We start from the raw sequence: 288,358 nt of genomic DNA on the forward strand, positions 1-288,358 counted from the left end.
AAACAAAGGGGCGCTGGGGGTCATCTGAGGGTCTGAGTCTTGCAGTGTCTTGTTATGCAGCCCTTTCTTCCCATTTTTATTTTTTGCAAATAATCAAGTCATTTTGACCCAAATCCAGCATAAACAGCTTTTCACCAATTCCTACTTAAGACAACTAAAATTTACAATCATGTGGCAGTATAAATTTTTAAATTACAATTCGTACAACTTGACAATCAATATAAGTCTGAAGTACAAAAAGTAAATTGCCCTTTGGCTGAATTACCTTTTAAACCGATTAGGCCTGCTAATGTAATCTAAACCAAACAAAACTCCCAAGCCCCCAAGTTCCAGGTGTTCTTTAAATAGCGCTGTGGATGCCACCTGCAGTGAACAACATATGCAGGTTCTTAAGAGGAATTTCCCAGCTACTCAGGACATTCAACAGAGCTCTTCCTAAGGAGACAGTAAGGAAAGCCCAACAGGTTCTGTAAGACTTACTGCCTGTTTCAGGGGTGTGTGTTTTCCCTTTGTTTCAGACATGAGGCACAGACTCTGAATTTAAGCTCTGTAAGGCATAGTATAAACCTCCAATTTACAAATAGGCATTTTCTGTGGGTGGGAACTGCCTCGTATCACACACAAAAGGGAGACATCATCTGTAAACGGCACACTCGTGCTGAGTGACTCATGAGATGGCTGCTTGCCTTGGTATGCTGAGGAAAGGTCTCTGTGGTCTGTGTTTTGCTTCTGAATAAGACATGCCCAAGTCACCATAAGGCTCCCCACAAGCCTCCATTGCCTAGAGCATCGACAACAGGAATGCTTGCAATCACAATAGAAGAGAACGCATGAGTAAACTTTTACAAAACTGAGAAACCCATCCCGCCCGTCACCCCTTCAATAAAACCCCGAACGAGAAACAACAACAAAATTATTTTTAGCTTCATTGACTAGTGTGGATACCATTAGAGGTCCAGGCATTACTGCAGCTAGGGTGATCAATGTTTTCCTTTCTCAAAAGAAGGGATCCTGTCATGCACCCCAGGATGTGCAGTGAGGCCACAGACATCATCTCTGCACTGCAAGCTGCATCCTCAATTCATAACGACAATGTGGCCACCTCTCTCTGCTTTACTCAGAAGCTCCGAGCTTGGTATCAGCATGGCTCAGCTCCATCCACTACAGCTCCATTACACAGAATAGCTCGGCTCCTTAGGACTGTTAACACTTATGATCCTGGGATGAGGTTTTCTCTAGACACTGCAGGCCATAAAATGTTACTATTTTCTTCTTCTTCTTTTTTTTTTTTTGTCTTTTTGTATTTTTTTTGTTTGTTATTTTTTTTTTTGTTTTTTTGTTTTGTTTTGTTTTTGTTTTTTTTTTTTTTTTTGCTGCACCAAATTTAAGGTTGCCCTTTCAGGCAAGCAGTGGTCTCTAGCTGATAAAACATTTCCTTAGTGGATCACAATAGCTTCTAAAACTGCCTTCCTAATAAAGGCCACCAGAGAGGTAATGCTAAACTGTGCATTTGCCAAATAAGAATATGAATCGTATAAAAGCTCATATTCCAACCCCAGGTCAAATGGCAAAAGGTCTACAAAGTTGGTCTCGTGTTTGTATAAAAGCTCTGATGGATGTTGTGTGTTTGCTATGAAATTACCTTTGGGTTAGGTCAGCACACCTCTACTCAGGAATGTGCAAATGATTTTAGACAGCACAATGGTAGTACCGCTCTGTATGACAGTAAGGGTTTTTTTTTCTTCTTTTCTAAATGGAAAAAAAAATATCCTTAGTCAGAAATAAACTGACAAATTTACATTTTCCTCTCTTAAAAAAGTAAATAAAATAACATTATTCAAAATGTGAATTAGCTATAAGACATACAATACAATTACATAGATACATATCAATACAGCACATTCAATCTGCCAAAAAATTAATGATTACAAAGCCAGTATGGATGTTGCAATATCAAGAGAGATGTATGTACAATGATCAGAGCATTCATAATTGCACTATACCTACAGGCAGTCTGGTAATTAAATTACAGGGCTTTCTAGAGCAAGGGATAAGGTGGCTGGGAGAGTTAGCATGAGAACCCGTCATTGCGAGTCAGCAATCTCAGTGCTCATACAGTGGGTGTTCCCTCTCCCAGCCTGGCTATTCACCAACAGTGATTTATATGGAAGTTGAGATCAGTGCCAAGCGCGAATGAGACCAGCATCGAGGTCTAACTTCCCCACGGCCATAGAGCACTTGCGATCTACTTAAATCACATATGGATGCAGACTGCTCGACGGCTCACTCATACATGTTCGGCACGGTTTGCATCTGCTGATAAACTGCACATGGAGAATTCCAAACATCTCTCCTAGTGTGATCATCACAAAAATACATGCTTGACAGAACACTGATCGGTGACTTTTGAATAAGTCCACAAATCTTCCTTAAGTTCAAGCGACCCAATCCAAGATCTTGAAGGTGGTAAAGCCAGCTCACTATTCCTCCCCCTCCCCCCAATCAAAGATTTCAGGATAATACTATCAACCAGTGTTCTTGGCAGATTCACTCAAACTTAAAGAACATAAAGAGCTAATAAAACAAGTGCCAGTAAACAGATATAAGCAGATCTTATAACGAACTACATGGGGTACTTTTCTACACTGCTCATCCGGACACTGGCACCAACCTTAAGGGCAAAGAAAAGAACGGACCATGAGAAGAAGCAGTTCAGTTAGCAACTGTTTGGCAATGTGTGTTTCCGGTTCACACCCAGCTGTCCTTTACCTCACTGTCTTAATGCTGACATCTTGAGACACTGGCTTTTACTGGTTTAAATTCTTAATTTATTTTGCCTTATAAAAATCTGGCTTTGGCAACATATATCCATAATAAAAATTATTTTAAAACTATGGCCCAAACACAAAGGGGAACAGGAGCAAAGGAAGGCTGGAAACAAACAGAAAATGAAGAAGTTACAAGAGGACTCCGGCAGCAGCTGCTGGGGAATGTAGTGTCTGTTGGCATATCATTTGGCATCTGTGGTTTAAAGAGAGGGCGAAAAACTAAAGAGAAATAAACGGAAGCAAGGAAGAGCGGAAGGGCGTGGCACACAGACTGGAGAAGCAAGAACTTCTTCACAGCCTGTTCCCTCACACCCTGACTTCCATACATTTCTCTGAACAATACAGCTGTGGCTGAAGGTCTGCACCCAAAAGATATGACTTTTAACCACCAATGGGCACCCACCGTCCTACTCTGAGTGAGACAAGACAATATATATATATATATATTATACATATATATGTATGTATGTATGTATGTATGTATTGAAAAGAAATACTAGATGTGATGCGCATCCAGAGATACATTTAAAACCATAGTAGTAATACATATGCTCCTGCCTTCAGCAGAACCAGGATAAAAGAAGCTGATGTAAAGGTGGCTTCAATTGAATGACACTGTCCTGACCGTGTCACTCAAGAGAGAAACTGCCCAAGAATGGAATTAGGGTAAAGGTCATGGACATGAGGGAAAATAAAATCAGCAGGGAGGTATGGAACAGGAAGAAGAAAAACCAGCTTCATTTTGGTCAACAGGAAAGGGGAGGAGGAAGAAGGAAAGGAATGAAGAGAGAGAAGAGAGAGAGGGAAGAGGGAGAGAGAGAAAGAGAAAATGAATGACAGGAGTGTTTTTATACTGTGAGTGAATGACTGAAAATTTAAAATACATCGAGTCAAGGTTTGCCTAAAAAAAGAGGAAATGTGCTGGGACTGTACTTCAGCATCCTGTTTCCTCTGAATAGTTTAAATAAAATCATAATATTTACTACAGCTCTGTGGACACGCTCACAGAGTCCAGGACGGCAATAAATTAGTATTATGCAAATTGTTTTCCACAGAAATACAGTCCCTCTTGTTTATCTTCAGCAGCCCACAGGGAAGGGAAGAGTGGTTTCTGGGAGGCACGGTTAGACCAGATTGTACTCCTTCAGATTCAGCTGCAGGATGGTGTCCTTGACGGCAGCAAAGACGAAGCGGATGTTCTCGGTGTCTGTGGCGCACGTGAAGTGGGAGTAGATGATCTTGTCACTGTCAGGGTTCAGGTCTACGAACATCTTCAGGATGAATTCTCGAGCAGCCTGGGCATCTCTCTGGGGTCCTATTTGCCAAGAGAGGGAAGAAGCAAAGTGTGTGATGTGATCCACATTCATTTATCTGCTCAACCAGCATGTATTGTGGGTCATGCCCTATGAGGACTAATCTATATTCCAGAGCTATGCTAACATTGCCAATAGCTGCAGTATCATAAATGTAATTAATGTCATGAGATTATTACATACTTAAATTATAATTTAAATGTTCTGTATGATGTTTCAGTGTGGCATGCCCTGAGCCATTACTAATTTTGTGCAGGGTCAACCACAGTCACATCTCAATCAGTTTAACACTTAAACAGACTCTGGCAAGTGAGTTTAAAACTTCTAAATTACTAACATCAAAACTTCATTATCCTTCAGGTACTGAGCACAGTGCCACCACATGCCTGTTTCTCTCCAAGACTGCAGGCTAGCTCCATACAGTGAAAGGCTGTGTGGATTCCTCCCTCCTGGGAAGGACCTCCAGGCAGGCATTCCTGGAGGTGGGTCTGTTCCATGCAAAGGAACACTGCTGAGGCCTAACTACCAATGCTCAGGGACTTCTACTCTGTGGCTGCACAATGCTATCTGTCTGTATCTAAGCAGGAAAATAGGGGGTCCCCAGTGCTACTGCTGTGCATGGTGTGGTCATTTTCCATCCACTATGCACTGACTCTCACCAACTCTGGAGAGAAATAAAGTCTGCCTTTTGGGTGTAAGAGCATGTATGCATGTATGACACAGCTGGTTCTTGCTCCTGTTCTCAGACCATGTGCTTACAGGACAGGCCTGCTATTGAGGGGAAGCAGGTACACCATATATAGTCATTTCTTTCCACAACTTCCTTTGTAACACTTAGGCATTTACTAGTTGCTCTTGGGTGAGAAAACAGAAGAAGCAAAGAGAAACTGCTTTCTAGGTTAAGACAGTTTTCTTTTAAAACAGCCAGGCAAGCAGGAAAAGGTGCCTGGAGATGTGTGCACTTGCTGCTGCACACCCAATGGTGTATATGAGATGCAAGTTACAGCTGTAAGGAACGCCACATTCCCTTCCTTGAGCCAGCACTGCACCTAATGCACACAGAGCAAAGGGGCATGGAAAGCCATGAAGCCAAATGATCCTTAATCTCCAAGGACAAAACCACTATGCCACAGATACCTAGATCTGCACTGTTGATGAGTCAGTTTGTAGTAGTCACTTCTGCTGTTACATTCGCCTGTAAGCACTTTGGGATTCGGCCCTAGTCAATGAGAGGTGCTGTGCTAAGTCATTCACCAGAACCCGATTAGTCCTTATGAATGTGGGAAGAAATTAGGAAGAAGTAAATGTGTTCGAGGTAATACCATCGGTAAGAAGCAGCCTGGAGATCCTCAGTTCATACTGTCTAGACCATGGCTTTGGTCAGCTTAGGCTTTTCAGATCATTTAATGCTTATCAACACCACCCACTCTGATGTGGTGGGGACAAGATAGAACTAAAGAAAATGTGTGGCTGCAATAATTTCTTCAAGAGGATTTCAACAACAGGAGACACCCTCTAGTATGGTCTGCCATGGCTGGTTTAAGTTATGAGGCCTTCTGGGACTGCTGGGAGTTACAATTAGTCAACAAGTTTTCCTCAGCATGGTGATGTCCTGCTGTTTAGAACTGTACAGTGTAGCTAGGAGATCTACTTTTTTTCCCCCCAAGATTTATCTATTTATTTTATGTATGTGAGTACACTGTTGTTGTTTTCAGACACACCAGAAGAGGGCACTGGGTGCCATTACAGGTGGTTGTGAGCCACCATGTGGTTGCTGAGAATTGATCTCAGGACCTCTGGAAGAACAGTCAGTGCTCTTAACCACTGAGCTGTCTCTCCAGCCCTGGAGATCTGCTTTTCAATGGTGAAAATAGTGTAAGACCAAGTTCAAGAGAGTGCTGCAGACCCCAAGCAGCCATCATTAAGGATGGAACTTCCTTCTCCATGAGTCAAACACGAAGTAGGCCATCAATTCCAGGGCTTTTGCTACTGAGGGTCCTCTAAAGTAAATGCTGCCCGGATATACGAAGTACCACACTAATATCATAATTGTTTTCTATTACCCTACAAAGCAGATCTCATAGTTATGGCTCAAAGGGCCAGGACAATCAAGTGACTTTAAAAATAACTCTAGGTAGAAAGGGCCTCAGGATATGTGGTGGTTTGAATGAGAACATCCTTCACAGGCTGGGATATTTCAGCCTTGGTCCCTGGTTGGTGGTACTATCTAGAAAAGTCTAAGAGTTGGGGCTTGCTGTGGGAAGTAAGTCACAAGGAGTGGACTTTGAACTTCAGCGTCTCGACCCACATCTGGTTCTTCTTGCTTTGGCATGTGTTTTAAAGATGTGATCTTCCAGTTGCCTCTCTCTGGCCATCATGCCTGAAGCTTTCTGCCATGCTTTCCAGTCATGCTGGGCTTTTCCCTCTGAAACTGTAAGTCCAAGTAAATTCTACCTACTCTAAGTTCCTTGGTCATGGTCAACAGCAGAAAGGAACAAGTTCATTACACCTTCTTCTAGGTGAGCTCCTAACCAGGGAGAAGCAGAGGTAGGTATCAAAATGGAAGGGAGGGAAGAGAACTGGTTGATAGAAAAATCCAGTTAATTATTCCTTGTCTCTGCTGGTTATGCTGAAACATCAGAGAACTTGTTGCTTCCCCATAACTGGTAACGTTAGTTAAGGTTAACGATGTAAAGTGTTTTATATCATTACAAGTCAGGAATCGTTAATTCCTACTCTGCACACCTGTCCTTGTGGACCCTGTGACCCCAGGCACTGCGCTCTCAGCTGTGAGGCTGGCAGAGGGTGGCCACTTACCATCATATTCTGGGAAGTAGTCGACTAAGTGGGAATACATAATTTTCTCCTCTAGAAGATCTTTCTTGTTTAAGAACAGAATAACAGACGAGTTCTGGAACCAGGGATACGTGATAATTGTTCTAAAGAGTGCTTTGCTCTCCTCCATTCGGTTCTGGGAAAAAAGAAAATCAGAAATACAGGGGTTTTAAAGCCGACATCAGGATTTCTGTGCAAATGCTCTACCACACTCAACACCTGTTTACATGCTGCCAAACTCAAGACAGCAAGCCGAAGAGAATAGTAATAGGAATGCCTGCTGAAACAACTTCTTAGGTTTGAAAAGAAAGTGATCAGGGCCTAGATGATGAGGTTGTACTTGACATACTGTAATAAATTTCCACCAAAAAAATTCATTCATTGCCAAAAACTTAAGCTATGAGATAGCACAAAGCTGGGCTTCACTTTAAATTTTCTAAAGTACATTTATTTGGAACTTCACTACGCCTTAAGCATTCAAATCGAAGTTCCTCAGTTGCTTCTAAGCATATCTAGGATACGGCAGCAATGGTGTATACAGTGTATATGCACACACACACACGCCTGGGTCAGCTGGGGCCCGAGGTCACCACTCACTGTTCTTGGGTGCATGTCTTCTCCATGTTTCACTGTACATGTTTCACTCGTACAATATGGATAAAACAAACTAACAACCTGGGGATAAAAATCCGCTTTTGTTTGTTTTAAAGACATAAGCTCATTGTGTAGTCCTCTCTTTACACTGTGTGGTAGAAAGGCTTGGTGGTACCCTCTATCTTCTGAGCCACCTTACCAGCCCCCACCCAGGAAGTAATTAAATTAATTAATTATTTAATTAAAGGGTTTTCCCTTTTGTTTTGGACTTTTTTGGAGAAAGGGGTCTCTCTATTATGTTGGCTTGAAACATAAGTAGACCAGACTGGCCTTGAACTCTCAGATATCTACCTGCCTCTACCCCCCTGCTGCTGGAATTAAAGGACTGCAGCACCGGACCCAGCCAAATCCCACAAAGTGAATCAGTACGCTATGCTCAAGTAACTATTAATTTCAGCACACACATTTATCTTTCACATAAATGACACACATGCCCTTAAATGCATTTTATCGTCTTCATGTCTTTTATAGACTAACATAGTCAGTGGTAAATTTTATTTTGTTACTTTTTTTGAGACAGTACTGCTTCTGTGAATACAGGTTGGCCTCCAACTCAGAACCATCCTGCTCTGAGTGTTGGGATAAGCATGTGCCACTGAGCTTAACTTAACGTTTAATACCTGGAATTTATATTCTCTGAGACACAGGGCTTACTTTACTGAAACTTAGACTTTATAGATTGAAAACTTCAAGACTGGCAGTGACAGCAGCCATCTAAGAGAGGCTAACATCTAGCAGGTGATCTTCCTGAGAGGGTTCCACCACAAACTGTAAAACTACAATGGGGAAGTCCTTCTAGGCAAGGTTAAAGGGACATTTTAGGGAAGATTCCTGCTATTAATATGCTTTCCTGTTATTATTAAATATATGTAACAAACACTAGGTATTATTAACCCACCCTTTTGGGCAGATTTCTGCAGATCCATGAAGATGCACTGTCTTATAGTGATGCTATATAGACGTATAAATGATTTCTTAATTCTTATGATGAACCTGTAATAATTCCTAAAGTTGTACTAGCAATTATTAAGCCCTTTACAATAGGGCTGCTATTAAACCTCTCTGATCCAAATACTGCAGTTAGAACTCTGCCAGTCCCCATGTGTCAGTTAACCGTTTATGAGATAATTACAATTAACCAAAGGTCATAAAGGGAACTAATGATTTATTGTAGGTTCATGGAGAGAAGATCAAATACTGACTGGATTTATCTATACAAGACTTCAATGGCAACTTAGTCACAAAAATTAAGAATTTTTTATTCTCCATGAACCTATGAAGCTAGTGACAGATAATGAATGTCAACTCTTAATGGGAACATATATAAACATCTGTTGTAAACTTCTCATTCAGTTTAAGATTTTAATTTATGTTTGTACTTTTAGTAAACTTTTGTAAAAAAAAAAAAAAAGTTGGAAAAACCATGTGATCCATTCCCTAGAAAAGGCACAGAAAGCTAGGATTGACTCCACTGCACGGCATTATGGCATCAGAGCGGGAGGAGAGAACAAGATGAGGACAGCAGAGTGGGCAACTCAGAAATGTGGACAGCATGGAGTCCCTTCGACATACAGAGGGCAGTAGGGCAGGGGCAGAAGAGAGTGATACGCAGGATGCAGAGAGAGAGGGACAAAGGAGAAGCCGCAGGGGCAGGAAGAACAGGCAGGCCTTCTTCCCAGGGGACAGAGCAAGTCTTTTGTAACAGAAAGGCAGGCTTAGTTTTTCTAAAGGGGACAAAGCTGTTTTCTTACAGACTTGGGTTTAATTCATTTAGCGATAAAAGAGTAGACATTTTTCTTTCTTTATGCAATAAAGATTGGAGCTTGTTTTTGTCTTTAAATACCCAGAATGAGTGAGTACTTAGTGCACTGTCGCCTGGGCTTTTGCTTCATATGATACTTACATAGCTGTATTACGTAGGTATGTAAGTTGATTAAAATAGATTGTTGGGCCCAACAAGTAAGTATGAATGTGTATCTATGAATGTGTGTGAGTTTATTCATATTTGCTTGTATAAAGACTCTTCCTTCTACAAGCCTCTCTTCTACTGCTCAATAAGTTTCTTGCTCTAAACCTCCTGTCCTGTCTGACAAGTGAGAGGTGAGGATTCTGGGCAAGAGGGAAAAAGAGCCCTAGCAACTAACCTTTTACTTTCCCCCTGCTATTGGGCTACAGGTGTTAAATACCCAAGCCAACAGTTTTTAACCTCAGAATAACCAAGAAAGTTTTTTAGGATTTTTTAGATGCTATTGGCAAGCATTCAGTATATTTAGAGAGCTAGCAGGCCAGAGACCATCGATCTTTAAATCTACCTCTACATCCAATACTGTGTCTAGCTTCGAACCATTCTAGGCCAGGCAGGCCAGCATGAAGAAAAGAGGCCCCATGCACTGAAAGGTCAAAGAGGGTGTAGTGGGCTGAGGAAGGAGCAGTTCCCCTAGGTGAGAGATTACCTGTAGAAAAGTTCTAAAAAGCTATACTGTGGCTTTTTAAAGGAGCCCTGTCTAAAGGGTGATATAGCCCTTTGTGTGAGTTAAGGCCATTTGTTAGAAAGACTAACTCTGTCCTTCCAGTTCTTCAAAGGAGCAAGAGCCTGTACTGGGCCTTTTCTGGTCTGCGTTCCACCAAGGCAAGCAGCTAGAACCTGGGCAGAGACAGGCAGCACAAGGTGCCTTCTGCTTCTATGGTTAAATTCAACTGTGAATTTTCTCCCAGTGGGATCTGGGAGAAAGTCCCACATCAAGCCTATAGGAGGGCTGCCAGGACTATCTCTCCAGCCCAGCACTGGGTCCCTGAAAAGACCTGCATAAAGCTGTCACTCTACTCAGGTCTATTGCTGTTAGGCCACTTAGACAGCAGAACCTGCTCAAGAATCTGTCCTGCTGAAGTTCCATGGGGAAGGGTGCTGTCTGTAACAAATTCAGGTTTGAACAGTGGGAGGGCTGCTCTTGGCAACAGGCAACAGAGGATCACTATCCCAGCTCACCTTTACAAAAAGTATTTACAAAGCAATGTGCTCTGTACTGAAGCTAGGCACATCTTAAGAGCACTGCCTATAGTTTTCACACGCCTCGCTGACACTCACAGGGCAGCACAAATGCAAACATTCAGATAATTGACTCTGCTCAGAGACCCAACCTTGGAGGGAACAGTACGTCCAAGGAGGCACAGAGCTCTTCCCTTTTGTAGTTTGTAAAGATAGGAAGTTCAAGGAGAAATAAAGCGTGAGCAATGATGAAAGCATTGAGTTTCTGCTCACTCCGAAGACAAAGCAGCCTGGGCGGGGGCGGCACACTCTCACAGCCTCTTAGGTTTTTAATAGAAACTGCCCGAGAGGATCAAAGAGGACCTAGTACCGGCCTCACTGTGCCAGACAGAACTCTGCATTAACTAGCTGACATGGCCTCCACCTCGCCCCAAGGAGCCTTTCTATTGCTTTCCCTCAGTTAGTCCTTCTGAACCCAGCCCTGTAGCTTTGAATGCTGGAATGGGGTGGAAGAGATGGAAGCCACCTGCTAGGGTGGGGTGTGCCTGGTCCTTCTTCCTTTTGGAGTCACAGAGAAAGGCCATGTGCTTGACCATAGGTGTCTAGACTCTATGAAGCATCCTGTAGACATGGAAAAAGAAAGTTCCCCAGCCCACAGTGTAATACTCAGCTGCAGATGTTTACTCCCAGCCCTGACCCTGCCTGTCATTACAGCAGGATAGTGAGACTAGAAATCTCATTCCTTGGTTGAGCCCTGCTTAAGGTCACAAGGAGAGTTCTCACTCCTCATTTGTAATGCATTCTCCTAATACATAATGGTTAATGCTGGTATCGTGAACAGAACTGGTCATGGCATTCTCTCTACCTGAGAGACAGATGACCAGATTCTGGGATATTAGCTTTTCTGTGTGTTTCTCGTTCCTTCACTCCCTTTCTATCCCAGTCAGGTCAAGACTGTCCAAGAATGTGGCATAAGTCACCTGACTGCCTCCTTGATATTTTGCCCATTTTAGTAGCTTGATAAATCATATTGAATTAGAGTTCATATAAATTCTAAAACAGTGCTTGTACATACAAGATGCTAAAGAAAACACACATGTAGAAAATCAGATCCCCTCATGCCTCAAGGCTGATGGTCATCTGAATTGTTTACAGTTGGGGTCTACTGTTAGAAGCAAGAGAACCTAAAGGAAGCTTCTAGGCTACAGTGATGCCCCACACTATCTGAAAACCACAGAGGGTAGGTGGTCCACAGTGTCACCTCCTGATGCCAGAAACACATAGATGTGACCATTTCTTGTCCTTTCCATTAGAAAAGAACATTTTAAATGAGGTCAGACAGACAACAGATGCACAGACAGAATGCACACAGGAGGATGCTTATATAGCAGACTGCCCAGTTAAAGGCTAAAACAGTTTACAAAGCTTTATAGAATCCGTTAACCCTGACCTTCTGAGGTCACCGAGTGTCTGCTTGGTCACAGGTGTCCTTCATGAACTGCACATGATAGAAATACCACACAAGGCACCATTTTAAATCTGTGCCATTCTACTTAGGAAACTGGAAAAAATAAGTCATCAAAATAAGAGGATTTTATGTTTTGGAAATCTAAGACAACATCTCAAGCATCAGCCTTAACTTCTAGTTGCTACCATAGACTCGGTTATTTCTTTTCATATATACCAAACAACATCTGGTAAATTTTTAAAATACTACTTTAGAATACTTATATTAATTCTCTGAGAATTCCACACAGTGTATTTTGATTATATTCACCCTCTATTCCTTCTTCAACTCCTTCCAGATCCACCCGCACTTCTCTACTTGACCCCCAACAACTCTGCTTTTTGTTTATACTAATCCAGAAAGTCCAGTCTGTGCTGCCCATGTACTCATGGGCGTGGCCATCTCTTCCAGTGGCAAAGTCTTCAGGAAAACCAACACGGCTTATTATTTTAAAAGAGTAAAATCAAATTATTTACTTTCACTTCATTACTGTATGTAATACCTCATGATAACGTAAAATCCTAAGCAAGAGCATTATCATTTGCAGCACATCAGTGAATCATTTAAAAGCTCAATTCTCCAACAAGGAACCATGAGGCCATCCCTTAGGGTTTGTTCATTTCAACCTACTGTCTACTAGGTCAACGAAGGCAACAACTTAAAAGACAGTTTAAAGCCCCACAAATGCAACCTGCATGAGAAATCTTGTGTGAATTTCTTTCCTCCCTTGATTGTTAAGGATAAAGCTTGGTTGTTTGTCACTGTGTCTCCAGCAGAGCTACACTGTGGGTGTGGGGTGTGGGGGAAGATGTCCAGGAATCCCTAAGACTGATGTTGCTATGGCAGTGCTGAAGGGCCAGGACTGAGAGGAGGTGGGAACTTTGCTTTGAGAATGACTCTGTTGTAAATACTCTGCATGCCCTTGGGCAAGGGGTGAGCCTAAGTTGTCACATATCTCCTAGAGTTTGTGAATATAGAACAAGACATAGATCCAGTCACAAAGGCAGCCATAAAACGGGTAAAAACTAGCATGTCAACCTCTTTGTGAGGCCATTTACTTACTTTAAATTTCTCTAGACATACACATGCTTATCTCCCCATGATCCAAAATCCAAAATCCAGGCACACCTGACTGCTAAGGGCTGGAAAGCCACCCAGACCTCTTACCACTTTGCCCAGGCAGAGAAAGGATGCTTCTGAGATTCTCCACATGTTAAAGTGGCTCTCTTCAAAATCTCAGAAAATGCCTAATTCAGACAAAATCAAGACGATAGACACATGACATTTAGTAAAAGAACAAGAGATAATTACTTCCTTAGCCACCTCCCTTCTGCTACCCAAATCAGAAAAGAGGGGTAGAAAGAACAGAACAGCTGGGCACACATGGTTTCCTTGATGATTTTCCTAGTCTTTGCAAATCTTTGCAAGCAACTATTTGAGAACAAATAAGGTGTGCTCTTCAGGCCTGAAGACAGCTCCAGAAAGTTTTCATATGATAGCTCTGTACCTGTGTCAGCACATTGTGCTGCCCAGGATGTGTAGAGAGGCAAAGACACAAAACACATTTGCCTATTACCAGAGATGAGGTCACAGATGGCACCTGTGAAGTGTGGTAAGCCAGTATACAGCAGAAGAAAACCAGGAGGAGGAAGGAGTTGGAGGGACAGAGGGGTCAAAAAGAGACACAACAGAAGGAACTGGACAAACACATGACCTTCTCTGGTGCAGATATACAGTACTGGAGTTGAGACTGAGACCACTTCCTTTACCATTTTCTGGCATTCTAATTCAGCCATGTGACCAAACAACAGCCTCTTTTCAAAGGCTCTATCTTACAACACCCTGGTCTTTCAAGGTAACAGGCACATACACACCCAGCCTTTTAAGATGACAAGTCAGCCTATCTTTAATTTCTACATGACGCTCCTCTTTCCTCATGGCACTCTTTTACTGGAGTAGAGCAGCTTCAGAGCTTTAACATCCCACGTACACATGCTACTGGTTTCCAAGTAGCCGATCTTCCCTCCTGTTAACCCTGTTTTCCATCCATGCCTGTTATTCTGTGCCACCATCTGGGGAAGTTGTTGTCAATTCCACGGAGACCACTCCTTCCTTTTTCTCTTAAGTAATTGTGTTTCATAGTCCAAACAACTGTACCCACTACCTTTAAAATACTCTTCTGTTGTGCTTCAAAGTTAAATCCTGTATAGTATCTTAGCAGTGTAATGCCTTCCCTCCACTGCACACACAGGAGCCTGTTAGTCTGCTGAGCAGTATTGGATGCTTCTTCTAGTCTATGTTTAGTTATAACCAAAGTATTCTATTTTCAAACCTCTGAGTTGACAGCGACAGTTTGTTTCCAGGAGCACTAATGGGAAAAGTTATATGTTTCACACCATGAAGATGGACCTCTAGAGCTTAGTCAGAACAAAGTCTTATTCAGCATGTAACCTCTCAGAAATTCTTTGTGTCTCCATTCATATAAAAGGTACTTCAACAAGTATCTACAGATACTGTTCTGAGCCAGTTATTAAAGAAACAAAAGAACAACTATGGATCTATACAATGTGGCCACCTGAAGGGATGGACTCCAATCTTGAAGGGCAGTGGGCCCATTAGTACTGACTGTGCCAAGACACCACAGGCTGATTTGGCTGGAAAGTATCTGTTGCCATTTTACCCTAGAGCAGTGGTTCTTAATCTGTGGGTTACCACCACTTTGGGTGTCGACCAATAGGATTTGCATATCAGATATCCTGATTTATGACATGATTCATAACAGTAGAAAAATTATAGCAACAAAAATAACCTGATGGCTGGGGGTTGCCACAACACAGGAACTGCATTAAACAGGGTTGCAGCATTAAGAAGGTTGAGAACCACTGTCTTAGATGATCTAAAAACTATCTCACTTGCTGAAGTCCACCTCTGTACCTCTTCGCTACATTTAGATGAACTCACACTGAAACCAACTCAAAACAGACAATGAGGAAGAAAATACAGGTTTCTGGAGAGCTCAGTGATTTTTCTTTTCTTTGAACATGAGGCAGACAAAATGAGTTCTCCATGTAAGCACCAGGATTCCAGTTAGTGACATACCCTGAAGACAGCTGACACCACTGGAACTGTGATGAACAACAAGCAGGAAATGGTAGAATGGTAAATTAAGATCGAACACAATGACTGTTGAACTCCAAGAGCAGCTCTCCAAGCTCTTGATTAGGACTACCCTGTGGCTCTCTGCAAGAGGCCAACCCGTTCCAACGCCCCAGGCATGTGTGAACCTGGTCATCACACTGCTTCTCCAGGACTCCCGTCCATTCCTTCCAAGTCCTCTTCCTGAGAAAGTACACCTGGTGTGCCAAGTCAGAGCAGATGACATGTGCAGTGAAAAAGCAACAATGCACTGTGCATTTCTAAATTTTTCTTAGCAACAGCCAGGTTTACGGCTCTAACAGACTGGCTCACCCGCAGTCCTCTCTTTCCGTGAACTGTCTGTTGGCTTCTGTGGGTTTTACTCTTTTTGTATGGGTCTGTTTGTATTCCTAGTATGCTGGAGTCATCTTATTTATCTTACTAGTTTTCCATTTTGCACATGAGGTATTACATTATTTAGAGAAGACTTAAAATAATATTGAAGCACTTCACCTCAGCACTGCTATGCATCTTTAACTAGAAAGCAGTCCCACTTTCTTGTAAACTTTGTTTCCTAAAGAGCCAATCTCAAAGTCAGCTCAGATTCCTCTCCTAGCTAGCTCAAGTATGTAGCCCCCAGAGACCATGGCAGATTCTGCATGCTGTAATCCCTGCACAGGTGTTGTCAGCAGGAGCTAAGTACACCCAGCACAGGTTCACTGCTTTGTCTTTCTTTCTGATTCTATGTGTGATGAATAGTAACTAGGACAAACTGAGACTTTGAATAAAGGGAGACAGAAACAGGCTTTGGGAATATGTAGACAAAGGATTACAGAGAACAGGCTTCAGCCAGAAATTTCAGGGTACCCTGAAAAGGACACCGACAACCAATTATATAAATATGAAAACTTCACACTGAACCTGACACATTCTTTATATTCCTGGCTTACTGGCATGGGGCAGTCTAAGGCCGGGAAAATAAAAAGTAAATAGCTGGAGGTAATTAAGTACTGTGTTTTATTGTCTCAAATGTTTTTATGGGTAGGTTATGATTCAGAAATGTGACTGGCTGGTTCTTTGGCTAACAGGATGGTGTGGTATCAGTGGGGTGAGAATTTGACTTGCCTTGTGTCCAAAGAGAAACATCTTAAGAATTCACGTGGATGATGACATCTTTATGTGTATGTACATTTCTGTGTGTGAATGTGGGTGTACAATGGAGGTTAGAAGACAACCTTGGGGGAGTCAGTCATTGGCTGGAGGGTTCTCCTGTCTCTGCTGAGATTACAGACAGGAGCTGCCACATGTGGCTTTATGTGGGTTCTGGCATTTGAACTCTTCCGCAAGCTTGTGCAGCAAGTGCTTCATCTACTAAGCATCCCGAGGCTGTGGATAACAGTTTTGCACCCTGCTCACTGGGGTAGCACTGGACCATGCTCCTCCATCATCTTGAGGTTCTTTTCATTCGCTCTGCCTCTTTTCCCCTTCCTTCTACCCTCTGCAGATTGCAGGCACATGGCTATAATTTCCACTAAAACCAGACAGTAAGTAAAAAGTGAAAATAAAGGAAAGGAATGAGAGTAAGTTGGCATTTGGCAAGATTCAGGGGTGCCGATGAACAGATTAAGCAAGAACACCAGGAAGGAAGGTGGTATAACCTGTTGGCTTATAAGGGTTTTCAAAAGAACACATAATATATGCTGAATATATAATCCTTAAATGAGCCTGGTATGTTATATTTCAAAGGCTATACTTCCGTATAATAATGACTTGATACAACAGGATCTACACTGTTATGGGTGGGGCTGGATTTGTCCTGGAGGGGGCATAAACTATATTTCCTTGTTATATGCATAACAGCATGGTATTTCCTATTTAAAGATTTATTTATTTTGTTACACATATGGCTATTTTGTCTGAGTATATGTCTGTGCCAGACTGATTTCCAGAGTGGTTGTACCAGTTTACAATCCGAACAGTGGAGAAGTGTTCCTCTTTCTCTGCATCCTCATCAGCATCTGCTGTCACTTGAGTTTCTGATCTGGGCCATTCTGAGTGGTGTGAGGTAGAAACTCAGGGTTGTTTTGATTTGCATTTCCCTGATGACTAAAGATGTTCAAAATTTCTCTTCTCTAGGTGCTTCTCAGCCATTTGATATTCCTCAGTTGAGAATTCCTTGTTTAGCTCTGTCCTCCATTTTTTAATAAGTTTCTTTGATCCTCTGGAGTCTAACTTCTTGAGTTCTTTGTATATATTGGATACTACCTCTCTATCAGATGTAGATCAGTAAATATCTTTTCCCAATCTGTTGGTTGCTGTTTTGTCCTAATGATAGTGTCCTTTGCCTTACAGAAGCTTTGCAATTTTATGAGGTCCCATTTGTCAATTCTTGATCTTAGAGCATAAGCCACTGGTATTCTGTTCAGGAAAATTTCCCCAATGCCCATGTTAGAGGCTCCTCCCACTTTTTCTTCTATTTGTTTGAGTGTATCTGGTTTTATGTGGAGGTCCTTGATCCACTTGGATCAGAACTATAAGAATCGATTGACTTGCATTCTTCTACATGCTGACTGCCAGTTGGACCAGCACCATTTGTTGAAAATGCTATCTTCTTTCCACTGGATGGTTTTAGCTCCTTTGTCAAAAATCAAGTGACCATAGGTATGCGGGTTTATTTCTGGGTCTTCAGTTCTATTCCCCATTGATCTACCTTCCTGTCTCCGTACCAATACCATACAGTTGTGTGTTTTTTGTTTGGTTTGTTTTTTAAATCACTATTGCTCTGTAATACAGCTTGACATCAGGGATGGTGATTTCCCCAGAAGTCCTTTTGTTGTTGAAAATAGTTTTCGATATCCTGGGCTTCTTGTTACTCCAAATGAATTTGGAAATTGCTCTTTCTAACGCTATGAAAAATTGAGTTGGAATTTTGTTGGGGATTCCATTGAATCTGTAGATTGCTTTTGGCAAGATGGCCATTTTTACTATTAATCCTACCAAAACCACACGTTATACACTCACTAATAAGTGGATATTAGCCCCAAAGCTCAGACTACCCAAGATACAGTTCATAGACCACATGAAGCTCAAGAAAGAAGACCAAAGTGCACAAGCTTCAGTCCCTCTATTCTATCCAGGAGGAAATACAGAGACAAAATTTGGAGCAGTGACTGAAGGAAAGGTCATCCAGAAACTGCCCCACCTGGGGATCCATCCCATATACAGCCACCAAACCTAGACAATATTGTGGATGCCAAGAAGTACATGCTGACAGGAGCCTGATATAGCTGTCTCCTGAGAGGATCTGCTAGAGCCTGACAAATACAGAGGTGGATGCTCGCAGCCAACCATTGAACTGAGAACAGGGTCCCCAGTGGAGGAGGTTAGAGAAAGAATTGAAAGAGCTGAAGGGGTTTGCAAAATCCCAAACCACTATCCAAAGAGTACACATGGATGGACCCATGTCTCCAGCTGCACATGTAGCAGAGGACAGCCTTGTTGGGCATCAATGGGAAGAGAAGCTCTTAGTCCTGCCATGGCTTGACGTCCCAGTATAGGGGAATGTCAGGGTGGGGGAGGTGGGAGTGGGTGGGTAGAGGGGCACCCCCATAGAAGCAGAGGGAGGGGGATGCTATAGGGGGTTTATGGAGGAGAAACCAGGAAAGCGGTGATGTTTGAAATGTAAATAAAATATATCCAATAAAAAGTGTATGTTTAAAAAGAAAAGATATCCAGACAATATAAATGGGCAGAGAAATATTTGAACTTGTAAGTACAGATGTACAAGAAACTATAGTGTTTCTATAATAGGGCAAAACCATATAAAACATAAAATAAAGTTCTAAAAATATTAAAATGAACTTTCTTTATAATTAAATCTTTATGTTGCTCTGAAGGTAAGGTTGGAGGGAGTGGAGGTGTGTGTGTGTGTGTGTGTGTGTGTGTGTGTGTGTTTGGGGAAGTGGTAGTGCCAGAATTATCAGGTGAAATAGTGTTATAAAACCTTTCACAGAGAACAAGCCACATCTAATGAACAGAACTGTAGATCCTGAAAGGGAACATTGGCCAACAGGAAAACAATGCTTTCAAAATGTTTTATATATGAAAATTCTATACCCAACAAACTATCAATTAAGCTTGCAAATTTCTGTACCTTTCTTTACTCAGAGAACTACAGGCAAATAGAAGTCTCAAATTAAAAAAAAAAAAACATTAAATCAAAAAGGAAGACAATACAGGATCCAGTTGTGAGCTCAATTCAGAAAAGGTGTCAAATAAATTTTAAGGCTGATGATGAAATGAGGGCTCAGGATGACAGCTTGTGGGGTGGAGCCTTAGATTTGAAATGATGTGGCTTTAAAGTCTGTGTCATTTTCATTCCCCTACTTAGCTATGGTGACAATATCAACCCTTAAGGGATTAAGAAAATGTTATAATTCCTAATGTAGGAAACAAGTATAGTCCTGAGTGAACCTGGGTTGAGGCCTCAGCTCCATTCAAGTGGCTAAACCTTCCCAGGGTGATGCTTGGAAGATAGCAAAGCCTTCCTCTGATCCAAGTGAGTGTGTTAATATTGTGTTCAGAAAATGACCACTGTAGCTTCCTTCCCCGGTTAAGGCTGCTCCCCTCCCATACCTACTCCTACCTGGATTAGCTAAACTTGCCTCCTTGTTCAGGTCTATAAAATAACCTTGCCTTCTTGTTCAACTGCACATAATAAACATGCTGACTATCTGAGGCCTGTAACTTCTTCAGCCCAGAGCCCAGATCACTGGATTCAGTATTTTTTCTGTGCCTGCGTGTTTTTCTTTATTTCCTTGCCATCCCTATCAAGTCCCTGAGGCTTTGCAAGAGCAAGGCATAGCCGATTTAACATTAGTGAGCCTGCCTCAAGCTTAGATGGAACAAGACCACATGGTACAGTGAGAGGTGCTTAGGAGAAACTGTGAGAGAAACACTAGTAAGAGGCAGTATCTCCAGCTACTTTGTTGAACACAGTATTTCAGTACTCATCTTTTCACTTAAACCTGCATCTGCTGCAACTGAAATAGCATCATTTTCTAAAGCTTTCATTTCTAGGGACTGACGATCCAAATCCCAGGCAATGAAAACACTGTTTCATTCAATGGCGTAGGCTTTCCTAAAGTGACCTGGATGTGTCAATAGATTCACCACTTTTCTGAGAAACGGACACCCATCTTAACGCTCACTCCCCCAGATAGCTTTTAAGGGAGAGATGAAAGCTTTGGAGAGCCTTATTCCTAAGTAAGCTCTACAGTAAATGTGAGGCATAAACTGCTTCCCATTAAAACATCCGTAGAGGATGGCAGGAGTGAGCCCAGAAGAATGGGGCATTTTCCCCCAGGGATTCCTGGCTACAAACTCCCTTTCCGGTAAGGGAGCACCTCTGAAGTAAACAAACGCTAAATGTTTAGCAGATCCTTAGGATTCCCTTTTTGCATTACTTAGGGTCTTCTGGGAAGGTACCAAGATCTGTGGATGCTTGAAACTATATAAGTGGTGCAGTAGTTTTCACATACATCCACATATTTTAAATAATCCGTAGAGCAATTGTATCAGTTAATACATCAGCAACGCAAATGCTCTGTGAAGAGTCACAGAAGGAACAGTAACAAGAATAGGCTTGTATGCCAAGACCCCCTTTATTACTAAATATTTTCCATCTGTGCTGGGTGAATGTGGGTAAGAAACCTTGGGTACAGACAGCTGAATGTACTTATATAAAGTTATGACAAATGATAATATTTTTCTCTTTTCACTGGTACATGTCTTCCAGGTCAATAGCTGTTGGGGTAACTGTACTGCATACACATATATTAACATTTCTCTAAAATAGTGTTTTCCAAACTACTGGTTATGTTAAAAAATAATTTATATAGAAACATACTGGCACACAGATGAAATTAGTTTCCCAGTATGGCACATACTCTTAACCTCTATTTAACCTCACTGTGTTCCCCACAGATACTCCAGTCTTTTGCATTGGAATCCTTATTTAGCAAGACTCATTAAGCTAGTGGATGCCAGGGATGATGTGTATTACTTTAATCCCGGTATTTAGAAGTCTGAGGCAGGAGAACTGAGTCAATCTAGGCTATGTAGCAAGCCCACGTTACAAAACCAAACAAAAGTTTTATTACAAGGCTCTGGGTTCGATTCCTAGAAGGATAGGAACAACAAAAATAATTTGGTAATTATTTCTTTTCTATCCATTTAAAAAGATTCTTTCTCAACAACCTCAATTACATTGACTTTTATAAAATTAACTGCAATATGGATTTGATACCCAACCTTTTAAAAATATAAAATAAAAAACCCAACCAAACCAACCTACTTCTTCCCTGAAGTTCTAATCCTCGTGCAGCTTTAACTGTACAGAGGCTTTGTGATTACAATGCAACCTCAGTGCCATTTGCATGCTACCATCTTTATATGACTCGGTCAAGGTCGTCTCCAAGAGGGCATACAAAAACTAACCTCACTGCCTTCATCCTACCCAGAATGTCTGTATTTTTCTTTATCTTTATCTACCTTTCTTGAAGTCTTCAGTCATCAAAGTGGAAAACAACTCATCTTTCCTCTGAAATCATAGCAGGGACAGCCCTCATAACAACCTCCAGGCAGATTCTTGGAACATAAGTCAATTCTCTTGACTTCCTTCTCCCGATACCCAAGCATCAATCTTGTGAAGTGAACAGTATTTAATTGTTGAGTGAATGAACATTTTCAGGAGGGGGAAATGGATTTATATCTAAATACTCAGAGGGGGTGTGGCTCTCACTGGCAGTCTTAAGAGAGACTTATGTGCAGACAATAAAGTCCTGCTGGGTGATCAAAGGTGACTGAAGGAGCCAGTAGTGTCTCAAGTATAACCCACTAGGTCAGTGATAGCCTACTTTCACCTAGACTTCTGACAACACTGAACTTCTGGAAGGCGCCCCTAGCTCTTTGTGGTTTGGCCCATGATACATGCTAGTTTCTTATTTTCTCTGCAAATAAGGTCAACAGAAGATATGCCTAGGCTGGTGTGGTGGCTTGAATGACCCCCATATGTGCATATATTTAAATACTTGGTCCCCAGTTGGTGAACTGTTTGGGATGGTAGAAGCTTTACCTGCTCAGACTCCAGGCCTCTGTCACAAAGCCACAGCCCCCCATAGAGAGAAGTTTGTTCTTCAGGGCCCACAAATCCATCCTCATGTAGATGAGGCACCTCAGGTTAAGCAAATAGGAAGCACCTGCTGTCAGATCCAACCCATCTCAAAACTGTAGGTAAAATCCAGTCCAGAAGGAATAAAGGTGTATGAGAGTTGGTGTATGAGAGTTACTCGGTCATCCGAGAGCATCTGTTGCAAGAGCTGTAAGAGTGCCTAGGAAGAGAATGCTCTCCCAAAGCTTTTACCATCATAAGCTTCCCTGCACTCTGCTCACTAACCAGCACCCATCCCCCATCCCAGTGCAGTGTCTTGGAGCAACAGGGGCTAAGGCATTTTCCCCTCCCTGCTTATGCCCTTTCCACTTCATTGAACAGTCCCGCTGGGCCAGGCCAGAGGCACACTGACCAACCGATCAGTACTCAGCCATCATCAGACACTTCCCTCCGCAGTAGCTGGAAACAAATACAGAAACCCACAAATAGACAATGTGTAGAAAGTGAAAAACCTTCCACCACTGAGTCCTGACCTCAGGGGTCAGGGAACCGTATGTATGGAGGAGGAAAGACTGCCAGAGCCAGAGGAGATGGAGGACAAGAAGAACACATAGCCTAAACACAGCAGGACTGATGTATCTATAGATTCCTGGGGACTGTAGTGGCATGCACAGGGCCTGGAAAGGTCATGCATGAGATGGGGAGTGAATTTTCACCCAGAAGCTATCTCCAACTGATGACAATTGGCAAAGGAAAAAACTGTTTTCCCCAATGGAGTCTTACTGGGTGTACAGACCACATTTAAGGCCAGGCCCCATGCCCAGTAGCAGATGGCCAACACAAAATGAACTCAATGGTATTTTGAAGGTTTTCGGTCTCATAATGCCTTATTCGTTCTTTAAACCTTACAGGTGTTTTGCTTATATATTTAGTTTTTGGTTTTGTGTTATGGCATTTCTGTGTGTTTGAATGTATGTCTCTGCATCTATGTTTCATGTGCTTTTACTTTGGTCCTTTTTTTCCCTATTTGTTTTGTCCTATATTATTTTATTTTTATTTTATGTATGTATGTATGTATGTATGTATGTATGTATGTATGTATGTATGTTGCCTGTTTTCTACTGAGAGAGAGAAAGGTGCGGAATTAGGTAGATAGGAGTTGGGAGGAAGATCTGGGATGAGTTATGGGAGGAGAAAACCATAATCACAATATATTGTATTAAAAAAAAACCCTATTTTTTTTCAATAAAAAAGTAGATGGCTGTGTGGCTTTCCTAATTAGATACATAAGGCCTCACGTAATCCTGTATGAAAACTCAAAATGTGTCTGTTACATAACCAGTAAAATGAACAAGTTGGTTCTACGATCTCCATGTAAGCGACACACATGCAATCTTTTAAGATAGCTGAGTTTGTCTCAGAAAAAAACAAAAACAAACAAACAAAACCAATACCAAAAACTAAAACATAGTGAAGAAAAGCCCTGAGTAACTGGTTATCCAGGATAGACAAAAATTTATAATGGGAGGACATTTGGGGGTTTCTGAGCTGTGGGAGTCTGCAAAGCTATGCTGCCCCTCTGTGGATACAAGCAGTAGACCTTGTATGAGACAACAGCTTTTCTTTCTTGATAATAATAACAAATAAGCCCCTTTACTTCCTATAATTTCAAGTTGATGGCTGTTGCCAGGACAACTAGGTAGAGTAGCAAGGAACCAACCAACTAATCAACCAACCGAAACAAAAATGACAAAAGCAAACAACAACAACAACAACAACAACAAAAACTAAATCAGATGCCCAACTAAAGTTATAGTCACTCTATCAGAAACTGTGGCTTGCCAAGGAAAATGGACAAATTAACCTGTCTTTTAAAAGCTGGCTGCAGATGTGTTCAGGCTTAGATACATCCACTAGACAGAGCTTGGAAACACCTTCCTGAAAACTGCTTGACAAGAGGAAGGCAAACCTTACAAAAAATTTAAACCCAACCCTCCAATCACTTGTAAGTCAGTCTGAGTGGTATCTCTGTGTGGAGCTGAACTGCCAAACAGTTAACAGAGCTGAATCTAGAGAGGTTTTTAGGTGAGACTACGGTGAGGGTCCCTGCAAAGGGTGGCAAGAGCTTTCAAAGGTAGGATTAACAGGAAAGCTGGATGGTCTGAGGAGATTTAGATGAGACCTTGTTTCAGGGCCTCTAACCACAAAGGGACAACTCTCTCCTGGAAGGGCAGGAGGTGCAGGAACAAGACACCCCATAAACATTTGCTAAGTAAACGCAGCTGCCAAATTGGGAGGGTTTGATGCTGTCTGTTCACTTTTAAGCACCAAGGACTGGAGGCTGCTGGAAGACTAGGTGTGTCTAGATCTCATCTGTCTAGATCAGACATCCACCTGCACCCCGCAGAGGCCAAAGCCCCTAAACCCATTAGTGGTTTTGGCAGAGTCAACTCAATTTCTGGCCCTTGCTCCAAGGCCTTTTGTTTCCTTGTTTTGTTAGATTTGTTGTCTTGTTAGGCCTTGCAGTTCTGAAATACATATGAAAACACACTGGTTTTTTTAAAATTAAAGGTGTTCTTAAATTTTGTCAAATTTCTGTATTTGCATTCTCTTAGGGCCACTTTTCTTGAGGACTTTTGCAAATAAGTGAGTAGTTGAGACGATCTGATCTTGAAGTCACACTGCTTGGGTTCACGCTTGTGTGTAGTTAGGGCTGCTGCCCTTCTTCCTTACAACACGGGTATACTGACTGACACTCACAGAAGACAACAGAAGGCACCACACAGAGTCTTGAAACACCAATGTGTCTGAATGATTAGAAAGTTCCCCAGACAGTGGAATATTTAATGATATTAAATATCCTTGCAGATTACTGAATAGAGCTACAATTTCCTAATTTGAAGCAACAAAATTTTAAAAAATGTAAAAACTCTGGTCATGAGATTACCTTTAAAATAATTTTCTTCTTAGCTATTGGAATTTTTATGTCTGAGTGAAGGGGAATTTTTCCCTTGGAAGCAAAATCTTAACCTCTTCCCGAATCCTCAATGGCTGAGGAACCGTGGAATGGCCAAGTTAAAGGAGCATTTGGGAGAGCATGCTAGCGCTTGCTGGATGGCTGGCTGTTTCCCAGCATTGACTTACTGCTATGGAAATGCTTTACTATCTAGTGTCTCTCTGAGGAAACCAGACTTTCCTTAAGGATGGGGATGGTATCTTGCCCACTGGAGTTCCACACCCGACAGACAAAACTGCAGTCACCAGGTCTTAGGATGCTCCTTCCACAGTCCTTGATGAAACAACAGGTGCTTCCTAAGTTGAGCCCATCTCAACTTTTAACCTCAGCTTTAACAATCCCAGTAAACAGAGCAAAAATGCTGAGCTGTTCCTGTGCTCTTTCAAACTGTGCTGCCAGCTATGAAATGCATTATTGGGATTTTGGTGACAGATACAATGTGGCCCTTGGGTGCGACCGTCTAAATGAAGAAATAGAATTTAGAGGGCAATAGAGTTCTTTGCAGAAAAGGCGTGGAAAACACAAAAGTATAGGTTTATGAAAAGCTACAATTACAGACAGCAATCTAAGCAGATTTCATCAACCTCCATGGAAGGCTATTCACAGTCTAAGCATGTTAACCCCTCAGAATATAACAGCAATCACTTCATATGTTCTAAGAAGTTCCTTGGATGAATCCTCACATAGGACAAACCCCATAAATATCTGAACCTCATAGAAATGGTATGATTCCTATTTGAATATATAAAAATTGAAATGATCTAATGATTCAAAATCTGAAACTGAATACTGACTTAATTTGAAAATTCCCTACAACCTCATGTGAAACACTGAAGTCTAAACTTACTAGAAATGTTGTATTAAATTGCCTTCATGCTAACTATATATGTTTATACAGTATAAATAAAATCCATGATGAGATTTGGATTTTTATTCCCAGTTATCTTTAAGCAAATATTCTAAAGTCCTTAAGAACAGTAACAATAGACCCTGAGTGCAGGAAGTAGCCCAGAGGCAGAGCATTTGCCTAGCAAGCACAAAGCCCTGGGCTGGATCCCAGAACTCCAACAACTAAACAATAAAACAGAAACTGCCAACAAAATCCGAAACACACATGGGAGATTTGGCTCAGAAATGAAAAGCACTTGTTGCTCTTGCAGAAAACCCAGGTTCAGTTCTCAGGACTCACATGGTGGCTTACAAACACCCAGTTCCAGGAGATCCAACACCCTCTTACGAACTCTGAGGTCACTGCATACATACATACATACAAGCAAAACTACTCTCACACATAAAATAAACCTAAGAAAGAATGAAAAATAATTCCAAAATATAAGACTAAAAATAAATGTAAGACCCTAAGGAGCTCTCAACCTGCACATATGTAACAATGCTAATATGTAAGTCATAAACCTAACACAGTAAGACAGTAAAAAGAACAATAGCATAATGAAGTAATTGTAGCAGCAGTAAATAAGCCACTGCTTACTTATGAATATTTTTATTTAGTATATTTGCACTACAAAGAAGAGCAAGTAACTGAAACCAGAGAGGAAATTACTGATAAGAGGAAGTGTGTCATGGAATCCTCCAGACTTCATTTGGAAACACTCTGAAGATCTTATCAGCTGACCAGTGAAGGAAGAACCACTTGCAGCCATGAGCTAGGGAATGGAGAACAGGGCTTAGGGAAGGGCTGGTGACCACCCACCCCCACATCGGCGCTTGCTAAAAAGAGAAGCCATTTTCAGCACTTTAAAGATTAGAGGTTGATGTTGGTTGGTTTGTTAAGTAGTTGTGTGCAAAGAAACAAGAAGAAGAAATTAGATATTCTGAGAGCAAAGATCAAACTTGGCCGAAGGAACTCACACTTCTAATTCCAGGAAGTAGTCTAACGCTAACATCACCCTTTTCCCTTCTTTTTCTCTCCCATCTGGTGTTAGGGGGTTATAAGAAACCACCAAGTAGCCACAAGTTCGGCTATGCTAACTGACTATGCTAACTGATACACTTTCTTAAAGATAGCTCTACATTTGGAGAGCAATTACTATAGTAAGAAAGACCAAATGTGGAAAGATACAATTACATGCATTACCAGGCAAATAAACCTGAGCAGAACTCAGTTACAATCCAATAGACAGATAATTCTAGTAGACCCTGGAAACACAAGGGCAATACACATGGGGGAACCAGTGAGAACTGTGTATAAGTCAGTAAATGACTAGCAGGGCAAGCTATACAAACAGTCCACAAACGAACTGTCTGCAACATCATAAAGACAACTGCACTTTTTGGTTTTGTTGATGGCTTACAGGCTATCAGAAATGTTTAATGCTAATACCAGTGAAAGTTGCAAAGTTTCTAAAAAGGTGATTTGGTAAGTCAATTTCATCTCACACCAGAACTATAATATGAGTTTCCATCTTTTTTATGATCAAAAGGACAGGGGTGCCCTCAAATACAAAAGGCTGAGTGAGTCAGGTTTCAAGCTTTCAGGCAAGAGTTTTTATTTAATCTGTCCACTTTCATTAAGTAATTTCCCAAGATTAATGAAAAAAAATTAGAGAAAATTTGAATTTCTAATCTGTATTTAAGGATCTTTCAAAATAGCCATAGAATAAGTACCCTGTATAGAACTGCAGCTTTCTTATGCTACACCAACAAGGCCTCTGAGAGTGCACTCCAGACTCTCTGGGATGCTAGTTAATAGTCAGCTGTGGCATTGTGGGTAATGAATGGGAACAAAAGCCCGGAACCAGACTATCAGCATGGGAAGTTGGGAATGGACTACAGCTCAGAAGCTCGGGGATAATTTCTACGTCATATAGTCCTCAGATGTGACTACTCTGTCCAGATTAACGTAAATAGCTTATCTGTTTGAATCTTTGTTGTTGTTGGAACAACTTGGAAATTTATCTTGAGCTATATGAAAACATTCGTTGCTGCAGTTGGAGCACCATCTAGTGGGCATTTGTGCAACCTAAATAATGGCTGAGTAATCAAAGTTACCTTTACAGAAGTGAGCATTTACTCAAAAACAAAACAAAACAAAACAAAAACAAAAACAAAAAACCAAAACAAACGAACAAAATCCCCGAAGGTCAAAGGACATGCTCATTCCCACTTCATAGGAATTTTTTTTTTTTACTGTGACTGCAAGTTAGTAAGTTTTTTAACTAGTGTTCTGAAGAAATAGTAACTTAAACATTGATACTATATTTAAAATGAAAAATACTTGTAAATTAAATATTTGTTAAGGAATATCTAGAACTCATGAAAACCTCCTACAAGTCAACAAAAATGAAAATAAAAACCCTACCTGATTAAATATGGACAAAGGACTTGGATAGGTGTTTTACAAATGATTAATAAACACATGAAAATTGCTCAACATAACTAATCAGAGAAATGCAAGAGAAAAACCACAAGTGATAACTCATTAATGATGTCTCATTTAAAACAAAGCAAAACAAAACAAAAAAACCTAGAGATATGCGCTGTTCTCTCGAGAGTTGTGCCTCTTTCTAAACTGGCACTCTGAGGAGGAAGCCACGCTCAGCTCGAGCGTGTGTGAAGCCCAATGGCGAGAAGTCGGACGAGTTCGAGTCTGGCATCTCTCAGGCGCTGCTCGAGCTAGAAATGAACTCAGATTTCAAGGCGCAGCTGCGGGAATTCAACATCACCACAGCCAAGGAAATCAAAGGTGGTTGTGGTCGGAAGGCTATCGTAATTTTTCTACCAGTTCCTCACTGAAAAAGTTTAGTGGGAAGCACGTAGTCTTCATTGCTCAGAGAAGGATTCTGCCCAAGCCAACCCGGAAAAGCGGTAAGAAAAACAAGCAGAAGGGCCCCAGAAGCCGCACCCTGACAGCAGTACGGGGCGCCTTCCTTGAGGACTTGGTCTTCCCAAGTGAATTGTGGGTAACTGGCTCATAAAAGTTCATTTAGACAAAGCACAGCTGAACAACGTGGAGCACAAGGTTAAAACTCTTTCTTCTGTGTACAAGAAGCTCACAGGCTAGGATGTTAATTTTGAATTCCGAGAGTTTCAGTTGTAAAGAAAATGACTAAATAAAATGTCATTCATAGTAAAAAAAAAAACAAAACAACAAAACAAACTAGTAACTAATACCTGATGGCAAGGATGTAGAGGAAGACAAAAATTCACACTGGTGGTAACATCAAGATGATACCGCTGCTATGGAGACATTACAGTAGCTTCTCAAGAAATAAATTTAAAAAATAAACAGAATTACTATACTATCCAGTAGTTCTATTTCTGGGTGCATATTTAAAAGAACAAGAATAGGAACTCAAAAGAGTCAGCCTGAACTCACAGTGGGAGGTTAAAGAAAAAAGCCATAGCAGTAGCTTCTGAAGGATGCATAAAACCAATGGAGCGAGAGGAGTAAGATATGCATGAGCCAAGGATACACCATACACCAGGAATCACGAGCCGTGTAGGGTGCACGCTTCTACTTACATCAGAGGAACGCAGGGCGGCTGCATGCATAGGTACAAAGGAAAGAGGGATTTACTGTGAGTTCACTGTGGAGATTGGGTTTGGAAGTGGTAACAGTCACATAGTAATACGAATGTTTCTTTTTTATTCTTCCTCAGGGATCACCTTTTATTCTTATTTAAAAAAAAAAAAATCCAAACAACTAAATGCACAAAGGCCCACACTCTCTCAGGGCCAAAAGAAGAGATTAGCCATTCTCTATCTAGTTCCTTCTTTTAGTTACTCCAAGAGAACATTCTTAAAAGACTGAGGTGTGAATGGTGATCCAGACAACACAATTTTAATCATTGGGGAAGAATTTTACTTGTATAAAATCTAGCAGGATAGAGAAATGTTAAAGTATTTAGATGGATCAATAATCAGGATAAATCAGAATATTTGGGTTGTTTTCTGGTCCTGTTGTTTGTTTTTTTGTGGGTACACATGTTTGAACCAGGTTCTCATTAGCCAGCCTCCCATATCTTCCTTTCGCAGCCTCCCAAGCAGCTGGAGTTACTGTCAGTGACACCTTGCCCAGCACTGAGTGACTGACTCTGGAAGACAAGTCACCGCTACCAAGGCTGCCAGCACTCACACCTGCCGGGTGTTCCCAGCACAGACCCCTGGTCGCTCTGTTTATGGTGATGAAGGGTTCCTAGGGAGGCTTAGTAGCTCCCCGATTCTCTCAGCATCTTTCTCAGGTTGAATCTTCTCTAAACCACTTTCAATTTCCTTAGGGAGGAGCTCAGTGACTTGCAGACTGCTTCTCCATTCAAGTCTCTGCTCATGCAGTGCCTTCCTGTCCTTCTGTCTTCTCTCCTGGACTGTCTCCTCAGAGTACTTCTTAAGGGCCATCAACAAGCTTCCCATCGGCGTGCCCAACAAAGCTCTAATTATACCACCAGCCACCAGGCCTCCAACACCTAAGCTTATTCTGAAAAGACCTCCTGTGACAGCTCCTGCTATAGCAAAATGGCTCAAGGCATCTTTATTTCGATACACAGTTAGTCCAGTGTTCACTGTGTTGAATATGGTCACAAAGGCTGCAGTTCTCCAGCTTCAGCGCCAGCCATACCGAATGAAGCCCCTTATAGCAGCACGGTGTGCGCTTTGCACGGCATCTGCTCAATGTAGCAGTTTTTGGCATAAATAAAAGCAGGTATCCCCTCATATGTCCAGCCAATGATGCCTGCTGAAACTGCCGCTCTGCAGATATAGTCAATATCCTTTGAGATTCTCTGTTGTTCACTGAGGCATTTTTACTCTTTGACAAACAGCTGCCGGAGGCGGTCCCATCCGGATTCTGGGGAACCTGGGTCAGAGATATAGGAAGGCAGCTCCCGATCCTCCACAAAGCCTTGGGAATCCGCAGCCACAGCACCCACAGCAAAGACTCGGGAGAAAGGACTCCAGGCTCCGCAAAGGTGGCTGCGAGGCGCGGACGGCGGTGCCTCCATGGTACCCTCCTACCGCAGAGAGGCAGACTCCCTGGGGTCGGCGGGTGCCGTAGGAGAGGATACGAATGTTTCTAGTATTTCTGAGTTATCCACTACCTCCAAGTGGACAAAAGAGTAAATTTCATTTGTGTGAACTTTAAGATGATTATCAGTGTGAAGTATGAAATAAAACCTTTTCCTGATTTGTGTCTGTGTTTGTGTGAGGTGTTTGTACATGTGTGGAGAGGCCAGAAGTTAATGCTGGGTGTCCTCTTCTATGTAAAGCTGCTGTTAAGAAATACAAGGTGAAGAAGAAAACAAAGGCGTATTTACTGCTCTTTCACGTAACTCTTCCCTGCTCTTTCTCAGTGTTTTCTAGCTCATGTGTAGCAGTAGTTTATAAAACACATAACTACTGAGGTGCCCTCCAAGGGGAAATGTCTACTTGTAAGCAGCCTGGAGAAAATAAGTAGCACTGTGGTCCCTTGCGGTTTGTAACAATGGACATAGGGTGGGGATGGGGACAGTCTGCTTTACTTTGAATCTGACCCAGATGAGAGAATGTGCTTATCCTGTGCAAATGCCCAGCTCGGTGGACCACAGGTATGAACTCCAAGGTGTTCAGATGCTGGGTGGTCATAAATTGCTCTGTGGCTACCAACAGCAGCCCAAATATACCTACAAAGTAACATCTGGAGATGTCATACACAGGGGGACAGAATACTCTTCAAAGGAAGTACTGCTTCCAGTATTGCACTCGGCTCTTGTGTGCAGCAAGTTACTCCTGATGTTCCTCTCAGCTACTGTGTTATAGAAGGTCCTTCCCTGGTCTTTCTTTTCCAAAAGCTCTCTGTTCTCCTGAATCTTACACAAAGTTAAAATGCTCAAAATTTAGTTTTCAGATTTCTCCATGAGGCCTGTAGTGCAGCCTAGTAAAATGGGATAAGAATACTGTCATCTCAGGAGATGCATACCCCACCGTGTGTGTGTGTGTGTGTGTGTGTGTGTGTGTGTGTGTGTGTGTGTACAAATCAAGACAACAAAGTTGCTTAAAAGTAAAGGAACAATTTCCATGCCAAAGTGGTCTGTTTTCATAGGGGTTTATTTCTATTTTAGCCTAGCCTAACACTTAATCAAGACTGTTAAATCTTGAAGTCATACAGCCCACCTACTACCATCTGTGCCTCCTGCCCCTCCTGCATGAGACCCTGGAGAAAATTCCTGCATGTGGGAAATGCATTGAATTTTAATGTTCTAAAGCTGGAGCTTTTATGTTTGGGCTCTGGATAAATAACAACATTGTGAAGGGTATTAGATTTTTATCTTTCTGAATCTAGAATTATCATCATCGCATTTAATAATCACTTATGTAACACGACAATGCACCACTGACTTTCCTAGTTCATGTGTTTAGTTAGAGTGAACCTTTACTAAAACTCAAATACAGCAGGGTAAACTGAGGCCCTGGAGTCTCAAACGTAGATGGTAGCTGATCTACGATTTGGATACATAACAACTCTGGCCTACAACCACTCCTCTGGAATTCAAGGCACTTCTGCATTGTTTATGGGAAATAAACACTGAATAATTCAAGAAAGCCCTTCAAGTCTCAAACTCCTTTACTGTGATGTGGCACCATCATGAGATCTATACAGATGTTCCCTAGACCATGGCAGATGCTCAACAAATAGGAAGCTCCAAAGCCTTTTTATGGCATGTTCAACTCAAAGCCAGAAAAATCATCCTCTTAGCCTACCAATCAGCAACAAACTATGGCCCCAACACTGTACTTGGGACCTGCAGCCACTTCCTACCACTCAATGTTCCGTCTCTCTAGTTTCTCTGTAACACAGCCAGCAGTTACAGCTAATGGCCCTTGCACCAGCAGAACACTGTTTCTGTGAGGCATATCTTTATTCTGAGAATGTTTTCTGAAGAAGCCTACTTATAGCTGTTAGATTAGGAATTTGTTCTCCAGGTCCTGCTTCAGTGCTGTTTTAAAGACTGAGCAGCCCTAAGTCAAATGGTCAACCTTCTGCTCCAAGTTCTGCTGGACCAGCACCTAGACTGAACAGCTCAGCAGTACACCTGGAAAGCATGCTAGTAAGGGTGGGAGTGGAGGGCAGGGGATGGCTCACTCATTATGTGCCCAACACCAGGAGGGTTTGTGGAAGGACAGGCAAGGATGCTACTTCCCACTGCAAACTGCCCCAAACAAAATCCCAAGCAAAAGTGGGACCAGGTATCAGTCAAGCACAGAAACCAGAAGCTTATCCTGGGTCCACAATAAGCCTTGGATAAAGAAGCTCCTCCCTAAGCACTGATTCATCCTTGGGTCCCTCTGGAATCAGCTCTACTTAGGTGTGATTTGGTTACTTCCTGAAAACTGAGTTAAAACTGAACAAAGGGAAAGCTTACCTATGTTTGTGTCTCTATAAAATGACTCTTATTGAGCACTGGCAAGTTAATCCTAAAACAGGCCACTTCAAATCCAGTCCTTCATACCTTACAAGTTGTGGCAGCCCAGCTCAATGGTCAGCTCTATTTGAGGCAGAGGAAGCACAGACAGGAATCATGCTGGAAGCGTTTGGATTTTATGCTGCCTTCTGTTGGCAAGCTGTTTAAGGGATGTGGAGGCAGTGAGGAGATGGGGGCAATGGGGTTTATATTAAGCTACCAGTCAGGACTGCCATGGCTCAATGGCAATTTCTGAATGACTTCATTTGGGCATACTGGTCCAGTAACACAGGACAAACAAGGCATGGGTCAGCTGTGAATTACAATGTGTATTAATTAACACAGTGTGCATTAACCAGGAGGAACTCAGATAATGCAACTTTAAAGAGAAAGCAAAATGCAGAAACAGCACATGTTCCTGTCTAAAGGAAATACAGGAACAAAATAGAGCAGAAATGGAAGGAAAGGCTATCCAGAGACTGGCCCAACTTGGGATCCATCCCATGAGCAGGTACCAAACCCCAACACTATTACTGATGCCATGTTGTGCTTGCAGACAGGAGCCTAGCATGACTGTCCTCTGAGAGGCTCTACCAGCAGCTGAGACAGATGCAGATATAACTAAGCACTGCACTGAGATCAGAACCCCTATAGAAGAGTTAGGGGAAGGACTGAAGGAGCTGAAGGGGGTTGCAACCCCACAGGAAGAACAACAGTATCAACTAACTGGACCCCTCAGAGGTCCCAGAGGCTAAGCTATGAACCAAAAAAGCAAACATACATGGGCTAGACCGTGGCCCTTGGCATATATCTAGCAGAGGATTGTCTTGTCTGGCCTCAGTGGGAAAGGATGCGTGCACTTTTCTACAGAAAAGGATTTTGTAAAAATTTCTAGGGAAGGGAGATGTTAGTGGGGTGAAGCAGGAGTGAGTGTGGGGTAGCACCCTCTTAGAAGAAAAGGCAAGGGGGAGGAGGGTGAAGAATTCATGGAGAGGGTGCCACAGGGGAGGGACAACATTTAGAATGTAAATAAATAATTAAGAAAAAATTATGGGAAAAACAAAATAAAAATCTAAGTTCAACAGAGAATAAATGATGCACATGTAAGGGCACAAGACTTCACATCCCCTTTTCTCCCACTGCCTGAACTGAAAATGAGAACAGAGAACAGTCTGAGCAATAAGCAAACTACCTTCCCTTTGACCCCCATGGGCATGCACACACATACACTGTAAAATGGAATTTGCATGGTGGTATATGCCTATACTGTTGGCCCTTGGGAGGCCAAGCAGAATTGGGAATTTTCTCAAGTACATCCTTGGCTACACATGGATTTGGTGTTAGCCTAGGCTGCATGAGACCTTGTCTTAACCAACCAAACAACCAACCAACACACCCACCCCAGAGTAGAAAAATGTTCGATAAAACAGTAATTCTTCTGAGTACAATATTCTTTTGTACTTGCTACTCGGTTACATTTACATCTATTCTATTTGTCTTAAAGATGGTGATCATAATTCAACACTTAGAACAAGCAACCCACAAAGGGTTCCCAGCTCACTCACTGTTAAGACTTACATTTTGAATAAACATTTATAGGCAGTGGTTGTTTGAGTGAGAACGATCCCACAGGCTCATGTATTTGAATGCTTTATCACCAAGGAACAGTAGTGTTTGGAAAGATTATGAGAAAATGCCCTTGTCTGAGGGAGTGTGTAACTGGGGATGGGCTTTGAGGTTTCAAAAGGCCAAACAAGTGTGTGTGTGTGTGTGTGTGTGTGTGTCCGTCCATCCGTCCGTCTCTGCTTGCAGATCAGGATGTAGCTCTCATCTTCTCCAGCGCCATGCCTGCCTGCCTACCACCACACTCGCTGACATAACGGTTAGGGACTAAGTCTCTGAAACTATAAACAAGCCCCCAGTTAAATGCCTTCTTTTATAAGAGTTGCCATGGTCATGGTGTCTCTTCATAGCAACAAAACAGTGACTAGGACACAGGCTATTGTTCTTTTCCAGGTTCACTTTCCATTGCATCATTTAGTCTCTGAAGGAAACGTTTTTGTCTCTGGCTACTTGGGTCAATGCTCATTTTCACAAAGATAATCCTAGTATTATACCCACCCCGTTTTCCCCTAGACTTTGTGTTTTTAAATTGGAGTGTACAGTAGTCTATTTTTCCTCTGCTATAACTAAATATCATAAGCTACATATTTCATTAGAGAGCCTTTCTCAGTCCAGTTTGGAAGCTGTAATTCTAAAATGATGTAGCTCTATCAATGTGGCCAGTCAGTCTTGTTCATTAACACTTTGTGAAATCAACTCTGATTTTTCTCTAACGTTCGATTAGGTTCTTTCTCTGAAACATTCTACCATTTATCACCACCACCAGCACCACCACCACCACCAGCAGCAGCAGCAGCACCAGCAACACCACCCTGGCAACCACATAAACCCTATGGTAACTTAAGCTATATCCAAATGAGGACAGAGTAAAGGACTTTGTTCTTGGTTATTAGACTAAGAAGATGTTATTTAGAACTAGACAATAAAGAAGCAAGAGTCCAAATCAACTCCTAGTTCAGGGTTTGGTGAGAGCAGCAGCCTGGCTCTTCCAGTTACATGGGTCCCTATGAGCTACAGTTACAAAGTTATGACTAATATAGTGATCAACCAAACATACGCAGAGGTAATAAACAGAAGGTGGAAGGATTTAACAGCTAGAGGTCCAGGATGTCTCCTGTGAGATAATATCTTCTAGATATAACAGGGAATCTGCACCCATGAAATCTCAAAATTATGGTCACCTACATAAGACCTCAAAAGTGACATGCCAACATAGAGGGGAGAAATCTTACAAGGCTCAAACCCTAGATGGGAAGGTACAGGCAGTTATGCCTACTGAGGAGAAAATTCAGTCTTTTCTAGAGATGAGCTACTTTCAATTATCTGATCTCAAGTGCTCAGCACGCTATATTTATAAATACATATATGTAACAGTAATGAAAGGGATCTGTGTGTGGGGAACGACAGAGAAGGGGTTGGAGGGGAGGGGAGAGATATAAATGATGTAAATACAGTACTTATGGATGAAATTCCCAAACAACAAAATATGAAAATTTGAGCTGGAGATATGGCTCTCTTCCAGAAGACCCTGGGTTCAAATGTCTGAAACCTACAGGGCAGCTCAGTTGTCTCTAACTCCAATTCTGTGGGATTTGATGCCCTCTTCTGGTCTCCACAGGCAATACACACACATGTGCTAAGACATACATGCAGGCCAAACACCCATATGTGTGAAGATAAATAAAACCATAAAAATTTAAATTAAAAAGTAGCAAACATTTTATTATTGAGTAATTGCATTTAAAAAGCTGTGTTGCTATTAGTATTTTTTTGGGGTGTGTATGTATATTTCTACCTTCTGTTAGCTTGAAAGGAATTTTCTTTTTTTTTTATTGGATATATTTTATTTACATTTCAAATGTTATCCCCTTTCCTGGATTTTTCTTCATATCCCCTATCCCACCCCCTCTACCTCCCTGCCTGACATTCCCCTACACTGCAGCATCAAGCCTTGGGAGGACCAAGGGCTTCTCCTCCCATTGATGCCCAACAAGTCTATCCTATGTTACATGTACAACTGGGGCCATGGGTCTATCCATGTGTACTTTTTGGATAGTGGTTTAATCTCTGGGAACTCAGGTTGGTTGGTATTATTGTTCTTATAGGGTTGAAAACCTCTTCAACTCCTTTAATTCTTTCCCTAATTCCTCCATTAAGGACCCTATTCTCAGTTCTATGATTGGCTGCGAGCATCCACCTCTATTATTTGTCATGCTCTGGCAGATCCTCTCAGGAGACAGCTATATCAGGCTCCTGTCAGCATGCACTTCCTGGCATCAGCACTAGTGACTAGGTTTGGTGGCTGTATATGGGATGGATCCCCAGGTGAGGCAGTCTCTGGATGGCCTTTTTTTCAGTGTCTGCTCCAAACTTTGTCTCTGTATTTCCTCCTATGAGTATTTTGTTCCCCCTTCTGAGAAGGACTGAAGCATCCACAATTTGGTCTTCCTTCTTCTTGAGCTTCATGTGGTCTGTGGACTGTATCTTGGGTAGTCTAAACTTTTGGGGTAATATCCATTTATCAGTGAGTGCATATCATGTGTATTCTTTTGTGACTGGGTTACCTCACTCAGGATGGTATTTTCTAGATCTATCAATTCGCCTAAGAATTTCATGACAACTCATTGGTTTTAATAGCTGAGTAGTATTCTGCTGTGTAAATGTACCACATTTTCTGTATCCGTTCCTCTGTTGAAGGACATCTGGGTTCTTTCCAGCTTTAGCCGATAGTTAATGCTGCTATGAACATGCATGTGTCTCTGTTATATGTTAGAGCATCTTCTGGGTAAATGTCCAGGAGTGGTATAGCTGGGCCTCAGGTAGTACTATGTCCAATTTTCCAAGGAACTTCCAGAATGATTTCCAGAGTGGTTGTACCAGCTTACAATCCCACCAACAAAGGAATTTTCTAAGACAAAAGCTTTCCTGTGTTTTTCTCATACCTGAAACCTATTTACTAAATGACTAAATCTATTAAAATGAGAAACCTCTTTTATGACCAAATTAGCAGGTAATGTTCACAGATGGAAGTTACATCAATTTCTTCATTAAAATTGCTGGTGATGTGAGCTATCATTTACTTGATATTTATGTGTTCTAGGTAGTTTATATATTACCTATTTTAATATTCCCTGCAACAGACAAACACCATTCTCGTTACAGTTTGAATCTGCAATGTCCCCACAGGCTCATGCTTTGAACCCTCAGTTGTCAGCTTGTGGTTCTATTTGGAAGAGCGTAAGCCCCGTAAGAAGTGGGGTCTGGGTGGTGAAGTACATCTCCACATCCCATTCCTGTCTCTGTTTCTCTGGCCTGGTGCCATGGGGAATCTGTCACATGTTCTCACTACGAACCACATCACACCTTTTGCCCTCTGAAACCACAAGCCCAGGAAAACCTGTCCTTTGGTTGTTTCTGAACGAGTTCTCTCCCAGCAATGCAAAACCTATCCAGTATTTTAAGTGTTTACATTAAGATAGTTAACACAAAGACAGTAACTGCTCAAGATCACTCAGCCTGTGGGTGAGGCTATTCAACCAGAACAGCTGGATTCTTTCTACTTCCCTGTTCCTTAGTCAGGGACAGTTCAGAAGTACAACATCCTAAGTGTCTAATACCCCAGGAAATCAATCTGTCTTACTGGTGTGTGTATGTATGTGTGCTGTGTACATGTGATTGTACAGGTATGAGGGCCAATGGTCAGGTGGACATTTGAGCAAGACGTCACGGATCTTCATCATTTTCTTGCTATGGGCCAGAGACAATGTCTCTCACTGAACTGGAAGTTCAATATTTAGACTAATCTGATGAACTCTACAGTGCTTCCTGTCTGTCCCCACGACACCGACATTGCAGGTATGCACAGTCACACCTGGCTTTTTATGTAGCTGATGGAGATCTGAACTCAGGTCCTCATGCTCGCTCTCCCCTACTGAGCCATCTCCCTAGATCATTCCTATCGGTTTCTTTTGTTTTTGTTATTAAGTGATTGTTTTAGTTAAAAATAAAAACAAAACAAGACCTGAAGCCTCATCAATTTTTCTTTATAGATAATGCACTGTAACATAGTCAATCAAGGCAACAGAAGAAATCCTGACCCAGCCTGTGTCACCCAGGGGGCTCCAGGCAACCTGTGCTACTAACCAGCACATCTGGCCATGCTGTCGCTATGGCAGAGAATAAGCAGGGCCTCTAGGTTTTGTAGAATGTAGAACTCCTCTTACAAGATCAGTTCTTCCTTCAAACAAAAGGGAGAAGTGGATGGTACTAAAGACCCCACTTGGTGAAAACTGTCTAGATTCTTGTGAGCTGGACCCACTGCATTCCATTGGGAATCTATAATACTGGGCTACAGCTGAAATTGTTTCACTTCAGACAAACAAGTGCTGGGATAAGTCTTTCATCCTCAAGCTGTCTCCCTTACTCCAAATAACTCCTTGATTTGCATAATTCTATTTGTTTATTCATTTATTTATATGTCTGTAGCTGTCCTGCCTGCTTGTGTGTGTGTACCACATTTGTGCAGTGCCCTCTAAGGCCAGAAGGCACTGGACCTGCAGAGATCAGAGTTGCAGGTCCAGTGCCTTCTGGACCTGCATGGTTGTGAGCCTCTCTGAGTGCTTGGAATTGAACCTGGGTGCTCTAGAACACTCAGTGATCTTAACTGCTCCACGGCCTCTCCAACCCCATTATTGTTAAGGTGTCTCAGTTTTGAAGACATTTCAGTATACTAAGCTTGGACTAGACATCTGTACTAATTCATGTGTATCTTCATGTTTTCTTGTTGAAAACAAGAAGAAAAACTCAAAATAGCCTTAAAGAGTTATTTTTATTTAATCATTTTAATAGATAACACTAAATTTTTTAAAATTCCAATCATATGGTTAATACTATATATAGTATATTTTTTCATGGGGAGATTATAAATGTAAATGAATAAAATAAAAATATGTGTATATATACATTTTATGTTTTATATACACACACACACATATCAAACTCTAGCAACTCAGAGATAATCCCTGCTAATAATTTCAATTTAATCTTCAGTCACATCTATAATACAGATCATATGTGTATGTATCAATCCCATATAATAAACAGCTATAATCAGCCTTGCAAATCTTCCTGCTTAAGAGATGCCAGGGAAAATCATTGTAAGCATGCCAGGTGTCCTTGAGAAATACATCATCAGAACTTCAAACTATTAGGGCTTTGTCAGAGGGTATTCAGTCTGGGGTAGAGGATGAGAAGCCAACTTCAACTGGCTCTAGTCTTCCATGCAAGAAAGAGAAATAGTTATGTGATATTTAATGGAGGGAATGCAGTCTGAGAAGTGTCTTGCAAGGAAATTTCTGTGCTGCATGAACAACAGCATGGACCCAGATAGTGCAGTCCACATACCCATGCTGTGGGCACAGCAGAGCGCTGAGGCGATACACTCAGCATGTGGCTATAGACCACGGGCAGCTCTAACTCTGTGGCAACTATATCTAAACACAGAAAAATACCAGGTGACACAAAAGTTTTAGCATCATTAACAATAGTATTGGCATATAACTGTATGTTCAGTTTTCTCCTGGTGGTAGAGCTTGAAGTCACAACCATGCCTGTATCAGACAAATGCTCAACTACTGGGTACATCTCCAGCCCCACAACAAATACTAGGATGTTCTTTTTTAAAAAAGATATTCTTAGGTAGTCATGGTGGTATGCAACTGGACCTCAAGCACTCAGGAGTCAGAGGCAGGGGGATTATACAATCATAATTGTATATTTTACAATTAAATAAGCAAAAAATTAGTGGAGAAATGATAAGTAGGTGTATGGTTAACACTCTTATCAGCATAACTATAGGCCTCTTGCTCAAGGTGCTATAAATGGTGTCCAGAAATGCTTTTCTCATGGCTGGGGATGCTGCTCACTGCTAGAAGCTTAGCTTGCACAAGGCTCTGAGTTCTGCCTACTAAAAAAGAGGTGCAAGGAGAAGAACTGAAAAGCTGAAGGGTGGAGAACAAGAATAAACAACAGGCAAGCTGGTGAAAAGAAAGAGGAATGAAGCCTGAGGGGTCTGAGACCAGAAGTGAAGTTTTTGCTCACTGTATCATGAGCCAAGCGTATGATTTGATTAAGAACCAATAAAAAGGTTAAAAATTATTCAGTGTGTGATCAGAAACCAGTGAAAAAAATTCTCAAAAACCTACTCAGAATTTTCAGAGCAGAGAAAAAGAAAATGATGATGTTTAGTCTTTGGTTTTACACACACACACACACACACACACACACACACACAGAGAGAGAGAGAGAGAGAGAGAGGGAGAGAGAGAGAGAGAGAGAGAGAGAGAGAGAGAGAGAGAGAGAGAGAGAGAGAGAGAGAGAGAGAGAGAGAGAGAGAGAGAGAATTCAAGTATATCCAACTAATGGCATATCCTAGACTAGATCCAGTTAATGCAGAGACATTCTGAACTGTTCGGGGAACTGTCCTGTATTTCCTAGTACTGTGTATAAATGTGATAAGGACTCAGAGACAGGGGAGGTATTCCAACACCATGAAAGGAGAATTCTTACTCTCTCCATCCTCTTAGCAGTGATAGTCCTTCTGCTCTTTTTCTGGGTGTGTTGGCCAGAGCTATAATCCTTGTCATAATGCACAAGAAACAGCTTGGCAGGTTTTAAAGAGGTATGAATGCAATTGTATGAAAAATGTCTACTCTGTCTTTTAACGTATCAACTGACAACTCCAGACTTAGCTCGAAAGACAGATGTCTACAAGAACCAATCCTGGAAAATCTATCTTGATATTGGGAAGGCCGGGCTAGGTGTGGGTCAAGTACCTTGATAGTAACAGCAAAACAAACCCCAAACAGAAAAAAAGAAAAAACTATAACTCATCATGACCATGTCAAAAGGACTAATCAGTTAGATGTGCACATTAACAAGAGTCATAGAGAAGGTGCCATGTCCAGCCACAGACTGGAAAGCTAGTTTAGACTGAGTTACAGACTGAAAGCTTAGTTTGAACAGTGATACATTCTGACTATCTTCTTGTTCTGGGCTTTCAGAGACTCTGAAATAATGTGTCCACAAAAGGATTACATCAGAATAGTTGGCTGCATGCTGGTATGTTAACACAGGAAAATACAAGAGGAAGAGAAGTCCGAAAGCAGCGCAGCACTACAACCTTGGTTTGTCTAGCCCACTGGTTCCTGCTTATTTCCTTATTTGGAGACAAGGGAGAAAGACATTCATTCCCCAAACAATAGGAAGGCTGAGACTCTGCACAGACAAAAGTAGATCTGTGCAGAATTGCAGAGATTAATATGCAACGTTTACAAATAACTAAAATATGAGTAAAAGGAAATAATCTGGAACATTCTCCCTGTGTATCTGTGTATACTTGTGCATTTACCATTTACCTTTTGGAGAGGGGTGTGTGGAGAGGGGAGCTAGGTTCTCTCACAGGTCGGAAGCTTGCCAGTCTTCGACTAACTACCTAGAAAGCCCCAGGATCTGCCTGAATGCATCTTCTCAGACTTGGGATTACAAGCATGTGCCACCCTGACTAGCTTTATGTAGATAATGGAGACTTGAACTGATGTCTTCATGTACTTTACCAAACAGATCAACTCCCTAGCCTCTGCAGAATGTCTTAGCTGTTTGTGGTCTACAGTGCATTTCCACAGTTCTGCAGAACAGAAAGGCTATCAGTACTTACCCCCAGGTTTCTCTCACGAATATATACCAAGGTAGGCACAGTCAAGTCTGCTCTGACTTAAGTTGTGAGCAGTCCACTTTCATACCAAGAACAAACTGTCAGGAGTTTATTCTTGTTTTGTCCCACCCAAACCAGGCAGTTTCAGAAACCAGAATTCTGTAGCTCTGAATTACTTCAGTGGTTTAAGAACTAAGAGGTAATGCCACTTGCATGTTTTACTACAACTGAAGATAAAACAGATCACTCCAACGTGAACATGTGCTTCTCGGAGTGTGCCATACTCAGGGGTGCTGACTATGGGCAGCGCTTTCTGGCTATGCTTAAGAATCAGCTCCAGTGCTACCATTAGACTTAATGGCGGCCCAAGAAAAAGCTCGAAAGTGGGTATGACTTAACTCACAGAATTAAGAGAGCTAATGGAGAAACTGACATTGTGTGTGGGTTACACTAGCTCTGGTCATCTGGGGAAAGAGAATTTCAACTGAGAAAATGCCTTCATCAGATTGTCTTGTAGGCATATTCTTGATTGATTGATGTGTAGAAACAGCCCCGCCCCATTTTGGGTGATACCACCCCATGGCAGGTGGTCCTCAGTGGCGTAAGCAAGCCATGGAGAACAAGTGAGCACACAGCACGTCTCCACGGTCTTTGCTCCAGCCCTTGCCTCCACTTTCCTGCCTCCATGCTCTTGCTCAGACCTCATGATCGACTGTAAACTGTAACATTAAATAAACCCTTTCTCCTCAAGGTGCTGATGGCCATGGTGTTCGTCATAGTGATAGAAAGCAAGCAGGGACACAGTTTATCATTTTAATCTGTGGCACAGTGTAATCCTGTGAACCAACGGAACTGGGGCATGCTTTTACAAAAGACACGTACCTACAGACTGAACGGCAGTTTACTTGTAGAAATTTGAAGATGTCTGATAAAATATGTGACTGAATTAGTATATTTTTATACCAACCAACCAACCAACAAATAGATTTCTACTGTGAGATCAGGTGAAATCTATAATGACCACATAAACCAAGAACCTGACAATTGTGCTGGACTTAGCTGACAGATTATTTAGAGAACTGACTTCTTTGATACTTTGCTATTTTTAAAGTGGCAAATTGTTTGCCATTAAATCACAACATGCAGTTCTTTGTAGATACAGCATATTCACCAAATATAAAATGTATACTGGTAGACACTGATGCTACCTTTGCCAGCATGAAAGCATAAGGGTGGAATTATATGTTTCTTCCATCTGCCGTGTGGATGACACATGTAAATTTTATTTTAGCAGGTAGCAAATTGAATATAAGAAATGAAGGTCTATACAATTGCCCATGTGCCTTATCCTGAGAGAAAAGCAGGTGTAATTTTTAAGCTTCTTGAAGTGAATTTTTCTAGCTTTGTGTCTGTTTTGTTATCCTGGCCCCCACACTACAGTAGTAAAACAACTGGTTCTTTACAATGTCTAAAGTGTTTAATATAGTAAAAATACAGTCTCCCAAGAATTATGGAACAAGACATGGCACAAGTACAGATTTAAGAAAGAGAAACAGACGTAATAAAAATTCCAAAGGCAGCTGCCCAGCCCACATTTTGATAGCTGATGGTTATATCTTTTACTATGGCTGAAGGCACTTTGCATTTCAGCTCAGGGGCCAAAGGCCGATCAATAGGCCTCAGCTCATTGGTTGAGACAGACCACTGCATACTGGCCATAAATTGTAATGACACTAGTAAGACCAGCAAAAAAAAAAAAAAAAAAAAAAAAAAGGCACCTTAAAAAGACCAAAAAGGCAGGAAATCTTATATGCCTTAAAGAAAGTTTGCAGACAGTAAGTTCTGACGTGGTAGATCTTAGTTAACTAATCGCTGGGGTTTCTCAGTTCCTTCCCTGTCTTCCCTTTGTTTCTACCTTTACTTGATAGTCATTCTCTCTACCTGCAAGCTCTGACATGATTATTAACGGGACCTCCATTCACACACACATAGTCTGAACTTAACCAAAGGGCTGTTTCTTACACATCTTAATTATCTTCCAGAGTCAATTCTGATTCATAAACCTCTATTACCCTCAAAATCCATATTTGCTCCCGTCAATTTTCCTTGCAGCAGAGAAGAGTCATGGTCCAGAAGCAGCTTTCCAGACAGGGTATGCAGAAGAGTTCCTAAATTACTCCATCCTTAGTTAGACTAAATTACACAACAGCTAAACTTCATACGAGCAGCAGACAGGCCAAATCACCAAGATACTACCAGGTCCCACATGAACTGATTTTGAAGCTAGCTACAGAGTTATTCACATCTGCCAAGTGAAGTTCTGCATACCCACCCATCATGCAAACATTGTTTTAAATAAAAGGAAAGCAAAACAAAACAGGGTGACTCACAAAACTCCCAGCTCTATCCTGCTGTGGAACAATCTTGTAAGTAGCCTGGAGATTTCCATATTTTCATTTTCAGAACCTCTGCATAGTGTAGAAGTGTCAAACAGGCTCTGATTATGTCCAAGCACACAGACCTCTCATACTGACGGAAAAGCCTGCCATTCTGAGAGTACTGCAGGTTGGTTCTACAGGGTTATTTATGATTATTTAAAATCATTCACATTGGTAAGCTAGCAAAGTGGGTAGAAGTGCTTGGAACCAAGCCTAAGAACCTGAGCTTCATTCCCACAATGCACTCCCACAGTCTGTCCTGTGATGTCCCCATGTGCAGTGCTGTGTATATGCACACACACCAGATAAATACATTAATATAATAAAAATATGAATTGAAAAGAAAAATCCTGAAAGTAATGGCTTCACTTCCCTTCTTTTCCCACACTCCCCATTTTGTCATTTATTTCTATCCAGTAATAAAATGATAAATCAGTGTCTATCCAAAGAGTACTTACCTCATTGTCTGACTCCACAAGAACTTGATCATATTCGCTAAGCGCTACTAGAAACATGATCGAGGTGACATTTTCAAAGCAGTGTATCCATTTTCTTCTCTCTGACCTTTGGCCCCCTACATCGACCATTCTGTAAAGGTAACAATATTCATATTAATAACATAAAAATCAAGAATATAAATATAAACATTACTTACAAACTAGGGAAAATTCACTACTTTAAAGACAATGGCATCTAACTCAATTATTATTAATTAGATAGTATCTGTTACCTGACAGAAATAAGGCATGGGAGGCACAGAAATTGCTGTGGTTATTGGGATGTTACTTAGATATGTATACAAATTATAACTATATAATATATTATCACAGCAAAGGCAAATACAATGTGTTTTATGTTTCAAATAACAAATAATAAACTTCCCTTTCCTTTCTAGATGTCAGAGTGAAGATCCTCATATGCTACTGGAGATCATGGATACATTTAAAGGAAACAAAATGCTATACATTTCCATACAAGGAGAATACTAAATGTAATCATGAACCCATTTATGCTTCCTCCTATAGGTTAAGAATTTGGGGTCTTTTTCCTCTTTCAATATTGGCAATAATTTGACATGTCCAACAATATCTGGCATCAATGGAACAATCAGCCTTGTACCAAAGCCAACTTGACACCTTGCTGGAAATTAGTGTGGTATATGACATCAAAATGTTATACAGTGCCATACAGGGGCATCATCTGAACCATTTCCCTGGTCTGCTTTTAATGATTCCACACTGTATTTGGTTATCTTCAATACCAGCACTGACACCAAGAATGAAGTGGAGACGTGTATATGCGCATATCTTGCAGTGCCTTACACCATATCAGCTTCTCCAAATTGCTGAACCAAATCTTGACAAATGCATTCAACACTCATAGGAAAGAAGTCTCCGAAAATGAGAGCATTGGTATGCAAGCAAAAATTGGTATGCTCTTTACAGATCCACTGATTTGTGCCTACTCTTGGTGATCTCCTGATTCTCCACATTAAATCTACAGGAAGAGCTCAAAGAACTTCTGCCTGTTTCGCACATTTCTGTGTGTGCATCCATGGGTGTGTGCAGCAGGAGTGTGCATGTTTGTGTAGAGGTCAGAGGATGACCATCAGGAGTCTCCCTCTTGTCCTTTTCACTTTGTTTTGAGATATGGTCTCTCACTGAACCTGGAGTTCATCAACTGTTTACCCTAGATGTCCAAAGAACCTCCAGGGACCTTTCTGTCTTTGTACTTCCTACTCTCCAGACCTTTGGTTATAGGCACAGGCCAAAACGCTTGGACTTTGATGTGTGGATCATGGGGATCCATAAGGAAAGCACTTTACTGACTAAACCTTCTCTCCAGACCAGAAATCAAGGATCCTCTTCACCACTATTTCTAAAAGGCTGCAAGGGTGCAGAAGTGAGACCCAAGGGGCCAACAGTGGGTTCATGAGATCTGTGCGTGCTGGGCATTTAGATGTTAAAAATGACTGTGCTAGATTCGCCCCAGCACCAATGAGTGGAAACGGGCTACTCAGTTACAAGAAAGTCCTATTTGAGGAAGTCCACTTCAAGGACCCAGTGCTGTGTACCTGAGGGTGACCAGAAACTAGACAATGAAGTCATTATTTTGCCTGTAGTGGCAAAATGTATCCTTCAACACTACTGTGTTAAACAACAACAAAATGTGTCAAGAATAAAATGAAATACTAATCAGTTTTTGAAATTGCAAACCAACCAAGATGTGAAAATCTGCAAGAACTGAATGAGTTTTTGAAATTTTTCTGTAATGTGGTTGTAAAAGTAAAGAAATCTGGACATCCAGATGTTATAAACTCAAAATATGTAATACAGAATGCTGGCCTAAGGAACCTTGGTGGTCATCTTAATACAACCATTACAGATTTGAAAATAGAGGCTCTTGAGTATTTCTAAAGTGCCACCCACTTCACAGCCATGTGCTTTTGAGCAGTGTGTGGTGGTAAGATGACACCACGGGTACAAAGAATGAACAGTAAAATAAAGAAAAAAGGTGCTCTGGCAAGAAACAGCATAGCACATGTCATAATAAGCCCCACGTCAGAGGCATGAGGCAGGGGAACCATGCAAAAGGCCCTCACAGCTTCAAACACAGGCCCACCCTCAGTGAGTAGGCTCTCGAGAGTCAACTCAACATTCAAGTCAAAGACATACATTCATGGTTCCTTTCCTCAGCGTTCCAAGTGGTTTGTACTCCAGCTAAAAGTAAGACTAAGGGACTCTGAAACAGCAACGTGAAAATGTGCTGTTTGTCTTCTCTCCCAAGTGTCGCAGTAGAATACAAACAGCAGAAGTGAACAAGGAAATAATACATTTCCATTCTATTTTGCCATATCAATTTATATTATGTTAATTACTTTTAAAACCATGAATTTTAAAAATCCTTAAGCATTTTGTTGTATTAAAAAACCCAGCACATCCTTTTATTGCTACTGAGAAATTCTGCATTGGTACCAGACAACATGGAGAAAATGTGGATATGGAAGTTTTTAATGGTAGGCAGGCATGCATGGTGGTTCCTGTCTAATATATAATTTGAGTAAATGTGTTCAACTACTAGCAACTAACTGTCTGTGGCTTTAAAGGGAAATGAAAGTTCCAGTATATGTCTTTTGCTTCCTCTTTCACTGATACATTATTTCAGTTATGTACCTAACAATGACAATCCATACAACGCTGTGTGGGGTTAAAGCTTGTATAGAAGGTATTAATGAACTCAGTTACTACCTGAAAATGACACTTTGTAAGTCAAAGGGGTATTCGATGATCCCTGTGGTGGGGACTCGAACTCTAAGCACATCTTGTTGTGTAGGTAGATAAGAAGGGTCAGCTACACGGTCCAAGTCATTCAGATAGCTAGAAGAGGAAGACATGAGAATCAGTTACCATCATTCCAATCCTATGGGAAGGGCAAAAATGAGTCACAGAGAAAAAAAGTCTTAAGGTGACAGGCTAGGAAACAGGCAAGGTCAAGCTTCCACTGCTCAGAGGAAGGCTCTCCACCCACTGTCCCCTACTTACCCATTTCCATTTCCTCAGCAGCCGAACTCATGCAAACTAAGGGAGAGCTGATAAGAAACTGTAATAAGTCTCCTAACAGCAATTTGTTTAGCAGGTTTGGCTGGTGAATCAAGAGTTAAAGCTTTAAACTATTTATACACAGTAAATTTGCATAAACAACCATATAATAAAGCTGAGTGTAAGGTCAGGATTTATCTTCACTGTTGTCTGCAGAACGTTAGTGCTTTCCTAGAATGAAGTTTCCTCATTCCCAAGAGAAGACAGACAGCATCAAACCATGTCTTTAATTATGTCCAAAGCCCAAGTTATTTGTTATTCATGAAAAGCAATGAGATTTAAAGTTATGATGATGATAATGTCTAAGGTCAGAGGCTACTCTTCAGAGCCACCTGCCCTAACCTTTAATGTATCTGGCCATGATACTTACACATTTCTAAAAGGTGGAGAGAATCAATTGTACTTTTGTTGAAATAACTTTGGACTTGCAAGAAACTCCAATTTCTCACAGAGAAATTCTTGTATAAATCCTTCGATTGGCTCCCTGTTATGTATCTATATTATACTAACAAAACCAAGGATCTGACCTTATCAAAATTATAATACTCATTATTCATAAAACCTTGGTTATGTGTATTCATACATGAGTGTGTTTTGTCACATATAGGTATCTATGTCATCACCATATTCAGGGCACAAAGAAATTGATTTGTGTTATCACTGCTAATCCTGACCCCTGGTAATTACACGTTCACCATTATAATGATTCTGTCATTTCCAAAACCTATTCCACCATCTTGAAGTGCAAGATGTAAGCTGTAATGTCTCAAATGGCACAATTTGACAGAATTGATGATGGCCAAGTAGAGATAATAGTTCTGAGAAGCACTGCTATGATTTAAAAGAGAAACTACTCTCCTCGGCTCTGGAAATGACGAAATACAAAGATGGCTTCAAAGCTCATGGCTACAAAGTGTATGCAAAGAGACTAGCCTGTGAGTAAGAGGCTGAAACAAGGTAGAGCCATGAACAGAACTGGAAGGAACCAAATCTTCAGCTGGTGATGACCACAAACAAGACTCAATGAGTTTGAGTGTTTGGTGTTCCTGGTCGTTACAACTCAGTAACTATAAATCTCCTCAGCTGACCACTCAATTTGATTCTTATACAAAGACTTAGTTTGAGCATTAAAGCTTTTAGCATGTTATTATTACTACTAGAGTTTCTTGATGAGTGAGACTCAAATGTGAAGTGGAATGTTACAAGGAGAGAGTGTGCTACGTCTGTGTGATTCATGAACTCACAGCAGTAAAGTCCAGCATTAATGAAGAAGTAAAATCACTGCCCGATTGGAAGCATATCAGTCCTTCAAGGCAAGAGCAGCCCAGAATTCCTACAGCAGAGCAGCTAGTTCACACTCCAAGGCCTTATTCCAGACACACCAACACTTCTGCAGCCAGCAATTAGCTCTTTGCTGACTATTATGAGCTCACTTCTTCCATTCAATTATAAAACTGGACCAGGACAAAGGGAGATGCTGAGAGAATACAAACGTAAAGCTAAAATTCAGTGAACCTTGGCATAGTCCTGGAGCCACCTGATGGATTAACATGCCCATGTTCTGGGAACTAACTATATCTCATCTACAGATAAAGTGGCTCATATCAGCAATATGCTACTCTGGACAAAACAACTTTCTAATTTATCAGATCCTTGATTTGAAAAACTTAAGCACATATTCAAAAATGTATGTGACCATCATTTATATATAAGAACTCAGAAATTTCAGAGAAATCAAAGAAGTCTGTACTTACAGTGGCAAGATGAAAATGAAACTAAGAAATAATGCTACCACTCTAGTTAAGAACACACACATGCACATGCACACACATGCACACACACAGACACAGAGAGGGCTGTTAATTCTTGTGTACGTGGTACTTCGGCAATCTAGAAATGAAGGGAAACTGGCTTTGTTTCTTAAAGATGAACCAAGAGTACCCAATGCTACTAGCACCATTTTCAAGCACAAAAGTATTTTTGCCAGGGATGATATTAAGAATCAGTACACAAAGTGAAAATTTATCTATTTAACTGGGCTAACAGCATCTCTCCAATCAGGAAAAGTGTATGTCACATGGAGTCAAGATACTTATCTGCAACTAGAAAGTCAATTGCAAAGGCTCAGCAGCCACCCTATAAAACTCAGTGGCATATCTCTGTGTATAAAGGTGTACCACTCTCTCTCCTCCCCACCCTTTGTACAGCTCACGCAGAGTAACAACTACTTACACTCAACATTTGCTGCTTGCCAAGTTTTATTCTGTCTCAGTATTGTTACCATCATGACAGGGAAATAATCTTTTAAAAATGTTCTAAACAGAGTACAGGCATGACTCACTGATTAAGCAGAGGACTGGGTTTAATTTTCAGCACCCACATAACCACTCACAACTATCTCTAACTCCAGTTCCAGGGGACCTTGATGCCATCTTCTGGCTTTTGTTAGTACCGGGCATGTATGTGGTGCACAGAGACATATGCAGACAAAGCACTCATACATATAAAATAAATAGATTAACAATGTCCCATACATTTCTGATTGAGTTAAAAGGAAGGATAGTCTTGCTGGATAGTCTGGTTGGTGAAGGGATGGTGAAGGGGAAGGCTCACTTCAACTGGGGTAGAAAGCTAAACTGTCATTTAGCAAAGGGGAAAGGCTGAACAGTATCCATCTCTACTAGTTGTAGCATAGATCACCTCCATCCAAAACAGAACATTCCCAACACCTACTCCAAACAAAAGCAACACAAAAACAAAACAAACTCACCAACCAAACAACAGATACACAATTTCTCTATATAATTAATTTTCTACTGAATGGCTCAGAAGCTATAATATTGAAGACACATTTGTGAAGCAGGGGAAAATAAAAGAGAACTGAGAACTGCATCTCTCACTGCCCAGAAGAGCCCAACACGGGCAGCTCGTGCCTGCAGTGCCCCAGCTCACCTGTCCCACATGGCTGGGCAAGCAGGCCTCGGAAGGACAACTGGCAGCATTTTTGCACTTTTCCTTGGCTTGGGGGCGTTTACTTTGTAGTTCTTCTAGGACTTCTAGTAGGGTTCTAGTATAGTAAGTGTGTTCTCTTTCTGCCTGCCACATTTTGAGATGATAGAATAAAATGATCTCTAATCTCTATATTTTCCATTGAAATATTTCATATCCTCAGCAAAACTGATGGAAAATTGGGGGGGTGTTGTATTATTCCATTCATGTAACCTTTTTAAAAGAAACACTAGGGCCTGAACAAATTTATATTACAGAGTAAATTCAGAGAGTTAATTATAGACATAATTTGTTTTGTAAGACTGATTCTGAGTGGCTGCTGAGGTCATTCTGAGAGTGTTGCTATGGTGATGGTACAGGCACATTGCCAAGGCAATGCATGTGTAAAAGGTAGCTGGCAGAAGATCTTTCCTTGATGTCAGGGACAGGAAGAAGTCATGGTATACATGGGACTTGATTATCTGGGAGATAAGCCACATCTAAGAGTGCTTTAGAAAAAGTAGGTTTGCCTGCTTAAGCTTTCTTTACTCCTCTCTTATAGGCCTCTAGATGACTTTTTGCTATATTGAGATACTGAATAATTCGATACTTGTTGGTTAAAATATTTAGCTTTCTTCCACATGCTTTCATACTCAGTGGTCAGGGTCCATGACTAGCTTTTTCTGTGGCTATATCACCAACACTTGGCAGAGAGCCACATAACAGGCACTCAATGTGCTCAAATTAAAGCTGTTTTATGGGAAATGCTGCACTGGTTAGGAAAGTAATATTCCTTAGGAACAAGCATAGGAGCCAAGGCTTGTTAGCCACCGGTCTTTATGTGATTGTATTTCTGGGCTATATTATAGCTTGCCTGCATTATGTAAAAACTAAATTCTGAATTAAAATGACTGACAAAGTTCAATACAACAGAGGAAGGAAGGGCACCACTGGCTTAACTTCATTTGGAGACACGCTTCCTGCACTCCGTCCTGGCTGCTGGACAACATAATGAGTCCAGCACACTCATCAGCGCACGGCAGCCAGGCCTTGGACTTCTTTCTAGTCCAGTGGAGACTGAGGGGGCTGGACCTACAACAGACATCCCCACAGAATCTCCTCAGTGAGGCAAAACCACACAGTTTTGTTGATTTTCAGTAAAAGGGAGGGGTGAAGAGGTTTCTTTAGGACTCCGACAGTTCCTCTACAACAGCAAACACAGAGTCGCCTGGAGTTAATGGCGGACTGGACCTGGAGCATCATGGTAGAAGCTAATGATATAAAAGTTCTTGGATAAAATTCATGGGCCATGCAAGGAGCATGTCCAAGATTTTATTTGGACTCAGTTGCCACCAAATTCCAAGTAATAACCCACAAGCACCTTCCTGTAGCACGTCTAAGCACATGGTGAATGGAGACAGCCACGCCCATTCGCTTGCTTAGTGAGTACTGCATTCTTTTCACAATTAACTTTAGAATCATCTCTGGCAACAAACAATAAGTTTAAAAGCAGAAGCTAGAACCATGCTTTAAATTATCAAGAGTAAAGCTGAGACTTCGCCAAAATAAGATGACCAAATAAAATGAAATTTGACTTATTTTAAAATTTGGAATATGATTCTAACTGATCACTAATTTTAATGATCATCTGTCCATAGAAAATTTGAGTTACCATGACCAGAAGGGTAATTTTGAACAAGTCAAGTGCCCCCCCCAACTTAAATAAAAGTAACCCAGAATAATATTTGGCAATATTGGGTATTAATTTTTTAAAAAGTTAGAGGCACACAGACCCTAGCAATTACACCATTAGGAAAAAATGAAAAGAAGTTTCTGGCATGTGGTACAAACCCAGCTAAGCACACAAGATAAAACAGTGTCCTGTGGCATTACCAGCATGCTCACTGTGTAGACGTTTGGAACTGGGGGACTTTAACCCCTATTCAGTGTCTCCATGGCAAGGCTGCCAGGTTACAGATTTGCAGTTCAAGTTCAATATGAAGTTGAAATTGTGGCACAGAAAACTGATGCTGGGTAGCTTTCATATTTTTAATTATTAAAAAGAAGGTTACAAAAAACTAGGTCGCCTTCATTAAAAAAAATTAACAAGACCTCATTGTGAGAGGACCAGTCCCTTGGGAGCAGAAAGCTAGATCATGCCGTGAGATCCTATCTCACTGTCAAAAAGCAGCTAACTTGAGGAAGAAGCACAGACACACAGCTCTGTTCAGAGCTGAATGTACACAAAATTCCTGAGAAAAAGAATTTAAAAAACAAAATAAAAAACCCAACCACTGAAACATTGTTAGAGAGACCTTTAAAAAGTGGCTTAGTGACAGTTCTGAAAACCACTACCCTGAGACAAGGTTCAAAGCGAGGTTTGGCACGGGATGTGTGTGTGTGTGTGGGGGGGGGGGTAGGAAGGTTGGTGGTGTCCTTCTTCTGATCTAATTGGCCAGGAATCTGGTTCAGCACGTTAGCTGTATGCGGTTACTCATTATACAAGCACTCACTGCGTAAAAGGAAAAGAAGCATTCCTTGTGACTAATGTTCAGTGACCAGTAGCATTTATTATAGGTAGTTTTGTTCATAAAGCTGTTTGCTTTTCATAGGAGATCCCAAGTGCAGAGCAAAGACCACAGAGCACAGAGTAGTGCTATGATCCAAGTTCTGGAGAACTTTCCTCAAGGGACAGTAATCTCTGCAGTAAAGAGAAACTGAAGAGATAATGCACCCATTTTTGTTGTTGTTGTTATTGCTGACCAAAGAAGTACAACAATTCACTAAGTATTTTTCCTCTTAACAAATATTCTGAGTATCCTAAGAAGAACTTATCATTGCATTTAGGAAAGAGATTCAGCATCTTAATTTTATATACAGACCATTATTCAAAATGATTATCAAAACAAGAACAGTGGGACCAAGCAACTCTATGTGTGCCAGGCAGAATCCAGTGTCACAGACAACAGCAACAGATTCAAAACTAAACTGCACAAAGGAGCAGAAAAGGTTGTATCAGACACACGGACAGGTGTAATAATGCACACCTATAGCCTTTACTACTGGGGAGAGGGGCTGAGCAGGATTCTTTGTGGCAGAGGCCCTGAGGCACCTGCACAACACAGACTGTCTCTTAAATATGAAACAAAAAAAAAAAAAAAAAAAAAAAAAAAAAATCCAAAGAAAGAGACGGGAAGGTAAAAGAGGCCCTCAGTTCCTCTTCTAAGATTTTCTAATTTATTTTCTTGTAAGACAGCTTTCGAGGGTGTTGATTAACTCTGACAATTCTGAAACATCAAGAAACATTAGAGCTGCTGCTTATCTGCTTTGCTGTGCACTGACAGTTTAATTTAGCTAACGTATACCTATTTAGTGGGAATCTATTATGTTAAACTCTATCTAATTCAGTGTGCCTTTGATGGGGGTTGGGGGCTGGTACAAGGAACAGGTATGAAAATACATTAAAATGTATTTTTTTGCCTTAGGGATATCAGACTACCTGGGAAGCAAAGATAGTACAGATGAGTCAATTAAGAAACAATTAAGTACCAAATTGTAAGTTGCTAACTAGGAATGCAATAAGAAAGGATAGATGATTATGAACTGCAGTCACGAGAGAATTGTGTGCAAAAAAGGGTGGGGGATGCTATAAGCAGAAAAGAGAAGAAATAAGAACAAAGAAATGAGAAATGGTACAGAATTTTCTTAGTTTTTCAACTAGCACCTTTTAATGAACGTCCATGGAAAACTAAGGAATAACTTCGACAGTGGGAATGAACCAAATCCCCTCCTGACGGAGATGGTACTGCAGCAGTGAGCACAGCGGTGCTGCACTGATGGTGTGAACTGATGGTGTGAACAATAGACCTCTGAGAAGTCCCACTGACCACAGCTGAGAGTTTTCTCTGAACAGAAGCCAATTTCCCAAGGCCATGTTATTTTTACTTAGAGTTTTATTCTGTAGCACCAGGCCTTGACATTCAAAGAGGATGCTCATGTCTGGAGACTGATGGGTTGTCCTAATTTGAATTAACATTCCACAAGACAACATTCAACCTATTGGTTTATTGATTTTATGTATAGAAGTGTTTTACCTGAACATCTACATGTGCACCACATCTGCAGAAGCCAGAAGAGGGCAGTGGATCCCCAGGAACTGGAGTTACATACTGTTGTGAGTAACCATATGGGAAATAACTTGGGTCCTCTGCAAAGGCTGTAAATGCTGTTAACCATCAAACAATCCCACCAGCCTTTCAATGTACTGTTTGAAATTGGAAAGATACAGCAACAGCATCAGGGTCAGCCAGTCCGGTCCAAAGGCTGCTAAATCTGCAGTGAGCCAAAAAGGAAGGAGACCCAAAGACTGAGGTTCCCTTGAAGAAAGCAAGGCTCCTGATTGCTCATCTATGTCTGGGGGCAGGACTGTCACTAGTTGGGTACATGTTTTATCTGGCCTCTTCCAAAATCCCATCTTTCCTACTAAATGCTAACCCAAGTACAGTCTTCTTAGCCACCTTCAGCCAAGCACTAGACATGAAAATGCGGCAGAAAACTGTTCTCATTCTCAGAGGTCAAGGAAACTGCTAAACATTTCTGGCCATTCACCTCATCTTTAGTACCAGACACTCTGTGCTGCTAGCATAGGCACTGCTGGGGGTAGAGGCGGGGCAGTCAGTTTAGCTCTGTGACTCACTAATCAGGCCTCAAGGTACCACACAATGTTTCTGGACAAAGCTGAAGGAATGAAAGCCAACTATTTTCTCAACACTCTAAAACTTACTTCTGTATTAATTCAGAACACCAGTCTTCACAGAATTCTATCCAAGTCACAGAAGCAGTGTGCAAGCTGTTCTTTAGGAAGAACTTCGAACTATGTGTGGATAGGTGAGCGTTTCAGGCTTTGGGGTCCACGTGGTCACTGTTTTAATGAGCTGACAAAGCAGCTACAGACATGCACATATGAATGTGTACAGCTGAGCTCCAATCAAACTTATAGAAATACGTAGTGGGCTAAATTTTCCTGCAGGCTGTTCATCCCCACTGTGCAGTGACAGAACTAAAGAATTTAGCTAAGAACATCATCGTTCTGAGTAAAGTCTGTGGAGGAGACAGTAGGCAACTATCTAAGAGGCACTTAAGTGACTGCAGATAGCTGTTTGCGGTATAATGGAATCAAAGATTCCCAAATATCAGAAATGAGCTTAAGCATTAAATATATCCACCATGCTTGGGGAGAGTGAGGCTTCACTTCTATCTTCAAGCTCCAGAATGAGCAACTTCAGAATGCTCTGATGAGCAACAGGGGGAATTGCACCTACAGCTGGATGCTTGCACAAGTGTCTCATTGTACCACACGGTTTCCCCCGAAAGGGGGTAAATCAGGATGGAAGGAAGAACAACATCACACCCCAGGGGTACAAAGTTCAAAAAAATTACTGAGTTCTTAGCATGGGACCTCTATTCAAGATTTTGGCTCTGAGCTGTGGACTGTTCTATTTTTGAAATTCCTTTGTATTTTAAAATCAATATAATAATGGATGACATACTGGTTCAGGGTCACAATTGCGGATATGTGTCAAAGAGCCAGTTTCTATGACTCTGGACTATGTGGAAACTTTGAAAGTTGTCTGGTCGCTCTAGAGGGGACTCCGCAATGTAAGATGGAGGCAAATCCAGATATAGTAGTGTTTAGCCTAAGGCTGCAGTGTGAGGACTTCCCCTACACTTCAATGCATTTGAGATTTGTGTCCTGTGGCTACTGTCGGGGAACTTTTGGTATCGTTGAGAGTGGGCTCCTTTGGCCTTGTGTCTCAGTATATTAAAGCAGTTGGTGAACCTCAGGAAAAAAAACAAGAAAGAAAACCGACAGCCTTCTGTTTATTGTGTGCTTTTTCTAAAGATACTCTGAGCCTTCAGGGGTTATGTCAGTAAAATAATCTACAAAATTCTTCAAAATTTTATAGTGTGTTCAATTAGCTTATTCTGTAAAACTGAATAGTGCAATACATTAAGACCATTTCAAACCTATCTAAAGTTTTAACCCATCTTCTGAAATTCCTCATCTCTTCATTTTTCCTTCTACTACTTGCCTTTGTGCCGTAACTGTGTGTTATAATGACACTTGTGATGTCCTTAGTCAACTCCTGTGAAGTGACTAAGTGGAAAGGAAGACGAGGAAGGGTTGAGAGCGTAGACTAAGTAACCCAGGTGCTGGTGGCAGTCACCTTTAATCCCAGTCCTCAGAAGGCAGATCTCCAAGTTCAAAGTCAGCCTGGTCTTCAGAATGAGATTTGGGACAGCCAAGGCTACACAGAGAAACCCTGTAGTGACAATTTTGGAGTTTTGGGATCCTTAAAAACGTAGAAATATTACAAGAATATATTTTCATGTTAGTCCCAGGCACGGGATATGTATGGGCCTGCTTCAAACGTTCCACAGCCGCTGGCCGGGACCTACCTTGTGCTCTAGCAAGGGCATTATTTTGCCAGCTGCAGATAGTTTCTGTGACTGTGTGACATTTAGAATTCTGGGTTCTTTTCAGAGGGTACATAAATGCTAGGGCACAGAGAAAGGGGAGGAGGTGGGTTGCCGGCTGTTTGTTGATGGTTGTTGTGTGTTAAGTTCATGTGCAAAGAAGAAACAAGAAGACATGAGATATCCTGATGGCAAAGATCAAACTTGCCACAAGGAATTAGATGCCCCAATCAGCAGGAAGTGCCCTAATGATAGTGACATAACTGTACTCCCTTTCTGAGCCCTGACTTTATCCAGGGACCTCCTTCCTTTCTTTCTCTATTACTTAGTGTTAGGGATTAAAAGGGTGGAAGAAAAGAGTAGGGCAGAGCAGAAGAACAAAGAACCACCAAAGTAGCCAAAGACCAGCTACAAAATCCTATCTCAAAACAAAAACAAAAAACAAAAAAATCAAACAGCATCCCTGCGACAAATACCAGAGTGCAGACTAAAACTTGCACACAGCACTTTTGAATTAGTCTATGTTCGCACAAACAACAGGTGCTTAGTGAAGCATGACTATGTTTTCATGAGAATGACCAAAATTCCCCAGGTTCGTTTTCTAGTAAGCTCAATGCATTCTTCCTTTTTAACCTTATAGTAAACATCAATAATTTCTATCACATGGAATGATGCATAAAACACCCAATCAGTGATATTCATCTAGTAGCATATGGACAACACACGTGTCTATCTAACAAGTGTCAAATACATATCTGTATCTCTTCTATTCATCCTCCACACACCCCCTGTGAAGCTATGGGCTCTGGAACAAGAAAATCTCATTATAACTCCAGTTCCTACCATTTATTACAATGTGACCCTGAGCAGGTTTCTTGGTCTTCCTGGGACCTCAGTTTTTCTTTGATAAGGAGACGATAAGAAATACTTATAATTCCACTGTTTGCAACTTTGAGGATTAGACAAAATAATATACAAAATGACTAGGCAAGGAGTGTAACAGACCAAGTGTCTAGTAAACAGTAGCCATTGTTGTTTTTGGTCAGAACCTTTGGGATCTCAGACCTTTAAAAACAACAAGGAAATATTGGCTTTTATGTCTCCAGCCTTTCAGCTTCCAAGTCTATCAGTAGCTGCCAGAAGAGTATGTATAAAAGTGGTTGAAAATAAAAATTAGGGATGCGATAGCCAAATGTTAGCAGTCATGTTAGTACTGTTCTGAGAACACATAGATACATGTACAAGGCACTAGGACAGGTGCCATGGTGGCTATCTTTGGTACTAGGTCAGGTATTCAGAAAGAGTGACTCCTAGTTGGGTCTTCAAGGATGAATATGAGCTCATAAAATAGAAAGGAGAAGATGATGCTTGGCCTCTGTTTCTAGGATTTTTGGTATGTGGCTTGCATGGAGTCTCTGGATACTGGTGTAGCAATAATCTTGCAATACCCAGAAAATGGGTGAAAATAAGCCAGGGATCTACAGACTTACCTTAAACAGCTATCAGGAGTCACCTTCTTATTGTCTCCTTAAACAAGCAACTCCCCCACCCCCAAAAAAACCCTTACATAGAAGTAGAAGAAATGATACTAACTGCCCTTAGGTTTCATCTAGTTACCAGAAGCCTCATGCCTGCCTGCCCTACAAACAGCAGTTTAAATTTGCTTTTTGAGCACAGCAGCTAGCTACTCCTTCTAAAGGTATCCTGGTTTGAATAGTAAGTGACACAGTTACCATCTCATTTCATACATACAGAAAATTACTGGTTTTTCATAAAAGGTTGGAACACACATAGCTTTCCAGTAGGAGATGCATTTTGTGGTACTCAAAAGCATCAGTTGAGTAGAGAATGACCTCAGAGAAGACAGCACAGAGCAAGTGATTCATGTAGCCTGGGCATGGTAACACGTCTTTAATCCCAAGAGGCAGAGGCAGGTAGATCTCTCTGAGGTGGAGGACAGCCTGATTTATACAGAAAGTTCCAGGCTAGCCAGAATCTGCCTCAACAATAACAACTACTATTATTCCTATTAGCACCACTACTATATTTCAAATCCTTCTGGGGTCATTTATCAGCAAGGGCTATGAACTGACATAAAAGAACGAAGTGAAGACTGACAGAATGAGAATGTGACATCACTTAAAACACACTCCATTACACTGCTCACCTTGAGTCTAAGTCTTAATAAACCCCGTGAGAAAGAAGTAAGCTAAACGGCACAAAGACTAAGTCAGGAAATCCAGGCCATTCTTCACCATGCCAATGAAATATAAAACAGGTCTCTTTACTAGGGTAAAAAAGCCTTAAGAGACACAGTTGCCAGATGAAATACATAGTCCTAAAATTAACCACATCAGAATGACATTTTAGAAAAACCCAGGGAATCTGAACATAAACTTACTGACTTTGGGCATAAGTTATGTGCCATTATTAACTTTGTAGGAAAATACAATTTTTTACAAAGATATACATAATGAAATAATGATACAAGATGTTATAATTTATTATTTCCACAAAAACATTGTTTTAAAGAACTTAGTACATGTACTCACATAGATGCAACTTAGGAAGTCAGCTTATCTGAACCACAGAAAAGTCGGATCATATAAAGAACAATCCATTAGGGGACTTCAATTGGCTTGTGTCAGGGGCCTCATATCAGTACTGTCTGTGTCTAACCAGCAGGTCAGATTCTATGCTGAACTCAGCTTATGCCAGCAGAATTCTAAGGTGATGGTGTTCTGAGGAGGAGAGAACAGCTCTTGGCCTAAGCAAACATTACAGTAATGTGCAAATTCCCCATTAAGTAATGGATACAAGTCTCAAAATCCACAAATCTTCCTGGAATAGTATCATGAGAGATGACAGAGGCTGTCTCAAGAGCATATCTATGGAAGATTAAGTTCCATGCAAAAGGACATTGGTTTACCCCAGTGAGGAGGGCAGGTTCTTCATGGACAGTCATGCCCTGGCGAACACAGAACTATGTGGTGGACACATAAGCTATTGAAGTTTTGACACCTGCTCTTCTGCTCTCTATAGGCAGAATAATTATAGCTGATAGATAAAGAAAGAGAGGTAGAAAGGGAAAGAGACAGTATATCAAATAAGCGTGAACAGGTTGGCTTCCGCTCAGCGGTTGAACAATCTCCAGTACTAGAAAAGAAAAGAAGAGGGAGGGGGAGGGAGGGAAGTCGGAGGGGGGGAAGGGAGAGAGGGAGAAGAGGGAAGGGTGGGAGAGAGGGAAGGGTGGGAGGGGGGAAGGGTGGGAGAGAGGGAAGGGCAGGAGGAAGGGAGGGGTGGAGCTATGGAGCATTACTCTGAAACAGGATCCTGCTAGCTAAGTGCAGGGCAGAGGGAGTTACAAGAGAAGCAGAGGAGAGTCAGTGAGGGTGGAGGAGCAAACAACAGGAGGATGAGACATAATGGAGAGGAAGAGGTGGATAAACAGAGTAATGTGGGGCACTGATGAGATCTAAAATGGCAAAGGAAACAGAAGGACAGAGGAGGCAGGAAGTAAAAGACAGACAGCTGGTCAAAGGTAGAGGAGGCAGGATTTGCAATAGACAAGAAATGAACGCATGTTTTCTATATACTCAACTTAACAGAGTCTTCAATTAGGGAATGAGGAGGAGGAGAAGGGAATGGGCAGGGCAGCTGGAAGGGTGAAGAAGGTCAGCAGAGTGACAGATCCTGAACCTGAAGGTGGATGTGGGAGAAAGAAGAGGCGGAAAGGACAGACAGTAACAATGCGAGTCAGATGACTGCACATACTGGAGCATGTTAAACAGGACAGATGGAATCCTGCTGTCAGTCTGAAATTACACGACTCAAACAGCAGATAATACCAAAGTACTTTATTCAGGCCACATTTCTATGCCTGAACCATGATGTATCTTATGCAAATGTCTAGAAAGGTAAAAAGAATGTACAATCCCTGTGCCTTCCCAGCATTCCTGAGGGGCATCAATCAGCCACGCAGGCCCCTCAGTTTGCTCTTAAGCCTATCCTTGTCCACAATAGGGACAAAAAAAAAAAAAAAAAAAAAAAAAAAAGCTGTGAAATATTTACCACCCTTTCTTGTGTCTGACCAGAACCAAAGCAAGAGACAAATGGCATATTAACATACTTAATGTAGATGAAAATCTGGCTAGATGACTAAAAAAAAAAAAAAAAAAAAAAAAAAACAAAAAACAAACACAACCCACATTTTGTTTCAGATCTTAGCTATCTAGATTCCTAGATTGATTGTATTAATCCCATAGTGACCTTCATTTCTGTTATGAACATTTGAAGACAGAATTAACAGATCTCTCTTGGATGCAAATCTTTCCCAGGTACATGAGATTAACTGGCAGCTCACACAATAATTCTGAAATGCATGCAAAATTAAAACTCAGTTTTCCTGAAAAAGAAAACCCATCTATCAATAATCATTCTGTGAAAGTTGACAAGGGTCTAAGATTTGGAAACTGGGAAGTCTTACGTTTTCAGAAGCCATGATGAAACACACTTTCCATTGTAATTTCTATTTAAGTATTCTGCCACCCAATACTAAGATCAGAATTTTTACTTGTTTCTTTTATTTATTTTATTTATTCTTTAATCTTTTTTTACAGTCCAGATTTTATCCCTCTCCCAGTCCACCTGGATGTGAATTAATGTTCCACATCCCATACCCTCACCCCTCGTCTTCAAGAAGATGTCCCCCCCCCACCCTACCAGTCTCCCCATTCCCTGGGGCCTCAAGTCTCTTGAGGGTTAGGTACATCCTCTCTGACTGAGTCCAGACCTGGCAGTCCTCTGCTGTATATGTGTTGGGGGCCTCATATCAGTTGGTGTATGCTGCCTGGTAGGTGGATCAGTATCTGAGAGATCTCAGGGGTCGAGGCTAGTTCAGACTGCTAGTCTTCTTAGAGGGTCACCCTCCTGTGATAAAGACCATGGCTAAATGAAACTTGGGAGGGAAAGGCTTTATTTCATCTTACATTTCCGGGTGACAGGCCCTCACTGAATGGTGTAAATTCAAGCAGGACAGGACCTGCAACAAAGCCCCGAAGGAATCCTCCTTCCTGGCACGCTTTCCATAGTCTGCTCACCCTGTTTTCTTACAGCACCGAGGAGCACCATTCTAGGGTCTGACACAGGGCTCTGGGCCCTCCCACATCAGTCATTACGTAAGAAAACGCCTCACCAGCTGGCCAACAGGCAGATATGATAGAAGTATTTTTTCAGTTGAAGTTCCAGGGCTTATGTCGAGTTAAAAAAAACAAAGTAAGACGACGAAAACAACAACAACAGCAACAACAAAACCAAAACCAAAAAGATCTACACAAGACACAGTGGTGTGTAGGTTTGTGGGTCACTGGCTTGCAATTTGGGGGAAAAAACAGGGTAATGAAAATCAAATCACTAGGGTTATCCTTTTAAAAGAAAAAGTAAAACACTGTGAAAGAAATATTCTTGGAACTGGGGATGTAGCCCAATGAGCAGAATACTTGCCTACTATGCATGAAATCTGAGCCTTAGGATTCATGACTGGCTTAGCGATATGCCTGCTCACAGTACTTCAGCCCTGAGGAGTACAGGGAGTTCAAAGTCATCCTGGGATACTTGCTACTTGTCTCCAAAAATACCAACACACACACACACACACACACACACACACAGAGAGAGAGAGAGAGAGAGAGAGAGAGAGAGAGAGAGAGAGAGAGAGAGAGAGAGAGAGAGAGGGAGGGAGGGAGAGAGAATATGAACTCAGTATCTTATGATTATGCCTACACTTAGGACTTTGACATACAAATAGGAGTTTAATGCCTATACACCTAGGGTGGATTAACATATGCACAACACATTACTGTTACAAATAGCACAGAGCACATTCCCATTAAGTAAACTTCTCAGGGCCTGATGTGCAGATACTCACTATTTGGTAGAGTCAGATAACTGATATTCTCGACGTCTGTCGTAGCACTCCTGGATCCCAGGGTCATTCCACAAGCTCTTTATTGCATCAACATATGGATTCTCGAAGGCAGACACCTTCTCCACGTCAACCTCTCGAACCAACTGTGCATGAGCCTGTTTAAAAAGACAAAACCAGCACCCGTGTGAATATTTTGCATTGCTTTACTGAGTCTTTGACTCATACTTTAGTTTGTGTACAATTCAAGAGATATCTTCATAGACTGGTTTTCAAACCGGTTCATAATAATGTCTTCATATTTTTTTTTTCCTTAGAAAGAACCCAGCCTTAAACCACCCCCTCTAAAGGAAATCTGAAGCTGGAGCTTAGCCAAAGGACCAGGAGCAAAGCGCTTTCACCAAGATAGTGGGTACGGTGCTATAGAGGCCCATGTGTTAACTGAACATCATAACCCCAACTGTTGACAGGTACTATCCCCTCCACTCTGACAACGTGTTATAATTGCATGTATGTTGTCCTCAGCCTCAGGACTGTTACCAGCAGCAGCTCAGAGTCCTCAAGTAACAGTGACCCCACAATTCACTTTCAGAACCATTAACCAGTAATTCTCGAGCCCAGCACATCCCATGTTTCAAAATATTTATATCTACCGTCACTACATTATCATGTTGAGGAGCCCATTGCATTTTTCTAGGAACTGAGTCAAGCCTTGCTATTTTCAGTATACTATACTTAGCACAAAAAAAGACAAAGATATTTAAAAATCTCAACAACATTAAAATAGGTTTTATAGATTATTTAAAAAAATCTCATTTATCTTCAAAGTACCCAGAACACTATTGTTTAATAGCACTAAGCAAAATAGGTAGGCCTTCACTAAATGTGATATGTGTAAATTGGACATACATAACAAGTATAGAAACAAACACAAATATGTAATTAATTAATTTGGAAATTGGAGGCAGATGGCTAATAATTACTGAAACAATTCTAATTGTGTACAAAAAAATCTCGACAAGGTTATTTTAATGGTTATCGTGATTACATCATGGCGATTCCTTTCACTAGTATTAAGCAAAACAATGTTAATAAATGCAGTCGATATTGTCCCGTCTGGATCCCAGTCTTCAAGCAGAAAGGGCCTTTTCTCATTAATAACTAATTTCGATTTAGACTTTAGGCAGTTCTACATATTTGAGACTTAAATCCCCTTTGTTGTCAGTTCTGCTCTGACCAAGACAACTGGCTCAGGCCACTGAGAAGCCCTAGCCTGGGTCTGTCTCTACACTGTGGAAGCGGGTCCCTGCAGTTTCATTTTGCATTCAGTCCCACTTCAGGCAATCTGCCAGCATCTTCAGCAGCCTGAATCCTGCATCCCATCTACTCGTAGTTCTTTCTGAGGCTAATCTCGATATCCAGAGGCCATTTTACAGAGCTGCTTAGAGACTATGCCATATGCCATCACTTATAGCAATGTTCCCCACTTTCCTAATGCTGTGACCCTTTAATACAGGTCCTCAAGGTGTGGTGACCCCCACCGTTACATTATTTTTGCTGCTACTTCAAAACTGTTATATTGCTATTGTTAAAAACCACATTAAAATATCTGCGTTTTCCGATGGTCTTAGGTAAAAAGTGTCACTCAACCCCCAGAGGGGTCACATCCTGCAGGTTGAGAACCACTGACTTAGGTTGGCCATATGATTGTGCTTTCTAAAAGAAAAAAATGATTTTTGTGTACTTTGTGAGTGTTTTGTTCTATGCTGATTATTATGTCTTAGCTAACCTCAGTTCTAGACACAGTAAGGAAAGAAGCTGGGACAATAAAGTTCTCATTTTTCTGGGGCTCCTCGGCTCTCCATCATCCATCCACACACCTACCCATGCACCCACCCATTCATCTATAGATATGGATATGGTGAGTACCTACAAGCCATAGCTTCAAGGCAATCTTCCTACCCAGTTTCTCAGAATTATAGCATAGTATAGTCAGTACAGGAGTATTAGCATCATTTTCCCATAACATAAAAGTTCAAGGGCAGGTTCAGTTGGCTAGGGTGCTAATATTTAGTAGGGGCTCAATAAGCATTTACCCACACATGGATTGGCAGAAGAATGGAAACGAAACAGTGTTGCAAATCAAAGCAGCTAACTTTTGGTTCTGATTTTAGCCATAGGACCACCTGCAGCAGAAACTACTTTTGCTGTTTTAAAACTAATTTTTCTTGTCTATAAGGCAAGATAATTGGTCCAAGTCAATAGACACCTCCTCTAGGCATGAACAATATAAATGTAAATATACCATAATACATAAACATTAAAGGATCATGACATTGTCCCTCTTTATGTGTATGAATATTTTGTCCACACGTCAGCTCCTTCACATGCATGCCTGTTGTTTACACAGGCTACAAATGGTGTTGAATTCCCCGGCTATGGACAGCCATGAGCCACGCCCCTTTGTAAGAGTAGCAAGAACTTGCAACTGCTGAGCCATCTCTTCGATCCCAACACTGCCCCTTTTTGAGCAGGAGTACAGCCCTCAGCAAGACAGGATTCACTGATTTTCCTAAGGACAGAATGAAGCCTGCACGAGTGAGGAGATGCAGAGTGGAATGACAGGCCAAATGAGGATCAAAGAGAACAGGGGTCTGCTGGCAGGAGAAGATGAAGCAAGTGGGATCTGAGGGGAAATGTGAGCACACACTCAACACACAAAAACATGTATCCTTTCAACTGCAACAACAAACCTATCTAAGCAAACCTCTATCTGGAAAGCCCCAAGACTTTTGTCACCGTCATGAACCTGCAACTGAGAAGTCACTATGCAAAACTGACAAAAGAATCACCTCCAAGTACACACCAATCCCACGCTGCCTTTATGCAGAATAAAATTTCCAAGTTACTTTACTACCTCCCAAGCACAGGTTCAAATATAATCAAGTATAATTTACATTTATGTAAAAGTTTACAATGAAAGTTCTCTAAGTTTGATAGTGTTTTACAAAACATGCATAGAATTAAAATAGTTGATATAAATGTCCCATTGTAAATGTAATCATCATTAATTTTGTAAAAATATTCTCAACATAAAAATGTTTTAATATGTTAGAGTAGGAAGGTAAGGTAGAACCTTTATTCCACTTGCCCATCTACTGTGAAACAGTAAAAACTGTAAGTAATAATGTTAAATTAAACAATTACTAATTTTTAAAAAAGATTTATTTATTATGTTTATGTAAGTACACTGTAGCTGTCTTCAGACACACCATTAGAGGGCATCAGATCCCGTTACAGACGGTTGTGAGCCACCATGTGGTTGCTGGGAATTGAACTCAGGACCTCTGGAAGAGCAGTCAGTGTTCTTAACCACTGAGCCATCTCTCCAGCCCCAATTATTAATTTTAAAAGGCTATTATAAACAGGAAGGAACTCACTTCTAATAATATAATAAATAAGTTAAATTCTAGTTGACTTTTCTATTTTGAATACTGCACAGAAAATCAAAATGAGTTCACTATGTAAACAATCTCTTTCAAGGTACAGTTCAGCATACTGAGTGGAAATGTTTAAGAATGGATGCTAGTGATCACACAATCTGGTGGCAAGGATGAGCAGCGCACTATGAGAAACAGTCAGCTACTTTCAGGAACTCTGGGAGGATTCTGGGGAAGACCACAGGGAAACCATAAGATTACCAATGTAATGCTGGCAAATCTTTTGCATTGATATTTCTCTGATTGTATCTGCAGAGGGAAAGGGAACAGAGAGCTTACCATAGCAGGTTTCACTCTACCCACTGGACACAAGTGTTCAGAAGAAATAAAACGCCTCATAGTCATGCTCTCAGTATGTGCTTAGGAAAGCTTCAGACTATTCTAGTTCCTACACTCCAGAAGTGGAATAGCAAAAGGAATTCCACAGTCACTGACAGCCTTCAGACACAAATACTGAGCTCCGTTTGAAGGAAAACCGGTGACAAACAGGTACTCTGAATCACAAACAGCAGGAACCCCAACCAACCAGAGTCCATTTCAATTCTCAACTGAGGTAGGTACACACCAACACACAACAAACCTGCAAACAAAAAGTACCCTAGTGACTTATTGGTTGGTTTGGTTTTTCTGCTCAAAGGAAGCAGAATATCATTAGAACTTGTGCTACAAACCCAGCCTTGTAATCTGTTTTCTGAACTTGTTTCCATGCTGTTAGCCTAGAATAATGATAGCACCTGCTACTCTAAAGGTAGAACTCACACCTAAAGTTACTAGTAAACTTAAAGAGTAAAGGAAAAGAAATATAAGACCAGAATCAGGAGCCATGGCATGTGCATGTGTATGAGCTCCTGAAACCTCAGGCAAGACATTCAAGTCTGTAGCTCAAATGCAAACCATTCTGGAAGCTCACTGTATACTGAATCATTTGCAAATACACCCAAGAAAACATGAAGAAACTCATTATTAGGAGGCTTTGCCTCCTGACTCTGCAGTTGAACAGCTGACCCTCTTTAGGACACTCTGCATACACAGTTCCCACTGCGTCTCTTTATGGTTATGGTTATTACCAGGCCAATGACAGAAGACAAAGTCACATTGAGCCACTGTTGGCTAGCGTCATGAATGAATGACTCATTCACACAGAACCACCTCTCCATGCTTTTGATTCAACTGTCAGCTCAGCCAAACTACAAGTTACTCTTTGACAAGGCCCTGGAAGCACACAGAGAGGATTAGAGCCCCAGTGTCAAATCCCTCTGTGGCAGGTCACTGGCTTTTCTGAGCCTAGCTACCATGTCCTTCTTAATCTTCAGATCAGACGTAGACTATGGAGTGTTTCCTCAAGCAGCACAGGGATCAACTTTTTGCAGTAGCAAAGAGAAAGAACATGAAGAACAACCTGAGATCAAACTCTTTCAAACACAGCCTTATGCCCAGGGTATGTCTCACCACCTTCCTCAGGTCTAGTGTTCTCATCTATAATGAGGACAATCTGCAGTGGGCTATCAGAAAGAAGGGTGTCATGAAATAAGATTTCGGCTATAAGTACTAGAGTGGTTTCGAAATCTTAGAAGATTAAAAAACAATTACTTTTTTTACTTAAGAATTTACTTTTCTCCAAAGGTACTTGTCTCTTGCACGTCAGTCACTACACTAAGGACTGATAAAGTGAAAATTTTATGTTATACGTTATGCAAAATGTTGTGACAAGAAAATATCAGATAAAGTTTTAAGAGTCATATTCTACTCTACTGCATTAAGACTTTATCAATTAACATTATTAGATTTTCATTTTTAACATTCATTTTGGTACTTGTCAAAGTAATCAATGACTATAAGGTATGCTGCCTTTCAGGAAAAACCTTTTTTGACTTTGATGCTCTGTAGCCTGTACTTGGTTACCTAACACACATAAGACTGCTTCTTACCATTCACAATATTCTTTTGTTTTTTCCACCTACCAGTATCATTTTCTATGTAATACTTCTGTTTAGTTCTTAGCTTATCCTTTGCCTGTACCATTATCACATCAGTACTAAAGACACAGGCCAGACTTGGTACCTCACTAAATAACAAACAGGCAGCTTCCAAGAGCATAATGTCTGATGCAATCATAAGATTCCAGGAGAGAAAATCTCAACCTCAGACCTTTGGGTGGAAGATGGTGATCAGGTTATTTATCATCTTTCTGGCTATGATGGAAATGTCACGTTGTGATTCATGCATTATGAACAGTATCTTCAGAATTTATACAAAGTCACAACTATAAAGAAAATGGAAAGGGAGACTCTTGAAGATATGTAATATTCGTGAAGATTCAAAATGATTAGGCATTTGGCTATAAAGTTGCTATCAAAGAATATTGGTGGAATAGCAATTACTTGAATTTTAATAACTATTTGACACATGCGTTCTGAAACGAGAGGTGTGCTGCTTGATGTCATTGGAAGCTGAGCAGGTATCTGTGGCCCAAAACTTAAAACTTCACTGAAATAACACTTGCAAATTCAGGGTTCAAGGCTTAGAGATATGGCAGGGTTCCCCCATAGAAGTGCTCCTCTTCTCTCCTCCCCTCCCCTCTCTTCTCTGCTGTTTGGTTAAGACTTTGAAGGCAGGAACTAGTGAGACCCCACCCCCACCACAACAAGGAAGTGGGAGCACAAACTAACAACTCCCTGTTTGAGCAGAGGTCAATTCCACTTCAGGATGTGCACCTTTGTCATTTCCAAGATTATACATGACATGTGGTTCATTTCCTAATACTAGGTTTAAAAAAATCTAATCACTTTAGTCATTGTAATGTCTGTGCTCCTAAAATCTTATTAGCCAGCCAAGTATATTGTTATTGGCTTGGGATATTATTTTGCTTGACAACAGAAAGACAAAACAAAGCATACTGCCCTCAACAAAGTTTCCCCCATTAACTAACTAACAAACCATCAAAACGGAAACAAACAATAAAAATGCTAGGAGCTCCCACCTCACCCCCAAGCTTCCCCAGAGCCCCCAAGAGGGGCTAAATTATTTTTATAATTTTCTATGTGAAATATGGCCAGTGAAATCTCAGTTAAAATGTTTGGGAGAACTGAAAGTGAACGGTTCACTCAGATCTGGGCAAAGAAAACGTCATTTTGGAACACATTGCTCCTGCGGTCCTGCAGCCCATTCGCTGGAATAAAACACTGTTCATCAGTAAACACATAAGAGACAACAACCCACCTCTGCACTTCAAAGAGCGATGGATTTGAACAGCAAAAAGAGAATAAGAGAATTCTCACTTTATCCAAGCATGTTTCAAAAACACATGAGTTAAAGAATTCAAATTTCAAAAAGGTGAGTTAAGAGTCAGCTGTTAAAAGTTACTGTACACGTTGTCTATAGAGAACACACTGATAGTTATGGCCTACACTGCAAACTTGAGTGGTGTGTATTGGAAAGATCTATTTACTGATGGATCAGAAAGTAAGTTTTATTATACTAATATTATTTAGGAAGATCTGTACATTTGAAGATATATCTCAAATCATATTTCTTAAAAAGTAAATGTTTTTTTTTTTTTTTTAAAATCTGTGATGGTTAATCTTTATAGTCAGCTTGACTGAACTGATAAATATCACTTGAAAGGGAAGAGGATGAGGTAGGAAGACTGTGTTAAGATCTAAGAAGGAAAGGATACTGACCTTTGTAATAACTGCATCCTAAACTACTCAAAACATGGAATGATTACTACCTCAGCAGAGGTTTTCTGGCAAAGAGCAGGGCACACTGACACCTTTCCTTAGGAGTTAATCCAAACAATCCATGGCGTGCACAGAAATGTATCTCCCAGGACAGCTGTCTGTTGCAAAAAGTAGGTAAAAAAAAAATCAAGTCTGCCTTAATAAAATAGCACAATGGTCTCTCTGGTCTCACACTGTCTCTCCTCTGCAATGGCATTTCTGGTCATTGCCCACTTTCACCTTTAAGAGTGCCCCATATCATTCTAACAGAAACTCTGATACACTGTTCCACATTTCATTTGGGGAGCACACTGGGGAGCTGATAGGAGGCCAAAGCAAAATCCTGGCACTTCTTTAACTACTCGATCACATAGATTTTAGGTCTCATTTGTGGGAAATTTTTCAAGAATTCAGAACTAAGTATTATTAGAGATGCCTTAAGAGGCTCCAAACAGCTTGATGGGTTATTTTGCTGGGATCATGGAAGATCTAAATAATAATAGAGATGCCCAGTTATAAGGTTTCAGAAGGGAATATAGTCTATACCATGAACTAAGGTCATGATAACTGGTTTCTGCATTTAGGCAGATTTACAGCAAGAAAGAGCTGAAATAAGGAGGAAATGTGTTATGTTGTGGTTAAGCTTCTCTGAGGAAAAGGTACCCCTTATCCAGGGTTTCACAATGCAAATCCATTTGGAAAGGTGAATGCCAAAGATGATAAAGCCTGCTGGAAACCAGTTCCTAGGAAAAGTGTTTTCTAGTCTCAGACTCAAAGGCACACAGAATACAGTGGAGTTGTGGTCCAAGGAGCCCAAAAAATAAGCCTGCATCAGAGTTTGGCACTATTAACAATTGGCTCTTATTTCGCAGGCATGTAAGTTGCAAGAGCGAGAGAATTATGGACGCTTGTGCCAAGGATCCAGAAAACTGCTGAGGCAAGGCAATGTGAAGCAGAACTGGAGTCCTAGTAAGGAGACTCCAGGAGGGCTCCACACCAGGCTATGGAGACCAAGGCTCAGTGGAGAATCACAGAAATCACGGAAGAGTCAAATGTCTGCCAAGAAAACCTGTGAGCAAGTTTAAGGAATGCTTCATTGAAAAACTAGGCCAGAAACAAACTAGAGGGACACAGAACAACAGGTAGAAGCTGGTACTTAGCAACCTATGCATGGAGATTTGGAATGAAACCCAGAAGAGAGACCATATCCTGCACAAATACTTTGGCTACATTTTAAAAATCATCAACATCTAAAATTTAGAGATTTTACATGAACATCCCCACCCCAAAACAAACAAACAACATTGTTCAAAGGATGTAAAAGGCTATTTCTGTTATGGTAAATTAAGACCAATGGGAGAAGACATAATTAAAGACCCTTAACTATGTTGTACACAGACTAATCAGTTTCAGGTTACTTGCTTAGACCCCCACCTCCACCCCACCTCTGTATAAGTGCCCAATCCCCCTGCAGAGCTGGCATAATATCTGCCTTCTTTGTGTGATAAAGAAGCATTTGTAATCTCCAGAATCTTGGGCCTGACTCCTAAGAGGTATTTCCTGTTTTTATGGTGTGCGTACATGTGTTATTGTCATGTGTTCAATTCTCATTTGTAAATTATATAGTGCCACAGGTTATTACTTTAGGCTTTTTTTTTAAAAACTGAAACTTCTTGACTCAAAAACAGAGATTGTTTTCCCTCTCTCCAGAAAAACACAAAGCCCAGTGGTAGCATTCATGTTTTCAAAGATCTCCAACCTAGTCTAAACTTTAAGACCCTAGATAGCTGCTCATGAAGTCTTGCAGATATCACATACATGTGTTCTCTGTCTCCAATTCTATGAACTTCAATGGAGACCTAAAGTGATTGGTGATACAACCCTGGATATAAAGTAAATGACTAGATCTTGCTTCATGAGACTCAAACTGATGTAATGACACACATACTTTGTGTGCACCTGGCTATGTTTATATTTTAGCTGATTATTCGTCCTATAGAGCTGTCTGCTAACCACGAGGCTACTGTACTGTCTGTGAACCATGGCTTACTGTACTGTCTGCCCACCGTGGGTTACTGTACTGTCTGCCCACCATAGGTTACTGTACTGTCTGCCCACCGTGGGTTACTGTGCTGTCTGCCCACCATAGGTTACTGTGCTGTCTGCCCACCATAGGTTACTGTACTGTCTGCCCACCATAGGTTACTATACTGTCTGCCCACCATAGGTTACTGTACTGTCTGCCCACCATAGGTTACTGAGATGTCTGCCCACCATAGGTTACTGTGCTGTCTGTCCACCACGGGTTACTGTACTGTCAGCCCACCGTGGGTTACTGTCCTGTCTGCCCACCGTGGGTTACTGTGCCGTCTGCCCACCATAGGTTACTGTACTGTCTGCCCACCATAGGTTACTGTACTGTCTGCCCACCATAGGTTACTGTGCTGTCTGCCCACCATAGGTTACTATACTGTCTGCCCACCATAGGTTACTGTACTGTCTGCCCACCGTGGGTTACTGTGCTGTCTGCCCACCACAGGTTACTGTGCTGTCTGTCCACCACAGGTTACTGTGCTGTCTGTCCACCACAGGTTACTGTGCTGTCTGTCCACCATAGGTTACTGTGCTGTCTGCCCACCATAGGTTACTGTACTGTCTGCCCACCGTGGGTTACTGTGCTGTCTGCCCACCACAGGTTACTGTGCTGTCTGTCCACCACAGGTTACTGTGCTGTCTGTCCACCATAGGTTACTGTGCTGTCTGCCCACCACAGGTTACTGTGCTGTCTGTCCACCATAGGTTACTGTACTGTCTGCCCACTAATGGCATTTTAACTCCATTTTACTCCAATGAGCCCACATAGAAACAGCCCTAAGGAGGGTTTGATACCCTTTCCCTGATCCCTCTCTGAGTTTCTTTCCCTTCTGCAGTTCCTATGGGAACAATTTATGTACTTTTTAAATATTATAAATTCATTGGCTTGGTGGAAGGAAATAACAACCTTCCTATACATCAACATCTGGTCTCTTTTAGAAAAAAGGCAGCGAATGGAAGGAATTAATCTATTTCAACCTAAGGCAGAAGACTCAAAAGGAAAAAATAAGAGGAAAGTCTGAGCATTATTAAGTGAGCACAAAGCTCAAAATTGTACACTTAAAAATAAAAATCTCTACCACTTACAGGGTTAATCTCCATTCTATGAAAACATTCTTTCTTTTAATTTCCCACTTAAGAATGTAAGGTTTAGGATACATAAATTGTATAGAGATTTTTTTTGACCACTAGAAAAATGTCAATATATTAAAAGGTTCAAAAAAAGTCCTGCTATTTGTCTGCATTTTGTTCATATTTGTCAGCAGAAATTTAAACCATCCTAAAAATACTTTAGAAATGCATTGACTTTTATAAGTTGGCAATTTAGTTGAATGGTTGCTGTGATGCTCTGATCTTATGGCTATGCATTTAAGCATAAACCAGGACAAAATGCTAACCAACAGAATGCACAGGTACTAAAGACACATACAAAACAGGCTCTGGTCTTTCATACAGAAATCCCAGCAACCTTGTTCCTACCCAAAAAACAGGACAGTTGCTATGAGGATATAACATTGGCATTATATCACTGGTGATTTAATGCTAAATATCAGCCCATCCTACGTGTAGTAATTAGCTGTCATAAAGCTATTCACCCTATTCAAAAGCCGTTGTACTTAATTGCATGTCAAAACTCCAACAGAGTTGGAAAGATAGGCAAGGTAGAAATTCTCACCAATAGTATCAATAATGAATGTTTATGATTCTTCTCCTTCCTGTCGCTGTAAGATTTTTTCTGAAGTGAACATTATATATGAGCTTCTTCACAACAGTGTTAGTTCACTTTACATGAAGAGCCCCAAAAACTCTTCATTAATGCTGCCGGTTTTGCACAATAGAAAAAGCATAAAGATCAAGAGCACAGCTAACTGCTATCTTCATTTCAGCAAAATTTCCCCCCATCACGCTTAGTCCCAGGAATTTGTAGCCCTCTCAACACAGCTAAAGCCCCATATCCCACAAGCAACCTAGAGTCCAACAGAAAGAGGCAGAAATGTTAGGAAGGACTGAAATCTACTGCTGGTAGGCTCTTTAAGCTTGCATGAAGGGCAACCAGTTAGGCTACAGGTCATAGCCACGGAATGGGACTTTCCAGTTAACAAAACAGCCCTATTCAGGACAGGTAATAGTGCTTCTCAAACACAGAAATCACTGGCAACAGCAGGGATGCTTGAGCAAACACCAGAGGCTTGAGAGAATTGAATACCCTTGGAGAATTGAAATTAAGTGTCCTACGACAAGAGTTTTACAAAGTGTTTATTTGCTCCACACGGAGTCTTACTATATAACTTTGGCTGCCATGGAGCTCACTACATAGACTAGGCTGGCCTAAATCACATAGATCCGCCTGCCCTCGTTTCTAAAGTGTTGGGATGAAAGGTATGCATCAACATGTGCAGCTCTATGACATGCTACCCTAGTCATCTACACTTAGACCTTGATAGGAGGCTGATAACTAGAGTCAGGCTGAGCAGGAAAAAGCAATTCATCAATACATAGCCAGTATCCAATAGGAAAAGCAGAGTCTCCCCAGTTAGGTAACTTGATATCAGCTAATAAAAGAAAGGAAAGGTATTGTAAACCACTCCTAGAATTAAATAACTTAAAAATGGTGGACACTTATCTTCAAATGCAGGCACGTGTTCCAAATACACTCCTTCACTGTATGCATGTCCCAGACAAGGTGCTAAGCAGCAGCCTATGTGGGTGAGTTTCGTAAAGGGATTATGTCCAATCCCTTCAAGGCCAAACTTGAAGTATGAAAAGTAGCTTGAAACGTACTGAACTGTTCACACAGTGATGGGCTTTGCTGTCAAAGCTGAAGGAAGGTATAATAAGGGAGGTAGCAAGTCAACTACAACAATGGAGAAGTAAACCTCTTGGCAATGTGTTAACCCGCACGTACAACATAAACAGTACACGCCCTTCCAATGAACTGAAGAAACATGATCAACATGAGCGGCAAAGACAGACTACAAGTTTCAATTAAATGCCGGTGGAAGGGCTGGAGAGATGGATCACTCGTTAAGAACACTGTCCATTCTTCCACAGGATGGACGCAACTAACAATCATCTGCTATTTTAGTTCTAGGGGATCTGGCACCTTCTTCTGGCTTCCTCGGGTACCAGACAAACACAAAGTAAACAGACATACCTGCAAACAAGGCACCCATACATATAAACTAGTAATTTAAAACATGTATCATTTGTAAAACCCCTGCGTACAACTGGTAATAGAATCAAAAAGGAATAATGGTATTTAGTAAGCACAGCCAGCTGACATGGTTATTTTCTTCCTCCTCCTCAGCTACGTATCTCCTGCAATGTCCCTTTATTTATGCTAAAGTGTTCTCTTAAGGTGAATTTCACAATTACTGTCATGAGAATTATAAAATTGTTTAAAATCTAGGCTAGAGAAATAGTTCAGACAGTAGAGTGCTTACCTTGCTAACAGAAGACCTAGTCAATCCCCAGAAGCCATTTTAAGGAAAAGAAAACGGGGGGGGGGGGGGGGGGGTTGGGAGTGGTGGTGCCACCTCCGAGGCTGGAAAGATGAGTCAGGCGCAGGCTAGCCTAGCCTACTTGGGGAGTCCGTCCCCGCAAACAGGGTAAGCTGGATAGCTAGACTAGGTGAATCTTTGCACTTCGGCCAGAGTCCCTGAGTCCCTGCCTCCGGAAATAAAGTGAAGGGCAACTGATGGAGACTGAACACATCAACCTCTAGCTTCCACAGGCACAGGCAAGCAAATCTGCATACATGTACATGGAAGCTGCCTAAAGCATCCATATATGGAAAGACATTTGTAATTAAATAGTTCTTATCACAAAACTAAACATTTTATCAAACATAATTTAACAAAAAGGCAAAAAACTATTTATGAATGTCTACGTGCTCTAAAAAATGTGTACTATTTCTCATTAACAGTCTACCCAGGCAGCCTGGAGACTTGGCAGCAAGCCACTTGAAAGTCAAATCAATTGAGAGGAGAAAAAATTGTTCTGTTTATCATAGGTAAGAGATGAGGTAGTGGTCTGTAAGGGGCAGGTAAAGAAAAATTGAAAATTCTGTTTTTAGAGAGTTATAAAGAATCTTCTGGAGCCCGAATGAAGATTTGTATGGAAATCAAAACATAAAGGTTTAATTACTTTAGTAGTCAAGTAGCTATTTCAGTAATTCGAAGACTAGAGAGATATTTCACCTCAAATGCTTTGTTCTCCTCTTACTCATACCAGTCTTAACACAGCAGCTCCTCAGACACTGTTAACACAAGTCCACGTTCTGCTACAATCTCTGTGCTCCATCTTTAGGGTGTATCAGCAGGACCCATTTCCACCAATGACACACAGAGTCCCACTGTTTGTCAATATGATATCTATGACGGCCAGCCACCAGGGAGTGGAAAAATATTAATTGGTGTCACTGTATTATAAAAAGCCCCAGTGAAAAATAGCATGGTGGAAAACTACTAGACAATGCTCCAGGCACCAAAAGACACCCACTCACACTATGTGAGAATTACCAGCTCTCAGTCCATGATTACTATATGTTTTGTTTGAAATCTCACTCCCACCTTGATTTTAACAGGCCTATAGAGATACTCCTGGGAAGTGGGAATTGGCACAGGAATGGCGTTTGATAGCAGGGATAGTCCCACCTCCTAAAGGCAACCCTTCAAGGAAATGGAGGAGTTGTAGGTGATACACAGTTGCGACGTCTCTACCTATACCTTTGCTCTAGCTTACAAAGAGTGTCAGAGTCTCATGTGACTTAAACTAGTTGTATGTAATTGCCCTCGCCAGTTCATCTCTCAAGATGCATTACCCAGCAAAAGAATTCTCCACTGGCTCCAGATCACGTGCTCCCCAACCTGCGGTGCCTCTGCTCAGGGTAACTGAGGAGAGAGCACATGTAGGTCAGAGCTGGCCTCTGGAGACACTTGAACTCACCCCAGACTAGAGTATTTTACTCCCCTGTCTTCGGGGTGGAATGGGGGTGGGGTGGGTGAGAGATCTCCTCTAATGCTTTGTCACATTTTAAATATGGGGCACAAAATCTAGAATTAAAATTCAAAAAATTAAAAGGCCAAATCCCCATAGCTCCTAAGGTTCGTTAGGCCATATTCCTGTCATACAACCATTGGGACTCTTTTCCTGGTATCTTTTGTTTCCTGTTTGCTGGTTCTAATTAAAAGAGGCTAAAAGGAAAAAAAAAAATGAACAAAGTAAACCCAGACTAAGCCTCACAAACCAGCTTATTTTTCTTTATATCTAGATATCCAGGTGCAAAGTTATTGCTTCAATTACTCACAAAGTGATGTGCTTTGGAAGTCATGGCACAAACTAGCTAGCTGTCTAGCTCTCTCTGCAGGGCTGTATATACTATCCTAGGGTATGTCTCTGAAAGGTGGGGAGAAGTTGACATAGTATACCCAAAATAAGAATTAGCAAAAGTCTGAAGTCAGACTATGTGGTAGCACAGAATAAACTACAATGGATGAGAAACAGGCTGATGAAATTAACTCTAAGTATGAAAACAGATACAGTTATCATTAAAATGTGTACTCAGAAAAGCACTGAGAGGAGCCATAACAGCATGCTCTTGAAAGGAAACTTAAATTGTTGCCAGATCCCCTTTATATTAATACTGACTGTGTAAAAACTAGTTTTCTTCTACTGTGTCTACTATCATCTACTGAATGTTATGTGTAAAACATTTGATTCTATTCCATATCTACTTAAGCATAGTACCATGACAGGCAGATAGATCAGGAGTGTGTGTATGTGGGGGGGGGGGGGGGGTTGATGGTACATTCTTGCAATCTCAGAACTCAATGGGCTGAGGCAAAAGGATTATTTCTGAGTTGAAAGGGAATGTTCTTTCAGAAAAGTTAGTGATTTATTGTTTCATGTTTTGCTGTTCTCATTTAACTTTTAAAAGTACTATTTCCTAGCTATACTTCTACTAGGGGAAAGTTAGAAGCTCTCCCTCCCTGGGGTACTTTAATTCCCAATAGGACCAACTCCCTTAATTGGTTATCAATCCCTATGTTTCTTTTGTGTTTAGAAGTATAAAACCAGTAACTGGAGGGGCAATACCTTGCCACCATACCACAACAATAAAAAACAAAGTTGTAAGGTGTTCAATCTTAAGTCAGATTCAGGAAAGAGCTACTGGTAAATCTGATAACTATTAAATATTAGAATGCATTTAGACTCACACATACAGTCTTTTATTTTATGTGCACTGGTACTTTGCCTGAATGTATGTCTGGGTGAAGGTATTGGCTCACTTGGAACTATAGTTACAGACTGTTGTGAGATACCAAGTAATTGCTGGGAATTGAACCCAGGTCACCTGTAAGAGCAGCCACTGTTCTTAACTGCTGAGCCATCTCTCCAGGCCCTAGTTGTAAATTCTTCATCTAAAGAAAAAAATAAATCCAGAAATTATGTTCCTAGACTACACTGTTATTTATTCTGGCTATATTAAAAACAATAGTATCACCACATGGGGAGCAGATAAAAGCCAGAAAACTCATAAAAATGTTCTGCTGTTCTATTTTTCAATCAGTAAATAGATGAGCTACAAATTAAAATGAATGAACTTGAAGAATTACAATCTCAAAGCAATGTTCTCTATGATCATTTACATCTAGTTATAGAACATTTTAAGAACTAATCTCTTTTGTAACAAGGTTGATGACTAGGAACACAGGTCCTTTTCCCCCTGTAACTCCTTAATTCTTGCCTTGACTATTCTTGAGGCAGCATAATATAACACAACCAGCAAAGACAAGTATCATTATTTCCCTCTCTGTTCATCTGGGGTGATTTTCAGGGTCCAGATTCCAAAGAGTTTTTAAATTTTGTTCATACCTGATTTTTTAATGTATTATTTCCTCCCTAAAAGGGAGTAGAATCGTTATCCTATTTTTTTTTTTTTAATTTCCACATAATTAGTGGCAGGAAAAGATGACAAAAGTAAAACATTGAAACCAAAATGTAAGTTCTAAAATAATACTATTTTAATTATAAAGTTCATATGCATATGCTATATTCCTCCTAAACTCTGAAAAATACTAAGATTTCAAATAGCCAAAGCTTAATCAAAAGGGGGGGGAACCAAATCAAAACAGGAGACACTTTATTACCAGTATCATGATATAAATGCTATGCCTAGTGAAATATCAGTAATGTCTAATTTTTAAAATGACCTTTAAATCATTAATAACTCAAGAGCTAAGAAGACAGCCTTGTAGCAATTTTTGGTATTTAAAAATCATTATGTTTAATCTATACACACCAACAAACTTTTGACTATTTCCATGTTACGTTTTGTTTTACATATACTTTATGCTTATTGTAACTAGTAAGATTTTAGGGCATACTACCAAACCTTTAAAAAAAAAATCAAGAACTGACAAAAATATATTCATATAGTTTTATGCTAAAATGCTTTTTAAAGCCTATACATGTATCTCTGTTTTTTTTAAATAAAGTTGTAAGAAAAAAAAAGGCGTTTGTTTTGGAGCCCAGGCTGACCTAGAACTAAAAAATTCTCTTGCCTTGACCTCCAAAATAATGGGGTGACAGTTATGTACCAACATACCCAGGTCTTCTAAATTGATCTTTTCTAGCATTTTCTGACTTTAAAAAATACTATTTCCTAGCTATACTTCTGCTAACAGATTTACATAGAGCTGTATTACTTCTATAATTTACAATCAATAAATAAAATGTATGTTAAAAATAGAACCCTACCATTTTACTAGGAGAAAGCTGAAATGTAATGGAAATTCTCGGTGAAAATAATCTTGAGAGAGTATACTTAAGTCAGTACAAAGGTTCCTCTAAGATCTGCAAAGAGAACTCACATATGAAGCAGGTACAGCGTCTTCTAAACATGCACACTGCAGAGACAATCAAATGCCCACGTTTACTGCTGCTTTATTCACAACAGCCAAGAGAAGAAACCAGCCTAGAAATCTGTTAGTGGATAAATAAAGACTATAATGGCACGTGCATATAATACAATTTTATACAGTCAAGAAAAATGAAATAAGGTATTTTTTAGGATAATGGATAGAACTGGAAATCACCATGCTGAGCAAAACAAGCCAGATGCAGAAAGACAAAGCCCACTTCCTCTCATATGCAGAATATAGCTTTAAAATCCATAACTATATCATATAACAATATATGTGTAAATATACTCAAATGTGCACATTAAAATATGTACATATAATCATAAAACCAGAAAAAGGATCATAGGAAGGGTAAAACCAACCTTAAGAGTAAACAGAAGGATAATGAATGCATGTGATAAGACAGTAAAAGCAGGGATATGCTGGTGAGAGAATGGGAAACAGGCAAGGGGAACAGGAGAGGTTGAGAGGGTTAGGGGTGGGCAGAGAATGTATGCATGAAAATGAGAGCAAAATCACTACTATGTATGCTCATTGAAAGTTTTAGAAATAAAAGAAAGAGACCTGTTCTGAAATTACAGTGCACCTTCTCCTAAGATGCACACAAGCTACACACTGCTCCTTTCCTTTCCCAAGATGCACAGGGGCTGTACACTGCTTTTTCTATTGCTGCTCCAAAGCCTTCATTTCTAGTTCTAGAGCTATTCACATTTTTTTCTCACAGGACACCTGATGACCAGCAGTATTTCACTACCTTCTGGGGCAGCTCACAAATAATAACAGCTCTTTTTGAGCCATGTGTTAATCCTAAGTAGAAGTCAGGCTTGACTGATCATTTTTATAGCAATATAGTGCTTTAATTCACATAATCCTTCATTAGCACAGAAGGGCTGATGCTAGATTCTTTTCACTACAGCAAATTTCTTGAGAAAACCAGTAATTTTTAATTTGGCCTCTCGGTGTTTGAGAGAGCCCATGGTCAATTTGCCCCTCTTACTATGGGCCTGTGTCAGGACAAGATATCTCGTGAGTGGATGGCAGATCAAATTCCCAAAACTATTACTCAACAGCATAAGACAGAACAAAAAGGGTGAGACACCACATGGTCCCCTTTGTTCCACCTCCTGTCTCCCACAGCTACCCTGAAGGCTCAGCCTTTCACACACAAGGAAGATCCTAATGACAGCAGCTAATGTAACCATTTCTGTTCTTTGTAAATCAGTGACGCTGCTTAACTTTATCTAGAAGGCATGGGCCAGGTGGACAATCTTGGGGAAGCATACAAGAGAGAGAAGGACCAAGAATTTGATAATTGAACTACAGTGTTGATTCCCAAGCTAACTCTAGTTCAAGATTCTTTACTTCAGCTTGGAGAGGTGATACACACCTTTAATCCCAGCACTGAGGAACCTGAAGAGGAGGATCTCCGTGTGTTCAAGGCCAGTGTGGTCTACATAAAGAACTGAAAGGCCAGCCAAATCTACATAGTGAGATTTATCTCCCTGCAAATTCGTTACTTCACAGAATTCATTTTTTTCATATGTATTTCATACAAGTGGGCAGAAAGCAAATTTACACAAAATTTTAATCTTATGGCATGAGGAAAATCGATGGAACTAGAGATGTTACACAGCAGAAGCCAGACTAAGAAAGACTAATTTCCTGTCCTCTCCTATCACTGTCATATCTACATTTAAATACACATTTATGTGGGAACACGAAAGCAGAGACTATTGTGGGAAAGGGTCTAAAGCAGAAACCAGAGGGCAACATCAAAAAAAAAAAAAAAAAAAAAAAAAAAGAAAAGAAAAGAAAAAGAAAGAAAGAAAATCAAAGTTTTTTTCCATGTGCAGAATCTAAGTATTATGTAAGGGGAGACGGCAGAAGGACGCTGGTGGGGTGGGGGGAGTAAGAGGGGAAGGGATGGGGAATGAAAAGGGTGTGAGCAAAGGAAAATGTCATTCACCATGAAACCCATGATTTCTTAACTAAGCAAAGAACTAGTAAAACAAAATAAATACACATAATAAAAAGGGTTTATGACATGAAAATTTTCACTTGTAGCACTATGTTAATACCCATAAAATTTGGATTTCAGAACATTTTAGATTTCTGGACTACCAATTTCCCACTGCCTGAGATGCAGCCCCAGAGCAAACCCATGTGCTCAGCTGGGAGCTTCTCACTACTGCTCTTCCTTGAGAAAGCTCCATGAATAGAGGAACCGCAGGGATAGTGCGACATGGTGCTTGTGTGAAAAGTCTGCTTAGATCTGGGCATAGCCCTTCACTATTTAAAAATAACTGCTGCTAAGTATGCTGGTAAATGCCTATAAATTTCAAGTGCTTGGGAGATGGACGTAGAGATATGATAATCTGGGGCCAACCTCAGCTACAGAGTGAGACATGGGCCAACCTAGACTATTTAGTTATGCTCTTAACTTTCTCGTAAGACCACTGAAAAAGACACAAGGTCTATGAGAAACCCACTACCTCCCAGAGCTCAGAGTATGCCCTAGCAAGCTGGAAGTCCGTGTTCCAATACTGCAGATAGTTGAGAAAACTGCATTCAACTTTGCCTTTTCTTTTCTTCACCAGCAACTAGAGAGTATAACCTTTCCAAATGACTCAGCGACTCATCTTTAATTCATTCTTCCTGTCTGGGAATGTGGACATTTTTCTCTACAAATGCTCAAATGGTCCATGGTGAATTTAAAAAAAAAAAAAAAAGCTACATTCATCCCTGAGCCATTCTGGACGTACAATACACTCAGAAATTGGTTGGATGAAAAGGGACCTTAAAAGATAGGCTGAAGTGATACAAAAGAATTCATATTAATATTTCTAAATACAGAATTCCTATCTTGAAAAAGGCAGCATGTAAGTAGGTAGGTAGATACAAGCTACTGACTGCGCTTTCGTTCTTGAAGGTACGTTTGGTGCAGATAATGCTTTGACAGTAAGATAGTCTAATGTATGAATGACATATTATTAAACAAAAACTTGAAGCTGGGATGGTAACTTGGTAGCCTTGGGCAGCTGGGGAAGAGGAACTATGAGTCAGGGCAGCCTGGCCTAGTGCATTCCAAGTTGCCTGAACTATAAAGTGTGTGTGGGGGGGGGAGGCTGTTTTAGTGGTCATCTCTCCAGACTGAACAGGTAAACTACCAGCTTTCTACCAGGGCTTTACAGGCTAGGTCAGAAAATGTCTTAGGCTTTAGGGCAGATGTTATTTGACCTGACATTACAGTTGGCAGGGACATTTTCTTTGTCTTTCAGCTCTAGGTCCTAACTAACTCCTTTCCTTCCTTTCCCTTTATGGAAAGCATCAGAGAAAGGCAGAGGAAAGCAGGGGAAGGAGCAGACTGGACAGGAAGCACATTAGCATGAACCACTCCAGGAAAGGGAGGCAGGAGTCCTGCCAGCAGTGGCTTGGCCACATCAGCGCACACAGGCCCAGGCAACACAACTGCACTCATGCTTCAAAACACACAAGCCCCCCCCCCCCCCCCCCCGTCACTCACTCCCTCACTCACACACACACACATACTCTAGGAGTTGATATGCTGGCTTACCCCCCCCTCACTCCCTCCCTCACTCACACACACACACACTCTAGGAGTTGATATGCTGGCTTACCCCCCTCTCTCTCACTCCCTCCCTCCCTCACTCACACACACACACATACTCTGGGAGTTGATATGCTGGCTTATAAAAGAAAAATACGCTGGGGGAGGGTGATCCACCATTCTGCACACAGCAGAGAACCCTGACTGCTCTGTGGTAAGAGGCTGGCGTTAAAACAGATGTTGGAAGCTTTCAAGTAAAAAATTACCCAGCATCTCGCTGTGGGGTCAGATTCTGCACTGACACGCACTGCTAGGGGCAATGGGAAGAAAGCCCAAGGCTCTCAGCATATATTTAAAACAGCATGGTCATATTGAAGTGAATGGCAACAGAGCAACCACCATTCTGCAATTTTCGCACACAAAACTTGTCAAAATCACTATAATTTGGTAGAAATGTTTCTTTCAGGTATACTTCCTGGAAAAGGCATTATATTTTATTCTAATAGTTTTTCCTTCTTTGCCTCCAACTTAGTTGCATCCCAGTCCCTGGAGTCTACAACAGTCATTACACTTCTTTGCTATAGACCTATGAAAGTTTTGCCATTGATAAATTAGTATTTTAAGATATTAAACACATAAGTGAAAGTGAAATAAACGATATGGAAATAGTGCTATCTTTTTAAGAGTTTGACATTTCTTCTGACACATGTCCCAGCTTTAATTACGTGAAATATCCTGACCTGCACTATCTACAACACAAAGGGAAACTGAGTCATTAGTAAACTTTTGTCAGGAATAATCAATGTTTCATTAGTGAAGCAAAAGCGACTCAGTGTGTTTTCAAGATGGTAATGCCCTCTACTGCCAAATCCATGGCTGCCTTTGCTGTTATCAGAAAGCTCTGCCTGAGTGCCCACTTGCTGCCAAGAGAATGTCCTTCTCTGCTCTCCGCAGGGTATGTGCTGCAGCAATCACTGAGCAACTCTGAGGCCTGCAGTTTAATTTTCAATAAATCACACTCTCTTAAGGGGTGCTCTCTGTCATGAGACATCGTGATGAGCTGAACTTCTGTTGTCTTCCCCTCTCTGAAAGAGGCCACACCTCTAGCTCCTCAGTTCTTACCACAGCTGTTTTGGGGAGATAGCACATACCTTCTACCACACTTGTTGAGGTACAGGCCTTGAAGCCACACAACAGTGAGGAAAGCTGAACAGGAACCATCAGGGAGCTCCTTTTCCATAACTGGACCAATCCCCCAGACTGCTACAAGCAGAAGGAACAGGATCAAAAACTAACATTCCTTGGCTAAGATAATGAAGTCAGTTTAGATGTACTTCTGGGTGGAGTACAGAAGTAACCCAACTAATATTTGTGGATAGAAATCAACTCTTCCAGAGAAAGGTGATGTGTTAAGTTTGATTTCTGATGGCTGTATTTGGAGATGCTCTGCTGAGAACTTCATGGAGAAAGCGAAGACTTAAGAAACAGGAGTCACCACATGTAACCGTGTGTTTTCTAAGGCTCTGGGTCTCAGGATGTTTTGTCTAGGCAGGACAATCCTCCTCCAGTACTGAAGACTCTGGACACATAGCCCCAAGGCAAATGGCCTTTTGGGATGCTCTGATGAATGTATGCATCTCTGTGATGCTATCATGAGTTTCTGTACCTTCAATAGGGTCCCAAAATTCCAGGCGAAAGTACAACTCATTACCCGTAGCTTCATATTGACCTCTGTCCCTTCTCCATCTAATCCTAGCCCTCCACTCCTATTGAATGACATCAGGTAACAGATACTGAGATATCTGAGTGCAAAGCTTTTACTATGCATATTGACTGAAAGGAATATGCAAAAGAAACACACCTAGAGATGGTGTGGTACATTATATTTTTATTTTATATATTATTAAATTTTAATAACTCAATTTAAAAGAGTCTAAAACTGAGTTTTACTAATATTTGATCAATTACCCAAGATCAATATAACTCCGTCCTTAAACACCACTGAGGCACTAAAACAACACATATGATCCTTTTCCCTTTCAAAGCGGGAGGGGGGAGAGCTGCACATATCTGGGGGAATCGTGTTCTACTAAGGAAGACAGAAAGAACATCAGGTGGGAGGGCCACTAAACTGTTCCAGGGACAGAGAGGAGGCTATGGGAGACTGGAACCAAATTCTGTGACTGTTTAAGTTGAGAACTGCAGTCTCTACACAGCCAGTCTAGTTTCACTGTGATTTCAAGGCCATTTAAACGGTTATTTATTCTCCACATGGAGGTCCACCCAAGTGATTCCCAAGTAATGTCACGGTAGTGTTGATGGAAAACGGGTCAAATCCTGCTATAGAAAACTCAGCAGAGAGCTCTTGGACTGGGACAGAGATGGCCTGTGGTCATCTAGTACATCTGCTTTGTGATATCAAAGCCATTTATCTTGACATTGGCTTTTCCTAGTGCAAGTTTAGGTGGTCTATAAGGACTTCACATGTACAGATGAACTTCCAGGCCACAGTGTAGATTCTTTTCTGCATAAACTGAGCATCCATTTATGGTCATGCTTTATAAATAGGGTTGACCAGTGGCTTAGTCACCAGATTTAAGCCACCTAAAACCCAGAGCTTTTCCTTCTCAAATTCACCTCACACCTAAGGGTCTAAATGATTGTGTGATGAGTTCCTTGGGTGTGGTTTCTTTATCACACCAGGCCCAGTCTCTATAGCCTCCTCTCTGTCCCTCCTGATGTCTTTTTTTTTTTTTTTTTTTTTTTTTGGCGCACCATTCCCCCAGATAACTGCAACCCTCCCTCCCATTCTTGCTCCAGAGGGAAAGTGATTTCCTGTTTCATTCAGCATCATACTGATGTTTAAAGATAAGGTTATATTGATCTTGGATAACATGATCACAACAGGGCTATCCCAGAACTTAAAAAACAAAACAAAACAAAACAAAAAAAAAAAAAAACAAAAAACAAAAACCTCCCTACCCTGACCATGCCTTACAATACAAATACAACTGGTAAAGTCACTCTTGAATTCTGCCCCCAAAGCACATCAACTGCAGTGGCCTGTCCCTAAGAATGTCATGTGCAGTAACAGCTCCCTTAGCCATACATGACAGAGAATAATGCCAAGTAGCAAAGGATGCTCCTCTAAAACAATGACCTCACTGATGAGCAAGAGGACATGATAAAAGACACAATGAAAGTCTCATACTAGACTACCCTGACCACACTGGAGCGTTAAAACCTCATAGAGAGCTTAAAAAAAAACCCATTCAATTGAATAGATCTTCTTATCTTGTTGTGTAACATGTGTGTTAACATCATAAAAGATTACAGATGCTAAGTGAAAGACAGATTCCTAGTATTCAGAAAACTACAAAGTGTGGAAAGAAATCAGGAAAGGTATGAATTAAAATGTCAATATACTACATTATTTGTGTGACCTTGAATATACTATTTAATTTGGCTGAATATTTAATTTCAGGTATAAAATTAGTCTTTATATTTATTTTTAATATTATTAAAAAGTATTAAGCAAATTGATAAGTAAGAAAGAATTTCTGAATGGTAAAGTATTTTCTAACATAAAACTGAATGTTTCAAGACTGAGACTGATAAAATGTCAGTCGAAAAACTGTAGATCCACAGACAATTATTGCTGTTGTTGTTATTTTGCAAGAGATCTTGGTTTCACAACTTGTCAAAAGATCTGCAATGGCATTGATTTCCCCGTCCCAGGTGAATGCCTTCAGTATTCTGTTTCTTTATAAATTTGAGGTAGAAGAGTGAAATTTCCTCACATCCATCTGATACAAAGAAGACATGCAAACTAAGGTGGTGAATTTATATACATAGGTGTTTAAAAGCCTACGAATTCCTGTGTCTTTAAAACCTGCTTTCCTCTGAGTTGGGTTATGTCCTGACATGAACACTCAAAGTGATAAGAAAGGACATAATTTCAAGTCCACTGCATAACTGGTATGGCTTATGTCCATTCCTCTTGCACAAGCCTCATAGCCATCTATTAAAGCTCAGAAGGATCAAAATACTCGACCGGAAACATTAGAAGAAACCGGGACACTGTTATGATTTTGCAAGTGACTTGGAATGAAGGGTTAGTGAAGAGCCACATGGGGAGCCTCGCACAAGGAGCCTGAGGGGAATGAAGGTCTAAATTAGTTTAGGTAACAGGGTTCTGAAAATGTGAGCTGTGTGCTGGGAGGAAGATCTCTGTTAGAGCAGGAAATGAGCACTCCTACACCGAGGTGCACATGGATGTGCACCCTCCTAAAGGAAATGATCATACTCGGAACTAAACCACCACCTTAAAGACCAGCTATCTGACACCAAACACCTTTTGGCAATAATTTATTCCCTGGATATTATTTAAAAAATAATGAAGTATCTTCCAACACTGAGTAGGGATTATTTCCTATTAAAGTGTCTATTTGTGGATTTTCTTTAAAAGTTCAAAAAAAAAAAAAAAAAAAAAAAATCAGGAGGCACAGAGCAGATCACCACTGCCAGGTAAAAGTTGGCAGAACCCATGATAGCCATCCTTTATCCAGAGACACACCATCTAGTCTGCTGTAAGTTCATCACAGCTTTGTGCCTAATTTACGGTTTTGCCCAGGCAGAACAAACTTCTATGAAAAGTTGAGAGGTGAGTATGTACACGTGGGAGCAAATCTGCACACTGATGGGTGAGAAGCCATAGGTGTGCAGAGTCCACAGAGGCCTAGGCAACCCTGCACAGGCAGAGCAACCTTTAAAAGTATCACACCATGATGTGAAGAGCAATAGAAACCAGGGCAAGGAGAGGGCTGAAAGAGAGATGAAATGTTTATCACCTTGTTTCCCCTTAGGAAGAAAGGGTGAAGCAGAGAGAAAGGTTCATGTGCTTTTTAACCTAAGTGAACAAGATTGCTTTCATTGGTTAAGCCTCACGTGGAGAATGACATCATTACAGCCTAATCAATATAAATAACATTTTCATGATGTTTTCAAGTTATGCATATATTCTTTCATCTAACCCTCAACCACAGTTCTATAAGCAGGGTAGGCATGCAATTCTATCTTCTTTTAGGCTCAGAAGCTAAGGCCAGAGAGCATTTCGGGAATAGAATTCAGACAGGATTGGACTTGACTCTTGTCAGTGTAATATCTGTGGTCTCTCTGCCCCTCAGCAATGACCTACCCTGCCTTGAAACAATGCTGCATTGCTTCAGCCTTCTTGAGACCAACAGCACCAGGCTAATGACTTAGAAGCTTTTCTGCCTTACTAGGATAATATTTCCCTGAACAAATCTATCCTGAAAGCCTCGGGCAGCCAGGCGCTTGATCAGCCTGCAAGGCAGTGGTCAGTTTTGTGTAGGAACTGCCTTATTTATTCACGAAAGCCCTACAAATATTTTGGCAAATAAATGCAGAAAGCCGGAAACACTAATTATTAGGCAGAGACAAAGCCACAGTAATAAAATAAACAACTAAGTGCCTTTTCATTGCAGCTATTCAATGTGCCTTCCTGCTGCCAGTGCCATGACAAACAAGATGGGAGCCGCCTGGAGAAGACAGGAGGAAATGACTCCTTTACAGGCCACGTCCTGTGGGCAGAGTGTGGCCCTAGGATCTGCTACAACAGATATCTAAAAGGAAGGGTGGGCAATGACATTTGCAGGGAGAAACAAGTGATTAGGGGGGGGAAATGGAGTTCCTTAAGAACACTGTTAAGGCAGGGCACTTACAGTTAGTTCTTTAATTATCAGCTTAAAAAATATTGGAAAATGCCAAGATTTTTTTTTTTTTTTTTAAATAATGTTAGGTAGTGGGGAGGGAGGAGGGACGCTGCTCAACTAGTTGTCAGTACCTGTAACTAGTCCACTCTCAAAACAAAAGCTTATAGGTTTGGTCCTCCATGTATGGCTAGGTATTTTGTGCCTTGGGACCTGGAATAGTGCCAGCATTTGGCTCACCAAGACACAATATGTGATCAGGCAAGGAACAGGCTTGTTTTCTAACTTGCCTGCCCGAAAGCCTAAGGTACCTCGACTTTACCTGCACAAAGGTACTCTATGTGCTAATAGCAGTCTTGAACTAAGAGGTTAATGGTGTCTATCCCTTCAAGCTATGTCACTAGATGGGTGCAAACATGGCTATGTTTGTTACCTGGGATTTGAGAACCAGCCAGGCAGGACTCAGGCAAATCAACAGATTTTCTAGTTTACTCTCGGTCTCTAAAAATGAGCATAGCCCATCTTTGTCCATCTCCTTACCACTGTTATAATGCCACTGGCAAAAAGCCTGATCATGACTCTCCCTGATGTGGTTTCAGTGTTTTCTGCAATGCTGTCAAGTATATTAACAACACATTCTTCTTGCTTGTGTAAGCTGAAGGTGAAGGATAAAGATTATGAATGTCAAGGACAAGTTAAGAGGTCAAATATTTCCCAAGCAAGTGTACACACTTTCCTTTGCCTGAATCTAAACCACTCATATAGATCACCGAACCATTTCAGTCCAGGATTACAGTGCAACGAGTTTAGCAAGCAGCTGAGTGCTGGCATCTCTGAGGCAGCATTTCAAACCCCAAATCAGCTTGTTTCCCTGACAGACTGTAGGGATATAGATTCCTAGCCAACTGCAGAAAAGCTGGCAGCTCTTCACCTCTTCCAGTGTCAGTGTGGCCGGGGCAAGGCCGAAACAACTGGTCTCATTGCCTTCTAGGGTGAGAATTAATTAGTGAGGGAACAAGAAACAGCCTATCTGATAGTGAGCCTATCCTCTGCCCTTCTGAGGTTGCGGCCCTAGACTCTTAGCTGAGCCAATGCCTGTATCACAAAATGCAGTGGCAATGGTTTCTGGCCTCCCTTAGCACAGTTTGCTCAGGGTCTGAGTAGGAAGACCTTTCAGGATATTTAATGAGAAAAAACTCAACAAGATTAACAAGTCTACATGACATGAGATGACCAACAGGAAAACACAGTGATGGTGGAAAAAAGATAGTTCCAGCAGAGTACAAATGGAAGTATGGAAGTTCACTGAGCAGTGTTGCCAAACATGGCATGGAGAAAAATGCGTAGTGCCAGGGATCCAGCCCCACGGATAAAGATCCCGGCTTAGTGACGTGTCCAGTGTGCTTTACTGGGCACAAGTAGGAAGTGTACTGCTCAAGAGTGTAAAGGAGCACGTGAGTCACACAGGACAGCGCCTTCCTCACTCCAGCTGACGGCAAAGGACACCCCTTAACTGCAGGAGAGGATGACTGATGGCCCCCAGGGAACGGGTGAAGTAAAACGTGATACTCAAACATCCTGAAACTGCCTTCAGAATATATCTATCAGAGACTCCACACATAGCCTTATTAATGCTGCAGTGAGGACCCATGAAAACTCACCTGATGTGAGTTGTCTAAATTCTTCCCTCAATCGTCATGTGCACTGTACTGTCTTGTCAACTGACATCATGCTCCTTAGCTGCCTGCTTGTTTGAATTTACCCTCGATTTCTACCACAACTCCACAAGAGCAGGGCTGGCAGAGGGACACAATCAGTAAGCCGATAGCTGTTCTTTCTGCCTTCTTTCTAACACCTGGTATTGACTCTAGCTAAACTGCTCCTTTTTGTTCTCAAACTCGGAAGTACTGGCCTTTCTAAGAGGCTTTCGTGTAAGCTCCAGCTGGTACTCCTGAAGCCCGTTACACTTTCTGAACAGCATGGATAGCTTTTATCTCAATAGTCCCTACTGGTTTCACACTATTCTCCAATGGGCCTTCTTGTTTCCTGTGGCAGGGTCTACTCTCTAGATCATGGTGTTCTTCTGGGCAGCTAGCCGGTCTTAGTTTTTCTAAGAAGGAGCCTTTCCCCCACTGTCTTCTTGCCTTTGCCTCCCTATTTCTACCTTCTCAGCTACTGCTTTTGACTTGGAACTTTTTCTATGTGGATGGCAGCAAGAGGTTCTACAATCATTATCTTGCAATAAGAAAATCTTTCAAATCCATTCTCGATGCTGCCATAGGATGATTTCCACTGAATGTAAATCCAAACATTGTCTGAGAAAGCTGTCTCACAGCTCCCTGATCTACAAGAATTCTCTGACAGAATTTTTTGGCCTACTTACAACTCACTCCTCACTGCTTGGGTTTAATCTTTCAGTTCTCCCAACTGGGCAACTCACCATGGTATTGAAAATGTTAGAGTGTAAGACTGATGTATGTCATTTCTCAGTACACTGGTAATGTGAGAGAAGGCACACAGCCTGTGGGTCTCTAGAAAACAGAGGTCCAATCAGGTGGGATGACACATGATTTAATCCAAGGCTAGCCGGGACTGCTCAAGAAAGCAGGAAAGAAAGCAGGAAAGGAAGGGGGAAAGGAAGAGGTAGGAGCTGGATTCAAATTCAGTGTTATAGGTGAATAGCATAAAAAGCATTTTACTACCACCTTTCTACTGTTCTACTTCATCATGTATCTGTACTCTAGTAATATGTCCACGCTTGGTCCCACCTGTCCCATCCTGGCAGGGACTGCAAATGCTGATAGCTGCACAGTGGGTCTAATTGCTCTAAAACATACTGTTCTCCCAGTTCCCTCACTGAGCATCCTTGTGGAATGTGCACTCCAGTATCAATATAGCCACATCTCTGTTTCAGTCGGCTGTTTCAGAGGAAACTGCCGTTTAAAAAAATAATAGTAAGAATAATTTTCTCTCCCAGCTCAGTTAAAAGAAAGAAAGAAAAAAAAAAAACAGATTCTTGTTCTTATCAACTGAGTACTTAAAGAAACACTGCAAGTGCCAAAGTCAATAAATTACAGAAAATTTTTGTTGTAGGTATTTGAAATGAGGACTGACCGCTGACAGAGAAGCAGGAGTTCACATTTTGAAGGAGAATATAAAGGAAGGTGTTAGAATGCTAAAACGTGGGCATAGGGCTGGTAGCCTATATCCAATCGTGAGGTATGTGGACAGCCATGCTGTGACTGCTACCACAACTCTACCTGCTTCTTCGATGAACTCAAGAGTTGTCAGGTACAAGTGCTTCAGCAAAGCAAGGAGAAAGGGGACAGCACAGTTGTAGTGGAGAACCACCAGGACAATATGCACACCATTTGTCCACCAGATCCAGAGCACAGGGGCTCCTTGCCTTCATAGCTGGAACAACTAATGTTGGCTAGAGCAAGAGTTAAACCGTAGTTTCTACCCATTTCCAGAGCGTGCTGCCTGACTGTGGGTACTAGAATAACTCCCAGAGCAGTGCTCTTTCTCCCGCTCCTCACTTGTGCTTTGAACAGCACACTCTGACCCTACACTGAAAGCTCAGCATCAGAAAGAAGGCCTTACCATTTTATATTTGTCACATTCCTCCTGGTCGTACACTTAAACTTTCAGGGTGAGGGGATGGCACTGTCTGCATTGTGACTGCTGCACGACCATCAGACCTAGCTGGGGCCTCCGTTTCCACATAAAAACTTGTGTGGCAGAGTATGCCTTTAAGCCCCCAACATTTGGGTAGGCAGAGACAAGGTGATCCTGAAGTTCACTGCTCAGATACTTCCGGCAGTCAATGAGGTCCAAGTTTGGTGTAAAACCCTGTTTTAAAAAAATAAGTCATAAAGATAGAGAGGAAGAGATATCTGACTTATGGGTCTCTGGCTTCTACACTCACACATACATATGTGCACTGAGACAAACATAAAACCACAAATATCTCTCTCTCTCTCTCTCTCTCTCTCTCTCTCTCTCTCTCTCTCTCACACACACACACACACACACACACACACACACACACACACACACACGCACACATTTCTTCTTTCTGTAAGGAGCTAAAACACCCAACACAAATCCTTCATTAGTACAGGAAGGCAGGCACAGACGACTTCATCTTCATTTTACCACTAAGAAAACAGACAAAATAAGGTTGAGGAATTTATGTCCTGGTCATCTGGGACAAGACACACTGCCCAGGAGTCACTCTCACAATTTACTTTTAAGCTTGGACAGATGAATTAAAGGTTCATTTCTTTATTGTTTCTATAAAAGTAAAGTGATAGTTTTGAAAAGAAGACAAATGTGGGCTAAAAACTATCTTAGCAGCACCATGTCAAGGGCTGGTAAGAGAGCTCAGTGGGTAAAAATACTTGCTGACAAGCCCAACTATCTGAGTTCAAACCTAGAATCCTGAATCCTGAATTGCCTTCTGACCCACACATGAACTGTGGCATGCATAACTGATCAGACACACATGTGCATACATGCATGCACACATGCATAAGCTCACTTTAAGAAAGTATTGTGAAATAGGAAAGAAGTTCAGAAAGAGTACACTATATATCAAATTCCTGTTTCCAAGTCTTTTGACCCCAAAGAGCAAGGAGAAATTTGTCGGCAGCAATCAAGGGTCAGATCTGAGCTGCTCTTACATCATGGGGCTCTGGGGAATTATCAGATTCTAATTCCTTATCTGAAAATGAAGAATGAACAGCTCTTATCTCAGTCCTGACAAGACCTAGGAAACAGCGAATGACTACCATGCCTAACGACTGCGGTGACCTCAGGTCTCAGTTAACGTTCACATTACGACTTTAGAAACACCAAACCATTGACCATGAGACCAAATCAAGGAAGCTATCATCTTTATCAAAAACAATACAGCCTTCAGAAGAATACCAACAAATCACAGTGTCACAGTAATTCTTAATTTTGTACAAGCCTTGGTCAATCTTTTCATTTAAAAAAGAAAGAGGCAGAAAAATAATTTGATATACACAACACTGGTCAGAGCCATAGACGTGCTGGGCATGATATGGAGCAATGGTGAGCCCTGTGTCTCATTAGTCCATTAAATTTTAATTTAGGACTTTTCAAAATTACTCCAAAAGAAAAGAAAAAAAGCAATTACCTTATATCCACTCTGTCCTATTTCTAAGAATCTTTCCGTTATTATATAAATCACCTAAATGAACTTTGGAATGCCTTCGGGCAAGAGAACAGAAAGTGCTACACCTGTTGGCGTGACAGTAAGAAGTCAGTAATACATAAAAGGTGAATACAGCTTCCTACAGCTCTTATTAGTGGTTTGTGAGTTCAAAAGATGCTTTTAACTTCTTTCTTGAAACCTCAAGTAGATGACTATTATTTTGTATAAGTATCATGTCTCCCTTAGATCTTGTGTACTTTTACACCCTTAAAATGTACTCATAGTGCAACGTGTACAGGATCGTGGAATTAGCATCATTAAAAAGCCCTAAGTTTCATGTTTTTCCAGCTGCTTTGTGTGCAGAGATTGGTAAGCTAAATACAATGGATAATGAACAATGGTCTAGTGCCCCTTAATACATAGGCTAATGAAAGTCGACTCATACCCCTGGACACACTGCCAATGAGTACTGCCTCATGAGAAATAAGAACTAATCAACTTCAAGGAGACCTGGTGCATCTCACATCTAACTTCTATAGATTCTATTTCTTTTGGTTACAAACCCACATGTGCTTACAAACATGTGGAAACCAGAGGTAACCCTTAAGTTGTTAAGTTCTCAGGAACCTTACACTTTGTTGAGACAGGCTCTCTCAGCTGTCTCTTACCTATAGCTCTGAGATTAGGCAGGACAGGCTGACAGCAAACCCCAGCAATCTGCCTGTCTCTATCTATGCCGCTGGGGTTACATGGGCTTACCACAACCACCAGCTCTTATGTGAGCACCATGGATAAACTGTGGCCAGCACTTTACTGAGTTATCCTCTAAGCTTTCATCTATTTCTTAAAAACTGAGGGTCAATTACATTCTTTGTTGAAACATATACTGATAATATTAATCAGAAATAACCTGAGTATGGTGTCACATGCTACTAATTCCTGCTTTTATGAGAACGAGGCTGGTGGGTAAAACCAGCATGAGCTACAGAATGAGTTTTAGGACAGCCGGAGCTATATGGAGAAACCTTATCTCAAAAAATGTGTGTGTGTGCGCCCGAGTGTCAATAATGTTAAAAAGCAATGAAATGAATGCAAAACTCAACTAAACACAGGCTAAGTAGCAGCTATCTGCTCATGAAGTACTTCAGGTTCCACTTGCTCCTGCTTACTCTGTACTCTTAAGTGGCCCCTGAAGACAAAACAAGCCAGCACACTGTGAAAATGTCCGTTTTCTCAACCCTGGGATGGCCCACTGAAGAGATGAAGCTAAGGCACATGTATTTCCTCTCTCTATAATCACTGCAATCAGTAAGTACGACCAGGCACACAAAACTGAAACTCTAAGAGCAGTATACCTAGTAGTAGTGTGGCACCTACAACAGTGTTTCTCCAGCTGTGGGTTGCAACCCCATAGTGGCAGCTGAAGGACTTTTACACAGGAGTTGCATATCAGATATCCTCCTGTGTATCTGATATTTATATTATGATTCATAACAGTAGCAAAAATTACAGTTATGAAGTAGCATAAGATGGGTAACAAATCAAAGGATCACAGCATTAGGAAGGCTAAGAACCTCTGATCTATAGGGACTAGGTGCAGACAGTGTAAGTCACAGCTGAGTGTAGTGTGTGAGACCATGCTTTGATAGAGAATGTAACTGCAGATCTAGAGTTTCCTTGGTGGTGCACATTAGTCTCTGGCTGAATAGAAACACTACATATTTTCACAAAACATTTCTCCTCTCAGTCTTTCTGGGAAATAGCACTTTAAAAAATTGGAAGAAAATATTTGATATTGATGTGTATATGGATTTTCTGGTTAGTGGCTATTTTCCTTGTCACAGAAATGACATTAGTGACATGTGAAAATATCAGTGCCCTGTTCCAATTTAAAGAAGTCACACTGTTTGCTATTTAAAAAATGGTCAGGTGTTAGTCCAACAAGACCATATTGGAATATTAGAAAGACCCAAAAGGGGAAAATTTGTGTAATAGAGAAAAATGGAGAAGAGCTAAATTAGCATAAAATGAAAGCAACTACAGCAAACACAACCAATCAAATGAAAGCAACTACAGAAGACACAACCAATCAAATGAAAGTAACTACAGAAGACACAACCAATCAAAACAAATAGACCTGGGGGGTGAGTGTCAGTGAATGGTTTGTAACTTAAAAAAAAAAAGACTCAGTTTTATACTGAACAAACAAACAACCATCAATAAAAATGAAAAGACATATCCATGGCTTCCTGGTAGGACATAAGATGTATTCTTATGCCATAACCCACTCAAGAAATAATTGTCCCGCTTACTCTATGAGTAAATCTATTGAATTAGATTGTTAGCTGACTTTTTGATCTCTTTGAGCCATGTGAATGCTGCTGCTTTCCGGCTGAGCATACCTATCCTGGGTGGACATTAACATGACCAGTCATATGAAGAAATGCAGTGCCATTACTGGTAACGCGCGCCCAGTAAACAGCAGAGGGAAGCCCAGAATGAGGAGACTAGGGAGGACTAGATTCAAACTAGTATGTGATCAGTGTTAGAAAGCCTCAAAATAAGGGCACAGCTTCTGAGTTTTCATTTCCCATAAAAGTGCAGCAAAGAGAACTAAAAGAAGCCCTCTGCAGTTTGCTATAAATGTCTTGCCTGACATCACATGAGAACCAAAGTACAACTTAATCAATCAGAAACATCTATGGGTACTTTACATGCACATGCAATATAGAAAAACATTTTAACTCAGTTCTGGTATTTTATGCTCACTATGATCAACAAATACAATGAAAGAACGAGAAAAATAACACATACTACAGCCCAGTTCCTGGCACAAGACTTGGTCTTGGACTTTAGTTACTGAATATTTGTTGAATAAATAATCTAAATATCCTTTTTATTTTGGCATTCTAGGTCAGCAGAAGCACTTTCACTCTGCCTGGTGTGAATAAGGCTACAATCCATATCTAAGAGTTTATCTTGCCCCATAGTGACTTTCAGACATTGGACTACTTAAACAAGCGTGTAGTTTCTCATTCTAAAAACATGTTCCTCTGAAAGTCAAACGCAGTCCTGGAACAAGGAACCTACGTATCTTGATGTTGGTGTGTTACATACAGAAAGAATAATGGAACTTAAAGGTGTGCTTCTAAATACACATGTGGGCATATGTCTGTATGGGAAGAAAATGGGTTATATATAACTATGCTACTAACAAATAAATATATTATTAGCTTATTAACATCTTAACAAGCTAGAAAAATTTGGAATTTGTTTCCTGGGATGAGTAAATATTGTCAGCATCTGGCGGCCTGTAACAAATAATAATAAAGAACCACTTAAAGATGTCAGACCTCATTCTAAATTTATTTTATTTTCCTCCAGACTTCAAAAACACAGATCTCTTTGAACATGACAAGATAGGAAATGAATAGCTTCCAAATTTAAGAAAACGGTTTAATGTAATGACTTTAAAGTTTCCTGTATGATATATAACATAGGTAGTTTTTAACTGAGAACTAGCCATACTAAACCTTCATCCATGATGCCTTTGGTGTCCTTTCTTGTTTACCCTTGCAAGATCAATAACCTAGGCCACGCACAGCTATTTAAGCATAGCCTCTTTTCAGCAATTCTTTGAAATACTTCTTTGAAGATGAATAGCAGCTTTCTTTGTGAAGGGTGAAAATAGTCTGCAGAACTGAAGGTGTCAGTACTGACTGACTCTCATTGCTTCCAAATCCCCATAGCTGTGTCCTTGCTGTTCTGAGGAAAAGCCGGAGCTAGCCTGCTTAGTTATGCCCACCACCACCTCTAACATTTCAGGAAAGCTGTCAGGTCTAGAGTGTATGCTGGACAAGACAGGGAAGGGCTATTTAGGCTCAATAGAGCTTAAGTCGTCAAAAAACCCAAACATGGAATTCACTGGACAGTTTTCATGACTGTGGCCTCGACATCCTGCAACCCTGGGCCCTCTTCTTACCAAACATGGAATGTTCTGCTGAGAAATTCAGTCACTTTCAACAGGCATCTGCAGTTTGGCCCTTTACCTCTTGGCTTCATAAAGTTGGTAATATACAGTAAAAACCTAAAATGTTACAATTCTCACCTAGATCTCTGTAACCTGCATGGTTCCAGAGCACACATACCAGCTAGAATGTAGACCAGTCGAAAAGAACAGGAAAGGAGAGAGAAAGGTGGGAGAAACCTGAGGGAGAAAGAACACACAGGGCTGCTGCCTAAACCTCTGCCCTGACTGTTAATAACCAAAGAAAGTCCTTTATACTCTTAAAAAGCCACTTTCTCGCCTTCTGTTTAGTTTAATGAAAACAATTTATAGGTTGAGCATGCTGAAATGATGATAAAGGTTTTTAACCCAAGTTTTGAAATGAGGTTACATTTTCCCTCATTGAGCTAGATTTCTCTTTATTTCCTTACAAATTACTGCAAAGCTCTTTTAAACAGAGCTGTCAGCTGTTTGTCCCAGGCCCTGATTTACGGGACTGACCTCACAGAACTGACTTCACAGCTGGGAGGACAGTTTTCAGTTCTGCCTCAAGTACGGGGCTGAACCGTAGGTGGTTTTACCTTTCAACACAGGGATTCTCACCTCAGAAACAAGCTCAGGACCATATAATGCAGAGATGCGTGCAATACACGGCTCAGCACTGCTGGGGACCATTACTCTGTATGCAGAGTAGGAAGAGTTAAGGTTTCCCAAAGCCATTTGGGTGACGGTCACTTCCCTCCTTTTGCTAAGATTGGAGGCTGGCAATTTTACTTAGCCTTATCATGCTCTCCCAATCAACCTTCTCTGAGTACACTGCTGAACCAGCTCTTGGGTGGCCACAAGCCCTCCAGGGCACCTTTCTTCACCTCCTGCCATACCTGATACATGAGTCATTTCCTTCTTCAGGAATACTGCCTAGTCCACTCCCAGCCCCTCTCACTGTGCTTCTCCTTTTGTGAACCCTTTTTTGCAATCATCCTCCAGGAATGTATCTCTTCTTTAACACCATGGCTGCTCTCTGAGGTGCAACTAATAGTGAATACAGGTAACAGAGTCTCCCGATCCTCTAACCTACTGCCTCCTCCAAGCTTCTGAGCCTCTTCTGCATGACTCTGTGCACGTCTCATTGCAACTAACTCTCCCCTTGGCCTTCTCCTGGTTTTTCTATTTCTGCCACTGTCTTTTCTTCTCTGTAATTTGGTGCTAGCAGCCAGCTATATGTCACCACATCTGAGATTTTTTTTTTCATTTTTTCCTACCCAACTAGTACAGTAACAGAGTCCTATCTCAAACAATTCTGAGCAGTTTCTGCTCAAAAATGGTGCCACATGATGACATCACCGGTGAGATACTAATACCTGCCTGAAGACCCAAAAATGTCCACTTTAGCACGTGTCCCTTCCTTGCCATTACAGCATGATCATACGCATTGCTGATAACACACTAAAACTTCAAAAGCAAGTGGATATGCACACCTACAGTGTTTAAAAGTACTTCCTAATGTGTCTTCATTTGGGTTTCCTCATAGAAGGTAGAATCTATACTAATACATTGATTAACTTCATTAAACCAGCACCACACTTTGACATGTTTGGCCACAGCAGATGCCTATCAAGCTTACTAAAAACCTAAAAACATGATTTAAATAATTCACCCCCGATTATGTAAATCTTTGCCTTGAATAAAGAAGCAGTGGGGACCTTTAAACATGGGTGCAGACTGTAAGACCTACAAATGTTAAGACCTGCAAATGTAGAAGACCCTCAGTTACACAAAACAAACCTCATTCCGTGTCCATTTGTATGTGGATAATCCATGCAACAGTCCTTATTCAATGGAAGCCGTGCTTCTAAATATGCCTTTCAGCAAACACCCGCCATAGAAAAAGCAGTAAGGAAGAAAAATCCTAAGAACTGGCTTTGTAGGTAATTGAGGCTTTTTAAGAAGAAAGCTTGTACTGGCCTCAGTCACACCATTTGTGAGGAAACAAAATTTAACTTCCTATTCTGGATTTACTAAAGAAATGTATTATTAGAAACATGTAACTTTCTGAGCAAAGAAAAGCTAAACAAATATAAAACCGTCTATAACTTACAGAAAAGTATATGCAGTTTTTTAAAAGAAGTGAACTTTCTAGTCCTGCCTATTCAACAAAAGATCAGGTCTTTCTACTAAGGCTCCCCTAGCACAAAGACAGTGTTTTTCAATAGCATAGGACGGGTTAATGCAGGCCCAGTGAGTGGGGTTATAGCCAGGACAAGGTAAGGCAAGAAGCTAAGGCAACTGCACTAAGATCCCATCAAGGAACCTGTGCTGTAATGTTTCTGCCTGGAGAAAGCCTTGGAGGTCTCATCAAGCAACTCCATCAAGTAGGCTGGACAGATGTGGAGAGAGCAGAAAATTTCAGGAAACACTGGTGTCCATGTGAACAAACACAAACGGTTTCCTAATAAGCAGTATGGAAGTAACAAAGATTTGAGAAAAGCTTTATTAAATGCAATAGGGGAATGGATGCAGGTTGAAATGTCAGATTCTCTTGTCCCAACTTTGGACTCAGTTATAAGCGCCCCACCCACACTGACTCTCAGAAACGTACTGAGTTCTGTGGTCTTTGGGGAGTCAAGATTCAATGGAGGTAGTTGTGGTGATGTATATATAATCCCAGCACTCTGAAGACTAAGGCAAGAGGACCCCATCTCCAAACAATACAGACTGTGTGACAACTTTAGCATGCCCCTGCTGGTCCCTTCTCCTCCCTCTACTCACTTCTATCTTGTATGGAAAAAGTATCAACACTGCCCATCATGTTTACCAGGAGACTGAGACAAATACTCAGCACACTGCCCTTTCATGAGGTTTCACTTTCAGTTAATAACATAGTCCAACGTGTTAAACCATTACAGCAATAAACAATTCAAGTTTTACCTGTACTCTGTTCTAAGCATCATAATGGAACATAGATCCATCCTGGCTGGAGTGAGTACTATCTCTTCCTCTTTTGTGTTGGTGCTATAAACACCACCTTCCCACATTAATTCTGGCACAACATTCACTGGGAACATAGGAAAGCACAGTCTACGCAGTATGCAATAGTGCCTCTGTTTCTAGAATTCACTGGAATTCTTAGAATATGCACCCTTTGAATACGGAAAGATGACTGTATTTCTCTGACTCCTTCCGCATGACATCACCTCAGGCTGACTACAGCTACAGCTGTGTCTCTGCTTAAGGCAACAGAATCATCACATCTTACTATGGTAGGGAAAGAATGGCTCCTCAGAGATAGCCAAAGGAAAAATAGGCTTTAAAACTGGGAGTTGATCCTGGGTCAGCTGGGTGGCCCTAATGCAAACATGGAGGTAGTCAGCTGGAAAGTGAGGCAGACAAGACTGGAGTGACACTGTGAGGACTTGACCCTTGATCCCTATTGCCACCTGTGAACACGACAGAAGGGATCAAAACTTGGGGTATAAACCTGATTTTCCTGCACAGCCTGCAGAGGAATGCAGCTCTGTTGAACCTGTAGACTGGCCGGTCTGACTCGGTTCAGACTTGTGACTACCAGAGATCCTGTGTTTGTGGTTACTCCATTCATAGCAGCGAGAGAGATTACATCTTTTCCAGTTCTACTACTGGTCTCCTTGGAGGGACAGGGGAAACTATAGACTCTGCTGCTATCACCTTACCAAACCATCTTGCTCGTTCCTCTGGGCGAGTACCTTTATCAACAGGCCTTCTGCATGTACACCCCACTACTGGGAGGCATGTGTGCCGAGCTCCCTAGCTGTAACTCAGAACCACACTAAGGCCCCCACCCCACACCTCCACTGCCACCTTATTACTTAGCCTTTTCTCCCTAGTAAGAGCTGCAAACAGAGCTCAATTTATGCAAACACCTTCACACTGTCAGCAACCTCTTAATGCACTTATTTCTTTTGACTGCTTATTCCACCCCTTTCCTACCTCAAAAGTCCCTGGAGCTGCTACTCAAGAGTCCAGGAACTAAGAGTGGAGAGGACCCTCACACAGCCAGATCAGTATGACACGTCAGAGTAACAACATTCATTACATAACTTGCCAAAATGTCCTTTCAAGAAGCTGTTCATAATCCATGATATAAAAGACCATTTCTCTCATTCTTACCACATGATTTTGTAAAATTATTGAACTTAGAAAGGTTTTCAGTATATGACCCACAGTGTGAACTTTCAAGAACTTTCTATCCACATTAGAAGTCAGCCTTGTCATTTATTCCAGGATAGTCCAGTGAGTGAGATGTTCAAAGTACCAAGGAACCAAAGCTAGACATTTTAAAAGTAGCATGACCAACCACATAACAGATGAACTGTTAGAGACGGCTGAACGACAGACAGGTTACAAGCGTATCTAAAGAGTCATGCTTTGCACACTTTAACAAGTCACTCTCAGCTCCCAGCTCTTTCTCATCTATTCAAAGGGAATCAGATCATCTTTCACAATCACTCCAAGTCTTATATGAATCTAAAGTAATAAAGAACAAGGGAGTACTTCAAAGTGTTAACACAGGGTTGGGCAAGGGTGATTTAATGAAGCCTACTCTGTACCAAATAGCATTTCAGATGCTAAGAATAAAACAGTGGTTCATATGCACAGTTCTAACCTAGAGATCCTACTGATGTGAGACTAATGTGCCATCATCCCTCCATATCTAGAAGGCTTTGATTCTAGGATCCCTCCCTCTTTAATCACCAAACTTCATAAATGCCTAACTCTTTAAATGTCATTTCTGCACAAAGCCTGTATTCATCTTGTCTGCGTAAATCATCTTATGAACTGTAACACAAAATAATATTCAAATGCTATATAAATTGTTAAGATAATAAAAACATATAGACACACAGACACAGACAGACAGACAGACACACACACACACACACACACACAGCTATACATCATTGGTACAATCAGATTGGAAGATGAAGAATACAAGGGCATAAAGAACTGATCCAACTGTGAAACTTGAAATCTTAGATATTTACCATTAAGGCAATAAACTCAGTCAGTGCTGTAAATAAAAACAAAAGTAATGTAATTTCAGCCAAACTGGAAACTTCTGCTTGTTATAGCTCAGCATTTTGTGCTAACAACTGTGACTAAGTGAATAAACAAGACTATGTTGTATTTTCCAATCATAATTAATAAAACAATACAACCAGCAGTGACTCCATGCTTGTATACAGTAATGTGTTTAAAGAATGCAAACATAGAGGCTGAGTAGTCCTTATAATACAAATTAAAACATTGTTATCTTGAGGTGAAAATGGGCAAAAGCTTAGGAAGAAACTGATATTAAATACAGCCAACATCTTGCCTAAAATATAAACTTTAAAAGGTATATACCAATTCCTTTTGAAAGGATAGTATTCATCCTGAATTTACTTTCTAAAGTTAAGTAATGCACCCTTTAAAATACATTGTGATTATGTATCAATAAAATAAAAATCAGCCACTGTATTTACCTTATAATAAAATTTCAGATTCCTGTGTGAATTTTAAAGCAAATAAGTTCTAAAGCTTGGAGAATGTGGCAGTGGGGACAGTACAGGAAGGGAATGGTGCAGCCATTCTCAGTGTGGGAAGGGAACAAAAGAAGGGAAAGAAGGAGCAGCTCTTAGTAAAAACAGTGTCCTTAAAATTACTTGTCCTCTTCTCCCATCTCCGCAGACATTAATCCTTTCATGCCCCCATCCACCCTCAGCCAGATCTAGTTCGAGCCCTACCACCTCTTTGGTAAACTGTCATTTCAGGAACCTGGTCTAGGCTCAAGAGCACTTGCTGTGTCACTTCTATGGGTCAACCATACCAGGACATGGTCCCCCATCTCCACTTAACTATTCACTTCTATTTCCTTAAATCTCCCCAGAAGCCAGCACCAAATCCAAATCTGCCTACATCACAAATATTGTTTTCTTTTTCTAACCTATGGAAGAAGTCACAGGAACAAAAACTGGTCATAGTTCCATCATCACTGAGCCCTCTTAATCTACAAGGGCTAAGCAGGCTGCAGGCCTAAGTCACTGACCAGCCTTTGGCAATACAAAGCACCTCTATGTAAAATCAGTAAAGCCAGTTTCACTGGTGAAACAGTTACAAAGCACCAGTACATGGACCCTTTGTCACAGTGCAGTACAGTGAATCATGAGCACATATTATTAAGATGTACTTGGATTTTATCAGTATCATATACAATATACAAACAGCACATCTCTGTGAACACTCAATATGAGCAATAGCAAGTCATATAACTGAATTAACAAGATCACAAGACAGGTCTATAGTTATACATTTTCAAAATGAACTACTGGGTTCAAACCAAACATTCTTGATGTTTAATATTGGAAGTCACATTTATACATATAATGCTTTTTAGAAGTCAACCCTTCTTGAAATAGAACAACCTTGACAAATTATGACTCTGAGAAGTAAACTATATCCACATTGATGGCAAATCTATTAATCAAATAAGGTGACAAATCATTGGGTTTCTTCTTGCATCATGACACTCCCCAAATACTGGTTAAACACCAGGAGACAAGATTGTATTTACAGACCTGGTCCACACACTGCATATCTGAACAATAATTTCCACTTTCTCCTTATTGTTAATGTTAGTAATTCTTCATGTAAATAAATACTGTTTGTAAATCAATTAATAATGTATGAACAATTATTCACTCTATCATTTCAAATGGAAAAGAACAGACAACTGACATTATTCTGGAAAGGAAATTTCGTTACATACTTTGTAGGACAAACCTGATTAAATGAATTCAGAAAAGAATGTTTCCTACTCTTCACTGTGGAACCACTTTTGCTCACATTAGGAAATGTCAGTCCCAATCCCTAAGCTCCTAAGAACATAACATTGAAGGACAAAGGATAGAATTAATAAGCCATAGTTTCCTGGGTTTATTTCAACATTTTAGAGATAGACAAAATTGCCACAAAGTGTAGTCAGCTTACAGAGATTTTGTATTACTCTTTCTTCAGATAATTTAGTCAACTAATAAACCACTATATTTGTTAAATATAAATGCAGAAATGAAGGCAAAACTGAAGACTTAGTACCACTCTATTTTACATATGTGTGCATGGGAACTGTTTGTGCATGTGTGAATGCATAAATGCAGAAGCCGAGGTCAATACCAGGTACCTTCCTCTGTTCTTTCCATCCTTCTTCTTCCCTCCGAGGTAGGAGAGAGGAAGAGGCAGTCACTTATTAGCTAGCCTGGCCAGCCAGTGTGACCCAGGGTCCTACTGTCTCTAGCCTTAACACTAGAGTTCTAAGTGTGTCATCAGCCTCAGCTCTCACATAGGTGCTGCGGACCTAAACTCAGGCACTCATGCTTAACAAGCACCTTACTGACTGAGCCACTTCTTCAGCTCCTTAAAATACTATTCAGAACATCACTGCCCTGGGAAAACATTTATAATTGTGTTCAAGTGATTCAAGAAAAAAATCCAAATTTCAGAATGTCACCTACAGAATAATCCTTAATTTGGCCACTTCCTACTTTGTCTTTGAGGCCTTTGAATCACCTGTAACTAAAAATTAAATATAAGAACTAGATAGTATATTGCCTTAGTGTAGTTCATTTTAATAAGTACCTTGATATTATGAGTTTTTAAGAGCAGAATTAAAATTTTAACTTTAAGTCCAAATAGCTCAGTTGAGTTTAATCAGTTACTAGAGTTTATTTGAATACTTTTCTTTGTGAATAATCAAACAGTGATACTGACAAACAAATCTGTTTCCTTATTAAAGGTCAGAGGCGAGTTCTATGTCTTTTACATGCATAGCATACTTGTACCCCTGGGAATGCTCCCCTGAAGTGAAGCACTGTCAAAAACTACAATAAAAATGCCATAATGAAACACTGTTTTATATAATATATGCCGATTAAAAAACATGAATTCAAATGCCCACCAAAAGTTAAATGAGTAAGCTGTGGGTTACCTTAACAGGAAACTAAAAGACAACCAAAAAAATGTATGTTGGGGTGGAGGGACCCCCACTGACATATATGAGCATGTATAAAAACCATGGAGAATGATGTTAATGTAGTATGTTAACATAAGTGATCCATATAGTAAAATTCCATTCCTATGAAATCCCAAAATAGATAAGATGAATCTAATCACAGGAACCAAAATCAGATGACAATGGACAGGAGACTAATGCCATAGACAATGGACACTGTGGTGAAAAATGCTCACTCACTGATGGTATAGGTGGGCACATAGCACAATCATTTGTTCTAACACCTCACTTTGTACAGAGGATATGAGGTCCTTTATTGACAGTACATTATTTCTTCAACAAATTATGTTAAAACCATTTTTATTTTTGGTTGTGGTTCTGCCTACAATATATGCTGTAAGTTTAGGGAATACCTAAAGAACCATACCTAAAGAACAAAGAATTCCAGCTCTTTCTAATACTGTTTTCTTAAGGCAGTCCTAAATGATATTATGATCTTTACCAAGCTCTGACCTCTTTGGAACTCAGAACCATTATTCACTATCAATACAAGTTGTGCATTCAAAATCTAAAACCTTTACATCCAAAATGCTCAAAATAAGAAAACTTCCACCATGCAAATCGGTGTGCACATGCCACAACATGAAACTTCATTTCATAAGAAAAGCATTAACTGTCTTCAGAATGTGTGTGTAAGATACAGACAAACATAAATGAATTTCTACTTAGACTTGGACCTCATCTGCAATATAACTCATGCATATAAAAACATTTCAGAATCTGGGGGGAAAAATCCAAAATACTTCTGGTCCCCAAGCAGCATTTCAGATACAGGATATTCAACATGGAGTTTATTTTTGTATTAGGGATGAACATGATCATCTCTATGATGAGATGGGTTAAATGTGGAGTTCGGAAATGCCATTTGGGGGTGGGGCGGTGATATGTCTCAGTAGGTATTTACCTTCAAGTCTCCACCCCCAGAACCTATATAGTGAAAGGAGAGAACCAGTTGTACTCTGCTTATGTATGACCTGTACACACACGCACACACACACATACACACACACACACACACACACACACACACACAGACACAAAACATAAATGTCATTTTTTAAAAAGCTATCTTTAAAACATTTTTTTAAATCCTTCTGTGATTCTAAAGATTACAAATGGGGTTTGTTTGTTTTGTTTTGTTGGGGGTAGGGATATAATATTTTATGATGAAATCTCAGAAGGGTCTTCAATAGCCTTTTGTATCTTCATAGGCAAGGCATTCAAATGATGCTTCTCATCCATTCTCTGTAAACACAGGGTGCTGAGCTCCGAAGTTTAACTCTCGTGTGTATCTGGAGGACATGTCAGTTGTTCACAGTTATAAACTTACTTTCCTTGATGCTGTTTATGCAGGCACAACTTTACAACTGTACTACTGTGGCCAAACACAAAACGAATGGTTCATTAAGCTCTGAGATCGACTGCTATAGAAAAAAAGATTCTTCTATAGCATAACCTGAGTTTTAAGTTGGTGCTTTTTTTCTTGTTTGTTTTCAACCTAAGCAGTACTGAGCTTTCCCTAGGGTGTATGTGCATTGCCATAAATGGCCATATACAAGACAGCACTGGAACCTTGGACAAAACATTGCCTATGCCCCAAATGATCTCATGCACATTGAGTTTAGTGCTTTATTTTATTCCAGGACTAATAAGGAACACGTTTTAGAAATGTATTCAAATCGAATAATAGGTAGAATGAGTGTCCAGGGAGACTTCCTGAGCAGTGATTGTCTCTTTGTCACTGGTAACTTTCTACTCTACTTCAGATTAATATTTCTAACGCACCCACTCAGCACCAAGCCGAGAAATTCCAGCTTCAGAACACAGAAAGCAAACCAACAGGCCATAGTATGTCTTTAAATTCAGTACTCAGAAATTACATATGGTCAGCATTATCTATAAAAATTTCTAAAGTCACCGTCAAATTACCACTGAACTATTAGGATCTAAGTTCTGTTAAGCTTAAGAGCCAAAAGTAAGTGTTGGTTTGTTTCACGTCAGTATTTCAGCTGCAGCTTCCCTTCAGTGGAGGAACACAAGCCAAGACCTGGCTCTGGAGGGAACATCATGTGTATAAATGGAACCTGCCATATGCTAAGTGTGCATACGACACAGCTCTACCATAGAACACTGTTCTTCATTTTAGGAAACTCATAATGCAAACACACAATTTATTATGAGGTATAAAGGCACATTTTAATATATTTTGACACATTTAGTTCTTGAACACAAATGTGTTTGACTAACAGAGAGATTATCTAATTATCTACTCTTCCACAAATAGGAACATCACACCAAAGCCCAGAGAAAGAGAGACAAAGGCCAAGATCACAATCAAAAAAATCATTAAGGGGGCTGGAAAAATGGCTCAGGTTTTAAAGCACTTGTTGCTCTTTCAGAGGAGCCAGGTTTGATTCCTAACACCCACATGGTAGCTCACACCATGTTAGCTCAGTTCTAGGGGATCTAACACCTCCTTCTGACCTCTACAGCATTAAGCACTCATGTGGTGCACATAACATGCGGGTTGACAAAACATGTGAGTATGTATAAAATAAGCCCAAAAAGTGAAGAAACATGTTGTGGTTTCAGACTATGTTAAGCAGCATCCCACCTCTGCAGAGATATACTCAGACTCGCGTGTGTGGGACTTTCCGAATAACACAGACTTATACTCTACCTGAAAGCCTGACAAACTGACAGTGTTTCTCAGGGCAAGCAGTGACAATGAAAGAACAGGAAGTGTAAGGTGGAGTCTGCGGTAGGAAGATCTGGAAAAGGATAGCCCAGGTCATGAGGACATTCTCATAAAAACACTGGAGGGAGGGACCTGCTAGCAGAATCTGCCCCCCCCCCCGGGGGGGGGAACAAGGACCTGAAAGGGCAACAGAGCAGGGTTTGTACTCTTCCCACCAGTTTAATCTTGAGAATGTTGCAAGCCCCACTTAGCCTAGCCAGTTAAAGGACAGGAACAATTTCAATATGAACCATCTACTTGTTTTCACAGACAGGGGATAGCAGCTGATAGCTCCAGGGTAGATGAGCTCCAGAAGAAAAAAAACCTTATTATATTTATTAACCTTCTTGAAGATTGGCTTCAACCTAAGAGACGTAATATTATGTATTCCCTAATAGGGATAATATCAGAAATGCACATTTATTTTATATTTATTTGTAGTGACCCAGGAGTTAAAAACTTCACCCAAATGAAAGCGATGCTGAAATAAATATGACTGTTTAGTTGCTTACTGCAAATGAGAGTTTAGAGCTGAATTTGTTATGAGGTGTTTTTGTTTCAGGAGCATTTTAGAATCCTTGGAGTATGGATGGGTAGAGGCTGGGGGGCGGGGGAAAGTACAGGGTAAGAAGAAGAAATGATGTTACTACAATGACAGTGGATATCAGCCACCAGGCTGCTTCTGGGCAGCCAGATATCTAACCTCAGAGCTGTGTCTAGGCACTAAATAAACCAAGGACATAAACCAACATCTGTTACATTCATACCTGTAGCTCATGATCACAGTGGTGATCATGATTATCCCTAATGCCATCTACCATGTCTTTTTTCTCAATAGTTATGCTACAAGTGACACTTCACATAGCTATTGGAATCTGACTGCCCTCCGGTAACTTAACAAACAGTAAAAAATGAGTCTTTCTTCCCAGGTCTACTTCTTTCTCTGGAATCTACCGCTGCTGTTCTGGGTAAGAGACAGTGGCTCAGGTTTTGTGACATCCTCACTCCCATCTTCTCCTAGCTCCTACCCTATCTCTACAAATGCCTCTTTATTCCATTAGTCTAGAAGTGTAAGGATAAAATTAGATGCCAAGTGTATAAAACACAGAGACCAAGCAGAAGAAATATCTCAGTGGTTAAGAGCACTGGCTTCTCTTCTGAAAAGCACAAGCTTAGTTTCCAGCTACCACATAGGGGCTTCAAGATACTCTAACTTCAGTTTTGGAGGATCTGATCCAAGGGATGACATCTTCTGGCCTCCTTGGGTACTGCACACATTTGATGTACATACATACATGCAAGGCAACATGCCTAGACAATAAAAATAAATAAGTACTTTTTTGAGGCAAGAAAAGGGGACTGTCCATTTCAACTGCTGTTAAGACAGCCTCTAGGAAATGTATCCCTTTATTCTTAAAACTCTTTTGAACACAAAGTCATAGTTCTTCAGACACTCATGGTGGGAGTGCTAATCATATATCTAAAATTTAAAATAAGCCTGTTAGAAAACAGGAACCACTATGGAAGAAGCAGGGAGGATGACACAGTTGTTGGTTCCATGTGGTTATCTGAAGCAGTGAAATGACAAGAAACTGAATTCTCTGCTGGAGCAAATTGTCCACTGCTGCAAAGGGGAGGCAAGATGATTTTACTGTTGCTCTATAAGTAACTCCTTCACATTCTTACATATATAAATGATCTGCAGCTAGTTAGATGCTGCCAGAAATGACATCTTCTGCACTGCACACCCTCCAGTAAAAAACAATCAGCTACGCTAACCCACACCTTCAGAGTCTGGGGAAAAAAAGGTACATATAAATAGAGCCTAACTCCTTACTAGGCTCAGCCATAGTGGGGTCCACTGTGCCTACAGACCTCTGGCAGATAAACTATTAGGCTGAGAGCCTGGGTGGGCACCACAAGCAAGTCTATTGACTCATCTGCTAATTACTTCCTGGGTTTGCTTCCCTCAAGAAGCTTGGGCATGATGGACAACACCCTGGAAAGTGTCTCCTATCGACCAGAGCCAGTAAGATACAAAGAAACTGTACTCATAAACCAGCCCTTTACCCCAGAATCAGGAGAGTCAGAGAAACCACATGCTGAGTGGCACCCCTCAACCTTTCACATGATGAAATCTCTAAAGAGGGTGGTTTAACAGGAAGGCCTCACTGAGTACACAGGCTGAGGGGAGTCAAGCACAACAAAGCTGGGGCCTGTCTACTCGCTTTAGCTCAGCTTTAGCTCACTATTGCTACTCTTCAGCAGGAGAGAAGAAACAGAGGCCCACACACTGAGCAGTTCACGATATGCAGCAGTGTTTCTGAAAACCCAGTTAACCACACACCAGCTGTGCAATCTTCTGCCACCTCTGACTATGAGGATCACTGTTTTACGAATTTAAAACTTCAGGTGGTGTGGCTAGAAATATAAACCAAATACTTGCCCTGTGTGCCTACCAATAAACATAAAACAGTAACTGCTGCTTTTTATTTTTTTAATTGCCCTTGAAACATTAAGGAAACTGGCATGAGGGCTTGGCAGGTAGGTGGGGTCTTTAAGCTCCTTAGGAAGAAATGCCTGGTCTCCTCCCAAGGAGCAGGACAGCAGGCAGTGTGCAGAGCTCCTTTTCCTACAGGAGTGGCAGGACTGACTGCAAAGCCTCGGCCAGCTTCCTCCACAAAGGCACACCCCATACTAGAAAGTTTAGGAATGGTGCTGAACCCCTCTTACAGAATGACAATTTGGTTCCCTTTTTACAAGTGTTAAACACTAATGAAAAGTGGTCTGTCATAGCTGATATTATACATCTGAAATGATGGTTAAACAAACACACTACACCTCCTTTCTAGGACTGCCTTAAACCCACTCCTCTAAGCTGATTTACAGTGAATGTTTCTAAAGGGCTTTGCCAACTGGGTGTGAGCCTTTATGCTAAGTACTAGCTATTAACTCTTGCTTGATCCTTATCTCTTAAGAGTTCCCCAAAAACCCCACAAGGCAAATATTATTAGTATTTCTACTACACTGAAAAAAAAAAAATGGGGGCTTGCCCCAGGTCATTCAGTCATAAGTCAGTGAGCTGGCTTTAACTTCTATCTCTAAGAGAGCAATTAGAAAGTATGGAAAGCAGTGAGCACGTGAGCTATTACAGCACATTCTCTACCTGATTCCACTCCCTCCTAATCACAAAACAGAACCTTAAAAGGTCAAAATTCTCCATACAGAGTAACTGAGGGAGGGGAGTCAATTAAAATAGATTTTTGATAATATATTAAATGTAATAAATCGTTTCAGCACGATTAACTTTTTTACATGAGAGCCAAAAAGCTCATACTTGGAAGCAGATGAGATGGTCAGTGATCAAAACTGACATTTCAAACAATGGGCAAGTCCCATGAGCAAGCAGGTAGCTGCCATCACTCAGCACCATTTCCAAAGCTCCCAGGTTTCTAGGGCTTGTTCCACTGACTAGCTCTCTAAAGAGTGTGGCACAGCCTGTGCTCTTGTATGAGTACCTTATATTCCTTGCTGATACTGCAGAGACTGACAGTGTGATGCTTCTTATTACTACTGGGTTCTGATGAATTTCACAGCGGTTTCATAAACAGCCATGTTAGCATCCTGTGTGGTGGGAAGAGCAGGGCAAGCCAATCGGTTCCTTTTCAGGGGACAGCAGACACTGGGGTAGAATGTCTGTCAGCTGACAAGTTAATGTATCCACACTTACTGTGACTGCTGCATTATTTCCAAATTAGGAATCTGGCCAAGTAAGAAAAAAATAAATGAGTAATCTGTTTGCCTTTTCCCAAACTAGCATTTTAGGAGGGGTAATGAAAATTATAATACTTTAATAATTTTCACATAAAAACTATTATGATCCTGTTCTATACTTAAAACAGCAACACGGTGAGAATATGACTGGTTACTCTTTTCTCTTATTGGCCTTAGTTAATAGAAATAACCCACTTTTACTGAACGAACGGTTAAAAATGGGCTTCATTAAATCTCAAAACAAACAACAGTCTCAGTAGGGTGTGGTGGTACATACTTACAATCCCAGTTCTTGGAAGTCAGAGGCAGCTGGATCACCACAAATTTGAGTCTAGCCCGGTCTATACAGTGAGTTCTGGACTTGCCAGAGCTCGACAGAAAACACTGTGCCAACAAACAACTAAAAGGCACAGCCCCATCTTCGAGCTCATTTTTCTTTGTTACTAGGATTACTTACCACCCTAAAGTCAAAGGTCTGTCATCTGCAGCGCACACCCAGTGCATTTTTAGTCCATTCTCTGCCAAAGTCAATTTCCGACACTCCTTCCATCAGACCTCTACTTCCTGCTGTTCTCTCCGGCGCCTGTGTGTCCATGAGGACAGAAGCAGGCTGATGGCGGTTCTGCAGCTGACCCCAGGGCTCATTTAGAAGTGGTATGTTTAAAGCTGGGCTGATGAGAGAACTTAGCAGGTAAAGGTGCTTGCTACTAACCCTGACTCCAAAGCTGCCTCTGACACCCACATGAATGCTGGCTGTGGCCCTGACACCACACACAGCATGCACACTTCACACACATTTTAGAGGACAAATTTTTTAGGTCTACTAAGCTTAAAATTTCAGACACAAATATTTTAACTTTAAAGGTTATAATAAATTTAAGATAGATTTTCATTAATGAAAAAGAAAATGAATGTAAAAACTGATGGGAAACCAAGATTATCTGTAAAGTCCTGGGCAAGCCTGGGCAGACAACAGCTCCACGGTGATTCTAAAATATGCACCTTTCTTCTGCATCCAATCATCCTGAAATTGTGCTTAACGCATGCTGGACTGTTCTTACTGGACAGGTCAGCAATGTCTGCTCAGACCTTCTAACCTTCTAAATAGGCAAAGTCCAGCTTAAATAAATGATCTCCAACAGACAGCTCAATGTCTTATACATATTTTTAGAAAGGACTAGATTATTTTACAAATTATACATGCTTTTGTTCATAAACACTGGAGAAGTGTGATAAGGGTGCACCTTGGTATGAAGCTGGGTTGAGCCAATAAGCACACCCGAGCTGATCTGAAAGCTCCCACCTGACTGGTACGGCTCCTACTCTGGGGATGATATCCAAGCCAGGAGCATTTCACAGCCCCCACCTGATTCCTATGATGTGTATATTACCTTTTCCTTTGAGGAAGCTAAGTTCAGTAAGTCATCCAAGTGCCTAATTGTGACTGCACATCTCACATTAATAAGCAGAAAAATCAATGATAACTTCAATGAAAGGAGATAGAAAATATCTCACAACTGAGGATAATATAAAATGTACTCATCACATTGGACAGCAACACTGAAGAGAAACCTGCAGAAAAGACCCAACAAAGTCTAAGAACTGTGTCACCTGCTCTAGGTGACGCCACAGCAGCTCAAACCAGGTGGGAACCGTGTCCTCCACTCAGGTGGGAGCTCAGGGGAATATCCTAACTAAACCTCTTGCAGCTATGGATAATATTTAGAGTTTAACTGACCTACTGGATTTGTCTTCTCATATATAGTTGAGTGCTGCTAACAAGATTAAATGTGGGCCTGGCACTTATCAAAGCATTCACTACCTGCTGGGACCAATCCACTTTCTGTTCATTCACTCTCCCGTGTAAGGATATATACGATATGTGGTGCACTTTTCACTGTGTGAAAATAAGGTCTTTTCTAGGATTCAGCCCTGCATGACAGACTTAAGGACTGTTTTAGGAAAAGTAAATAAAGTGAAAAATGGGGCTAAGCACAGTGGAGGTTCGTGCCTCAAGCACAGTCCTAAACTATGGAATACCTCTGCTTCAAGGCCCTTTCTCTAGTACACCTTGCCAGACACTGTCATAGGTGGCATCTTGCTTTACTAACTTCTCTTAGAAGTTTTGGCCCAAACATTAGCATGTCAGAGAGACCAAAATACTCTTTCTCTTCATCTCTAAAATACCCATTTCTTTTATACTTCTTCTAGGTTCCCACAACATGTATGTTTTCCTAAGACACTATGCAAATTATTATTACTGAGCCTTCCCTTCACTTATTCATACACACCTACACAGATGTACGTACAACAAATAGGCTGCTCTCCTACCTGTTCACCAACATGTAGTGGGGGCTCAAAGGCTTCTGGGTGAAATATGAACAGCATCTGTGCAACTGATATTTGTTTAAACTCCTGGCTGACCCTCTTGGTCACAGCCTGGGTATTGCCTAATTACTGTTTTCACTGAGTCTGGACAGTAATCAAAGGTGTAGAGAAGACTCATGCTGTCAAAGCTGCTGCTGACTGGATCAGTAACCTAGAATTCTCTAAGGAGGTACTGCGGGTTTATTGTCATGTTTTTACACTTCATACCACACATTTTTTAAGGATCCTGGTGAACTATGAGTGAATTTGAGTTTCTTTTCTCTTTCTTAAAGTGTAAGGGGAAAAAAACAAAAACAGAAGAGAGCTGATGTAGAGATCCTAAACTGACCCAGAAACCTAGAGGAAGAGCCTAGGCTAGAGGCAGCAAATGATACTCCTGAGGAACTTGTTTAAAGTATGAAAAGGCAGTGTTCAAGCAAGGACACGAGGTTCTCAAGAGTGTCATGGGAGCACTGCTTATACAGCCGACATCAGAAGCCATGCAAATGCCAACAGGCTAGGCTGCCTAGACAAGCTGCCAGACCATGGTGAGGCCCACAGAGCTGGCCAGAAGGCATGACAAGGTTCCACACTGACGTCATGACAATGATGTGCTGAGACTCAGCTCAGGGTGAGACAGTGCAAGTATGGTACTTCATACTAGGATGAGCTTATCAGTGGGTGACACTTGGAAACCTTCCTTCCTTTCTGCCTGTCTGTATTTTTAAATTAACTTTGATAATACAAAAAAAGCAACTTTTAAAGTGCCTTTGCATATGAAATGCCAGTAATATGTTATAGACTCAGAGTGAAATTACCCAAAGATGTAATTTATTAATAACTTCCACACCAGTAAGTCTACTATTGTTCTTAGCATGTGCATGTAACAGACATACAGTGAGTACCTGAATAAGAACAGACCAATCAGTTCTTGAATTAAAGAGGCAAACATTTCAGTTCACACCACAAAAACCCAAGAAACTGTTTCACAAGAGAATAGGAATGATAAATGAAATATTTTTTGAAGTACCTAGAAAAACAATGTCCCCAGAATATAAGGATGGAGACATCTTTCCTATCAGGATTCTGTTAGATAAAATAAAGTTACTATCCTCATCTATCTCCTGCTATAAATCACATAGTCTTAAAGCTATTATTACCACAATTAGACCCCCAGCTAGCCAACCCTCTGCCGCTGGTCCAAGAACATCATGGTATCATCAGGGGCCTTGGTAAACTCCACCCACACTCCAAAGACATAGGCATATCATTTCCTGGGCACCCCCACTACCTAGTACAAAGAAACAAAGGATAGTGTTTTACTAGGTAGGCAGGAGAAGACTGACAGCCTCTCAAATTCATATGCATAAACTTTTTTCAAGAGGTAAATCTTGGGTTATCATGTCCTGACTGACCTCAAACTCCCTGAACTCAAGTAATTCTCCTAATATAGCTTTCTGTGTAGCCAGAACTGCAACACTACTCCTGACTGTGATTTGAGTTTTAATATTTCTGTTTCTACACTGAGTCACTGGGGATAACTTGTGGACCAAGAAAAGAACAGTTTGCTAAAACACTAACTTTGCTTCCTTCATTAACTCTTACCCCAGCCTGCCCAGTTTTGTTTCCACCTGCCCCCCCCCAACAAAATAATTACATCAAAATAGATACAGAAGTGATTAGCAAAATAAATGAAGATGTCATGGTCCTGAGAAATAAGGTAACAACATTTAGGTTCAAAGTAGAATTTAACAGTACCTGAATGATAATCTTTAAAAATTATTTAGTTCTCTGAAACTGTCAAAAGTTCATAGATTCTCTTCTAGTTCTCTGTGAATGCTGGGAGTTCTTAGATTTTCAACATGAGGACAAAAAAAAAAAAAAAAAGCAAAGCTCTCAGCAGACGTGGACTGGTCTACAGACACCACCTCTGAATGTGTGGCTGCTCTAGGTGGGCTGTCAGTAGAGCCAGGGAATCAAAAAGCATCATTAGATGGCATCCCTATGGCTTCAGAAGTACTCTCTAGGCTGTAATTGGGAGAATAAAACATTCCCTCTGCAGACTTATGTAGGTGACTCTGCTAGCACTTGTTTCTGGCAAGTCCTGTGGGGTGTGAAGCCTTTTCCACATCCAATCTGCCTTAGAGCTAGCTGCCTATGGGCTGCACTGTGCCGGCTACTCCTCAGTCAGCAGGCCATTTTGCCCAACTTCTCTATTCTGCTATATTTCGGGGGAAGAGGAAGGAAGGACGGGTGATTAGGAAGTTCTGGGGAGGTGGCTTTACTTCATGTGGGGAACAAGAATGAGAGAAAGTAACGACTGGTGCTGCCTTTGTGGTGGGTAAGTCATTTAAGATTATGAGTTCTTTCTTCCTGGATGCAAAGAACAGAGCCTCCACCAGCAGAATGTGTTCCCCACACTGGCTCTCTAACCTGAGGCTGCAATTTTAGCCTAGAGATACAGCCATCAATTCAGGGTACTCTACAGATCACATCCTTTCCCAAACGGAATGAGCTATTGTTGAGATTCTGATTTCTCTGCCCGGCACCCCAAGCAGGCATGATTTCTGTCAGCATCTCCAGAACACCCTCAATTGCTAGGAAAGTGCCATGACCTCAAGGACACTGGAAGTTAAGAAATAGGTCAGGAATTCCTAGCAGAGGTTCAGGTGCAGGAAGACTGCTTTTGAAGAGGAAGGCTGCTCTGCTGTTTGTAACTGGTGCTGAATTTTACTTCTTAAAGACTGGTGAGTATGAAGATCCCTCAAAATTAAAGCTAAAACTGCCTACTGCCTCCTAACACCTCTACCTTTGGTTCTAGTATCTTTGAGGGTAAAACGACTACAGCTGATATCTGGTCCCTATGCTGCTGAGAGAGAGGAATCACATCAGCTCTCTTCAGGAAGAAAGTTTTCCAAATTCAATAAATGTTTCTGTCTTACACTTCAATCCTCTGAGGGATCTGTACTCTGACATTACACTAAAGCAAAGCATATTCAGGAGAGGCAGACGAACAGTTGGGGTGTTCGTTTATAAAAACATTCACTACTGACGAAAACAGATTTCAAAGCCTCAAGCTTTAAGATTTAGCTTTTACTTACCAAGGTCTTTGCCTACATCTAGCCACAAGACTAGAGGAAAGAGCTCCCTAGGACAGGAGCTTTCCCACTGAACCTGTTTCTGTCAGATGCCTTCCTGAAGGGTATGTGGACTCCAGAGCACATTCTTTCCCCAGGGACCTATTCAACAGTCTGGGTGGATAGACACCATTTATAACAAGCTCCTGGGGGATGCTCAGCTGGCTAGTCCTGAGAGGATACTTAGAAAACCATTGCTTCAGTGCAGTTTCAAACACTGGACCCATCCAACTTATCCACATGCTATCAAAGCTTAACCAGCAGGAGACCTGCTAAGGAGCCTGTTCCTTATCTGATCCAGAAACACCTGGCAAAAAACTTTCAGGCTCTAAGAAGGAAAAGCTTCATCACTGTCAATCCTTGACACCTTGCAAGTAACCTCTGATCCAGAAGTACAGCTGCAAACCAGAATCACAACAGCTGTAGAAGTAAAGTTCCACTCAACAGCTTTAAGGAAGGCACTGTCTCACTCACACCAGCTGTAGGAGAGGTAAAGTTCCACTCAACAGCTGTAGGAGAGGCACTGCCCTGCTCACAACAGTTGTGGGAGAGGTACACTTCCCCTCACAACAGCTGTGAGGAAGGCACTGTCCCGCTCACTCCTGTGCCCCATTACTTCTTTTTCCACAACTAAGCTTTCTAATTCTGGAACCACTCAGTAGCAAACACAATAAAAGCTTTAAAACAGGAATATTTTGATTAGACTCTCTCCCCACCATTTACCAGTGCAGCTTCTTGAACAAGATTATTGATCTGTGTGGCTTGTCTCTTAATTTACACACCGATATAGTACTATTTTATAATAGTACTTTCTGTGCATAAAATAGCTGGCTCACTACTTGGCAGATGACAATCCCTAAATAAAGATGCTGGCCATCTGACTTTTCCTTGTACGTGAAAGGAACGGGGAACTCTCTCCTCCAACAACGTGCTTCGGTATAGGAACACAAGCTGGTAATTAGAAAGCTACATCCTAAACTGGAAGCTTTGATATTTGTGTCCTGGTGTACTCAACATGTTCTTTTCATAAATGAAACGCCTCTGTCATCCACCTGGTCCTCCTGAAAGTGCTTTGTTTCACTGTGCTGTCCGGGTGCAAATCCCTCGGTACAAAGATCCAATGAGTCTGATGGTGAAAATAATTTAATTTCATAAACGCTGACATTCATATCCTCTAGAGTTTATTTTTGATAGAGTTTGATAGTTTACCCAAGTGATCTAAATAATATTTTCAAGATTTAAAATGAATTGCAACTCCATTTTCTTATTTGTACGATAAAGCAGAAGAAAATTCAGAAATACATTTTACGTAACTTTAATAAAAGTTGTAATGTTTTAGCAGTGACTATGCTTCTCAGAAGAAAGCAAAATGCATTCAACTCTCTGATCTACATTCTAGCCATTCCCTTTGGAAAGTGGAAGCGTGAATCACTGCAGCTCAGAAAAATGCCCCAGAGGCTCTTACATTCTTTTTAAAAATGGATTCTATTGGCTGAAAACAAAGAGGTCTGTGAACAAAAAAGAAAACAAACAAAAAACCCAAATCTGACAATGAAACATTCACATCCCTACCATCTGATAATTACAACCCAAATTCTGTTAGTAGCTTAACAATTGCATATGCATACACATATAAAACAATACATACACATACGCTAGAGAAAAGCGTAAAGCCTGACTTCATCCAGAGCTAAAGCTTGGGGAATCAGACATTTTGGGACACAAAGAGAGGCAGGTGCCAAGAAAGCTGAGTGAGGCTTCACACTGTTTGCCCGACTAGGACAGGACTCAGGATCCTATCCCAGCAGCAGACCATGCAAGGTTACAGAAAGCCGAGAAGACAGACTGACCTCATGACGCTCTCTACAATGTTCCAAGGGTTTAAGACTCAGCTCTAGACTACTGGGCTTCATACAATCCATCATCAGGCTGTTTAACTGCCCAATTTATTCACAAAGAAAACAGAAAAGTTCTTCTTCTCTACATTGCCCATGGACATTAATAACATTTCAATATATTCACAAGTCACTATGAATGTATTTTTCTAATCTTATTACATAAATATAAATGATATTTTATTTATATTTTTGCACAATTCCTGTAAGTATAATACATAATATAGAAATATATTTCTGTAAACATATATAAACATACCTTACATGTACTTATATACATATGCTGTGTGTGTATGTGTGTTTCATACACATTTATCTAATATACTGTCCAGGACTTATCATTTTACCCACACCCTTTTAAAAGTACTTACCAAAAGTACTGTTCATGCACTAATCTTATTTCCTAGCTATCACTCCCCATCAGCAATTCTGAAAGCGAGACAGGGTATCCCGAGGGACTGCAAGGCCTTCTGGAGGGTGTGAGTGTCCTATTTACTTTCACACTAAGATGTAGTGTGCGACTGTTACAGCAGTGTGGTGATGCAGGAGCTTTCTACAGACTTCACATGTAATGATGCCATGGCTCTGCAGACGTGCGGAATGGGTACTTGTGTATGACTGCTTTGGTAAAGTCACAATTTTAATTTCTAGTATTATAAGTCTCGACAAGCATGATCCATATGAACAAAATCAAGTACTCACAGTCACAACAAGTTTTAAGAGTTTCAAGAGGCACTGAGATTAAAAAGCACCCCAATTCTAGATTCTTCCAGCTTCCACGTGGATTTCAGAGGATTGCCAGGTAGCATCTGGATCTCAGCCTTCAAAACTTAGTATTGTCAAAGAAACAAGCAATCAAAAAGTATGGCAAGAAAAGCTCCCCTCGACTACTGGGTGACCTTGGGGTGGGGGTGGAGGTGACACTCAAAAATGTTACCTTGTGACACCCCTTCATCCTCTAGCACAAAATGAATCTGTAATTAAAACAAAGACTTACTTAAAATTACCCTGTGTTTTGGGCCTTGCCCACCTTAAAAAAATAAAAAATTAAGAGTATTCTAAATCTAGAGTAAGTATTGCTGAGTCTGTTCTGCACAAAGAAACAAGTGCTGGGAAGAATGTGAGCTCGGGAACGAAATGCAAGGGTAGATTTGCAAGGATGAGAAGGCAGGGGTTGCTGTCCTTGAAGACCGAGCAGCAGAGCAAGCATCTACTCACACAATCCCGGGACTTGCAAGTCTCGGATAGCTAACTGATGGTGATTCTCTTGCAGAGCAGAATATAGGTGAAGAGAAAAACAAAGTCCAATTCCAGTGTGCACTCTAGAATCACACTGGAAAGTGAAGACAAGTCTGCCTACCTGGACTCCTCCGTCTTTTTACATCCCTTATGCTTTTTTCCTTCTGGAGGACCACGTATGAGCATTTAAACACACCTAATTGCTTCCTTTCCTTGCTTAGTACTTCAGAAACATCCCTCAATCCTGCTTGAACTTAAAAGTAAGGATGCTTTCAGTTTTGAGCTTCTGCTAGCAGCTTGCCTTTGTAAATAAGACGTCCTGGGTATTTCTAGGAAAACAACAGTCAAGTACTCACAAGGCACTGATACTTTCTGTGTGTGCTACTGTTAGGCCCTTGGTAACAGACTGAAATAGTGTTTTCTCTTTATTACCAAAGTCTCTGATATCCATCATGGCTAGTGTCTCCGTCAACAAAACTTACTGCTATTTGCAAGCCCAATGTGCTACCATCTTTCTATAAATAAATTGTTTTTTCCCAAATCTTGTTTTATAGGCTAGAAATATTAATAGATTGTCATTTCATCCCATCTAAAGACCACTGCCTTGATCACTGCAGTAATTTTCTATTAACAGAAGAATGGTTCTTTGAAAGGGAATTTATCTTAATTTTACATGCAGAAATTCTTAACACACCAAACCATACACATTAAACCAAAACAAGCAAATTTGACTAACTGGTTATTCCATTTGCTTACTTACATGCATAAAACATAAAAACCAGTCCTCCAGACATGCGTTTGTTTATATATATTATATACCTTGTTGTAATTTTCTATTGAAATTTGTATATAAAATAAAACCCATTTATATCAATCATGATGTATCTTTTCTCGTGTTTTTATTAGTTATTTTATTTATTTACATTTCAAATGTTAGCTCCCTTCCTAGTTTCCCCTCCACAACTCCCTATCCCTCTTCCCCTCCCTCTATGAGGAACCCCCCCCCCCATAACCGACCCATTCCTGCCCTAACATCCTAGCATTCTCCTAGGAATAGAGTTTGCACAGGACCAAGGGCTCCCCTCCCATTGGTGCCCACTAAGGCAATCCTCTGCTTTATATCCAGCTGAAGCCATGGGTCCCTGCTATATGTACTCTTTGATTGATGGTTTAGTCCCTGGGAGCTTTAGGTGGTCTGGCTGGTTGGTATTGTTGTTCTTCCTATGAGGTTACAAAACCCTTCAGCTCCTACAGTCCTTCTCCATTGGGATCCCTGCACCCAGTACACTATGTGGTTGCGTACATCTGTATCCGTATTGGTCAGGCTCTGCACTGCCCCCACTTTTCCCTCCCCTTCCTCTACTTCCCAGAGCTTATTTTCTTCCTCCTTCTGAGTAGGACTGTAGCATCCACACTTTAGTGTGATCTTCTTTCTTCTTTGGTTTCAAACTGTCTGTGAGTTGTATCATAGATATTCCAATCTTCTTTTTGGCTAATATCCACTTAACAGTGAGTACATACCATGTATGTTCTTTTGTGACTAACTTACCTCACTCAGAATGATAGTTTCAAGATCTATTTTTTTTCTGTAAATTTCATGAAGTCATTGTTTTTAATAGCTGAGTAGTACTCCACTGTGTAAATGTACCACATTTTCTGTATCCATTCCTTTATTGAGGGATACCTGGGTTGCTTACAGCTTCTGGCTATTATAACCAAGGCTGCTATAAACTTAGTGGAGCATACACATATCTTGTTATATGTTGGAGCATCTTTTGAGTATATGCCCAGGAATGGTATAGCTGGGTCCTCAGGTAGAACTATTTCCAATTTTCTGAGGAACCTCCAGACTGATCTCCAGAGTGGTTGTACCAGCCTGCAATTCCACCAACAATGGAGAAATGTTTCTCTTTCTCCACAACCTCGACAGCATCTGAAGGTGTAAGGTGGAATCTCAGGGTTGTTTTAATTTGCATTTCCCTGATGACTGGGGATGCTGAACATTTCTTTAAGTGTTTCTTAGCCATGTGGGATTCCTCAGTTGAGAATTTTCTGTTTAGCTCTGTACGCCATTTTTTATTTGGGGTTATTTGGTTCTCTGGAGTCTAACTTCTTGAGTTCTTTGTGTATTTAGATGTTAGTCCTCTATCGGATGTAGGGTTGGTAAAGATCTTTTCCCAGTCTGTGGGCTGCTGTTTTTAACTATTGACAGTGTCCTTCACCTTACAGCAGCTTTGCAATTTTTCTGCTAAAATAATACATCTTCATCTTGCTTCCAATGTAACTGCCTAGTTACACACATCTTTGCACAGGCTATCTAGCTAAGCAGAATTCTTTATTCACACAGTTCTCCACAGTTCCTGTCCAATTTCTAAGAAAAGAGGTTCTTAATGGAAGACTCATTGATTTGCCTCAACTGCTCCCACCCCACCCCCAAATTAGTAAGTGGTGTTTAGAACAGCTTCCACCTAGCCTTTTACAGAATGACTGTATTTAATTGTGAAACCACAGAGGGCTAGGAAATAGGGGAATTGAAAATAACTGCATTTAAAAGAAAACTGCCTTGTGACTAAGACCCAAGAAAAATTCCCTGAGAAGAGAGCTCCTTTTCAAGAGCTACATCTTCCTGCAGGGATCGAATGTCCAGATGTCCAGAGCCTGGCAAGATGAGAAGAGAACTCGAATGCTTTGACAGATGGAGTCGATGCTACCTTGGTGTGATGTGGTGAGGGACAAAGTCAGAATAATAAAGACTGTTCAAAAGGGGAGGACAAATACACCACACTCACAAGAGCAATGAAATCTAAATGAAAAGAGCAGAAACAAATGCAAGCACACACGCATGCACGCACGCTTGCCTAACACAGTCTCATCCAAAAGTATTCTAATGTTGTAAGTTAGAAGAGAAGGAGGAAGAGCAGGAGGAGGTGCTGTAGGTAGGGGAGGAGGAGGAGGAGGAGGAGGAGGAGGAGGAGGAGGAGGAGGAGGAGGAGGAGGAGGAGGAGGAGGAGGAGGAGGAGGAGGAGGAGGGGGAGGAGGAGGAGGAGGAGGAGGAGGAGTGGTACGTGCCTAGAAGCAGGAGCAGAGAGGGATGGATCACTGAGCATCTGGTTCAGCCTAGTTTAAAGCTATAGATGTAGGTGCTAGAGGGTAATAAAAATGTTTTATTTACTTTATTTATCTAATTTATTTGTATTTTTTCTTTTGACTATACAACTATGTTCCTTTTAAGAAGAAAGCTTTAAGTATGTATTTTTCTTACTCTTCTTTCATTTGCCTAATTGTATTGATACTTTGTTTTTATCAACTGGAAAGCTTTTCTGTTCTTTTTAAACACCTTCTCTATAATTAAAAGAAATCATCTCTATTTTTTATATCTTTAACATTCATCTGCCCTCACTAATGTACCCTGCAAATTCCTAATTCTACAATTACTTCAGCAAGGAAAATGAGATTTGAAACAACAAAAACCCAACAAGAAAATAATAAATAGAAGTGTTGGGAATTATAAATTCGAGTAACGAACCACAGCAAAAAGCATCAGCAACAGACTTGAACAGAAACGCAGTCGTCAGTGATGAAAAAGAAGGTCAACAGACAGGACATTCAGGCTCAGTGCAGAGAAAAATAAAGCAATATTCAAGAACTCTGGGAAATGAAAGAAACCAAACCCAAGAAACATCAGAAATACACACACACACACACACACACACACACACACACACACACACACACACACACACACACCAGATTTATTCAATGCAACTACAACAGAAAACTTATGAAATGTAAGAAATTGACCCTAAGCATAGAAGTAATTTTTAATTCAGAAGACACGACTAGAGAAGACCTTTCCCACAACACTGAAGATGTTCAAAGTACAAAACAAAGGAACAATATTAAGGTGTAAAAGTAAAACACCAGCTCCCATATAAAAGCAACATAACAATCGGGTTTAACAGAAACCCTAAAGACAACAAAGCATCCAAGGGTTTATTTCCACTCTGAAAGCTACCAACCAAAATTTCTCTGTCCAGTCAAGTGGCTGTTTAAGTCTGATGGGCACATTTAGAGACAAGCACAGACTAAACAAATCATGACTAGCAGCACTGGGGAAGATGCTTAAATCCTACATACAGAAGAAGAAGAAAAACTAATTAAGAGATCACACAGAACACAGATGAATATACCACATCCAAGAATGTAAATCAGATTAGGGAATTAAAAAGGAAAAACTCACCAGAAAAACAACCAACAAAATACAGGTATTAGCATCCTCTCCTCGTGACTGTAAATGATCCTAATTTTAACTAGAAGATGCAGATTTGGTGGTTTTACTAAAACACAAAATTTAAACTATCTGTTGTCTCCAAAACCACATCTCAATGGTGAAGATATTAATATTAATAATGAAAGGCTAGAAGCCAAATTAATAAGCAAAAGAAGTTGAAAATAATCAGTATGTTGAGTTGTATAGGATTCTTTAGGAAGCGGTCTGTGCTTTCAGATAAACGTTATAGTGACTTCAGATCAAAGTCGGCCCAGAGTTGCAATTATAGAAAGCTGTTACAAAATTCCTAGGATCAAATGAAAATGATAGTAGAGTTTATCAGAACCCTTTAGACACAGGAAAGGTCATTTCTAAGAGGAAAGGCCATAGCTGTAATGATGATGTAGTTCACGGTCTAAGAAGAACAAAAGCAAACCCCAACTCAGTAGAGAAATAATTTTAAAAAAACAAGGCAATAACTGACAAAGTAAAAACTTGAAAAACATTATAAAAATGAACAAAATAAAGAACTGATTTCTTTATGAAATAATCAAGATCAATAAATCCTTTGCCAAGCCAGAAGAGAAGACCCAGGTGAATATAGAGATGAAAGGGAGACATTTCAATAGGTACTGATGTAATTCACAGAGTCGGAAAGGAACATGCATTCCAAAAAAACCCAGAAGAAAATTAATCAAACCCTAGAAAAACAGAACACACCACAGCTAAATCAAGAGAGTATGTACAGATCTACAATGAAAGTGTGACAGCAATAAACAGTCTTATAACAAAGAAGCCTGGGAACAACCGGATTCCTGGAGAATTCTACAAGAACTTTAAGAGAATGGTTAAAAATGTTCCTCAAACTGTTCCACAAAAGAAACTCAGCCAAACATATCCCATGGAACCAACATCAATTAACTTATATCAAAACCAGATAAGGACACCGTAGGACAAGATCTATAAGTAAATGAATGTGATTCAGCACATACTTAACAGAAATCCCCATGTCATTATCAGGAAAAAAAAGGCCTTGAGGCTATAGTCATCACATCTACAGCCAGTATTCACTGAGCACTGCACGGAAAACGAATGGAAACAAACCTTTAAGAAACAGGACCAGCGTGCCTACCCTCTCCATCTCAAACAGTGTTTAAAGTCCTCGTTAAAGCTATAAAGTGTGAGAAAGATTAAAAAGATACAAATCAGAAAGCGCAAAATTAAGTATCAGAAATTAAGAGTACTTGCTGCTCTTGCAGAGGACAAGGGTTCTGTTCCCAACTTCAACACAGAGACTCATAACTATCCCTAATTCAAGTTCTAGGAGAGCTGATACCCCTCTCTTCTGGTTTCCACAGGCACTAAGCATGCATGTGGTACACATCTGTCCATGTATGCAAATATACACAATAAAAGAAAAGCAAATAAGCATTTTCTTAAAATCTTGGTAACATCACCAGAAAATTCTTAAATTTGATGAACACTCAGCAAAGTAACAAGATGCAAAAGCAACAGCCTTCCTAAACACCAGTAAGAAACTTGATAGGAGGGGATAAAAATTTATTCACAATAGTTCAAAAATAATGAAAAAAAACTAAGAATAAACCTTACCAAAATGTGGAAGATTACTACAATGACTTTTTTTAAAGTTAAAGAAGACACAGAAGATGGAGCACGCACACAAGCTGATGGAATGTATATGGTGAAGATAGCTACATTACTGTAAGTAAGCTGCAGTCAACATAGTCTGTACCAAATTCCCCAAGCTTCATAGAAGCAGAAAAATAACATTAAAATTCACATAGAAGCACAAAAGACTCCCCAAAACCAAAGCAACAGAATATCTGATCTCAATACAGTCTACAGAGCTACAGGGCAAACCCAGAATGCTACAGGCAGCCAAGCAGACCTGTGAATCCATGGGAGAGGGCCAAAAAGTAAACCTATAAAACTAAAATGAATAGCACTAGGAAAAGTGTATATCCACAAATAAAACAAAAACATATCATATCCCTCATACTGTACAGAAGTCACATCAAAATGGCTCAAATACACTAATGTAACTCTCCAAACTGCTAGAGGAAAACAGGAGGAAATGATGCAAAATACAAACTGAGGCAAAGACTCTGAAAAAGACTCTAAAGCACGGGAAATCATTTCAGGAATTGACAAATGGGGCTGAATTAAATTAAAAGGCTTCTGCACAGCTAAAAACTAAACAAAACCATCAGAAGAATAAGGAGACACTTGACAGAGGGGAAGAGATGCTTTGCCAGCCACACATCTGACAGGGAATTAATATTTAGAATTTAATTTTTTAAAAAGCCTCCCATGTTAAATACCACAAAATGGAATCATCCAATAAATAAATGGGTGAACAAACTGAACAGATTTGTCAAATGAAAAAGTCAATAAATATTTCAAAAAATATTCAACATCCTTAGCCATCAAACAAATGCAAATTAAAGTTACACTGAGATTACATCTCACACCAACCAGAGTATCTTCTATCAAACACAGCAAACGCTGGCTAGGACATGAAGAGGGGGCAGCCCTTACTGCTACTGAACCAGTAAACTAGTTCAGCTACTACAGAAAATCAGCATGGAAGGTTCTCAAAAGTCTGAAATTAAAGCTACCATATGCACAAGCCACATTGTTTCTGGGTATATCTATGAAGGACTTTACATCAGACACTTGCACAGCATCCCTGTTTACAGCCGCACTGTTCACTGTAGCTACACTATGAATCAGCTGGAAACCCATAACCAGAGGATGGAGTGGGTAAGTAGTGAGTAAGCACTCACACACGCACATCATACAGCAGAAGGGCAACTGTGAGTGGTATAAAGGACCAGCAGAAAGGCAGGAGGAAATATATATTCATGAAAATGCAATGATAAACTCATCATTTTATATGCTAAGAATTACCAAGAAAATGAACCCATGAAAAAAATAAGGTAGGATGCTTTAACTTCTACATCTGCTTCTTTATCTGTCCTTGTTTCAAAGCTTAACTTTTCAATTCATTAACACATAATATCCAACAGTAAAAATGCAGATTTACGTCAGAATCTGCAACTTCAGCTCTATCTTGATGGCTCTGCTGCCAGCTTCTGCTCTGACACATGCTCTCATGCAGTTGTTCTCAGGTCACTAGCTCTGCCCATCTCCTGGACACTTCACACAAGCAGCTCTTACCTTTTCTTAGTGATGTTAGATTCCATACATGATGGATTCTTCCCCACCCAGAGCAAGCTGAGGAGGGAGGCACAGAAGACTGGGAAATGGTTTTTCTGTTAAATTTTATAATGTAACAATTTATTCTTTTAGATCCAACACACACATTTGGGAGAAAGTTTATTGTTTATTTCCCAAACTCTCATGATACAGCATATTGCTCATCTTGGTGTGACTATGAATATATTTATGAAAGGCACCTGTGTGCTTGTATCAACATGCCAGCTTCATGGGCCAGACAGACATCTTCCATTCTCTGTACTGCTGACAGGACACAGAGGTGAAGCTGTAACAGCATTCTGGGCTGTGTCAGGCCAAGTCTCTGAGGATAAAACATTTCCAAATGTCCTTTCTTCAGACCTCAGCACATACCCTGCCCACTTTGAAACACATTTTAAACTCTGCATAATGAATAGAAACTTCTGAACAAGAACTCTGAAATGAGTTCACTGCTCTGAGCATAAATCTCCATCAGAAAAAAGGCTCCACTTAACAAATTTCTCCAAATCCTGCCTGTTTCAGAAGCTAAGATTCTGTACCCAGAAATCTCCTGGTTTTGCTGACTACTGTGTCTTTTGTGGCAAATAATTTTAATTATTGAAATGTGTACTAGATTCTATTGCTGATTATTGTTAAGCAACTGAAGTTATAGTTGTCATTAGTAGTAGTAGCAAGTGTGTGTGTGTGTGTGTGTGTGTGTGTGTTACAGTATGTGTTTGAAAAACAGAAAACAACTTTGTAAAGTCAATATTTCTCTTTCCACTGGTATAGAGGTTCCAGAAATCGAATGCATGTTGCCAGGCTTACACAGGAAGAACCTCTATCCACTGAGCCATCTTGCTAGCTTGGCATCTGGGGAATTCTTCAATTCACTGGGCTCTCTAGAGAGTGTTATCCTTCCCATTCAAGGCCTCTGTCCATACCCGGGTTTCACAGACTGGATTTCTAACCCTATGGTCAGTAACCCTCTTGCCTGCCCTTCTTCCACACTTCCCCGTGTTCTCTCCATCATCCAGATTGGCACGGGCACACAATAACATAAGCCCACAGCTCTGCCTATGTACAATGTATAGGGAGAAGGCTGTAGCTTCTCACAGATTCAGTGCTGGCTTATACTACACTTATGACACTACTGTCTACGGCAATGTCAGTGTCTGCACCAGACACTCAGAATAGTTTGATATTCTAGCTTACAATAGTATATTTTAGAGATATTAAGTACTTTGTTCATCATGGAAACAGTATTTTTTTTTTTTTTTTGTTTTTTGTTTTTAACAAGAGTCCTGAGCATATGAAGTACATTTCTGAATACCAACATGACCTGGTTACACTGTGCATTTACTGATAGAGAGAAATCAAACATATACTAGTCATTTTTAGAAATGCAGTGCTTCACTCACAAGGTGCAGACTCTGAGATTAAAAGCCTAAATGCTCCCTTTTAGAAACCAGATAATTATAAGGGTTGGAGAAGAGAGAAAGTTTTGGTTCTGTTTTGTTAAGGAACTACACTTCTTCAGGAGTAATAAAATTAAGAAGTAGTATATAGAGTGTTTACATGTTTCAATGTTGTAAATGTTTTTTTACTGTTCTGTCCAATTCCTAATTATTTGAGAGTAAAATCTCACTTGGTTAGAAAAAAATCCTACAAGGCTTAAAGATCTCAGTCTGCTCCAGGTAGGACATAGAAAAAGTATATTAAGTGGATAAGAAACAAACAATTAGGTCCCAAAAGTGCCTGAAGTATAATCGTCAGGCACTATATGAGTTCTTATCTCTTCCAATTCAAGGAAAGCAGGACCACTTCGCCGTTCTCCCTCAGGAACAAGCAGTGTTCATCTGCTCTCCTAGTAGGGAGGATGGGAATGGTGAGGGTAACAATGAGGGTAATGGGAGGGGAGCTAGGGTGTTGATTGATCAAAATGCAGTCTATATATGGGAGGTTGTAAAAGAATAAATAGGATGGTCTGTATCTTCTAAAGAACATGTTACCAGACTGCTCTACTGCCTTCCCTAACCTTCTGCTCCCCTGGTTTTCTCTTTTGACTAAAATGCTAAATATTTAGATTTAAATATAAATATGAAACCTTCCCTCCTTCTCCCTCCTCAGGATACTGTGCTAGGCACATCAGATACACATCAAGGGCTGTGTCAGAGTTTCTTTCATATCCAGATCTTCACAAGAGCCCTTCAGATGTGACATCCAGGCCTAGGCTTAGGGAGACAGCAGCTTAGAGAGATGATGTAAACATGTCAAATGAACACTAATTTCCAGCCCAAGTGTGTCTAGTTCTAAGTTCTTAGTCTTTCCAAAATCTAATACCATCCCTCATACTAATTGCCACTCAAAGAAGAATGTTACACACACACACACACACACACACACACACACACACACACACACACACACGCTTAAATAATTTAAGAACAAATAGAGATAGCCATGGTGACTCATGCCTATAATCATAGGACTCAGGACAGACTGAGGCAGGAGGCTTGCCATGAATTTGAGGCCAGCCTGAGCTATGCATAAAGATCCTGGAGAGAGGGTGTGTGAGGTAGAGAAGAGAAAGAGAGAAAGAGAGAGAAAGGAAAGAAAGGAGGGAGATAGGGAGAGAGCCTTAACAGAGCACCACATAATGAGAAGAGGCAGCACTTCCAGTAGTAATCTTACAGGAGAGCTAGGGATAAATCTAAGTCTATATGAAGATAGGGAGAATTAAGTAGAACCTACTATTCTTTTCCAAATACATTCATTTGTATAATGAAATTAAGAGGAATGGCATCCATACCTGAGTGCAGTGGTGATTTTTAATTTGGAATGGAAGCTAAGGCTCTACACATGCTATAGAATTACACTGTACCACTGAGCTAAAGCTTCAAGCCTAGTGGGTTTTGTTTTTAAATAAAATAAGATACAACTGGAAAAGGAACAACACTTATGATTGCACAAAAGCACCCATAACCCTTGTAAATATTCTTTCATTTAATCCTCACTCTGTGAATTAGCGATTTATTTTCATCATTCCCCTTTAACAAAACAGAGTAAGTACAGCAGAAAATAAAGCAGATTTGCTGAAGCACTCAGTAGTTCGTTACATCTAAATCCTGGCGACTGGAAACAACACTCAGGTAGCCATACTGTTTCTACTGAGCCGAGCAGTAAAAAGGCCACACTGCAGGCATGCTCCCATGCACATTCTTAGGTCTGTAAGAGGTTCTTTCCTTCTTCCCCAGCACCAAAGACAAGGGCTAAGGTAGGCAAAGAGCAAGAGGAGGAGTGCTGAAGTAGAACCTTCCTGAGTTTGAGCACTTGAGGAAGGACAGCAGGAGGCATGCTGCTCAGGATTCATGCACTGAAATCACCTGGCAGGGGTACGGAGTTCATGTAGCTAATCTAATATCCCCGTTTTAAAAAACAAAAATTTATAATCAAAGACCCTTAGAATACTTGCAAATTACTTAACAAATTTCCTTCCAGAGAAGTCTGTTGCTTCAAACCATTTACTATGAAAATTTTCAATACACATAAAGTTTGGAGAATGGTCAAACAAACCCCCAGTAAATTCTGGCAGTCATGAAGTCTTGGGAGACTGAGCACTCTAACAGGCAGCAGCAATCAGACTCAGTGGGTTACTAACCAAAACAGGAGAGGACATGGATGCTGACGGAAACAGTGAGGACTGTGGGAGATTGTAAAAGAATAAATACGATGGTCTTTATCTTCTAAAGAGTATTTTACCAGACTGCTATACTGCCTTCCCCAGTCTTCTGCTCTTTTGACTAAAATGTTCTTTGTCTGCCTTTTACCCTAAAAGCTTCAAAACGTATCTCTAAGTTCATGGGTAATTTCCGATACAACCCACAATGCCATCATTATGCCTAACAAAACTAGGAGTACCTAGCTTATTTTTCATATTCACTGATTATCTAAAGGATATCTTTTTTTTTTTTAACTTGGCTTTTATTCAAGTCAGAATCCAAACAATGGAAGCACACACACGCATCTACTCTAGGTTTTAAGCTAAAATAGTTGTCTTAGTCAGGGTTTCTTTCTATTCCAGCACAAACATCATGACCAAGAAGCAAGTTGGGGAGGAAAGGGTTTATTCCACATTGCTGTTCATCACCAGAGGAAGTCAGGACTGGAACTCAAGCAGGTCAGGAAGCAGGAGCTGATGCAGAGGCCATGGAGGGATGGTACTTACTGGCTTGCTTTCCCTGGCTTGCTCAGCTTCCTTTCTTATAGAACCCAGGTCTACCAGTCCAGGGATGGCACCACCCACAATGAGCTGGGCCCTCCCCCTTGATCACTAGTTGAGAAAATGCCTTATAGCTGGATCTCATGGAGGCATTTCCTCAGCTGAGGCTCCTTTCTCTGTGATAACTCCAGCTTGCGTCAAGTTGACACAAAACCAGCCAGAACAACAGCCCTTCTCTAACTCCAACCATCTCATCGAGGAAATGAGCTCACTCCACACGCACCATATTCACTAATGTCATGTCCCATTACTGCACGCACCAGAAGGCAGTGGGCATGACTGATACCGTTCACCCTCGTAGTAAGCCTTTGGTGACCTTAGTGCTTTGTCTTCAAAGATGAAACATCGAATGCATGACAGAGTGGCTGGCTAGACTCTCTATCTTCCAGAAGTCATCTATGTTACCAAGGACTAAACACATCTGTTCACAATGATGCTTAATTACAAGGGAAAGTGACTGAGGTCCTCTTTGAGACATGGCTAGGAACCCAGCCAACCCCTTTGCACCCCATCACAGCAGAGGCACCCAGGCCAAACCTGGATAATTCTCTCCAGAACACAGCTGCCCATTGTTAATCATGGAGTTTGGGGAATTAGTGGGATAACAGAGCACTGTGAGGCAGAGAAAAATCAATTTACTGGATCACAAAATGTGCTCAGCTCATTTTTCTCGTCAGGGATCTTTAATTATTTATGACGAAGCCCCAGCACATGTTTTGTAATAATAAAGTCTTAGCAACATGAAACCTCACTGCACCAGGGCATATCTTGGGGAGGTTGTGGGATGAGGAGAGGTGACTGCGGGTCTATCACATCTGTAGATACAAATGTTAAGAATGTGATCACCAACTGTCAAAACCATGGCAGCAACAGGACCCAGGGCTGAACATTGTTCCTGGAACACAGCACCTCATCCCACTAGGTAGTGTTGAACCTAGAAATGGCCTGGGCACAGCCCCTGCGGGTATGCCCCTGAGCAGAGGCCTAAGAAAAGCCCTCTGCGATATGCTGAGATTCTACAGCTCTCTCACAGCATGGTCCAGACTACAAACTGTCTTGTCGGCCTTAGTCCTTATTTCACACTGTATATTCCTAATGGAAAGCATGAAATAAGTGCATGGCCAACTTGTTACCATTCCTATCATGTGGTGTACATGTTCCTTGGGGACGGGGACCATACTCTGACCAACCCAGAACTTTGCAAACAGGAAGCACTTAATAAACACTATCTTTAGCAAAAGCAAATTCTAGGGAGCCTCCTTGTTTCTGGCCGTCCATGCTATCACCTGCCTGGACATGTTCTACTTTTCTCCGGTAGCAATCACCACACAGTATAAATCACCATGTACTTAACTGAATCGCTGGCTAGCAGCTTAGCAACTGAAGAGCAGCTGAGTGTTTGGTTCATAAGTACAGTGCTTGTATCACAGGTATGTAGTAGCGGAATGGATGGACAGGTGAGCAAACAGCACAGAGCATATAGTACCAGCACAAAGAAACCACACCAGACAAATGACACTGTCTTAGTCACTGCTCTATTCTGTGAAGAGACACCATGAACAAGGCAACGCTGAAAGCACTTATCTGGGGCTGACTTACAGTTTCAGAGAGTGGTCCACTATCATCACGCCAAGGAGCCTGGCAGCACACATGGCACTGGAGAAGTACCTTTACATCTGCCTGCAGGCTATAGTTTTCTGTTTTATTAATACTCTCAGTAAGCAAGCATCTTTGATTCCTTTTATTTCTTTAAAACAAAGATTATTTTCTGAATAATACAATATTCAAACATTAGTATAAATTCTACTTCCCTGTTTATTTCAACAGCACAGAAATCCTGAGTATCTATATTATATTTGCACTATTTTCTTATTGATATGGCTAATTTACAAGTTTTCAATATTATAACAATGCTAAATGAAACTATGTACTACTGGTTTGTGCTCTCTCTCCCTCTTTTTTCCCTCCTCTCTCTCTCTCTCTCTCTCTCTCTCTCTCTCTCTCTCTCTCTCTCTCTCTCTCACTCTGTATGAGGTATAATTTAAAGAATTACACCCTGTACAATCATAAAGTGGGATAATTAGAAAGAAAGGATCCTATGGAAGCAATTCATGAAAGCATGAAGAGATGGTGGTCATGGAAGGTCTCTGGTAGAAGTAGAGAGCCAGAGCCCATCGAGCTGGAGCTAAAGGCTGTGCTGGATGACAGCCGTGCACGTTGGTGAGCTCTTCCACACTTACTGAAGAGATACAATGAGCATGGAGCACACTCACAGAGCTGCACACAGCCGCTGGCTGGGGGAAGAACAGAGGATGCCTGATATACACTCTTAAATGTCCCGTTTTCATAAAGGAGGCTCTGACTTGATAGGGATTGCAGCTGTGTGTTGTCCGGCTGCCCACTTCAGGGTGTGTTCTGACCCTTCAGGGTCCACTCTTACACTAGGATGCAGACCCCTCGAATCGGGGTTCCTTGGCCAAGCACAGTTCTTTACTAAATCAGACTGTGATCTGGGGGTTTGTGAAGTGCCATGGTTAGTGGGCTGTGATGGTTTACAGCTTACTCTACCCTGAGATTAAACTGTATGTGCAACCACCTAGATCAAAACAATCTGATAGTGCATCATGAGACAGAAAGCTATCTTACTACAACAGAAGCATATTGTTAGAATGAGAGTTAGGCCTATCTGGATTTTTAATTATGCATGTTATACCTGTTTCCTGTTATTGTGGAAAACTGGGATGAGGATATGGAGTCTGGCTACCCTGGAAAATAGCTAATTAGATCTACCTGTGGCCAGATCCTCGTAGCACAACCCAGCTCAGCAACTTCTCGGTGTCATACCCTGTCTCTAACTCCCAACTACTGCCTCCCACTAAGTTGTCCCTCCATTTCCCCACTATCCTGACCCTTATTGCTCACTCCTCTCTTTCTTGGCAGATCCTACATACTATTTCAGTAAGAGTGATGCGGGCTAGCTAGCTACTGAAAGCTGCCTTTCTTTGCCTCAAATTCACCATAAAGCAAAGGTTGAGACTGGCCTTGAACTTCAGTTTCTATTCCTGGGATGTTGGGTTAACAGGCACAATGGTGCCTCCCAGTGCATCTCCAGTTCCGCACAGCACCGTATGTGATAAACCTGCACCATCTCCTGCTCCTGACCAAAGGCTTCAGGTAGACCCATGGAAATGCAACCACCCCAGGCAGGACTGTCAGCAGAATGATAAGATCACCATCCTACCCACAAAAACCTTCAACCCAAATGCCCTGCCTATAAGATGTGCAGGAACAAAGATGAAGCAGAGACAGAGGAATGACCAACCAATGACTGGCCCAAATGAAGACCCAACCAATGGGCAAGCAGCAATCCCCGACACTACTGATACTCTGTTAAGCTTGCAGAAAGGAGATTAACATAATTGTCCTTTGAGAGGCTCCACCCAGCAGCCAATGGAAACAAATAACAAAGACCCACAGCCCAACAAATGGAGCTCAGAGTCCTGTGGAAGAGTTGAGGGAAGGATTGAGGAACCTGAAGAGGATCAAGATTCCACAGGAAGACCAATAGTCAAGGAACCTAGACCCTTAAGGGCTCCCACAGACTGAACCAGCAACCAGACAGAGTGCATGGACTAGACAAAGGTCCCCAGCACATAGAACATATATAGCAGAGGTGCAGCTTGGTCTTCATATGGGTCCCCGAAACAACTGGAGCAGAGGCCGTTGCTGAACCCATTGCCTATCTGTGGATCCTGTTTCCCCTAACTGGGCCACCTTGTCTGATACCCCTAGTTCTGCAATAACATGTGCCAGGGTGGGGTGATATGAGAGGGAGGGATTCTCTGTTCTCAGGTTCTCAGAGATATTGGGATAGGAAGGAAAAAAGGAAGGAGGAGGGGAGGGGGGAAGGGAGGGAGGGAGGGAGGAGGAAGGAAGGAAGGAAGGAAGGAAGGAAGGAAGGAAGGAAGGAAGGAAGGAAGGAAGGATGGATGGATTACAGCCCACCATGGAGGAGGGAATCTAAAGCTGCTCTCCTGGTTTTCCTATACTATAGTTTTACAGCCTTTAACTCCCTCCATAAATCTATCCCACCTTGCTGGATCCACTACCCCCACCCCCCATATTCAACTTCCAGAGAACTACCTCTACTTTACAGCTCTCCTGTCTGGGTCTAACAAGAGGCCAGATGGCTGCTCACAAGAAATCACTGTTGAGGAATGGAGTCAAAGACTCCCTTGTACCTTTAAGCAACCAGCATTTTTTATTCCTGAAAACCTTTGGACTTTCTTCAAAGGCCTCTCTCTCCTGCCCCAACCCTTCTAGAAACAATTTAACAACTATTTATTTAGAATCCACTTACTATGCACTAGCAGCACTGTAAGTTTAAGTCCCTAGCTTAATGCCCCATGGCTGAAATACTACTGATGGATACAACAACGAGGTCCTTCCCTAATGTTGGCTCCTGGTGTTTTCACATTGCCCCTGATGGCATAACCAGTGTTCTGTGTCCAAAATGACTTAAGCAACATCACCACCACCTGGAAGCTTGTCAAGAAAGCAAAGTCACAGGCTCACTCTAGGACCACCCCACATCTACGTAAATACAAATGTACAGTTTACAAAACTACCTGTGTGATTTATACTTACTTTAATGTTATATGTCAGACTTGCTGCCTTAGAACTTAAAATCATGTGACTGGCCAGTACCTTCTGTGCCTACTAGAAAAGGTTAACTCCATTTGTAGATACAGCTTGGCCAAAAGAGACTGCTGTGCAAATAAAAAGAAAACCCCTCCTCATAGCTGAGTGCAAACTGTATACAATTTTCAAAGACCATAGATCCAGTACACAGAAGTACCAGCTGGGCTTATTCTACATCCTTAAAGTCAAACAGTACCTCCATTTGGAAGCTGCCGGTGCCTTGGGCCAAAAAAAAAAAAAAAAAAATGCTACAGTCAAAATTCCTAAAGCTTGTGACAACATCGTTAACACACTGATGTTAATTGGACACCCAAGTTTGGTGAGTGTCTGTCTGGAATAGATAAAACAATAGCTCTTATCCCATTACCTCTGGAAACCAGGTAGTCAATGCTAAACAGGTCCTAAGACCATACTTAAGCCAAGTCATAAAGAACACATAAAGAGACAAATACCCTTAAGTGGACTCTTACCTAGGTCTCCTCACTATATTATAACCAGCAGCATCTGACATGCTCAGCACATTGTCTAACCCTTTAGCTCAAAACCATTACACCATATACCACAGAGGAAGCTTACACACTGGAAGAAGTGGGGACCCAGCACCCAGGCTAATGCTGTCAGCATAGCAGCTTCTCAGCAGTAACACCATTCCTCTAAATCTCTCTCCATTCATTCAAGTGAGACAAGATCAAAAACTGGCTCAAATCACCACAGGGAGCAGTGGCAACAACTTCACAAATGTCTTCTTGCCAACTTTAAAAAGCATAAAATTACAGTATCTGTTCAAAGAACAAGTTTACACTGTATCCACCAATATTGATGATGACTACATGCTTTTATTTCAGATTTTATTACTCTGTGTGCAGGAGCACTTTGTCTACATGTGTATGTGTGTGCCACATACATGCCTGGTACTCAAGGAAAACATCAGATTCCCTGGGACTAGAGGGACAGACAGTTGTGCCACTGTGTAGGTACTGGTGATCAAACCCAGGTCCTTTGCAAGAATAGCAAGTCCTCTTTATTTTCCTAGAGAAAATATTTTCCCTCCATGTGCTAAGGTCTAAATTCCCAGCACTAACAACAAAGCAAGAGGATTTCAAGTTCAAAGGCTATATAGTGAAGCCTTGTTTAAAAAAAAAAAAATAAAGGAGGGGAAAAAATCAGACTAAAATGAGAAGGAGCAAAAGGAACTAAGCAAACGTCATTCTCTAGCATAAAGTGACATTATTTTCCTGTGTGTTTCCTTGCTGGTATCTACATTTGTATAAATGCACACCAACAAAAACCAAGAGGATATTAACAGCCTGCTATTTTTTCCATATTCCCTCCTATATTTTCATTTAGTCATTAATGCTCTTAAAACAAACAAGTGGGCAAATAGAAATACAATCACAAAATAATCAAATGTCAGGAATTAGAAGGACATAAAACAGGACAAACAAGCTGGAAAAAAAAAATACTCCAGGTGTTAGAAAGAGGAAAAAACAAACAAAAAACAACACTCTATAGCTGAAAATGCTTTTGCTCTAAACACAAACCTGCCCAGTCTTGTATGGGATTTTTTTTTCCTTTTTTAATCTTTTCTAAGGGAAACCAGAGAAGTGAGCGACATATTTTCTGTACTACCTTAAGCAGGGCCTTGGCTTCTTCCTTGTTGACCAGCTTCTGCTGTGCTCCTGAGATGAGGCTTTTGTTCCACATGTCCCAGCCTCTTGACCACAGCTGTTCTGACTCTGACCAACTCCTAGCTCCTTCACCTGAAAACCAAGCTTCTGCCCTGCACTTCATTCCCAGGCTTTCTTACTGAATCAAGCCACCCTCATCCTGGCTTCCATGTCTAAACTCACTACCAGTGAAGTTCAGTTGGACACAGATAACAATAGAACAGGATGTGGAAGGCAACTCCACCTGCACAGCACAATGATCAGGGTGTCACTGGCCTGGGTACACTGCTCAGCCATGTTATTCTTGTAGGCCACAATTCCATGGCGCCCACAGATGACCATGTAACTGTAGTGTAGCTCAACTGAGGAACAGCTGATGTCACAGAACCAGTCGAGCTGGGTGACCTTGTCCATCCCATACATCATCTTCACAATCTGAGAACAAACCACTCATTCATCAAATACTTGATTCACAAACCTCATCTTCAGTGCACAGTGGTTACCTAAATTACAGATGCATTAACAGCTTGGCAGGTTGTAGCCAACAGTGTACCATGTCCTCTACCTACCAAAAAAGAGAAAGAGGAGGTCATCCAAAATAAGGAGGCTGCTGGGGAAACACTGTCAATCTCATCCAGCAGTACACACCCTTTTCCAAAGCTGAACATATCGCCCACTGTTAAGAAGAGTGATCTTTCATTTCACTTAGACATTCAGTTACTATATGCCAAGAACTTTCCATCTGCTCACCATCAGAAAAACTTTAAAAAAGAAACAGTGAATTCCTTAATGAACAGTATGAAATATCTAAACAGGAGAAAAGTGCTGAATTTAGTCATTTCTCTCACAGCTGCTGACCGACCTTAGCAGATGACCTGACTCCTGACAAGGTCCTCTGCGTGAGAATCGTGCTTTTAGAATAGTGTGCTGTGGTGGGTGTGCAACTGTGGCTACCCACAGAGCCAAGGGCCTGGGCCCCGTGTTGGTAGCATCTCCCCGAAGCCTGAACTAAGGTGAGAATGCTAATGCCTCAGCTAAGGGAGAAGATAAGAAAGAGAACAGTCTGGAAGTATGAAAAATTGAAAATAAGGCAAAATTCTATCATGATCAAGATTTTCATAATATAATGGAAATAGGAATTATAAGAACCACTATTTGTCAATAAGGAAACTGGAAATCAAAGATTACTTTGTTCAACATCAAAAGGCAATTCAATTATAGTCAGTTTCAAATGAAGTTGTGTTTGACTCTATTAACTGTATTCATAAACAGTATACCAATGGTAGTGCTTCAAAGCTTATCAAGGTAAACAAATGTTAATTCATTTCATTCATTCAACACAGTAAAATTTTGTGCTAAATCCTATGCTAGGTTTAAATAAGAAAAGTTCAATCTCCATCCTCTAGAGGATGCTATTCTTCTGGTCATGCTAATCTTTAAAACTTTGTTTTATATTTACTTTTGAAGTGGTAATTTCTGGTTTCTTTAGAAATTCAGTTACGTCAAATGATAATCTGCTGGGGCACAGAGGTGAAAGGATGTTTTGCTAAACCAGACACATGAAAGAATGTTTTGCAGAAGCAAACAAAGGTGAAAGAGAGTTTTATATACCTAACACATGAGGTTTAGAAGGAATATAAATACAACTCCATCAACAGTGGGACCTGAAGCACTGATTTGCCTTGCTCCTCACTAGTCTTCACCTTACATTACATTGCTGAGCATAGCTCCAGGTGACTTCATAGAGAGAAACTGGCCAAAGCACTTCTTGTGAGGTTCCTGCCACTTGTGAGGTTCAGGCCAGTTGGCAAGCCTCACCGTTTCTTTATTAAACTGCCCTTGCTTGTTCCTGTGTGGTGTCTGCTGAGTGGATGTGGCTGCCACTGCTGGTCCGTGTGCGGTGTTTGCTCGTAGACTGGACTGAGAACAATGAAGATTGGAATCAACATAAAAAACTATTTCTAAACAGGTCCACTTCTCCCATGTCTTAATAACCTTTCTTTTCCACAACCTCTGGTGGGTGATGGGCTAGAGGGGAGACTGAGCCCTTATTAAAGTAGGATGAGAAAAATATATGCGTACATATTTTATTTTGTGTATGTTTAGTCCACACACATACATGTATGTCTAGTGCTTGTGGAGATTAGAAGAGTCATATTATTTTAAACAGAATGGATCAGCGCAAGTTGATTGTGATTTGAATGTGGAAAACATAGATATGCTGACAAGAGAAGAGCCATGATGCAGATAGGTCACAAATAACATAATAAAACATTATACAAAGGCACTGATTGCTTATGTGCAACACAGAGAATTCTGGTTTGCAGCCTTATTCCCATGTGAATAAACAGTGTACACGAGTTGGTTAGACCTAAACGTTTATACCGAGTCACAGAAAATGGCCTAGTTCCACAAAAGCTAAAGATCATCCAATGAAGAATAAAAATCCAGACAAACCTGTTCAATGCGACTGCTGCAGACACTGGAGACAGGAAACAGGAAAGGATTCTGCTAACGCATAAGCTAATTTGGGTGCTGCAGAGGAAATGTCAGCCCAAAAGACACTGTTGGAAAGGGAAAATTGATCCCCACTGCACTTAGCCCAGCTTCCACTCTTTGTAAATGAAATGCTAGAAAGGACAAATACTAATGAAGGCACAAAGCAAGTTCCAACCTCAGAAGTGATGTAACTGCTGTTTTGTTTTGTTTTTTAATGTCGTGTTATCAATCCAGGAAAAATAAAGGACTTTGTACTTGGCCACAAATTAACACAAGCTAAAGAGCAAACATGCAGGTGCCTCGGAAAAGGAAGATGATGCTTCACAGAGCAAGCTACATTTAAGTTCTGTCTAGTAAGTCTAACCAGTTAAAGACACCCCCCAAAAAAGAACAAAACCAAAAATCCTTTAAATATAAGGGAATCGACTCAACTTTTGTGCAGTCTCAAGAGGAAAACCAAAGTTGAAGACTTGCCCTGTCTAATATCAAAACTCCTTACACAGCTCGGTCATCAGTAGTTTGGTACTGTCAGACAGAAAGAGACACAAAATAAACAAATGGCTCATATAGTCATCCTAGAGCCAACTGCATACATAGTCAAATGGTCCATGACCAGGGCAATCCGGTACAGCCCTGGGTGGTGTCTGGTAAATGAGCTGAATCAATAAGATTGCAAGGCAGAAAAATTAAAACGTGGCTCCTTAGTTCATATAGCACTCTACAATATACGACGAATATACCTTCTGACACTGTAAACCCCAAGTATGTGCTTACTATAAAGCCAGTTCCAAGTGTGCCTACATTTGTATTATTTGTGACAGTCAGAAACACATTTTTAAAGAAAAAATAAATAAAAACAAACAAAAACCTTGTAGAATAACTAGAAAACTAGATGTTAAACAAATGTGACTATTTGAAAAAACAGATAAATATATTCACCATCAGGCAAAGTTCTATGAGACCCCCTCAAATATGATTTAAGTAAAATACAGATACCAAAGTTTATACAGTATGTGCCTCCACATATACAGGTTGAAACACCGGCAAAACTAAATGTCCTAAAATATGAAGGAGCTGACCCCTGTGGCTGGTAGACTTATCTAGAATAAGGGGTACTGGTAGCCTGGGGTACTAGCTGCGTTGACTCAGATGAAGAAAGAGCTTTAGGTACAGACATGCACAAAGTGGTGACTATTGAGAACACACGTGTTCTTCTATGCATAAGCTGTGCTTTGGTGAGAACACAGAAGAGAGAAAAGCCAGTGCCAGCCTATTGCTGAACTTCTTCCCTTCAGTCCTCTCCTGTTTGAAAACAGAGGGAGCAGCAGGAGGCAACTGTCAGAAGGGATCCCTGGTTGTCTAGTTCCTCACCTGCTTTAATTTGGAAAGACTGCTTTAGAAATGTCGCATGCTAAAAACCCACTCTGTTTTGAACACATCCAGGGAAGGAGTGCTCTGTGCCTCCCTTGGTATCCCATCCCAACAACCATCACTTTGAGGATGTCTTTTCCTCAATTTGACACTGCCAAAATTTTTAAAGGTATTTCACATGTACTATCTTTAAAATTTTGAAACCACCATATCATTATTTTTCCCACTCCCACTCATGAGAAAATCCAAGCCTAGACTATGAAGAAAGGAAAATTTCTTAACAAATGTAAAAACTACAAGATTCTTTGGCTTTTCCATGCTAAGACTCAGAGGTTTGACTCAGCACTATGCATACTGGAGACAGATCGCTGTCACTGAGTCACGAACCTCCTGGAGTCCCTTCCCACCCTGTAACTCAGAGTAAGTCCAGAATAAGAAACTTTATTTTAGGGTAAATGCTAAGTAAACTCGGAGGACTTGCATCTACAGAGAGTTCACATGTCATCCCATGTTATAAATCAACTGTGCACTTTTCTAGTAGACATTTGTGAGCTGGGCTAGAATTGTTCTCCTTTTTCCACTAGCAGTACCCAGATTTCCCCCAGGGACTGTCAATCACATTGACCAGACTTCCTTCCCCTGTCTAAAGAATTAGCAAAGAATCCAGGCTGGGCCAACCCAACTTTTCCCAGGAATCCGCATCAGATGTGAGTGTTGAAAGATTGAAATTGGCTCAAGTTCATCTCTCCCAAGCACGGGCCTTCAGCCTCTCAGGCCTCCTGTGAGCTCACACCCTCAAAAGTTTTTCCTCTTCCTTCCTCACCCAGTGGTTGCTTTCTGCAGCCTCCAAATCTTTTGGCTCTCCTCACTTTTTTACGGGCAGACGGAAACACGAGACTGTTCCTTCTGTTTATTACACAGGTGGGAATCCCTTAGTACAATCAATATGTGGTCATTCCGTGAACTAAGAAAATTCCCTTGTGGTTTTTGTTTTGTTTTTGAATGACAATTTCTTATTGAGTTGATCAAAGACAGGAATAATACAGCCTTCAGAATTTTGGCTACTTTTTCTTGGAAAATAGCATCTTGAGGTTTTTGTTTGTAGTTTTGTTTTTGTTTTTAAGAGAATACAAAGTCAGAATACTTTAAGCATTTTTAACAAATGCTTACATCTTAGGAGCAGGTATATATACATGCACATAAGCGGATGTCCCTCGTACCATTCTCACTTCCCTGATGCTCATCAATTAGGCTAGCTGGCTGGCTAAGGAGCCTTTGGGATCCTGTCTTTGCATCTCCAGTGCTGGGATGGCATGCTCATGTAATAATGCCTCAACATTTTTTAGCTCAATTCTGAGGAAAGATCTCAGATCTTCAGGCTTACAAGGTAAGTGCTTTACTGACTGAATCATGCCCCCAACTGTAATAAGGCACTTTCTGTGAATTGTCCTTTCTTATTCTTAGGTAGCAAAGTACTTACTGGTCTACTTAGTTCCACTCCACTTCAAATGAAAAAGAAAACCAGGTGTCATAGTAACAGCCCTTAGCTTCTTAGGCAAAGGGAGCTAAAGACCAGTGGCTAAATGAGGCTGGACATTAGAACTTCAAAGACTAAACTTAGGTATGGGTGGGTACCCTTGTCAGAAATACTTGCACCAGAAACATTCTAGAATACAGAGATTTTACCTATGGTGACAAATGCATACACAGAAGTATCTGTGAGATGAGGCTTCATGCTCATGGGATGCACATAGCTTGGAAGTAACTTTACATGAAATTTTTGGTAACAGCACCATATCAGGCTTTTTTCTCTTGCAGAGACTGGCAACAGCAGACTACAGATTCTTGTACACTGCCTCAATCCCTGACTTCACAGTTTAGAAATCACACATCAGCTACAAAGGGTTATCAGGATCCTCTATTGGCAAATGCCTCTGATTTTTCCCTGTTTTCTTGTGGGGGAAAATATTCCCAGAGAGCATGCTTGCTTCCTGAAAGGTGCCCTGCAATCTGAGGAAACACTGCATATGACAACAGGAATACAGGAAGAACACCAACTGCCAAATTCAGACCTTCTTCAGCACACTGCCGTTCAGACAGTCTCCCAGTCATGCTAACACAGAGGCACTTCACTTCCTTTGTACCAAGACAGAGAATGTAATCACAAGGACATATCTGTGTAAGATGACTGAAATTCATCCTTTTAAAATGAACTAAATAAAGAAGTAATCTCATGGCTGTACACGTTACATAAAGCAGACTTTACTAAATGATAATCTCTTTTCAGAGAAAAGACAAAATAGTATTTATAAACAAACAAACTCTATATCACTGTATGTTCAAAAGAAATCCTAAAACATGTGTTTCCTTAACATGGGGTGGGTTGAAGCCCCTCCCCATTATATAAACAGGCTTTTTTAGTCAAGAACTCCCAAGGACAAAATAATGGATTCCTATAGTCAAGGAAAAATTAATAGTAGTTTGGTAAAAGTGTGCAACTTACTGAAATTATTACAAGCTGCTTCCTAAGTTTAGAATCCTTAGAAAAGAGTGAGCCTTATAAAAAGACATGCAGCACCATGCCATCTGGTCCACAGCTCCCCCCACTGCCAATGAAACTTCTCATTCAATGAAGCAACACTTAGGCAACGTTCAAGGAAATTCCAATTTTGCTGTGGCATTCCAAAAGCTAGAACCAGTTTTGTAACTGTGAACAATTTTCTAGTATCAAACAGGCCAGGTAATGGTTAAGGTATCTTCTGTTTAGAACGAAGACAATCCAATAAGGTGAAGAGTGACAGAGGAAGACACTTCCGGCCTCCACAAGTCAGTACCTGTGTACCCATGCATACAGGGAGGGGAGGGCAGACGAGGGGAGGTCATAAGGGGAAGGGAGGAGAGGGAGTACATTTCAAATACCCACTTTCCACTCTAGAAGGGTTCCGATGAGTTCACTTACCTTATTGTGTTCATACTTGTATGGGATCTTCAGAGTGTCCATAGCTCTGATCATGGCCTGCATGGCTGTAAAGATGTTCTGATACACCAGTTTGGTAAAGCCCCTCTTGTCTTCATCCGAGTATCCCGACCCATGGATGATCCTCATCTGCTTAATGAAGGTACTCTTGCCACTCTCCCCAGTCCCTGGAATAGAAATGCACCAGCATGTTGGTTAGATCACAACTGCTTTTCTGGTCTTCTAGATAACAAACTTAGACACTGGCCTAGATTTCACAGACCCCAGAAGTCCTGCTGAGAGAAGCACCATGCAAAGTCAAAATGCTGCCTACAGAGGACACTCAGAGAATCGGGCATGTCCGTTTTAAAAGCAGGTAAATGAGCTCAAAAACTATTATTTACATCTTAGGAAGCCACTGAGCTGAGACATATCAAACAGGGACTTGTAACCCTGCAACTCTGAGAAACAAGTGCAAGAGCATCAGAGGGAGAAAAGAAAAAAAAATGTCACTTGACAAAGCCTTCCCCCTGGGGCATATCTGAAACACATCCTGCACTCTGGAAAAGGCAGTATCTTTATACTGACACATTTCAGAAATAAACAAGCAGAGAAGGCCTAACACCTAAGACATTTTCTCCAGTTAGGAACTAGGGCAAAAGTAGACAACAAATTCCTGGTAGACCAGAAAGCAGGTTATTCTACTAAGGTAGCCTCAGTGTTTATTTGCAGGCCCTAGTTGGTTGAATTATGTCTGTCTCATTCATGAGTAATAACACAACTCAGAAACTTAGTTGTTATGAAGTTTTGTCCTTAGATGGTTTTCTTCTAGGTTTTCTTACCTTTACCATCTTTAATACACAGGTCTAAATCTAAAACTGTTACATTTCTAAATGCAAATGCCCTTTCTCATGTCCTTTTCCACTTTCCAAAAATAAAACACACACACACACACACACACACACACACACACACACACAAATGAAACAAAATGAAAATGATGGCCTTCCTCCCAGCAAGTCTGCTGAGAACAGGTGAGAAGGAAGGGAGATGGGAGGGAGAAAGGGGGGAAGACTAAGAGCCAGAACTGCAAATCCACTTCGCATCATTTTTGCTTTTCTGATGTTTCAACTTTACTGCTCTCTTCATAAACAATCACAAACATTCAAATAAGAACTATTTTTTACTAGAGTATCTTAAATAACATACAGTGCAGGCCCTCAGACACTACAGTGAAAGGTAATTCTGAACCTAATGCTCTACTACAGGTGGTTTATTTATTGCTTGCATGTGTGTGGGTACATGCACTTGCACACATTTACACACACATGAAAACATGCAAATACACACACTGGAGCACAAACACATAGATGGAAGCCCATGGTGGGTGTCAGGGATTTTTCTTTGGTCACTCTCTACCATATTCTCTTTCACCTAAACCCAGAGCTCCCTGAGTTCATCAGTACACCTAGCCAGCCTACTCTGAAGATTCCCTTGTCACCTTTGGAGTCTTGGAATTATGCTCTCACATTTACAAGGGACGAGGATCTAAACTCCAGGCCTCACACTTGTTTGGTTCAGGCTTTATACTCTGAGCCATCTCCCCAGCCTGCCCTATGAATTTTTATTAGGTGATATAGAACACCTAGAAGTATAAATGTAATATTGAAATGTAAAAGCTAATTCACATTTTAGTGAGCTTAATTTGAAAGTTACAGTGAATATTCTATAATCCCCACCATGAATACCAGATATCTGAAAAGGCCTATCTGCAATAGAAAAGCAGCCACAAGTTAGTAATCATTATTTATCAATAACTTATAGAAACTAATACCTTTACTCTCTTAAGCAATCAAAAGGTATAAGAAAAAATCTTAGAAAGAAAAGGAAAAAAAAAAAGGAAAAGCAGACTAAAGGAATGACCATCAAATCTCTGCCAGTCCTTTATATTACAAAAGCAGCAGAGACTTTTTTTCTTAAAATACATACATACATACATACATACATACATACATACATACATACATACATACATACATAAAGGTATGTGTGTGAGTGTGGTTGTGTACATGTAAATTTGGTGTCTAAGGAGAACAGAGGGATAAGATCTCCCCTCCCCTGATCTGACCAAAATTTCAACTTTTAATGGTGTGTTTATGTGTATTGGTGAAGGGAACATCTGTGTGGGCATGTACCCATGAGTGCAGATGTCCAAGGAGACCAGATAAGGGAGCTAGATCCTGTGGACTTGTAATTATAGGGAGTTTGAGCCACTTAACATGGATGCTGGACCAAACTTGGGTGCTCTAGAATGGCAGTATGTGTTCTTAACCACTTAGCCATCTCTCCATCTCCAAGAGATCTTAATATCATTATTTACTATTCCCAGAAACAGAGCCAGGGCTCCTTTCTCCCCATTCCTATCTTACTGGGTGCTACCCTGAAGGCCAACTGATACAGGTTCCATGAGCACCTTGGCCTTTGCCTTATCCTTTCAGGTAAGCCATAGCAAGACAGAGGCAGCAGGGAGAAAGCTGGAACTATGTTCCAACACCAGCTACTCAGATAGGCAGTGTCCCCTTCGAGAGACCATAAGCTACTGCTGAATGGTCCCTCCATACGGCTTTCCTCTCTGGCTTCTTGGCTCTTACCAGATACTACCTACATCTAGTTCACACCTTCATAAATTGTTCCAAGATCACCCAGGGACAATGTGTCAAATGTTTCTGGCCTGAAATGTCAACTACAAAACCTAAAGGAAAACTGAGGAGAGTGAGAAGATGTGCAGGAGAGGAAAGGGGATGGTGGGGAACGGCGGGGTTGCCAAGTGCCTCATTTTCAGTACCTCACTCTCCAGTCACTCTTCTGGAGGTCATTGTAATGAACAAACAGCTAAACAAACAAAATGGAAAAAGCTCAAACCAGAACTCTGGGCTGTGGGTCTCCCCTCAGTACTAAGACATACAGTAATTAATTAAATAAACAATAAATAAATTAGAGAGGTTATGTGCATCCTTCCCTACATAATATAAAGACACAATGATTTATGGTTTTTATCACCTCTTTTATAAGCGAAAAGAAGGAATGTGTACACATCCTTTACACTTCACCAAGCACTCTGAACACACAACTAATCTGTGCAGTCAGTGGTTTGTGTGCCTGTGTTATCATACGGCTGGCCTCCTATTTTTTTGCTACACCAAACACATGTCCCCTCAAATCATTAGTAACATTTAACAAGCAAATCAGCATATGGGAGGATGTATGGGAAGTCTGTTTTCTTCTTCAGCAATTCACTATCAACATTTCTCTACAAAATGTCTCTAGAAAAGTTTGCCTGTATCTTTAGAAACATGCACTGTATTTCTTAGGACAGCTCCTCAAAGAATTCAGATTTAAAAACAATGTTCTCTATGGTTTTTTTTTATTATTGATAGTTTTATTGGATATTCTCTGTATTTACATTTCAAATGCTATCCCCTTTCCCCTTACTCCCATTCCCCATCCCCTCCACTTGTTTCCATGAAGGTCCTCTCTCTCCCAACCACCCTCTCCACTTCAGAAGAAAGCTATTTCATCTAGCATTTTTATTGGGCTGCAAAGAACACAATGCCTTTTTCTTCCCTACTCCCTGAATCTAGATAAAGGATAGAGAGCAATCCCTACTTCCCTTGGCCTCATGATCCATCAGAACAAAATGAAGCATACATCTAACACCCCACAACAGAGGACAATTTAACACCCTACAATAAGCTTGGTAGGCTTATTGGCTTTCACCATCACACATGCACACATGCACACACACACACACACATACACCCACACACACAAACATTTTACAATTCAGGTTTTCTTTGTCAAGATCTTTTCAACACAACCAAAACCTACATATAGAGCCTGCTATAAATTCATATTTTAATCCAATTCACAGGAAGCATCCATACTTATGCTAATTATTCTGCCAATTTGCATGATGGGATCTGCAAATGGTTCTGTCAAAATGACTTTCAAACCCAATCATATATTATCTTAAGGGTCATGAATTAGCATTTATTACAGAAAGCAATCAAAGATTTAGTGGTTTGCTCTCTAATTAGCATTTTTGTTGGAGTGATCATAGACTCACTGACGCTGTCTCATACTCGAACTACCTTCTTAGACTACTCTCTTATCAAGAGCTGCCAAAGGACAACCACACATGCACAAGCATCCTTCAGTGCTCTGCTACTATCCTACTACATAACGTAGCTACTACTGTGCCTGCTCTGAAGAACTCTGGTGTCCCGTCTACATACAATGATCCAACAAAGCAAACACTGACATTACTAGGTATTCTAACAGTCCACTAATTCATCCTCTACCCTCAGAGAAAAGCAGACATAGATCTAGGAGGACCTCTCACAGGCTGAAGACCATCCACACCACTTTTAGGTGTTTTTAGATTCTGTATATAAAAGAGAAATTCCAAAATACAGTCAGAAAAACTATAGTATTGAAGATTATACAATGAATATACTTATTTCATCCTGCCATGGCCTTTCATGACTGTCTACATCTGAAGCCCTTGATGAATAGAAAGGCTGAGGCCAAACACCCCAACCCCACCCTCCTGCTTGGCCAGCTCCCAGATAAAGGAAGAAAAACAAGGCTTGTGAAACTGCATACAAGTCAGAGGACTTGTTTCAGATCCGCTGGGTTAAGACGGAACATAAAGCATGACATCTCAGGCTCAGCAAGCTCAGCATGGGTTTCTTCTCTATCACCCTGGATACAGTAGAACCAGATACTGCAAGGACCAATTCCTAGCAAGGAGCACATCAGTCACCTACAACCTGTAAAGAATTAATGGCAAGCAGTAAGATGAATTTAGTGAAACCCTAAGCCAAACACAATCCACGTGTTAGCTGTACTTCAGGCAAACTGCTGGTAAGTGTACATTCGGCCGTTTGTGATTTCCTTCACTCACACAGGAAACTGAGCATCTCTGACCAAAAAAAAAAAAAAAAAAATTCAAATTTTCTCATCTTCACAAAATTGTACTAAAAGATAAGGAGCTGGGTATATTAAATCATTTATCCCCAGTATAGTCTTGTAGAAAATACTAGACAGTTGTTTAAAATAGAGCAGAATTTTTAGCTGAATTTGGTATCACTGGTTATAAGTAAAAGCTAACTGGACCAGAAAGTAGTAATAGCTAATCCAGTTAAGTTGTTTTCAACAAAAAGGTAGACAAAATATGTTGAAAATTCAGCAATTTACTATTAGTATTTTGGAAACTGTGTGCCCCTGGTCTCCCAAAGCCTCACAGAAAGTTGTCTGATAGGCACTGTAAGGCTCACCAAAATGTGTATATGTCCTCAGGAGTGAGTGAGAGAAAAGACAGAAACAGAGACGGGGGTGGGGGCATGAAACAAGAGACAGACAGACAGACAAGGCAAGCAGACAGACAGAGTGAGACTCCTCTGGTATGTCCACAGTACATATGTAGGCCAATAGACAGTGTCAGGCCGTGTTCCTCAGACATAGTCGTTTTTTGAAACCATGTCTCAGGCTAGAATTTGCCAAGTAGGTGAATATGGCTGGCCAGAATGCCCCAGGGATCTGCATGTTCAAAAACCCAACGCTGGGATGAAAAGCACACATACCACAACTGGCTGGCTACACATGGAGATCACACTCAGGTCTTCACGTCTGCAAGGTAAACACTACTAACTGCCCTATCTCCCGGCCCAACACTCTTTCTGAGGTGTGCCCATGGTGAGTAAAGTAGGTGTGCCCATGGTGAGTAAAGTCAGGTATGGCTACCGATGCCTGTAATACAGCCCTTAGGGAAGCAAAAGCTAGAAGAACTTCAAGAATGACCTGTTCTACAATGACATGTTCCACAAAATGAGTTCTAGGCTAGCGGGGCTACACAGCAAGACTATCTCAAAGAAACAAAAAACAAAGAACAATAAAACCAGTATAGGCGTGTTACATGACCTTCTAAATATACTAAAAAATCCTGAGTGGATAAAGTTTTAAATAGCAAAAAAGCTATATCTAATTTTTTAATTAAAAAGCTAGTTATAGTTTAGAGAACAGAAAGCTAGTTATAATCTGGAGTCATGAAATACAAAATTCTTCACGGTAGAACTTTTTGGGGAGTTCTTCATGCCCACTGTCCACCTCCCACCGTCCCTCCCTACAAACCTACAGGGATTATTTCAGAGAAGTTTCCAGCCCAGAACTCACCGGTTTTACAATGGAAGAAAATGACATTCAAGAAATCTGCTATTTGACAGCTAATGAGGAAGAGGGCAGACTAGAGTCGGCCACGATCTCCTCTTTGAAAGACTCCAGATCACACACCTGACCAACTGCACCCTCCTCCTCCTTCCAAAGTTATGAATACTCACTCACCCTAGAAAATGCTAAAGACAGAACATTTTCAATCTTTCTTTGCAATTTCTTTTTCTTGCTATTGTTGCTGTTGTTGTTCTTAAATAATGGCATATTGTTTCTACTTGCGGTCTATGGTAATTATCTCATGATGCTAAATGTGCTGTTTTGGAAATTATTCATAACAAAGGCTATCATAAGAACGTACAGTTCTTACCTATTCTGAGTATTTCCAACTTTTTGACTTCTATAAAGAGTGATCTGCTAGCCTTCCTGAAGAGAGCTATGGCTAATTTACTTCTTGGAGGGGCAGCATAGACACATGCAAAACTGCAACCTCTGGGGTAGCGCTGGGCTCCCAAGCTCTACCCTTAGCTATTATTTCATTTTTATACTCTTTGGGGGGGGGGGAACATGTTCCAATTTTTTTTCATCTGTATTGATTCTCTGAACTTAATCTTTACTTAAAATTTTATTGAAGAAGCTTTGTTTGTTTTGTTTCATTGAATAGTTTTGTTTTAAGGTGAAACTAGTGTTTGGATACAAGCATTTCCTAATCTCACATTTTCTTTTTCTTGGTTGATTTAAAATTGCTGTGTAAATTTATCATCTGTATTGTTTACTCACCTACTTTTCTGAGTTCTCTCATTCGTTTGTCATTAAGAGCCCCAAACATGAAGGTGTTATTCTAGCTTCTCTAAAAGGACTGCACTTTATACTTATCTCATTTTATATTACTGTGTGATGGGCAGTGTTATTTAATACCTCAACCATTTTCCCCAAAATTCATCTTAAAGCCACACTGGCACAGAAGTCCTTCCAACCGTAAGTTCGGAATCACTGTATATCCCTTATCTGCCTGTAAGTGCTGAGTGATGAATACAGGGCCAGAGGTCAGGGAAGTGCTCGTCCACACATCAGACAACCTAGGTTGGAGTCTCAGCAGCACATAAAACAAGCATGGTATCCTATGCCATAATCCCAGAACTTAAGAGCCAGAGTTAGGAGGATCAGAAAAATCAAGATTATCCTCAACTACTTAACAAGATTGAAGCCACCCTGAGATATATGACACTGTGTCTCAAAAATAAATAAATTAGCTGAATGAATATATGGACCATATTGAGTCTTCTAATACTATCCCTAGCAAATCCTGTTCCTTTATTTCCTTCCTGGTAAACTTAGAAATTACACTTCTATCACTGACTTTTGCTGACCACACACACACAATAATGGAGTCCAAAGAAAGGACTAGAGTCTTCCAGCAGCCTCCGTAAGAAGATGTGGAACTCTCATGTCCCCCTGCACCATGCCTGCCTGGATGATGTCATACTCCCGCCTTGGTGATGCTGGACTGAATCTCTGAACCTGTAAGCCAGCCCCACCTAAATGTTGTCCTTATACGCCTTGCCTGGGTTATGGTGTCTCTTCACATCAATGCAAACTCTAACTAAAACAGAAGTTAGTACCAAGGACTGGGATATTGCTGTGATAGGTTTGACCGTGCTTTTGATTGAAAGAGTGTGGATTTGAGGACTTTGGATTTGGAAAGCAGTGAAAGGTTTTAAGTGGGACTTAATGGGCTACCCTAGTAGGAATATGAAAGACTTTGTTACTGACTGCAATTTGAATTGTGGTGACCTAGCCCAAAAGGATTCAGTGGAAAAGAATTTCAGTATGTAGCCTAGACACTGTTTTTGTGATATTTTGGTGAAAACTGTGGCTGTGTTTTTACCATTGACTGAAGAATCTGCTTGAGGCTAAAATAAAGAGATTTATATTAATTGCATGAACAAGTCAAAAAAAAAAAAATCCCAACAGAAACTTTTTTCTCTGGTTAGGTCTCATGAAAAGCATTTTGAACAAGGAGCAACAAGATTACAAAGAAAAAATATAAAATGTTTGGTTCAAATGATAATAAAGGGGCACCAGGAAATGAAATGGAGCTGAATCTTGAGTTCAAGGATATCAAACTGAATTAAGAAAGTGGTGACCTTGGTACAAGATCCCACCCTGTTAAGGTCTAAGGCATGTTAGTTCAAGCTTTTAATCCCAGGACGAAAAACCACACAGATTTCTAAATTCTAGGCCAGCCTGGGAAGGTGAAGAAATGCTTAAATCCAGGTATGGAAGTACATGCCTTTAATCCCAGCCTTCAGGAAACAGAGACAAGTTGATCTCTGAGTGCAAGATTAATCTAAAGAGTAAGTTCCCAGGCAGGCAAATTTAGGTAACGAGAGTTGGAAAACAGAGGGTTTGTACTAGATTAAGAAGAGGCCATGTTCCAGCCCCAGCAAGCAGCTGAATGCAGCAGCTTTGGCCATTTGGCTGTGGCTTTAGAATCAAGAATAGAAGGGTCTACTAGGACAATTAATTCTGGCTAGATGGAGGTAAGAAATTAGCAGTGATTATAAAGAGACCAGTATCACTGAGGGAAAATGTTCTGCGAAGTGTTTTCTGAGGTCTTCCAGAGATATCCAAGGTTGTACCTCATGTTGCAGCTGTACGTTCTAATGTGATAAGAATCAACCAAGTGGTACGGGTTTTTTTTGATGAAGGAGATCAGCTGAGGCTTGGCACTGTGAGGGGCCAGAAAAGGCCACTTGTAAAGGTACAGCCCCAGTTGCAGTTGATGGCCCAGAAATGACAGTGTCAACATGCAAAGATGTTGAAGTTTGGCACTATGAAGAGAGCCTATGAGAGGCTACTGGTGAAGCCTAGCTGCAGCAGAAGACCCCAGCATATTGGAGATGTGAATACTATGGGATGATCACCAAGAACAGTAGCAGCAGTGGAGTGGTGTCATCCAGAACCTACAGTACTACAGAAGGCAGAGCTGGAAAAGTGCCCCAAGCCCTTTGGAGGAGCCCAGAAGATCACGTGTGTATCCCAGACATTGGAATAAGAAACTGTAAAGTTCAAGTTACCTTGGAGACCCCAAGGTGTTCCAGATGCCAGAGCTGTGAGTTACCTGCTGAGGAAAACTGCTAACAGGGGTGGAACCAGTCCAGGAGAAAGAAGTTTGTTGCAGTCAACAAAGATGAAAAAAGAGTTGAAGACTGAAGACCATTTTGACATCAGACATGGAGATGCAGAGTTTGGAGTTTGCCCAGCTGGTTTCCTGTCTTACTTTGGAGATTACAGTTATGTGATTGGATGAAATCTCAGAAAAGGCTTTGAACTTCGGACTTTTAACATTGTTGAGACTGCTACATACTACAGGGACTTTGGAAGTTGAACTAAATGTATTTTTTGTTATACTATGGCTAGATATAGCCCCCATAGACTCATGTGTTTGAACAAATCTAAAGGAGCCAGAGAGTGAAATGTAATGGTCTGTCTGTGCTTGGCCCAGGGAGTGGCACTATTAGGAGGTATGACCTTGTTGGAGTATGTATATCACTGCAGACTTGGGCTTTAAGTCCCTCATCCTAGATGCCTGGAAGCCAGTATCCTAGCAGCCTTCATATGAAGATATAGAACTCTCAGCTTCTCCTGAACCATACCTGCCAGGATGCTGTAATACTCTTGCCTTAATGATAGGACTGAACCTCTGATCCTGTATTCTAGCCCCAATTAAACGTTGTCCTTAATAAGGGGGTGTTACAAATTTTTTTTTAAAAAGGACTACAGAGAGACTACTCCATAATGTTAAAGATCCTGAAGTCTTCTCAGTTTTATAAATCCATCCACATGATATATACTATGAATCTAATAACTGCACTGGGACATGATAAATACTGTGTATTTATTAACTACTAGGACATAGTATATTCTATGTATCTGATATTCATTACTCTGGGACATGATATATATGGTATATACTATGTATCTGTTAAGGACTCTGGTTCCTCCTATTGACAGCTTTATGGCTACGGGTAAGTTCATGGTCTACAGACCTTCCATGATTTTTGTAACTGCAGTTTTCATACTCTATATTGTCATATATATATATATATATATATATATATACACACATACATATATATATAGTTATTTAGTTAGTTAGTTGCCAATATCTATATTGTCTTCTTGCTATATACACATGAGTACATTCCTTTTCCCTCCTTGTGTGGAATTTATCACAGACTATGCCACAGACAACTTGAACTCTGAAGTGTAATAACAAAACCATCATGAGAGATGCATTCTTACTATAAATCTTAGCAACTTCAGCATACAATATTTTTTCCTTAGGAGAATTTTTACTTAAATGATGTACTTTTCAGCTTCCATTTTGCATATGTGAGCTGCTACTATCACCACTGTTTTGCTTTAGAGGCATTATTGAATTAAGTAAGGTTACCTGAACACAGACACTGATCTTACTACTGTGAGTTAGATGACCCGGATACTACTAAGTAGCTAACAAGCTAATAGCATATACAGTGTGGATACGTGGGCCAAAGGTTGATTGTCGTCACAAGGCAAGGGTATGAAGAGCATGCAACTTAAGATATAAACTATTCATTTCTGGAATTTCCCACTTAGTACTTTTAGGCTCCAGTCAACCTTTAGTAAAAGAGAAATCCCAGAATGAGGGGGGAGTGTCCAGTTTTCAAAAATAATACATGTTAAAGTGTCTGCGACATTAAAAAAAAAATCAACATATACTTCCTAAAATGTGAGTGTAAAATCAAGTGGAAAAATGAAAAAGGGCTAATACAGGGCTGGCTAGAATATCAAGCAACTTGGGAGAACATTATTTTAGTCAAATATTTTTAAAAGGCAAAACTGTCCAAAAAGATGCAGGATGAACAAACCAACACGGGAGCACATATGTTCAACCACCAAATGGCTTCCTCACCCAACCTAGTCCCAGCACCAGCACAAGTTCTCTATTCCCTAAAATAACTGAGGTAGTGATCCCCAGAATCTCAGTATTAAACACCATGTTTAGAGACATACAGCTCAAATCATTTCTTCACTTTATTAAATGTGTATAAGGTTTTCTTTCAGACTTCTAGGATACAAGATTCTAGCTGCCTTCACAAAGAAAACATTAGAGCTGGGTATAGCAATTCACTCTTACAATCCCAATACGACAGAAGTTTAAGAAAAGATACTGTGAGTTGAAAGACATCATAACTACACAAAGGTATCTGGTTGAATAAACTTTTCCTTGGGAGACCAGGACCTGAAACAGACCAAAGTAAGCGTTCTACTCAAGTACAGTTAGGTGAACCAACGAGTTTAATTGTGGTTACTTACGAAAGCATGAATAAGGAAAAGGAGCAGGGGTCACTTGTGAGCCACCACATCACTAAAGATATTCATTATATATCCCTAGGGAAGGACAGGTCCCTTCCCACCACCATAACAGAAAGTTAATGACCCCACTTCTGAGCAGGTCACCTGTAGGTAATCACAACTACTAAGTGTTTAAGAGGGCAAAGAACTGTGCTACGCCCAAAGGACAGCATCTATACATGCAAATGTGCACATGACACATGATGTTAGATGAAGAATAAAATATCAGCTAGAGATGGGCACTATGCATTTAACAATCATAAGTGATGAAACTGGCTGGGCATGGTAGCACATGTCTTTAATCCTAGTACTCAGGAGAAGATGTCTGTGAGTTCAAGGCTAGCCTGGTTCAGACAGGGCTAGATAGTAAAATTCTGTCTTTACCAAAAAAAAAAAAAAAAAAAAAAAAAAAAAAAAAATGAATTGCTGCTTTTAGAGACAAGGGAACAGCTTCCTTAAAAGGCAAAATGATACAAATATTTGAATATTCAAGATCCCACAACATTATTAAGAAACATCATTCCAGGCTGTGGAATGGCTGATGTGAGATCACTGTGGGAAGGGGTTTAGCTGTAAGGGAAGGGAAGGGAAGGGAAGGGAAGGGAGCCAGTATAGCTAAGACCCTATGTAGAGAAGGAGGAGGAAGGCAAGGGGAGAGACCTGTAATGTAAAGACAGGGTTCAAGGTAAAGGACATGGCTTGCTGTGTTCAGAATGAGTAGTAAGGCCAAGTTAGTAGGATACTCCAGTGATCCAAGACATTAAAACAATGGAAACTGAACCTAAGATGGCAGTAGGGTGGATGTTTAATATCCTAGATTAGAGATGGATGAGATGTGAGTGCTGAGGGTTCAAACTGGGAGAAACCTGGAATTCTAGCTGAATAAAGACAATGCACTCTAGAGAAGCCTAAGGTAGGGTTTATAGACACAGCCTGGAGTATTAATTCATCCCAAGGAAAAGCCTTATGTATACCTATAAGGTCTGTGGCACTGCACTAATGGGGGTCACCCATGGCCCAGAGGATGTGGTGTGTGTCCTACATTCTCAAGCAAAGGCAAGGACATGGCTGTGACTGAGCTCCTTCTGTTAATGGATGAGTCAGGGTGACTGCAAACCCAGGGTTACAATTTCATTTCCTAGGAGATAAATATCCTTAGCTAAGGAAATTATTTTGATCTCTAGGTTACATACACACATTTATTTATAATGTGACATCATTGCTATATATCCACTTCTTTGGAGAAAACAAGCATCTCACTAATGTTATTTTGGAATGCATGAAAATACCAAGTCAAAATAACTCCATCTTAAGAAAGGAGAACTCTTCACCCACAGAATTTAACATTCATTTTTTTACATAAAATAAAAAACATGAATTTACTCCATCTAGATTTTTAAGTTACACATATTGACATGGGTAGAAAATGGCAAGATGGGGTTTAGAAAACTATGTTCAGCCCTCAGTGAGCACTTCCTTAGGACAGAAGGTTCATGTGGAACTTCCTGAAGCAAGCAACCTGTCTGCAGCAGAGAACAAGGTTCAAGGTGGACCTAACCACCAACTGCCATTTTCACATTCTTCAGATCAGTCACAAGCAAGCATGTAGCATAGGCAACGTCCACCACAATAGGGGGCTCCTAGCCCTGACCCCTAACAACCCATATGGCTTCTGGACGCTGACACCAGCAAATGGACCTGAGGTTCTCTCAAGCTTCAGGCTTTACTACTTCCCTTCTCTGTGTCTTCTTTTACAACCTTAGAAAGCACTAGTTATGTTTTCCTCATACGGAAATTTCAACCTATTATTTCATATACATACAAATAACAACTCAAAGAAACTGAAAACTATAGTAGTCTTCTTTCAAGGTTACCATGTCCAATAGGAATTATGAGTCACTTGGAGCCTGTAAAAATAATTATCTTTCAGGGTAGGGGAACTATTAAAGTACAAGAGGTAAAAACCCAATTCAATTAAGAAAGGCAACGAGGATGTCTCAATAAATAGGCACTCAGATGGTAGAATGGGGCTTTATATATTTATTTATTTAGTGAGCCCCAATGATTTCAAATGGCACTAAGAATACTAGGAAGGACTTCTATGTGCTCCAAGACTGCCTAGTAGGGATGTTATATAAAATAATTTGAAAAATAGAATGTGTTATGGAAAAGCAGAATTGTTAAACCTACTCCTATGCAGCAGTTATTGTCCACGTACTACTTGAGGTTAGTTAAAGTGAAAATTCATCTTAAACAGAACCTGGTGACACAAACCTATAATCCCAACACTTGGGAGGCACAGGCAAGAAGACTTGAGTCTAAGGCCAACCTGGAAAACTAGGGAGATGGTCTTGCAATCAAAGTCAGGTGGCCGAGATGACTCATCAGCAATGTGACTGCTGCCCAAGCATGAGGACCTGTTGAATCCCCAGTGCATACAAGAGCTGGGCACAGCAGTGTGCACCTGCAATCTCACTGCGGGGAAGGCAGTGACAGAATGATACACAGGCTTACTCATCCGGCAGAATAGCCAAATTGATGAGCTCCAGGTTCAAGGAGAGGCACTACATTAAAAATAAAGCAGAGACCAACTAAGAAAGATGCCAACAACTACCTTTGACCAGCCACAGTGCATCTCTACACACACACACACACACACACACACACACACACACACACACACACACACACACACACCAGAGAAAACAACACAAAGCAAACAAAGACAGAAACTACAGAAGAATGCTCCCTTTTCAGGGCACTGTAGCGGGACAAGGCAGGACCCATGCTTGAAACAAACACTGCCTTGTTCCCATTTTTTTTTTTTAATATTCCTTCTTGGAAGAGGAAGATTAACATCGAACAAAAAACGTGAGTACCTACTGAGATAATAATATTAGCATTAATACTGCCCAGCAAGGATTCTGTTCTAATACTAAACATTATTTGGAAGACAAAGATATCCAAAAGTTAGTTTCAAAAAACCTACTACCTGTGGTGTGGGAAGATCCACTAGGAATCAATGGTTCTCACTTCCTCTAGAACAGTGGTTCTCAACCTGTGAACTGCAACGCCTACGAAGAGCAAACAACCCTCTTACAGGGGTCGAACATCAGATATTCTGCATATCAGATATGAACGTTACAATTTACAACGGGAGCAAAATTACTGTTAGGAAGTAGCAACAAAAATAATTTTATGGTTGGGGGTCACCACAGCATGAGGAAATGAACTGAAGGATCACAGAATTAGGAAGGCTGAGAACTACTACACTAGAAAGATTCAACAAAATGTTAAGACTGTGCCTTTTGTATTCAATGCTCAACTATGAAGATCAACACATAAAGTACTTCTGTGGATAAATTTAAATTACTCTGAAGCAATCCAATCATTCCTCTTGGGCAACATCTGCCACCAACTGATATCAAGACAATTTCCCCAGACAGTTAAGAATTGCCCTAAAGTTTTTATGGTACCAGAAGGTACCATGGAAGCATCCAAAGAAGGGAAAGCAACCAACAATCCTATCCAGCTATAACACCTCAGAACCTCTATAATAACCAGCATGGCAGGATAACCCTGAGGGTATATATAGTAGTGGACACATACCTTGTCAATAACCAACAGTTCTTTATTTAGACCTAAAACCTGCTCAAGAAGAGAAAAGCCATGTCTGGTACTGGAAATTAAGCTAACTACTAAGTGTTAATGAAGTTGTTGTTCTTGGAGAAGAAACTACAACCAAGACTTTACTAAAGCAACATAAGCCTTAACTACATTCTAAATATTTGTCCTTATACCCACAGATAAATGTTTCACCTCTTGTCAAAGAAATTTCTCTTTGCAAAAGAGAAATTATTACAAAAAAATACAACCAATCAAAATGTGGAGTTGTGGAGCCCAGTCCTAATGGATACATCTCCAACAGGAACCCTGTATCTAAGGCTCAGAGAGCATTGCAGAAGAGGGGTCAGAACAGTTTTAAAGCATGAAGACAGTGGAGTTACCTGTGAGATCGTGTCTCGTGAGTAATGTTAGAAGCTACATCCACAAAGACACACCAACAAAACTGAACAAACAGAAGCTGAACAAAGGCAACAACCATGGAAAAGGCTTAAAAGGCCTTCAGTCTACAAAAAGAACTACTAGCAACTAAGGAATGCTGAGAGCAGGAGAAATAGTCTTCCACAGGGAAGAGCACACCTACTGGTTATTTAATACCAAATAGCCCTGAAAACATAACCTGTGGGCTGAGCAGGGTGTAGTCATACATTTAGGAATGTGTGTGTGTGTGTGTGTGTGTGTGTGTGTGTGTGTGTGTGTGTGTGTGTGTCTATTCATTTGCATATACATATGTGTGTGTGTGAAAAACAGAGGCCATGAATCTGAAAAAAGAGTAAGGAGAGGTATATGGAAGGATAAAACATAAAAGAGGGAAATTATATAAATACATGATAATCTCAAAAAAAAGAATTCTTTAAAATGACTCTATGGCCTATGTCATTAATTTAAATTCTGTCCCCCATTTTTCCCTAATGGCCATATGACTCTTTAGCATCCAAGCCAGTGTAAGAGACAACAAAATGATAATAAACCAGGGCTTTCTCCATTCAATGTCTTCAGAAATAACAATGCTCAACCTAAGCCTCAGAAAGTGAGTACCCTTCGCTTATTCCTGAGGAAACTGCACAAGAAAAATCTACCTTCTTCTACAAAAATAATATCTGTTACTCAGAATGATCGTTCCTAGAAATGTATAACCAGCAGGTAGAACATAAGAACTGACTCTTACAGCCAGATCTGTTACTTGAGAAAACAGAACAAAGTACTTCAGTGCATTTTATTAATGTTTTGGCTAAGTTTTTCATGTACCTGACTTCCTATGATCTGACTGGTGAAAGAGGAAGTGAAACCAATGTTTTAAACTGAGCTCATCCTCTGTCATCAGAATTAAGCGAATCATCCATAATCAAATTCAGAATTAAGATAACATATGGCTCTTGACTAAGACCACTGGATGCACACATACTGAATGACCTTTGTAATATATACTCAGGTGTGATGTTTTTATAAATTGACCTAATCACATATGAATTAACATTTGCCTTAGATAAGGAGATATGAGCAAAGTTTTAAAAACCAAGCAAACAAACAAGAAAATAAGCAACTTATGTCTTCTCCTTCCTTGAACTGTTTCATCACTGAAAAGGAGGTAAAAAGTAGAAGGCATCTAAGAAAGCAGTGTATCACACACACAAACTGCCAATTTGAACCTACAATAAAATGGACAGAATTTAACTGAACGAAAAATACTTAAAACAAAAAAAAAAAAAACAAACTAACAAAAACCAGAAAAGAGCTAATCACTAGGCCTTGCTAAGCTGCATATCTGCCCACATTCTCCCCAGACACACACCACGATGGAGTAGGAGTAGAGCTTCAAACCCAAAGCTGTTGCCTGGCAATGACACTGGGATACTGACTTGCTTGTCCTGTTATCTACCCATAATTTCCCAATTCTACTCACCAGCTACTGCTATGTAAGTCTGGGGATATGTTACATATTTTATGGAATAACTGATAAACTACTGTAGCTATCCCACAATAATGTGCTGTGACTGTGGAGGTGGGAAAGCTTTCCCCGATTGTATGAATCCTCAAAACCCACGCTCATTACAGCACTGGGAAATCAGGGACCATCAGTAAACAGACACTGTCTCAAGTGCGTGCATAGTTAATTTAAAAAACTGCTGACTCACTGCATTGTAACAAAAATAAACCTTTAAAACTAGCAGCATAAAAGATAATACACATACCACAGAACATACCCATTTAAAGTATACAACTTGATGTTAACATCTTCACAGGTATGTGTAAGCTGGGTGATGACCCAGAACACCCTCTTCTGGGTAATAAGGTTTCTAGTGAGTTGTCAAAAATGAAAAAACTAACTACTAGAAATATCATATCAGTTATAAGCTCACTATCACACCACAAATAAGCTCATATCAATCGAATATCATATCACATATAAACTCACTGCTAAGTGAACTTCCTTTCCCTCTACCATTTTTTCTCCTTTAACATCCTAAGAGGTAATCAGGGACAGAAATGGGCAATTTTCCAAGAAAGTCCCAGAATAATGAAATACCCCCCCACCCGCCCACACACACACATAAAAAAGGTGCCTGTTGTGATCCAGGCAGAATGTGTAGATGTGAACTGTAGAGTGAAATGGGCTCAAATTAATGACTTAACCCTGAAAGGACAGGCTCGGTTGTGCTCGGTGGTACAGCAAGGCTGAATGCAAGAGAACATCACAGCTCTGTGGCGGGAGTTTGGGAAGACAGTAGAAGCACCCTCAGCCCACCCCATAAGGGGATGCCAAAGGAAAACATGGCTTACCGGACAAATGTCTCGCTTTGGTAAGTGAACTCACCTACAAGACAGAGAAACTGTAGCAAACAGAAACTTGACTACAGCTCTAAAAACCTGCCTCTTGTGCCTGTGGAAAAAGCTGAACATTCAGCCAGGGGCCACAACCACCTTTGACACCTGTTGATGCCAGGTTTAAGATAGCACCGAGAAGCCCCACTGTCTGTTTGTGCAAAGGAGGAGAGTGTGTGGACCTGCCCAGGAACAGATGAAGTGGATCTTGACTCCTGGGTCACATACCTCTTCCCTACTGTTCTCTTGTATTAAGTGTGTCCCTAAGTACTCTTAATGCAGTAAAGGACTGTTGAGGATGGTCTGAGAAATGCCAACACTAACACTCGGCATATGCATCTTTTATGGCAATGACCACAGGTTTTGCCTCAGAAGCTCCACTGGACAAGAAGTTTCTAAATTCTGTTAATTCGGGCAGTGGCTAGGGATGAGTCATCTGCCTTCAGTTTGAGCAGAAAGTATGTCCCTGAATCACAGAACAAAACATGTTTCTTCACACCTCCCAAGCCAGCTTAGTCATCTTACTTGAAAGTCAATTATTGTGACTTTTAAGTTACTAAAGTTAACTGAAACTTTGGAAGAACACAACTGATATCCCAAATGAGTGTAAATTCAAATAATTTTACTACTTTGGGACAGAAAAGTCTGTGATTCAAAACATTAAATAAAATCCACCCTCTTTCCTCTCCCAATTTATCCCCATAAACCCACAACCCAAACTACAAATCACTTGGGTGGTATCATTACAGAAATTTAATTTCAACCTAATTTTAAACTAATTAGACTGCCCTACAAAGATTGTAAGTCATCAAATATGCTGCACACAGAGAACACTTGTATTGGCTACAATTCAGACACTGTTACTGAATTCTTATCCACATTAAGAATTACAAGATAATGTGTAATAAGCTTAAGCTCCTACTTTTTTTTTTTTTCAAGCAAATCAAAGAAATTAATTCTGGTTGTTTTACTTCCCATTTAGGATGCCCTTCTACTTAAACAATCAGGCTGACCATATATAATTTACCATCCCTAACAGTCAGAACACTGGATAAAGCAGAGCAACACTGCCAACTCAAATGCACATATAGAAACCCTATTGATGGAATGTCCTGGAATTAAAGAGATTTGCAGAGTGCACAAAACAAAATCACAAAGCTTCTTTCATACAGGTTATATGATGAAAACAAGTAAGATCATTCAATGCAGCACGGAAAAAAAGCTAGAAGTGTAGCACCAACCACAAGTGATGTCCACCTATACCGACCTTAGGCTAGCACCTTAGCTCTAGAAAAAAAGATCACTTCATTTGGTCTTTGTCTAATTTTAGGTAATATGTTATTATGTGACTATAAAGCAAAAGAGTAAAGCTAGCTAAAAATTTGGGGGGAAAATTAATTGAAAATTAGAAGAATGTATTGAGAAATCTTAATTAGTTGTTAGAAAACTGTGTTTCTTTTCTTATTGGATAGTTTATATATCTACATTTCAAATGTTACCCCCTTTCCCCCCTCTCCCAAGCACTCTCCCCCTGCTTCTATGAGGATGCTCCCCTCCCTCCCTCCCTCCCTGTTCCACCCACCCACTCCTACCTCATCATGATGGCATTCCCCTACGCTGGGGAATGAGCCTTCATAGGACCAAGGGCTTCTCCTCCTACTGATGTCAGACAATGCCATCCTCTGCTACACATGTGGCTGAAGCCTTGCTCCCCACCCCATGTATACTTTTTGGTTGGTGGTTCTCATTGCTGTGACCAAATAAATACTTGACAAGAAGCAACTTCAGGAAGAAATTTATTTTGGTTTGCAGTTTGAACAGGTTCAGTCCATGACACTGTCACACTGCTTGTGCAGTCAGGGAGCAGAAAGCAGACAGAAGTAGTGCCAAGCTATAAAACCTTAAGGCCAGCCCCAAGGACTCACTTTCTCCAGCAAGGCTTTACCTCCTAAAGGTTCAGCAGTGCCAGCAGAAGAACCAGAAGTAGGACTCATGAAGAACCATGGAGGACATTTCACATTCACACCAGAGCAATAACCAATTAAGTAATTCTGTGTAAGTGTAACAGAGTCCACAGACATGAGATGCTACAAACTTACCATTGTGTCATGGAGAAGACCTGAGAATTCCCTTAACCATGCAGAAGAATGAAAAGATCTGATAGCAATGGAGGAGATAAAGGGAAGAAGAAAGAATAGATATGTAAAGCATTTGAAAATTCCCTCTGTAAAAAGGAGAAGGGGGTTGGGATGGAGCTCCAACTGTAGGAGAGACTGCCAAGAATAGAAAAGGTTGTGTGTGTGATCCCCAGGGCTGCAAGAACTAGGTGCAATACACATATATAATTCCATCACTGACAAATTAGAGGCAGGAGAGTGAGAAGTTCAAGTTATCTACACAAGGCCAGCTTATATGAAAACTTCTCTAAAGCCAATAAGAAAAAATACAATCAGAACTATTTTAATGACTAATTTTAAAATGCTGTCCTCACTAATAGTAAGATAATTATAAGTTACACAGCAGTGAGTGCTTTTCACTTGTTAAAACTGGCAAAGACCTTTACTTTTGGGAGCCAGGATCTTACTATACATTGCCTAAGGCTGGGATGACGGGTGTGTAGCAATGCAGTCTGGATCGAAAACATTCTGAAATGATGATATACAGGATCCTGAAATCTGCATGCATTCTACACACCAGAGAGGGAAGCACAGGGAAGAACCCAAGTCACAGAGTACATTCAAATACTACTGCACACTTCTGCAATGGTAGTTACTAGTAAAATCTCTGCTTTATTTTGTGATTTGTAGCTTGACTTGAAAATGATCATGAGGTTTAGGTTTGGTCTAAGAACCAACCCCACCACCACCCACTCCCACACCTTATGATTAAAGCTTTATATGAGACAGACTGCTAGATTCAAAACTCATAACCCACCCCTAGAGTTCCATGGGTCTTTCATATAAGCATTTCAATCACCACCTCTTCCGCTAAGGTGCTGTTCCAACCTCACTTACTGTAGTGTGCAAAGAAAAAACAATCTGTCTGCTATTCTGACATCAACTTCATTTGCTCAACATAAAAACAGCTACACTGAAGTGTAGCTAATCTTCATAGCAAATTAGCAGTGAAGAGGACATTTGTCTCTTTAAAGCCACTACTTCCAGAGCTTCATATTGGTGATAGGTACAAGAACACTTCAATAATTCCAGTATCCGAAGTCTAACAAAAAAGGCTTTGTGGCACAAGTCTTCAGATCCAGAACACAGAGGGCCTATCTGAGTCTCAAAATAAAGATTAGAACAAGAGCTAGAAAGTTAGTCTGTAGTTCAGTGGTATAATATTTAATTGAAATGTTACAGGTCCTGGGTTCAATCCTGAGGGAGTACTGAAAATTTTACAAAGCATTCAGTTATCCAGTTCCTTTCAGGGACACCTAAGTAGCTGGCAAAAGAAAAGAGACATGTCTATTCTGCAGAAGTAAAATTTGCTAGCCTAGACTGTAGAGAGTTTCAGCCTACCACAGGGAGAACTGAGCAACGTGTTTGGAGAAGAACAAGGTCTATTTATTTGTCAGCTTTCTGGTTCCTTCTGAATCAATCTTCACAGTACAACTTCCTTAATTATTTACTTAAAGTATTGTAATTCCCAGAATATGAGGCACACCCATATTCCAATGTAAGCACAAAATACTACAAAGTCAAATATAAATTGTTTCATAAGGGATTCATTGGACGCCTAAACACAGCTGGTTTTTTTGTTACATGTTAACATTTCTTCCTTAAAAGAAGAAAAGCATTTGTTTGTTTGTTTGTTTGTTTTTAGGAAGTCTTACTGCGTAGCTCCAGCTAGTCTGATACTTACCATATAACCTAGAAAGATGCTGGGATGGTGGCAATCCTCCTTGCTCAGTTCCCAAGTGCTAGGGTTACAAGCATGGACCGCCAAGCCTGGACTGAGACAGGATGTTTTAATGAAAATTTACTATCAGCTTTGCAAACTCAGCACTTAAAATATACAGAAACTGTAAAGCTGCTTTTTTCAAAGTACATGTAGCTTTAAAAAAAAAAAAAAGCATAGTATGCTTGAAAGGGAGGTAGAAAAGGCTTACTTCCCTACTTTGCAAAATGTTTAATTACCTAGGTTAAAAGAAAGATGCATACTCTAGAATGAAAATATCCTCTTGGGGAAGAAAGTAGTTGCCCTAATTATTCATGGATGATCTAATTAAACTGCCATTCACAATTCACTAAAGCTATTAATAAACTGGAAACTGGGGAATAGATAGCATGAACTTATAGAACCACTAAGCATAGAGACAGCCAAGAATTGGTATCTTAAGAATATGAAGTTAAGGCTAGAGAGCTAGCTTTTCTTCGTTTGTAAATGAGGAAACTGAGGTCTACCAATGTGAGAAAATTGCCTAAGTTTGTGTCCTCTAATTCCCCAACACTCAGTCAATTACCACATATCCTGAACTATATGCACTTATTTATCAGGCCGAACAGAATATGCTAGCGGGCTTCACTGCTATCAGTAGAGAAAGGGAGCTTCAGAATCATTCTTCAACAGTTCATACAACAAAGTACCAGGGAAGAAAAAGCCAACTGGTACAGAGAAAAGACCAAACCCCGAGGTGGTAACATCACTAACTGAAGAATAGCAACCCCACTGCTAGCTGCCTTTGCCTGGACAAGGACAACAGAAATGAAGACAGAGCACCTTTGTGTCTGATGTGCATAGAAGTTCTGAGAATTTCAAGGTGAACAAATATCCTTATTAGTAATGTACCTGAAGACAAAAGAAGCCTTTTGGCTGAACTGAGATAGTATTGTACCATCAACCAAAACAGCAACCACTATGTCAATACAAAATGGAGAATAAACAGAACCAACACCTTGTCCAGGTATCCCTAGGAATCTTTTCATAAGAGTCCAAACTTTAAGAAGTTCAACTTCACCAAAAACAAAAAAACAGGTGATGAAAACCACACCAGGGACAGGTCACGAGTGCTGAGCACCTCAGACACAGCAAGTTCAGGCTCTACCTGGACTGCTGGGAAAACCAACTTTCAGAGTAAAGCAAGGATGAACACATGAAGCTGGCCTTTTCTGCACTGAGGCAGTTCTTCATTTTGTGACAGTGTAGCTTCACAGAAGACCTGGAAGCAGCCAGGAATCAGTGCCTGGTGCTACGGTTCAGAGCAAACCAGCTAACTTCTCTCTGCAGCACCAGTCCCTAAGGATGCCTACCTCAAACCCTTTGCTTACAGATGAAACAGAACTAAGGCCTCAGCCAAGAGTGCTACCACACAGTAAAACTCTGTAACTATTATTGCAAATAAAATTTTGCACAATGTAGCTTCATTTGCCCTTTCCGCAATACCCAACCCCTCCCCATAAACGAGACTGGCCCTTTCAGGTCTATGGTTCACTTTCCAGCTTCCTATTTCTGTTACTCACATATCCTTCTCTGTCTAGCATCACCTCCCTCATTCTTGTCCTTTAGGTTGGCTGCTCCTTCTATGTCTATTATACGATTACATTTAGATTATAATTACTCATGTAACATGAAAGACGTTAATTTACTGGAAGGGAACAAGGGGCCAGGACCACTCCTGTCCGTGCTTTTCCACCAGGAAGCAAGCAATGAGCACGCTCCCCGGGGCACAGGATCAGAGTAGGGAGCAAACTGAAAGGAGACAGACTGTGGAAAAAGCCATGGCGAAGATGCCAACAATTCTTTCTCTGTCTTTTTTAAAGTGTGTAAGCCTCACAGAGCCAAGTGCTATTGTATGTACGCATACACATAACATGTATGCATGCAAGAAACAAAAGACAGTGTATACATGAAGTCCAGGAATAAATGTCTCCCCTGATAATCTGCTTCTCCTCCTGTCAAAAGGACAGCTAGAGAAAGACCTGTGTGTAAGTTGGGGTTTTGTGGAAACAGGGGTACTTAAGAGGTGGGAATAGTAATAATTTTTAAATGCACACTGATGAGGTTACAGCTCTTTAAATGCTCACATTCACGCCACCACTCCTCCTATACACTCTAGGAGATTTCAGGCCAGCAGCACGTAAGTGTTGAAGAGTTTCAGAGCAGTGCCTCTCAAACTGGAACCCCTAAGAATATTAGCGAAAGGCTCACTCTGATTCCACAGTTCTTGGGTAGAGCCTGGGATTCTGTGTTCCTGGCCAGCCACCCCGTGATGTCGGCACTGAGCATCATGAGAACAGCAAGGACTCGGCACAAGCGCCAGAACAGAGCACTGAATTCACAGCCAGCTCTGCTACTTAATAGATAGCTGTGTGAACTTGAACAATTTACTAGTCTCTAAATAACTTTCTCCCAGCTGTTTATTTCTTCATTAAAAAAAAATTAAAGATAAAATTCCAGGCCCTGGAATCTCAGGAGACAGAGTGGCTCAAATGTACTGCATCTGATACAACCTGTAACTTCATCTGAGGCACCACTCTGGATTTTCACTGTGGAGTTCAAACAGGAAATAGAGTTTACTACCCACAAGAATGTTAATATAGTTGAAACACTTCTCCCAGCCTCTTGGAAGTGCCAAGAATCTCACCAAAGAATCCCACACCTCATAGTTTGTGGAGGGTTTGTTTTGTTTTTCATTTGTTGTCTGTTTGTTGTTGAGACAGGGTCTCACTATGTAGCCTTGGTTGGCCTCAAACTATCAATGTACACCAGACAGGCCTGGAATTTGAAAAAGATCTGCCTGGGATTAAAGGCTGAGAAAGACATGCACCACCACACCCAATTCAAAGTCTGTGTTTTAAATTACTCTAGATTTACTGAAGCAGTCATCTTGTGGAAAGAGGGTGTGGGTGTGTGTGTGTGTGTGTGTGTGTGTGAAGAATACCTATGCCTAGGCATGGAGGTGACGTTCAAGAATAAGGGCTTCAATGGCAAGAGCATGATGAATACAAAATCAACATAGCTGTGTTCCAAAATGAGAAACAAAGCAAAATTCAGGTTCTGGGGCCTATAAAATTGTGTGATGCCACACACCTTCAATCCAGCACTCAGAGGCAGAGTCAAGTAGATCTCTGAATCCTACACAAGCTTGGACCACATATAGTGAGACCCTGTCTTAAAACAAAAATATTACAAGCAATATCCAATACCTGTCTGGGCAGTTATACAATAAATACAGAAAATTTTATTAAATTAGGTTTAGCTCTTATAAAAAAATCATCCCTTAAGCTGGGTCTGTGTGACACATGCCCTTAATCTAAGCTCTAGGGAGGCAGAGTTTGGCAGGTCTCTGAGTTTTAGGTCACCCCTGTCTATATAGTGAGTTTCAGGTCAGCCAGGGCTGCACAGAGAAACCCTGTCTCAGGGAGAGGGGGGGAAATTCCTAAAAGTTTCAGACTTCAATACAAAGCAGTCATTAGCTATTTAATGTGTCTATCTGGTGATCTCCAGATTCCCTTTACAATACTAAATCAGAAATGTGACTTGCCTACTGACCTCAACACTAGCTTCATTATGTATAGTCCTTAATAATGTATGTGTCTAAGAAGCCCATTTATAAATCATAAATAACAGATTTCACATGAGTGACTAACATCAAAATACAAAAATGAGACCAGTGAACTGATGTATCAGGTTAAGGTACGTGCCAGCAATCCTAATTACCTGGCTTTGATCATTAGGACTCACACAGTGGAACAATAGACCTCTCAGAAGCTATCCTCTGAGCTCCACATGTGTGCTGTGTTGACTGCACACACATGTGTATGCACACACTCATAAACAAAAATTGTTTTTTAAAGTATAACAAAAAGCTAATGATAAAATTAGACTGGGAATCTTGGGGGCAGGGGTAGAGAAATATTGAATGTATTTTTTTAGAACCTTATTCAACTGAACAGTTGCCTTTAATTTACCAGAGTTTTAATAAATATACAACACTGTTTTCAGGTCAAATTATAGACAAAATAACGTAATCTGACCATATTACATTCCCAAAGACACTGTGACAATGAAGCCGTCCAAATGAAGAATCACTGCTAAAAATGTGCAGGGAACAGTTCCTGAGCAGTTGAACAAAGACAAGCACGTCTGAGATGCTGGCCTCAGGGCTCCCCAGCTAGGGTGACCTAGCCTTAAGTGTATGTCGCATATCTTTATAGGTTCTTGACATAATTCTGACTTGACTGAAACTTGCTGTCTCTCAGCAAAGTCACCATGGGTGTTTATCATATAAAGAAATCACCTGTGAATAGCCAACCCAAAGTCGATGTACATTATTAGATCAGAAAGCACTACATGAAGTTGGGATGGTTTTCCCTTTGACCTTTCTCTGAATAAATTCTAATGTAAGCTATCCCTGCAGAGTATGCTACTGAACTTGCTGAGACTGGGAAAGGTCTCCAGAAACTTCTTATGCAATAACTCCCTGCACCCAGATGGAGCGCAGGCCTTTCCTTCCTAAAACAGAAATGAATGAACAGGTAGCTCTCTGCGGTTGCCCTGTTAAGTAATTCTCTCAGGGTATTAATCTGCCAGTGTTTGAATGGATAATAAATGTTGTGGCTATGAAAACTAAGGAAGTAAAGCAAATACAGCTGGCTGGCAGCAAGACCAAACCAAGTGACAATAGTGACCTTGGCACAGGACAGCCCAGCTGCTGACCTCAGGATGGACCGACACCCAGTTGGCTTCATGGAATTGCTGTCCCCAACACACACTTAATGTTTGAAGAAACAATTTATTAAACTGTTCTGTTCCTTTAGAGTCACAACATATCTTCTTTATTACTATTAAATTAGAAAAGTGTATCACAGTATCTGATGCCCCATGTGCCTCAATGGCATAAAACATGCTTTCTTCTAGAAAAAAGGTGTAAGGTTTTAGAACATCCTTACCACCTTGTTAACTGTCATCTTTCTGTTAAAATGCCTGAGTCAAATCACCCAAAGGGGAAAAAGGGCTTACACTGCTTCAACACTATGTTTCAATTACGTCTCTACCTGCTTTGGGCCTTGATGAAGAAGCATCGCAGCAGGGGTACATGCAATGGAGCAAAACTGTCTGCCCCATAGTGGCCAAAAGCAGAAGTGGTCAAGAACAGAAAAAAGTGGTGACCAGATCCCAATGTGGGGGTACAATCCCAGTGACCTAACCTACTCCCAGCCACCCCCACTTCTAAATGCTTCCACCACACCTCAATAGTACATCAGGCTAAAAGCCAAGCCTTCAACCTGGGCCCATGGAGAACATTTACAATCCAAACTGTTGTATTTTGGGTTTAGCATGTGTTCTGGAAAGTTCTATTTCATCCTGTTTGCACTGGCTATAAGAAGACAGTAATATCACCAAGTCAAGAATGGGTTCCATTTCCAACTTCTTTAGAATTTCTTTTTCTTCCAACTTTATTTAGTTAATCCACATGCCACTTGTTCTAGAGAATTCTAACGAGGGGGAACAACTTCTTCCTTTTCCACTGTAAATATCAAAGCAAGAAAAGGACCTGGTATAGTATAATAATGTATGTAATCCCAGCACTTAGAAGGGAGGCTGACGCAGGAGGATTCTGAGTTCAAGGCCAGCCTGGGCTACATAGCAAGACCTACTCTCAAAACACACACACACACACACAGCTTGTTGATGTTAGCTTTGTTAACCCTGGCACTTATCACAGTGGGACCTAAAGATGCAGCTTTAGACATCTCAGAAGCTCATGGCACAGGAGAGAACTCAAAACTCCCAAGACAAATGAAATAACACTGTGGCACAATTTGCCCCTTGCTGCAGAAGCTCATGGTGGTTTAGAATTAAATCTGAATAAATTGAGATGAACTCTCAAAAAAAGGAAGATGTCAAAATCCAAAGGACACAACTTAGGATCCCTGAACTAACAGGTCTTCAGAAGTATAAGCTGAAACACAGACCTACTCAGAAGTTAGACTAATTCATAGAGCTGGCTAGTGGCAAAAGTGGGCCAAACATCCAGCTGTTAAAACTGACAAAATGTCGCCTGTCATCCTGTCTTGAACTTTCTGAGAAAGGCTTCAGTGTACCTACAGAAACCTCCCAGCAGCACACAGCTCCTTCTCATTACATGCAACCTGCTACTGCATGATTCCTAACACCAGACCCATCCCTCTAGCAAGCTTGCCAGGTGACAAGCTTAAGATAGACTTTTTGATTTTTCCTGAAAGCAGGTCCTTAGTCTGTAACCAAGCTGTCCTGGGACTCGCTCTATTGCCGAGGTTAGCCTGGGTTCTAGCTCAGCCCTTGGAGTGATAAGACGTTAGATGCATGCTCTCATGCCCAACTTACATACTTTAAAGTGAGATGTGCCTTCTACACCTTAGTAACAGAATATTTTAACTATAGCAAGTGTGCAATGGTACTGGGGAGTGGAGAGCTTTTCCAGAACATTCATTCCATCCCATACTAAGGTATGAGAACAGTGGAAAAGCTATGTAACTGCACATAGGCATTCATATGCATAACAATATACCTTCCATTCATATTCCATTGAATAAACTGAAGGAAAAGAAAATTTGGCAGACCACAAACGGCTCATTAATTTTAGAAGATGAATTCACATAAGGTTTTACTAGCATAAAAATTTTAAAAAATGTGAACAAGTATTTAATTCACCCATTTCAAACTACTTGATAGATAAAGTTACGGATTAATTTAAACCTACTTTGTAGAGTATAAATTTTTGGATTTTTAGCACGTTAAGCAGAGTTCTCAACTAGGTGAATAGTGCGCACATACAATCCCAGGACCAGGAAGAGGAGGCAGGAGAGTCAGGAGTTCAAGGTCATTCTTCTTTAAACAAAAAACAAACAAAAAAACTTTTGTCTAAAACATTCAGGGGGCATTCTGAGTTTCAGATTTGACTCATACACTGATGGTGTGTGTTTCTATGAGCCCTACCACGGTGTTTCCTTACATTTCAATTGGTCCAGAATTAGACAACATCAACAATAAAGAAAACACACCACGTAAAGCTTATTATTATTAATTCTTATGGAAATTTTTTAAAATGATGTTATCTTCATGACGTAACACTAGTAATAAGTCTACTAAAGTATTCATTTGCCAGTCTTTATTCTAAAGTTTGATGTATTAAAACATGTTATCCTCCCAGGCAATCTTTGAAATTATTTTCTCATGGTATATACAAATCCTGTATGATCCCAGGCCTGCAGCTGTCCACTCGTCAGTGCCACTCGCATGTAAGACTCATGAGCAGAGAACTGAGCACAGAGCTTCTAGCCCCAGAAGATTAGTATCTGCCCACAGGACCCCACAGCTTCTGATGCCATGTATCTGAGGAGGCCCTGGGGGCTCCCTGGCGTATGCAGTTATGGAGTCTTTTCTCAGCATCTAGACTTGTCACTTCAGCCTCCCTTCAACGATGAACAGAGAGCCCTAAGAAGAATTGGGAGAGAAAATATGTTCCCCTCCAACTCACCCGGGTGAAGGATGAAGGGAAAAGGATCCATCTCTGCATTATGTATTAGACAGTGAAAAATAATCCCTCATCTGCACGACAAGGCCTCAGGAAACACCACAGGAAAATCATACCCAAAAAAAAAAAAAAAAAAAAATCACACTGAGGGAGGTATCATTATGCTGACTTTGACATGGATATGACCCAGTGACTTGGATGAAGAAGCAAAAGCAAATGCATGGATACCATGCACACTATTACAGCTGGAAACAGGGCTGCAGATGAACACAAATGCTAACTACGTGCCTACCTGAGGGTGCTAGTGGAGACAGCTCGATAAAAATCAATGCTGGCAGTGCAAAATCAAATTGGTAACAATAATAACCACACAATATGGCTACTGGATCTGTCCCCGGGGGCATACAATTTGCAAGCAGTGGAGCAAGTAATGTGAAGGGCAGCAAAGAAGAGAAGTCACTTGTTCCTTTCCAACTAGGTCAGATTCAAAAATGGTGGGATTTCATGGCTACTGTAGGGAAAGAAGGGTCTAAGATCTGTGTGGTGTGTAAAGAAAAGGTTGAACTGCAGGCACTAGGGAGTCCAATCTTATTTAGTAAGGCACTCAGGTGCCCATTAGCATCTTTAAGATGAAGTAGGAACCATTTAAACTGGGCCTGCTATAAAGAGGAAACTTCTTAAGAACTCAAAGGCCTAAAGCAATGAGAATGAGAAATGGCAAAAAGCTTAGGGAGGTACTTTTTGCCCCATGACTTTCTAAAGGCTTGGTGCATATTTAGCCTATGCATCTTGTACAATTTACATGGTATGGCCTCTCACAGAAAAAAAAAAAAAAAAGAAAGAAAGAAAGAAAGAAAGAAAGAAAGAAAGAAAGAAGAAAACACATTTTACATGGTGGATGTTTTATTGTAAGAGCAGGTATCATTAGTCTATGACACCTTAATACCTTAAATATCTGCAAAACAAATTGCCTTTACAAAGGCAGTCTAGGTAAATTAACATTACTGAACAAATCTCTCGTCTTTGTAACAGGAATAAAAAAACACTAACCGGTTAAGAAGACTAAACACACAAATTTAGTATTAGTAATGATATCTGGAACACAGTAGAATATCAGCCAATAGTGGTTACTATACTTCTTTGTATTAATTCTCAAGATCTCGTCATGGTCTAGATCAGTGGTTCTCAACCTTCCTCATGCTGCGACCCTTTAATACAGTTCCTCGTGTTATGAATCATAATGTAAATATCTAATATGCAAGATATCTGAACTGTGACCCTTATGGGGGTCATGGTTCGCAGGTTAAGAACCATTGGTCTAGATGGGACTAGAACTGATTTTCTCACTGTATCTTCCTGCCAATACAAGGAGAATTAGGATTAGCTTTAGAATTGGCTAACTACAACTAAGGAGCATACTTTTAGCCCCTCAATATCAAATGCACTGCTGAAAGGACAGTAAGTGACTTTCAGACTGGGTAGGGTTACAAATTTGCTTTGGCTCACTCACTAATATAGAAATTTTATGACTTCCTTTGGAGGTTAGTGATCTGACAAAAAATACAAGAACGGGTAATATAAAAATAAATAAATAGATAGATAGATAGATAGATAGATAGATAGATAAATAGATAAATACACACACACATATATATATATATATATATATATATATGGCTGAAGAGATGGTTCAGCAGTTAAAAACACTGGCTGTTCTTCTAGAGGTCATGAGTTCAATTTCCAGCAACTACATGATGGCTCACAGCCCATCTGTAATTGGATCTAAGGCCCTCTTCTGGTATGTCAGCAACAGTGTGCTCTTATACATAAGTAATCATGGAAAAAGTAACCATATGTAAACTTAAGGAAAAAAATACTTTTAAGAAAACAATTTAGGTGAAAATATTTGCTAAGATTAAGATTGTAAGAAAATTGGACATAGTATTTACCTGAGGACCCAGCTATATCACTCCTGGACATATAACCAAAAGAAGCTCCAACATCTAACAAGGACACATGTTCCACAATGTTCATAGCAGCCTTATTTATAAAAGCCAGAATCTGGAAAGAACCCAGATGTCCCTCAAAAGAGAAATGGATACAGAAATTGTGGTACATTTACACAACAGATTACTACTCAGCTATTAAAAACAATGAGTTCATGAAATTCCTAGGAAATGGATGGAACTTGAAGCTATCATCCTGAGTGAGGTAACCCAGTCACAAAAGAACACACATGGTATGCACTCACTGATAAGCAGATACTAGCCCAAAAAGCTTAGAATACCCAAGAAACCATTCAAAGAGAAGGAAGGCCAGAAGGTGAATGCCTCATTCCTTCTTAGAAGGGAGAACAAAACACTCATGGGAGGAAATACAGGGACAAATAGAGAAGCAGGGATTGGAGAAAAGATCATTCAGAGACTGCCTCACCTGGGGATCCACCCTATATGTAGTCACCAAACCCAAGTGCTATTGCCAATGCCAAGAAGTAAATGAGAACTGTGTTTTTAGTCTTAAACAAGATATTTAGACTACACCCTCCCCATGACTAGAGAACACTGTGGAAAAGAACAGGAAGAATGTATGAGCACAAGGATCGAAGAGACTTGAGATGCTACATCAGGGCATGACACAACCATAAACCAACTCACAGCAGCTGAGCCTGCACAGCATCTACATAGACACAGTCTGCCAACAGGTAAGCAGGGACCTTGGAGAAACTAACGGGATGGCGTACAACTCCAGCTGAACTACTGGCAACTCTTTTAGACCAGGCAAAAAAGGCACTGATACATGCTACAACCAACACAGATAAACCTTACAGATAAACTTCACAGTAAGTCTGTGATCCCAACATAGAAAAAAATATAAACTGTATGATTCCAGAGCATGAAAAAGTCCAGAGCAGTCCAGTCAATCAGCCATTTATAGGATGAAGAAAGAAGAAAGGAGCTTAGCTGCTAATGTGTAAGGTCTTCGCAGGATAAGAACATTACAAACAGTGCCAACAGTGACTGACAGCTGCACAATTCTAATGAGCTTACCGAACACTGAAACGTGTACTGCAATTACATTTTGCAATCCTGTAGTTAGTATAACTGGAAAGTTTCATACTTTTAGATGGTGATATAAACTATATTTATATATGTATTTATTAATTAAAAATAAAAAACTAAAACTACAGAAAAGCATAAAGATATCAAAAATGTTATTTATTTTATATGACAACTCTTAGAGCTAATTCAGATGAAATTAAGTCCCCACAGCTAAATAAACTACTAAATTCGAAAAGTGACTTACACTCTTTTTTTATCCTTACAGGAATCAAAAACTAAAGATCTTCTTTAATTGTTTTCCAATGTTTAACCAAATGATAATAAATGTGTTTTGATATGTAAATACTCTCTTGTCACATGCTTTCTTTTCTCTTGGACTACAAAGTGTGTCTGGAACAATCTAATACAATAGCAAAGGGGAAAAGTCATTTAAATCGGGAGTTGAGAAAAACAGTGTCACCCGCTGTATGTGATTTATTTCCCAGACACTATCCCAATCAACCACACTGCTCCACTCTAATAGGTCTGGCCATCAGACGGAATTGGCTTCCAATTTCATTTCATTCTAAATTAATCCTCATAAGTGTACCAAGCAAATGAAAGGCAATACTGATTGCCAAAGCAGAGGCACTAATATGCCTGGCCGGTTTCTTAAAGAGAACACGGGTGAGCTCCCAAGCCTGTAGGCATGTTGACTCTGCTTCCAAGGCACCTGGGGAAGTAAAGCAACCAACAAACATGCCTACATCAGTTAACAGGCTCTAATGGACTGTGTCTTGCTCCCTGGCAACATGTTACTGAATTCCATGTGAAAATATTTTCTAAAAAACATAGGAGGACTGTACTTTCTCACAGGAGAAATTAATGTTATTTACTCTTTGAAACTCACTGCTCGACTTAGCACCAGATCAGCCTCAGCACTCAGCCATACAGCTGTTTCCATCTCCTTCCACCCCTCCCCCCATGTTCCTTCTAGCCTTGCCCCTGTATGTGGAAAACACAACTGTGTTATGATTTTATCATTTCAGACTCCTGTAATTCCTGTAATTTCCTAACTCACCACCTGGGCCCTGAAGCAACAACTTAAGAATTTCTGCTGGACTTTACAATGACGTTACCTTTGAAGTTTACAATTTAAACTTAAGGAGCATCCTGCTTACTACCCAGGGCCTGCCTTCCTATACAACTAGTCTGATGGACTCACAGATTTACCATTTTCTAACACTACATAAAACCAAAGACCAACGTGTAAACTGGAAGTCATAAAATGTTGACACCATGTGGCCATAACTAAAACGTACAATCCAAATATACTACCGTATATATACTTTGAGTTCACTGCAGGCTTAGTAATTTAACAAAGTTGTAGAAACCACTAAGCAGGTGTGATTTTGATGGTATATATAGCGGGACTGGAAAGCAGCCCATCTTTCAGGCCACAACAAACCCAATATGACAGATGTTTCAGATACCAGAGGCAGTTCTAACAATCATCTCTTCATCAGGCAGGCACTACGGGCCTACAAGCCAAAAGCAAAAGGAATGCATGTTTTCTTGGTCGCAGACAACCATTCACAGGAGCAGAAACATTCTGCCCATTTCTCTGAATCACTGTCAAGTTCTTCATGCATTTCCTGAACTCAAGGTTTGAACTTGGCTATAAACTGACTCCTGCCTCCTCCACCCTGTCTCTGTTTACAGGGCCTCCTTCCTCACCTCTGCCCTGGGCACATTATTCTCACCCACACTGACACAATGCAAGCAGAGTGAGGAGGTGCACACTGATCCCAGCACACAGGAGGATGGGGTGGGACAACTGAGTTCCAGGCTAGCCTGAACTATAAAATAAAGGCCTGCCTCAAAAACCAAAAACAAACCATAAGTCAAGAGCACATACTACTAGAAGAAACCCCAGACAGTAGTGTTAGTCACGATTAAACCTCAGAGTGATAGCTGTTACCACTCTTTTAATTCAACTTTGATGCCCTTAAAATATATCTCTAAAATACAGAATGTGGTTTGGCACACAGAATAGACTAGAGAAAGACAAGGACCAGACATGTCTCAGTGGAGAAGTGCACAGGCTGCTGTTGTAGAGAACTAGGTTCAGTTCCCAGAACCCACATGGTGGCTCACAACTGGTAACATCAGTTCCAGGAGATCAAATGTCCTCTTTAGAAACAGGCACGGAGGCATGAGGTACAGATATACTGCATTCAAGAATCTCTGATCCACATTAAACTTTCTGAAAGATAAAGAACAGACCAGGTAGTGGTGGTAGCACCTGGCTTTAATCCCAGCATGAGGCCAGCCTGATCTACACAGTGAGTTCCTGGACAGCCAGGTACACACAGAGAAACCCTGTGTTGAAAAACAAACGAACAGAAAACGTAAAAAGGAAACAACTCATTTTTAACTGTGAACTTAGCATGTTTGCTATCTCTTTGGACACAGGAATCTATCTCAGTCAAGAACACACAAACCTGCTATTTGTGCTAGCATACAGCTTTTTTAAAAACAGCCAGTGCCGTGGATTTTCAGATCCCAGTGGCTCTGTCTTGCTCGTGGAAAGCATCTACAGTCCTAGACACAATCTTTACACATCCAGTCTTTACCCATGCTACCACATGTGCCTACTCAAGGAAGCAATCAAAGTATAGTTCAATGGAAACTGGATCTGTTAGCAGATTTGGATGGAAGGCTTCTGACAGGAACAAGCAGCGCCAACTCCAGCTCAGCAGCTTCACTACATCCCCACTGACCTTCAGCATTTCAGCTCATCCATCTCCCCAGGTGCAAGTAACATAATTAGTTATGAAACTAAATACGGCAAAATATACGAGTCCCCTCTCTTCCCACGTCAGTGCCCTTGTTGTCAATAGCAACCTAGGTTAGAAGATAAAAAAGACAACCAGCTAACCAAAACCTGAAAAGGTGCTCACGTTGAAAATGGTAGGTATTTTTTTTTTCTAGAAAGTAAAATTGAAACTTTCCATCTTCATTTTAGATACTTGTATATTAAACTTTTTTTCATACATAAAATAATTTAATTTTGAATTTTAAAAACTAAAGAAGTTTAGAGGTATTACTCTTAACTCTGTCCTGATCCCTGATATTATTCATAATCATAGCTGGCAAAGGAGAAAGAAGTGTGAAAGCAGTGACCCATGACATGCCCTGAGCCTGCACTTCAGATGCCCTGACTGCTCAAACAATCTAAGTAAGGCATGGTTAGATTACCCTAGCATATGTCAGTGCCCCTTGCTCAGGTTTTCTTTATCTACCTCATGCTAAACTGTCAATGGGTTATTTTCCTTTAAAAAAAATTAGTGTTAATAAACAATATCCTTAAATCATACATATTAAACATTTTGGAATGTAACTGTATAAAATGTGTACTTAAAATATTTGCTATCTTTAAATCCAAAAATCACATCTATAGAATGAAGGCACCAGAGAAGCCAATAAAGTGGTGCATGCCTGGGACCCTGCACTAGGTGGGTGGGAGCAGAGTCAAGAGGAAAAGCCAACCTAATCCATAAAAGCAAGTACAAGGTCAGGCCTTTCCTCTCCTTTGCAGTGCCGTGGCTCAGAGCTAGAGCCTCCAGAATGCCAGGCAACATTTTACTGTGTGTGTGTGTGTGTGTAAATAAAATAGCCTTTCTCAAACATTGTACCTCTCCCCCATCCATTTTTCATGCTGCTAGTAATGTCCAGAGTGCCCGACAGCTATGAGGTTCTACTTCCGGGTAGAACACTAAAGGCAATCTCATCAGATTCTAAACCAAATAAGGGTATGGTACTAGTATGGGAACTAACAGCAAACGTCACAAGTTTAAGTCAGCTAGCTTCAGCATGAGAGTGCAGAAATGCTATCATCAAGAATGGAGGTAAAAGAGGCAAATATTGGAAATGACAGACCACTACTACTCAGAAATGTTTGCTTATTTTGTTTTTGCTTTTTTAAGGAAAGAACTAAAAACTTGCTAGAGTTAGAAAGGTCAAAACCACTATACTGTTTTTAAAGGCAGGTGAGACACAATTCTGACTAAAGACGAGACCACACTTTATAACAGAAAAATAGAACATTTTACATTTTTCCTATTTTATCCACAACACAAGAAACACACGCAATACAAAAATCAATTTCAGAATAGTGTATTCACCACAGCAACCAAAAGCAAGTCTACAATGTCTAGAAACAAATCTTAAAAGGAAATGTTTAGAACCTGTATAAATAAATCTATAAAATTTCACTTACTGAGATTAAAAAGGAAAGTGATTTTAAGAGGAGAAAAAACACCACACACACACACACACACATACCACATGTACACACACACACCACATTCCTAGACTGTCATGGTGCTATTAATCTATATACTTCAATAACTCTATATTAACAGAATTCACCTATGTACTTAACACAATCACATTCAAAATTTCAATAGGAAGTTTTTTTAGAAGTTGACAAACGAGTCTAAAGTTCATGTGAAGAATACATATGTGAGAACGGACAAGAATTTTCTTTTAAAGAAACTCTGAGATGAACTGTTCCTGAGGAGCAGTGCTGTCATCCATGTACCCAGAGGTGGGCAGAAACCTGGCCTCCCTATGAGCCCCAGAGGCCATGGCATGGCCTCATCTCTGTTAGCCCTCACTTCAGAGCAACTATCCCTAAAAAGGAGGCCTACTGTGTATAAGCAGAGGCTGCCAATATGAAGAATAGCAATTCACTGGGAAGGATTCAAAGGTACTAGATTAAGAGTCCAGTCACTGATGGCATCATAGGGGAGGGGTTTCGACAAGATGAATGCTCAGTACTCAGTAATGAATGATTGGATTCTCATGGAAACCTGATCAATATACAGCAGTTACATTTCATTTTAATTAACTTTTAGTAGTATTTTAGACTATGTTCATGAACCTGAACATATTTCCCCAGTGTTTCCCTAGTGCTAAAAATTTAGCACATACCAAGAATGAGAAGCTAATTCTAAGAGACTGAAAAATGTACCATTAGAGACCAGATGAGCTGCAAGTGAGGCTGGATCTAAAATTCCAAGTTCAAAGTCCTAAACAAGGGCCCTCCCACTGCCCCTTTCCATCCATTTCCACAGTCATGGAGCTAATAAATTTGGAGTGTCCTAGGGTTATGAACTTCTATGCCCATGAATACACTAGCCCAACCCTGACCTGGCAAAGCACTAGAGATAAAAAGTAAAATAAAGTAACACCCCCTGCTTACCAATGTGCCAGAACGATGTGCCAGACATGTTTCCAAGAGTTTTAAAGAACTACTCACAATGATCTTGACTCCATATGAAAGGCACTAGGACAACCATGCCCAAGTGACAGATGGCAAAGCTGATGCACAGAAAGGCCCCATAACTTCCTCCAGACCAAGAGGGAGGTGAGGAAGAGCGCCCGGAACTCACACTCTCAGTTGGGATGAAGCCCTAGCACACGCACATTGTTTACACAGATTGGATCTATACATATCCCTAGGCCAAAGGATTCTCTGCGGTGATGAAACACACAAAAGATGGCTCAACCTAAATTACTCACGGAAAGGCTTAATTAATACAAATTGCAGGCTAATTGCTCTAGTCTCTCACAGTAAAAGTACTCAGGGCATATCTTAACTGTCCTTCGCTGCAGAGAGTAAAACATTCTTCTACCGTGCAGAGGGTTTTTCACACTAAAGGCATAGCCCCTATTTAATAAAAACATAGACCATTATCTGTGAAGTCTTGTTCAATAGCCCACTGTATCAGCTCCTGTCTGAACCACAGCCTTTCCCAGATGGTTCTTCAGAATCCACCCACAGAATTTTGCAAAATACTTTTTATATAGGTAATTCAATGCATTTTCTAGTAACTAAAAATTATGTAACTGCAATGAAATTCTGTATTGAGACCAAAAAAAAAAAAATTAAGTGTTGTAAACAAATTCTGGACAATCACATTTTACCTACCTTAGTAATTAAATTCCTGTTACTATCACTAAAAGGAAATCCTAAATTATGACAGTAAGTGAAAATTGTCTGCCTGGACATTTTGTCCACACAGGAAACTTAGTATTTTCAAGTTCTGAACAGTAGTTTTAAATTTTCAATTAATGAGTAACATTTAAAATACAGGATGTTACGTTACAGGAAATTGCTTGTTTTCTTAGGAAAACCTGCTCTTTACATATGGCAGCTCAACAAGACTCTGAGTTAGCCATATGATGTCTGTGGGTCGAGGCCCTAGCTAAACAGTGTCACTGGATTAAAATTACCCGCCTGAACCCAGGGCACTTGACTTTACAAGCTCTGGACTAAATCAATTCCTGATAGAGAACACAAAGATACTAGATACAATTACAAGAAATAATTTTTCAGCTACTATAGTATTCCCTGTAACTTTTATCTGAAAAAACAGGCGGGTGGGTGGGGCGTGGGTGCTCTCCTTACTTAATTAGGCCAGAGAGACAAAAAGAAAGCTGTAAGACATTTGTAAACTCTTGAGCCACTGGCACTAAGCTGTTGGTGCTGAGAGTCCTTTCCCACCCTGATGCCACTGAGCATTCAACACCACATGGACAGAGTGACACAACAAAGTCATTCCCCTTGTGTGTCCCATACCCTCCACTACTCTTCCTCATCCCACCTGGAGGCAACATAAACATGCTTCCAAGGTCCCACCAAGTCCCTTTTGAAAAACAATTGCTGTAGCCATTGCTTAACATAGAGACATTTAGAATGTTCATACAGAAAAGTCTAAATTTCCTGTTTCAGGAAGTTCCTAGGAGGAAATTGTTCCCCAAAGCTCAGCCACTTCTCAGACCAGAAAAAACAAAGGCTGCATAAGCACCAGCTCTCCAGAAGGATCCAGCATGTCAGAACAGGAAACAGGATCCTGAGGAGGCAGAAGCTTTAAGCCTGGTGCTTTGGCTCAGCAAACACTAGTGGAAGAACTCTATTTTGCAGGCTCCAAGGAAAGGTTCTGGGGGAGGGGGTGTTAATTTCTTATGTTTAGAGATTTTTTTTTAAGCACTTTGATCAGATTCCTAACAAGAAACTAGGTAAATACCCAAATGGGAACATTAATGCAAGCAGTCACCCCAGGCCAATTTAGTATTCTGAAGTCTTTGGAACTAAAACCCTCCATTGCTAGTAACTGTGGCCTAGTAATAGCTATGATACAGCAGTACTTTTTGGAAAATGATCCTTGATACTGTAAATTTACAATTGGCAAAAACCCTGTTTCCATACTCTATTTTAAAGAATATGCATGTAAAGTTAAGTTCTGCCAAAGAGAACCGTGGTTAAAAAGTGGAAAGTCGGCGTCCTTGGCCTTCCTTCTCAGTTCCCTTTCTTTTCACTTCCGTCCATCAGTGTTGGCTTCAGTGTCTTTCTGTGCTCGTCAGCGTAGTAAGAGGCTTACACCTGACTGACACCTCTGGCAGCTCCTACTGACTCACCGCCTCCCTCTATGAACTCATTCTCACTTCTCCAATTCATATCCAGCTTCATCTGACTGCACTATTTTTAGTTCTTTAGTTAGTTAGCTACTGCTCATCTCAACAGCATTATCTAGTATTTCTGGACACCTCAACATAAAAGAGGAGGAAGTTAGGACCCCCACAAATGCCCTCATCCTCCTGGAATCTGCTATGGCCCTGTTCACTCTTCTACCCTCTCCAGATTAGCAGGTTAAAACACTGAGATGGTGAGATGGGGGCAGGGGTGGCATAAGTTGGTCTTCTTTATTTTTTGACACAACCACCAAACTATCCAGCTTAATTTTCAACATCACCATTATGTAAATGTTGCTCCCTGCACAGTCAAACAGCAATGCTCAACTTCCAGAGAAAGAAACACAATTTTACATCAGTGAATCTGGTTCAACCTCAAAGCCAATGGGTCTCTTTCCTTGTATTCCATTAAATGTTCAAAATTATACTGCACTTGGTTTTCTTTATCCTTACTTGGGGAAGCAGAAACCATGAAGCCAGTATTTGATATCCATCCTCACGTGTAGTGTACACTCACATTGTCTCAGTACTGCTAGGTACCCCTGTCCTTACTATACTCACATCACAGGATCTCGGTATACCTGAAATTCCTCTCTCCAGTAACAAAGTACTTATTACTCCACAGGTACAAAGACAGTTAACAAATTAAACAATGATGCCAAGAAAAGGAGCCTCTAAGGCCCACAGGTTCCGAGGCATGTGCCTGACTGGCAGAGACATCAGGTGAAGAGACAGCTCTCGGCTGGACTGGTCTTTTTATCATCTCAAGTGTCTGCCTTTCAATCTTCACCTGTAGGCAAACAAAGCGTGCAGACACACTCATCTTAAAATTACAGACTTAGCAATCACCTACAGACTAGGCAACAACGCATAGCAGAGAAAGAAGGTGTTTGTGCATGGGAAGAAGCCTCACAAGAGAAGCTGCACAGGATAAAGAGCAATGATACAGATGAGAATGCTGGATTTGCCCATGGCTTTGTCTGTGGTGTGACCTTGGGCCCGAGTAGTTACTGGAGAGCTCTGGAGTCTGTTTTACAACCCATACAACAGGTACTGTACCTCCTTTGTAGGGTATTATAAAGACAAAATCAGATCGCATGTACAGACAGTAAATAAATCAGTGCTGACTACCACTAGATCTTACATTTCTGGAATCGGTTTCTTGACAATTAGTTATAACAATACATAATGGGCATAAAGGGTTTAATTTAAGTTCTATGCACAAGTTTAGATCTAATCATAAAACTAAAAAAAAATGTAGACAGGAAAGACAAGATAATACATGAAAATTTCATCAAGGATAATGTTACCATAAAAACAACATGCAGTATATACCTGACCAAAGGCGATTAAGAATTCTGCACATATTACTTTACTAGTTTAAAAAATTCGAAAATTCGGTTTGTCTAAATTTATCATTTAAAAAAAAAGAAGAACTTTACATGAATCAATTTATAAGCTAGATTCACAAAATCAATTCTAGAATTCCGGAAAAGGATCACTCCCACACTTGACACATATTTAAGAAGCATGCACAGAAACACGGTGACATTAAAACCATAGCAGTATTCCAAGCTCCACCTCTTGTTATATAAGCGAAGATCCAAACATCCTTGTCTTTGGTCTGCTCCTACTTGCTTAGTTCACCCTATACTAGTGAGTTAGACTTATGAGTTCTAAACAAAATGACAAAACTGAGTTCCTAAATATTTGGCTCCTGTTTGAAAGAGACTAGTAAAGTATTTAGATCTAGCCCATGTTTAAATATATGCAATTTTCCATATTTATTTAACTTTATTAGTATACAATATTATTAAGCATTTCTTTCCCCCCATTACTACATAGGCCTTTCCCAGTTTCTCCAAAAGGCTGGTATTAAATGGGTTTTGTAATCTATTCGATGCCAATATTCTGCATCCAGTAGTATTTCCTGAAGTCAGTAAAGCAAAAGGAAAGTACTGGGCTTTTTACAATGCTCTCTTGGCTGGAGTTATTACTCAGTGTACAGTCCATAAGTAACACAAATGAGGCTTTCTGTTCAGACCCAGAACCAAAACCTATAATAAATGTTCTCTCTGTTCATCATCAAAGAATGGGAAAGAGAAAGAAAATGAGTTTTTGTTTATGGTAGTGATAATCCCACCTAATTAGGGAATCCAAGAACAGTCACAAAGGAGATGGAGATGACCATAGCACTTAGAGAAAGTCAGAGTGGGGAATGGACATGCAGAGGCCCAGAGGCAGCACTCACGGTGAACTGGGTACAACTGGAGCCCACTGGGCTGGGGTGATTAAATCACTGCACCAACTGCTGACCTCATCTTACCCATTTGATTTCTCTCCTACTCCACACTCCTGTCTCATATCCCCACACTGAAGGCTGTCAATCACTTCTCGCCCACCATGCTCATCTTGCTGCAGAAGTCCTCTTCCCATGACAGGAACTAAAGAGCTGGGCAGTGTTGCTCCAATCTCACGCCACTTCTACACTGCTAATCATCTGTCAGTGCCTAAGAGTGTCTACAACTCTGAACCGTGACTCTAACAAGCAATGGACTCCACAGTACTGAGTGGAGCGTACGTGACTGTGCTTAGCACCCTAGGGAACCTCCCTTGGTATTTGATTCATTTGTCAGAGGGAGGCTGGGTCCAGGCTGGCCAGCTTCAGTTAACTCCCAGTACAGAAAGAACACGCCTCTAGGAAGAGTGGCTGTCAGAAGTGGCAGATCTTCCATACCCGTTAAGTTTGTCTGCTAAGGCTTTTCTTTACTTATCACTGTTCTTGGGAAGGGTTTTAAAGAAAATTCTGCTCTTCAGTGTTTAAGGTAAAAAACAAGAAAACAAACAAACAAACAAACAAAAAATTAGGAAACTAGTCTGGTGAGATGGCTCAGTGGCCTAAGATACTTGGCACCAAACCCAGTCACCTGAGTTCTATTCCCAAGACCCATAAGGCAGAAGGAAAGAACTAATTCCTCAAAGCTGCCATCTTGACTTCTAATCGCTACACAACTGCTGTGGGCATGCACACTTACAAATCTAAGTAAATGTAATTTTAAAAATTAAAGTCTAGAGAGATGGTTCAGCAGTTAACACAAGTTGAGTACACAAGCATCCATGTTGGGCAGCTCACAACCACCTATACAACTCCAGCCAAAGAGATCTGATGTCTCTGGCCTCAGCGGGCACATGCACTCAAGTACACATACCCACATTCGCACATATATACATAACTTAAAATATAATAATAAAAATAAACCTCCGAAAGATTCTCTTTTACCTTCACAGCTAGTTCCATTCAGAAGTCTGGACTCATTTGTGCAACAGAGCTTCATGGAGTCTGGAAATTACAGGAAGTAACTATATCACTGAAGGCTTTGTTTTCTCTTCTTTTTTGGAAACAGGGCCTTACATTAGCTCAGCTGGCCTGGAAGTCACTAAGTAGCCCAGAATGGCCTCAAACACACAATCGAGCCTCAGCCTCTTTAGTGCTAGGATTACAGGTGTGAGCCACCATGCCTAGCTTCATAAGGTTCTGACACAACAGAACTATTAGGAAAGCCCATGCTACCGAAAACTCTAAAGGGCTGTGTGGGATGTAGCTGTACTCGTTTCTCTGGAGACAGCCTGAGCACCTGCACAACCTTCTTGTTCTCACCCTTCACAGAGCTGGCTCGTCCCTGCTTCTCCTCCCATGCACTGAGAAGACAGATGTAGCCTCAGGCCTCCTCATGGTGCTGTATGTACTCATTTTAGTTTGTGTCTGTGGCCTTTTTGGCAGGTTTATGAGCAGCACATGTAGCCTAGGTTGTGGCAGCAGCAGCAGGGGCCGAAAGCTCAGATGTACATTCTTCTATTCCACCCTTAGAGGACAAGGAGGGGGAAAGTACAGTCCACATCTGCTCCATCCTCTACTATGGAAACCCGCTCCAAGGTACCCTGGGCTGTAGTAGAATGTTCTGAAATCTGGCTGTGTAATAAGCATTTTGCACAAATAAAATATAACACCAAACCTATCCCTCACCCAAGGCCATTCTGTATCCCAGGGTGCCTTGTAGAACCTTGAGGCCAGAGACAGCTCAATCAATTTGATTACTAGCCAGTCCTAGGCACAGTTTCTGAATCTCAACTGAACTACTTTTTTAGCTGACCTATCTATCTATCGATCTATCTATCCATCTATCTATTATCTATCTATCTATTATCTATCTATCATCTATCTATCATCTATCTATCTATCATCTATCATCTATCTATCTATCATCTATCTATCATCTATCTATCTATCATCTATCTATCATCTATCATCTATCTATCCATCTATCTATCTATTATCTATCTATCATCTATCTATTATCTATCTATCATCTATCTATCTATCTATCATCTATCTATCTACCTATCTATCTATCATCTATCTATCGAGCTGACAACAGAATGAGCAAACTTCTTAAGAAAATGGAGGGTCCAAAAAGAACAAACTCACTGTTCTTTTATTTTCTTTAGAATTTTTCATAAACAGCTAAGATATTTTTGTCTTAAAATAATTCCCCACCCTCAGCACTACCACAGTACTGGAGATCAACCCAAGGCCTTGAGCTTGCTAGACACAGGCCGGCCAGCCATTAAAATATGTTTGAGAACATAAAGGACATTTCCTGTCTTCCTTCAGCTTCACAGCTCTGCCATTTGTACCATGGAGAAAAGAAAGGTAAACTGTGGCTTCTATTCTGAAACAGGGGTGAGGGGGCATCAAAAGGTGAAGGGAAATGAAAACAAAAAGCAGCTTAAGGCCGCTGTTCAGTCTTAGTCTCATGGAGGAGCTTCAGCCCTGAAGTGGGCTGTACACACTTCTGATGCCTTCTGCCAGGTTAAAGTTGCCACATAATGTTTAAAGGTGGTGGTTCATGGTCATTATAGAACGCCAGGAACCTGTAGAAACCAAACCCAGAAGCAGGGCTTGATCCCAGAACAGAAGCATCCCTGGCCATCCAGGCCAGGTACTCTGACACAAGCACAGCCATGAGGAGTCAGACAGATTCCTCCAAAAAGGCTTATCAAGAAGCCTGTGGGTTTTTCATGCATTCTCCATCTGTGGAAACTGCCCCATGCTTAAACTGAAGAACTTAAGAAACTCTGAGCAGTTGTTTTTGCTCAAGTTCCAAAGGACAGTTAACTATTCCAAACTATTAGCAATATATGAATTAATACTCTGACATCAACCATGCATTGCTATACTAGTAGACCCAAACAGCTGTATTCAATCTCAATTTAAAAAAATTTACTCTTCTTGATACATACACAGGATTTTTTCCCCAGTCTGTCTGCCTAACAAATTTGAAGTAATCAGAAAAACACTTTAACCAAAAGGTAAAATTCACCATATTGCTGCCATTCTTCCCCAGAATTCCTAGTATCAGCATAGTTTAAAGCTACCATGAGCTCTGCTTATTCTTCAGCTAGAGACTACAACTAGCACTATGCTTTCCTTCAGATACACTGGCTGCTGGACTCCCTGGTCATGAGCTGTTACACACAGGCTCCCCTTCCAACAGAAGCCTGTTGTGCTAGGCACCATGATTAGTAGAACAGAAATGGTCCCTCTCTAAGTAGCCTCTGAATCCACTAAAATTCAAGACAGTGTGCATGTTCCTACTATAACAGCTGCTAATGAAACCAGTCCTTCCTGCCATGGTTTCTTCACCCATTACCTGTAGTGCATTCCATGTCTCTTAAGAGTTTTGATTGTGGGTTGTTTATAGATGTTGTGATTTGACTATGCTTGGCCCAGGGAGTGACAATAGTTAGAGGTGTGGCCTTGTTAGAGGAAGTGTATCACTGTGGGGGTAAACTTTGAGACCTTCCTCCTAGCTGCCTGAGGAAGCCCATCTTCTTCTGTTTGTCTACTGGAACAAGATGTTGAACTCTCGGCTCCTCTTGCACCATGCCTGCCTGGATGCTGCCATGCCCCAGCCTTGATTATTAAGGATTGAACCTCTGAACCTGTAAGCCAGCCCCAATAAAATGTTATCCTTAAAATGACGTAGAAAGAGAATTTTAGAGCAGCCAGTGAAGTCCTCACTGAGATTCCCAAGCAGTCGGCAAAGAGTAAACTGATTTCATAGTGGAGGAAGCAATCCAAGACAAACATGTCTCGAGCTTCCTGAGCTACAGACAGGCTGAGGATGGAACAGAGAGAAGTCATAGAAGGAAAAACACATGGAGATGATGTCAGAGAACAGGAAGCACAACAGAGAACACAAGCAGCCACCCAGGCCTACCCTCAGAGTACAAATGATGACAGACTACTATTACAGGGACAAGTCTTACTGACCCTAAGGCTGTATCAAAAATCAAAAGCCATAGGGTTGAGGATACGACTCAATGATAGACCATGAGCTTAGCATTCAAGAGGCCCTCGGTTCAATGCCCAGCACAGAAAAGGAATTCACATGCTACAAATGAAGACACAAGTCTTTCTCATCTACTCATTTTGAAGCCAAACCATCCACAGAATCCCTCTAAGTATATGGCACTCTCAAAGTCAGTGCTAGCCTGATTGCTCCTGCTTTGCTTTAGGATTACCTCATGAGACTCAGCAAGGGTGGCAGTGGCTGTTCTAAGCATCAGAGGCAACTCCTGGCTGTGGGCTTAGAGCCCATCGTTCCTAGCAATGAAGGAAAACAACAGTCTCAACTGTATGCCACAGACCATGTGAGAATCCTGGATAACTGCTCTGCTTGGGATCTTAAATTTTAAATTCTTATTAGCAAAATATATTTTGCCTTTATAAAACTAGAGTATGTTAATTTTTAAAAGTAAATTTGAAGATTTGGTATGTGAAATGCAAAAAAATAAAAAGGACTCTTGAAAATAAATGTTCCATTTGATAGGCACATTTTTGTATATTAATATCTGGCTCTTGCCTATAGTTTACAAAAACAGGTAGCAAGTGCCTCTGGCCACCTACCAAACACACAACACTCCTTACCATTTGCTAATGGAGCCACCTGCTCAGGGCACCCTACCCTCCCTCCCATACCTTCAGTAATAGCAGCCCCACTTTGGCTTAGATGAAACCCTCAGATCCCAGGGGCATTACTAAATTGCAGCTCCCCTTTGGACACAAATCTAGCTATGAGATTCAAGCAAGGTCTCAATACAAATTCTGGTTCCACTCAAGCACTGGGCAGCCTAGGAGGAAATTTCCCTTGCTCCTAGCATTGAACCGGTAGAAGAGAGACCATCTTTGTCTGCTTTTACTTAATCTGGCTGTGGAGCTGGAACCCCTAGGGCAAGCTTGTTAAGGTGTGAAGAGGGGCCAGCAAGGAGGGAGTGTCAACCAATAAGAAAGATTAGAGCCTACCTCTGCACTGCTCTTCATATAAAATTAATTTTCGTTTTGCTAAAGCAAAGTGAAACTGGATGTTTCTACCAGCAGTCTGCTGAAACACTGGCTGATAGATGACTACTAATTTTTCTAATCCCATATTACACCTGAGATTTTATTTTCCATTCTTATGGCAAAACATTTATGCAAATGAATAAACAGACAGCTTTTCCCTCTTCTTTATTCTGTCTGTCTTAAGTACAGTATACATTCCCTTCTGGAAATCATTTTAACTTCATAAATAAACTTTGTAAAGACAAATTTTGAAGCAATAATCATTCAATTTATATGTACTCTCAAAGGCTGATAAAAAACCCCATGGCAACCTGGGCTCACAGTATTGTGTGAAGAAGGCAGAAGGACTTACTGCAGCTTGGTCTGTGCCTCTGTAGAATTACACAACTCTGCATGAAAATCAGCCTTGTAAGCAGGCGTGGCAGCACCTACTTAAATCCCAGCACTTGGGAAGATGAGCAGGAGGACCAAGGCCAGGCCATGGTACAGTCAAGACCTTGTTTCAAAACAAAAATAAAACAAATAATGATAATGTCTGGGTGGCTTTGGTTTTTGCATGAGACCCTAGGTTTCAGAACCCAGCACCACTCTACACACACACACACACACACACACACACACACACACACACACACACACCCCTCCCCCCCAACATTTTACTCTATTATAGAATAAAGCTGAGAGTCAACCCTGTGTCGTAGGATTCATGTTATGTATAGAGAATATTCATGCATGCATTTAAGAAAAGATACGTGAATGTGAACCTAACGTTAGCAGCTGTTACTGAAGACAACAGACTAGGGCAGTGTCAGATCCAAAGCTGGCCTAAGTGATACAAGCCCACTGCTTTCTTCCAGAAGGCACCACAGCTGAGCAGAGTGACTGAGAGGAGCATGCAAGCACTTCCTCCCTTGCAGTGCATATTTGCCTGCCTCTTGGACACACATGATCTACAAATGCATTCCTTGCATAACTGCATGTTGACCTTTCTGATGTGTATAAAAGAAAATCTCCATTGAAATCACCCATCTCAATGCCATGTGAAATTCCATGAATTTCAGATTTCAAGACAACTTACATACTTAGCTTATATACAGGAAATGCCTTCAGAAGCTAAACAGAATGAAACTATAAATCCTGGTGACAAAATCGCACCTGTGCGAACCTAAGAAAATTCGGGGTGTACGGCTGCCACAGCACTTGTCCTGTCAGGAAACACCGGAGGGTGAAATGTCCGGCCTCCAGTCAGACGTGGCTCTCAGGTAGCCCAATACAAAGGCTGGCCTGTTTTCCACAGCACACTTTGTCTTTCAATGAGTGTTTCCTTTCTTCCTATTGTTTATTTGAGACAAGAAGTTATTCTGCAGCTAGGCCAGCCTAGGCTAGCCTCAAGCTCATGGCAATCATCCTGCCTCAACTTCCCTAAGTAGCAAGATTACAGGCAGAGCTCTGGCAAAGAGAGGGCCATAGCATACAGAACGTACTAACAGGGAGAAGAGTGCTATAAAATGTCTGTTGGCACAAATACCACAAAAGCCTAAAGTCAGCCATATTCCAATAATAAGTCCTTAGCTAGCTCCCATGCACTCTGCACACAGGGCAACAGGACCACCACGAACTACATCCACCCTCTGCCATGCACCACACACTGCACTGCCCTACTCAGTACCTTCCGGCTCCTTCCACAACTCTGCCCTCTGGCTCTGGCAAACCTCCAAACTTTTTTCTATCGTTGACAAATAGGTTCACACAAGAAACAACACTTAAAACCGGTCAGTTGATTACTTTACTTTCTGTAATAAAAATGAGAAGTTCTTCACGGGCCTTCTGCATTCTTATCACATCTGAGCTAACAGGGGCTGGGAAGGAAAGTTCCCCAAGGTCCCTGAGGCTGGGCCTGCCTCGTACGTAGGAAAGGAAGAAAAGAAACAGACATTTGCTTGGTTTTGTTTGTTTGCTTGGACATTTACATGGCAGAAGAACAGGGATCTAGCCAGACACAAAACTGTAAGGACATATGGTGATATCTGCTTATAAGCAACCAGATTTAAATCAAACTTTAATGCACAATTCATTTTTTCTATTTTAATTTCAAAACTTTCCAAAGCTACTTTAATGATAACTTTATATACAACAGTACAGTATCTCTCCTTTTTATTTTTTTGGAAGCTCATTAACTTCAATGCAAATCAATTTAATTCTAAATATGCATATGTTCTAAAGCTACGACCACAAAATTTACAATGTGTGTTTGTTCTAATGGGAAAATATTCCATTTTTAAACTAGCTGTCAGGAAAAATAAAGAACGAATCAAGTATAAACAGTGCTCATTGTGTGTTTCCGTCTCATGAAAAGGCAGTACAGAAAACAAGTAAATTTATAATTATCAAGATATTTATGTTATATTGCTTGAAATCTTTCAACAAAAGAAAACTGGTATTTCAAGAGCACCTTCTATTGTAGAGACAGTACACATTAGAGTCAGCTTCACACCATGGCAAGAGGACATAGAAGCTTCAGCCAAAAAACCCAGTCTGTGAGTGCCTCAAGCCTAACAGTGACATGGAAACAGCTAGCCTCTGAGCACTAACCACAGCCTCCAGTTTATATAATCATTTATATAAACGTAGGAAAGAGTCTGAGCCCCTCCCACACTCAGCTTGAATGCTTGCCCACTCACGGAATCTCCAGGGATTCAGGGTTTAGATGCTATGTGACCTCCTGCTGCAACTTCCTGCTGCCACAGAATTCTGTCTCCAGACTGCATCTTGCCTTCCACCTATGTGCCCTTTTCATCGACAGGGCTTGCCACCTATGCCTCTCAAAGGTGAGCTGTGGATATATACAAGTGCTCAGCGTATTAGCTTTCTTTTGTGTGGTCAAGAGCTGTACCAGCCTGATTCCTCAAGCAGGAGTATCTCTGCCAAATCAATAAACACAGGCCTGATGAAGGAGTCTGTTATGAAGGCTGGAACTGGCCTACATCCTCCTTTGAGACCCAGATTCCCAGTGTGATCATGCCAAACCATTAATCACAGGCACCATGTGAGCAAGAGCAGTCCCTGGGCACAGCAGTATCTTGTCCCAAAGGCCATCTCAAGGGAGCAGTTTTCAGAGTCTCATGAATGATCATTATACTGTAAATAAGTGTGGTTTGACTTGCTTAATAAAGCAGTAGGAACATAGGCAAAGGAACCCACTGAAAGGAATAAAGCTACAGTCTCCTAACCGAACACACCAGCAATAGTTAGCAGAACTGCACCATACCTGGAGCTAACCGGGTCTCTGCTCCCTCTTCTGCAATCCCAGCTCCCAGGCACAAAGGCCCAGGCCCAAGCCTCCAATGCACGTTTAGCAGCTAGTGACCATTTACAAAGCAGGAAGGGCAGGGTCAAGCAGTCTGGCTTCCTGCTAAAGGCTGCCTCCGGAGTTCCCAGCAACTTACAATGATGCTCCCCAGTAAGAGCAGCCACCAAATGAAGACAATACAATGACATTTCTTATTCTTATGCATTTTGTAACTACAGCATCTTTTTAAATCTGCCTTTGCACCTTCTTACCCACTTTCATAATATATTTGAATTAAGAATGTGATCCTATGAAAAACACCAAACACAGATGCAAAAACATTTGTCAAACACTAAAAGCACTCCTTAATTCTTCCTATTGCTACACAGCAGCTCTAAACCTAGAAAAAGGTGACAAACACATATCCCTATTTTAACTTCATCCTTTACTTTTAACATCTAGGTTGTTAGTACAAACGGCTTTCATTTCTGAATACAACTGTACAGAAAATAAACACATCATTTCCTAAGTGGAAATGTCTTCAAATCGTTTGATAAATTCAGTTATTTAGAAGTTACTTCCTTCTGCATCACCACACAAACCAAATGACAAACAGGAGACAGGACAAATTAGTACTACAGATATTCACAAGACCAGTAATGTTAATGGCATTTTTTATTGTGTGATGCCAAAGACAACAATGTTTATCAACTGTAATTATGAACTAATGAAATAAAACTGGAGGAGTAAGATCTGCCTGGAATGAAAGGCACTCTATCTGGTTTAAGTGCAGACTATCCAGAGTTTCAAATCATTTCTTCTAATATGAAAAGAAAACCGGCAAGTAAAATAATGTCAGCTTACAATGTTTTATTCTAGTCATCTAACAAAAGAATTACTCCATCCAAGAAGTAAGGACCAGCCTGGACAGCTATAGAGGCTCTGAAAGAAAATACCCTTTTCTATACATATTTCCTCTCTCTTTTATTAACCAATCTCGTTAGGTTTGATGAACAATGTTTTCTGCATTTTTCTAAACACCAACTCAGATCTTCAACAGCTGACAGAAAAATTCATTCACACCAAGGAGTCATCTGTCACAAAAACTGTTCTCCACTGGTGGAAAGATTACATAATGCCAATCTGTGTGAACTAAGGAATCAGGCCTCCACTGAAAAACAGGCCAAAGCACCTCACTCTTCTTTCTGCCAGGCGAATATTCAAAGCAAAAGTTCACTGATTCGTTGGGGAGCTATGTATTTCAGCAAATACTTACTGATCATCTACACTTAAGCTAGGCACTGTGCTAGGAACAAGCCTAAGGTACACAGATGAAAAGGGGTAAGAAATGTTTTAGTTTTGCTGAAATGCTAAGCCAACTCAAAATTCAAATTTCATGAATATCCTGCAGAAATCCACCAAATATGGGAACCTAGAAGCCAATACAAATGAGAAAGAATAGCTTCCTGTAAAAAAAGATTGGTTCCCTTATGGAATAGACATGTTCTAGATAGCACTCAGCAATGTTTAGTACATGGCCTGGCTTCCTTGTACCATGCTTAGATTACAACTGAAGAAAACAGTCAGCCTGCTTAGGAAATATTAAAAGTTATCCAGGTATGTTGCCGCCTTTAATTTCAACACTCAGGAAGCAGAGGCAGTGGATCCCTGAGTTTTACAAAGTTCCACACCAGCCACGGTTACACAATGACTCTTATCTCAAAAACAGCAAAAGAGAAGACAGGAGGGGCTGCAAGCAAACATTAGCAGAGAAGCTTACTTGTAGAACACAATTTCTTTTCTTAAAAGAAATCATCTGTGATACCTTCAAATACTACAGAACATAAAGTGTGAGTAAATCTAAGATAATCCCTTAAATTAGAAGTAAACAGTAAATGTTAACTAGCATACACACTTCATTTTCCCTACCAAGAACTGAAAACTGGGGGATGATTTAAAGAGAAATGTAATGTACTCTTTTTTAAAATGTTTATGGCAGTAGACTTAGGGAAATGTCTCGGGTGCTGGGAAATCAGGCTTCAAGTTCAGACAGTAACTAAAGAAGCTTTGCACATCTGCCCTGCTTCACCAAGAGAGATGCTTGAGCAGGTCCTATAGCATGGCTAAGGAAAGGCCATGTGATCCAGACAATCCAAGTAAAAATGGTTGCCATTAGCATGACCACAGCTGTAATAAAGCTTATCTGATGACACAGGCAGCACATGAGAAGAGTGAAGCACAGGTGTGAACAGTTACAATGTCACCTCGCTGACACAGATCACATCAATGGAACAACAATTCATGTATCGATACTTTTGCCTCCAACATGGGACTAACAATACAAAGTTCCATTAGCACTAATTTAAGGTTATTTTAGGAAGTAACTATAAAGGCTTGCTCAGAGCTCAGTAAACAGTAAACAAGCAACTTTTATACTACTCATCTTTCAATTTTGGTAGAACTAAAATAACCTTTTAGGCACATCCTAAAACTCAAGACAAAAATGTTTCAAGAGTATATAAATCAACACTGAAATTGAAAATATTTAATATCAAACAAAAGACACCTTCCAATCACAACAAAGGATTAAACAACCAGCTAAGTGGGCATGGCAAGTCACACCTTTAATCCCAACATGCAAAACAAGACACAGGTGATCTGTGAGTTCAAAGTGACTGGTCTGACAAAGTGAATTTCAAGCCAGCCACAAGTACTGTGTGACCCTGTCTCAAACAACAAAAACCCACAGAGACTAAAGGTATTGTTAAGTGGGAGCCTTGTGTGAAAGGTCCTGTGCTCCACTGACAGAACCCAAAACAAAATGAAATAATTCTATAGTAAACACATACCTACTAAGGGCATAAGACCAGTATCTACCTTTTTCAGAATGCAGAAAAGAAATTAAATAAAACTATTTGTGCATTGAGAACTATTTCTGTTAAACAAAAATTGTAGGTCTTGGAAGCTTTAGTAAAAAACAGAAAGAAAGCACTGTTGACTGTACCAAGAACTATTCCCAGTGCTTAGTCCTGCTAGGACTGGATGTCCCAGGATCGGGTGGTACCGTACCAAGGGAGTAGGGGAGGGCATAAAGGAGAGGAATTTATAAGGATGGAACTAGGAGGTGGGGGGGGGGCTTCAATCAGGATGTAAAATGCGTAAATAAATTAATAAAATAATTCCCAAACAGTAGAATGTACTTGCTCTGTACGAGAGCTGCTTCCCACAAGCACAAGCCACTTGGTCAATTAAATTATAAAAATTATAAGCATGCTTTGAATTCTCTAATCTCCTTATACTTCTTTCCTTTCCTTTTCTTTCCTCTGGCCCTAACTTCTATTACCTAGGATCTTGGGGACATTTACTGACGGCCCTTGTGTCTTTACCAAAACCCACAAAATCAAGTTATTGTCCTCAGTTTATGAGCCAAGAGGCTGAGGCATACGGAAACTGCATGCTCTCCACAATGGGTCCTTACTTCACAGCAATTTCCTATGCTTCAAATGAAATCTCACCTGCAAAGAGCATCATGAAACGCAATGGCTGTGTCCTGTGAGTAAGAGATGCTTCACCAGGCCATTAATTAGGAAAACCAGCGGCCACTCTTCTGCCTGGCCTTTTCTCTGCACCCCTTTGCCTCAACCATTCCACACAGTACTGCTGAGTAAGTGAGAATAAAGCCAGGAGTAATAGTAACTTTTATTCGCCCTGTTGTAACTGTCATCCCCAGGCTTCCAGCCTCCATATAATAACCTAAGCCTAGTCCTGGAAGCTTCCAGCCTCCATAAAATCTAATCTAGGCCTAGAATGTTTTCAGTCGCTGAGACTTGCTACTTTGAATAAACTCATCCTTTCTTGTTGAGCTCTAGCTGGCTGGCTCAACTTCAGCTGTGGCTCAGACTCCTCTCCTCTGACTTACTCAACCTGGCTTTTCCTCTCCGCCTCTGACTAGCTCTAGCAATCTTTTCTAATCTTCTGGCTCCTTTTCAGTCTATTGCTCTTTCTGCCTTTACCTGTGTCTGGCTTCTTCTCTCTTCAACCTGTCTGTAAAACTCTCCAAGCTTCCTTCCTCCTTTTTCTCTGCCTGTACTGCTCTCTTAAGTAGGTCCCTGTTCCTCTCTCCTTTGAGAGTTGGTCACATCCTATTCCTAACTAGAAACAGGCTCAAAAATCCTGTAACACAGGGGAAAGCAGAAAGCCTCCTCCAATAGCAATCTCTTGTCACTTACTCCCTCCCTCCCCCAACTAACCTCCCAGAAAGAAAGTAGCCATGGGCAGAGGTGACTCTAGTTGTCTAAGGCCAGAACGACCCAAAGTCAAGAGGATTGTAAAATAAAAGTTTAAACTATTTACAGACCCAACGAGAAGAATGCTGAAGAATACGTAAGCAGGGTTTGGCGGATCAGGCCTGTAGCGCCAGCTGCTTTGAAAGCTGAAGCATAAAGATCTTGAGTTCAAACCCTGTCTAGCTACCAAGATGAGTTCAGCATGAGTGACTTATAAAAACCCAATCTCAGATCTTAAAAATTTAAAAAGAACTGGGGGTGTAGATTAGTGAGGATGCTTGCCTCATGTGCTTCAAGAAATCCTAAACTCAATTCCACTATGCTTTAAAAAAAATTATAATGCTCATTTGATTGCTGACTTTACAGCAGGCAGGTGTCACCCATTAACTAAAGGCTCTATCTAAACCCCAAACTAGACCTTGGGCTCCAAGAAAAACAATGGCAAAGTCCCTGACCTCCTTGCAGCTTTTTCTCTACAAGTATGGGAGTAAGGCGGTTAGTATAATGGCACGTACTATGAAAACACCATAATGATGCCCATCATCCTGTATGCTAACAAAATACGAAGTTAAAATCGAAGAAAACCATGGCAAATGAGCAGGAGGTCAAGGGACTACAATTAGAAGAAAGAGAAGCTGCGGGGAAAAAACCAGCATTTGTGATGGGCTTTGAAAAGCGGGAAGAAGTGGAGGCTTTCCAGGAACCAGAGTGTAGTGCAGAGCCAGTTGTGAGAATGGGATAAAGAGGAAACCTGGGATTAGCAACTGTCACAAACAAGAAAATACAGTTAAAAAGAGAAGGCCAGATCTGACATTGCCTGATCAGCAGATGAGAATCTCTAGTCTTTACTTTGCAAGTAATAGAAATGATGCCATCCACAATCAATATAGTGCAAGAACAGTAACCTCAGAGCAATGTGAAAATGCAGGCATTTTGCCCTCCCCCTGTACCTGTCATCCTTGTAAGCTCAGCCTATAGTCACCGGCTCTATATGAGGTAGGGGCTAAACACTCCCTGAAGGGTGGACAGCTGAGTCTTCCCTGGGTATGGGAACACTAATAACATAGTACTTGGTGTTTTCTACACCTTATACACTCCTCCCGATATTCCTGTGACCAACACACTGACCCAGAGCACACCAGATAAAGCAGGTGGAGACCTTCAGGAGTGGGGCTGAGAGCCAGGGGAACACCAGTGGATTCACAGGATCTCAGTTTGTAATAATATTCAGTTACACTTCGCCATCAGTCAAGAAACATCAGCCTGGGCAAAGTCTGATCAAAACCAGACACAAACCCTAACAGATCCTCACAAACCACAGCCATCCAAGATGGACACTCTAACATCTCATACTCACTTTAGCATACTGAGCTCAAGATTTTACTGGAGATTGGCCACAAATGCACCATCTGCTCAGCATCTAGCAGAACCCCAGACTCCAAAGAGGGAAGCAGGGGCCCAGTGCTAACTGCATTATTTGTATGGGCAGTCCAGGCTGGGAGCCACTGGAACGCAAGTTCTCGGATTCTACTGCGGGGCCACCTTTTAGAGCAGGCTTGCTATGTGAGCTCTCCTGGGCACAGAGTCCATCATGCTCTGCACTGAGATACCAGACCCCTATCAGTTGGACTAGATAGGTATTCCAGAAAATCTGGGGAAGCTGGGTGTGTGACTGCTTTTGTTTAGTAAATTTAATGTAATGTGTCAGTTAATTTCATAGTGTAATAAAACAGAACACAAATCCACTGTTTATAAAGCATAAACTATATATTACATATTTTACTATTTAATTATTACACTATAATCATTTAAATAATTACATACTATCTGGCTACAATTATGTCAATAAAAATATATTGTCCTCTGCCTCAAAAGATTCCACTTTAGGACTGTCTTCCCCCACTAAGATATGGAACCAAATATCTTCTTTTATGAACATGTACAGAAAGCAAAACAAAAAGCCATCTGCCAGACCGGAGGGCAAGCATATTTCTCCTTTTTCTATCTAGTAGAAATTGCCGTGGGTCTATCTTCCAAAAGTTTTTATGGTTTTAAAATAAATAAAGTTTATCTCCAATAGGTTCTAAAGAATGCAAACGGATTAACAAGAAGGCTAATATTTGCTCTTTTATTTTCAGCAGTAAAAGAACACTTAAAAACAGGAAAATGAAAAACCCAAAAGTATTTTGGATTGTTTGCAAACAAGGGACATTTTGGAAAATAAATGCCTTTAAGCTAAACTTTTTAATTTAAAAAAAATTGTCTTATAAATACAGATTCTGATGCTGATAAATCTTTCACTGTACTGGCCTACTCAAGCAAACCACCCACTGGAAAACAGAAAAGACAAAAAAATAAAATAAAATAAATCCAACAGTTTCTGAAGCATCTGAGTTTGCCATGGGCAGAAATTCACATAGCCATGCATCTGTAATTTCAGCTAACAAAGATGAGCATGAGCAATTTTTCAGCTGTCAATGTCAAAGTCAGTGTCAGCAGAGCCAGGGACTCTACTGATCACTGGAGTTTCTCTGCAGACTCCATCCCACTCACTACCCTATCCCAGAGGGATTGTGATTTATCTGCATCCGAACAGCACATTTTAAAACTCAGGATTGGCTTCTAAAACTCAGAATTGGTTTAAAAATTGGGTTAATCATACCCAAATTCTCCTGGTGACCCAATGTAAAGATAGATCAAACTTTAAAGACTGGTGTGATCATTAAAATATTAGAATAATTCTCATGGATGTGGAAAACAAAAGAGAAAAACAATATGGGTTTGGGCATTTCAACTAACCTATAAAAACCACATTAGGGAAAACCTTTGTCTATGGGCACACACCTGAGCATGCCCAAGCTCATCTGATCTCAAAAGCTAGACAAAGAGGGGGGCTGGTTAGTGCCTAGATGTGAAAAAAAAGAAGACCCACCATGGTACCTAATATAAAAAAGTGATGAGACTGCCCCTCTAGAGGTGGCACACCCAAATCTTCACACACTCATCTTTTCGGGTAAACTTTAGGAAAAAAGCAGTATCCTGGGGGGGACCACTCTCCAGAAATCAGTACGTATCCACGGTGGAAGGGTCTTCTCTGTGGCCCACAGCTAAATGGACTGAGTGAGCCCCTAATTACTGCAGCAACTATTAAGAAACAGAGGTCAGGGAAAGTCAAAGGCTCAGAGTTATTTAATATCAGCTCCTTCCCTGCTACCACTCCTACCATCTCAAGAAAAACAACATTTATTTTATACTAATCATCTAATTATCTATTCCTACACACACACACACACACACACACACACACACACACACACACACACTTGCACTGAATAATACAACATTCATTCAACTATCCAATTTCCTAAATGAGAAATTTAAACATTGACACCAGCTAATGTTAGTGTTAAAAATGTAGCATGGTGTGAAAATGTGTAAAGTATACATTTGCAAACGGGCTCTCCCTTTTAAGAAGCACTTGCCTGGGGTTGGGTATATAGACCAGCTAGCAGAGTGCTAGCTTAGCAAGCATTAGGTTCTGGGTGGGGTCCCTAGCACTACATGAACAGGGTACACTTTCATAGACCTATAACCCCACATACCCATAATCTCAGCACGGAGGCAAGAGGATCACAAGTTCAAAATTGGCCTTGGTTATGTGGCCAGACTGAGGTACAGAAGGCTGCCAATAAATAAATAAATAAACAAACAAATAAATAAAGCCTCGTGGGGGTAAGCATTAAAACAATTTGGCTAGAAAACAAATGGATACATTTTCTTTTCCTAAAACATTCCTTTCTTCTACATGGAAACTAAAATTCAGAGGTAGAAGAGGAAAGGGATTAAAAGTCTGTCCATCTGTCCTTCCTTCTTTAATAGTAATGGTTACTATGAACTATCGGAATTGTGAACTTCAGGATATGAGAAGAAGCTGCATCCAGCAAGAGTACTACATGGTGACAGTCACTGCTGCTCATCACACTGCCACCAAACAGCCACAATGTGCAAGAGACCCGATCAGATCTTCAGTGCTGAGATTATGGCTATGTGGGGTTACAGGTCTATGCCACTGAACCCTGTTCATGCAAAGCTAGGAACCCCACCCACTAAGCAAGCACTATGCTAGCAGGTCTACATACCCAACCCCAGATGACTGCCTCCTGTGACAGAGTCACAGCCAAGCTGGACAGATACCCCATCTCTGGATTTCTCTATTGCCTTTCATTCCTATCCACACAGCTCAAACTCTTAGGTCAAATTGTTAATATACTTTGGGCTCTACAAAGTTCCAAAGCCTAAAATCTAAAATCATACTGAATGATGGGGTTATAGCAACCCTGAAATCCATACATGTGTACACAGGTGGGAGGGATCTGCTTATCTTCTCTCCAACAGCAGAGTCACAAGCACACACCCAGCCTCTTACGTGGACTCTCCCAAGGTCCTTGTGGTTGGCACACTCCCTACCAATTAAGCCATCCTCCCCAGTCTAGTCTCAACTGGCTTTTTAAGCTTCAATATTCAACTAAGACTGACCTTGAACTAATTATCCTCCTGCCTCAGCATCCTGGGTATGAGATTACAGAACCTACCATACTGGCTGTCCTAAAATCTTTTACATTTCCTAGTTTTCATGGGGACATGAACAATAAAGGTTTGGGGGGAAGCAGTCCCTTTTATGTAATTTCCTATGAAACCTATCCTACAGGTATATCTAACTTTCTTCTGATAATGAACTGGACAGGTTCACAAACACTAGAAATCTGGAGAGAAAGCTTAAGTGAACTTGATCCTGGAAGAATATTCCCAAAGAATAAGAATAAAGTTCATTTTTTTAAAAAAAAAGGATTAGCAGGAATTAAGAAGGGTGGAAAATCCACCTAAATACCAATAAAGGGATATGGGGAAATACAGAAAACTATTTGATCATTCATAAATCACAAAGTGGACTAGCCACACAGAACTACAATGAGAAAAATGAAACCCACATCAACAACCAGGACACAAGCAGAGCAAGGAAGGAAGAGAACCGCCTTTGTACACATAACTGCTATCAACTTCCTAATGGGATTCATGAAGACAAGAAACAAAATTTTCTGGAGTCGTGTGCATCTTAGTTCATGAAATGATATAAAAATAGTATTTACCCAGACTTCATCACATTATATTCTATTATTTTCATATATATTTTATCAACTAAGGTATCAGAGACAAGCTTGGTTCCTATTTCATAAGAGATAATCAACAGAACTCATGATATTATATAAAGAAGATCCAGGGAGCATTATGAGGCCAACTTCAATAATTAAGAAAATTAGGTATATTCTCCTAGGTTCCAATCTACTTAGTTTGAGGCATAGAGCCTGAAGTTAGTTACAAACAAATTCCAGCTTAATGCATGAAAGCTTTCTAGCAAACAGATTAACAGAACAGATTAATCCCACTGATGTTCAAGAGACAGACTAACACAAACTGAAGGTATTGCAGAGGCAACTCCAGTGTGGGGTGCAAGCTTGGACTTTATGACACATTCTTAACTGAGACTCTGTAATTACAGCTCTCTGGGAAAGACATCAGATGTGCTCACTACAGTCAGCAAGACTCAGAGCAGACTTCCTGGAAAGACGGACAGCACAGCGCTCTTAGATACAAGCCTCGGACTCCATCCTTACATGTTTACACAGGTATCAAACTGCCACACTGAGCCCTACAGAACTGTGTACAAATATTACACTAATTAGAAGTTTGGCAATGCAAAATAGTGCACACCACTAACCACAGCACGCTGAAGGCAGAACAGGCAGATCTCTGTGAGTTTGACATCAGCCTGGTCTACATCTTGAGTTCTGGCATAGCTAGAACTAATAATGAAACCCTATCTTTCTCTCTTCCTTCCTTCCTTCTCCTCTCCCACCCCACCCCCTGGGGGAAAATGTGTTTTTCTCTATTCCTCAAAACAAATTAAAGGCAAAAAAAGTAAGAAATCCTCATTTAAGTCAACAATTCCTTAGGGCTTAGGCCTTAAAATACTAAGGGAAGCTGGGGGGGGGGGGGCTCCTTGGAGAGGTAAGGAACACTAAATGAAACTTCGACTGCTACCTCTCCTGGTTGGGGGAGGGGTTATAGAAACTGCAAAGTCAATCCTGGCCAGTCTTCCCTCTGACTTCCCCTAACTCAGGAGCTGAAGACTAGAAGCAACTCCGCTTTGGCCAAGTGCTTTAGATATGCAGACAACCACTCACCATCACAGAACCAAGATCTTCCCAACAGCGATGCTATCTGAAACCATTTCTCATCGAACCTTGGCTCACCCAGACTCAGGGAAACAGACTGAATTAGGGAAAAGTCAACAACACAGAGAAGCTAACCTCAAAGACCTGGCATTCAGCAGAAGGAAGGAGAGCTGCTGCCATCCTTCAGGCTCCTGAAAGAGCGCTAAAAATAAGATGCATACCATGATCTCTCACCAGTGACAGGGAAAAGACACAAACAGTATGCTGGCGTGTGCGCGCACACACACACACCACACACACCACACACACCACACACACACCACACACACCCACACACACCACACACACCCACACACACCCACACACACACATCCACACACACCACACACACCCACACACACCCACACACACCACACACACCACACACACCCACACACACCACACACACCCACACACACCACACACACACATCCACACACACCACACACACCCACACACACACCAAATACACCACACACACACCCACACACACCACACCCACACACACCCACACACACACCACACACACCCACACACACCACACACACCCACACCACACACCACACACCCACAAACACCACACACTCCCACACACACCACACACACCACACACACCCACACACACCACACACACCCACACACACCACACACACATCCACACACACCACACACACCCACACACACACCAAACACACCACACACACACCACACACACACCCACACACTCCACACCACACACACACACAATCCACACCACACACACCCAATCCACACCGCACACACACAATCCACACCACATACACAACCCACACCACACACACAACCCACACCACACACACACACACACACACACACACACACACACCGAGCCCTGATCTTGGATGAATAAGCTGGACAAAATTCTGTAACATTCCTAAATGAAAATGACAGCAAGGCACAGGACACAATAAAGGAAACAATCTTCTGGAAGATTTATTTACTTTAGAAACTGAAGACAAATCAATTGGTTCAGCTTTGACTTACATCAAGAAAATGTAAGACAATGTACTCTGCTGAAATAAGAGACTAAAAATAGATGGTAAAGCAGAAACTGTCAGAGTTACAAGAGGGAATGAGAAAGAAAACCTTGCAAAAACTAACAGTGAGTTTGGAGATAATATATAACAGACACTTCATTCATTCAACCCCAAATTACTGACACTTGTTCTTTAAATACCAAGCCTGCCAAGTCAGTGACACAGACAATCTGAGCAAATCTCACTGAAAGAACAGTTAGAAGAAATCAAAGAGAAGTTGACAGTTCTGGTAGGGAAGCCACAGAAACCCAGTTATGAATGACTACTGTGTACAGAAAAAAAGTTACTATGACAATATAAAAAGAAATCATACATTAGAGGAAATCCCTGAACTACAGAATAAATGGATTATGTACATTTTTATTTAAGCATATTTTAGGGCAAATAATAAGGAAAAAACAGAGAATTGAAACCTGTGGATGTTAGGCACCCACGCTATATAAACAAATCTAAATAGGCAATCAGAAAGAAAAAGTATTCAGACTGGCTTCTTGAAAAATTTAGATGTCAGCAGACACTACAGAGACATCTACCATGTGAATAATGTGGCTATAAAACAGGTGTCATGTGTGTCTCTTTTACCCAGGCGAATCAGTGGAAATTACTTCATCCATGAACACTTTAATTTAAATTACCAAAAAAAAAAACCTATCTGAAGTCTGGGAGTATCATTTAATTCAAATCGCTAGTATTGGGAGATAGAGACAGTAAACGTATATCATTTAAACACAAAACTCATGCTAAATGTTTTAATACATACAAAATATATATATAATAAAACTTCTGAAAGAAACAAAATAACAAGTCCTGCTACTTGCATAAAGTTCTTCAGACCTAACTTGAAATAACTGTTCCTGCTGATCCTAGTATTCAATATGAAATCAAAGTTTTAAGGATTCTTAAAACACTGTGAAAATACAAACCCTACCCTATGAATTTTAAAAAATTCTGGTTGGTCATCTTCCAAACCCTGAGGATAGGCACAGACTCCAGGCTTCAGAACCTTCAGAGTCCAGACAGAAGCCACTGCAGAAAGGAAGAGCCTGTAGCAGAAGGGCAAGCCAGGATGATTAAGACAGATGTGTCTGAATGGTCAGGCAGCTGCTCCCAGAAAGGTGAAGAACAGAGGAAACAAGTTAACTCTGTAGACACAGAAACAATCCTGAAGAGCCTACAAACACCTGTTATATTCCAACTAAGGAATCAGGTTCTTTTCTACATTTAGCCACTGATAGACCATTTCATAAAGCACAAACCTAGAAAAACAATGCCCTTAATAACTCACAATCTTACAATGCTCTTAGACTGATCGTCATTCCATACGTTCACTGCTGTCTCTGAAAAGACTGCTTCAGAAATAAAATGTGTATAAATTAAAATGTTACTGTTACCACTCACTAGTTAGATACAATAATGTTTTTAAGCCTTATACTGTATGCTTATAATAAACAACAGGAATAAAATGCATAACACATAAATAAGCCACGTGGAAAAGCAGAGAACAGAAGTAATACAAACCAGGGAACAAGTGACTTACAGTCAGAATGTCTGCTTTCACAAAAGAAATTTATCTGAATACAGCCATAGCAATCCATCAGTAAAGTAATTCTGTCTGAACTGAGCTGGTCAGTTCCAACAGAGCAGCATGCCCCGCCCCCAACAGTACCTGGACAGAACAGTATGCCCACTGCTGGTCCAGGTAAGCAAGTCTGCATAGGGAGAGAACATAATAAACACTACTTCTCTGAAGCTGATAAACTGAGAAATAACATGTGAGATGCTGCTGAAAGCTAGATAAGGTACCAAAATATTAAGATTAAAATTGGACTGCACCACCCAGAGGCCACATCTTTAACCCCAGTACTCTGACACGGAGCAGGCAGATAGATCTCTGTGAGTTCCAGGCCAGCCTTGGCTACAATGCAAAACAGAAAGAAGAGGAGGACAAAACAAAAAAACAAACAAAAAAACAGATTACATCACTCTGAAACTATCGACATGGAAAATACAATAAAAACCTAGTTCAGGAGCAGCAGCATGGCTCAGTGGATTAAGGCTCTTGCTACCAAGGCTGATGGCCTGAGTTCAGAGCCAGAACATGCACGGTCTAAGGAGAAGACTGACTACAGTCTTCTGACCTCCACTCACAGGAGCATACACATACACTCACAACATTTAATTAACTAATTTTAAAACCTGGAAAGTAACAATAGTAAATAAAATAGAAAATGTCCACTGTGGTGGCACAATCTTTAATTTCATTAATAATCATATATCTGTATGTATATATTTTGTGTCCACAAAACAAAAATCAACTATTAGGTTGTAACAAATTCTAAAATACGAAAATAGTAAAGGCCGTATTCTATCTAAATGACATAAAACAAGGAATAAATAACAGAACCTCATTCCTACACTAAAGAGGGTAAGGCAGGGGGCCACGAGTTTAAGGATAGCCCACATATCTATTATGAGGCTGTACCAGAAAACCAAAAATTAAAAAGAAAAAAGTAATTATGAATATAATTTTAGAATTCTATCAAAGGTAACAAGGAGAAGAAAAATGCAAAGCCTTCAACAGTTCTAATTTAAATACAACAAAAGGGAATGAGTAAGGAACAGGCCAAGAGTGTCCAAGGACCACAGATCAGTCTTCCCTCCAATAAAAAGCTGTGGCACAGACACCCATATTTAAAACAATAAAAGTAGAGATCAAGCAAAATGTAATGATCCTTCTCCAATTCCAGCCCTTGGAAGGCTGAGGCAGGAAGATCAGGCTGTTCAAGTACATTACAGACTACATGAGACCCTGTCTCAAGAAAACTGAAAAAGGGAAGGGACTAAAGGAGATAGACAGAGAGAACAGAGGGGAAGAAAGAGAGAAAAGTACTAAATATGTAACAGTGAAAAGCTCTAAAAAAAAGGGAAAAAAAAGAAACCAAGTATGCATGATAAAATCAAAACTACAAGAGGCTAGAGTAAGAAGAGTTTGAGGCTAGCTTAGCTACACAGCAGGTCGGAGCCTAATTCAGAATGACAAAGTGAAAGAAGGACTCTGTCTCAAACATAAAACAAGAAGCCAGAGCCCTACCTGATACCATATGCAAAGATCAAGTCGAACAGGACCAAACTGAACCAAAACATGGCATGCACCACCCAAGTAAAGCTATAAAACTCCCAGCATAACTAGAAGGGAGCAGCTCATGAGCCTGGATTTTAACCATGGTTTCTTAACATCTGACACTTAGAGTTGAAACAACAAAGAAAATACTGATAAACAAGGCTTCATCGTGATTAGAAACTTCTCTGCTCAGTACAATTTTACATTTAGCAAAGTCTGCTGGATAGTCTGACTGTTCTTACCCAACCCCATGAGATTTTTGGCCTAGGGCATCCTTTCAAAGTTCTATAAATACATTAATAATGTTTAAGTTTAAAGTGATGTTTAAGCCAATTATGGTAGCACATACCAGTAAGATATGCTGAAGAGGTGGTAAGTAACACTAAGGCCATTTGGAAAGCCACATGGAGACCTACTTTATAAAAGCTTCCTAAAATATATACATGTATGAAAGGGATCTAAACGAAGCCACCATATAGTAAGGTAGACAATACTTCAACTAGACATCTTATGCCAGCAAGCAAAGCCTCCAGTGCCATGATTATGACCAAACGGACCCCGCCTCACCTCCCACACAAATACCGCAGGTTATTGCCAAGGCAACTGGTTGTTCTCCACACCCTGACAGCAAGGCCCTACTGCTAAAGGAAGCATTTACTTATGTCATCAAACACAGAAGCTTCACCCTGCTGCTAGTGTTCACAGTGCTGAAAGACACTATACACACTACCACAGAAAAGAAGCCACCACTCTGATCCTGCTACACACCCCTGAACCTACAACAGGGGCCTGGCTACAAGGTACACTGGTACAATAGTGGCACAAATGTTATGGGAGTAACCAAGCACTTTTAACCATTTGAAATTAAGGTCCACTACATGAGATGGAACCTGACATTCGATAGGTCATAGGCCTAACTACTATTATTATGCCAAAGGAACATAGAAATAAAATGTCCCCTGATGACCTATTACTGTACCCACAAATCAGAGCTTTTTCTTGCACTAGTGGGAATAACAATGTATACAGAATGAGACACTTTGGAACAGTCAGTCCTAAATGGGATGGATGCCTTCATCAAAGTCTCCCCTCAAGACTCAAGAGATCCACGCAGAAGAGGGCAGTGGAAAGATTCTAATAACCAGAAGTGATGGATGACTTGGAGGAAATAGTTTCTTCTAGACAGGAAAGAAACGATGAGCGTAAGAACTCACATAGACTGTGGCAGCAAAACCCAAACTTGTATAATTTTAGCCAGATGGGATCCCAACACTGAGTGAATGAAGCAGACATAAGGACCACCCGTAACCAAGAAGCTGTTTGTAATTGATACCTGCTGACAAAGGGCAAATCAGCTCTCTGTAATAGAGTCTCTCCAGGTTCAAGAACCACTCAGGGCAGGCCCCATGCTCGGGAGGAGCTAGCAAACATAAAATTGAACTCCATGTTTTTTTCTGTGTGAATTATTTTTTCATTTTGTTTTCTTAATTTTTGATTTTCATACTTGTGTTTTGTGGGGGTTTTTTGTTTGGTTTTTTTGTTTTTGGTTTTTTTTTTTTTGAGAGAAAGAGAGTATAAAGTTGGGTAAGGAGGTAAAAAGGATCTGAGAGGAGTTGGAAGAGGAAATATAATCAAAATATACTGCATGAAAAAGAATATTTTAAATAAAAATAAAATAAAGTGATTCTTAATACTCTAGATTAAATACCTAATGCATTTGCTAAGTCTCTTTTCTTTTTTTTTTTTTTAAGATAGAATTTATGGCTTTTTTTGTTAGTACGTTTTGTAGGAAATTTAGAAAAGAATACATAGACTTCACAACAGAAGCCTGTTCAATAAATGCAAATAAATACAAGATTATTTTAATGGCTACCAATCAGACTGTCATAATTCAGTAATAATAACACTACATTCAATTTAGTGTGTGTGTGTATGTGTGTGTGTGTGAAACAAAGAAATAAATAGGATTTTCATGCAGTATCTAGAACACAATAAGATTTTCATTTAAAAATAAAATATACCAAAAGATCAACAAATTTGGCTTGATAATACAGAGATACTGAATAATACAAAACAAAGGGAAAAAATACAGAAATTATGTCAATTTCAGTAAATAAGACAAAAAGCTCATCTTGGAGCACATGAATAAGCAAAAGAAATGAGGGTACAGGTAAAAAAAAAAAAGAAAACTAAGAAATTCAACTAAAACAAATATGGCTATAATGACTGTCACTAGTAATTGAATACAGATCTTCAGATTCAAACACAGTGACTCCCACAATACCTCTCACAGTGAAAAGTAAGTACAATCGTTTAAGAATCATATTGTTTTTTCATGTCTTCTGACCCAGAAATAGAATTTATATGTATGAATTATTTTTGTTTTAAAAAGCTACCTACCCAGAACTTCATCGGGTATTATTTGAAAGAGAAACATTGAGTATCGAGCATTGTGGCAAATGTCTTTACCCCAGCACTCAGAAGGCAGAGAAGCAGAGCTCTTTTGAACTCCGTCCTGTAAATCTGAGGCCAGCATCATCTACAGAGTTCCAGGCCAGCCAGAACTACCAGGTGACCCTGTCTCCAAAACAAACAGAAGAAAAGGAAGGAAAGAAGGAAGGAAGGGAGGGAGGGAGGGAGGGAGGGAGGGAGGGAGGGACGGAGGGAGGGAGGGAGGGACGGAGGGAGGGAGGAAGGAAGGAAGGGAGGGAGGAAGGAAGGAAGGAAGGAAGGGAGGGCAAAGAAAGAAACAGGAAAACTTACATGTCAAAACAGAAAAGAGCTGTAGGGCTGAAGGAGTGGCTGAGTGATCAAGAGCACGCGTCACCCTTGCAGAGGACCCAGGCTCAGTTCCCAGCACCCATACGGTGGTTTACAACCATCCAGGGGATTAAATGCCCTCTTCTGATGCCCATGGGATCCAAGCACACATGCGGTGCACACATACATGAAGACAAAGCACTTATACACAAAAAATACAAGATTTCTTTAAAGAGAAGAGCTGGACAAATTTATATAATTTCTCCACATGGAGCACCATATAACCATCTCAGATGTAAATGTGACTGTCACGCCACACAGTTCCTTACAACTGTATGATGTGATCACACCTGAGTAAGAAACACTAAAAAATACAACAAAATAGGAAGGAACAGTACCCAGATAAAAGTTATAGTTCTTACATTATAGTGGAACATTCTGGATATATTTATGAATTAATTTTAAAACCATTTTTTATTTGTGTGTGAATAAACTACATTTCTATAAATGAAAAAAAGACAAATATAATTAACAGAATGGAGTGTTATTTACTCAAAGGTTAACATAAAAATATTATGTATTTAAGAGTATTAAAAAAAATTCTCAAGTTTAAAAAAATGTTTTTTGTCCCAAACTTGAGCTTTGTATTAAGTGCAATGTTTTTCTCACTTTTTTACTATATTAGGAAGAACTAAACTGCTGAGAAAATATTAAGTGCTCATCTCTAGTTCTAAATAGAGAATAAGCCAATATACAGTCAATACCACCAAGGAAGAATGCTCTTACTAAATTTATATAAATATAAAAAGCCAATTCTGTAACCAGGTGACGTAGATCAACTGATGCACACGGCATTAACTAACTAACCCTCAGAAGATACAAGATAATTTGAGAAGCAATTCATAGACTCTAGGGATTTTAGAAAACCCTAGAGAAGACTCAGTTCCCTATATATACCTGGTCTGGAGCACAAGTCTTACAAAAAATATGTTTCTCAAAGGTCTTCAGTTTTATCATTTCCTGGAATGAAACAACTCTTTACCAAGAAAATGCAAGAAGCTAACCAGAAGCTAACCTGGAAAAGTTATGACACTTGTCACTGATAAGACACACCGTCTAGCATTGATAATCGTTTCTAAGGGAACATCTTAAATGACCCAATATAAGAAATATAAGGATGAGCACTTGAGAGGCAGACGCAGGTGGAGCTCTGTGAATCTGAGACCAGCGAGGCCAACATGGTGAGTTTAGAACAGCCAGAACTACAGAGTGAAAGCCTTTATCAAAATTAAAAAAAAAAAAAAAAAAAAAAGCAAGTCTCTTCCCCTCCAAACTCACCCCTTCAAGCCTGGAATGTGCTGCAAGGGCTCGGTTAAGGATAATCATTAGTTCTATCAAAAAGTGAGTCATGAAACTAGAGACTGGCTTCAAGTATCTTTTTGTTCTAGCACCCAGTTCTTTCAAATTATTCATTTTCTCAAAATATAATTTTCCATGTTTTGAGTCAAGAATTCCCTTGCAGATTTTATTGTACAGCTCCATTTTCATTGCTGGTCTCAATTTGAAACGGACACTGGGCATTCTTTAAATGTTCGGGAAGAGGGCTCAGGTATAGTTCGAGTATAGAACAGGCTCAGCAAGCACCTGGTGTGTGTTCAATGCTCAGTGTGCAGGCCCATACTCGAGCGTTTTTTAAAGTCCACACTAGAGAGCTGGGGGTATGGTTCAACTAGAAGAGCTCATAGGAAGTCCTTGATTCTGTACCTCAGTGAATTGAGCATGGTGGCCAGGGCCTATAAACCTAGCACTTAACTTAGGAGGCAGAGGAATTCAAAGTCATCCTCAGCTACACAGAGTTCTGCTACATAATGAATTCAAGACTAGCCTGAAAAAGAAAAGAGCCTGTAAGATTTAAAGATGATGATCCCTTTGATAGGTGCCTGTAAAATGTCTACATTCTTTCTGTAAGACTTGCCTCTGCCCGAGTATGAATCTTTCTGGCAACAACAGCTCATGATATTGCTTATCTTTTTGTTGCTTTAGGCAACTAAAATGTGCTGCTCTGCAATAAGAGAAACAGGCCAAATAAAAGCATTTCCTGGACAAGAATGGCACAAGACACACTTATTACAGGAGAGCAGGGTTCTAGAACATATTTCAAAGTGCCTCAAGGAATTGACAGAAAACAAAAACTAAGAAAAGCCATGGTGCAGCCAGGCTGCAGTCTTTCTTTTTAAATGTAGATGGCTCTTTCCAAGTCTCTGGTGCATGAGCTCTGTGTTGAATACAGCTACTCTGCAGGAGAGAGACTACAACATACAGTCCTCCCATCCAACCCAAGCTTCCTTGACTGTGTATCTCCCGGTTCACCATCTGAGAAAGAACAGCACCATGAGGCTAAAGGAAGATCAAGAGATCACTAGGGAGAGAGCTGGAGATGCAGCACTGGCCTGTTCTTCGTGATGGAGGCCATAGACTAAAAGACTGACATTTCTCCTTTGCTCTGTGCTCTCCTTCCAGAGACTACTGACGACACAGCCTCCGGAGCCCTACCACAGCAGCACACTCTGCTTTTCGCTCCTTGATCCCATCTCTGTCCTCTGCCCTGGGACCTTTCTGGCCCTAAAACTGTCCAACCACAAACCCAAGAGCAAAGTCGAGAGCCTAAAACTAAGGTAACAAGAAGACAGCAGCCCAAGTAAAACAGGGCCTGGCAGCGTCAGCCACTGGCCTGGCACCTCTTCAGAATCCGGCTCTTCTCAAGTTTTCCTAAGACCTCAGTGACAGTCCTGATGTTGCTTCTTTGACCACAGCCCTTCTAGAAATGCAGACAAGTAACACAGGAAGTTGCTTTCTTAAGGTTCCTCTTAACTGTGCGTATGCCAACTAGAATGGTGTAGAGACCAGAGCACCAAATGCATCTAAAACAAAAAAGTATAAAAGTCTTTCTCAACAGATCCCTGTCACGGATATTTTCTCCTGTATACTATAAGAAGATAGGGCACCGTAATATGATGATGACGAACACAAATGCTCTACTTACTGATGCATCTTTCCTGTTAGCTTCAAATGTAAGAGAGGTCCATTCCCACCCACACCCTGCGAGTGTCCCTCTTTGAAATATGAAGCCCTTGATGCCCACCTCACGAGCCCCACCAGTGATAATTCACAGAAAATGGGGAGCAGAGATTATCTGTAAACTAGCCAGAGAACAACAAAAATCGCCAAAAAGACCCCTGCCTAAGCAGACAGGGCGCAGCAAGGCCTCTCCAGCTCCGCCCCTGTGCAGCCCAGGATGCTGCCTTTCCTGTAGGAAGCAGGAGACCCATGCTGATAGGACAAAAGGACTTTGATACCACTCCCGGTGAAGTCAGAGCTACTATCAGCAGCATACCAGGCAGCAGGATGGAGCGCTGGACAGCTAAGGCCTCATTCTCAGGCCTTGCTTACTGAGCACCCTGTCCATCTCTTTTCTACGTTTAGCAGGGCGACTTGTATCACACTGGAGTTACTGCAGCAAGAAGAAAGAAGATCCAAACTAGTCAGCAGGGCCCACTAGACTGGCAATGCTTCCTTGTAAAGCTCCTGAAATGGGAGGAGATGCCCTCCCCACGCCCTCATACTGAGAACCCTCATCCACACATCAAAGCAAATGAGATCCAAGATTTCAAAAAAGAAGAGTTTCTAAGTTCACATGATCCTTGAAAATCTTTCTCCTCCAATTTCTTCATTCTGTCTCTACAGAAAAAGCAAACAAAACAAATGAACAGAATTACCCCCTAAGATCACTCTATAAGAGAAAAAAAATCAATACAAGTAGGACAGGAACATTCACTGCCTTTTATAGGTTGGGGGAAGATATACATTACTATCCAAAACACCATAATTGCATTTTGATTATTGCACAAAGCCAATCTGCCATTGTGTCAAACCATTATGTGATTTGTCAATTTTCAAAAATATCCAAGAGCTACAGAGTGAAGAGTTAAGTACTTAAGAACCCTGCAATTCCTTTAAGGGCAAACTATGAACAAGAATTAAGGTAATTCTGTATTATTAGAACAAGTCGCAAGAAATGGGTCATCTCTCTAGGACAAGAGGAAAATTGCATCCGCCATGTGCAGAAAGAATATATACATATTACAAGGCAAGCAATCTGTGAAGTATGGTAAAATATCAATTCAAGTGGCAAAAAACACTACTTCATCTTCACACTAAAACACATACATCTACCCCTAAAAGAATATACCCTCCAGCTGACTGCATATAACAACACACATCCTCCCTAATGATCTGTACAGAAACACAATTAGAAGGAGAAGATATAATTGAGACCAGAGTATTCAACCCCGAATAACGAAGATGTGCTGTTATACCACACATGCTGACAGCCCACAGGACCTTCCCCATTCCAGCAAACACGCGGGATCCTATTTGCAAACCCAGCAGCCCATTAGATTCTCCTGCACTGGCTCACTAACTCTCTGCTGGTAATCATGAACCAATCTCAAGTTCCTGACCTCTGAAAAGGAAGGAAAAAGGAGTTGACATTCTGTTCAGCAATGACGTATTTTGCTTTGCAGACCAATCGTCTCCTTTACTGATCACAACCCTTTTCTTTTAATGTGTCAAAACACCCAACTTCCCGGGCCAGCTCACCGCCACATGATGTCTGACAGAACTGGGAAGTTCTCTAAGTGTGAGAAAATACTGGTGCAGGGATGTGTAAGGACCCTCAGTAGTGCGTGAGAGAATAGATGAATGGGTAATGGGTATGGCTCCCAAGGCTGTAAGCCTCAGTAAGAGCTGGGCAAGTCCCAAGCTGCTCTCCAGACAGCTGCAGCTACAGAGTGCTAAGCGACAGCAAACAGGCCAAGGATAGCTAACGCTGCTGCCCATACAGCAAAGGCAGCCTGAGGAAGGAATGCTAAAACAATGGCTGTAAAACAGTTAAGAAATTCTAATTCCAGCTTTTAACAAGTAATGACCCAAAAAAGGGGGGGGGGCAAATTCTTAGATGAAGCAATTCATTCATGTTTTCAATACTCCAAAGGGGGGGGGGGGGGATCACAAGGTTTATCTCCAAGAACTACACATACTGACTGGGTTCTAACATAACTGCACACTTCCTGTAGCACAGCCCAAACACCTCACTCTGCCTCCTTTTCCTTAGTCTGTGGATCAATTATTGTTCCCTTCTGTGAGTTTTCAGGAATACAACGACATTAATAACACTTCAGACCCCAACCTCACTGCAATCCATTAAACACTTACTTGAAACTATTTTGTTTTAAAGCAATCCAACTGGTCACAATCCCAGATCAGTCCTGCAATAAATGAGCACGGAATTCTGAAATTTCGAAGGTCTCATGTGTTTAACAGCACTCCAGTGGAACAGCTGTATCTAGGACTTTTCACCCAGAGGCAATGTGACAAGGAAACATTGTCCACAAAAAAATGAAGGAGACGCCTGGAAACCAAAAGCATTCCACCTCCTAAGACACAAGGCCTCTCTTACTGTGTGCCCTAGGTGGCCCACTACTCAACAAAGAGTGGAAAATGCCAAGCCTACAGATGACTCCCATTAGAGAAAAGCAGGAAATTTACATCCATTCCCTCCAACTGCTTCTAGTTTCTTTTGAGAATCCAGGGGCCTCTACACCCCTAGTAACTAGAAATAAAGCCTAAGATCAGCTATGCTTGGTGTGATGATTAAAAACAAAACAAAAAAAAAAATCCAATAGCCACCATCTTTGCCTTCCAGGAGCTTCCATTCCAGTAAGAAACAGAACAATGGTCATCAACAGCTTCTCAGTTACAAGCAAAAAAACTGATCTGTTTGGAAGAAATAATACACATCCATTTAGGAATTCACATTCTCCAGATCATCTACTTTCCCTGCCTGAGTGAATTCCAGAAAGGCTCCTCCCATAGTGATCTATAATTCGTTTTTTGCCTTTCCTTTTGTATGAAGAAGCATCACAAAAACCAGCCAGCAAGGCGACAAACACCAACCAATAAAAAAACAAGCCTGGAGATTGGCTCCGTCCTTCCTGTCGGCACATAACTAAGCACGGTTTCACGTAGCACATAACTTTGCACACAGAAGTGCTTAATATTTCTTCATGTGGACAACACCTGTTAGGTGGCTATTATTTCTTAATATATGACTAGGAAGAAATTCTGGAGGAAGAGTTTATTTTCCAGTAATTGGTATTTGTTTAGTCAGTGGATCTGAGAGAGCTTCACTGTTTTATGGATGATACTAATTTTGTTAATACTGAACTATAAAGAAGCTTAAAGTGTAGCTCAGCAGTAGAGCACAGGGGTTAGCACACTTGGGTCCTTAGGTTCAATCTCCTGCATGAAAAAGTAAAAAAAAATAAAGACTTTTAGCAAAACTTCAGTGCTGTCTTCAGAAATGACACCTAGGTATTAAGACTGACCATGAGTCTAACTAACAAGGCAAATTCTGTTTGGGGCTAGCATTACCATAGCATCTGTTTATGTTTGTGTATAATGTAGATTCACACCCACTTTACACTCTAATTCAGCCTGTCAGTATGTGTGCGTCCTTTTGCCCTATTGCCACTCATTAGCTAAGCAATCAGTCAGACATCTACATGTCAGTGACATAACAAATCAAAGGTGATCATGGAATGTCCTCTATTACATTAGCTACAGCGGATGGCACGAAACAGCTGTCCGGATCTGAGACTAGCTTTCCCTGTCACTCCCCTCAGCAAAACAAAAGAAAGTGCTGTTTACTGTGTAATCAGTTACTTCCACAATTTAATTATCAACAACAGTGCATCTTACTACCTTCTATTGCTATTCCACACTTCCCTAGGATTAATTCTGCACAAATCTTAATGACTACCTAAAAGCTATTGTAGAAGCTTTCCTTTGAATATTGTCACCGCTTGCTTCTTCAGGCAGGAAATGAGAGTTTAAATCTATTACCACAAATCTATGCATCCCCCTCAACCCAATACACCAGGTCTGCAGGAGACTGCCCCTCCACAGCAGGTCTGTTAAGAACAGCCCCTCCACCTTCCCAAAGAGAAACATTCCCAACCTGAAAATGGCTTCTTTCAAGACATCTCCTTGGCTCCCTATGTCCCTGTTTCAACAACCAATCAAGGGTCCACTAACATTAGCAGAGTAATGGCTCCCTTCAAAGAAAAACGGATACAGATGCTAGAAGCAAAATCATCCTGAAAATTCCTGTTCATTTTTTCTCTACTACAAAGCTTGCCTGGATGGTGAAGAAAAGCCTTTTCCCTATTCCTGCTAAGTTAGGACAGCACATATAGCCGCCTTATAGTTACAAAAGCTGCTTAGGTCCTTAAATTTTCATCTGAAATGCAAACCTAACTATCTTTATTAAACACTCCTGAAAACTGAACACCTCAGAAAGAGGAACTGAGTCCGTTTTTCTAAGTAAAAAAGAAGCTACCACATTTATTCATGGGAAAAAAAAAAAAAAAAAAAAAAAAAAAACAGCTACTTGATTGCTCTGGTTCTCTTTGCTACCCCTACATACATATGTTTGAACAGACTGACACAGAATAACTTCACGGGAAATGACTTAGTCCAGGACTCACAGGTATAGACAGACAGGCAATCCACATAATGCCATGAGAAGTCTTATTCTGAAAGCTCTGTCACAAGTCAGCCCCACAGCTTGGCTTTCTGAGGAATGTCCCTCTTCAGCCTTCAAATATAAACAGTTTGTTTTCTCAGTTTTGTTTGTTTGTTTTAAAGAGGAAATACATCCCAACAAACACTGATATTTAGAAACATATTAAACATTTTAAAGATAAAAAAGCATCAAAAAGGAAAAAAATGGTCAGTCTTTATAGCAACACCATATTTTGATATCTCCAAAATGTTTATATTAGAGAGTTCAGGGCAGCCAACCCTGACAGCTACTGAGAGAGAATTGGAAGGGTACTTAAATGTGCACAAAGCAACTCTCTCTAACTGAAGTTGGACACAGCCCCAACTCCCAGCCTCCCAGGTCCCTTCTTGCTTTTCACCTACAATGTTCAATACAAATACCAGTTCCTAACAGTCTGTACTTAACCTGCTGAATTTCCCCCATGTCAATGGAATATTAATTACAAATCATTTTGATAATCAGAAAAGGAATATTAAAAATTCACTATAATCGTTGCATGACGGGAGAAAAGCACACGTAAAAGGATGAAAGCCGTAAGCTACAGTAATCAACAGTAAGCAAAGTATAGGATGGACTGGTTTCCTCACACTGACATTCTGTAATTCTGGACTAATGGTGCAGGTTTATGATCTCAACCGGCCAAGAGGATGAAGAGGACAACTTAGTGAGTCCCTTTCTCAAAAAGTAAAAAGAGAGCAGGGGTTCCATGTTGGAGCACCTGCCTAGCAAGTGTGAGATTCATGGTTCAATTCCTAGTATCGAAAGCTGTCCCCATTGTAACATACCCAGTACAAATACAACATGCTCAGATGCACATGTAACTCCTGGTTCAAAGAAGTACATGTGATTTTTTTTTTCCAAAGTCACAAAATCAATTATCATCAAACATTGATTAAGCCCACTCTTCCAGATCTGTCTTTGAAGCTGGAATGCAGAAGTGAACAGAAGAACACAAACGTACCCTACATAATGAGCTTGCAGAGTGGAACATATGAAAAGACTGAAATGTCTATTTTATTCCTTTCAAAAACCAAACACATATATTCTTCCATTTAAAACTAACCTAAACTCGTCTGTTTTCAATAGGAGGAATCCATCAATAAAAAGGGACTGCTAATTTGATGACTATAGTCTACAGAATAAAGATTTTGAAAAAGATTTTGAACACACATAAAAAGAACAGGTCAATAGGGAGAGATGATATCTTTGAGCAACTGAAAAAAAACTTTCCAGTAAATATCAACAACCTAAAGCAGACATTCGGAGCCATTTGCTCCTCAGAGACTTAAAGACAAATCAGTAACTAAATGCTGTAATCTGTGTATCACCAATAAAAATATCTAATGAACAGTCATAATATTTCAACTCTAAAGGCAAGATAATACACCTTTACACCTAGTAAGTATTAAGTATCAAATATCTTATTACTATATCCTGTATAGAATATAAAGTTTTCCTTGAGGTGTCACAGAAAACAAAGCTAAAAGAAGGAACTAAAGAGAAGACAAAACTTACTAAGTTAAAATGAAACTATTGTGATAAAATATCAGAGATCATTCTTGAAGAAGAATGAAATCAAAATGTGTAAGCTCCGTAGAATAAATGTAGAACACACTGGCATACGCGCTGGATAATGACTCAAAGAGCCTAAATTTTACTGGCACACATGATCATCTAGTCAGATAGCCAGTTTTGTGATACCACTATATTTTAATAAATAAATAATTAGGTGACCAATACATTGCTCCCCTGTGGAACACACCCTTTCCATGAGTGTCAACCTTGAGTTAAAACTTACTTTGTAAACAATTTTACACAGAACTTCAACACAAGTGTGATCCCCCAGGTACATAAGTGATTAAAGATGGGAAGAAAATGTGATGAAATATATTCTGTAATGTCCTCTGGATAGATGCTGGTAAAAGGAACCAAAGGAACTAGGAAATGAAGACTACTCACAAGGGAACACACCAGGAAGGAGCCCCTCCCCAAACACTCCCCTGTTCCATCCAACACTCGTTTCCCTGCTCATCTCATACCCATACACACAGGGACAAGTTTACTCTTCACGTCTGTCATGACTACACAAATCCTGTGGGTACTGCATCTGAGAAAGAAGTCTATGCACACTGAGAACAGCCGTGATTGCTAATGATGTCCAAGGTTCCCACTTCTGACAGAGAACTGTATGGTGTCTTTTTTTAAAAAATGTTGTTCATGAATGTAGGTGCTGAATCAACGGCAAGTTTTCTACCACCTCCAACAGTCTGTCTTTGATGGGTGAGGTGGGGCCACGTTAAACCCGGCTCCAATCTATAATCAGCGAGGGGAGGGCTACCACACAATTCTACCTACCACATTTTTGGCAGTAGAACTGTGGGGGTTTTCCCCTCAGGAAATCACTTCCCCATACATTTTTTAAAGCAGAGTGTATTATTAAAGTACACAGCATGTAATTAAGTATCTCTGTAAGTGTATTCCCCTCTCAGGCATTTAAACCTAGGCCCTCTGACAAACCTAACTCATAGCTGCTGGGAAACCTCAAGCTGTCAAATTTCAGGCAAATAAGTTTGGTTCACGAGACCTCAAATGCCCTGTTCCTGGCTAAACACAAACATATGAAGACTGTAAACAAAGGAAAATTAAAAGCCAGGTCTAAGAGAAAATCTCTAAAACACATGTTTTTCCTCTTAATTGTATACTGGAGCACCATATAGTTATTCCACTTGCCCTTGCTTTTCCCTCTCAATTAAAAAAAAAAAGACGTTCCATTTTCAGCCACGGAAAGAAACAGAAATGATGAGGGTTGGTAGACTTATCCAGCTTCCCTATTTTCCTTGCTTTATTCCCCTGAAACCCACCTTTCTATTCAGCTCCTTACCTTCTGTTCTTCATGAACACTTGATATGTGCACATTTACCTAACTAGATTTCAATATAGAAACCTAAGGGAAGGAAACAACATTGGTAACCATTTGTGATATTTCTGCTCCTGACTATAAGTGATCCAGTACATAAGCAGTTCAGTCCCCAAGGTAATGGGTTCCTGGAGCTAGCAGATGGAATGCTCCAGATAGCAAAAGAGAAAAAAGAAAAAAGAAAGCAGGGAGTGGGAGGAGGGCTTCTCAAATCCCAACTAACAATGCAATATCCTTTTCTTACAGAAATGTTTGAGAAGCGTTATTTTTACTCATACAAATAAACACAAGTGCAGACATTTTTCAGGCCTGTTCCCGCAAAGCAGTTCATGCTTCCTACCACAATAGCAACAGTTATGTCATGCTAGCTTGTACATGAACCCTGATCGCTTGATTCTCAACATTCACTCGGAGATAATGATCAATATAGTTCCTATTTGAAAATAGCATTTTCTTGTTAAAGCAAAATGTTGGGATTTCCTTTTTCCTTTTATTTAAACGAGATCAGAGGGAAATTTTCTCGCATTCTTCCCGTTTTTTCTTGGAGCCCAGATGGCAAGATACTAAAATGTCCATTTTAAACAAAAGGTTTCTGTTTGTTTCCAGGAGAGTAACTGAGAGCCTGTGCTGGTTTCCAGTAGAAACTGCTGTGACTTCGGGCATACATCTGGGTCGCCTCATTAAACAAAAGATACCCGTCTGCTGTCAACAACCACACAGTACAACACTCCCGGATCCTTCATCTTTATCCGGAAGGAATGGTGCAGAAGAGACGCTTGTCACCATCCACTGGCCATGCAACTCTCTGGGGTCACTCCTGTCAGTAGCCTGGTGGCTACAATACAGCACATTTGGGCTAGCCTTCCCGCCCCGCCCCTGCCCAGTCCATTAGCCCGGGTTTCTTTGGAGCACCAGCTAAGGCTTCCTCGGCACCTTTCCTAGCAGAATCCAGACCCTAGTGTGCTCCCCGTTTCCACCCTTCCGTCTCCACCCCACAACGCGCCACAATGGACGCTGGCCGTCCACCGCACTGCACGCCATCGCCCACCCGCGCCGCTCGCGCGGACGCTCAGCTGTCCCGCAGACGCGGCGCACAGAGCACGGCCCTAGCTGACACCAAAGGCGCACGCCGCGGCTCCGCGCCGGGGAGCCCCGGCCCTCGGCCCCTGTGTGCGCGCGCGCGGCTGCGGGTGCCGGCCAGGGACGCGCGCGGGGAGGGCAGCGGCGAGCCGGAGCGGGGGGCACCAGGGCCCAAGGGCCACACTCACCCAGCAGCAGCAGCTTGAGCTCCCGGCGGGCGTCGCGCTTGTCCCTGCGCAGCTGCCGCTCGATCTCGTCGTTGATCCTCCGGGCTTCCTTGGCCTCCTCGCTCAGGCAGCACGCCATGATGGACTCCAGAGTCATTCTTCCGAAGTGCCTCGCTGCAGCCCCGCCGGCGCCCTGCTCACACGCGCGCACACACGCCCTCCGCCCTCGCTCCCCCGAGGCAGCGGCGGCCGCGGAGCCCCGCCGCCCGGGCGCGCGTCAGGGACGAGCTCAGGGGAGCCGCGGTGAGGACGGCGGCCGGGCCCGCAGCCCAGGCGGGCCGGGAACGAGCGGGGCCGGGGGCCTGGGACGCGCAAGGAGAGGCCGCCGCGCCCGGCCGCGCTCACACGCCGCCTTCTCGGAGAGCGCGCGGCCCTCCAGGCGCCGCCGCCGATGCTGCCCTAGGCTGTGCGCCCAGCGGCCCGAGCTCATCCACCGAGGCGGCCCCGCAAGCGAGCGACCGCCGACGGCTCCGCGCGCCCGGCGCGCCCGCTCCTCGCCGCCGCCTGACTCGGCTCCGGGCGCCCTCGGCCTGCCCGCGCCCACTCGGCTCGCGCGCAAACCGGGCAGCCGGCCGCCGCGCGCTCCCCGCCTCCGCCCCCGCCTCCGCCGGACGCCCACCCGACCCGATTGCCAGGCGCGCCGCGGCTGCTCAGTGCTCGCCCTCCCCCTCGCCACACACACACATTTTCTCCTTTCTCTGAACTGGAGCACGGATCCGGGAGGGAGGCGGCGGCGGCGGCGGCGGCGGGAGGAGGGCGGGCGCAGGGGGCGGGCGCAGCGCAAGGGGCGGGGCTCCTGGACAGCTTGCGTTCTCCTCGCCCCGCCCCCGACAGCCTACCCGGCTCACCGGCCCCCTCCCTCCTTGCGAGCCCCGGCGGGGCGGTCACGGCCGCTGGAGCTGGGCCGGCCGGCTATCACTGTCCTTTGGCTGCCGCGGGCCGCCGGGGCGTGGTCGGCGAGAATATGGCGGCTTCGGCCTGCCCTCTGGCCGCTGGCGCCGCGGGAGCCCTGCTGGGTGCCCACGCGCTGCGCCCCGGGCCTCTCTACAGCCTTGCTGCCCTTTTCCTATTTCTAAAACGCCATTCCGGGAGAAGCTATCTCGAGTGGCCTCTGGCTCCAGAAGCGTCTTAGAAAATGGGTTACTTTTTACTAGGGAAGAGAAAGGATTGTCACTGGCTCGCTGGGGGTTACCTAGAGATCTGTGGCTGGAACTGTCCTCGGTATCTACAGATAGGAATCTTTGAATCCTAAAGAGAAAAACGACGCTGCCCAAGTTTCCAAGAGCCTCCTGATCTGTTCCAACTTTTCAGGTCACTGAGGTGGTTTCTGTTTTCCTACCAGCACACTGTTAAAGAGTCTAGTAATGTGGGATTGACCCTTCTACACCGTGACAGTTAAGGATGACTTCTGGGAAGTTGCCAAATAGTACAGAATTAAGGGAAAGAGATGGATATGGTGGCTCACACCCATAAACTCCACACTCAAAAGGCTGAGGCAGGAGAATTGCTTCCTGAGCAGTATGAGACCTTGCATCAAAGAAAAAGGGAGAGAATAAAATAGGAAAAAGTGGAGAAACTAGTATCATTGGAGCAAAAATTCTACTTGGTTTTTACACTTCTAATTTGAGACAGTTTACTAATAAATAGAAAAAAATCTTGTTCGTTCAAGGTTGTATTTGGGGAAAATGTTCATTTGATTCCGTGTGTCTTAAACATTAAGGGGAGAGTCATACTATTTTCCCGGCCTTTACAGAGGCCTCATTCTGTGCTTTCCGTGAACTGCTCCTGTTTTCTAGGCTACAGTCTGAGGTTATAACCGTTGCTACAAATTAAGAATGAAACAAGTAGTCTCGGACTTCAAGGTCTCTCCTCTGGTTTGCCTTATTCTCACCCTCTATGTCAGGACTCACGTGGAGTTGTGAATGTAAGGTCTGTATGTTATTCTCTGCTTCTTTAAAAGAAGATGTCTTGCCAAGACAGTAAAGAAGAGGAGCCTCTCACCCCCTTCATATGAATACCATCAGAGATGGTAGACTTTCTGTGAAAATGAATGCTTAAATACTGAAGATTCAAAGTTGATAGGCAGAAATGTAAAATATCTTGAGGGAGAATCACAATTGTATACCCTGCCCCCCCCCCGTGTGTGTGTGTGTGTGTGTTTGTGTACTAGAGGGACACAACTTGATGGAAAACAAAACAATCAGCTTTTCATGTCTGGTTTCCTAAGGAGCCCCCGAGACAAACTGTGCCATTATGGAATCAACAATATATTTTTGCTTAACTGACCTCTATGTTTTGTGACTTCTGTCTCAACCTCAGGGACAACCTCTGGCACAGATATTTAAATTGGTTTAAAAAAATCAGTAGGAGGATCATTGAAAAGAAATCAGGAAGTAAGGAACACCAGCAACACAGAGGATAAAGCTAGGTAGAGACATCAAGAAGGAAACAGGAAGAGAAAATTCCAAGCATGAACCTTCAGTGGATCAGGAAAGCATTTGCTAAGCAAATGCCTCTGTAACCTGTATCTAACAAATGGAGTCCATACAGAAACTCATGATGGTGTTGAATGTGTCGAATAGACTGTAAATTATGCAACCAAGCAGGGCTCATGTTACAAAATTCCAGTTCATTAAACCAACAAGCATAGATTAACTTCTTAAATACAGTTAGGATACAGAGAGGAGAGAGAGCCCAGGCACCTACAGCATGTCCTTGAACTCCACCACAGGCATGTAGTCTTAAGGCATGGTGCAGCTCTGGACCAATACAGAAGAAAAACTGGAGTTGATTTGTATGAAAGTTGTGGTAAAGGTAATTAATAGTCCTGTTTGGGAAAGTTGGAAGACGTTACAGGAAAGAGGCATTTCAATGTACCCTAAAGAACCTATAGGTTTAGATCAGTATACAAGTACACGGGCCTGTCTGAAATGTCAGTCTGGCCTACTGAAGGAGATACCCTGTGAGGAAGGAAGGAAAAGGTGGGGAGAAGAAGAATGGAACAGAGAAAATACTAACATAAATGTGCATGTGCACCGCTTTAAAATAACAATTCCCAATCAAAATCACAGGAGACAGACTGTGGGTTGATAAGCCATTCTGAGAACTCGAGGCCAATTACCGTAAGGCTGAAAGGCAAAACCACAAAATTGTACAAGCTCTGAACTTCAGAGAAAACAGACTGTTATCTCCCTTGCGGTGTCCCTAGTTCAGAAGCCTACCCATCCCATGCACCCCAATTTATTGCCCATCCTTTGGAGACTAAAGAAAAAAAACAGTAAAGGTATATTGAAGTATCATAAAGAGATTCCAGAGTCCCAAGAGGAAAAGAAAAGCCTGAAGGGGAACCCAGAAAGCAGGCTATGTATGGTGCCTTTGTTCCCAGTCACTTAGCATGGCTGCTTCATGCTTAAAGTGTGTGGTGTCTTTTGTGTGTGTGTGTGTGTGTGTGTGTGTGTGTGTGTGTGTGTGGTGTCTGATGTAGTGTGTGTGTGTGTGTGTGTGTGTGTGTGTTTCTGTCTTAGAACAAGGACTTTCCTGATCTCAAAGACCCAAAGGAGCACTGAGACTAAAATTGATCCCTGGTTGGCCTGGAACTTGCTATGTAGTCTAGGCTAGCTTTGAACTCACAGAGACCCATCTATCTCTAGTGTGCTGAGATTAATAGAATTCACCACCATACCCAGTCTAGAACATATATTATTTTAATTGGTTCTTATTTATTTCGTGTGCATGGGTGTTTTACCTGCTTTTATGTCTGTGCACCATGTGTGTGCCTAGTACCTGTAAAGTGCAGAAGAGGGCACCAGATTCCCTGGAACTCCACTTACAGATGGTTGTGAGCCATCACATGGATGCTGGAAATTGAGCCCAGGAATGTCCTCTGCCAAAGCAAATGGTGCTCGTAATCGCTGGGCCATCCCTCCAGCCCTAGGACATATATTCTTTAGATGCTGAATAAGCCCCAGCATGCCACCACCTATATCACCGGCAAACATGCTTGCAGACCGATTTGCAGACTGTGTACTAAGCCAGGTGCTTGAGCCATGAAGAATCCCTAAAGGCTTTTTAATCTGTTTGGGTAGATAATCCACACAAATAAAAGAATAAACAACAGCCCACATGCCTAAGAAAATAAACAATGCGAAATGAAAAGTATTATGTAATGTAACCAAATGTATCAGGAAGAAATTGCTAGCACAACTCAGAGTGATGGTCCCAGGTACCCTTAAAACCAGGGAGCATGGATAAGCGATGTATGGGGAGCCTAAAAAGCCAGTCAGAAATGAGTCTGACAAGCTGCTGACAGGAAGTCAGCTGGGAAAGAGCTGTTCTGTGTAGAATTGCCAGCACCACTCTCTGGCCAAGAAATAAATCAGGTTTATGCCTTAAGAAGGAAGTTGACCCTGGTCAAATGAGAAAACTGCAAAGGGCACCACCTAGAGGAAGGTTCTCATAACCACAAAAAGTATGATACAATATCTAATGGGAAGCCTTTCAGGATGAAAAGCTTCTCACAAAGCAGTATCTCCTACAAGAGAAAATACATATATTGCATATCCAAAAGATATTCTAGATAAAACAGAGTGCCTCTTGACATCCTTGTGTTACCACACCCGGAAAGTGCATGCAGACTGTATCCAAATGCCTGCCAAAGTGTACTTTTTCCTGTAGTCAGGGTCTCACTATGTTGCTCACACAGTCCTAGAACTCCTGGACTTAGGCAAGCCACCTGCCTCAGCTTCTTAAGAAGTTTGGACTCTAAGTCACCCCTGTGCCTAGAAGTGTTGCTTTTTGTTTTGTTTTGTTTTGTTTGGGTTTGGTTTTTTATTCTGGTGCTTACTTAAAAAAAAAAAAAAAGCTAGTGTCCAAAACTTGAACATCAAGTGAATAATGTGGGATTGAGCATGTGGCTAAGCTAGTGAGTGCTTGCCTAGCTCACACAAAGCCTTAGGGCCAGTGCTCAGCACCCCATAAACCAGACACTATAGCACATGTCTATAATCCCAACACAATATGTTCAATATCACCGTTGGCTACCTAGATTGAGGGCACGGGCTTCTGAGATCATGTCAGGGATGCTGGGAGAATGCTGAGGAAGAAGTGGAGCAGGAGAAGGAGGAAAGGAAGGATGAAGAAGAGGTGGAGAAAGAAGAATTAGGAGAAGAGAAAAGGAAATCTGGGGGCTGGAGAGATGGCTCAGTGGCTAAGAGCACTGACTGTTCTTTCAGAGGTCCTGAGTTAGATAGATAGATAGATAGATAGATAGATAGATAGATAGATAGATAGATAGATAGATAGATAGATAGATGATAGACAAACAGCAGACAGGCAGATAGATAGATGATAGGTAGACAGACAGATATAGTAACAGCTCTGACCAGTACAGGCTATGCCCCACCGAGCATCATCCGGACCAGTCCACAGTCCCTGTAGTAACTAACATTCCTGCTTATCTGTGGGCATTGCACATGAGACACTAAGTAGAAAGCAGAAATTTTGGATCAGTGTGCTAGAGTAATCACAGCATTCATTTATTTCTAGGTTCCATATTTCTAAATCACATAGTCACTTTTCGCTTTTAATGATTTCTATGTAAAACTCTGAAAGACTGAAGGGTTTTTAATCTGTAAATAGCGCCTGAGTTTAATTGTTGCTTTAAAAAATGTTATTTATTAGAAGAATACCAACACTATTATTCAAAGATATGAGAAGAGCAATTCTCAAATTCATCTGGAAAAGCAACAAAAACCAGGATAGCTAAAAGTATTCTCAGCAATAAAAAAACTTCTGGGGGAATCACCATTCCTGACCACAAGCTATGCTACAAAGCAATAGTGATTAAAATTACATGGTATTGGTACAGAGACCGACACGTTGATTAATTGAATAGAATCGAAGACCTAGAAATAAAATCTCACACTTATGGACACTTGCTCTTTGACAGAGAAATTGTATATTAGCCACATGGAAGATGGCCTCTAACCTCCACACCCCACTTAGTCATTTGGAAGCCATCAGAGCTTGACTGTTTTCTTCCACCCACACTGTCAAAACCTAGCCTAAAGTGTGTTCACCAAGGAAAATCAACCATCATCAGGGAAACGAAAAAAGCTGAGAAAAAAAGTGTTGCTCAAACCCAGATGAAAACATGTACTATTTCCAAGTCAACTTATAGGAAAGTTGCTATTTGTGCAATGAACTCAGTTATGCCTTGGCGATCAACAGACAATAAATACATGGTTGAAGTTGCTAATTGTTCAATTTGTGATAAATTAATAAAACCTAGAATATGTTAATAGTAAACATAAATAATTAAAGCACCTGCTATTCTGTCTTCTTCATGACATAAATGGTCTTAATAGTAACCTATCAGTAGCTATTATTCTTGTAAGTGTTTCAACCTGCCAGGGTACATGGTATTGAAATGTGATAGCTATTTAATTTTGGTTTTGGTTTTTCTTTTCTTTTATTATGGAAAGATTCAATGGTACACAGCCATTTGTTGCTAGCAATCCATCTCACAGTAATGACAACTACTTTTTTATTGAATGTTATCTGTTTACATTTCAGATATTATCCCCTTTCTTCCAATCCTATCCCCCCTTCCCACTGCTTCCATGAAAGTGCTCCCTCTTCCAACCACCCTCTCCACCTCAGTGCCTTGGCATTCCCCTACACTGGGAAAATGAGCTTTCACTAGAGCCTCTTCTCCTGTTGATGCCAGACAATGCTATCCTCTGCTACATATGCAACTGGAGTCATGGGTCTCTCCATGCGAACTCATTGGTTGGTGTTTTAGTCTCTGGAAGCTGTGGTGGGTTTGGTTGGTTGATAATGTTCTTCCCATTGGGTTGCAAACCCTTTCAGCTCCTTCAGTCCTTTCTCTAGCTCTTTCATTGGGGTACCCATGTTCAGTCTGATGGTTAGTTGTAAGTATCCTCATCTGTATCAATATGGCTCTGGTAGAGCCTCTGTCGAAGCATCCATATCAGGCACCTGCAAGTAAGCACTTCTTGGCATCAGCAATAGTGACTGGGTTTAATAGCTGCATATGAGATGGATTCCTATGTGAGGCAGTCTCTGAATGATCTTTTATTCAATCCCTGCTTCTCTATTTTCTCCCATGAGTGTTTTGTTCTCCCTTCTAAGAAGGACTGAGGTGTCCACATTCTGGCCTTCCTTCTTTTTGAGCTTCATAAGGTCTGTGAATTGTTTTTTGGGTATTCCAAGCTTTTGGGGCTAGTATTCACTTATCAGTGAGTTCATGTGTGTTCTTTTGTTACTGGGTTACCTCACTCAGAATGATAGCTTCAAGTTCCATCCATTTGCCTAGAAATTTCAGAAAATCATTGTTTCTAATAGCTGAGTAGTACTCCATTGTTTAAATGTACCATAATTTCTGTATCCATTCCTCTGTCGATGAACATCTGGGTTCTTTCCAGCTTCTGGCTATTATAAATAAAGCTGCCATGAACATGGTGGAACATGTGTTAAATGTTGGAGCTTCTTTTGGGTATATACCCAGGAGTTGTATAGCTTGGCCCTATATCCAATTTTCTGAGGATCCTAGAGACTGATTTCCAGAGTACCAGCTTGCAATTCCACCAGCAGTGGAGGAGTGTTCCTCTTTCTCCACATTCTCACCAGCATCTGCTGTCACCTTACTTTCTGATCTTAGCCATTCTGACTGTTGTGAGGTGAAATCTCAAGATTCTTTCTATTTGCATTTCCCTGATGACTTGGGATGTCGAACATTTCTTTAGAGGCTTCTCAGCCATTCGGTATTCCTCAATTGATAATTCTTTGTTCAGCTCTGTACCCCATTTTTAAATAAGGTTATTTGAGTCTCTGGATTCTAACTTCTCGAGTTCTTTGTATATATTGGTTTTGGTCTATCAAGACAGGGTTTTGTTGTAAAAAAATGTAATCCCTGGGACAACCAGTTCTTGAGGAACCAGTATTAGCATTAGAATACATGCAGCAGTTGAGAGCACTGTCTGTTCTTGCAGAGGACCCATGTTCGATCACCCACGACAAGCAGCAAAGGACTAACTGCCTGTAGTTCCAGGATTAAGGAATCACTATGGTCTCCAAGGATGCCCATACTCCAAGGACATCCATATGCACATATACTCACAGGCACACACATAGACATAATTCTAGAAATAACTCCTTAAAGTTACCAGTAAGTTGAAAGTAAAAGTGGAGAATTGTCATCATTTTGGAAAAAAGGAATGTGCTATTGGGGAGCAGGTCTCATTTATTCTTCACAACCTAAAAGATGTGTGCTGTTGCTGTGTATGGAGCTGGAACAAAAGTGGGTCCAAGAGGCTGTCCGAATGGAAACAGTAAAAGTTTCTGCTATGGGCTGGGAAGGAAGCTCAATGGCAGAGTGCCTGAATTTGATCCTGCACCACAGGAAAAGCAAACAGAAGGAGGAGGAGGAAGAGGAGGAAGAAAGAAGAGGAGGAGGCAAGAGGAGGAGAGGCTCTACACGAAAGAGATAAGAAGGGATGAGATCCTGGAAAATGTTTTAACTCTGGAAATTTTTCTTAAAAATAAAACTTCATAGAAAGTTAGGCAGTCTCAACAGGGAGAGGGCAATAGCTTACTACTGATGAGGAGCTGGAAAACAAGGAAGCTCCACCGCTCTACCCTCACGCTATCTCCAAAACTTTTGAGCCAATCAAATTGCCTGTTCCGCAGTGTAGTAGCTAAAGGGTGTCTCAATTAAGTGGGGTTTCATAGTAATCCGGATATATATATAGACCAGGCTAGCCTCAAACTCAGACTTCTTCCCATCTCTGCTTTCCAAGTGCTGGGATTAATGGTGTCCTCCATCGCCATCACCACATGGCTATGAATAGTTTCAGTTAACGAAGAAAAGTGAGAAAAGTTCAATGTATTTTGATCATATTTACTCCTAATTTCTTCTGGATCCACTTCCCAACCTCCCCCTCCTTCCAACTTTATATCCTCCTTTAAGAATAAAGCTCCCCACCAACTCCAATTTATGCTGCCCATATTTTTCTGTGTGCAGGGTTCATTCAATTAGAGTGCAGTTGACCTGCCAGGAACCATACCTCCTCAGTTAGGGGGGCTGTGGAATTCCTTCCCACTTCATGCTAGAATGTTAGCTGGCTTGACCTTGTACATTGTGCAGGAAATCACAGCTATTGTGGTGAAGTCACAAAAGTCCTGTCATTTCTCAGCCCATTCTGCCCTGATTCTGGCTCTTACAGGTTGTCTATGAGCTCTCCTTTCTTGGTCCTTGAGCCTTGGGTCATGTGATAGAGATTACCCATTCGTGGCTGAGCATTTCACTGACTTTTCTCTGTGTTGTGAGTTTCTGCATTAAGCACAATCCACCCACTGCACAGTCAAGTCTTTATCAAAGTATGAGAGCCGCACTTATCCGTGGTGGGGTGGTTTGAATGGGAATGCCCCCTTCATACCTCAGATCTGAACACACTTACTCCCCAGTTAATGGAACTGTTGGAGAAGAATTGACAGTGTGCCTTGTTGGGGGAGGTTTCAAAAGCCCATATCAATGTCCCTCTCCCTCTCCATCTTTCCCGTCCCCCTCCCCCTCCCTCTCCCACTCCATCTCTCTCCCTTTCCCTCTTTCCCTTCCCTCCTCCTTCCCCTCTCTCCCTTCCCCCTCCCCATCTCTGTCTTCCTCTCTCCCCTCCCCCTCCCCATCTTCCTCTCCCTCTTTCCCTTCCCTATCCCTCTCTCCCTCTGTCTCTCCCCTCCCCCTCTTTCCCTTTCCTCCCTCTCTCTCCCTCTGTCTCTCCCTTCTCCCTCTCCTTCTCCCTCTCTCCCCCTCCCCCTCTCTGCACAATGTAACTATCAGATACTGCTCCACCACCATGCCTATCTGCTTCTCACCATGACGACCATAGACTATCCCCCTGAGACTGTAAACCAGCTCTCAATTAAATGCTTTCTTTTATAAGAACTTGGTCATGGTGCCTCCTCCCAGCAATAGAGCAAAAACTAAGTCACAAGGGTAGAGAGATATGAATTTGGAGAACAGTTTGACACTGTGCCCACTCGGCAGAATAATAGAGATAAGTTTGCCTGGGGATCTGTGAGCTCTCTACCCATGGGTAGTCAGGGTTAGAATACCAAGTGTTTGTTTCTTCCTGTAGAGCAGGCCTGGAATCTAGTCAGAAAGTAGTTGGTTAGCACCATAATATTCATGTCACTATTGTATCGAATTTCCACATATAATTATTAGAGTTCCCAAGATTCATAGCTGGGTAAGGCTGTTGCTGACTTTTCTCCTCAGCAGCCTATACAGCACTGTAGCACTTTCTACTATTATGAATAATTTCCACTGGAAGCCACTGTTGGCTTCCGGATTTCCTGCTCTCAAAATCTGTACTCAGACTGTGGTGTAGCCCAATGGTAGAGCACCTGCCTTTCAGACCTGAGGCCCTGGTTCCATCTGTAGTACTACAAGTTTTTAGTTCTTTTTCCTGTGTTTGTATTTATACATGCATGTGTATGTATTCACATGTATATGGTTACACATATACAAATATACTTACACATTTGCATACACGCATGTGGAGGCCCAGGGTTGGTGTAGGGAATCTGTTTTCATTGATCTCCATCTTATTCTTTTTAGGCAGAGTTTCTCAATAAAACCTAGAGCTTCCCACATAGTACTCAGCTTATTCTGGGAAATCGCTCTGCCTTCCAAGGCTGGGATTACAAACTGGCTGCCACACAAAACTCTGATTCTCTTGTTTGCATGGCAAGAACTTTTAACTACTGAGAAATCTGCCCAACACATAGTCATCTCTTTTGGGAAAAAAAAATCAATGTTTACTTAGTCCTTTACCCGCTCTGAGGAAGCTCATACTAATAACATAGTGCTTCTGCAGAGGTGTTTGTATCTCCCATCAAATAAAGGCCGAAGGTTAAAACAGCAGGCTGGCTACCTGGGAAGCATTTAAAAGCACTAGAGGGTGGGCTCTGGGTGAGCTTCGGTGTATACTTTAATCTTTCTGCCTCCAGGTATTCCAGGATGCAGACAAGAATGAGAGCCACAGCAGGGTTACAGCAAGAAACAACCGGTTAGTAATGAAGCCAGGATTATGAACACAGCTGGGAAGTAAGGCTGGTCCTGTTGAAAATCAGACTGCTCCTCATTCAGCTGAACTGATGTAGCTCCCTGGTCCCACTGACCTCCCTCCAGGTCTTGGCACTGGTACTTCCCCCTTTCCCTCTTTCTTTTCCTTTCTTCCTTTTTGTTCCCCTTAGGGAATTATTGTTCCTAGTTTCTTTGGCAGACTTCCAGAAATGTGTACATCTATAGATATAAGTATTTCTTTAAGAGCAGTGGCAGAAAAACTTAACAACAACAACAATAAATATTTTATCATTGTTATTGAGATTCTGAGTATTATTATATAATGTAATATATACTATGTTATTACTACATTACTATATAATTGTGTATATTTTAATATGTACTTTATATAATTGTGTATATATTTATATATAGAACTATAAATATATATTATTAAGAATAAGTTACAACTTGTCTGATATAAATGGGAGGAGAGGTCCTTGGTCCTGGGAAGGCTCGATGCCCCAGTGTAGGGGAATGCCAGGGCGGGAGGTGGGAGTGGGTGGGTGGGTGGGAGAGCACCCTCATAGAAGCTGAGAGTTGGGGTGGGATTTGGGGTTTCCAGAGAAGAAACCAGAAAAGGGGATAACATTTGAAATGTAAATAAAGAAAATATCCAAGAAAAAGAAAAGAAAAAATTACCTACACTCTGTCTACCACTAAACTTAATCTGCAGTTTTTTCTTCTCTTTCACCATGCATCAAGGGCAGTTTTACCAAGTACTTCTTTCCTGACATTACCTAGTGTTCTGTTAGAGAGTCCCTCTCTTTCTTAGCCAGCCTGTTTTAGATAGATATTTGTTTTTAGAATTGCACTGTTTATGTTATAAATATTTATGTACCTAGTTTTGTTGCTTTTCATGAGTTTTTAATTTATTATTGATGCTTTTAAAATAATGTCAGTTCCTACCTGGTATTTCACTGCTTAAACTTATAATATGTTTAAACAGTGCTGTATTTGACATTTAAGTTGTTTCCAGTTTGTTTGCATGGTGAATAATACTGCAAAAAAAAAAAAAAAAAAAAAAAACCCTCCATTTACAATTCTACATATACAATACCATGTTCTAAAACAATCTCCACAAAGGAGAAAATCAGTAGCAACATATGAAAATCTTCACCATCTTAGCTAAACTACCAACTCTGCTTTTAAGGATAATAGGCGTGGTGCCGTCATGAGAATGGCCCCACAGCCTCAAATGTTTGATGGCTTGGTCTCTAGTTGGTGAAGCAGAGTATATGGGAAGGATTAGGAGGTTGGGCCTAGTTAGAGGAAGTGTGTCATTAGAGGTGGGCTTTAAGTTTTCAAAAGCCCACAACCTTCTCAGTTAGATCTGTCTGTCTCTCTGTCTGTCTATCCCTGTCTCCCTCACCATCTCCATCTGCATCTCTATCCACCTTAGTTTTCCTCTCTCTCTCTCTCTCTCTCTCTCTCTCTCTCACACACACACACACACACACACACTAACACACACACACACACACCTCTCTTTGGCCTATCTCTCTCTCACACACACACTAACACACACACACACACACACACACACACACACACACACACTAACACACACACACTAACACACACACACTAACACACACACACACTAACACACACACACACACCTCTCTTTGGCCTCTCTCTCTCACACACACACACTAACACACACACACACACACACACACACACACACACACACACACACACCTCTCTTTGGCCCCCACTTGAAGATGCAAGCTCTCAGCTCCTGATGGCGCACCATGGCTGCTTGGCTGTTCCCATGCTCTCCACCACGATAGCCACGGACTCACCTTCTAAATCTGCAAGTAACCCTTCATCATTACTAATTAAATGCTTTCTTTTATAAGTTGCCTTGGTCTTGGTGCTTCTTCACAGCAATAGAAAAGTGATTACGACAATAGCCTAGGAACAAAATCATGGAGGTTTTTTTTTTTACCCTAATTATAATATTGAGGTTTTTCTTCATCATTGTAAGATATGTGGAGATTTTAAGAATTTCTGAGTTTTTTTTAATAAGCCTGTGCATCTCTCCATAAATCATAGCCACCACCATTTTTACTGAGTAGAAAATTGGTGTGCCCAAAGTTGAGATTAAGAAATCACAATTTTATGTTGAGGAGCTCTGATTAAAGCATTCAGTGAAAAATCTTCCTCATAGACCTTCTCGAATATTCCAGGCTTCCTTCTTATACAAATCCACCAAACAACATAGTTTAAGTATATCCTTGGTTTTTATTTTTTTCCCTGTATAGATTTCCAAAACTTTATTCTGCCAATGCCAGATCCCATTTTAACTCAATGCACCTAGAAATAAAACTTTCCCAAAGCAAATAAAAGGTCTTCTGGTTAAGCCTTCTCTTTCATCCTTAAGAAATCTTTTTTTTTTTTTTTTTTTTTTTTTTTTTTTTTTTTTTGGCTTCAAAAGGATTAGACCTCGGCACTGATATTTTGCAGAGATCTGTGGAGGAAGAATGTTACCAATTAGTCAGAAAAAAGAAAGTGCATCTCAGGAAGATGCAGAGTCCTATTTCTTATCCTTCTTGCTGCACCAGAAGCTACCTTTCCTTACACTTATAGGGGAAATTGAAAAATCCTGTACCTTTGGATTGACTTTAAAACCAAGCTCCATATACAGCAAAAGGAAAACAATTTCCCAGGGACCTTTCAACCCATTCCCTGCTTAAATCTTTCTAAAGTCATCACACACCATTTCTCTTGAACTCTATGTTCTGCCAAGTGATTAGCATCTCAAAGTCTGGAATCACTCAAATGAACCTCACTCACACTTAGAATTAACCTGAATGCATGCCTCGCCGAGGGTTTTAGTAGGACCTGCCTGACGAAGTTTGAGACTGTGGTGGAGTGGAATGGAAGATTGCTCAGATGACTATTTGCTCTGAAATCCCATCTAAGCCATGTCACTGCACCGAAGGCATTCACTTCAGAGTATGTCCTTCCGTGGGATGAACACAAGTCTGCCAATTCCATTCACAGCAGCGGGCCCAGGACTACAGAGTCCACGCTCTGTTTCCGGGACTAGGGTAGGAAAAGGGAGGCCACAGAGTGTTCCATAATGGTTCTTTCTTCTCCATGAGGAATATTACAGGGCTGGGTTGAACTATTCCCTTCCCCCCAAATGTAAGAAAGAGTCTGCGAGTGTAAACCTTTAATTACAGTTTTTGGGAAGAAGGAAGGGGTTAGGGAGGGGATAAAGGAGGGAAGGGAGAGGAGGGAGGGAAGGGTAGAGAGGAGGGGGAGGGAGGGAGGGAGGGAGAGTGGAGGAGGGAGGAAGAAGGGGACAGGGAAGAAGGTAAAATGAAAAAGCAGGAAGAAGGAAAGAAGTAACAGCTCCAGGGTACAAAAGTACTAAAGTTTTTTTTTCACAACTTAGCTTTTTAAAAATGGATTTTCTGGGTTGGTAAGATGGTTCAGTGGGTAAAGGAACATGCTGCTGAGACCTGACTTCAATTCCTAGAACCCACCTGGAAGCAGGAGAGAACCAAGTCCATAACCTACACACACACACACACATACACACACATACACACACACACACATGCACACACATACACACTTACACGTCACTCAATCGTGTCTTAACTACCTCTCCTATCTTAAATCTATATACTTTACTTCTTTTTTTTTCAGACCTGAAAAAATTTAATGTATATATGAAATATCAAGTTCTGAAAAGCAAAATATATACCATTGTAAAGATTTACTTATTTCTTTTTTTTTTCTTTTTTACAGTGATCAAAAAATATATGTAATACAGGGTGTAACCTGGAATTTGTCAGTGGGTTCTTGGTGTGTAAGGATTGAGCATGACATTTTGTTTTGTTTTGTTTTGTTCTGTTTTGTTTTTTTCTTGGACTTCACACTGTCTGTGAGTTGTTTCTGGGGCAGTGTGAGCCTCTGGGGTTAGTATCCCACTATCAGTGACTGCATATTATGTCTGTTCTTTTGTGACTGGGTTATCTCACTCAGAATGATATTCTCTAGATGCAGCCATTTTCATAAGAATTTGGTTAAGTCATTGTTTCTGGTGGCTGAGTAGTATTCTATTGTGTAAATGTACCACAATTTTTGTATCCATTCATCTACTGAAAGACATCTGGGTTCTTTCCAGCTTCTGGCTATTATAAATAGAGCTGCTATGAACATTGTGGTGCATGTATCTTTGTTGTATATTAAAGTGTCTCTGGGGTATATGCCCAGAAGTGGAATAGCTGGATCTTCAGGTAGTACTATGTCCAATTTTCTGAGGTATCGCCAGACTGATTTCCAGAGTGGTTGTATCAGTTTACAACCCCACCAACAGTGGAGAAGTGTTCCTCTTTCTCTGCAACCTTGCCAGCATCTGCTGTCATCTGAGTTTTGGATCTTGGCCAATCTGACTGGTGTGAGGTGGAATCTCAGGGTTGTTTTGATTTGCATTTCCCTGATGGCTAAGGATGTCGACCACTTCCTTAGATGTTTCTCAGCCATTCGATATTCCTCAGCTGAGAACGTTTTGTTTTAATAGGGTTGTTTGATTCTCTGGTGTCTAGCTTTTTGAGTTCTTTGTATACCTTGGATATTAGGCCTCTATCTGATGTGGAGTTGGTAAAGATCTTTTCCCATTCTGTTGGCTGCTGTTTTGTTTTCTTGACAATATCCTTAGCCTTACAGAAACTTTGCAATCTCATTAAGTCCCATTTGTTAATCTTTGACCTTAGAGCTTGAGCCATTGGTGTTTTGCTCAGAAAATTTTCTCCTGTGCCTATGTGTTCTAAGGTTTTCCCTACTTTCTCATCTAATAGTTTCAGTGTATCTGGTTTAATGTGGAGATCTTTGATCCACTTACACTTGAGCTTTGTACAAGGAGATAAGAAAGGCTCTATTTTCATTCTTCTGCATGCTGAGTGCCAGTTGGACCAGCACCATTTGTTGAATAGGCTGTCCTTTTTCCTTTGAATGTTTACGGCTCCTTTGTCAAAAATCAGGTGACCATATAGGTGAGGGCTCATTTCTGTATCTTCTATTCTATTCCATTGATCCACGTGCCTATTTCTGTACCAGTACCATGCAGTTTTTAGCACAATTGCCTTGTAATATAGCATGAGGTCAGGGATAGTGATTCCCGCAGATGTATACTTTACTTCTTAGTCAGTTTTACCCATTTTGTCCTCCTCTCCTTCCTCTGTTTCCTCTTTACTACATAGCATCAATATCTTTAAATAATCTATAAACTATACATTCTATACCTCTCACAGCTGTCCCTGAGCCTTAACAGAGACACAACGAAAATACAGAGAAGTATGTAGGCATCTCCTGAAGCAAGGTAAGGTTCAGACTGCTGGCAAATTGGTAAAGGCCACTAATGTTCCTACTACTACCCATCACCACCCACCAACACCCATGAGTAACACCTACCACCACCATCCACCAAAAACACCCACCAACACCTATGAACAAACTCACCAATACCCACCACCAACATCTACCACCACACACCAACATCCATGCAAATAAACCAAAAACAAACAAAAAAAAAAGGTAGGGAAACAGAGGAAAAATTAAAACTGGGAGGTGCATCCAGACAGCAGATGTACAAATCACAACTAACACACAGAAAACATGAGACAACAACCTTTGTTCTGATCCAATCTGTTAAACTCACTGAACATTAGCACATCCTAACCTCCAGGCCTTCTTCAGGGCATTTATTCTGTATGAGGTCTGTGAATCCTAACCCACCCTGCACACGCTCCATCCCCCAGGTGTGTTCTGGGTTGCATATCCCATACATTGGTTCAGTTTGGCTAGCTCCACTTACCCCTTTCTCAACCTCCAAGCTGGTCTTTGGTTGCATATCCTCTGTGCTCCCCAGATCTGATTAGTCCCACTTTTTGCTCCCTCCAGGCTGAATCTTAATTGCTCATCCAGTGAGCTAGTTTGGTCCAAATATCGACAACTGTGCTGACACCGGTTTATAAGCTTGACCCAAGTGACACATTCCGTATGCTATCCAGTCCGGCGAGTCCTGGACCCAACCTACCTGCACCATATCCAACTACAGGCCTAGCTGGAACTCAGGAAACTGGGCACAGACTCATTAGTCACTGGACCCTTGTCTGCTTGTGCTAGTCTGAACTCTTAGGCTTGCTTTAGTTGCAGAGACTACACACCACCTTAACCGAGGCAGCATAGAATCTTACCTACAACAGACAGCCAATGAAAGAGATCTACATATCCATCCTTCAAACACACAATATGAAAGGTCAAGACAGTATACCCCTCCCCCCACACATATATGCCAGTCTTGTAGAAATATTCTCCAATTATTTAGATGAACCCTAGGAGACAGAACTTAAAGGAATAACCATAAACTTTGGTAAAGAATGTGAGAAGTTTAAAGAAGACACAAATCGTTTAATGATTGTAAAGAAGGTAGCAAAAAACGATTGAGTGAAACCCAAGAAGACCCAAACAAAACACAACTTCATGGAATGACAAAGACAATGAAAGACTGGAAAACCACATTTTATGAAGAGAGAAACCCTGAACAGAGCTCAGTCTAAAATGCAGATGGAGCTGAAAGGCCCTGAAAGGCTCTGTACACTGATGAGAAAACTCAGGGGAAAACCTTACAAGTAGAATTGACCAAGTAGACAACACTACAGGAAGCAAAGCTTAGACAAAGAGAGGAATAAGCATAGCCCATTGTGTTGTCTTCTGTTATGTCCGAAGATTAAAACTGTTGTCAGCTTTAGTCGGAGAAACTCTTTGCTGTGTTCAGCTGTGGCTTTGGAGAATCATAATTAGTGAACATACTGAGAATGAGCATTAATTGTCCAGCCATAATGGAACATCTATATCACCCCTACAAGGCTCAGGAAACACTTCGAGAGAAGAAGTGGAAGGATTTGAGAGCCAGAGGAAGGGGAGGACAGTGGTACAGAGCGCTGGCTTCCAGGGATGACAGAGTTACTGTGCTCTTAATTCATAACTGGGGTTACCTGTACAAGATCTACACAAGATTAGACTATTGTATCAATAGTCTATATGGAAGGAGGTGGGACTGCCAAGACCCCATCCATGCACAAGCATTTATATATAGTTAATGGCTGATGAAGAAGGAGGGACATTCTCTTCAGTGTTGTAGTTACTTCACTGTGTAAAGTTCCCATGCATTTGTTGACAAACTTCCATTGATGTTCTTGTAAAAACTCTTAATGAAATTCAACACATACACACATTGAAAAGAGGGGTCTACCTAAATAAACAAGATCATCAGGACAAGGTAATAGGTTTTGTGAATATGATAGAAGTACAATATACATATGTAAGAAAATGTCATAATGACATTTACTAATATATAACTAATATGTGCAAACAATAACATTTTCAGTATGCGGTTCTGGCTTCTAATTGTTTGACTCCTATCTTGATTCCATTTCTCTGTCCAGTTTACTGACTTTCTGGTTCACTCTGGACATAGCCCTGGGTACTCTGGCTTCTATTTGAGACACATCCTGGAATATAATCTAAACAGCTACTTCATTGGTGGTCTAAAGTTCTGGAGCAATGGCATTCTCATCTCAGACTACAACAGAGATTTTTTTGTGACAACTGTTCTTCTTGTAGCAAATCTATATTGTTATCTTCATTTCACAAATGGACAAAGGAAAACCACACCAAATTAAAACTAAACATGAAGGCAGCAAATAATGTTTTGGTGATATTGATATTATAAGTCAACTTGCTTCCATCAGAAGGTGCGATTTATAATCCTAGTTTTTAAAAGGTTCAATAAAAACATAAATCTTAAGCTGGGTATTAAAAGCTGAGGCAGAAATAGCCTACCCAGAACGGCAGTGATGCCTGGGAGCCCACACTTCCAGCCCAAGGACAGACCCTGCCCACCTACATCAAGACTGGGCTCTGCCATCAGAACTCACAGTCTACCGAGAGAGATGAACACCCAGGAACAAACATCCTCTGTAGACCATGAGTTCACAGACCCACAAGAGAGACAAGCTCTAGTAAAAGACAACAAGATCACCTAGCATCACCTATAACAAGATGACAAGAGGCAAGTGCAAGACGGTAAGAAACGGAAACCAAGACAACCTGGCAACATCAGAACCCAGTTCTCCCACCATTGCAAAGAGTGGATATCCCAACTCACCAGAAAAAAAAAGATTCAGACTTGTTTAAAAGAAACTGAATAGAGACAGTGAAACTAACAGAACTTATGAACCAAATGGATCAATAGACATCTATAGAATATTTCATCCTAATACAAAAGAATATACCTTCTTCTCAGCACCTCATGGCACCTTCTCCAAAATTGTCCATATAGTCAGTCACAATACAGGCCTCATCAGACACAAGAACATCGAAATAATCCAATGAATTCTATCAGATCACCATGGACTAAGGTTGATCTTTAATAATAATAACAACAACAACAACAACAAAAAGCCCACATACACATGGAAGCTAAAGAATGCTCTATACAATGATAGCTTGCTGAAGGAAGAAATAAAGAAAGAAATCAAAGACTTTTTAGAATTTAACAAAAATGAAGGGAAAACATACCCAAACTTATGGGATACAATGAAAGCAGTACTAAGAAGAAAACTCAAAACGCTGAGTGCCTCCAAAAAGAAACTGGAGAGAGCATACACTAGCAACTTGACATCACAACTTAAAGCTCTAGAACAAAAAGAAGCAGATTCACTAAAGAGGAATAGACAGCAGGAAATAATCAAACTCAGAGCTGAAATCAACCAAAAAGAACTATAGAAAAAAAATCAACAAAACCAAGAGCTGGTTCTTTAAGAAAAATCCACAAGATGGATAAAATCTTAGCCAGACTAACCAGAGGGTACAGAGAATATCCAAATTAACAAAATCAGAAATAAAAAGGGGAGACATAGCAACAGAAACTGAGGAAATTCAGGAAATCATCAGATCCTACTACAAAAATTTATACTCAACAAAACTAAAAAATGTAGAGGAAATGGACATTTTTCTAGACAAATATTAGGTACCAAAGTTAAATTAGGATCAGATAAACCATCTAAACAACCCCATAATCTCTAAAGAAATAGAAATAGTCAACAAAAGCCTCCCAACCAAAAAAAGCCCAGGACCTGTGCGTTTAGTGCAGAATTCTATCAGACCTTCATAGAAGACCTAATACCAATAGTCTCCAAACTATTCCACAAAATAGAAACAGAGAGAATACTACCCAACTCATACTTCAAAGCCACAATTATGCTCATTCCTAAACCACACAAAGACCCTACAAAGAAATAGAACTTTAGAACAATTTCCCTCATAAACATTGATGCAAAAATACTCAATAAAATTCTTGCAAACCGAATCCAAGAACACATCAAAACAATCATTCACCATGACCAAGTAGGATTCATCCCAGGGATGAAAAGATGGTTCAATATATGGAAATCTATCAATGTCATCCACTATATTAAAAAAAATCACATGATTATCTATCTCTCTAGATGCTGAGAAAGCATTTGACAAATTTCATCACCCCTTCATGTTAAAAGTCTTGGAAAGGCCAAGGTCATACTTAAACATAGTTAAAGCAATATACTGCAAACTAGTAGCCAACATCAAACTAAATGGTGAGAAACTTGAAGCCATCCCACTAAAATCAGGGACTAGTCAATGCTGTCCATTCTCTCCTTACCTATTAAATATAGTACTGGAAGTACTAGCCAAAGCAATAAGACAACAAAAAGAGATCAAAGGGATACAAATTGGAAAGGAAGAAGTCAAAATATCACTATTTGCAAATGATATGATAGTATACTTAAGTGACCCCAAAACTTCCACCAGGGAACTTTTACAGCTGATAAACACCTTTAGTAAAGTTGCTGGATATAAAATTAACTCAAACAAATCAGTAGCCTTCCTCTACTCAAAGGACAAACAGGCTGAGAAAGAAATTAGAGAATTGACACCTTTCACAATAGTCAAAAAGAATATAAAATACCTTGGGGTGACCTTAACTAAGCAAGCGGAGGGTCTGTATGACAAGAACTGCAAGTCTCTGAAGAAGAAAATTGAAGAAGACCATAGAAGATGGAAAAAGCACCAGGAAGAGCAGAGATCCAGGAATGCAGACCTGGTGAGACAGTGCTTCGAGAAGCTGGGACCCAGAGAGAGAGAAACCAACCCCTCTCCATTGGTTCAGGTGAACAGGAACTCTGCCGTAGGGACTCGGTTTCTACCTGGAGGGCCCGTGCTTGTGGACCAAACACTCAGGCCATCTGCCACCAGAAACAGCAGAGATCCAGGGACGCAGGCAAGGTACAAGAGACAGGAACCAATCACTGACAACAAGACTACGTATAATCACAGATAAGATGGCAAGAGGAAAGCAAAAGAACTTACCCAATGGAAACCAAGGCAACCTGGCAACACCAGAACCCAGCTCTCCGATCACAGAAAACAGCGGAATGCCAAACACTCCAGAAAAAGAAGACTCAGACCCAAAATCATGCCTCAAGATGATGATAGTGATCCTTAAACAAGATCGGGAGGAAAAGCATAAAGAAATAGAAGCTTTTAAAGAGGAAACAAGAAAAACATTCAAAGAAATCAAAGAACTAGAGGAAAACAGAAACAAAGAGATGATGGAATTGAGGAAGGAATTTAAAATGAAAATGGAAACAATAAAGAAAACACTAAAAGAAACAACCCTAGAGGTAGAAAACCTAAAATAGAAATCAGTAGTCACAGATGCGAGCATCTCCAACAGACCACAAGAGATGGAAGAAAGAATCTCAGGGGCCGAAGACAACATGGAAAACATAGACAAAGCAGTCAGAGAAGATGCAAAAGCCAAAAAGCTCCTAACCCAAAATAGCCAGGAGATCCAGGACACAGTGAGAAACCAAACCTAAGGATAATAGGAATAGAAGAGGGTGAAGAATATCAACTAAGAGGCACAGTAAATATCTTCAACAAAATCATAGAAGAAAACTTCCCTACCATTAAGAATGAGATGACCATGAGCATAAAAGAAGCCTACAGAACTTCAAATAGAGTGGACCAGAAAAGAAATTCCTCCCGACACATAATAGTTAAAATGCCAAGTGCCCAAAACAAAGAAAGAATACTAAAAGCAATAAGGGAAAAAAAGTCATGTAACATATAAAGGCAGACCAATCAGAATCACACACAACTTCTCAACAGAGAAACTATGAATGCTAGAAGAGTCTGGACCGACATCATGCAGACCCGAAGAGAACGCAAGTGTCAGCCCAAGCTGCTATACCCAGCAAAACTCTCAGTCACCATAGATGGAGAGACCAAGATATTCCAAGACAAGACTAAATTTACACAATATCTGACCACAAACCCAGCACTACAACGAATTATAGGTAGAAAACTCAATACAAGGAGGGAAACTACATCCTAGTAAAAACAAGAAAACTCCTATGCAAGAAAACCAAAAGAAGAAAGACACACAGGCACAATTCTACCTCTAAAAGCAAAAATAGTAGGAAACAGCAACAACTATTCCTTAATATCTGTTAACATAAATGGACTCAATTCCCTAACAAAAAGACACAGGCTATCAGACTGGATACATAAACAGAATGAAGCATTTTGCTGCGTACAGGAAACTCATCTCAGAGACGCAGACAGACACTATCTCAGAGTAAAAGGTTGGGAAAAAACCTTCTAAGCAAACAGCCCCAAGAAGCAACCTGGAGTGACCATTCTAATATCGAATAAAGTGGATTTTCAACCAAAAGTTATCAAAAAAGATAAGGAAGGACACTTTTTACTCATTACAGGGAAAATTTGTCAGGAAGAACTCTTAATCCTTAACATATCTGTTCCAAATATAAAAGCGAACATATTGATAAAACAAACCCTACTAAAGCACAAAAAATACATTGCACCCCACACAATAATAGTGGGAGACCTCAACATCCAACTCTCATCAATGGACAGATCATGGAAACTGAAACTGAACAAGGACACAGTCAAACTGGCAGAGGTTATAAACCAATTGGAATAAATAGACATCTACAGAACATTTCATCCTAAAACAAAAGAATACACCTTTTTCTCAGCACCTCATGGCACTTTGTTTACAGTTGGCCATACAATCCGTCTCAAAACAAGCCTCAATAGAAATAAGAAGATTGAAATACTCCCATGCATCCTATCAGATCACCTTAAACTAAGGCTGGTCTTGAATAACAACAAAGACAACAAAAAGCCCATATACACATGGAAACTAAACAATGCTCTATTAAACAATAGCATGGTCAAAGAAGAAATAAAGAAAAAAATTAAGGATTTTCTAGAACTTAATGAAAATAAAGACACAACATACCCAAACCTATGGGATGCAATGAATGCAGCACTGAGAGGAAAACTCATAGCTCTGAGTACTTCCAAAAAGAAACTGGAGAGAGCATACACTAGCAACTTGACATCACAGTTGAAAGCTCTAGAACAAAAGGAAGCAGATACACCCAAGAGGAGTAGACGGCAAGAAATAATCAAACTCAGAGCAGAAATTAACCAAATAGAATCAAAGAAAATCATTTAAAGAATCAACAAAACCAAGAGCTGGTTCTTTGAGAAAGCTAACAAGATTGATAAACCCTTAGCCAGACTAACTAGAGGGCAAAGAGAAAGTATCCAAATTAACAAAATCAGAAATGAAAGTGGAAACATAACAACTGAAACTGAGGAAATTCCAAGAAATCCTACTACAAAAGCCTATACTCAACAAAGCTGCAAAATCTGGAGGAAATGGATGAATTCCTAGACAGATACCAGATACTAAAGTTAAACCAGGACCAGGTAAACCATCCAAATAATCCCATAACACCTAAATAAATAGAAGCATTCATCAAAAGCTTCCCAACCAAAAAAAAAAAAAAAAAAAAAAAAAAAAGCCCAGGTCCAGATGGGTTCAGTGCTGAATTCAGCATGGTTTAATATACAAAAATCCATCAATGTAATCCACCAAATAAACAAACTCAAAGGAAATACCACATGGTTATCTCACTAGATGCTGAGAAAGCATTTGACAAAATTCAACACCCCTTCATGTTAAAAGTCATGGAAAGAACAGGAATCCAAAAGCAATATACAGAAAACCAATAGCCAACATCAAACCTAATGGTATGAAACTTGAAGCAATCCCACTAAAATCAGGGACTCGACAAGGCTGCCCACTCTCCCCCTACCTATTGAACATAGTACTGAAAGTCCTGGCTGGAGCAATTAGACAGCAAAAGGAAATCAAAGGGATACAAATTGGAAAGGAAGAAGTAAAAACATCACTGTTTGCAAATGACATGATAGTGTATGTAAGTGACCTCAAAAATTCCACCAGAGAACTTTTACAGCTGATAAACAAGTTCAGCAAAGTGGCTGGATATAAAATTAACTCAAACAAATCAGTAGCCTTCCTCTACTCAAAGGACAAAGATGGGGATAAAGAAATTAGGGAAAAGATACCCTTCACAATAGTCACAAACAATATGAAATACCTTGGTGTGACTCTAACTAAGCAAGTGAAGGACCTGTATGACCAGAACTTCAAATCTCTAAAGAAGGAAATCGAGGAAAATCTGAGAATATGGAAAGATCTCCCATGCTCATGGATTGGAAGGATCAACATTGTAAACATGGCCATCTTACCTAAAGCAATCTACAGATTCAATGCAATCCCCATCAAAATTCCAACCCAATTCTTCATAGAGTTGGAAAGAGCAATGTGAAATTTCATCTGGAATAACAAAAGACCTAGAATAGCAAAATCCATCCTTAACAACAAGAAAACATTTTTGGGAATCATCATTCCTGACCTCAAGCTATATTACAAGGCAATTGTGTTAAAATCTGCATGGTACTGGTACAGAGATAGGCACGTGGATCAATGGAATAGAATAGAAGATACAGAAATGAGCCCTCACATATATGGTCACTTGATTTTTGACAAAGGAGCTGTAAACATTCAATGGAAAAAGGACAGCCTCTTCAATAAATGGTGTTGGTCCAACTGGCACTCAGCATTCAGAAGAATGAAAATAGACCCTTTCTTTTCTCCCTGTACAAAGCTCAAGTGCAAGTGGATCAAAGATCTCTACATTAAACCAGGCACACTGAAACTATTAGAAGACAAAGTCGGAAAACCTTAGAACACATAGGCACAGGAGAAAATTTCCTGAACAGAACACCAATGGCTCGTGCTCTAAGGTCAAAGATTGACAAATGGGACTTAATGAGATTGCAAAGTTTCTGTAAGGCTAAAGACATTGTCAAGAAAACAAAACGGCAGCCAACAGAATGGGAGAAGATCTTTACCAACCTCCCATCTGAAGGAGGCCTAATATCCAAGGTATACAAAGAACTCAAGAAGTTGGACACCAGCGAATCACACAACCCTATTAAAAAATGGGTACAGAGCTAAACAAAAAGTTCTCAATTGAGGGATACCGAATATCTGAGAAACATCTAAGGAGGTGCTCAACATCCTTAGCCATCAGGAAAATGCAAATCAAAACAACCATGAGATTCTACCTCATACCAGTCAGATTGGCCAAGATCCAAAACTCAGATGACAACAGATGCTGGCGAGGATGTGGAGAAAGAGGAACACTTCTCCACTGTTGGTGGGGTTGTAAACTGATACAACCACTCTGGAAATCAGTCTGGCGGTTCCTCAGAAAAATGGACATATTACTACCTGAAGACCCAGTTATTCCACTTCTGTTGTCATCCAATTACTAGACCTACAAGGACCCTTTTAAGGTGATTCTTGAGACACCTGCAGCTCTTTTACCACATACAAGATCCATGAGATCCCAGGTGGGAGACAAGTTGTTGGTAAGCTCTACTGTAAAAAACCAGCCAGAGTCCCCCCTGTAAATACTATCAACATTCAGCTGCCCTGACTCTGATGTTGCCATGACCCCACACCTTTCCCCTATCCCTCTTCATGGCATGGCAAGTCGTTTTAAAATATCCAGGACACATTATAGTAATTTGCTCCAAACCTTATCAATCTTCTGTCTACTTCAACGACAGACAAAAATTTCTAATCAAACTATTAGTTAGTTCCTGTTACAGGATTACCAGCCACTGTCCATAGAGGAGCCTGATGTGAACATCTCTGCCAGGTGGATCCCGATGGTGAAAAGCCAGCTGCACCCCCTTACGACGCCCCAAGACAGCAGGAAGTAGCCAATGAGACTCGATGCCCCTACTCCCCTTTCACCATCAGCCTCCCCCTCCCTTTTTTCTCCTTTTTATAATAAGAAAAGGGGAGGAATGGCAGCATTAGGACTGCTCCTAAAAAAAATCTTTCTTTCCAACCAAATGTACTTAATCTCTACCTATAATGCATACATATGTGTGTTCCAGCATCTCGTCAAGTCCAGGTGCTTAATACATCTAGAACGGCTCCAGAGAAGCAACCTACAGATGCTTCAGCCTTCTCTCTCAGACACAGACGCTTCCACTGGACCTGTTACATCTGGCCTATCCTCAGATGGTTCCACAGACCCTGGACAACAAGGAAACAGCCAACTCTTAAGACTATAGACAAACATGCCTACCCCCACTTTTCTGGACTCTCTAAAAACATCGCCCCAAACCAGCATGAAGCAGTCAAGAGATCACAACAACCCTATTCCTGGTCCACCATCGCCTCTAATTTTTCTTTTTTAATTAAACAAAAATGGGGGAATGTTGGGATTCTGTAAACCCCACCCCTCAGTTACTTAGCAACAGCCAGGTATACCCCACCCCTCAATTACCCAGCAGTGGCCAGGTATGCTCCGCCCCAGTGACATGACACTATAAAAGGAGCTGCTTGACCCCTCCTCTCTCTCTTGGCCTCTCCTGCCCTTGTGCTCTTGCAGCCTTGCTCTCCCATTTCCCTTCCCCCCTCTCTCCCACGTGCTCATGGCCGGCCTTTACTCCTCTACTTCTCTCTCTCTGCCTCTACCACCCTCTTAACTCTCCCATGACCTGAATAAACTGAAGAAGAAGAAGAAAAAAGAAGAAGAAGAAGAAGAAGAAGAAGAAGAAGAAGAAGAAGAAGAAGAAGATGATGATGATGATGATGATGATGATGATGAAAAGATCTGACCTCAAGCTGTATTATAGATCAATTTTGATAAAAACTGCATGATATTGGTACAGAGACAGGCAGGTAAATCAATGGAATAGAATTAAAGATCCAGAAATGAACCCACACACCTATGGTCATTTGATCTTTGAGAAAAGAGATAAAAACTTTCAATGGAAAATGAACATCCTCTTCAACAAATGGTGCTGGTTCAACTGGCAGTCAGCATGCAGAAGAATGCAAATCAGTCCCTTCTTATCTGCTTGTACAAAGCTCAAGTCCAAGTAGATCAAAAACCTCCACATAAAACCAGGTACACTGAAACTAATAGAACAGAAAGTTGGGAAGAGCTTAGAACACATAGGCACAGGGGAAATTTTCCTGAAGAGAACATCAATGGCTTATGCTTTAAGACGAAGATAAATTGATAAATGGAACCTCATGAAATTGCAAAGCTTCTGTAAGGCCAAGACACTGTCAAAATGACAAAATGGCAACTAACAGATTTGAAAAAGATCTTTACCAATCCTACATCTGATAGAGGGCTAGTATCCAATATATACAAAGAACTCAAGAAATTAGACTCTACATAATCAAATAACCCTATTAAATAATGGGTTTTTTAAGAGCTAAGCAAAGATTTCTCAACTGAAAAATATGGAATGGATGAGAAGCACCTAAAGAAATGCTCAACATCCCTAGTCATCAGGAAAATGTGAATTAAAACAACCCTGAGATTCCACCTCACACCAGTCAGAATGGCTAAGATCAGAAACTCAGGTGACAGCAGATGCTAGCCTGGATGTGGAGAGAGAGGAACACTTCTCCACTGTTGGTGGGGTTGTAAACTGGTACAACCAATCATCTGAAAATCAGTCTGACATTTCTTCAGAAAATTGGACATAGTACTTTCTACCTGAGGACTCAGATATACCACTCCTGGGCATATACCCAAACATAGTTTCAACATCTGACAAGGACACATGCTCAATAATGTTTATAGCATCCTTCTTTTTAATAGCCAGAAGCTGGAAAAAACCCAGATGTTCTTCAACAGAGGCATGGATACAGATATTGTAGTCCATACATACAATGAACAATTAAAATCTACGAGTTCATGAAATTCCTAGGCAAATGGATGGAACTTGAAGCTATCATCCTGAGTGATGTACATCCCAGTCACAAAAGAGCACTCATGTTATGTACTTATTTATAAGCGGATACCAGCCTCCCTCAAAAAAAAAAAAAAAAAAATAGAAGACCAGAATATGAATGCCTCAGTCCTTCTTAGAGGGGAGAACAAAACAGGAGAAAATACAGGCTCAAATAGAGGAGAAGGGATTAAAGAAAAGATCTACAGAGACTGCCTCACCTGGAGAACTACCCCATATACAGTCACCAAACCCAAGTACTATTGCTGATGCCAAGAAATGTTTTCTGGCAAGAACTAGACATGGATGTCTCCTCAGAGGCTCTCCCAGTGTCACGTAGATATAGATGAGGATGCTTGCAGCTAACCATCAGATTGAACATGAGGACCCCAATGAAAGAGCTAGAGAAAGGACTGAAGGAGGTGAAAGGTTTGCAATCTCATGGAAAGAACAACATCATCAACCAGCCAAGGTACTGAAGTAGAGAGGTTGATTGGGAGAGGGAGCACCTTCATGGGAGTTAGTTGAGGCGGAGGAGGGAGGGAAGGGGTGAAATGTAAATACAGAGATATCCAATAAAATTGAGGAAAAATGCTGAGGCAGAAGAATAGCGAGTTTGAGGACAACCCATATTCCAAAAAAAAAAAAAAAAAAAACAAAAAAACAAAAAACCAAGTCATCTTTATAATATTACTTAAAATACTTCTAAAAAATTTAAAGGTTTATTTATTTTATGTATGTGATTCTGTTGTCTTCAGACTCACAAAAAGAGGGTACCAGCTCCCATTATAGATGGTTGTGAACCACCATGTGGTTGATGGGAATTGAACTCAGGACCTCTGGAAGAGCAGTCAGTACTCTTAACCTCTGAGCCATCTCTCCAGTGCCTAAAATATTCTTAAGACTATATTCTTACTCTTTAAAACTGTATTTTTGTATCTTGGAAGCCATAGGAAGCTATGATGCAGATCCCAAACATATGATTAAATTACTGGAGTGATTGTTATTTTAGACTATCACAAATACTATCAATATAATTCATGCAACAAATATCACAAGACTTGTGCACCATTACATCAGCTTTCTTGCTTTTCCTCTCCTGTGCTCACTAGAAACACCTCTTGGGTATAAGCATCAGAACACTAACCTGTCTGAAGATCCCTAGGCACAGCCACATCTCAGTTCAACAGAACAGTTTAGTACAAAGATGAAAACCTCAAACCCAATTCTAAATTCTTCATAGAGAGTTGTGACTGTCTGTCATACCCAGAAGCCACTGGTTTCAGAAACAGAAAACAATTAATAATAATGTGAATTGGCTCATGTGGTTTAAAATCATAAAGGACGGTTTCTTGAAGGAGAAGCAGGGATACCACCAACCAGTGGTACCTTGGGGAAACAGGGTTACAGATGATGGAAATGAGATGTGTTTACAGAGGTCATTGACAGAGTGTGCTCACACTAAAGAGTCTATGAGAGAATAGTGCCAGAATAAATGGACAACCCTTCTAAGGCCCTGTCTTTTTTTTTAATTTATTTATTATATAATAGTACACTGTAGCTGTCTTCAGACACACCAGAAAAGGGCATCAGATCTCATTATAGATGGTTGTGAGCCACCATGTAGTTGCTGGGATTTGAACTCAGGACCTCTGGAAGAGCAGTTGGTGCTCTTAACCACTAAGCTATCTCTTCTGCCTCCCTGTCTCTTTAATATTTGGGAACTACCAAAGAGGCTTGACAAGATTGGTAAGGATACCTTTAACACTTCTTCGCTTCACATAAGGAAAATTTAAGGGCATAACTTGGCCTGGTAGAATTAGTAATCTGCTACCTGCAGGAAGGCAGCCAATTCATTAGTCAAAGGCAACTGATTCTACAGGGAAAGGCTTCAGAAGAGAAAGCCTAGGGTGCTGTATCCAGGAAGTAGAAAGTACCTCCACATGGTTGTGTAAGGATGTTGTTTTACTGTGGAGACTAATCTTATTAGCTAGAAATGAGTGACAAGTGACTTTTCTACCCAGGGCAGAGCAGTGAAAAAAAGGGAAACAAAGTTCATTGACTCCTTTTCCTTCCAAGAATTTTGTCCAAATCACCTTTTGTTTGAGAACGCTCTAACGTTCGCAGAGGAGTTGGGGTGGAGTGGAGATTTCCCCAAGAGCTGAAAGCAAGTGTCGAGACTTCATGTCCACTAGTGTGCCATCTTCTCTGTCACACTGGCCTCAGCTCCCAGAAATGGTCGGATTGGAACCTTAAGGAACTTTTCTTTGGTTCACACTGTAAAACTATAATGTTTCTAGTATATAAGGATATGCATCAAAAGGAGCTTTCTTTGTCAGGAAGATGAACGTGTGGCCAGTGCATAGCTGCAGAAAAGAGTATTTGAAGTCTCTCTGTGCCCTGTAAGGTGCTCAGGTGGTCATGAGATAGGTGGGGGAGGGGGGTGAATCTGATGACTTACTCTCCAGTTTTTCATGAAGAAAAGGCTGGTAGCCCAGCATCCAGACACAGCTGTACTGCTGTCTCCTCCGGAGCTGGTGTGCGCAGGAGAAAGCCATTTCACGATAAGGTCACCCCATTTTTAGGACAGCTGTGGCTGCATTCTTGCAGAGTAACAACTTCAAATTTTTCAGCAGCATGTAAGAACAAACAAGCAACAAGCCTCTCCCTTCCTATATGCCTCTCTGCCTTACTTTCTTTTATGACAGAGTCTTACTAGTGTCCAGGCTGACTTTAAACTCATGACCCCCCTGCCTCAGTCATTACTGGCATCTTCGGTGCCCATTACTTTCTTGTGCGTCTATCTGGAGGTCAGTTAGCCTCATCTGGAATAGGGACAAAGTCACAACTCTGTTTCAAGCCCCAAGTCTCTCAGTCTAAAATGATTAAAAGAACAACAGCTGTTTAGGACATATCCTGCCCTCATGTGAGTGAATGGTAGAAGGTTCTGGAAATCTGGAAAGAGTCATAAGATCTCAGCTCAAAGTTCAGCCTGTTACTACTGCGCTTATTCCACTGGCCAAAAAAAGTTCAACATCCTTGGGGGAATGAGAGGCACAGTCCATGAACTACAAGGAAAGTGAGCAATGGCCCATGAGCAAAAACTTCTGTCTACTTCAAGCATCCTGAAAGATGAGTGGATTTTTCTAAGCCAAGGAGCCTTCTGGGAAAAGGAAGAATAGGAGCCCAGCTTGTTCTCTTGGAGAATTTTAAATGAGGAAAGTTTGATTATGATGGACAGGAAACGTTCAAGCAAAAGTTAAATGCAAGGAAAAGCAAGTCCCTGCATCAAAAAAGAGAAAGAAAAATAAACCTACAGACAAAAATAAATGAAATTAGGAAGTGGATTCCACACAAGCAGTTGACTTCTACTACACCACTTTCCAAATATGTGAGAGTTAGTGGTAATTTCTTCATATAAAAGAATTACAATATTAGGAGCATAGGACCGTGCCACATCCTGTTGGGGAGCAAGGGCAGCTCACTAAGTGGGGACGAGACCACATTGCATCCCAGCAAGGCCAGTCATACGGGGACATGTACTGTGTTTGCACAGTAACACTGCAAAGTATGGGGATTCCAAATTCCCTTCTCTTTCTTCTTCTGAGTGTCATAAGCAGGGTTGACCCGTTAGCCACAGTAAGCACTAGGCCATTTGAACCCTTGGCCTTAACATGAGGTACTTGGGGGATGGGCTGCAATAAATGAGGGCATTTCCTTCTCATAAGGGTTATAATGTAAACACTCTAAGTTATTTTGTGAAGTATCACAAAGCTAGTGATCTTCGTTAGGTGGAAATAAATAAGACGTATCTGCCCTTTAGAAGTTTGATCTTTATAGAACATATTTTTAAGTGTTTGTCATGTTACCACCTCCACTGACTTATAATTTTAAAATAGAATATGCCTTCCCCTTGTGCAATGCTTGTTCAGAAGGAGCGATGTCAGACATAGGACTGGATATAACGAACTCCCTAGAAGATGGAGATCTGGGTATTTATTGATCTAAAACATCAATAATGCCACTCTTCTATAAAGCAGCAAGCTGAAGGCCTCCTGCGAGTTTAAATAAGAAAGAACCTAAAACTTCAAAATGTAGAGCTTTCAGTCAGCTGAGTTGGGAGGACAGACAGCTAATGATAATCACTGCCGTCACGAGAATAGGTGAGTCACCATTTTAATTTATGACCTAAATTAGTGGTTTAACATCAGGCATTGAGAGATGCATGAAAGTAAAGCAGACCATAGTGGGCTCCTCAGCTTTAATCTAGGTGTTGTCAAGGCTGAGCCAGGCAAGCCCTGAGCAGTACCTAAGTCAGTTGACAGCACAACACTGAACTTGCATTGCGTTAGTAAGCTTACAAGACACCGTTTTCTCCACTCCTGGGACAGGCTTCCTGCTTTGTCTGATTCCACTCCAGGTTCTGACAGGCACGGGAGTTTCTGCACCTTTTCCCTGGACCCGCTTGAGATGTCCAGCTCTCTTGAGCTCACTCTCCTCAGAAGAGAACTACAGTTTCCATTTTGCCAGTGGATGAATAATGGCTAGCTGAGACTCAGAAGATATCAGGGGACCCTTTTGGCCACATTCTTCCTTTGCAGCAAGAATGTTTGAACCCACACTGAGCTAGCTACCCTTGACATTGTGCTTTGTGTGATTTACCTTTATTATGTGTTCAATTAGAGGACTGCTTTACCGTACAGAATCAGCACTAAGTCTCAACACACCTCCAAGGTTGCCTACCAAAGTTGAGATAACAACAGTGTGTCCATAAAATAATAAAGCCTTATCTTTGACCGCTTATACAAGGAACTCTCTGGGTTCCACCATGTCACCTGAGGGTGACAAGCAGAGGAAAGGCACTCAACAGCCCACTGAGAAGACAGATACAGTGAATAAGCCTTTGAGCAAGGCCCAAAGGAAGGCACGATCTGTAACCTCAGTAACGATGTCTCATTTGACACAGCTGCTTCTGAGAACCCTGAGAGAAAATTCCCAGTTATAAGCTTAGAACCCCTGGGATAACTTCTGAGAGATGGGCAATGTAAGAGTCAGAGGCCAGAAGCTCCTCAGAAGCTTTTTAGCTAAGGGCTTGGCAGACCTGCATCAGAACAGAGTTTAAATAATTTACCAAAAACACTAAGAGGAGAGCTTCCCTAGCAGCCGATGAAGATGCAGGAACAGATCAGCCAACTGTGCCCTGGGCAAAATACATTTTTATTAAATTTCTAAAAATTATTTTATATAAAATGAAGATCCCAGCAGCTACGTCTCCAGTATTCTAATGCTGAAATATCAGAGATAACGGGACTCTTAAGGTTCATACATAAATATGACTATATTGCTTCAGGGTTCTGTTGAAACATTTATTTGGAATCTAGAGAAAAAGATGCCCAAGAGCCTATGATTATGGTTTCTGAATTTTCATGGTATATATGCATTTTATATAAAATAGTTTCACACAAGGATACATTGAATGAGTATACTCCAAACACACTTCCTGTTTGATTCTTTTCTAAGCTCCCTTACCAGCAGCCCACATCGTTTTCCTACACCATTTCCCATCTACATTCAGGGCACATATACACATAAATGTATGTATCTGTATATAAGAACAACAAATGAGAAAGAACATGTGATATATGTCTTTGTGTAGGTAAGTGTGTGTGTGTGTGTGTGTGTGTGTGTGTGCATGTTTGTTCGGGTGTGGGTGCACAAGTAAAACAGTTCACTGCACACATGGGTGCACATTGAGATACCTCCTTTGTTTTTGTTTTTTATTTTTTTAACCATTCTATTTCTTTACATCTCAAATAATATGCCACTTCCCCGTTACCTCTTCACAACTCCCCCATTCCACAATCTTTCACTCCTCCCTCCACTTTTCCTCTATGAGGGTGCTCCCTCACCTACCCACCCTCTCGCACCCCACCCCTCCAGCCTGGCCCCTCCAGCATCCTCTTATGCTGGGGCATCAAATTTCCACAGGACCAAGGGCCTCTCCTCTCGTTGATGCCTGACAAGGCCATCCTCTGCTACATACGCAGCTGGAGCCATGGGTCCCTCCATGTGTACTCTTCGGTTGGTGGTTTAGTCTCTGGGGTTCTGGGAGGTCTGGTTGATTGATATTGTTGTTCTTCCTAAGGGGCTGCAACCCCTTCATCTCCTTGAGTCTTCTCTAACTCCTCCATTGGGGATCCTGTTCTCAGTCCGATGGTTGGCTGAAAGCATTCGTCTCTGTATTTGTCAGACTAAGTAGTATAATTTGAAGTAATGAATGATGATGTCTATATGTTATTCTTTGTTTTTTTTTTTTCAAGATTGCATTTACTTTCTGGAGTCTTGTGTGCTTTCATATGAATTTTAAGCATTTTTTCCCTATTTTGCAAAAAAAAAAAAAAAAAGGCATTGCATCATTGATGGAATTTCTTTAAATATTTAGGTAGCTTTTAGAAGAATGGCAATTTCACAATATTAATTCTTCTAATTCATGAATTTAAGATGTCTTTCTGCATTCTAGTGTTTTTCTTTTTTCAGTGTTTTAATGCTTTCATTTTAAAGGACAGGTGCTTTCATAATTAGGTTTATTCTAAGGTATTAAAAGTGTGTGTGTGTGTGTGTGTGTGTGTGTGTGTGTGTGTGTGTGTGTGATATAGCGGGGTGGCAGGGAATACCACGTCCCATGTTGGAGATCAGATGATTTTATGAAGACAGTTTTCTCCTTCCTCCATGTGGGTTCTAAGACCAAACTCAGGTTGTCAGGCTTCTGTGGAATTTTTTATATCCACTGAGTCATCTCTCCATGATATTTTTAAAAGAAATTGTAAATGCAGTTATGTCTCTGATTTCTCTTTGTGTGTGTTTAGCTTTGTTGTACATAAAAGATACGACTTGGGGTAGAAATTATCCTGTGTTCACAGAAATGTTCAAGAGATCTATGAGGCCTCTGGTTGCATCTTTTCCATTCCTTATTTGTAGAATCATACCAACAGCAAATAAAGAGGCTTTAATTTTTCCTTTTCTTTTATATCTTTTTTATTTTTAATTTCCTTATACTGTTTTAGCCAATACTTTAAGCACTATCAAATAAAAGATGCCCTTTTATTTGGCCGTTCCCAATTGTGATGAAATGCTTTGAGTTTTTTTTAGTATAATGTTGACTCTAGATCTACCATATAAAGTCTCTACTGTGTTAGGATATGGTCTCTCTATTTCTAGTTTCTTTAGGTTCATTTTTTAGTCATGAAATGATATTGGACTTTATCATAAGTCTGTGTCATGGATGTTTCTTTAATTTATAACATTGAGTTTATTCATGTGATGTAATACATTTATTGACTTCTGCATTTTGAACAATCTTTGGATCTCAATAATGAACCAACATGGTCATGGTGAGTAGTGTTTGATTGATGTATTAGGGAGATTAGTCTTTAATTTCTTTGTTGTTGTTGTGTCTTTATCTGGTTTCAGATCAATGGCTTCATAAAAAGTTTGGTAACTCCCTTAACTTTCTGCTTTTAAAAACAGTGTTACCTTTTAATTTATATTTTATACAAATATAAAATCTTTTCTGACCCTATCTCGTCCCAACTTCATCCTCCTACACACTTGAAACCCCATAGCATTTATTTCTCCCACTTTTCATATCCTTTTATAAAAATAGTAAGCCACTAAGTCCAATTAATACTGCCTGTGCAAGCATGAACAACCTACAAGCAGTCACTCTTTTGAGGAAAAATGATTCCTCCTACAGCAGCCACCAACTGCTAATAGGCACTCAGCTTGGGGTCGGGGGTTCATGAGCCCTTCCCCCAACCCTTCTGGATTCCCTAAATGTCTTGTTCTTGTTCAGCTATTGTGAGCTTATCACAAGTACAAGGGCATGTAGGACCATGCTGCCAGACAGGCATAAGAACTGGTAAGGTTGAGTGAGCTCAAACCCTGGGACTCTCAGAGGTTTGAGAATGGCAGGAATGAAGCTGATCCCTACTTGTCTCTGTACCTGCTGTGGAACACAGAACCACAACATCAACCGAGAAGGCCACAGGCATGCAGTCAGGTAGCATAGCACCTCAAATTCTTCTCCATGCTAATGAGGTATCTAGATATCCTTGAGCCTTCAGCCAAGGACCTTCCCTTCCTGGGTCTTCTTAGATCCTTCCTCCAAGAGGTATTATCTTAATTTAGGTTTTACAGCTGTGAACAGACACCACAACCAAGGCAACTCTTATAAAATCATTTAACTAACTGGCTTACAGGTTCAGAGGTCCAGTCCATTATCATCAAGGCTGGAGCATGGCAGCATCCAGGCAGGCGTGGTACAGGAGGAGCTGAGAGTTCTACATCTTCATCTGAAGACTGCTAGCAGATACTGGCTTCCAAGCAGATAGGATGAGGATCTTAAAGCCCACACCCACAATGACATACCTACTCCAACAAGGCGACACCTATTCCAACAGGGCCACACCTTTTAATAGTGCCACTCCCTGGTCCAAGCATATACAAACCATCACAGGTATATAATTCCTGGTTCACCCCGAATAAAGTGTATTTGCTGGCAACATACAATTGCCAGCAAAGCAATATGAATAAGCAAGGATAGTTTCAGAAAGCTGCTTCATTAAAGATCACCACAGGGGAGGCCTTTTTAAAAAAAGCTGAGCCTAGGCCTCAAAGGCTTTTTCCTTCTCCCACCCCTTCAGTATTTGGCACTTGCTCCCAATTGGATCGGGCCTTGTTCGGCTGGGGCTTTGCTTCCTGCTTCCTGCCTGTCGTGCAGATACACCGAGGGGAAATACAGACTGCAGACTGCCATTCCTGACTTCCTCTCTAGGCGATCCAACTGCAGTGTCTAGGTACCCTGAAAGGAGACCTGGAACCTCAGCATTCCTCCCAGATCTTTTCAGTCTCCTTCTACTCTGGCATTTAATGGGGTCTGATGCCCCAAAGGGAAGCATGGGCTGTGGATTCCCCGCTCTGGCAAGGTGCAGACACCCCTCACTCACAACCACCCCCCACCGTCTCACCCCACCGCTGAACACAGCTGAACACAGCACCATAACCATGTCATGTATTGAAGATCGAATTCTGAAGCACTTTTCTCATGTGCTGACTCTTTTATCACCCTCTTCCACTTTGTTCCCTGAGCCTTGTGAGGCTTACTTTAGCTGTGTCATTTAGGGTTGAGCTTTGCATTTATTCTTAACACGTCCAACAGTTGTAGGTCTCTGCATTGACCCCTGACTAAAGCAAAAAAAAAAAAAAAAAAAAAAAAAAAAAAAGTTTCTCTAAGGTTCTAAGTAGCAAGTTATGGGTTTTTAAGGAGGTTTACACTGTTAGGAATTCCCCCCACTATGGGGCAGGTCTCAAATTCAAGAGGAAACGGTCAGTTATCCCCACAACATTCATACCTTTATTACACCTGTGGATACATCTTCCCTAGCAGGTCAGAATTACAGCATGCAGGAGCCACTGAGTAAGTCTGTTGATGACTTTTCTCCTCCAGCAGCCTGAAAAGTACATTTCAGCACTTTGAAAGCTAGCCAGCCGGGTGGGCATTTCCAGAGCAGTTCTAGCTGGATTTCTACATGTGCTAAAAATGTGTTGTGTCTTTGTCAACAGGATCTTACCAGATACTTACAATGAACTAGAGCAATAACAACAGCTTGTGGTGTGTATTGTGTTGTGAGACTCTGGGACCTTCCTGACCAACAACTCATAGAGAGGTAATAAGCCCTGAGATTTTTCAGGTAAGAACCTGACATCCTGGGTAATCATCCTCCTCCTAAACAGAGTACTTCCAATCAAACTCTTATTTTTCTAAATTATATTTTTGAACTAATTTATAAAGTATTGAGTTTCCATAAAGTCTTTTTTATACTCCTTAGTGTGAATCAGCCCATCCCTACTCTTGCCACTCCAGTTCAATCCCAGTGGTAGATTCTTTAAATTTTTTGAATGTAGAATTCAGCAGTAAATCTATCTGGACCTGGATTTTCCTCAGTTGAAAATTTATTTTTAAAATTCTGTTCATGGGGCTAGAGATATTGCAGTAAAGAGTATTTGCTGCTCCTCTAGTGAACTCGGGTTCAACTTCTAGTACCTACGTGGTGGCTTACAACCACCTGTAATTCCAGTTCTAGAGGAGCCACCAAGAATACCATACACACATACATGATACCCAGAAAAATGTGCATCCTAAACATCCATACACATAAAAGAGTTAAAATGATAATTCATGGAACAATTACTTAGAGCTCATAGCGTGAGGATCCATGATTTGCTAAAGAATGATACCCAGACTTAAATAGTATGTAAATGCAAAAGAATGTTTTATTCTGCAGAAGTCCAGCATGCTGGGGTCTACCATCTACAAAGTGAGCTCACAGGCCAGATTTAAAGCACATTATGGGAATTCCAGGGAGGGGTAGATGACCTCTATCTTTATCTGTTGGCTCCATCTCTAGGAACATTCTAGAACCATTGACAGGGTGTGGGGAGCTAGAAACTGTTGCTGGGGAAGTCTGGAAACTGTTGCTGAGGAAGTCTGAAAATGGCTGCTGACCCATTGTCCTTGCCTCAGGCCAGGTGGCAGGGCAGCTTCTGGAGCCTGGAATTGTCTGGACTTGCCTAGTTCTTGGAAACAGAGATTTAGGTCTAGTCTCTTGAACTGCCAGTTTGAAGCCTGTCATGGAGTCAGCCTAACCTGTCTCAATAGCTTGTTATTAATCTATTTAAATTACTTAACTCTGCTAGGTTTAATTTTCCTGATTATATGCATCTAGAAATTCATCCATTTGATTTAGATTTCCCAAGTTAGTGCAATAAATACATGCCTTCAGGGCATGTTCTTCCTAATTTTTTTTTTTTTTTTTTGAAATTTAATGGTATCTGCTGTTCTGTCTCCCCTTTCTCTGATTTTATTAATTTGGGTTCTTCTTTCATTTGATTAGTTTGCTTTAGGTTTTGAGCCAACTATTCAGTTTATTCATTCTTTGTGCAATTTTTTATTTCTAGTTCACTTCTGCTCTACTATGATTTTAATTAATTTTGTTTACTATTTTATATTTGGCTTTGTTTGTTTTTCTAAGACACTGAGATGAAGCACTAAGTTATTTGAGAGGTCTCTGATTTTTTTTTCTTTTAATGTTGGCATTTATAAGCTTCCTATGACTGGTTTTATTTAATGTACTAGGTTTTGGTTTAGGTGTCTCCACCTTCATTCGATTCTTGGAAAATTTTTTTTCTGGGTATAACCCTTTATGCATTTATTCACACAGTTTCATTATTCTAACACACTATCAGACCAGCTTGCAAAACCACATCTGCATAAGTGTGGTACAGAAAGAGCTGGAATTGTTGCTTGACTATATTGCAGATGAATAGCTTGCTTTCATTTGTCAGCAACCTTTGTGGTACAGGCTTCAGGGTGACAGACAAGTCCCTCAGCTCCGTGACAAGGTGACCAGGGAAAACTCTTACATCTTGCATTTGTTTGAGATGAAGGTTCATCTGGTGATGAAGGTGAGGGTCTGGGGAGGCAGATCCTGGCTGCTCAGCAGAAGGAATAGGTGGTGGAGGCAGAGGATCAGGAACCTTTGTAAGAGGAGGTTCTGAAGCAGCTGGTTTCTGAAGAGATTGTGGTTCCATGCTCTCTCCTGTCCAAAAGGATTCTGGGAAATTTTTAGTTTCCTTCCTCCACTCCACAGTGTGTCGTCCCATCTCCATTTCTTTTTTTCATGTTGTGTAGTTTATCTTGCTTGGATTTGTGACTACATTCCAAGTGATCAGATATAATATAGTAAATTATTTTAAATTTCCTGCACTAGACGAGACATGCTTTGTTTCCCTAGTATATAATCTGTTTTAGAGGAAGGTCTATGGGCCGGTGGGAATGTCGATTTTGCAAGTGCATGAATAGCATGTTCTATGAACATTGCATTGGCTTTATGATGTTACGGAGATGTTTCTCCCCCAACTCCCTCCCTCCTTCCCCCTCCCCTGTGTGTGTGTGTGTGTGTGTGTGTGTGTGTGTGTGTGTGTGTGTATTTTTGAGATCACTGGTTCACTGGTGAGAATAGGTTACTGCTGAAGTCATCCACTATTATTGTGTTGGCATTAGTCTGTGACTCTACATCTAGTCACATTTGTTTTATAAAATTGGGTACATCTGTGAATAGTGTGTATATTCTTAGAGCCATAATGTCCTCTTGGTAGACTGTTTCTTAATCAGTATGTAGTGACTTTATCTCTTTGACTAGTTTTGACTTAATGTCTACGTTTCCAAGTATTAGAATTTCACACTAGCTCGTTCGCTCCTTCCTCTTGCTTGGGATAGCTTTCTCTATCCTTTTAATGTAAGATTATATGTGTCTTTGATGGCAAATGTGTTTCTTGGAGGGAGCAAATATATCAACCTCACTTTTAGATTCAATCTGTTAATTTTTGATTTTTAATTATGGGAACTGAAATCATTAATATTAAAAGTTATTATTAAAATGTGTGTGAATCTCTGTCATTTTGTGATTGTGTAGTATTTGGTGTTTCCCCAGTCTCCATTGTTTACTTGCTTCTCGGGTGTCTTTTATTTTCCCCTCTAGATCCTTGGAAACGTTTATCAATTTCTCCAGTCTGAAGAATTCTCCATGTCATCTTAAAGCTGTGTTAATGGTCATAAGTATTTTGAGTCTGCTTTCATCATAGAGTGTATTTCTTTTTCAATTACATGGGATAATGTTGCTGGTCTAGTAGCATAGATTGGCAACTAAGGTCTCTCCGAATTTTCGATACACTGTCTTTCAAATATCTGCTGAAAGATGAGTTGTTATTCTGATGAGCCTGTATTTACATGTGGCCTGGTATTCTTCCCTTACAGTTCTCTATACACTTTCTTCATTTTTTATATTGTTTAAGCTATAATAGGAAATGGGGACATTTCTTTTCTGGTGCTTTCTAAGTAGTATTCTGTGTGCCTTATGTGCTTGAGTTACTCTTCACCTATATTGGGAATATTTTATGATTATATTGAACATATTTTCTACACCTTTGACACAGAGTTATTTTTGTGTTCATAATTTCTGGTTTCTGTCTGGTTTGTATTGTAAAACCTTGAAATTTTTATTGTTATTGTCCTTAGATGAACATACCAATTTCTATACCTCATCTTCAAGCCCTATGATCTATTTTATGGAAAGACTTTCTGTAAAGCTTTTTATTTGACTATGAATATGTTCATTTGTAGTATTATTTAAGATTTGTATTTCACTCATCTGTTTATTTTTTTTCTGGAATTCATTCTGGAGTTCATTCAGGTCTTATTTTTTTCCCTTTGAATAAATTTATCAATAATTTTTAATCCTTCATCTGGAACTTTTTCTATGTCACTTCTATTGGGAGACATTCAGCTAAAATTGGGAGATTTGGCAAAAGACATGCTGTTTTGCTTTTCATGTTATTTGTGTTTGTATTTTTGGTTTGTTTTGTTTTAGTTGAAAATTTTATGTTATGAGTTAGATCATTGGCTGAGTTCTTTTTGTTTATTTAGATGACCCTTCTCCTTTCAGTAAAATCCCTTGCAATGTTTGATAGGAACTAGGTTATGGTAGGGGATTAAATGTCTCTGTTTGAGTGGTGTTCAAGGCACTAAGCTCTACCCTCTGTCTTTTCCCATAAGTAGAAAACTGCCTGCAAGAATAGTCATTATCACGCTGGTGAGATGGCTCAGAGGTTAAGAGCAGTGTTTGTTCTTCCAGAGGTCCTGAGTTCAATTCCCAGCAACCACATGGTGGCTTATAGCCATCTATAGTGAGATCTGGTGCCCTCTTCTGACCTGCAAGTACACATGTAGGCAGAATGCTGTAGATATATTAAAGACTACTTCTAAAAAAAAAAAAAGAAAAAAAAAGAATAGTCATTATCCATGAGTAGAACCACTTTGAAAATGGAGTAACAATCAACTGCAAAAGCAATAATACTGTAAACACTAATTCTTTTAAAAAGTAAAGGGAATTGAGGGTATTATGTGCATGGATGTATTAGTTATTGAGAGTATGGGTAAAAAGAAAAAAGAAGAAAAATGATAAGACTGATTACTAATAATGAGATAATAGAGAAAAGGTGGACAAGATGACCATAAACACAGGGGGAACTGTAATGGGATAAACAATGGAGAGTATGAGACAGTTCTCATGAAACAAACTGAAAAGAAAAAAAACTATAGATAAGATACTAGATAATGTAGAAGAGTCTCATATTTCAATAGGAGAGGCACAGAGACCCTGAAAACTGGCTAGAGTGCATCATTTTAGAGAGAAAGCCAGGAGGAGGAAAAGTAAAGAGCGGGAGAGAAAGGGGTAAAATATAGGATGTGAATACATTTGGAGCACATTGATTTTTGAAGATGATATTGAATAGTAAACAAATATAGACAGATGTAAAGGGAGAGTGAGCTGAATAAAGATAAAAATTAGAAAAGTGGACTGACCTCTTTCCTTATATTCCTTCCTCAAATCCTGGAATGCGTTCTCAGTTTTACAAGTTCTTCAGTGGTGGGAAGTCCATTCTTCCCCTCTGAGTCCTTTTTGGTTAGATGGATTATTAATGCTGCCCTGATCTACAGGTGGAATCTCAGGTCTAATCTTATCACTGTGAAGTTCTTCAGGCTCCATTTGGGAATGGAAGACAGGCTTCCATCTTGAGGGAAACTCGGGTCCCTTACATGTGGAGCCAACAGGGAAACTTTCTTAAGAAGAAGAAAAGAAAAGCTGGTATAAACTGTAAATTATGCATTGCTCTATAGTGGGAATTTGTTTAAGTCTAAAGTACAAAATCCTTGTTTTTACTACCAAAAACACTCTGCTTTGGAAAAATTTCAAAGACCAAGAGCAGTAGACAAGAATGATAAATTCTATGCAGTGTTCCCTGCTGTTGACTCCTGTCCTTGTTTTGCCAGACTTCCATTCATTGTTCCTCAGTTAATCTTACTGAAGTATTCTGAAGTGCACCCCAAGTATTAAAGGTTTTACATACTTCTGCATGCATCCCTAGCTGGTACCTAGTGGAACATCTCTAATTGACAAGTACATTGAAAATGTAATGATGATGTTTAATTTTTGATTTTATGCTATTTCTATTAAAACACTTGGGTTGTTGATTTCAATCAGGTTTCAACTGTGATCATATGCTGATTCCACAATGACCTTTCCTTTTTCCATACCCCTTCCCAGCTCACTTTATAAGTCTTTGATTGTCAAAGAAACGGTCCATGTTTTTACAGGTCCTTGTCTAGTATCCTGGATCATTACATCACTTAATTCTGTTCCTTCATCTCTCTTGTTTCTTCTGATCTGTAACATGATTCACATTTTTTAAGAAGGCCATAAGTTATAGGAGGTAATATAAATAATTTGTAGTACATAGGTCAAATATGATCTATGAACAAAGTTTATTTGGCTCATAAAGTGACAAAAGAAAGTATTAAATAGAACTTATAATTATTTGCTTTTGTCAATACTTTCAAACAACCTCTTTATATTAGTATAATCAAAGTTAAAAATTAAGACAGAATAAAAAAATCCTATGTAGAGGGATTTTAACCAAGTAACATGGCTACTCTGGCTGGAATATAATCACATATTTAGTACATACCTCTAATCTCTCTGTATTCCAGCCACAGGGATTAAACCTTAAGGGATATGTACACCCTCAGTACACATTCTTAATCATAAACAATGAAGGTAAGGTTAATTTGTAGAAGGAGATATTCATGTTTGAAAATAATGTCTAATTGAAAAGCAGACAAAGTGATAAATCAGAGAAATATTTGACAGAAAATGATTATGTTCAACTCTCACAAGAACAGAAAGGAGAGGCTTCTTAAGAGGCAGCAACACCAAGAGAGGGAATGAAAAAGAACAACTTTAACAATTGGACAGAGACAGATTGCATAGAGAACAAGCCAAGAACAGGTGAAGACAGCATGAGCAAAAGAATGAGAAGGAGCCAGGTGATTAGAACATATTGCCAACATTAATATGAGGCCAAGCAGAGCAATTCAGTCAGAAGCTGAAAGCAGCCAGTTTGAATCAGTCAGTTTGGACAAGAATCAACTTCCAGCTGAGTTGAATCAGCCAGCCAGAATTCAGAAAAAGAAAGAGTGAGCTTATTCAGCAGTAAGCCTTAAAAATGACAATTACTTCAGGTAAGTAAAAGTTACTTTTACAGGTTTCAAAAACTTTGAGCAAAAAGTCTTACTGGTGTGACCGGAACTATTACAATAATTAAGTGTGATGGTAACTTAGCTAAATATAAGCTTACTCGTCATGGGTAAGTAAAGAATGTAAGAAATCATAGTAGAGAAGGCAATCAGTTTTCTTTACCCTCCAAAGTCAAAGACAGAAGCTGAGTTCAAAGGGAGAATATGGGCAGAATATCAAGGTAGAATCTATATGAGTGTGTCCCTAGTTATTTAAACAATTCTTCATCTGTATTACTTCATACAGTGTACTATTCTTTGAAAGCTTTTATAGGAAAAGAGGAGAAGTTACTAATGTGCTTTGAGAACTTACTGCCTACTAAGAACTTTCCCTTTATCATCCACTGTAATCCTCTGACAACCATTAGATTGGTATCACCATTTTGCTTATCTCATTAATAAAAAAACTGAAGAGTGGGGTACACTTAGAACTTAAATCATTAATAACTCAAGAGCTAAGAAGATAGCCTTGTGGCAATTTTTGGTATTTAAAAATTATTATGTCTAATCTATACACACCAAGAAAACTTTGGTTATTTCCATGTTACATTTTGTTTTACATGTATTTTATGCTTATTATATCTAGTAAGATTTCAATACATACTATCAAACCTTTAAAAACTCAAGTACTGACAAAAATATGTTGATATAGTTTTATGCCAAAATGCTTTTAAAAATATGTACATGTATCCCTTTGTTTTTAAAATAAAGTTGAAAGAAAAAGAAACTGTGTAGGAATGTGTGAGTCTGAATGTGTGCATGCACATCTACCTCTGCAGGTATGTACGCAAGTACAGCCTTGTGGGTTATTCCTCAGGAGTCATATACACCCTGTTCTGAAGGCATTTCTCATTGGCTTGGAGCTTATTAATTAGGCTAAGGTGGTTGGGCAGGGAACCCCAGAGATCTTTCTGTTTCTACTTCCCAGCACTGGGATTATACTTGCCCAGTCACCAGGTCCTGCTTCTTAACATGGGTTCTGAGAATCAAACTCAGGTCTTCATGCTTGTAAGGCAAGCACTTTGCCAATTGACCTATCTCTTTGGGCTCTTGAAAAAAAAATTAACAAGAAAAAAAAGCCAATACCCAGATCCTAGTTTAGTTTAACATGTGTGATTAAAGTCAGGAACTCCTATGAGTGTCTTGACTCCTCCTATGAATGTCTTGACTCCTCCTATGAATGTCTTGACTCCTCCTATGAATGTCTTGACTCCTCCTATGAATGTCTTGACTCCTCCTATGAATGTCTTGACTCCTCCTATGAATGTCTTGACTCTAACAAGGCAGAAAGAAAAGGGAGGATGTGTACATACGCCAGAACTCTGCAGATTAGGGGCCTATGGCCTAACTCAACAGCTACTAAGTATTGGGTGGCATGAATGTCCAGACTGTAGATAAAAAGCAAGAGGTAGGAAGATTGAGAACAGTAAACAGGAGACAAGAGACATAGCTAGGAAATTAGCTTCTGCATCCAAGATGGGCATTCAGTGTCTTTGCATTTCCGCAGCCATAGCCTTGAGTTAGTTCTCTGCTCATTAGCTCCATGCTGGATTGTTGCAGAAATCTGGAGCTGATTATATCTCAAACTGGGCTAGAGGATCACACACACACACACACACACACACACACACACACACACACACACACACACACACACAAATACATGCAGAGAGAGAGGAGAGAGAGAGAGAGAGAGAGAGAGAGAGAGAGAGAGAGAGAGAGAGAGAGAGAGAGAGAGAGAGATCTCAGAACAAAATGACTCTCTGAGACCTCCCAGAAAACAGAGCCCATGGCTTTGTGAATACAATCTAACTACATTTATGTGCCTGAAAATAGAAAGAAGCATAAAAAAAATGTTTGGGAATCAGGTGCTTTAAGATGGTGATTAAATCGATTGGGTATAAATGTTGCTTTTATTTCTTCAGATTGATGCATGAAATGAGAGTTGTACCCACGCTTTACAAATGGCTTGGACTGAACCCAGAGAGGGACTGTCTAACTAGTCATAGCCCTAAGCCTGGAAACCTCTAGTTTCTGAACAATCTAATCTTCTGTAAGCCTGAACCTTGAAGGCTTTAGCTTCCAGCCTCCATCTGCCAACCTAGGCTTGGAATGTTTCAGCTGCTGAGACTTACTGTTTCTAGCTTTTTCTGGACTCTGGCTGTCTGGTTCAGATCAGATGTTCTGGCTCAAACTCCTCTCTCTACAAGCTGACTGATTAGAATTGGTTTCTCTCAGGTTCTAACTGAATTGTTCTGTTTGAAAAAACTGCCTCTGAGTTTAGTGAACTGCTCTGCATTGACTGCGGGAACTGAATGGAACTGAACAAAAAACTGCATGAAACTGCAGGAACTTAACTGCTTTTAACTCAACCTCTCTCTGCACTGCATGCATGGAACTGCAGAAACTTAACTGCATTCAATTCAACTTTTCTCTCTGCACTGCTCTTAAATGTCTGCTCTTTCCTGGGTGTTCTCATCAGAGTTGGGTGTATTCTATCTCTGGCTCATTCTGTTAAATCTTTCTCTGATTCATCACTTTGTCTGCTCCCCCCCCCAATGAAACATCATTGTTTGTGATTAAAACTGTGTGCTAAGGGTTTGTCTGTACTTCAGTCAGATTACACAGACCTAGGTCTTTGGATGTGATCCCTTTTCCAGAGTAGCCATGTGGCTGGCTTATATATCCTGTACACTTGTAATGATAGTGAATGGATGAAGAATCCTAAGGTACTTACTTTATTAATGTCAAGCAATAGGCATATCAAGGTATTTCCCTTTCCTGTTTAAATTATTTAAGTGGCCACATCTTATAAAGAGGTCAGTTCTAAATTCTGAGCATAATTTTAACTACGGCTACCTATGCTCTATCTTAATTGTTTTTTGACTGCAAATCTGACTAAATCTCACCCCTGTACAAAATTCTCCAGAACAACACTCAGCAGGATTTTATCAAGTCTTTTCAGACCACCTTTACTTCTGTTAAGTCACACTAGACAATGAAACCTCATCTCCATAGATGTGTGTGGACCACAGCCACTCAAATATGAGAAAAGTAAATGAATTTGAATCATATTGGGAAAGGGGTGTGCCTGACCAAATACTTGCACACTTAGAGAAGTAGGGGTGTTCACATCAGTGTGTTGTTACCAATCCTACCAGGCAAAAGTCTTTTGCTGGTGTCTTAAGGTTTCATTGCTGTGAAGAGACACCATTACCATGGCAACTCTTATATTTAACTGGGGCTGGCTTACAGTATCAGAAGTTTAAGCCATTATCATCACGGTGGGAAGCATGGCAGCAAGCAGGCAGACATAGGGCTAGAGAAGGAACTGACAGGTCTACACCTCGATCGACAAGCTGCAGAAAGAGACTGTGAGCCACACTCTCTTGACTTGCTCAAGCCTGACTTACATCTGAGACCTTAAAGCCTGCTCACACATACACACTTCCTCCAACAAAACCACGCCCACTCCAGAAAGGCCAGAGATTCTAATAGTGCCACTTATTATGAGCCTATGGATTCATTTTCTTTGAAACCATCCCAGCTGGCCATGTCAACTTTCCAGTGTAATTTTCTGCCCTATCCAGGCATTTATTCCCACAATACTAGCAGCCTTGGATAATAGCTCCCCCCCCTTTTTTTTTACATGTTTGGCAACTCCTATCTGCATTCCTTTCCTCATCCCTGATTTCCAGAGCTTTCCTTTGATGATCACTCACATGCCTTCTATAAAAATTATGCTTTCTTCATTTACTGTCCACTCCTTAAGCCGTTTCTCTTAATTTCCCATCTAAGGCACTATTATTTTTATTAATTATACTTGAATTAATTGTACCCAGGAAGGAAAGACGAGGGGAATGAGAGGGATAGAGGGGGAAATTGGAAGTAAGGAGAAAGGAACATTGAGAAAAAAATGAGGTGGAATGGAGAGGCCTGGGGAGGCTGTTTGTGTTGGGCAATAAAAGGCTGTTTTAAATGTACTTTAGACTTCTGTGAAATCAGTTGAGTAATCGTATCAAGCAGGCCTCCTAAGCTTTATCTCCTCACTGTCTACAAGTGCCCAACAATCCCCTTGTATATAGTTCAGGGCCACAAAAACTGACCTCAAGGTTTTCTTCTGACTTGCTCTCAGGTTACCAGTTGATCTTTCTCATGAGAACCCTGGCTGGGCTGTATAAATATCTACCCTGGCCTTATCATGATGAGAGCTTTGACTCCACCCTGGCCTTTGTTACATCTTAAGACACCCTAAACTTCTTTGACTATGGAGGCCACCTTGCTCTCTTCTCCATCTCCAGGAATAGGCAGACGTCAGTGTTTTGGGCAGAACAATTCAATGATTTGGGAACATGTGTGTCTCTTATCCCTTTGCAACTCATACAACATGAGCTGTGTTGTACTAAATGGAAGGTGCTCTAGCCTAGGCAGGGCAGATAAGAATCGTTGTTTGAATCTGCTTTTCTAAGATTTTTCTCTTACCCTCTTCCTCTCACATAACCCACTGCCTCTTATCTCCTTTCCTCTGCCGCTCTCTACCTTATTCTTCTGCAACCATGTTTTGCAAACTCACTTGAAGAAGCTCTTTTGGGGCTATTGTTTTCTCCTCTTCACCAGTTTCAGCTCTTTTGAAACATTCAGCCCCCCCCGACCCCCCACTCAAGTTCTCACTCCACTTCTTATTTGCAATGAGGGGCGGAGAACATCACTTGACTACCGTGCGCTTCCACTTCCCTGTCTGTAAAGTAAATTCAGTGAGAGTGTCCATCTCAGACATTAGCTTGAGGACTAAGAGGTTAGTATGCCATTGGTATACACACTCATGACTGCAATTAACTGTGTTCTGTTGCTGATGTAAGCTCACAGCACTCCAACTGACCACACAGCTGCAGTGTATTTGAATGGGACACAGCTTGCAACAGTAGTAAATTAAATATATCCATTACAAGTCATGGCTACTTTGCAATGGGTATCTTCAGAGGCCAATTGTAAGGAAAAGATGACGGAGCACCAATGAAAGGAAAAGCCACTGAAAGGAAAAGTCACGGGGCACCAATGTTGTGAAAAGATGATGTCCTGGGTTTCGGCACCAATATTAGGAGAAGGATGAAGAGAGTGGGGGGCATATGGCTCGTGGAGGTGCGGCAAGGCCTGGGGGCAAGGGAGATGCCTCTGGGGGGGGTCCATGTTGGGAATCCCTTTCCCCTGAGGGACCAGCCACACAATGGTATAGTACAGAATGGAGTTTATTCAGGTCATGGGAGAGTTAAGAGGGTGGTAGAGGCAGAGAGAGGGGGGGAGAGGAATAGAGGAGTAGAGGCTGGCCATGAGCACATGGAGAGAGAGGGGGAAGGAAAAGGGAAGAGGAGGGATAGGGGTGGGAGAGCAAGAGAGCCAGGAGGCAAGAGAGGCCAAGAGAGAGAGGAGGGGACAAGCAGCCCCTTTTTTAGTGTCAGGTCACTGGGGCGGAGCATACCTGGCTACTGCCAGGTAATTGAGGGGTGGGGTTTACAGAATCCCAACACCAATGACCTTCATCTATCTTTCTGCTAGGAGAGCTTGGGTACCTCTCTTTTCAAATCAAGTATCATTAACATACACAACACTTTGGAACAAGAGAAAGTCAGCAGAGTCTGCTGTTTTTGTATGTTCTGGTCACTTAGTATATTTTTGTTACTGAGAATCTTAACAGCAAAACCTTGTTACAGAGGTGGGAATGGAATTATTGATATTTTGACTTCATTTTTAGGCTGAACCACATGATATTACTATTTTTATAAGTAAAAATGATGGATGTCAGCAATATCATCTGGTACAACTTAATACACTTACTATTTTCGCTGTTGTGGATAGGATTTGGAAATTAATTTTTTTTTTTTATTTTGTTGCCCTAGCCTACCAGATGGGGTCTTTCAGTGCCCACTCAGTATAATTGCATGGTGCTCCTAGCTGACAGTACTTTTTCCTTGCTGTGTGTTTAGGAGCACCTAGAACTCTCCATAATTATCATCTTGGGGAACAGAATGGGTCTATTATGCAAGCAATATGTACAAGTAGAGTTTAGAGACTGAGCAGAAGGTTGGCCAACAAGCAACTGTCTTAGTGTTTCTATGGACGTGATAAAACACCATTACTAAAAGTAACGTGTGAAGGAAAGGGTCATTTCAGCACTTCTGCATCTCAGTTCCTCACTGACAGACTTCAGAGCAGGAGCTCAAACTGAGCAAGATTCTGAAGGCAGGAGCTGATGTAGAGGTCATGGAGAAACACTTGTTAATTGGTTTTTCCCCCACTGTTTGCTCAGCCTGCTTTCCTATAGCACCCAGGTCCCCATCCCAGGCATAGCAACGCCCACAATTGGCTGGGCCCTCCCACATCAACCATTAACTAAAAATATGCCCTACAGACTTGCCCACAGGCCATTCTGATGAGCCAGCTTTTCAACTGAGGGTCCTTCTTCCCAGACGACTCTAACCTGTGCTGAGTTGACATAAAACTAACCAGTACAGCATTCAATATCTAAGCAGATTGCCAGAGGATGTGAAGAAATTAAAAATCTGTCACAAATGTTCTGTGTCTATCTAGGCATTAATATGTATGGAGAAAGGTGGGCTGTCAGAGGAAATATTATTTTGTCTTCAGATGAGTGGGTGGTAGCTTAGAGTTTGTATCCTAGTTATGATTTAAAAAAAAAAAAAAAAAAAAAAAAAAACAAAACCAACCAGATACCAAATGCATGACACTCTAACAAGTGCAGTTAAGCTGTGGTTTTCTGGAGGTTCTATGAAGCCCTCGTTACCTTGTTTGCCATGTCCCCCCCCCCCTTTTTTTCTTCATTCTGTCTGGTTTCTTCCTTATCTTTATTCACACTATCTTCTTCTCTTTCCTCCAGTTTCTCCATCAGGTCTAGAATATTCTTCCTTCCCATGATCTGGCTGCTTCCCCTTCACATCTTCATAGCTATCTTCACTCTCTTGTTAACCTGTCTTCCCCATAAACACCCGAAAACATCACCAGTGTGTCCAATGTTTATTTATTTGTGGGTTTTGTTTTTGAGATACTATCTCATTTAGCCCTGACTTCACATCGTAGCCAAGGATGACCCTTGGATACCTAATTCTGTCTCTGCCCTCTATAGCTGGCTACCTTGTACATTTTTAGGCTTTGTTTAGCCTTTAGTTCAGTCTCCAGTTTTGTGCTTCTATGAAACACTTTCCATAATTAATTGTAAAAGACTGCCACAGCAACACATACTTATAACCCAGAACTTGAGAAACTGAGGCAGGAGAATCACAATTCTGAGGCTAGCCTCGGCTACATAAGAGACTCTATTCCAAAACAACAATAATAAAAACACTCTAAAACTAAATGAGCAAGCAAGCAAACAAACAAACAAAACAAGGCTGTAGAACATTGCTGTTGTTGAAGTTAATAAGACATTAATATGATTTCAAAGCTCCCTCCTCACATCCCTCTCTGCTTGTGTCTGTGGTCTTCTTCACCCACTCAATCAACCTCTGCTTTTTGGTGGCCTGCTCTGTAGTTACAGACATTTGGATCCAGCAGGAGAATCTTTTGTGGTTAGTGGCTTCATTGTTAAAAAAATCCAGGCTTTACAGACAGCTCAGCTGTCTGGAAGGTCTCATGGTTCTGATGCTTTTCAGATGGTTTTGGTATCAGTCCAGATGCCGAGATATGGAGGGTTTTTTGCTTATGTGGTCAGATCTTCAAAGTGTCTCTTGTGGCAGAGCTGAAGGTTTGTTTTATTTTTTTAACTTAGGTGTCTTGGGAAGATTTGAAACTAAACTCAAACCCACATTTATAAAACTAAGGAGCTCACAAACCCAGTGGTTACTCCCCACATTTCTTTATCACTTGATGAGTCAGTTGTTCAAGACGCATGCTAAACCAAAGAGGGGTTCTCACACCACTTTGGTCCAGGAGCTGGCAGCCAATGGAAGCCATATTAATGTGCAGAGGAATGAAAGATGTCATAAATCTAATTATGTATAAAAATTCACTAAAAGCATAAATGTATTAAGATTTCTTTGTATATACTGTATAACACTGTGTTAATGGTGATTGGCAAATAAAACTATCTGGTTAAAAAAGAAAGTGAAATGCTCATTGACTTTGTAAAATTGGGTAATCCATAAGTGCACTTGTCAGTGTCACCAACCTACCATGGGTGCTGCAGTTTGTCTGTAATCCCAGCCCTCAGCAAGCTAGAGCAGGGGACCCACAATTTGAGGTTGTTCTGGGCAACGTAGTAAGCTCCTGCCTCCAGCTGCATCTCCCTCCCAAAAGAGGAGGAGAGTTTCTCTAGCAGGAGAACTAGAAAGCTCTGTTCTAACAAAGAACTCCTCAGCAGTGTACCCAGATTGGCCTTTGTAGGATGTAAACACCTTAGAATTGGATTCGTGAGAGGATTCACATTGACCTTTTTCTCAGTTTGCTTTAGAAATGTCCAAGATGTGATAAATCTAAGCATTAGCAAATGATTTTCATAAAACAAATTCCATTTCTTCCAGGAATGAGAGGTCATATCTTGTGTTTAACAGAGTAGAGAGCTGTAAGAGAAAGGAAGACCACAGAGGAATTGCTGTTTCAAAATTACTGTCCCTTTACAACTATTAACTTAAAATTTTTTCTTACATATCTTTTCCCCTTTCCAGTGCTCTAGGGCACTCACACTAGAGCTCTCTCTCTCTCTCTCTCTCTCTCCCTCTCTCTCTCTCTCTCTCTCTCTATCTCCCTCTCTCTTTCTCTCTCTCTCTCCCTCTCTCTCTCTCTCTCTCTCTCTCTCTCCCTCTCTCTTTCTCTCTCTCTCTCTCTCTCTCTCTCTCTCTCTCTCTTTTTGTTTCATCTGTCTCTCTCCTTCATTTGTTTTCATGGTGCTGCATGATAGTCAAACACTATTACTATTATCTTGGATTATAAAGCTGCTCACTTTTAAAAACACTATATTTACTTGTATGATGTATGTGTGCACATGCATGCTATGACACACATATGGAGCTTAGAGGATAACTTTGTGGGGTTGGTTCTCTCTTTTCACCTTTATGTGACTTCAGGGGATACAAGTTAAGTTGCAAGTGTATTTACCCAGAGAATATTCTTGCTGGCCTGAGTTATTCTCTTTGTATGTTCTGTGACATGCATCTTGAAATAGACATTGGATATACTAGATGATTGGCTTCTCATAACCTTGTGAGTTTGGCAAGACTGTTAATATTCTATTTTATTGGGTGGTTTAGCAGGCCAACTTCTAATGCTGACTCTGTTGACCCTACAGTCTAGGATGCATGCCATTTTATGTTCCTCTCCTGTGTAGACCATTATTAACAGATTATGGCAAAGCTGATGAGACTCACCTTGTAACTGATTTTTAAAAGATTAATTTAGCCTGGCATGGTAGTACTCTGCTATAATTTCAGTTCTCAGAAGTTGAAGCAGGAGGATCTCAAATTTGAAGCCATCAGATTCTACCTCAAAAAAAAAAAAAAAAAAAAAAAAAAAAAAAAAAAAAAAAAAAAAGGATTGTGGTCTATATCTTTCAGGCAGCTTTTTGTCCAATTGATCTTTAATTTGCATGCTTGGAAGAAGCAGGCCAACATATTGCATATGCCAAGACAAAGAGCTAAACCTACCGAGAACTAGGTGAGCTTTGAAGCTAGTCCTTTCTCCATGAGGCCCAGAGGTAACTGCAGCCCAGCTAAACTCAATAGCTTGTAGGAGACCCTGAAAAATAGAAATCATCCAGGACAAGCCCAGGTTCCTGCCCTACAGAAACTATGAGATGATAAATGGGTCTTAATTTAAATATTATGTGGCAATTTGTTATTTAGCAATTGATAACTAATGCCAACATAGATGGAGGCTGACTATAATCACTGTGGAAATACTAAGATATGGTCCCAAATTCTTTGATATATCTGCCATCATGAGCTGATCTCTGCTTTTTCCTGCCTATAGGTATTTTAGGGATTCTGTCAATATCACACACACACACACACACACACACACACACACACACACACACACACACACACACAATTTAACTAACAATCCAGATAATCCAATAATAGAATGCTGTGAATGGAAAGTCCAAGAATCTAGTAGTGCAGTTTATGAGGCTGGTCTTTAGTACACAGTGGAATCCCAAGATGTAGGCTCTAATGTCAGTAAAGGAATGGATGTGCTATCAAGGAAAGCAGGCAAAGAGGTAACATTTACCTTTTTCCATGTCTTTATGTAGGCTTCCAGCAAAAGGTGTGACCCATATTAAAGATATGACTTTCTGCCTCAAGATCCATATTAAAAGTGTGTATTTTCCTACCCAAAAATGTCTGAATTGGAAGTGGATCTTTCTACTTCAAATTAAGCAAAGTATCCTTTACAGGTGTGCCCCCATTTTTGGATTTTAGCTAATTCCAGATGTAGCTGACAACCAAGAACAGCCATCACAGGTGTATAAGGTCAGACATCTCTCTGTGTTTCATCTTGAATGAAATGCTCCCTGTTAAAGCTTAGAAACAGTATGGAGAATGCCCTATTACCACTTGATGAGAAAGTCCACCAAAGAGCCCTTAACCTACAGCCCCACTGAATCTAGTCACCTAACCCAGATCCCAAACAGATTGTTAAAGCAACCCAGCCACTCAAGTCTTCCAGACCAGATAGAGCAGGGAAAGCCATTCCCCTGTACTGTTTAAATTCCTAGTCAGGTTGGCAGCCACACCACTCTGAATGTGCCTGTTCTCATCTGAATTCCTAGTCATGCCATTTCTGGCACCACAAAAAGATGATTGTTTAACTTTACTGACCTCAGGGTGATTTCTACAAGGCATCAGGAAGCTAGAATGCTGTCCTGTGTCAGGGCACTTAAGATAAAAAATTTCCAAGTCTGACTTTAGCATTTTTCCACACTTACAGATGCTGCCTTTCTGTCTGGGATACTTCTGTTTCTTCCCACTCATTATGGAAGACTACAGCAGCAGTGGTTCATGTTACCAGTGTATCAGGACCACTGGGGACACTGAAAATCTTCCTGTTTGGGTCCTCCCCCTAGAGTTGTTTTGCTGTCTGCAGTGCAACCTAAGTATTGCAATTTCTACAAAATGTCTGAGGTGTTTCTAAGACACAGCTGTGTTTGAGATGACTGCCCATGTGGACATTGTGAAGCACTGTACTTGGGAATTGGCAAAGCCATTCTCAGTGATCCGCCCTAAAGGAACGCAGAAGCATGGAGAATCCAAAGGCAATCTATAGATCCACAGATGCTGTTAAGAGTTAAGCCCACCAGAGACCACCATATGGACACTCTTAAAGCCATAAAGAAAGTCTTTATTGCCAGCCAGTGGGTGCATAAGGAATTTGCCCAAATCATGCAGTCTGAGCCTTATAGTTTTTTGTCTTTTGTGGGAAAAGAAACACACAGGCACAAACACACACACACACACACACACACACACACACACACACACACGCACATGCACAGGCACACACACCCACACACAAACCAAAACCACAAAACACCCACATCCTGGTTGTCACACTTCAGTTAGCAGGAAGCAGAACTTGGAAGACAAAAGCAAGGTTAAAATATTTAGGGACTTTCCTGGAAGTACAGAATAGGTCTTTGATGGAATAGGTGTTTGTTTTATGACCAAAATGAAGTGTCCCTCTGAAATGGTTGGTCATGCTAAGGTCTGGGGACCTGTCCCAATCCCATTCCTATAGATGGAATGTCTGTGTTATTCCCACTTATACTCAATGTTGAACCCTAGTCCTGAGTGTGGCAGGATTTAAAAGACCAGGTGTTTAAGAAAAGGTTAGGTCAAGGGGGCAGAGCCCTCGTGAATAGATTTAGTACCTTTATAAAAGAGATCTGGGAGAACTCATGTGTTCTCTTTGTGCCACATGAGGAGACACTGGCAATGTGACCCTCTATTTGCTGTGAAACAAGCCTTCACTAGGCAAACCTCATAAACCATGGAGGGTGGGCTAAAAGGGTCTTGATCTTGGACTTCCAGGCCTCAGGGACTGTGTGATAACTTTCTGTTGTGTTTAAGCCATCTAGTCTACTATGTTTTTCCTTTGTACACCTAATTAGTGTGGCTTACACATGCATGCATGTGTACACACACACACACACACACACACACACACACACACACACACACACACAGGCTTATGCCTCAATGAGTGTATAGAGGCCAGAAGAGAACTTGCAGGAGTTGGTTCTCTCCTTCCACAGTGTATACTGGGATCAGGCTTGAAAGCAAGGACTTCAGTTGAGCTGTCTTGCAGGCTCCAGTCTCCTATATTTTTTCATATTGTAAATGAGGAATAGGATTTGTCACATCCAATAGCACTCATCACATGTGACAACCATAGAAAGTGGAGAACCATGAGGTTGTGCTGAAACCTTAATGCTGAACCTTGCTTCATCTCACTTGCCACCCAAGTGGTATGATTTGTATGGTGGCCTCGATTATGTCAAATGGCAAATAGTTACAAGTCACATACCTCCAGGATCACTTCCAAACATGAATCCTTAAATATAAATGGTCTATTAAGTCTTATGGGCTATAATCCAATGTAGATATGAACAAGCAAGGCCTCAAGTGAGCCCTGTAATCTTAGCACCTAGAAGGTGGGATCATGAGACCCGAGTGAGTTCTGGCAGAGGTATGTATTGAATGTTCCATCTCGAGCTGATTAAGGCACAGAATATTCACTTAGAATGTGTGTGTGTGTGTGTGTGTGTGTGTGTGTGTGTGTGTGTGTGTGTGTGTGTTTGCTTGTGTATTTTATGGACCGTAAAGAAATAGGGAGGGAGATCAAGCTGTGGGGAATTGCACTGCATTAGCCGAGATGTAGTTGAACCAAATCATGGTGTCTAATTGTCAATGTCTTGCTGTTCATGGAAACATGGCTCTGACATCAGCAACAGAGTCTTCTTTTAATAGAGTCGGCCTGTGTGCTGATGGGGCAGATTAATTCTGTCTTCAGCCTCTGGTTCCAACACTCTGGGTCTGTGTGCTTTGTTAGCTGGCATCCCAATAAGTTAGAATGTCATTCACAACTTGCTTTTGTTAGATGTTAGCTTCAGACTGTGCCTGGGAATCATTCTGCTTTGCTAACCTCAAATTTGCATTTTGTTAAGTGTCTGCAGCACATACTGATTTCACGCCTCAGAGGGGCTATTCAAGTTTCTATTGGAGACATTGAGAGGCAGTGGTGCTCACAACACCATGTGGGGAAACTTACATAGGAAACAGACTTTTTGAGTTGATGTGAGAAAGCCCACTGAAAACTGCATGAAATTTCGCAAACATGCAGTACAAAGCCTAAGGAAGTTTATATGCTAGCGTGGTATCAAGAAGTAAATGGGTGGACATGATGCTTGATACCTGAATCCTCAGCATCTGGAAGGCTGAGATGGGGTGAGCGCAGGCTGGGGCTCTAAGGAAGGACAGGGCAGCTCAATAGTGAGCATGCAGTTCAGGGTCTAATACATAGTGCAAAAATTAAAAGGACATTTAAAATGAATTAAGAAAATGAAAATTCAGTACTAGGAAAGTGTATGCCATAATTGGTTAAATATTTGACTAGTGCTCTTTATGGGTAACTTAAAAGGTTGGCAGAGAGAGGTGTTTTTTTGTTTGAAGACAGGGTTTCTTTATTTAGCTCTGGTTGTCCTGAAACTCATTAGACTAGACTGGACTCAAACTTAGACATCCCTCTGCCTCAGCTCCCAAATGCTAATATTAAAGGTTTGTGCCATTGCCTGGCTCAGAGAGAGGCCTTAATGAGATGGCATGAGTACCGGCTGGCTTTGTGTCAACCTGACGCAAGCTGGAGTCATCACAGAGAAAGGAGCCTCAGTTGAGGAAATGCCTCCATAAGATCCAGCCGTAAGGCATTTTCTCAAATAGTGATCAAGGGGGAGGGCCCAGCTCATTGTGGATGGTGCCACCCCTGGACTGGAAGACCTGGGTTCTAGAAGAAAAAAGCTGAGCAAGGCTTGGGAAGCAAGCCAGTAAGTGACATCCCTCCATGGCCTCTGCATCAGCTCCTGCTTCCTGATCTGCTTGAGTTCCAGTCTTGACTTCCTTTGGTGATGAACAGCAATGTGGGAAGTGTAAGCTGAACAAACCCTTTCCCAAACTTGCTTCTTGGTCATAATGTTTTGTGCAGGAATAGAAACCCTGACTAAGATGGCATGGAATTGAAGTAGGTGGGTTTGGGCAAGATGCTGAATTTTATGTGCACTCAAATACACAGGGAAAACGATGGTTGCTGTAGAAATTCAGAAGCACAGAGCCTCTCAGGGTGATGCATCCGCGCCTGTTCTGAGAGAGTAGGAATGGTTAAAAGGTATGACATCATCACACTGGAGTAGATGAATACACTTTAGTAGGAAGATAAGCATCAACGCCAGGGCTAACTGCAGGGTTCTACCTTTTAAAGGCTGTCCCTTCATTTCTGCTTATCAGTTCCTCTTTCTGAGCTTGCACAAGATGAAACAGTTTTGCCAGTGAGCAGGCAAAGAAAGGAATGGCCCGACTATTCCCACTAATGACTCACTGCTGTGCTTGTGAACAGGGAGGTGACGCTGGGATCTCCTGATGCCTTGAGATTTCTAGCTGCACTAAAGCCATTCCTTCTTCCTAGGCAGTCTTTCGGCAGATGGCAGCAGTCAAGTTAAGCAGGATACTCTTGTGCTAGAGAAATGCTTTCTGGTTCTTAGCGCTCTGCACAGACTTCCCATTGTTGTGACGTACAAGGCAGAGGCAGAGTCACTGTCGCTCGGGAATAATTGTGCTTTAGGAGATAGTTGAGGACAGACTTCATGAAAAAATACTTGTGCAAATCTGCAACCCTGAATCAAATGAAACTTA

The 288,358-nt window shown here is 40.9% G+C and overlaps 1 protein-coding gene and 2 pseudogenes across 3 annotated transcripts; 1 reads left to right on the top strand and 2 right to left on the bottom strand.

The window, feature by feature from the left end:
• Window positions 1–894: 894 nt before the first annotated feature.
• On the bottom strand, window positions 895–229,306 carry LOC308416310 (guanine nucleotide-binding protein G(q) subunit alpha). The gene is made up of 7 exons (XM_080911247.1): window positions 228,715–229,306; window positions 148,524–148,708; window positions 64,601–64,755; window positions 48,859–48,987; window positions 46,069–46,198; window positions 6,959–7,112; window positions 895–4,143 (listed from the first exon to the last, which is right to left on the bottom strand). Exons 1-7 carry the CDS (start codon window positions 228,848–228,850, stop codon window positions 3,953–3,955), a joined length of 1,080 nt encoding a protein of 359 aa, XP_080767373.1. The 5' UTR covers window positions 228,851–229,306; the 3' UTR covers window positions 895–3,952.
• On the top strand, window positions 27,770–29,502 carry LOC308416939 (small ribosomal subunit protein eS7-like; annotated as a pseudogene). The gene is made up of 2 exons: window positions 27,770–27,822; window positions 28,991–29,502. The product of its transcript is annotated as a small ribosomal subunit protein eS7-like (transcript).
• On the bottom strand, window positions 30,582–31,402 carry LOC308416940 (complex I assembly factor TIMMDC1, mitochondrial-like; annotated as a pseudogene). Its single transcript has 2 exons — window positions 31,209–31,402; window positions 30,582–31,151 (listed from the first exon to the last, which is right to left on the bottom strand). The product of its transcript is annotated as a complex I assembly factor TIMMDC1, mitochondrial-like (transcript).
• Window positions 229,307–288,358: the final 59,052 nt, after the last annotated feature.

Source organism: Micromys minutus (assembly GCF_963924665.1).
Source record: "Micromys minutus genome assembly, chromosome: 2".
Classification (NCBI taxonomy): domain Eukaryota; kingdom Metazoa; phylum Chordata; class Mammalia; order Rodentia; family Muridae; genus Micromys; species Micromys minutus.

Bases quoted from the DNA above. Each gene is read 5' to 3' on its own strand.
- LOC308416310 (XM_080911247.1), bottom strand. From the start codon at position 228,850: ATGACTCTGGAGTCCATCATGGCGTGCTGCCTGAGCGAGGAGGCCAAG. The intron at 148,709-228,714 runs GTGAGTGTGGCC...TTTCTATTCCAG, and splicing joins GCTCAAGCTGCTGCTGCTGG to GGACTGGGGAGAGTGGCAAG. The intron at 64,756-148,523 runs GTAAGTGAACTC...CTTTTTAAACAG, and splicing joins ACAAGTATGAACACAATAAG to GCTCATGCACAGTTGGTTCG.